The sequence below is a fragment of the Neofelis nebulosa genome, chromosome 6 (genome assembly GCF_028018385.1).
Source record: "Neofelis nebulosa isolate mNeoNeb1 chromosome 6, mNeoNeb1.pri, whole genome shotgun sequence".
NCBI lineage: Eukaryota > Metazoa > Chordata > Mammalia > Carnivora > Felidae > Neofelis > Neofelis nebulosa.
In genome coordinates, this window is record NC_080787.1 from 20,833,430 (window position 1) to 21,097,072 (window position 263,643).

At 43.8% G+C, this 263,643-nt stretch overlaps 1 protein-coding gene and 2 long non-coding RNA genes across 6 annotated transcripts; 1 reads left to right on the forward strand and 2 right to left on the reverse strand.

Annotated features, from left to right (window-relative positions):
- Positions 1-43,215: 43,215 nt before the first annotated feature.
- Positions 43,216-227,653, forward strand: NEDD9 (neural precursor cell expressed, developmentally down-regulated 9). Of its 4 annotated transcripts, none has more exons than XM_058733003.1 (8): positions 43,216-43,414; positions 110,122-110,307; positions 198,525-198,971; positions 218,723-218,824; positions 219,554-219,655; positions 220,594-221,829; positions 223,157-223,246; positions 225,314-227,653. In XM_058733003.1, the coding sequence occupies exons 2-8, from the start codon at positions 110,296-110,298 to the stop codon at positions 225,821-225,823; spliced, it is 2,499 nt and encodes an 832-aa protein (XP_058588986.1). In that variant the 5' UTR covers positions 43,216-43,414; positions 110,122-110,295; the 3' UTR covers positions 225,824-227,653. The 4 variants fall into 4 exon arrangements, with proteins under 4 accessions (XP_058588986.1, XP_058588988.1, XP_058588989.1 ...); XM_058733005.1 differs by having other exon boundaries at positions 110,189-110,307; XM_058733006.1 differs by lacking the exons at positions 43,216-43,414; positions 110,122-110,307 and adding an exon at positions 174,942-175,053.
- LOC131513789 (uncharacterized) lies at positions 134,192-141,163 on the reverse strand. The gene is made up of 2 exons (XR_009262799.1): positions 141,035-141,163; positions 134,192-135,411 (listed from the first exon to the last, which is right to left on the reverse strand). It is a non-coding gene; the product is annotated as an uncharacterized LOC131513789 (long non-coding RNA).
- Positions 205,247-237,733, reverse strand: LOC131513790 (uncharacterized). Its single transcript, XR_009262800.1, has 3 exons — positions 237,439-237,733; positions 235,622-235,724; positions 205,247-205,325 (listed from the first exon to the last, which is right to left on the reverse strand). It is a non-coding gene; the product is annotated as an uncharacterized LOC131513790 (long non-coding RNA).
- Positions 237,734-263,643: the final 25,910 nt, after the last annotated feature.

The following is a 263,643-nucleotide window of genomic DNA, read 5'->3' on the forward strand; positions in this document are numbered from 1 at the left end:
CTTCCACTTTACGATACTAAGTAATGGGGGGAAAACATAGATCTGATATACGGTTTCCACTGTCTAGACTTCTTGCTTATTTTAGATTCATCTAATGCATGAAGGACAATGGGACATTTTCCAAGACTAGTAAGAGCAACACATAAGTAGGGCTGTCGTCATAGTCCTTCTTGTGTTAGGAATTTTCCCGTCATTGTTCCAAGAAGGCAAACACTTGGGAACCACACTGCAGGAAACGAATGGTTTCATGTAAATAGCCATTTGCCACACAGTCCAAAGTATCATAAAATGTCTTACAATGATGCATTTCCTACTCAGCATCTTCCCTTCCTGAAGAAAGTTTGATCCTTTCTAGAGGAGAAAATGGTGACTGGGGATTTACATTGCCTCTTGAAGAGATTTTCTCCATGTTTATGAAAAATTATACTGGCAATTAATGATGCTTAACATTAGGCGTTACGGTGATCTTTTAGGTGCACTGCTGCTTTTAATAGGAATCAAGAAAGTCTTTCATGTGTCGTGAAAATGCTGTAGGTTGATGAGGGGGAGTGTCTGATCCATGGGTCTGATGTATGCTTGTTTGGGATAGGGAACGGCACTTTCCATTTGAATTTTAAAAATAATAATAAATGTGACCAAAAAAAAGGCACCATATACTTTCTTCCAAATGGGCAAGGTAAGCATCCTTATCTTTTCCAGAACTTGGATACCGGACAATTAAAGGCTTCCTACATTTGAATTTTGTTCTCATTTTTATGTTTCCTATAGTGGCCTTTCTATATGCAGACAACATTTCTTTCTGCCTGTCATTGACTGTTGTTCAAACTCCCTAGGATGTTTCACCAGGACCTTCACGAGGACCTTCTGGTCCCTGCTTACCTCTCCAACTTCATTTTTTTTAATCCTGCAGGAACACACACATATGTGCATGCTAGCCTCCCTCTCTCTGCTATCTCCATTCCACACTGCCTGATGAGGCACCACATTCACACCCAATAAGGCGGTCATATGGAAATCATTTCAGTTCCATAATGGCCTAGGTTTCCACCAGATGTTGGGCCTTTGCCCATGTTGGTCTATCGGCTTAAAATATTGTTCCTCATATACTCTTTGTTATGGACTGCATGTTTGTGTCCTTCCCCCTGCCCCCAAAATTCATATACTGAAACTCTAACCCCCCACAAAGGGCAGTATTTGGAGATAAGGCCTTTGGGAGATGATTTGGTTATGAGGGTGGAACCTCCAAGATGGATTAGTGTCCTTGTAAGATAAGGAGGAGAGCTAGACCTTTTTATGCCATGTGAGAATATAAGAAGGTAGACCAAGAAGTGGGTTCTCACCATAACCTGACCATGGTGGTACCCTGATCTTAGACTTCCAGTCCTCAGTGCTGTGAGAAACAAATGTTTGTGAGTTAAGGCTCCCAAACGTTGTGAGTTAAGGCTCCCAAATGTTTGTTTTAGCAGCCTCAACTAACACTGCCTTTGTTTCGCTAACTTCCACTGAACCTCAATTTCAGGTTACTGGGCACTTCCTTTGAAACGCTACTGGTTGATCCTGCCCGTCAAGGTTAGGACTCCTTGTATGTTAACCTATCCTCGCCTACCATAACACTTATTTCCCAGTGTTTTGGAGCCACTGTATTTTCAAAAGATGGCCACACCTGTATCTCTGATCCCACATGCTTTTACCCTGCTGTCCTTCATCAAGAGGTGGAGGGCAGAAGTTGGAGGAGCCTAATTCTCCTTCCCCAGAATCCAGGCTGGCCTTAGAAGCCAATAGAATATGGTAGAAATGATGGTCTATGTTTTCCAAAGCTGGATCAGAAAAGGCCCTGAAGCGTTTTTGTGTTACTGTCTCGACACTTGCTCTGGGGGAAGCCAGTTACCGTGTGAGAAGCCCATCGCCCTAAGACTGTTACACTGGAGAGGACACTTACCTGTGTTCTCAGCTAACAGTTAAGCAACAACTGCCAGCCAAGTTAGTGACGACATCTCCGGCTAATTTCAGCCCCTGGCCATTAAGTCATGCTCAACACTGCATCTTCTCAGCTAAGGCCCAGACATCATGGGCTCCCGTACCTTGTTTAAATTCCTAAGCTGCAGGGCCGTGGGCATAAGAAAGTAGTTTAAGCTGATAGACCTGGAGATAATTGCTACACTGCCCTAGTAATGAAACGATAATTATGAAACGGAGGTTCACTTATGTAGGCTGCAAGATCCCACACCAGACTCTACAAGCATGAGAACGAGGACTATATCTGATTTGTTTACCATTGTAGCCTCGGCTTTTAGCTCAATGCCTGGCACATAATAAAGGGCTGGATAAGTAATCTTAATGGAATATGTAAATGAATGGAGGGATGCACGCCATTTTCCTCTAGCTTTGGGCTTACCCACGTCTTGCTCACACCTGAGTTTGGTGATCTAGTTATAGTCGTTTGCCCAAGATCCTGCGTTTTTCTTATCTGTGACGTTCTATATCATTAATTCCCACAGTGTTCCTCTTGACCGTTCCTTGATTAGTGTTTGGAATGATGAAGTGGCCCAGAGAAAGGCCTTGGACCAGGTGGGTCTCAGGAGGCCCGCCTGGTACAGCCCCCAAGTGGCCCTCCTTTCCCCACAGGGGGTGAAGTGAGGAATTACAAGAAGCCAGTAACCCTCCGAGGCCTGTGAACTTGACAGTGGTCTCCATGAGGGTTCAGAGACGTTCATTTGCCACATACTGCTCCTCTCTTTCTTCTGACCCTCCCAGGGCGTGGGGATGGAAGAGATTACAGAGAGAGAGCAATCCCAACCAAGAACATCAACTCTGTGCTCCAGGAATGTTAGCTGGTGGGAGGCAGGAGGTCGAAGGTGAGGGGTAAGGAATTCAGGCACTCTGCTGTATGAGATAATATCCACGCCTTAAAAAGTCTGTCTTCTTCCCTCTCCACCCAAACCCTTTCTCTTCCCTTACACATGCGCTCTCTCTCTCTCTCTCTCTCTCTCTCTCTCTCTCTCTCACACACACACACACACACACACACACACAGCCAGGAGGAAGCCTAGCATCCTGAATCACCTCTGGTTGTATGTAGAATGGGCGTAGCCTTCCACACTTAGCCCAGTCATAGAGATAAAATAAAAATAAATAGAATAAGGAAAATAGAAAGAGAAGGGGGAAGAGAAGGGGAATAAGGGCTTTTATTTCATGTTTGCTATATGCCATGAAATAAAATACAAGCCTCTTTGCGTAATGCCATTTCATTTGAAGCAGCAATTCACAAAATAGGTCTAATTTCTAATTTGCAGGCAAGAAAACTGGTGTTCAAATTGTTTAAGTAACTTACTCAAGATTGCATAGTAAATGTAGAAACCAGAATTTGCAGCCAGATCTGGCTGTCTCTAAATTCCATGCTCTTTCCATTCAACTGGTCTACAAGGGGGTTCTATAAAAGTATCCCAAGTATCCAAATAGCCCACAGGGAGAATGTTCAAGAAGGATGATGACATGGGGTCACGTCGGTTCTGACTTTGTGCGGATTTGGACCCCATGTTACCCCACCTGCTTGAATTCTACTCCTGCTTACACAACTACCTGGGTGTCTAAACACAGCTCAGAACTCCTGGCTGATCTGGAGTACAGAGTCTTGGCTGCACCTGCAAAGAATTCAGGCTATGAGATTCCAACACAGAGCATTGCACCATAGAGGAGATGGTTGAGAAATCTAGCTGATGGCTTCCAGCCACACATTGCTTCATACCCAAGAATGCATTTCTGTTTCTGGCAAAAGACAAGTGACCTTCCATGATCCATTCTGGTCAACCACATTAGCTATTCTGATCATAGCAGCCACTGTGAACTGAGTTGGTTTTCTAGACTCCCCCTTATACAGTGTATACACCAGCTCCATTTGCTAAGGTGACACAGTCAGTGATTTCTTCAACGTTTACAATAAGTGATAAGAAAACAAAGGACCACAACAAAGTGCCTTGGTGCTGGATCAAGTCACTCAAAGATCTCAAGGAATTCTCGAAAGTGTCCTGTAGCTACCTTGAAACATGGGCTTGGGCTGCTGAGAACGTGGCCAGTGGTCTCTGACTGTCAGCCACATTCCAGAACTGTAAAACGAGGAGTGACCTTCCAGCAATTTCTTTTAATTGTTTGCTTTATTTTTCCTATTCAGCAAACATTTCCTGAGCATCTGCTTGGCCACTGACCCCTATCGAGGACACCAAGATGTAGGGAATGTGATCTGTACCTTCAGAATGTTACAAAATGTTGGACAAAGGATAAGTAATCAGCTAACACATGCCCCAGGGTTTTGTTGTTGCTGTTGTTTTCACTTGAGACATTGATTGCATTGGTAGGGGATTAGGGGAACGGTGGAATGAAAGATACAAAGCTTGAAAGGGAGACCGGACATTGCAGGTGCCAGGACCCCTTAGAACTCCCCACTCTCACCCTCACAGTCCGTAGACTCTGTGTCCACTTTTTCATAATCCTTCTCTGGGGTGGCCCAGTCTTGCCTGAGAACATTCCTGAAATTCAAGGGAAGCATGTGGAAGGGAGCAGTCTATTCCAACAGGCAGTTACATATTTTATTTTGATCAAGGGTTTACTCCGGTTTGATTCAGTTCAACCTTTGAAGTCCCATTGTGACCTAGACATTAAACTACAGAGCAGAAATAAATGGTCCTATATCCTGAGTTTAGCTAGCTCCTCATACCTAGTGATTATAGAAAAGAAGTTACATATTTCAGCAGATTGCTTTGTCTTTTATGACCCTTTGTGGGGTCAAAATATAATTGCTCATAACATATGCATTGTGATTTTTAGTTCTCAGAGTCAGAATATATGGTCGAGTATGTAATTAAAATTGACGACAACTTACACATCAGTTACTGTGTTAATAAGTGGTATTCAGGCCCTTCCGTTTTAATACATCTCATATGGTCACTTTCTCTGAATGTTGTGGAAAAAAATTAAAAACCTTTCTCTATAAATCCTACTTTTTAAAATGTGTATTTATTTATTTTGAAAAAGGGAGAGAGAGAGTGCACACACTCATGATCAGAGAGAGAAAAAGAGAGAGAGGGAGAGAGAGAGAGGGAGAGAGAGAGAGAATCTCAAGCATACTCCGAGCTGTCAGCACAGAGCCTGACTCAGGGCTTGATCTGAGCCAACATCAAGAGTTGGGCACTCAACCGACTGAGCCACCCAGGCCTTTCAGCAAATCCTACTTTTTAGAATATAATGTAAGAAGTTGAATTTTACCCTCAGAGCTGCTTGACTAAGCCACGTTACTCTATCTTTGGGATGGAAAATTCTGGAATTCCCAGTGGTGATGGTTTACATTAACTTTAGGGAGAAGGAGGGAATATAGGAGCAAGTGAGAAAGAAATAAAAGAAAACAAAACTTTAGCTCCAGAAGAAAAGACAGAGGTGTGTAGGGAATTTAGAAATAGGAAAGAAAAGACAGAACGCTATTAGAAAAAAAATCTGAATGGCAGCCTGATTTATTATAATTCATCATATCTTCACTCATATCCCCAAAATAGGATTCGATGTAGCTCTAGGCAAATGGCTTCAAACACCAAAAGCAACAAATGACTCATAATTTAGAAAACCAGTTGAATGAGCTGTAAAAAATGGGTCCAAGTTTATTTTTAGAATTTCATAGAGCGGTTTTCATTTTCTTTTAACAATACGTCAGAATATACAATGGCGTTCTCTAGGGTCTGAAAAATATATTTAAAGACACTGTGAATTCTATTTTAACACGGTACAATTCACTTTTGATTTTTTTTTTTAGTTAAGTGCAGAGAACATTACAAAAGCACTCCGTAGTACCCTAATATCTTTCCAGTCGTCGAGAGTTCATTGTCAACACCCCCAGCTGTGGTCTGCTGTATGTGGTGGTCACATTTAACGGGCTTGACTTTACTGAGTCTGTGTTTTTATTTCTCCACCAGTGCCTTCCTCACTTGACTTTCAGCTTATAGTCATTCACCACATAAAAATACCAGAGCTAATAAGATGATTGGACGAAAATGCAGAATAATAACCATGTAATATGTAATGTGCCATAAATGCAGTGGACACATATTATATATTATAGCAAAACCTTGGTAATTGCCTGTCTGGTTTAATTTTCAGCTGAGTAAAGGGAAAACATTCCAAGGTTGCACTATCTTTTTCTCTGGTGTTATTATTATTACAAATATCTGTATTGGTCAGGGAACCACATGAATCCATCACTGAGTTTGATAGTTTTCAAAGATTCTGGAATTAGAAGCTAACCTAAGGTAAAACACTTAGCTATGCACAGCTTTCCAGAGTTTTCTTACTTTTCTCATCCAAAATGAATTTCAAGTTAACCTTTAAATAATAAGAAACAAGAGTTCCCTAGGAAATTGTGGGGTAGCTAAACCCCAGGGTAGGGAGGGGGTAGGACACAGGGTGAAAACATTATGTTCTTACTTATCCCTGTTAGCAGATGGTTTTAAAGACGAACGGCCTTGGATCTTGGAGTCTTTCCTCTATGCGTGTGGAGAAGGAGACATCATGATTTAGGAGTCGGGGTCGGGGGGGGGGAGGGTGGGGATAGTAAAAACTTGGGCAAAATTCTGGTATGTACCAATTCCAACCTCTCATTTTTCCCTTTTTTTAAAACCCCTATCCCCCAACTTAAAGTCCGAGGAGAACTTGGCTTGAGAAGGCAGCTCAAGGTTTCTATAACCATCTAGTGGGTACGTCAGCTGCTAGAGATTTGGGGATAAAGGACCCCGCGTCCCTGTCTGCAGATAATTTAGAGTTTAAGTGGAGCGGTGAGTACTAGGTCCCTAGGACTGTCATTAACAAAGCACCACAAAGCTGGGTAGCTTAAACAATAGAAATTTATTCTCGCACAGTCCTCGAGGTTAGAAGGCTGAGACCACGTGTTGGCCGTGTTAGCTCCTTCCCGGGGCTGGGAGGGAGAATCTGTTCCACTCTGTTCTCCTAGTTTCCACCCTAGTGGGATTGAAAAAGGATATTGGAACAGTTAAAAGAATACAGCTGGCCTCCGAACAATGTAAGGGTTAGGGGCGCTGACCAGTTGAAAAGTATAACTTTTGATTCCCCCAAAGTTTAACTCCTAAGAGCCTACTGCTGACCAGAAGCTTTACCAATAACATAAACAGTCAATTAAAACGTAGTTTATATGTTATATAAATATATTACATATATTTAAAATATTAAATATATGTATTAAATATACATATTGTTATATGTATTATATTCTGTATTCTTACAATAAAGCAAGGTAGAGAAAAGAAAATGTTATTAAGAAAATCATAAGGAAAATACATTTACAATACTGTACTGTATTTATAAAAACAAACAAACAAACAAACAAACCTTAACACTAGGGGCACCCAGGTGGCTCAGTCGGTTAAGCGTCCGAATTTGGCTCAGGTCATGATCTCACTGTTTGTGTTTGAGCCCCATGTCAGGCTCTGTGCTGATGGCTCGAAGCCTGGAGCCTGCTTTGGACTCTGTGTCTCCTTCTCTCTCTGCCCCTCCCCTGCTTGTGCTCTGTCTCTCTGTCTATCAAAAATAAATAAACGTTAAAAAAAATTTTTTTTTTTTTTAAAAACCCACATGTGAGTAGACCCATGAGTGCCATTCAAGCCCATGTTGGTCAAGGGTCAAGTGTACAGTAAAAGATTGTAATTATGTACTGGAAATATTCAGTGAATATGGAGAAGAAGGGTGGTATATTTAGAGATGAGAGCAGTTTTCTATTCAGCAAGTACAGTTTGTCTTAGGCAGTTCAGGCTGCTATAACAAAATGCCCTGGACTGGACAGCTTACACAATACACATTTGTTTCTCACAGCTCTGGAGGCTGGGAAGTCCAAGATCACCCTTCGAGAAGATCCAGGATCTGGTTGAGACCTCTCTTTTTAGCTTGTAGGTGGCTGCCTTCTCACTGTGTCCTCACACAGTAGACAGAGAGCAAGGTCTGGGCTCTTCCTCTTACAAGGGCACTAATCTCATCTTGCGAGCCCCACCCTTATGACCCCATCTCAATCAAATCACCTCCTAAAGGCTCCACCTCTGAATACCATCACATCGGTATTCAATACATGAATTTGGGATGGGGCGCAAACATTCAGTCTATGATACACCTTCGGCTAATGTTAACAGGAGAAATGAATGCACAACGCAAAAGAACCGACCGATAAGGTCTTTTGCGCCTCCCCCACCCCCACCCCCCGCCACCCCAAAGCCCATGGACTTGATCAAAATAAACCACAAGACTGTGCTTTAGTCAATCCAGTGTGTGATCAGTTAGCAGGGCCCGGATAATGGTCCGTCACACAGTGTAAGAGCAGACCTAGCTAAGACTGCCTCTTATTACACAGCCATGCAGACAGAAGCTACTCCAGAAACCCATTGGCCTGCCCAGCTCAATGCTACAGAAGGGGGATGCAGCTCTTCCCCAGTCTGGCCATTAACAGTCTCAGCTGGATTGAGGAGAAGTGTGCCATGTCCTCCCCAGCTATCCTGTGATTCCTGGGCTGCTATTGCCCCATCACTGCGGTCACCTGACGTCATGGTCCTCCCAGAAGCCTATGATCTGTGCTAATTTAAGACGGAAAACCTATGCCATGTTGCCTCCTTCACCTCAGAACAAAACTCATCATTCCCCGATACCTTAAAATGCATGTCCAGCCTCAGGATGTGACAAAAGTTCACCAGATTGTCAAGTAAGCCACCAAGATTAGAGAAGGTTATATGAGGGCTGAGAAGTTTAACCGAGTCTGCGCTAATCAAAATAAGGTAGAAATGGAGATCTCACTGGTTGCATAATCATCAATGTATTTTTTTGCAAACAAAACCTCAGCATTCCTTTAAAGCAGTGTAGTAATCAGGAAGGAAATAAGCTGATTTCATTTGTTGTTCTCTTACATCATCAAGAGTCTTGACCGTGTTTTAAGCCAAAAAAAAAAAAAAAACCCAAAAACAAAAAAACCAAAAAACGCCAGTATACGTGCCATTCGCCATTTTTTGAATAAACTGTGTTGGTGGGATGGAGGAGACTGGTTAGAAAAAGCAAAAGATAGAGTCTACACATAAGACCCTGTGTGCCTGAGAACAAGGTCAATAATTAAACAATGTGGCTGACCATAATTTGGCTTCCAAGATCCAGATTCTGGGCCATTGAGCAACTGTGTTCCCAACCCCTGGGTCCTGTCTTTTTTCAGCCCCTTTGCTGGTGGTTTGTGGGTTGAGCTAACTCCCGGTCCGGCACCAGGCATCACGCAGCAGGTCTAAACACACAAAGACCCTCGGGGCTTAGCTTCCGTTCCACGAACTGGCATTTCACAGGTCAGGATCTGGAATTCAGCCGGAAGAGGAGATGTTTACAACTGCTGTCTGCTTTGGGGGCTGGGGTGTTTCTCCGAGACGTGTTTGATAAAACCAGAATTCCACATTCGATACAGAAAACAACCGCTCGATGTTTTTAATAAGAATGGAATGCATGCCTCTTCTTTCCACATTCAGCCTCAGATATTTAGGGGGGTTATTTACAGTGTCGATTCCAACTCTGTATGGCACTGTCCGAAAGAATGAATGAATTCATTAATCAGTTCAGTACATTCAATTGAATTCTGACTGGATTCTGGAAGATAGAAGGAACCGTTAGACCCAGTCCTGCCTAGAAAGAACCCACGAGGATAGAAGGAACCATTAAACCCAGTTTTGCCCTAGAAAGAACCCACAACCGGGCGCCTTGGAGGCTCAGTCTGTTAAGCATCGGACTTCAGCTCAGGGCATGATCTCACAGCTTGTGAGTTCGAGCCCTGAGTTGGGCTCTGTGCTGATAGCTCAGTGCCTGGAGCCTGCTTTGGATTCTGTGTCTCCCTCTCTGCCCCTCCCCTGTTCATGCTCTGTCTGTCTCAAGAATAAATAAACATTTAAAAAAATAAATTAAAAACGAAAGAAAGAAAGACCCCACAACTAGTCTGGGAACCAACCAACCACAGGACCGAAAGCTTGTTCTCTGGGTTCGGTCATCGCTGTCTCTCTCATACCGAGCAGTGTTTGTGTGGGGGCATGCTGGGTGTTCAACAGTTATTTGTCACATACATGAATTGAGACCAATACCACAGGAGGACAGTGAGTCCTTTCCTGGCTGAGAAGCGAGCATTCCTGGCTTAGGTGCTTAGGGCGGGCTATAGGAGATGGAATTTTAGCAATGCTTTCGAGAAGGGGTGGGACCCGTGCAGCTGGTGGAGGGTTGACAGGAAAGGCTCCCCCTTGCAGGTAAGGGGACAAAGGTGAGTGACACCAGGAGGTGGGGAGACACAGAGCATTTTCAGAAGAGGGAATGGCTGGAGTACCAGAAGCTGGTGGTGGGGAGAGAAGCCTGCCGAGTGAGGAGGGCACCTGGCATCACTTCTGGATTGACTTGACCATGTGGTTGAGAAAGGCGGTCACGGATACACCGGATAAATTGTGGAGCACTGTGGCGAGGGAAACACATACAGACAACCTGACCGGGCCTGGGACACCCAGGCCCCATCCCTCCTGGGCCCAGGAAAGTAATGCTCTGTTCTTCTCTGCTTTCATTTTAACCTTTAGAGAAAGGAAATTTAAAAAAATCTTGACTTCCCATGTACTTTTTCAAGTGAGTCCTAAGGATTATTATGTTCATAGGTGATTTTGATGGAAAGGTGGGAATGGGAATGAGAACAGATCCCAGAACCCCCCAGGAGGCTGCTCTTCACCATAAAATGTCTTAGAACAGAGAAACTGCCTCTCGGTGTCCATTCTCCCCACAGTCCTATAATGTGATGGAAGGTGCCTGGTCAGCAGGTCATTGCATTTTGGGGACCTCCTACCACAAAGGGTGTGGGTATATGAGCCTGTGTGTGTGTGTGCGTGTGTTGTGGGTAGGAGGGCTGTGCAGGGGCGTCTGGGCCCTAAAAGGGTTTGAGAAAGAGCAAAAGTGACATGGGATTCGGTGACATGGGACTCGGGGGGATACCAAGTTTCTCCTGAGCAGGCTCTGTGTATGATAATCCCAATGACAGTTGAACACACACACACACACACACACACACACACACCCCACAAAAACAAGTCAGGAAAGGGACACACAAAAAAATCCTCATGAGATTAGATTTCTCAACAAAATAGTTATAGGAAATTGTTTATAACCCAGGAGAGATGAATTTTTCTATAATTAGCTTCCACAGCAATGTTGCAATCATCTTATTCATCCAAGCTGGATGTATCATCCCCACCCCCACCCCCGGCCCCACACCCCGTGCTCCCTAGCCTCATCTTCTCTCACTTCCTGGAAGGCTGTCAGCTCCCGGATGGCGAGAACTGATTGACTTACGTAGAACACTCCTTGGCACAGAGTAGGTGCTCAATGAGTGTTTTGACTGAATGGGATCCAGGAGGGGCTTTGAAGCAGCGTAAGCCGCAGAAGGAGGGCTTTGCTGATTATCCCACAGATAACTCTGGAATCCATTGCAAATGTGCACGTGCAGACACATACACACACACACACACACACACACACACACACACTCTTCCAAAAATAACCATTACTTTTTAAAATCGTGTGATCTATTTCAATACCCAGGAGTCCGTATGTTTTCTGAATACGGCACAATCCATTCCATGCTAACACGGTATAATTTTATGTGAAGCAGTTGGAGCCTTACATCAATGTACTGAATGGTGTCCAGTGTTATCCGCCCCTCCCACCCCAGTGCCCCACTCTCTCCCCTCTGCCCTCTGGGCCCCTGGTCCCTGCTTAAGACACCCAGGCTCAGTCAGGACCATCTAATCACGGAGGGGCTACAGGAAGCACTGCAGAAGCTTTGAAAAGCTGCTGCAGTGTGTTAGGTCCCATCCCTGTCCTGGGGAGGCATCTCAGAGACTTTCCATTAGGAGAAGAGGGGGTATGAGGATTTATGACCCTTCTGTGCAAGAACCACACGATTGTTTATTCCACTCGTCCAGCTACAAGAACAAACTTCCGAGTATAAGAACGGGCTAGCACAACATGTCACAGATGTTTAGAGAAAGCAGAATGTGGACCGCAGTGAAATCTGTAGGGGAGTATTCTCCAGGCGCTGGGGCTGGAGCCCAGATGACTGAACAGGATTTGGGGAGGTGGGCTAGCCGGGGTGGGTGGGGGGCAGGGAAGGTGAGGGAGGACATTCCTAGCATTCCTGGGTGGGGGTCAGCTGTGGCAGGAGCTGGGAACTGGCGAAGTCTGTAGGGTCAGTGCTCCCACATGGCCACTCTGTGCAGGAGTCCTGAGAGAAGTCAGTGTGTGTGCACATGCGTGTGTGCACGTGTGTGCAAGCAGACCCACGCACACACATACATACTTTAATAGAAATCTTTATTTGCAAGCTCTGTCTCTGAAATCCTTTTCCCTCCCTTTTCTTAACGTGAAAAATGTTGTCTGAGTGATGATAACAATGTGTAAAAGTGCAAACAACCTAAAAATGGCTTTTTCTCTCTTTTGTTACATTATATTATTAACTCTTTGGAAGGGCTCTCCTCCCCCACTCCTGGAGGTGCCGGGAATGCTTATCCCAGTAATGTTGCATTTTTGCAGGGCCACTTATTTTAAATGGCTGGTAAAATATTCTTTCTGTGCTTGGAGAAGCAGATAAGATTGTGCACTTAACACTCACTTGCTTTCAGAGGTATGTGTCCTTCAGGAGGGCCTCCAGAGAAGAATGCCGGTATCTCTTTTTCCCCAGAAGGTGACGGGTTGTGCTGGGTGAGTCAGCTGTTGTCACTCTAACTGCTCTTGCCACACTAGGGCTGGGAAGGAACTGGTAATCAGGGTGTAGGAATGAACGCCCCCCCCCCACTAACCGCCCCCCACTTCCCTCCTTGCCCAAATAAGGGCAAGACACTATTCAGCAAAGACAACTTGATAACCCCCAGCCAGAGGGGCCTAAACCAAATTTCCCCTTCTGTTAGTTGAAAGCCACCTGCTGTGGGGCATCGTGAGCCCCCTCCCCTTCTCAGAAACAGTCCCTGCTGGGCTGGAATATGAAGCTGGCTTGCAGCCCCTGTGTGTAGAACAGGGTATCCTTGAAGACTGTATTTAGATTTGCTGGAAAACCCTGCAAAGCATGTTCCTGCTGCCCTAGAGCCCCCCGGGACCCGTAACTAGGCCCAAGTCTTTGTCCTGGACCCTTGAAGGAATAGAACCTAGCCCTGAGGCTTAACCTCCATGGTTAAAGTTAGGGTTCTGAGATCTAACAACCCTCCGGGTAAAAAACCACCAGAACAATAATGCCTTTTTTTCAAAATTCAGATAGCCACTCTTGGGTGAATTCTCACTGCAAGCCAGGCCCTATGCTCAGTTGAGCATTTTACATCTAGTCTTCAACCAACCTGCAAGGTCCTTACTACTCTATTTCAGCCCCAAGAAACCAGAGGGCTCAAGGAGCTCTCTCAAGATCTCACAGCCAATAGACTGCAACGCCGTGATGTTATTCTAGGCATCTCTGACTCCATTTAACCATTTGAAAGGAAGTGCATGTGCCATTTTGAAGTTCTTGCACGTACATTTGTTCTTTTATTCACTGACCATCGACTGAGCTCCTACTAAGTGCCTGGGCAGTAAACACACTTGTGAACGAAAGTGACAAAGCTGGGGATTTCATGGAGGTTACATGCTGGTAGGTAAAGGCAAAGGCTGACAAATACGTAACACGTTATGTGGTGGTAAGCGCCATAGGGGAAAATAAACCGTGGTAACCAGATAGAAAGGGCTGGGAATACGGCAGCTCCACCTACGTAGGAAATGACGCATTCCTGATGCGAGGACATGAACATACTTCCCACCATGTCAAGAACAATTTCTAAACTCCTGGAACCTATCATATCCAGCTGTGATGACAGCATGATGGTTCCCCGGCCAGCATAAGAGGGGTCCCTGCCAAATAGGTGCACTTCAGTTTATTGGAACATTGGGTCCGAAAGGAAATGATACAGCACAGATGGACTGAATGACACGGGTAATGATTCAATCTCGTTGGGAGCCTTACTCCCCCCTCCACCTTGATAGAGAACTAATCCCCTCCCCCTCTTTTTTTTTTTTTTTACAAGGGGCTTTTGAAAACTGACCCCCACCAATCTGGAAACCATTTGGAGATTCCCAAGAGGAAAGGGCTACGTACCAATGTGATTACTGGTATTGTTTTCATTAAATATGACATGATTGGGAATTCCTGGGGAAAACTATTACCCATGAAGGAAGGGGTTTCAAAAGATGTGACAGATTAGCATGTCTGAAGATTGGCCATAAAATCAGGAGGTTGATGAACTATCAGTGTTTCTAAGCTGTGTAAATAAGCAGTTTGATAAAGTAATGTGATTTATTTAGAGATCTTGAGAGAAGGTGGTCTCATGCTTTAGGAGACAAGTGATTTAATAATGTAACAATATACTTTGAGAGGATTATTTTCCCCGGAAGTAGCAAGAGTTGCTAACACCCACATGGAGGACAAGGAGTTCTTGCATTTAAACACATCTACCTATCTGCCTTAGATGCTTGGGGTGTAAGGCTGTAAATAGCCTATCAAAACCATTACTACAACATTCAGTAAAACCAAATACCTTTTGTCACGGGGGAATTGAAAATTAATCTCAACCAAAAAAAATTCGTATAACCCATAAAACTCCGTCATATTTGACACTTCTGATGTCTTCCTAATCTTTCCAGCACCTTTGAATGTCTTTTGGCAGTAAACGGAGTTTAACTCCTTAACTAATTTATAGGTAATTAATGCAACAAGTTTTTCAAGCCTTATATATTCTCATTTCATGTAACTCGAAAACACCAAAACTTTGATTTTTCAGAAAACACTTTTCCGAGATTGATAGCACAAAGAGTCTTGTTTCTACTGGAAATCTGTACCCATAAAAGCTTTTTGCTCTCTTCCCTCAATTCAAAAGAGAAAATAAGGAAAGTCCTCCAAATATGCTAGCACAAAGGACAGGTATAATAGAGGAATATACAGCCTTTGAGGCCATCTACATTTGGCTTTGTGCGTTTTAATTGCTCAGTGAAATTCTTAGAACAAAAAGGTCCCAAAAAGTCCAAAGCGTAGTGGTACTGGTTCAATTTACTATCATTTCATACACGCTGTGCATCTGTACCATCCAATATGGAGACACTATCCTCATATGGCTATCGAGCACTTGACAAGTGGCTACTCTGAATTGAGATGTGCTGTAAGTATAAAATACACACTAGGTATCAAAGGCTTAGTATGAAAGAAGACGAAAAATATCTTATTAATGGTTTTTATATTGATCTTACGTGGAAATGATAGCATGCTGACCATACAGATGGTCCCCGATGGTTCAATTGTACGGTTTTTGACTTATGATGGTGCAAACGTGATACACATCTGATAGAAACTCTACTTTGCATTTTCAATTGTGACCTTTTCCCGGGCTAGTGATACTCGGTATGATAATCTGTTATGGGCAGCCGCCACGCCTCCCAGGTGAGTAAACAACCGATACCCTGATCACCCCATCAGGAGAGTAAACGACTAATACACGGACAACCATTCTGCACCTGTTCAATCATTCGGTTTTTCACTTTCAGGACAGTATTCAATAAATTACATGAGATAGCCACTTTATTATAAATGAGACTTTGTGTTAGATGGCTTTGTCCAGCTGTAGGCTATGTAAGTGTTCTGAGCACGTCTGAGGTAGGCTAAGCTGAGTTACCATGTTCCATAGGTTAGTTGTATTGAATGAATTTTCAACTTGTGACATTTTCAACTTACATGCGTTTATCAGGATATAACCCCATCATAAGTTGAGGAAGATCTGTATTGGGTTAAATAAAATATATTATGAGAATTAACTTGACCTATTTCTTTAAAAATTTTTAAGTTTATTTATTTATTTTGAGAGAGAGACAGTGAACAAGAGTGCAAATGGGGAGGAGCAAAGAAAGAGGGGCAGAGAGAGAGAGAGTCTCAAGCAGACTTCACACTGTCAGCACAGAGTGGGATGTGAGGCTCAATTTCACAAACCACGAGATCATGACCTGAGCCGAGATCATAACCTGAGCCAAGATCAAGAGTCGGTCACCTAACCCACGGAGCCACCGAGGCACCCAGCCTGTTTCTTTTTATATTTTTAGTGTAACTACTAGAAAATTTAAAAGTGTATATGTGGCTTGTGTTTTATTTCTATTGGACAACGCTGCTCTGAAGTTTAAGAAAACACAAAGAAAGGGTTTACTTCAGTAGGCCTTCAGTTATTTTTAAAGCAATTGGGAGATTGTATTTAAGCAAGAATCACCCTAAGGAGGCGTCAAGATGGGTTCAGTAAGTACATGTTTTGTATGGCCATCCCCCTCTTCAAACAAGAACAGTGATGGGCACAGCATAAATAAATAAGTAAAACAATATATCAAAACACGATAAGCATCTACATGGACAGGCACATGGGCCAGAAAAGCAAGACAATTTCGTGCACACAGCACAAAGATCTGAGCTTGCTTCTGGGGCAGCAAGTTGGTGATCTGGCAGTTTAGCTCATCTGAGGTTGTGGTAACTAAAATTATTCTATACAATGTGGCAATGGGAATCGAGCTGGAGAGTGGGTGGAAAACCCCCTGATAAGAGAAAAAAAGCTGAGGAAAAAAAAATCTCTGCTGATTGTCTCCTGGGAATTTTGCCTCCTTGAATAGTAGCACGTAGAAACAGCCTCATCTCCAGGATCCGAAAGACGCTATCTGCCGGTTGTAGGACCAGACTGGCCAACAAACTTAATCCTCGAGGCCATGATCTTTAAGGCATGTGAGCTCCAAACCTGCAGCATAAGACTCGTTTGGTCAGCCAGCCCCAAGGGGCCAGAGGGAGGCAACTTAATACGCTAGTAAAAGAAGAGCTAACCCAAAGAAATTAAAAGTAAGGACAGAAAGCAGAAATCAGTAGTATACAGAAAAGACAAACTGTTGGGAGATGAACAGAATCATATGTTTTAAACAACGTCACTGAAATTTACATACCGAATAGCTCACTCATGGTGGACAACTCAGTGTCGTTAGTATATTCACACATTTGTGCACCACAATGTGATTGTCACCACAATCTAATTTTAGAATATTTTCATCGTCCTATATAGAAGACTTTTGTTCTCTCGCAGCCTCTAGGCAATCAGTCACTACATAACGGTCATCAGACAACCCACAAACTACTTTCTTCTCTACACACATAGTCAAAGAAACTCCCCAAGAAAAAGCCCAAGTCCGATGGCTTCAGTGGTGCATCCTAAATGTTCAAAGAAGAAATACTCATCCTTCGTAAACTTTGCCAAAAAATAAGACGAGAGCCCACTTTCCAACTCCTTGTATAAAGCCGTTATTAACCTGAGAGCAAGACCAGACAAAGACATCAGAAGGAAAGAAAACTCTGGCAGCAAGCGTTTGTATCACTCGCCTCAAGAGTCAAATCTGTAAGCAGCAGCAGGAAAGTCAGCCACGAAGGATGTGTGAGAGACACAGATGAATGGAAGTCATGTTGATTTGCCCACATTGACATCCATGGGCGTGTGCCCGCAAGAAGGGGCCTCCAGAAATGGGAGCTGCTCTTGGATTCTGTGACACCATGGATTCCATTCCTATTTACAGAAAAAAATACTCAAAGGTTCTCCCTCTCTGTCCCTCCCCCACTTGCTCTCTCTCTCTCTCTCTCTCTGTGTGTCTCTCTCTCTTTCTCAAAATAAATATATAGGCATTAAAATTTTTTTAAAAATACTCAAAGTTTGAAAATTCATCCTCTTTGAAGAAGCTACCCTAGTGTCATCCTGAGGGCAAGGCCATCCCACGCACGACTACGGAATGAAGCAAAAATCAGGATTTATTCATTTTTTTCCTTCAGAGAATCTTTCTTCATTATCACCCAGAGCGTCCCGGTAGCCTGAGCTCTCTTCTCCACTCTGCATCACAATCTTTCAGAATCTTCATTGCCATTAAGGTCTAAACAAATGATAACAGTATAAAGAAAGTTTCAATCAGAGTCTGTGCATGTTACCAGAGATTCAAGCTTATACCTGAAGCCCAGAAATTGATCATTTCTGTCATCAGAGAGTTTTATAGGAAATAATTTATGGGACAAGATCTCATCTCGCGAGTACACAGGGGCTCTGGATTATCCCAGCCCCTAACAGCAGTACATACACCAAGAATCTACTTTAACTCTTACGCCAAATCCTAGGCTACTAGAAACAAAGAAGTGAGCATTGTAAGTCTGCCTGTTTGCATAGAGTTCCGAAAATGGGTCCAGGATATATACATGGGGTAGAGATTCTGTGAGCAAAGTAAACAGCATACACTAAGGAAATATACCTGTATCCAGGCTGTGCTTTCTAGAAATAAATTTGCTTTTCCTTCCAATGATATATATGGCCAGCATTATTGACAACTCTGTAGATGCAGCCTCAAAAATGTGTATAAATGACTTTAAAACTCATTCATTTCAATAACATGGGGCCCTCAAGCACGCTTTTAAATCCTTTAATGAAATAAAAGATGTTTCTAGTATCTGATAAGCAGTCACTTTGAATCATGAGTATTTGGTACTATAATCACTGAGGAATGTATGGCTAGGCCTCAGAAAGCCTTACTTCCCTCATTTGCCTCTGAGATTAAGAGCATCCAAACGACAGGTATTGTGTTTGCTCTGGGACCATGCCGTGCCTTAATTCCCGTTGTCACCATCTGGGCTAATTCCATTTTAAGGCCAACTAGGTGAGGTCTTCTAATCATTGGCAGGTCTCTTATCACAGAGTCAGATCTCTGTGGCTTTAGCTTTCCTTTGCGATGCCATATAAAGTGCTTGTCTTCAACTTGGTCTTTGGAGAATGAGCAAAGGTTTGCAGTATATAGGAAATCTGATGAATCCTAAGGGTGAGCTCATGGGCTAAAACCGAGATCAACAGATCAACTAAAATACTACATGAGTGGTGGACAGAACTTAAATTTCCATTGACACATTCAGGCTACGCAAGCGGGGCATATGCATAAAAGGGCCTGTATGAAGGATGGCATGCATGAAGACAGAAGCAGAAAACAAAGAACTTTCGATTGAGCACGTAATAAAAAGGAAAAACGAAGATATTTTGTAAAGGATCAGGCCAAAGGGGTCTGTAGCATGTGTGATGAACTCATTCACAGAGGCACCAACATATTTTAGGGCAAAGTTATCTAAATATAACTTGTGTCATCAGTTCTGGGACATTTTTGCACTCATTTGCCAAGAATCCAATTAATGTGTGTGTGTGTGTGTGTGTGTGTGTGTGTGTGTGTGTGTGTTTCCTTTCAGGCAATTTCATGTGGCTTTTATATTTTGTACTCTTTTGTAAAGAAAATTCTTATGGCCAAGCGGATATGAATAATATGATATGTGAGTAGCTAAGAGGCTAAGGCTCATAAAGCAATCACTTGGGTCCCCCTGGCCCAGGGCATTTATAAAGATCAATTAATTCAGCTAAACTAGTCTTAAAGAGCCCTTCTTCTCTGCCTCAGTTTCCACCATATTTCACTTGTGTAGAGAGCTGGTGCTCAGCTTCCCTCTCCCCCACCGCCCCCTCCCACCCCTCCACCCCCACCTCTCTGAAGGTGCCAGTGAATGGGCAAGGGAAAAAGGAGCAGGAAATAGGAGCCAGATAGGGACTTTCATCTTTGCTCAGAGTTTATAGAAGTAACTATCTGTGAATATTTAAACCTAAAGGGTGAAGCTGGCCCATCTTCTTTGAGCATTAATGAATAATAATAAAACACTTTAATAATAAAACCATGTCAACCATATTAAGGAATAGGATGCACATAAACTTTTAAGGTAAAACATAGCGGACTTCAAAGATATTTCAGGAGGGGCGCCTAGGTGGCTCAGTCGGTTAAGCACCTGACTGCGGCTCAGGTCATGATCTCACAGTATGTGGGTTTGAGCTCCGCCTCGGGCTCTGTGCTGACAGCTCGGAGCCTGGAGCCTGCTTTGGATTCTGTGTCTCCCTCTCTCTCTCTCTGCCCACTCCCCCACTTTCACTCTGTCTCTCTCTCTTTGTCTCTCAAACAATGAATAAATGTTAAAAAAATAAATTCAAAGATATTTTAGGATTATTTTTTTTCTAAGTGGGACACGTTGGTTGAGCCTCCTCCTGGAAGCACCTCACCACACAATGTAAAATATAAGGACAGGAAAGATCTCTGGTGCAATATTCATTTGGGGGGACATTATTATCAATCTAACAAAACACTGAAGGCAGATCCCCATTCACTATGGATTTTAATACGGGAACAGACTTTAAAGATAATATGGCTTAACCTATTATTTTAAAAATGAAATTGAGAACAAAGACAAAAGGTAGAGAAAGGTCTTGGGTGGGTTTTCCTTTCTTCCTAACAGAATCCAGGGTCAACATTTTCCATGCACTGAGCTACTGACCATTCTCCAAACACACCATTGCTTGTTTGCTTCCAATCTTCCTTTTGCATGCAATGCCTTATTCCTTTGGAAAAGTTTTACTCAAGATCCAGCTCAAAGCCATCTCCTTGGGGAAGGCCTTTCTCCACTCATCCAGGTAGAGTTATCTGTGCTCTAATAGATCTTTAAATATAATTTTGCTTTAGTCTCTCTCATCTTAAAAAATAATAAACCATGTCCCTTTCTGATCTCCCTCTCCAGGGCCATCCTCTCTATCTCCTCCCCTTTATGACTACTGTTTTCCATGAATGGTTTCCATAGTCTGGTTTAACTTCCTCATCTCCATTTAGTCTTTGGTCACTCCAACTGGCTCCTGACCTCTGTCTCTGCTTCACTGAGGTTATGTCTGGTTAATGCACCAATGACTTCTATGCTGCCCCTGGCTGATTTTCAGTTTTTATCATACTTTTCTATCTTGAGCATTCTACATAGTTGACCACCATGTCCTTGGAACACCCTTGGCTTCTGGGACACCACACTACCGGTTTTCCTCTAATGACTTAAGGCATTTCTCTCAATCTCCTTGCGAGTTTACCCTTCTCTCCTGGATCTTTTGTGTTAGAGTTCCTCAGAGCTTAGATATCAGTATTCTTCTCTTCCTTTCCTATCTGTTTTGGTGATCTTGCCCACTTCCTGTCTTCAAATGCTGTATCTATATCAACAACAACTCTCAACAATATATCTACAAGTGATTTCTTTCACTGGGTTGTAGATTGTGAATCCAGCTGCCTACTTAGATAGCTAGCATTGTCATGATTTATAAGCAATAAAATCCCACCAAAAACTAGCTAAGATAAAACAAAAATAGACATGGGGCGCCTGGGTGGCTCAGTCGGTTAAGTGGTTAAGCGTCCGACTTCGGCTCAGGTCATGATCTTGCGGTTTGTGAGTTCGAGCCCCGCATCGGGCTCTGTGCTGACAGCTCGGAGCCCGGGGCCTCCTCCAGATTCTGTGTCTCTCCATCTCTCGGGCCCTCCCCTGCTCATGCTCTGTGTCTCTCTGTCTCTCAATAATAAATAAACGTTAAAAAAATTAAAACAAAAAACAAAACAGACAGACAAAGGAAAACATAGAGAAAGAGAGGCAGAGGAAGAGAGAGATTGGTTAAAAAATAGATATGACAGATATGAGACTTTTAACTCATGTAACCAAACCAGGGGCAGAAGCAAGAAGATTCCGGTATCCTCAGGATCCTTTCTCCTCTACTCTTCTCTGTTTGCATATTATCTTTATTTTTTTAAGCCAACATAATTCCCACAGAGGGGCCATATTCATCAACAGCCCTGAACTTAGCCTCACAGCTCTAAAACCAGAATGTAAAAGTCTCTCTTCTGCCCACTCAGATTAAGAGAAGGAATTTGACTGGTGTAGTGAAGTTTACATGGCTTTTTCACAAATCAGTTATGTGGCCTTGGAGTCAAGGCATTATGATTGGGTCACATGGACACCTCATAATTACTAGAGGAATAATGTTGGGCCAGGAAGTCATACAACGTGTATCAGTTAAATTATTCAACATTTCCATTTGGCTCTCTCACAGGTATCTCAAAGTGATAGCATCCAAAACTTAACTAATAATGTTCCTCTAACGTGCATGGCTCTCCTCCTATACTTTCAATCTCAGAAAATAATATGAGCATTTATGGGTTAGCTCAGGCAAGGAACGTAAAAGGTATGTTTGACCATCATCCTTACTGTCATAACCACCCCATCTGCAATCCAATAATCATGACCTACTGATTCTGCAGCCAAGATATATTTTGGATCCATCCACTTTCGTTTTTAAGTTTATTTATTTTCTAGAGAGAGAGAGAGAGCACGTGCAATTGTACAAGCAGGGGAGGGGCAGAGAGAATTCCAAGCAGGCTCCATTGCGTGGAGCCTGACATAGGGCTCCGACTCACAAACTGTGAGATCATGACCTGAGCTGAAATCAAAAGTTGGATGCTTAACTGACTGGTCCACCCAGGCACCCCCCACCTCCATCCATTCTTTTCTGTATCCAAAATCACCTTCCTAGTTCAAGTGGATATCCTCTCGTACCTATATTACTGCAATAGCATTCTAATTAGTCTATTTACTCTCCACTCTTCATGTCCCCCCCCCCATTCTTTATCCTCAAAGCACAGTAATTTTCTAAAAATTAAAAGTCACCATACCTTTCTCCCACTTAAAATCATGGAAAATCTTCTCAATGTTCTTGAGATAAACCCTGAATTCTTAACTTGCCCTCCGGGCTCTGAGAATCCAATATCTGCTTTCTTTCCTAGCCTCATTTCTTCCCACTCCCCCCCTTTCCCCCAACTCAGAGTGTTTCAACCACGTCAATCTTTTGGTTTTTCAGAAGCAATTTGAGCTTTATTGGGCTGCAGGGCTTTTGCGTAAGCCAGGCAAACCTACCTGGTTTCTGCTCTCTAAACCCTGAACTTCTTCACATCAGTTAAAACAACTCTAATACTTATTTGGGTGGATTTTTAACTGTAAGGTTCCTAAGGGAAGGACTGCATCTGTCTTGCTTGACATAGTACTTAGCAATTAGAAAATGTTCAATCAATATTTATTGAATGGATGGTCATCCATTTTATTATAGTTTGTATTTTCATCATTTCCATAAAAATGTAAATTTATTCTTTTATTTCACAAATATTTGAGTCTCTAGCTCAAGTCTAGAGACTTATTGAGTCTCTAGCTGGTGTGAAGGAGTTAAATACCAGAGACGGAGGCATGCAGAAGATAGATGGGGCCCCCTACCTTTGGAAATTTATAGTCTTTTTACTGTGCAGAAGCCATGTGTTTTCCCTTCCTGCATCTCAATCCCTGGAAGATACAAGCTACATAATGTTTACTGAATGAATACATGAATTAATTGATGGGTAATATGAACTTGACCATCAACTAGTTCCTGTTCTTATAGCTGTTCTTAATTCTATGTGTCTCGAAAAAAAACAAAAAGCTCATGACAGACAAAAACGGGCCAGGAGCCATGGATTTCCTGGCTGGCAGTGAGCTGGGCCAAACATGATCATCACCCACTAGGCAGAAGTGAGAGAGGGAGGTCCAAGACAGGATATTGGCACAAGAGAAGAAGGAAAGTTCTACATGCACAGCATCTGGGAACCTTGGGGCAAGGGGATGGGAGAGAAATTACAATGTCAGTGGAATAAAGAAAGAAGAGAAAGGAAAAGGACCAATAGGAGATGAAATTCGCACATTTTTCTTGAAGCCTCTTACCAATGTCTGTCTCCTCCTCTGCACTGTGAATGCTGTGGACACAGGAACGATGTCAGCCTTGATTTTCAGGGTGTCTCCAGCGCCAATTCAAGTGACCATGCTTACCTGATCAGTGAAGAAGTGAGTGCTCAGTCGCAGTAGGCTCAAGGTCTCAGAATTACAGCTCCACGCAGCTAACGAGGCCAGGACACCTGTTCCTAAAACCTCACATCACTCAGAGAACTCACTTCTGGTATCTGGTGAGCCAGAGCTCACCCTCTCCAGGTAAGCAGAAAGGCCTTGAGAATAAGTCCTCACACCCAGATTTTTCAGTCGCCAGCCCGAGGCATCTCCAAACCACAGTTAAGAGACAAGCAGAGGGGCGCCTGGGGGGCTCAGTCGGTGAAGCATCTGACTCTTGCTTTCGGCTCAGGTCATGATCTCACCATTTCATGAGCTCAAGCCCTGCTTCGGTCTCTGTGCTGACAGCACAGAGCCTGCCTGAGATTCTATCTCTCCCAGCCTCTCTGCCCCTCTTGTACTCCGACCGTCTCTCCCTTTCTCTCTGCCCCTGCTGTACTCTCTCAAATAAATAAATAAGCTTAAAAAAGAATACTTAATAAAAAGAGACATAGATTCTTTTTCTCTGAGATGATAGCTGAAAATCCTCAGGAAAAAAAAAAAAAAAACTCTTTATAGTTAAAGAAAGTTTCCAAATGTATTTCTGTCTAGAAGGCACAGCTAGTATTTGTATGAATGAGTGAACGATATTGGGTAATCTTTTCAGGAAAGAGTTGGTAGCCATAGTGAGGTGTGAACATTATAGGTAGGCTGTGGAAACCTAAAATGAAGAGGGGAAGCCATTAGGGAGAAAAAGGGGGCGAAGAGTAAGGAGGCCGAAGACCTCAAACCTAAACTTAGAAGGAAATTACACCCAGAGCAGGTGTAATTTTGCGCCTTTCCTCTCTAAGTAAAAGGCAGTAGCACATAATGGCTACACACGCAGCCATGTTTGAATGACCAAACATGGGTTTGGATTGTGCACTGCTGATTCCGGACAAATCCCTTAGCATCTCCAGGGTTCAGTCACTTGATCTGAAAAGGAGGCGGCAAGGGAGACCCATCTCTTGAGAGTATTCAAGGGGGGGATTCCTGTAAAATGCTTGGCATGTGTTAGGTGCTTGATAGATATTAGTTATTACTAATCATCACGCAAATGACTCAGCAGCAGGTGTGGTCACCATTGGGGCGGATCTCCAATACTGGAGATGCAAGGAGAGCCAGAGAAAAATGAAGAGCCCCCGAGATAACATTCACGAGAAGCATCCACACAGCCCTGGGCACACAGTTGGCACTCAGTAAGTGATGGCTTTCCTTCCTTTCCTGTTTCTGTCATCTCCCTGTTTCTCTGAAATTGAATGTCAGTGAGCCATCCCTGTTTTACCTTGTAGCTCCGCTGTGCACACAAAATCTTTTCCGGTCTCATGGGCACGACAGAGCCCAGCAGCTAGGAGGGAAAGCAGTTAAAATGCAGATCAGAGTTTCCCCCCCCTTTTTTTAAATGCATATTTTAAATCAACCAACCAGAGGCACAGATCACGTTAGAATCTAATCAAGCACAGATAATGCAAAGTTATAAAACCATATCCTACTTCTTCTTCATTCAGCATTTTAGGAGCCCTCTGCTCAGGAAGGGGGTGGGCTCTCAGCCCTCGGGGTGGGGGGAAAGGAAGTCAAGTTCAGTGCCCCGATTCTGCCTCCTTCCCCTTTCCCCTTCCTTGTTCTATTCCCTCAAGCCTTTTACCCTGCAACTCTGGGCCCAGAACCACCGTCCATCCTTTCCCAGCCCCAATTTTCTCTCAAGAAGGATCTGAAACTCATTTACATTAAAATACAAATGTGGATTGCAGCTTAAACACTACCCCAAGATTTGCCTTTACTTTAAAATCCCCGGCAACATTTCACACCAACCCCAGAAGGGAGCAGAGAGGCTCCCTTAGCAGGCTCCCTAACCTGGCTGGTGGGCATTTTCCAGAAGGATTCATACTGGAATTCCTGAAATGTCACTCCTTGGGCTGTCAATTAATGAGCAGAGCTTAAAGAAAGCTCCAAAGGCTTAGGGAGAGCTGTTTCCATTCCTTTGAGTGGAAAGACGCAGCCCCACATGGTGATTCCAACTGCCGTTGAATTTAAAATCACCCGAAGCATTTGTGTATTGACAACCGGATGCCCTTGGATCTCTCTTTCAGGAGGTCTGGGTTGAAACCCTGGAAACTGATTTTGGCAGCCAGCATTGTGGGGTTGTGGAGAGGATTAAATGAGGGTATTCAAAATTTTCAAAAGTGGGGGATCCTGGGTAGCTTAGTTGGTTAAGCATCCGACTCTTGATTTTGGCTCAGGTCATGGTCCCAGAGTCCTGGGATGAAGCCTCTCATGGGGCTCCTCACTGAGCACGGAGTCTGCTTAAAATTCTCTGTCTGTCGATTACTTGAAAAAAATAAAATCTTAAAACAAAATTCCCTAGCTAAGCTGAAATCCACAGTGGTAATTGTAGTGCGATTGGCCAGTGTTCCTGAATCATGGGTTCATCGCTGCAGTTTTCAGAAACACAACAGGAGCTTTCCTCAGTTCTCACTTTGTGAGTAAATACTGAATAAAGTAATTTTTAATTAAAAAAAAATTCTCTCTCTGTCTCCCTTTGTCCTCTCCCCCGCTCGTGCACTTTCTTTCTCTAATAAATGAAATGAAATGAAATGATGAAATGAAATAATAAAAAAAATGAGGATATTATTAGTGAGAAAGTTGTAGCCTCTGAGCCTGGCTTATGAGAGTTGGGTATTATTTGAATTTCTCATCTCACTTCTTATAGCCTCTTTTGGAAGTGTGAGTCTGACTTCCCCTGTTCACACTCTCCTTATGTCAATTGCAGACATCTCGGAAGAGCTGCTCTTTCCTCTTTGAGCTACTTTACATGTTGCTAAGTGAGTCCTCTTTCTAAAGCACAGTTCTGAGCATGCCCCGGGGATCCACGCTGCCCCTGACCCATGGGCATACTCAACAACCCCATTTTTTTTTTTTTTTTTTGTAAGTAAGGTCTACCAGAAAGGAGAAACGTTATAGGTTGCCAGCTATTAGGAGTGGCTGCGATGAATTTGTGGAGGAATGATTTGGGAAGATTTGCTGATTTTTTGAAAGTGTGTACAGAAAGGGCACAAAGTTATTAATTTATTCTCTTTTATACAGTTTTGTAAGGAAAATTGTGGGTTTGGTGTAGATGTAAGTCATTGATGTTTTAGAGAGGAGATGTGCCTCTTTCAGAGAGAACATGTGCCTCCTATAGCCTCTTAGGAAATGCTTAAAACTTTTTGGAGGACATACTTAAAATTACATGAGACAGTTCAGTATGTGAAGACAAAGGAACTACCGTGAGGACAGAGTACAACTTGGAGACAGGCTTTGACATGAGGCATAAAAGGACAGCAAGACATGCTGAGTGAAATAAGGCAGTCCCAAAAGACAAATAGTGCTTGATTCCACTTAGATACCTAGAGGGGCAAGTTCATGGAAACAGAAGGTAGGGGCTAGGGAGAGAGGGATATGGGGAGTCCTTCAGTGGGTGTAGAGTTTCAGTTTTGCTAGATAGAAAAGTTTCGGTAATTGGTGCACAACAGTGTTGCACGGTAATTGGTTGCATTGGTTGCACGGTAGCAAGAGTTATCTTGTAGTCCCACATTTAAAATGAAATGCGAACTCTTCGGGACATCTTTTATAGCCCCTGCATGCCCCTGTTCATCTTTCTGACCCCATCTCCTATGATTTCCCCCCTGCTTACTAGGCTCTAGTCACACTGATCTGGTAGATTCTCCTGCCTCACCATTCACCCCTGCCTCAAGGCCACCATCGTGCTGTTCGTTCTGCCCAGAATGCTCTTCCCCCAGATGCCTGTGGAACAGGTTCCACTGCATGGTTAGTTCTGTGCTTAGCAACTACTTCCCACTAGAGCAGTCCCCTGAAGCTCAATCACATTAACCCTTATTATTATTATTATTTACAACACTTCTACAGTCTAAAATTACCTTATTTATTTGTTTTCTTACTACTACCTGTCTAACCTCTCCGGGATGTAAGCTCCCTGAAGACAAGACCCTGGTTGCCCTGTTCTCTGTTCATTCCTTATGTCTGTTGCCTGGATGGTAGTTGACACATGGTTGACTTAGCATCTTGCACCCCCGATACTCAAATGACAAATGCTCAAGCATTGTCACCCTGATGTTCAAATCCTTCCACGGTCTACATCCTTCTTAGGACGAAGAACACTTTCCTTGGTTCGCAAGTGAACAATCTCCATGGTTTTGCCTTAATCTCTTTGCTAACCTATGTTCGTACAGCTCCCTTATTATTATAGCATTTAACACATTAGATTGAAATGATCTGCATGGGTTTCTGTCTCTTAACCTTTAAATTGTTTTTAACGTTTCTTTATTTTTGAGAGAGAGACAGAGACAGACAGAGTGTGAGTGGGGGAGGGGCAGAGAGAGAGGGAGACGCAATCTGAAGCAGGCTCCAGGCTCTGAGCTGTCAGCACAGAGCCCAACACTGGGCCTGAACCCACAACCATGAGATCATGACCTGAGCCAAAGTTGGACGCTTAACTGACTGAGCCACCCGGGCACCCCTCTGTCTCCTCACCTTTAAACCTCAAAGCGAGGTTTGTGGACTGGTACCGTTGGTATCATCTGGGAGGTTTTTTTTAGAACTACAGAATCTGAAGCCTAGCATTAGACCAACTAAATCACTATCTGCATTTTAATAAGATCCTCAGGTGAATCAGGTGCACACTGGGCTATCCACATACCTCATAATTGCCAGAGGAATAATATCAATCCAGGTAGTCAGTAAACTGATGTGCATCAGCTAAACTACTCACCACTCCCACTGGGATCTCTCACAGATATCTTGACTGATGTCCAAAGTCTAAACTCAACAAATAATATTCCCCCAAAAGCCACCATTCTCCTCCAGTGTTTTCAGTCTTGGGAAATAAAAAATATATATTGTCCTACACCAGTTTATGAGCTAGTCAAAGGTTTTATTATTCTGTTTTGGAAGTGGGGGGCGTAAGAGCACTGGGTGGAAAGGTGGGCAGAGAGAGAATAGGTTTAATTTTCCCGTGAGAAGACAGGGGATACATGCCAAGAGGTGGGTGGATATAGGAGTTTGGAACTCAGGAGGGATATCAGGAGCCAACACACAATAGCCGAAAATGTTGATTCATAAGGGTTTACCGACCAGTGATCCTACCACATCCCCCAAGTCATTCATTTTTCAAGATGACTATCCCACACCCTACCCTTTCTCTTTAAACATCCAACACCTCCCCTCTAGACTTCAGTTGATGACCTTATTTCCTATTTCACAGAGCAAATAGAAGCAGTCAGAGGGGTCCCGCATCCACTCACACCCCATACCAGTAGTCTTCCAGTCTTCATGAGAAGCTGTTCTGTATGACTTTGTCAAATTAACATTAGTTACTGTGGAACACAGGGTGCAGGATGGTGAGCCAAGGTTCGATAAAAGACCACAGGAGACAATGAAGTGGAGAGATTTATGACTCATTGGTCTTGGGGGAAGCACATGGCAGGGAGGTCAAGGCGGAGAGAGTGACAGAACCTGGGGTCTGGGATGGAGTGCTTTGGGGTTGTCAAGCAGAGAAGAGATTGGCCAGTTCAGACCAAACTGAATAGGGTTTTGTAAGTTCCGGGGGGTCTTATCTAAGGAGCTCACAAGAGGAAGGCCCTGGGAGGTGGGGGAGACTCGATCACAAGGGCTACTGGGGAAGTCATAGCAGGAACTTGCATTCACTTGTGACTCTGCGGGCTGCTATCTAGGGTATGTGCTTGCATGAGGGGCTAGTGTCAGTTCAAGGCCCATACTGGCTGCCTGGCCAATCAAAATGAATGCCAACGGGCACCTGGCTGGCTTAGTCAGTAAGGCACGTGACTCTTGATCTCAGGGTCATGAGTTCAAGCTCTGCATACAACTTACTTAACAACAACAACAACAACAACAATGATTGTTGAGGCGGTAATACTGTGGAGCAGCTGAGCTAACCCCCTGATGGAAGCCAGCTTCTCCTGTACCCTAGTTCCCATCCCTTTATCCTTCTCAAAGACCTCGTTCCAACAGTTCACTCCCTTCTTTCCTGTCTCATAAAATTTTCCCTATTAGAGTTTTGATGATCATTCAAGTGTATCAAAGCTCCTATCTTAAAAACAAAAGGAGCCTCCCTTGACTCTGGTCCCTCCTTCCAATCTCACCCCATTCTTTTGCTTTACAGCAGAGCCCCTTGTAGGAATCATCTACATAACTGCCTCCAACTTCTCTTCCTGTTCTCTTTTGCACTCACAACCCAACCAAAACTGCTTTGTCAAGGTCACTGATGACTTCCACATCACCAAATCCATCGGGTAGTTCTCAGTCCCCATTACACTTCTGCTAACAGCAGCTGACACCCTTGTCCCCTCCCCCTGGACACTCTTCACTCACCTTCCAGGACACCACACACTGGTGGTGGTCCTCGCTTCTTGGGCCACCCCTTCTCAGTCTCCTTTGTTGGTTTCCCTCCTCCCCCCGACCTCCTCTCTCCATACTTCACGTTGGTGTGTCCAATACTCAGGCCTCAGTTTGCTTCCTTTTTCCATGGTGATCTCATCCAGCACCAGTGCTTAAATATCATCTACATGCTGATGACCCCCCAGGTTCTGTCACCAGCCCAGAGCTCTCCCTGGACCTCCACATTTGTATATCTGACCTTTGTCAACAGTTGCACTACGAGCTTCCAGTCTAACTCTTCATCTCCATCCCCCAGTCTTCCTCATTTCTGAAAATAATAACTCCTTCTTCTTGCCAGACCCAAAATCTTTGGGTCTAACCTTGATTTCTTTCCTTCTCTCCCCACATCCAACAGGAAATCCTATTAGCCTCACCTCAGAGTGGAACCAAAATTCATCCATTTCTCACCACTGCATTGCTGTCATCTACAGCCAAGCCCTCATCATCTCTGGTCTTGAGATGCCTCCTAACAGTTGCCTCTTAACAGAACTCCCTGCCTTTACTCTGGCTTCCTAGGTCTCTTCTCAACACAGCAGTCAGAGTGAGCCTCTAAGAGCATAAGTCGGATTATAACGCTTCTATCTTAGAAACCAGCCTTGACTCCCAAAGACCTAACACCGACCATAAGGACCTCCCTGACCTTCCCCTGCCGCCCCCTGGTTCTTTCCCTTTCCCTGGGGACCACTTCATTCTGACTATATGAGGATTTCTTGAAAATTCCAAGCACAATCCCACCCTGGGGCATTTGTGCTCTTTGTTTCTTCTGCCAAGGTTCATGGTTGGGTCACCCACTCCTATGAGGTCTCTGTGTAAATGTGTTATCAAAGAGGCATTCTTAGTTACCCTAAAGGACGTTGTCCTGACTTCAGATCTACCCCATTCTACTTACCCAGCATGACGTTCTCCCCAGCACTCACTCCATCTAACATAGGAGATGTTTATTTGTTTATTCATTGTCTCTTTACTAGAATGTAAATTCATAAAAGCAGGGATTGATCTGTTTTATTTGTTGCTTTATCTCCAGCCAAAAGAACAGTGCCTGGCATATAGTATGCATTCAATCTATACTTGTTGAACAAATGATTGAATAACAGATTAAAGAAATATGTACTGAACATCTAATATGTGCCATGAATATACAAGTAGAAATGGAAAATATAGGAAAGGATGAAGTCTTGCCTCTGACAGGTGAGATCGCAACAGAGGAGGAGAACACCGTTCTGGGGCAGGCAGCAAAGAGGACCCTATAAGGCAGCAGGGGAAGGAACAGCTAGAGAGATAAGAGGTAAAACCAAGGGAAAGTTGTCACAGAATGCAGGAAAAACAAGAGTTCACAAAGGGAACTGTCAAAAGGAACAATGGGGCAGAAAGAGAGGAAAATGGAAAGGGCCCGTTGCATGTAGCAAGAACCTCAGTGATTCCTAGCAGGTGTGAAAGCCTCTGTACACACTCAGATCACAGTGCTTATGGATCAGAATACAAGCCAACAATCACCCAGCAATTTAGACTGCAGGCAGCCTAGGAGCTTTGAGGAAGGGATTCCTATGGGCCAGCCATGGTGCTAGATACTCTGCGTATCCTAATATATTTGATGCTCACAGCAACCCAGTGAGATACGGATGATTTCCCATTTTACATATGCAGAAATTGAGGCTCCGAGAGCTTCAACTAACCCGAGATCTTGCAACTACTCCATAGCAACGCAGATACTGAAACGTGGTGCTTTTAGACTCCATGAGAAAAATGCGTACATGGAGAGTGTTTTGCCAGTCCTTCTGGGTCATCTGAAGTCCCACACGGAGGCAGACCTGTTGGTTTCCTGTAACTAATCCCTTTCTCCTGCTGACAGAGATTGCATTTGGGGCGGCAGGCTGCTGTGTGCTTCAGGAAAGACTGAGTCCCTTCCTAACCAGGTTTGCTGGTCTAGGGTAATTATGACCATTTCTTTTGCCTTGCTGTTGATTGGCTTAGACACGATTCTGCCTCTTAAGACTTGAAGGTATTTCTGCTGGGGAACGGAGGAGAGGGAAGATCGGCCTTCTAGGAAAGGGATCATCCTCAAAAAGAGGCAGAGACTCAAAGTGGGAGTGTCTTTATTTTGGCTTAATTTATTTTTTTTATTTGCATTTGGACGTGGTTGAGAATACACTGCTTAGAGCTCCTGCAGACACTTGTAATCACGAGGGGACCAAAAACCTGGGAACAAAGCTGACACGAGGCTTTTATTGATCTACTGAATTAACCAGCCTCTACTTCCAGACTTCTTGTTTGGTGAGGCAACAAATAACTTGTTGCCCAAACCTTTATAGATTCTATGTTTGTGTTATTTGTAGCCAAAGTGTTCAATATACGCAATACGCTACCTACGTTTTTACCCACTAGTTTCTTCCCAGCTCCAACACAGTGGTAGCAGCTCAGAAACGATGTTTTGATTGACTGTCTAAAGAATGTTCTGTATTTCAGAGTAAAAAAAAAAAAAATGAATGAATTCAATGTATTATTATAGGGTGCAGAAAGTTAAGACAGCAACATGCCATCGGCATTCTCTCTAAAAGCACGAGAAGAGGAGAAAAATACCATACCACATAGAAAAAACCCTGGTTGCCATGTTATACGGTAACACCTCAATACTCCGACACCAGGGAAAAAGCATTTATGCTAAGACCCTGTCTGTCAGATGGCCTTTTCCTCCCATGTAATTAATTGAAATTTGAAATCAACTCTTGTCCCTGGTCACTGTGGTCCAGATCCAAAACAGCCCAGATTGTATTCTCAGTCAGGAGGTGGCTGCGTTTGAGATTTGTGTTGGCATCGCTGAACTGTGACCACAGCACACATTTTTGTGGGGAATATCAGATGAAACTTCTAGAGCAACATTCTTCCGTTAGGAAGGGGGTGGGTGGTGGCGGCAGGGTTCGGCATGCCCAAGAGAGCTTTTCTCCTCCTGAAACTTGTTCAGACTCATTCTTTCCAGGTGATTGAGACCACTTTTCCCCTTTCAGAGCAAATGTAGCCGGAGAAACAAATGGATACAAAATTCAGAAACAGCAGAGTCCCCTTTCCAAAGCCGTATTTCATAAGACCCCGTGTGATTTGTGGGAGCAACTTGAGGTCCCAGTAACTGATAAAAATGATATAATTTTAGAACTTTCAGAAGCCCGTGTGGCCTCTTTGTTCAAGATCAGCAATTAGAGCCCTCAAGTACTGAAAGTAGTTACCTAAACCTTTTCAAAATGTTCGTCTTCGATAATAGTTCTGGACACCACTCTCCTCCTCTCGTTTTTCCCTGGCTTACACTCTTTCATTCAGCTAGATTATTCTAGTTGTAGTTCCGAGATATGGTTCAATTGCAGCGTATGATGGAAGGATGTAGGGGTTCACTGGGAAGACATTTTAGCATTTGGAGAAGAAACTCTTTGCACTACTTGCTTGTGGCTCTATTCTGAGGCAGGTAACCTACGTGATTCCTTGCATGCAGATTGTGGTAATTGACCTTCTGATTCTGGCTGATGGAACCAGGAAGTGTTTGTTATTTTTGAAGACAGCCACCCCTCAACTGGCTGGCAGCCAATGAGATAACCCAGTGGGAACCCCCTATCGGACAGAGGTATCCTGTGCCCTGTAGTGACCAACAGGCTCTTTCGGAACCTTTCTTTTAAGGAACTTGAAGGTGACACACAGGCAGAAAACTACAAGTGACAGAAGGGTACAGAAACCAAGAGACCCATGGAAAGGAGGCAGTGGGCAGAAGCCATGATGAGTCAGCAGAAACTAGGAAGCAAAGCAGTAAAGGAAGTCCATTGGAGGGAGCTAGAAAGGATCCAAGAAATGTGAAGAGTGGAGCAGAAACAGGCAGTGGCTTTGTTGATGTCAACGTGGTGTCATGTTGATTTGAGAGAAATCAACAAGATCATGGCACCTATAGACTGAGAATGAGGTGCCAGCCCCTGAGAAGCCTGGTCCTACATTCATTCAAATTCTTTGTAGTTCTTCCCTCCACCTTTCATCATTAATATCCATTAGCTGAGACTCTAACTGCGTCAGAGTCTTGCACTCTGAAAGAGTTTAATAGATCCGATAATTACCAGCTTTGTGACCCCTGGTAACTCACTTAACTTCCATGCACTTTGCTTGTTTTAGTTCTATACACTATAGGTAGAATAATGGCTCCAAACACATCCATGTCTTAATTCTAGGAGCCTGTAAATATGTTACTTTCCACGGCAAAAGGGATTTTGCAGATGTTATTGTCAGTGACCTTGAGATGAGCTTCTACATTATCCATAAGAGTCCAATCTAATCACACGGACCCTGCAAATCAGAGAAGAAACCTCCCAGCTGCGGTCAAGGGAGATGGGACTAGAAAAGAGTGGTCATGGAGATTCAATATTGCTGGCTTTGAAGGTGGAGGGAGAGGACACGAGCCAAGGAATGTGGGAGGCCTCCAGAAGCTGTAAAAAGTTAGGAAACAGATTCTCACATAAAGCCTCCCGAAGAATGCAACCCTACAAGCATGCTGTCTTTAGCCCAATAAGACTGGTGTTGGGCTTCTAACCTAGAGAACGATGAGATAATGAATGTGTTTTCACTTAAGCCGTTAAGTCTATGGTAATTTGTGACAGCAACAATAGGAAATTAATGTACTATAATATCACACTACACATACACAAGAAAACATTTAAAACAGTATACACTACAATGTAACATTGGTTATGTTACCTTTTTTAATTACTTATTTTTTCAGCCTTCAGCAATGAGTGTATGTTACTTATGTAATAAAGAGATAATGGAAATATTAAAGAAGAAGTAATATAAACAAATTAGCTTCTAAGGCTCGGCCCAGGTGTGATATCGTATGAACGACCCAGGAGATGGCTTAATTGTCAACCTATATCTTGCCTTTTTTTCTTGGGTGCTATCCCCAGGTCTCAATTCCTCCACAAAAGACCACCAATTTCCAGTCACTCTGGATGTTTTTCATTTCACTTCCATGTTTCGGGTACACTTGTTTGTATTTCACTACCTAACGGTATCGGTGTGTTTCCACACTTTGGTTCTATTTAACTATTTGGTAAATAACAAATCCAACAAAGATTTATGGAGGATACTTTGTGTAGGCATGGGGTCATTTAGATGATGCATATGAGTCCTCATTAGTCCTGATAGGGTGCTTTGGGACAGATCTCAAGATCATGTTGCCAGAGCTCAAAATCTACTGATGAAATTTAAAAAGAACATTTTAGAGACCTTGTGGCCCAAAGAAGACTTGCCTACCTTAACAAGTCAGTCTCGCCTAAAGTCTTAAAAGCCCTTAGGGTTCATTCATCGTCCACCCAATGTCAACAGGAGAGGGATACTAATTGACACTAGAGTTTTTGATACTGGTGAGAAGCACAGCAAATAAGACAGTGAGACTCTTTAGAAGGTACTTGTAAACCACTAAAACTTAAGAACGTGGCTGTGGTGAGTTAAAAATGTAGAACATGCCTGTAATACCAGTTCTCACTTGAGCAAGAATTTGCTGGTTCTTATCACAGCCAACCATCTTCAGGGCTTTGAATGACCCTAAACTTCATTTGGCATTTGGACAGGACAATAGGTACTTTGCATGACCTGATTAGAGAATAATGCAGGGCTGTTTCCCACTAGGTCACTTTGATCCAAGGCTGAGCCAAATTCCCCGGACCTCTCTCCAGCCAAAACATAACCCCAGATAAATGAAGGATGTAGACCAGATTTTTAGAAGTAGGGATCTCAGTACTTTTCCTCATGTCTTTATTCATCAAATATTTGTTGGGTACTGTAATTTTATTCTCAGATGTTCATATGCGTAAGAATTACCTGGGAGAGGTCACTCCCCAGCAAACTGGTTCAGCAATCCAAGGGTGGGGCCTGGGGAATCTGTATTTAACCAGCTTCATGGGTGATTCTGATGCAAGACCTCTATAGACCACTTTGTAAAATGTTTAGTCCCCAAAATGAATAAGCAACAGCTCCCTCCCGTCAGGAGCCTTGAAGTCCGGGGAAGGCAGACGCACCATTGTGATGTTGTGTAATCAGAGTAATAGAAGCCTGGTGACAGAGAGAGGAAAGATATCTGTCCAGGGAATACAGTCTTAAAGGAGGCTGCCACAAGGAGAAGAGGGAAGGGCATTGTAGGCAGGGGTATGGCTTTTATAAGGTCATGGTCATGAGAGTGTATGAACCATCGGGGACCAAGGAGCAGTTCAGGGTGATGGGAAAGTAACTGGCACTTAGGGGCAGACCAGCAGAAGATAATCTAGGAGGATACCATCGATCTCAATTCACCACTAAGTCCTTTCAACTTTATTTCACAGGCAATTGGGAGCTGGGGGAAGTTTTGAAATCTGCCTTTAAGAATATCTAGCATTGGGCAGATGTTTACTCTTGAGGACGCAACCTGTGCCCAACAGCGTGCTAAGTATTAGGGGCTAGAAAAGGAAGGGTTGTCACAGTTAGGAACTGTCGTGACGGTCCAAGGAATGAAAGTCTAAGGTGGTGCCAGTGAGGATGTACAGAAATAATTGGTCAACGAGATGTGAGATAAAACAAAACAAACACGCGAACAAAACCCCCAAGAATTTGGTGACAAGTTAAATTGGAGAAGCAAGGAAAAGAAAGTTTGCAGTGTTTGGGGGCAGAGAGACAGCTATAGACTGAACGTTTGTGGCCCCCACTTTCCAAATTCATATGTTGGAGCCTAATCCCCAGCGTGATGGTATTAAGAGATGAGGCCTTTAATCATGAGGGGAGATGACTAGGAGGTAATTCTAATGATGAGGGGAGGTAATTAGGTCATGACGACGGAGCCCTCATAATAAGATTAGTGCCTTGTAAGAAGAGACACAAAAGAGATTGTCTCTCCTGTGCAGGTGAGGGTATAGCAAGAAGATGGGCCTCTACAAACCAGGAAGAGGGTTCTAGCCGGAACCAGACCACGCGGACACCCTGAGCCTCAGGCTCCCAGCCTCCAGAACTGTGAGAAATAATTGTTTCTTGTTTAAGCTTCCCAGCCCCTGTGGCATGTTGTGAAAGCAGTCAACACTGAGACAGAAACTAAGGGTTTGATAACGATGCTACTGGAGAGTGCAGGGGACAAAGACTTGCCCCACACCAGATGCGACCTGATGAGCCCACCCAGAGACAGCAGGAGAGCGAAAACATATGCAGTCCAATGGTGAGACGTGGGGGATGGTAAGTGGAGAAGGTGCAGTGAGCCATGAAGGAGGCGACCCAGGGCCGAGTAGGGTCCCCCAAAGAACGAACGAAGTGCTCTGAGTGGGAAGAGGTGATCAGTTGTTTGAAATGCCCACAGAGGGAAAGACTCTGTATTGCCTATTGGCTTCATCACCTAGGATGCCCTGGGTGACATTGACAGGGACAATCTCCATGGGGGCCTGGGGTGGGATCCGGGTGTTAGTATGGTAGGCATGCAGTGAGGAAGGAAGAAATGGAAGGTGTGGCTGTGGGAGCCCAGGATGTCGACTCGTCTATCAGAAAAGTCGAGCCTGCGAGAAAGAAGAGAAGAGACAAAGCAAGAGGGTAGACAGAGCTGAAGGACTGAAGTTTAGAGCTTCCACGACTCAAGGTTTTTGCTTTATAGAACAGGAAGTCGTACCAAAAGTAGAGGAGGAATAAGTTGGAGCTTTTATTATATTTTTTAAAATTTTACTGTATTAGAGTAAAATAATTGTATAAAACCCGGAGGGACCATAAAGCGGTGCAGGGGTTTTAAATACTGGGAATCAGGAAATATATGTATATACATATACATATATATATTTCTCAATCTTTAAAATAGTCATCTCTCCATATGCGGTTGTGAATGGAGGCTGTTCTGAGGTTGAACAGAAAGAAAATGTTCAAGGAAGAGGACAAAGAGTCAGGGTAGAGAGACAGGTGGCTACAAATGATCACAAACAGCACATGACGGTCCCTAGCTGGGGCTGGGGTCACAGTCAGGGGCAGCACGACAAACCTAGGGAGAAGCACGATTTTGATTTGATTGTCTGGCTAAGTGGTCAAGCGGGCGAAGAGGAAAATCCAGAAGTTCACTTTATCAAATCACCACTGGACCTTTGGCATTTGATCTGGGAATCTCAACTCAGAGATGAACCAGCTAGACCGAAATCCGCGTTTTTGTATATTTAGAAAACAAATGAACAGACGCCAGACAAACGGAGGAGTCTAACCTCTTCAACCCTCAAAGGCAGCAACGTCGTTTTATTTTGTATATTCTCCCGAATAAGATGTTGTTTTCAAATTGCTATTTGCATGTGAAACCAGAATAACAGTTTATACAGTTCCCTCAGAAACTGAGGGTAATAGGATCGTTTCAGTCTCGTGTTCTCTTTGTATGCACAAGCACGCTCAAGGGGAGACAGCCCATGTGCCCAATTGCAAACTGACAGTGGTTACATACATTGATGTAAACGCTTAGAAAATGTCTTGGAAAAATACCAGACAGATAGCAGGGGTTCACTGTGGGCAAAGCAGGGGAGGGGATTGAAATTAAGGCTGATGGTCAAAGGCACTTTAGTTTTACCTGCACTGTTAGTTTTTTTTTTTTTTACAATATAAAAAATTATACTTGTAGATTTAAAACAATTAAATAAAAAATTTTTTAATGTTTATATATTTTTGCGAGAGGGGGAGAGACAGAGCATGAGTGAGGAGGGCCAGAGAGATAAGGAGACACAGAATCCGAAGCAGGCTCTAGGCTTTGAGCTGTCAGCACAGAGCGGGATGCGGGGCTCGAGCACATGAGCCGTGAGATCACGACCTGAGCCAAAGTGGGACGCTCAACCAACTGAGCCACCCAGGTGCCCCTTTAAAACATTAATGCTAAAAAAATTATGGAAAAATTAACACTAACAAGATTTTCCCAATTATTATAGGAAGGGATCCAAAAACGGTTACCGTGCAGCAGAGGGATAGGTGAACAGGATACAAGTTATGGAGAAGTCAGTGCGTGGTGTTTGACAGATGACTAAATGCTCCCCAAGGTGCTCCCCAAGATCGCAATCTTGAAAATCTGCCATCAGTGCTCTCTTAAAACTAATTTGGCCTTTCTTCCTTTGGCCCTTCCAGGTGCCTGCATTTCTTCAAACAGCTGTTCTGTGACCAGAAGAATGGTTTCATCTTTGCAAATGCCACTTACTTCCTAAGGATAAACGTCAGAAAATGGTAGCGATTGCTCAAGTGGCAATGCTAGAAGCTGCAGCTGAAAGGGTTGGAGAATGCGCAGAGAATGAGGAGCAGGAGGATGGAAGAACCGAGTTCTGCAGAGACTATGGAGTCTCGTCTCTAGAAGCTCACATCAGCGCTTACCCGGGGCGCGGTGCAAGGTGAGGGCTGGACGGTGGGCAATAGTATGGAAGGAAGACTTGACAGTCCGTGGGAGATGCACGAGAAGACTCCTGAGCGACTGAGGGGCCTAGCTGAGCTGATTGGGGGAGAATTTGCAAGGAAACAAATCGGCCTCGGCTAACTGGCTAGCTGTGGAGCAGGAGAGAAAGTAGACTGAGCTCCCACTCACGGCTGGAAATGCATAAACACCCAAAAGAACAAGAACAAGGAAATCGACATTAATGCGTGCACGTTGCTTAAAGAGCTGGTCATGAGGTTCTGGGATTCGGGACTGGGGATTTGGCTGATGAGAGAACAGGAGGAAGACAAAGATGTCCTGAAACAAGAGAAAGGGAGGGTTGCAAGTGGTAAAGGAGGGTCGTAAGGGCAAAAGAGGAAGGTGGATAAGGTTCGTTTTGCCATGCCTACTGGCCTGTAATGTCCCTTAGGGAAGGAGCTGATTCTCGTTCATTTTTAATTTTTCATAGCACTTGCTCGATAAATGATTTTGATGGCTGAGTGAACCCATTAATGGGAATAGTTATCTCACCAGGTCACCTTGAGGGCAGGTCCCGTGTCTTGGGGACTGACGTACAAACATGCCCAGGAAAGCTCATAGGAGCTTGTAGGAACACAGCACCTACTGAACGGACAAACGAACTGGATCTTTCTGAGTTCTAATTTCTTCATCTAAAAATGAAAACCACAAGGCTGACTGCCATTCTTGAGCAGGGATGAAGCACACATTATAATACTAGACAACTTTGCTCTTGAAATTTGCCAAACCAACTCTGGGGCATGTTCATTGAAATTCCTCTGTGGGTAGCTGATTCCCTATGGCTCATACTGTATTCAGTCATGGAGGGAAATGAGTCACGCATAGGGAATCATAAACACACACACACACACACACACACACACACACACACACACAAAGTCGGCCATGGATTTTTAAACTTTTTATCTTCTCAAATTCTCATTTCTGCCCCCCCCCCCCGGCCCCCCGCCTGCCCCTCAGACTTCACTCCATACAACAGTCACTCCTTGGACCAAATACCCATGACAAATTCAAAACAGTTGCCTGGGGTTTGGCTACTGCTTAGCAGGTAGTTATAAACCATGCAGTGGTGCGAACTGAGCCGGCATGAAGAAGTTAATTAGAGCAGTCAAGAAGATTGTTTAAATAAAGACAAAAATGTAAACACGATCTTCATTGGATAGAGTGATTAGAAATTACAGGTGTTTGTTTTTATCAGAGCCATCTGGGGCCTGTCAAAATCTTGACGCATGGCATAATCTGCCACTAATCAAAAAAGAAGAAAACAAACCCAAAAAAAGAGAAGAAGGAAAACATCTAAGACCGTAAGTAGGAAAACAGACATAGAAAACCTTCATCTTTCCAAGTGGAAAAAAAATATTTCAGTTGTTTTTTTAAAACAAGTGTGATCTGTGTTTGGAAAAAGTCTGAACTCCTTAGTTCGTCTTGACAGACATGCTCTCTCTCCATTTTAAAGCCTCAGCCGTGGGACGTGCAGTGGGAAAGAAAGCCATGGGGATGTAGACAAAAGAACAGAGTTAAGGATAATCAAGTTGCCCATCTCAAGTGCTTGATGTAAATGAAGGCCAAGCTTAGCCTTCTTATATATCTAAGGTGTCACTGACTTATGGAGACAGCTCGATAGCATTCATCTTCAAGGTATTATGGATAACTGGAAATTATTTTTTCGAAATTGACACACTTAAATTTATGCTGCTTAAATATCTAGTGGAGAAAATAGCACATGATATGGGATAACGGGAAATGCATGGAGGGACACTTTGAAAAAATATGTACTGTCTAGACTTCCACTCTGCTCGATTTGTTATGGATATGCTGCACTAGAAAATAAAAATTGGGGAATAGGATAATTCTATCTCAGATCTGGAACTGTTCCTGATATATAGCATGTATGCAAGAGTGGTGTTTTAAGGAAAAGAAGAGAGAAAGAAAAAATAGATGATACTTTTACCATGAATGTTGCTAATTACACCTATGGATGCAATATTTATATAAGGATTACCATGGATGTTCTTGTCATCGATTTATTTATAAGTCCTAATTACACAAGGCATTGAGCAGAGTGTTTTGTTTCTTTACTTAAATATGGCATCTGCTGGGGTGCCTGGGTGGTTCCGTCGGTTGAGCGTCTGACTTTGGCTCAGGTCACGATCTCGCGGTTTGTGAGTTCGAGCCCCGCATCTGGCTCTCTGTGCCGACAGCTCGGAGCCTGAAGCCTCCTTCGGATTCTGTGTCTCCCTGTGTCTCTGCCCCTCCCCCCTCATGCTCTGTCTCTCTGTGTCTCTCAACAATAAATAAATGTTAAAAAAATTAAATATGGCATCTGCTTATGGGTGAAGTATTTCCTTCATATGAGTCAGGCCGGCCCAACACTTAAAAATAGATGACACAGATCTGAATTTCAGAAAAGTATTGCAGGATATTAAGACTCCCAAAACGGCAACGAAACAGAAGTCACAAGAGCGCAGTGGATACTATGAGCGGAGATCAAAGATGAGGGGGAAGGTCAAGGGCAGTGCTTTTCTTTGTGTTGACCCTGGAGCAGTAACTCTACCTGATCACGGGGGAGTATCGATCCTTCAAACCATCTCCCTCTCTCCTCAACCCTCTCTGTCCCCCAGTCCCTTCCTAGGCACCAGAGAGGGATGGGAAGTGGGAAGAGAAGGAAAAACCAAAGGACTGAGCTTATAATAATATAACTCACCACCAGTGATGATAGCAAATGCTCATATCCTGCCTACCTACTGACTTGTGCCAGCCACTCTTTGAGGGCTTTACATATAGTAACTAATTTAACTCTCGCAACAATCCTATGACTGTCCCTTTTACAGATGAGGAAGTTGAGGCCCAGAAAGACCAAAGGCGCTTAAAGGGTAACCACCAGGTAGTTAGCCTCAGACCAGACCACTTGTCGGCTACCCAGAGGCACAGCCAGAAGACAAAGGTTTGGGACTAAGGAACTTCCAAAGTCCTTTCCACTTGCTCAGTCTAGGCCTCCATTCCACACTGGGATGCTCCAACTGGGTGCCTAGTGCCTAGCAGGGTGCCTATCAGTGCACAGACTCAAAAAATACTGGTCGAATGAAAAGTTGCTTCGTGTCAACTTAATAGGGGAATTCTTTAGAGTCTATTAAGTCCATAAAACCACAAAACCCTGATTTGGTTGGCCTTAACATAGCTGAATGTTTGCCTCCGGGCAGCCTAGAAAGGAGTTTATGCCACTCTGCAGAATGCCATTGCAATGATAATTTAAAGATCACCTCTCTTTCTCAAAAGAGCAAGCAGTACCGATGAGAGCTAGATTTCTCACCTGCCCCTAAACTACATATCGCCCCCAGTGTATGAAAAAAAAAAAAAAAAAAAAGACACAGAGAGGAAATGAACTGAGACAACATCACTTGCAGCAACCGGAAGGAAAAACACGCACAAACCCTGTTCACAGTCTATGTGTGTGGTTGCTCAGTAGGGAAATGCTTGCAGCTGCCTTTAGAAGCGAATCTGGTGGCCGGGGCAAGATACAAGCATCGGGATGAGGCAGCACTGAGCTCCCAGCTCCCACCTGCCTGACTGGGGAGAGGGAGAGAATACCAGTGAGACCGGACGATCCAGCAGCAGTGGCTCTGCCCTGGGTAAGTTCTCAGACACTTGTTGTGGCCTGACGGGGGGTGGGACTCACTCAGACTCTGACTTCCTGAGCTGGTATCAGACATCTGTTAGTGTTCCCCTCTGTTGACACCCCTGAACTGGAGCTGAGAGGGCCTCAACACGTCCCAAAGGTGGAAAGAGGGACTCCAGGATTCTTTCCAGTCGACCCGCAGGCACTGGCTTTAAAGCAACCTGAAACCTACATGATTCTATTTTTGAAATCATCGTGGGGAGGTGCTTCCGGGTGTGTAAGCTGGATGGCTCCTCCCCCTTGCTGCCCTCCGCAGAGAGCATACCTGTGATAACCTTGAGCTTTGGCTTCTCCTAACTTATTTCAATACTTCAAAGTGTGAGCTGTCACTTGCACATTATGATGGACTAAAATCATTCATAATGTCATTTTCGGTCCCTCTGGGACTCAGCCTGGAGGGGTAGGAAATGGTGATTGGGGATTGGACTCAGGGTTGATTGGCTCTGCAGAGAACTGGTCATCAGCATCATCTCTAAGGGCTTGGGGACAAATCACACTATGTTCTACCTGTTTGCACTGGGCCACCTCAACTTCTCCATCCTTTCTTTATTCTGTATTTACTAATTCCCTTGAGTCATTCATTCATTCAGTAGCGTTTCTTCCACAAAGGAATTGAGGCAGCCTTTTCATCTTGGTGAAATCATTTCAAAACGAAAAACACGGACCACTTTCAAGGGAATGTCATTCGAAAAGCGTTGCATGTTGTTCAAAGCTGTGTGGACGTCGGCGGGCTGGTTTTCTGCCCTTTGTGCCCGTGATGAGAGCTGAGGGTGTGTGCTCTGGTCTTCTTAACCCCTGTTTGAGGAGCTTCCCCCCCACCCAAGAAAGTTGGTTCCCACCAGAAGTGGGTGTGAAGAGCCCATGACAGGACCCTGGGAACAAGTCAAGTGATTTTCCTCCTTGTTTCTACTTCCTTCCAGTTTGGGGATAAATTCCTTCCAATCTGCAAGGACATCCCTGTTTTAAGAATGGGGCAAAGTGGAGCAGTGGAAAGGGCAGGATGACAAATCAGCTTTGAGTTGGAGCTCCACCATTTCTCATTAATTAGTTCATTCATGGGGCAGCTGCTTTTAAGTCAAAACTTACATAAGATGAAGGAAAACGGACATTGCCCTGCTTCCAAAAAGTTTACGGCGCAGGGGAGAAGCAGACGTTAATTACTAATTACACAAATGTGATAAGGATCACAACATATTGTGGGGGAAGCTGATCTCGTCTGGGAGGCAGGGAGGTTTCTAGAAAGAAAATGAGACTAGAATTGAAAAGAAGGCGTAGGAGTTCACAAGGCTATGCTCCAGGCAGAGAGAACAGCAGAGACCGTTTCCTGACGTAGGAGACCACAGAATTATCTGGCAAAATCAAGGCCAGTGTAGCGGGAGGCGAGTGGATAGTGGGTCAAATTAGCCCAAAGTGCAGCATGAAAGATGTTGCTTATTCTAAAAGCCACGGAGAAGGTAGAGGGATTCTCCACGGCTTTTAGAATAGGTGTGGAGGACGGATGGAAAGGGACCACATCTAGAGACAGGGAGACCAATCAGAAGGTGGAGAAAGTCAGCCAGGCAAGTGTATCTACGTGAATACAGACAAGAGTGGTCGCAGTGGAGACAGAATTACACAAATTTAAAAGTCAGCTAGAAAGGAAAATCGACAGCACTTGGTGGTGGACAGAAAAGGAGAGTGAGGGGGGAAGGGTCAGAGATGACCCCCAGTTTCCCGGTTTGCACATTCAAACGGATCTTGATGTTGTTATAGCCAGTCATTGAGACTGGGGAAGCTGGTGGGGACCAGGCTTGGGTTAGTTCAGTTCTAGAATTGATCCAAATGCAGATGTCAGTCAGGCATTCGACACTGGCCAATATCTAGAGCTCAGGGGAGAGGTCTGGGGATCCTTGGCATAGATTTGGTAATAGCAACCATGATTGTGGGTGATACATGCTTGAGGGAAAGTATCAAATGGGAAAGGAGAGTGTGGCTTAGAATCGAATCTCAAGAAATTCTAACCTTTATTTTATTTTAGTGTTTGTTTTTGAGAGAGGGAGAGAGAGAAGGAACATGCGTGGGGGAGGGGCAGAGAGAGAGAGCTGGCAGCCCGGAGCCCAACATGGGGCTGGAACTTAGGAAACCACCAGATCATGACCTGAGCTGAAGTCAGATGCTTAACCGACTGAGCCACCCAGGTGCCCCAAGAAATTCTAACATTTAAATAGAGGTAGGGGATGAGGTGCCTGGGTGGCTCAGTCGGTTAAGCATCCGACTTCAGCTCAGGTCACGATCTTGTGGTTCGTAAGTTCCAGCCCCACGTTGGGCTCTGGGCTGACAGCTCAGAGCCTGGAGCCTGCTTCAGATTCTGTATCTCCCTCTCTCTCTGACCCTCCCCTGCTCGTGCTCCATCCCTCTCTCTCAATAAGTAAATAAATGTTAAAAAAGTTTTTTTAATAAATAAATAAATAAATAAATAAATAAATAAATAAATAAAAGTTAGAGGAGAAGGAGCCCCCACAAGAAGACTAGCACAGTTCCTTGAAAAGAGAAATGCAGGGGCGCCTGGGTGGCTCAGTCGGTTAAGCGTCCGACTTCAGCTCAGGTCACGATCTCACGGTCGGTGAGTTCGAGCCCCGTGTCGGGCTCTGGGCTGATGGCTCAGAGCCTGGAGCCTGCTTCTGATTCTGTGTCTCCCTCTCTCTCTCTGCCCCTGCCTTGTTCATGCTCTGTCTCTCTCTGTCTGAAAAATAAATAAACGTTAAAAAAAAAAATTAAAAAAAAAAAAAGAAAAAAAAAAAGAAAAGAGAAATGCAAAATTGCCACGTGACCCAGCAATTCTACTCCTAGTTAAGCATCCAAGAGAACTGAAGACAGGGACTCAAATATGTACATGTGTGCACACTTTGCTAGCAGCACTATTCACAACAGCCTGAGATGGCAAGCAGCTTAAATGTCCATCAGCAGATGAGTGGAGAGACAAATTGTGGTATGTCCATACGCAACGGAATATTATGCAGCCACCAAAGAAAAAATGAACTGCTAATACATCCCACAGCAGGGTTAAGTCTCAAAGGCACTGTGTAAAGTGAAAGACGCCAGGCACAAGAAGTACTTGATTCCATTTATATGAAATACCCAGAATGGGTAAGTCAGTAGAGACAGAGTGCAGGTTGATGGCTACCAGTGGCTATTACTGAGTAGGAGATTTCCTGTGGGGGTGATGAAAGTATTTTGGAGCCAGATGCAGGTGGTGTTGGCACAGCATTGTGACCATATTGAACGCCGCTGAATTGTCCTCTTGCAAATGTTTAATGTATGTCATGTGAATTTCACCTCGATGTTAAAAAAGAAGACGACCCGGAAGGCGTAACCAGGGGTGTAGAACACAGGCTGCCTGACTTTGGGCAATGATGCCTAAAATGATAGAGCCTCTTTCTCTGTATGTAAATGAGGGGAAAGAGCCCTCTTGGAATGCTGTGGTATGGGTCAAGCATGACACGTTTTTGAAGTTTCTAGCAGAGGAAGGGTGGAGTGAAAACAGTTTCCTACCTACATCCTTTGGGCCTCATCAGGACTGAACTAACTTCTAACAGCCTGAGTCTTTCTCTCAGGACCTGAGAGCTTTCTCCAAGCCAAGTAGGGCCACTGTAATTGCTTAAAGGCAAATGAAAAGGCCCAGAATCCAACTCTCGAGTGGGCCGTAAACATCCCAGCTCCCTCAGGCCTGAGTGGAATAACTCTAAGACGCATGTTTTACTGATTCCCTAAAGTTTCCACGTGAACTTAAGCTCAGTTGCCACAGGGGTAGCCGGCTTGATAACAGACCTTTTATGTGCCGTCCCTTCTCACGACTCTTCCCTGGCTTCCTGCTCTCCAGCAAGGTGTCCTGGGATCATTGGTTAAACTACCCGCACTTGAGGGGGCCTGGATGGCTCAGTCCGTTAAGCATCTTGGTTTGGGCTCAGGTCCTGATCTCCTGGTTTCGCGAGTTTGAGCCCGGTGTCAGGCTCTGTGCTGGCCGTAAGGAGCCTGCTTGGGATTCTCTCTCTCCTTCTCTTTCTTTTCATCCCCAACTTGCACTGTCTCTGTCTCTCTTGGGACAAATAAGTAAACTTTAAAGCAAACAAACAAACAAAGTACATGCACTCGAATATGAGTCAGGGTCTGCTTCTGGGGAAATTCAAGCTGCTACACAGCCCTGTGCATACTCAGGTCATGTCACTCACTGTTCCCCGTTTACTTAGGCATCTGCATTTTGATATCCCTCATATCTATTCAGGGCCATATGGAGGACGTCCTCCTCAGCCCCTTATGAGATCCTGCTTAGAGAAAGGACCCAGGTACACAGGGAGAGATCCTTTATTTTTTTTAAAGAGCTTATTTTTAGGGCACCTGGGTGGCTTAGTCGGTTGAGCGTCTGACTTCTGCTCAGGTCATGATCTTGCAATTCATGAGTTCGAGCCCCGCATTGGGCTCGGTGCTGACAGCTCAGAGCCTGGAGCCTGCTTCCGATACTGTGTCTCCTTCTCTCTCTGCCCCTCCCCTGCTCTCTCTCTCTCTCTCTCTCTCAAAAATAAATAAACATTAAAAAGTAATGAAAATAGTTTATCTTTAAGTAATCCCTACATCCAACATGGGGCTCCGGCTCACAACCCCGAGATCAAGAGTCACATGCTCTTCCAACGGAGCCAGCCAGGCGCCCCAGGGAGAGTTCCTTTAGACGTAACATGTCCTGTGCAAAACTGTATCACACCTTACTCCAAATGCCCTCCATTTTCCTTCCGTTTATCTGTCTCCTGGCAACTCCTTTGATCAAAGTTTCCAAACTGTGGGGCACCACAGGATAATTTTACATGGTACACAATACGCAGATATAGCATACAATCATGCTGTCACTAGACCTTGCCACAGAAAACTTTCCCATTTTCACTCTCCTGATCGTTTGAGATTGGCCTGATCTTAACATTCTCTAACCATTGACCATTTACCTTTTTAACAAGGAGAAAGGGAGCCTTGGACTATGAGCCATCAGCAGTCAACGAGAACCAGCTAAAATTCACCAGCATAGTTTTGTTTTCCTGCATCTGTTTTCCATGATTACCTTCTATTAACTGTAGCGGCACTGGCTATTCACCTGCAGGAGTGGTATAAACTTTCTTTTAGTATAAGTAAATATCTTCAAGTTAAAAAAAAAAAGTGAGTCGATTGAAAGGAAAAAAAAAATCATGTTACTAATTGTGCTGGGAGCACAACTGACATGATAGACACCGGGAGGCAGGACTTTGAGAGAAGACTGGCAGAGCTTCATTAGAGCGGGAGCTCCTCAAGGCCACAGCTGAGTCTCATTCCACCCAGCACCTGCCATGTGTGCGTGCCACAGGGCCACGAACGACAGGGACGTCCTAGGCTGGGGTGTCCAAGCCACCCTTTGCTGCAGACTGTTTTGATCATTCAAATCAACACTGCACCCATGATAGCTCCCAAATATCCAGGCAGTGATGATAGCTTGAAATTGACACCCTTCCCGGCTCCATTACATGGTGGTTCTGCCCTAAGGAAGCATCCTGGGGGGTCAGAAGTAAGTCAAGCAATGGTGAAGGGAGGTAACAAGTGAAGGTATCAGTACATCCACAATTCTTTTTCACCTTCGGTTCCGACTGGAAGCTTTGGTTAATGGAGGTCTATAACTCCGCTAATGTTCTCTTTGATTTTTATAAGCAGTGATTATCCCCCAAGCCCCTCCCTTCGTTTTCCAAGGAAGATGATAAATGAGGATTAATAATCTGCACAAACTTCACTTTAGGAAAAATTTTTAGGTATCGGAAAACATTTCATACTACAAAGAAGCATATGTTACGCGTGCCTACCTTCTAAATAGTAATAGAAATAAACCTTACCAACCCTTGAGGCCTGATTCATGCCCCTAGCCAATTGTATCAGTTTCTACCCATGCCCCCCACAAAGGGAACTGCTCTCTTAAATTTTGTGTTAATCATTCTCCCTTACTTTTCTTTTTAGATATGCCTCATATGTCTATAGGTACAGATATATCATATGTGGACTGTAAGTTATGTCTAAATTTATTTATATAAAAATTAATTAATATGTAATTTATGTGTATTGTGTATGCTGTTTATTTTTTCCTGTTTGGTAACTTTAAGCAAATATGATCATACCATATATATCCTTCCATAACTGGAACATGTTGGCTCAACATTGTTTCTGAAGGTTAATCCACATCGATGCAAATAGGTGTTGATGAGTTATTTTGATGGCTGTATAGCATTCTATCAAGTGGACATATGACAGTCTATTTATCATTTCTCCCCATTGACAGTGCTAGGTAATTGCCACCGATGAAGGCTCAGGGTATAATTTCAGGAATGCTCCCCAGATCTCTCCCTCTCTCATGCACAAAACACTACCAGCAGAGGCGTGAGGCCTGGCTTCATGCTAGAAACAGGCTTCCACTGGAGGTAAGAGGTAAATGAATTAGAGAACCGAGAGCCAGAAGGAAAAAGACATCAAAGGAGAGGAGGGGCCTTAAAGGGGAAGGAAGAAAGAGATAAAAATGACTCCCAGAGAGAAAACATACTCCCAGGGGTGAACTGTGCTTCCTGCAGGCACATTAAGGAAGGCTTTCACTCTCAATGTCCACTTCCCCTACCACACAAACCCTCAGTGGGAGGGTCTATGTGAATATGGACTCTACAGAAGCATCCTCCCTCAGGTCCACAGATAGACTCCGTGACTGCTAATCTCATTGCTAGATCCCCAAGAGAACCAGATTTCATGCCGTGCTCCCCTAGAGGCTTCCAGCTGATGTATTTTTAGATTCGTCTTTTCCTTAGCCTTATGGGGGGACCAATTATCTGCCACACATCAAGTGGTACCATGTCCGTGAACCTTTTGTAACCTTTTGGCTAGTTTCCATGACGGAAATTCCCCACCCACAGCTTCACTCTAAAGAGTGGAAATATTTAGAGGAAGTGATACTATTAATGTCTCAGCATCGCCCTGGGAAGTATTTTCCCCTAAAATTACAGTAGTAAATTGGTGCCTCCCATAACACCATCACAACACAGCTTTGACAAGTACAATGTTCTCTTGGCACCTGTTTCTCTAGAGAGATGTACAGGTGCTTTGCATCACAAGAGAAATGAAACTTTGAGGAGGTAATGCTCTCTGGTCCTCCACCCAGAGTGGAGAAATTAAGGTCAAAAGCTGTCGGAGGTGGGGAGACACCTGGGTAGCTTAGTCAGTTGAGCATCCAACTCTTGATTTTTGGCTCAGGCCATGATCCCAGGATCCTATGATCGTGGGATTGAGGCCCATGTCGGGCTCTGCGCTGAACACGGTGCCTGCTTAAGATTCTCTTTCTCTCCCTCTGCCCCCGTCTCCCACTTGGGCACTCTCTATCTCTCTCTCTTAAATTAAAAAAAAAAAAAAAAAAGAAGCAAGCTATCTGGGTTGTGTCAAGCTATCTGGGTTGTGTCACTGGTCTGGCTTTGGCGGCTGTGGGGCCTTGGTGAGTGAGAATGATTCTTGGTAAATAGCATGTGTTGACTGATTCATTGAGAGAGCAAATGAGTAAGGCATACTGAATTAGCCAGGGTTCTTTAGACAAGCAGAGCCAATAGCATGTGAGTATATGTGTAACGATACAGAGAGCTTTCTTTTAAGGAATCGGCTTATGCTTCTATGGAAGATGGCAAGTTCCTCGGAGACCCGAGGAAGAGGTGATGTTGCAACTGAGTGCGAAGGCAGAGTCGGCTAGCAGAATTCTTCCTCAGGGGCAATCAGTCTTTTTCTCTTAAGGCTTTCAACTGATTAGATGAGGCTCACCCACATGATAGAGGGCTATCTGCTTTCCTCAGAGTCAACTAATTTAAATTTTCATCTTACCTGACAAGTAACTTCATAGAGACATCTAGAATAATGTTTGATCAAATATGGGGATCTCTTGGCTTGGCCAAGTTGACACATAAAGTTAGCTATCACAGATACCATATCTCATTTCAGAAAATCGGTTAGTTATTTGCTCAACATTAGTGAAGGGCCCCCTATGGGCGGACACTGTGCTGGGTACTGAGGATTCAACAATGAAGCTAAGTAGACAAAATCCCCATCTTTAAGGAAATCATGCAGAAGAGATGCCCAAGGAATTAAAATCCCTTGTAAGATTTATGCCTACAAGAAGCACTACAAATACAACTTGAGCCAATCAAATCCAATTTACTTGATAATATGGTGCTGGGATATAATAAGGTTGTGTCTTCATGGAATTCCTGGTTGAGGAGGGACCTCAGATGTAAATTATAGAATGACCATAAACACATTTCAACAATCACACACAGCATGCTATCCGTTGTACAGCTTTCCAACTTTTTTTTTTTTTCCAACGTTTTTTTTTTTTTTTTTTTTTTTTTTTTTGGGGGGACAGAGAGAGACAGAGCACGAACGGGGGAGGGGCAGAGAGAGAGGGAGACACAGAATCGGAAACAGGCTCCAGGCTCCGAGCCATCAGCCCAGAGCCTGACGCGGGGCTCGAACTCACGGACCGCGAGATCGTGACCTGGCTGAAGTCGGACGCTTAACCGACTGCGCCACCCAGGCGCCCCTGTACAGCTTTCCAAAGTACATATGATTCAGTTATAAATGACAGTGAGGATTAACCAATTGCATACAGTTGTATTTAAAATAAAGTGACCAAACTATTTTGTACATAGTTTTTTTTCATATTTCACTATTTTTATGGCATGATGGATAAAAGAACCACTTAATAAAGGTGTTATGATTTGAGAAGCACTGATTTGGAAAGGCTCAGCTAGGACTGTTTGATGATATTCCTTTGGTTGGTTGCTTTAAGTTATTTACTTTATTGGCCTCTGTTTTCATTGCGCTCTTGGTATTTTGTCTGAAGCAAGGGCAGTTATTAGAAATAAAGGGATTAGTTCATTTTATTTAGAACTGAGAATCCATTTTTTAATTAAAAGTTTTTTTAATTGTTTGTTTATTTTAAGAGAGAAAGAGAGAGAGCAAGTAGGGGAAGAACAGAGAAAGAGAGGAAGAGAGAGAATCCCAAGCAGGCACCCCGCTATCAACACAGAGCCTGATGCAGGGCTCCATCCCACGAACCATGAGATTATGACCTGAGCAGAAATCAAGAGTCAGACACTCAACTTCCTGAGCCCCCAGGCTCCCTGAGAATCCATTTTTTTAAAAAGTGATGAGGTTACCTGTGCCTGCTTGCTAAGTGCTGTATGTGGCTCTGGGCCTATGAGCCTAGGCATGACTTACACTCTAAGAACATTGGTATTTTACTGGGATATTCGAGGGCCACAAGCTAGGGGTTATAATCCTATCCAAGTATCCTTGTGCCCTTTCCAGCCCTTACCAAAAACTTTGATTGGTATACTTCAGACAGTGGAATTTTACTGAAGAAAGAAAGCATCATGACACTTTATCACGGATTATCCAACCCCTCTCAGGAAGCTTACCCTCAAGTTGAGGAAAAAACCATACATTTGTTTGCAAAGCAAAGACCACACTTAAAAGGCCGCTAAGTGGCCTCCTTAATGTTCCCCTAAAAGGCCAATTATGCACCCGACTCAGGACTTCTGCACTGGAAGGACCTTCTGAGTCTTACTTGCCAGGCTCCCCCTTCGCTCAGCAATCAGGTCACACCTTATCACACTAGTCTTCCCTGACCATTTTATATATAATAAATATATATATTTTTATATATTATATATTTATATATTTTTATATGTATATAAATATATATATTTATAATTATATATTATAATATTATATATTTATATACATATAAATATATAATAATATAATATATAATTATATATTTATATATTTATATATATTTATATATAATAAATATATATTATTTATATATAGTAAATATATTTATTTATACATATATATATATATATGCCTCCAACACTCCCGCCATTACCTGCACTTACCGCCACCTGCCATTGTAAATACCTGCGTATTTGCTTTTTTTTTTGTTTACTCCCCTGGACTTAGTTTTGTTCACTGCTGTGTCTCTGGCATTGATAGGCGCATAAGAATGGATGGATAAACGAAGGAGTGAGTGAGTGAGTGAGTGAGTGGATCACCAAGTGAGTGTTAGAGGCCAGTGTCACCATGAAGAAGGAGAGTTCTTTGAGTCAGGAAGCCTGCTCGGGAGAGCTGAGGCTCAGATGGCCGGCCTCGCGGAGTGGGAAAGATCTAGAAAAGCATGAGGAGATTGTGAGGGGGAATAAGAGGCGGTCTGAGCAGCGCATCAAGGTGGCTGTGCACCAGGACGCTCCTGGGGGACCTGCAAGCTGGTCCCTTTGACTTGCGTGCGGATAGTGGGAGGGCAGAGGCAGGAGACACCCCCCCCCCTGCACACTGAAAGAATGGGGGCCAGGCCTGGTTGTCCCTGGTGAGGGGCCAGGAGCCCGCCCTCTTGGACTGCGCATGCTGGAGGCAGAGACAGGCTTTTCCTCAGGAAAGCAAATTTGGACCTGTTCCAGTATTTGAATAACAGCCTGATTGAAAAGCAGCGTTCATCTCGATAGAGCAGAGCAAAGAATGTTTTGGGCCTGAGCAGTCTTCAGAGAAAATATGGCTGGCTGCTTACTTCAGCCATAGGAAAAGTTCAGGAATTGTTTCGTGTGATGCCTTCCTCCAAGCAGGCCCGTGATTGGCCCTCCTGGGTCCCTGCCGGCATGATTTAACAGCGAAATGTCTATTTCACAGTTAAGCAAAATGTTGCGCAGAGAAAAGGGCTTTTACATACATGAGTTAATACCCGCAGCAGTAATATTCCTTCAATAATACTCACTTAGAGAAGTGCTGGCCTTATCTATGTCTTATTTTCTCTCTGCTGAATAATTTATTTCTTAATGGCACGGAAGAGCTACCTGACCCAACACTCTCTTTTTGACTTCAGCCTAGCATGTGTTTCTTTATTTTGCGGTGATTTGAAATGCAGTTGTGCCTGATATCGAAAGTGTGAACACTGTCACAACGTCCATCAGGAGGATCCTCATTATAATTTGGGAATCCACACTTACGGATTACTATGCTTCTGGGGTTTTGTGTGTGGTTTTGCTGTTGTTGTTGTTGTTTATTTAAAAATTGTTTTTAAGTTTATGTATTTTGAGAGGTGGGGCAGGGGGGAGAGGGGGAGGGGGAGAGAGAGAATCCCAAGCAAGCTCCCCACTGTCAGCATGGAGCCCGACTCGGGACTCAAACTCACGAACCATGAGATCACGACCTGAGTTGAAATCAAGAGTCTGATGTTTCACTGAGTCACCCAGGCATCCCTATGCTACTGTTAAAAAAGAATAAAGGTGATCTATACCACAAAGATACAAAAAAAATGTGGACTAAAATCAATGCAACAGATACAATAGAGCATAGAGTATTAGCCTATTTTTATTTTTATTTTTAATTTTTTTTTCAACATTTTTTATTTATTTTTGGGACAGAGAGAGACAGAGCATGAACGGGGGAGGGGCAGAGAGAGAGGGAGACACAGAATCGGAAACAGGCTCCAGGCTCCGAGCCATCAGCCCAGAGCCTGACGTGGGGCTCGAACTCACGGACTGCGAGATCGTGACCTGGCTGAAGTCGGATGCTTAACCGACTGTGCCACCCAGGCGCCCCTAGCCTATTTTTAATAAAATGAGGATTATTAGCTATCTTCTTGTAAACAACAACAACAACAACAACAAAAGGGATCATCAGAGTTCAGGAAATGGGCAGATCCAGGAGACTGGATAACCAGTGGAATACTTAAGAGGGCAGCTCTGGAGCCAATGGCCTGGGTTCAAATCCCACCTCTACCTCTTTCCTGTTGTGTGGCCTTGAAGAGGTTACCACTGTACCCTTCTGTTTCTCCATTTCTCATCTGCAGAAGGGAGGTAAGAGCAGTAATACCTCACTCGGTGGGGTTCTTTTGAGTCAGTACATGGGTTTGAGGGCTCTATGAGTCAATATACGCAAAACACTTAGCGCTGTGTCTGACACATTAAATGCTCAGTACGTACTGAGTATGAGGAAGAAGAGGAGGAGAGAGAATAAGTTTTCATAAAAGAGAAGGGGCCTAAAGAGCGAATAGGGTCCGACAAGAGAAGAACGCCAGAAGAGAAGAGCGTGCAAAAACAAAACCCAAACACTTCTCGGATGAATAAAATAACTCAATTAAATTCATCTCCACCTCTGTAAAGAAGGTCAAAATGATATTTCATTAGCTAGATGATAAACATGAGCTCATAGGTATAAGTACTGAGATGAAATATAAGGAGGATATCCTTTGTCCTCGTGGAGATCAGCGTGCATATCAGTCACCAGTCAACAAATATTTATGGATTCCCTACAGCGTGCTGAGCTACGTTAGAAATAGTACCAATAGTCCCTGCCAGCATGGGACTTTGTTCAAGTGGGCTTAAAGTCAGAAAACTACTGGGATGATTTCTTTCATTGTATGTTGATTTGTAACATACCCAAGTGTTTTAGTGGTTACCCCCGTGTGACTCAAACAGAAAAACAAAATCGTTGTATTTACCTCTTTAGAGACATAGACAACCCTTGATTTTCTGGGCTTGTGAGGAATCCCAGGAACTGATAAATGACATAATGTTTATTTTATCTGTAAGTTAAACAGATCGTCATTGCTTTGCCTTCTAAGTTGAAAACCTTACTCCATCTCTTGGGATTCCTAGTTATCCTACATTCCTATCCCCGCTTCTCAACTTGCAAATGGCCCCGTGGGCCCAGGGGAGAAGCAACATCCAGGTGACGCACAGGACGTTCTAAGCGGTCCCTTGGTCGTTGAGCTGGGAGACATTGGCAATCACCTCATCACCCTCACCCAGTAAAATAAATGCAAGTGAGTCCCTGAAACACGGAGGCTTCTTTTTTTTTTTTTTTTTTTTTTTTTTTTTTTTTGCTTACTACCCCTGACCACACTTGAGGAGGCATTTTGAGGACCAGGATCCAGGCTTACAAATCTCTGAGGGTACAGACAGGGAGGCCAGGCATTTCAGAGCTCTGCAGGATTTCTTTGCAAGGGGTGCTGTGTGGAAGGTGCCAAACAGCTAGTGGCTAAATTTAAGAAATTGCAGTAATTAATTGGTCCAAAGAGGTATCACTCACTCTCAGGATCGCACTGCCAAGAATTGAGCTGGGGAGTTTGGTCTCCAGGGAAGAGTTAAAGATCAGACAGGAACCATTACAAAAATTTCCACTGAAAAATAAGTTCCTTGTAAGAGAAGCTGACAGGCTTACTAATTGCAGCTTACTCTGAACTTAATGAGTCTGTATGCAGCATTTTTGAAGAGAGCGCAGAGTGTTTGAATGATGGGGAGCAGAGAAGGGGGGGGAGGGGCGTGAAGGGCTCCGAGCAGATGAATCTGAATCTAACAGGCATGATGAGTGCCTTAGAATAATGATCCATTTTAGAGTGAGCTGCATTGGGAAGTGACGCAACTTTGCTTTCTCCAAGATTCGTACCAACAGCAAAGATTGATAAAACACATTTGTGCTGCTGTGTGTTTTAGAAGTTCAACCACATAATAACTGTAGCAGGCACATCACACTGTGCTGCTTAAATCTCAAACATTGCCTTGATGTAGGATGATCACAATAGAAAGGAATGTTATTTTTATCCAGCCATTGGTGAGGGTGTTGACTTCCTTAATCCAAGAAACTAAATCACTGGCCACTCCAGAGACTCTGACCTAAGTCTTCATTGATGCCCAATCACCTTTTAGACCGCTGCGTGTGGTTTTTAGCAGACCAACCCAGGAGGAAGGATTAAGCTGCTACAATGAGGAAAAGTTAATATTTTGATTGGTCATACAACTGAGTTTATTGCAATACACTTTCCATTTGTAATTTAGCATTAAAAGGCTCTACGCTTGAGGTAACTTACCCTCCTTTCTGAATGCTCAATACAATGAAAACTAGGTTTTTATTTCACATTTGATTTTTCTCTTCAGTCTTGGTGATAGCTAATGTTATCGGAGCGAAACATTCATAGCTAACATTTAGGTACTAATTTACAGTTCAGTCAGCACATTGACCCACATCATCTTACCCAATGTCTATTGGCATCCTGGGAGCATTATTATATCCCCCACTCTACCAATGATGAAACTGAAATAGAGATAGAATCAATGAGGTAACTCATGTAAAGTTGGGCAGGTTGAGCACCAGATATAGCTAGGACTGAAACTCGGGTTTTTTCACTGAGTCATTGGCTTAAAAGAGTTTATCCAATGACCAGGCAACTCTTCCCAGTGGATCCTGACAGTGTACTTGCCTTTGGTGTGAGGACATTGATTTTTCTTAGATGAAAATACACTTTATTTCAAGATAGGAGGTTTTGGTCTTTATTTACACCTCTTCCATATTGCTTACATCCTGCTGACCAGCAAGGGCCAAGATTTCCCATGGGAATGTCTGCTGTACAGGTAGGTCCCATCTCCTTCTTTTGGCACTCGTTGTGACCAAGTCCTCTTTCCAGCTATCTAATATCTGTGGGCTCCTTCCGATTTCACTTTGTCAAAACGTGCTCACAGGGAAGGATTTGATCTCATTGATTCGGCATCGCCAGGCCACTGCTCACCCACCATTTACACTGTAAGTCATATTTCTTCCTACGAAATAGGAAGTTTGTTTCCCTACTGAAAGGGATTTGGAGGAGGAGATGGAGAAGATGAGGTTTTACATCAAGGGCATCTTCCATTACCGTCCAAATTCTGCCATGGAGGTGTAGTGAGCTTTAGCCAGCTCAGCTCTGAGTAGGACATCTGGATCTATCGACTAGGGCAACACAGCAAGTTGCCATACATTTGCTCTGACATATAGCCAACAGGCATTGAACAGAAAGAGTGGTTTTTCTTTGAAAGCAGTGCAAGAATAAGTCTGTGGAATGCTAGGGTCATTCCGTTTCCTCAAATGGAAAGAGACTGGATGTTTCTACATTAACTAGGGGGGTTGAAATATAGGAAGGGGTGATTGAGAAATAATTTTAGCAACCAGAATGTTAGGTATTCTGCTGCAAGACAATGTGTTCCCGTCTGGGGGACGGGTGGTAGAAAATAGGGTGACCATGATGAAAGGGGCTCAACCCAAGCTGCCCAGCCCCTCTCTCCTTCTTCTGCTTCAGTTCTCCTAAACACCCAGCCAGCTCTGCTGAATTTATCACCACAGTGTCCAGCCCCTCCGTGCTGGACCCAAGGAGAGAGAAGAGGCAAGGGAAGAGGAGAGAAAGCATAGAGGCTCCATTTGGCATATAAAGCAAAAGTCTTGTTATAAACATTCTTGTCTAAAAAATAGTCATTGGGTCACCTGGATGGCTCAGTTGGTCAAGGGTCTGACTTTGGCTCCGGTCATGATCTTGCAGTTTGTGAGTTCAAGCCCTACATCGGGATGTCTGTTGTCAGCACAGAGCCTGCTTTGGATTCTCTGTATCCCTCTCTCTCTGCCCCCTACCCTGTTTGTGCTCTCTCTCCCTCTCTCTCTTTCTCTTTGTCTCTCTCTCTCAAAAATAGAATAAACATTTAAAAACATAGTCATGGAGTTGCATACCATTCCCCTTCCTTTTCCCTCCCCATGGATGTTTCAATTTCTTGGAGACATTCTATGTGTCATTGAGCTATGGGAAATGTATGGTAGCTTTCCTGGGTAGCAGGCAGAAGAGATAGAGGGCTTGGTGCCTCATAATATGATATAGTTTCATTGAGCATTTAGTATGTTCTGAGCAAACATATCTCCTTTGACTCGCAATCCACCAATGAGGGAAGTATTATTATTGTAAGCTTAGAGGCTCCCCAGGAGGAAACAAGGGCTCTGTAGCTATCCTGCCTGGGTTCAAACCCTGATGGTGCCATGTGCCTGCTGTGTGACCTTAAGATGTTTGCTTAAACTCTCCACGAAACCGCCTCCTCACCTTTAAAACTGAGATGATAATAATGTCACACACGTGTGCCATGGATCCCCAAGCCCACCCCATGTGATGACTCACTAGGGGGACTCAGAGGACTCAGCATATAGTCATATCCACAGCTAAGACCTATTATGCCCAATGGAATCAAGCTGAAATAAGCAAAGGGAAAAGTACATGGGGCAAAGTCCAGAGGAAACCAGGTACAAGCTACCAAGAATCCTTTCCCAGAGGAGTCACGCAGGATAGGCTTAATTCCTCCAGCAATGAGTCATGACAGGTATGAAATGGTGTCTACCAGGGAAGCTCATCAGAGACTCAAGGCTAGAGTTTTGATTGAGGGCTGGCCACTTAGGCATCCTCTGTCTGGAACATAGCAAAATTTCAAACCCCAGAAAGGGGAGCAGGTGTTAACACAAACCACATTGTTTTTACAAACAGCTACAGTAAGTCATTCTTATCAGGGAATGGTGGAAACCTTTGTGAAATCCAAGCTCCTAGATGCCAGCCAAAGGCCAACCTTTCAAACAGGGCTTTCTAAGGATAGCAGCCCCAGACCTGCTGTGTTAACTCTTCTCTGTACATCATCTCATTGGATTGTTGTGAATTTAGATGAAGTAAAATACATTCAGTGCTTACAACAGTGTCTTTTTTTTTTAGTTTATTTATTTTAGAGATAAGTGAGTGGAGGAGGGGCAGAGACAGAGAAATGGAGAGAGAGAATCCTAAGCCAGCTCCCCACTGCCAGTGAGGAGCCCAACGCAGGGCTCGAACTCACAAATCTTGAGATCATGACCTGAGCTGAAGTCAAGAGTCGGACATTTAACCTACGGAGCCACCCAGGTGCCCCACAACTGTCTTATACTTGGGAAGCCCTAAACATTTTTTAGCCATGACTATTAAATGGAAAAAAAAAAGTTGCTAAGATTTAGAATAACTATGAAACCAAGATTATTCCATCAGGAATCTTAATTCACTTCTACCCGACCAGAAAACACTCATGCATTTATTCACGTCACACTAGCATAAGCCAAAGAGTATCCTTCAAACCCCAGCTAGAAATGGGGGCGGTATAAGTCCCTCCCTTCTCAGGCCCACAGAAGCTGGAGCCTTGAAGTATAGCTGACTGTTTGGAAGAAATAATTTCCTCAAAATACACACAATGCCACACTACAATGCGGAGCCCTTCTTGGTCAAACATACTCCTAGAGTCTAGTACTTTAATGTCCCAAACGAGCATAGTTTGGACTTACCACAGCCCTTCCCTCCTACTCAATTCCCTATGCTTTGTTGATGTCCCTTATTTTTTCAGGATATGTATTCTTAATGCTCTAAGAGTTTTCTTTTATGACCTCTAGATGGTGAATCTTCACATGGTAATTGAAGTCATCCAATTGTACATCGTTTTCAGGCTTACACAAATCCTGGCAAAGCAACTTCCCCTGCCTACCCCCTCCCAGGGCTAAGCAATTAATCACGACTTTACATCACAGAATTCCCTCTACCTCATCTTTCACCAGGTTTTCATGTCTTTGGCTCTGCAAACGGGATGAGCAGGAGAGTATCCCACAGGTGGCTGTGAATGCAGTGTAGACAGCTGTGGCACAAGTTAATTCAGCTGAACTAGAGAAACCTCTGTATTGAAACAGAGTCTCTCGATTGAGAGGGATATTTTAGTCAAAAAAAGGGTTTGGAAATTGGTCAGGGCTAGCTGAATCCTTTGAATTTTGCCTCAATAGTTAGATTCTATGAGAAACTTTGTAAGGAAGGAATTTTCGGTTAAAAAAGTGCACTATCAATGGTGATTGCCATATCATCATAGAGTATGATGAAACCAAGAGTCTTGGCACAATAGTTTATTTCAACATTAGGACAGTTGTTATGTATCTGTCTCGTCCAATAAATGAAGCTTTTGTAAACGTCTTAGTCATTTCTGTCCCCTATAAAGCTTTGCATAGAATTTATACATAGTGAATGGTCAGTAAAGATCTGTTCCTTTAACATTCAATTCCTAATGTATTGCTATTAATAAAAGAGGTTCACCTTTGACTTGGTGGTTTATGACATATCCCAAGTGTGTAGGTGTGTATTTCCTGGATGATTATCATCAGCCCAGTGCCAAATTTTGACATCTACATAATCTCTTCCTCCAGTGAGAAAAGCAAGCAAGAGAAGGAAACTAAAATGAAAGAATAACGTGACCCGGGTTGTTCACTTTCATAATTTGAAGAATAAATCATGGGACCCAGAAAAAAAAGAAGTGAAGCTCAGAGAACATCAAGGTCAAAGTATTCATTGCAGCTCTGGTTGCTAGTAGCTAGGCCCAAGGGTGCTACCGAAGGACTTAAGACATGCAGAGAAGAAGGGAGACCTAGAGCACACAAAGCAGGAAGAGAGATGAAATGGGAGGCTGTTAGCATACGACCATCCATCAAGACTTCATTTTTCTTCCTATATAATCTCCCAACTATCCCCTGAATATCTGTGTCTTCACCATTGTCCAGACTAATTTCCGCTTTCTACCCATGTACCAGACTTACCTCACATACTCCTTCTTTCTTGACATCTTTTCTTGAATGTTCCAGCCCCTAGCCCCCAGTGCTTTCTCCCTCCTTCAAATGTACAGCTTCCCTTGTTAATATTAGATATTACTTCTTAGGGTCACACTTAGATTACTTATAATCTATTATGCATACATTAGACATGTATGAATATATAATTAGATCATATATATGCATGAATGCATATATGCATGTGTGCATATATGCATATATAATTAGCTCACATATAATTATCGTTGGAGATTATATATTTATTTTTTTTTAATTTTTTTTTAATGTTTATTTATTTTTGAGACAGAGAGAGACAGAGCATGAATGGGGGACGGGCAGAGAGAGAGGGAGACACAGAATCGGAAGCAGGCTCCAGGCTCTGAGCCATCAGCCCAGAGCCCGACGCGGGGCTCGAACTCACGAACCGCGTGATCGTGACCTGAGCTAAAGTCGGATGCTCAACCGACTGCGCCACCCAGGCGCCCCATATATATTTATATATAAACATGTTTTTAAACATTTATACGTAACTATATTTTTCTATAGTTATATATAAATATTCTTATATATTTATATATAACTATATTTTTATATATTTATGTGCACATATATGCATATATAATTAGATCATATATAATTATCAGTGGAGATGATATATATTTATATATAAATTTTTTTGGTACACTTCGAAGTTTCTTTTTTTAATAGCAACAAAAGATTCTTTCCTTAATGAAATCTTTTCATATAATTGACATTATGAATCTTCGACTATAACATTTAATTATCACATATGAAACAAAGTACCTCACTTTTACATCATTAATTGTTTATAGTGATTTAAAACATGATGGGTTTTTTTTTTCCTTCTTTTTAGATTTGGAAATTTCTTTTTAATTGAGGTATAGTTGACACACAATGTTCCCCTAAGTTTCTTAACAAAAACTGACAGGTTTTTTTTCTTTCTCAGCAGCAACACACATTTCTTAACCATCTACTGTGAAGAGGGTAAAAAGAGGGCACCATCTAAGGTTTGATCAGACTTTAACCAGGATCCCCTCTCCTCCAATTCCTACCTCAATGGTACTGCCGTCTAAGCACAAAAGTTTCCTTTAGCAAAACCCAAAACCAAGCTTGCTAAAGGTGGCTTGCTTTTTTCCAGACCAAGAAGCTTGATTCGGGAGATCATGCCTCCACTCTTTCATTGAATAAGGCTTGAGTACCCCAAAAGTAAATGGCACTAAGAAAAAGTGCCTCGTGTGCGTACACACAAACGACCTTACACATCAGTAGGATTTGGCCAGTCTCTTGACTTTGAGTGGGAAACTGTGCTGTGTACCCTTTCTCTTCCTGCCATACTGCCCTCCTGTTGTGAAGATGTCAGCTTCTCACAAAAGATCCACGTAGGCATGGGGTGGTACCCCTTCCTGGCTAAGCAGTGACCATACCATTCTGATTTGTGAGGATTGTTTCATTTCCTCCTCTTCCCCAGACTCTTGAAATTATTAGCAGACTCTTGATCCTGCTCTCCTTTGGCTGCTATTTTGCTGATATCTGGTGTGCATTGTAGTTTAACCCTTTCTCATATGTCATGCCCTCTTTACCCGGAGTGAAAGGTTTCTTTTGCGTGATGTCTCCTTAATCTATCCATACTTCTCTGTTGGGTGGCACTGGAGACTGAAGTTTCTTCCAACAGCAGTTCCCAGGAACCAGAGAACTTGGAACTGAGAAGGACTACTGTTGCCCTGCTCTGTGACACACTGGCAACTAAAGCCGGCAGAATCCTAGCATGTGATGGGCAGTTTCACTATGAATTTCACACCCATCTCTGCTGATAGAAGAGCATCCTCCCTTTGTCATGATATAGGCAGAAGTTTCAGAAAATTATTTCATAAGGCCTATTTTCCCCCCCATACTGCCTCAAGATGTGGTTTGTCCCTCAGTGGCATGAGACAAGTCTCAGCAGAGTAGGTATCTGGAAACAAAATGGCGCACCAACATGGTAAGCTCTCTTGACTAGAGATCTTCATGACAAAGATGGTGTTTAACAGATTGGATGCCAACCTTATATGATAGATCTCTCTAAAGCCTGGGGTCAACAACATGTGGCAATTTATTTGGAATATTTGGGATATTATGAAACAGAACATTTTTCAACCCTGCCTAACAATGGTTGAAGCAGCTCTTGAGAAACTGCTGTAATGACAACCAAGCATCAACACGGAGGAATATGTCCAGAAGGACATGAGTAAAAGTCAAGTTCATGCAGGAGAATGAGGGGAACTTATGAGAAAGCTTTGAACTGGCTTATATGCAGTTATCTCTTTAATGTGAATTTACCAAAGTTTAACTCACCAATATGGACTATGATGAAATATAAACAGTCAGGCACTTGTTCTGTAAAGCCTATTGGGTATGTCTTCATAATGCCAGAACCATTAGGTAGAAACTTCCTCCACTCTCTTCCTCAGAGAAATCCGAACATGATCGTTGACTTCTTAGACTCCTGAGCAAAGGCTCATTTGCTTCTGGATTCCAGGGGTAAACAGGCTGTATTGGAAACTTCAGTCTGCTTCTTCAACAATTTCCTACATCGAGATATATGTATATTTCCTTCTCCCTGTGCTCCTCCACCCCCACCCCAAAAGAAATCCTTGCTGGCTTTCTTCCTGTAACTCATCTGACTTAGGTTGCTGAGGACTTGTCTTCCCACATGGCAGGAACTTTGTATTCTCTCTGTTATCTACAGAAGCCCATTCAAGTCCCTCAAAGCTTTACAAACTAGTGTGTCTCTTACAAAATATTTGGTCCTGACCCATTATAAAAAAGATGGACTTTTAGGACTGCCAATTTCCCCCCTAGCGGTGGTAATATGCATCATTAAGCCAAGATACTTTTGCCTTCTCACTCTGTTGCCTGCAATGGTGTGAACTTGACTTCTTCCTATTTGAATCTCTTCAGTCTCTATGAATGGTGGGAGTTGTTTTCAACTTCTCCTTGCGACACCCTTCCCTGACCATCACACACACACACACACACACACACACACACACACGCTTTGTGAACTGAAAAACTATCAACATCCCAATTCAAAGTCAAGAGGCACTCATGAAGATTGAATTGCAGGCCATGTTTCCTCCCTCCTCCCACACCCCTCCCCACCACCACCCACCGTGTTTCTGAAAGTCTGTAAGAAAAATACCCTATTTCCCTCTAGACTGACTTGACTCTTCAAAGGGAAAGTCAAAACTTTTTCAGCCCTCAGTTTTAGTTATTATTATCTAACACGATATTTTCCTGTCAGTCAGGTTCAGAGGTTTTTCTTGCAACACCCATGTCATTACCACACTGAAAGAGTTTTGGAGCCTTCCAGATCACACATGGCCAAGCCAGACCAGTTTGCACCAGAGAACCGTTCCACACCGGCAAGCATTTCTGCCACCATGGCATTGGGGGGAAAGGCAAAGTTCCCATCATGCTGTTGGCATTGTGGAATAGCAGAGTGACTGCTCCTTTTAGTTGCTGACTAGTCACCTCTGGAGCTGACGCCCATGGGGACCGCCTGAGTAATGGGCAGAGAAGGCCGCTTTTGTTCACTGCCCCAGACTTGGCCATTTAGCCAGGCTGCTGTTGTAGAGCTGACCTAGAAGGGATTATTTCTCCATAATGATATGCCCTGATCAAAAGCAAACCCTGTTTCCAGGGAGGAGCTGGGATGGTCCTCTGTTTCCTGCGTTGGGGGCACATAGTCTTGTTTTCTGGGGTAACTAGACGGTATATTAACTAAACAGCTATCTGCAATATTATCATGGTAGCAGGAGTCTGAAATAAAGAGATGGAATCTTTACATTTGATTATTACTATTATTTGTGGGTTTCTGGGCTCTGTTTCTTGCTTCGAGTAGTTACGTACAAGGTACAAAGCCACCTAAACACGATCTGAATGTTCCTGCAGAACTTGGACAGTGTACTCCCGTATTTAGCAGCTAATAGTGGTCAGTGGCTTTCTTTCTTTCTTTTTTTTTTTCAAACTTTGTTTGGGGTGTGTCTGGGTTGAGGTCTGGACTGTGGTCACATGTAGATCTCTTTAGTACAAGAAACATTTCTTGTACTAACGAGGATGGGTGGGAAGACGGTGCCAAGTGCCCCACAGCTTGTCCAGCACCCACAGAGAAGAAACACAAGCCGAAGGATGCAGGCATGATTTGGGGCCCCGCACAGCCCGAGCAGGGATTGGAGTAGTCATTCTTGGGCTTCCAACATGATGACAAGTTTACCCACAGAAATGAAAGAGTTACAGCAGTCAGAGTATGTTTAGGAAATGTCCTGGCAAGTCCATTTACAGGTTTAAATATAAAGACATTGAACATTTACATATAAGCTAAAGAAAGAGAGGAGCTGGTGGGTGAAAAGCAAATCTGCCAGCCTTACAGAAAGAGAGTGACAGGCAAGCAAAATGGAGTCTTGGGGAGAGTCCAATGTGCATGGCTGGAGGCCCCAGGACAGAATGTGGCAGTGACCTCATTGTATTTAGCACAAAGCCCCTAAATCCCAGAGCAGGAAATCCTGTTGTTCCCCACCCTCTCCTCAGCAGAGGTCCCATGAGGCAGTGTTCCTTAGATAACCAACACAAATCTTTCTTACGTGCTAAGGGGGATAGGTCACAGTATTCTTCGGAAAGTGGTGGGAGGGTCACTGTCATCAATGAAACGTTTTACCCACACATTGTTTCATCAATAATTTACCCAGTACTATGCCAGGGGGACGTGAGAGGGGGGTGTTACAATGATTACGAACATTCAAGAGAACAGAGAAGACACTCAACTAAGTTTATTATGGTCTACAATGACGCCCACCTGTGCGCGTCAGAAATGCGAAGTGCCTGTTCTGCCCCAGCCCTACTTGAAACAGAAGCCCTGCAGGTGGGGTCCCTCTAGCTGTTTGAACAAGCCCTCCTGATGCATGGAAAGTTAAATATGTAATGGAAACAGTACCTCAAACAATGGTGCGTCTTGGCCATTTGTGAGGTGTGTGGAAAGTGATTTATTATTAACGATAGTTAACATACCAACATTTGTGAATAATTTATATCTATGTCACCTGCAAAGATTTTTAAAAAATACAGATCTCTGGCTCTGCCCGATTCTGGCTGAGTTGGAATCTCCGGGTGTGGTGGCTAGGAATGTATGTAGTTTTAAAGTTCCCCAGGTGACTGCAATGATCAGCCAGGTGCAGGAACCATGGTCTGTAAGAGCCATTTGCCCTGTAACAAAGAATATTAAAGTGGAATTCTAAAGGGTGGTCCTGCAAAGAGCAGGTTTCCCTATCCCCAACAAATCTCAGGCATATTATTTTAAATTTTTAAAAATTATTTTTAATTTGATTTTTTTAATTAAAATTTTTTTTTATTTTAGTGAGAGAGAGAGCATGAACAGGGGAGAGGGGCAGAGGGAGAGGGAGGGAAAGAGGGAGAGACAGAGAGAGAGAGAGAGAGAGAGAGAGAATCTTAAGCAGGCTCCACACTCAGCATGGAGTCCAACATGGGGCTCGATCCCACAACCCTGGGTTAGTGACTGAGCAGAAATCAAGAGTTGGAAGCTCCACCAACTGCCATGGGCAGACTATTTTTATTTTTATTTTTATTTTTGAGCAGAAGAAAGATTCCTCTGACCAAAGCAGAAGAGATTGCTTGCCACCCTTTTACCTTTTGCAGTGACCGCTGTAACTCTTTATGAAAACCTGGAACTCCCTGATGGGCCATCCAGTTTTGCCCAGGCCGAGGTGATTCTGGGAATGGGACACTGTCAATTTCAAAACAGGGACAGTACCACTGGACAAACCAGGACAAGTTGATAGCTCTAGGTCAAAGCCCAGATGAAACCCACACTTCTTGCCTTTGGGATGGTCATTTTATTATTATCACGATTCCATATTACTACAAGAATTCAGTTTACTGGTTTTTTTTTAACTTTTATTTCCCAATTCCAGAAGAATTTAAAAGAGTAATACCATCATTTTCTATTTGGAAATACTCTTAAATTATCTAAAATGCTTTCAAAGCTATTCCTATGTTCACATCTGTACCTTAGAAGCCCTTGGATCCAATATGCCATACATTACATCTTGTATATTCTGTCTTCTACATATTTTGGTTGTATTCTCTGTTGTCCTATTTTGCCTTGCTCAGGTCTGTGTGTTAGTCAGAACTCTTTAGGTTTCCAAGAAACCTAACTTCTAGTGGCCTAAGAAACTACAGGGCTAGAATTATTAGCTCACGTAACAAAAAAGAGCTTTAGGCACAGCTGGATACAGGGGCTCAGTCTCATCAGGACTCTCTCTCCATCCCTGAGCTAACTCAGACAGGTCCTTCCGACATGGTACCAAGATGGCCCCCAGAAGCTCCTGGTGCACATCTTCTTCTCTCAGAAACCCAGCTGACTACATCTTGTTCTCAGTCATTTTTGTAAAAGACCCTAGGATTGACTCTTTGGGCTGACATGCGCCCATTCCTAAACCAATTACTGTGGGGCCAGGACAACAGAATATCTTAATTGGCTGTAGCATGGGCACTCATCAGCCCTTAGTCGCAGGAACTGAGAAGAGAGAAGAGTGAGTTCCCAAAGAAACACCAGAACATGGTTCCCAGAAGCAAGGGAGGAATACATACTAGGCAGACGAAAGTCCGCTGTAGTCTTAAAACTGAGTCAAGAGCCACCGCACCCCCATCAGGTCTGATTATCCCATCAACAGTGTCAGCTGGTTTCCTCCATCCCAAACCCAGCTGAGATCTGAGTACTGTTTTACCTGAAACGTCATGCCGCATGAGTCCAAGGCCATCATCACAGGTTCTAATTTTTAAGACCTGTACAACATTTGGCTGAAGCTCACAGCAGCCTCCAAGCCAAAGGGACTCTATCAAGATAGACTCTATCAAGAGCCTTTTGCTGGGTTTCCAAATTTGGAGCTTCTGAAAATTGGGAGCTGTGACTCATGCCCCTGTGCCCTCTCTGGCCCCACGTCTTCCAGCTGGGTCTGTGACATGTGACAATTCTTGTCTTCAATGTGTCCCATAGAAAAGGAATAAATAGCCCAGAGCTCTTTCTTCTTCTTCCTTCCTTTCTTCCTGTAATTCATACTCAGGCCAACTCAGCTTTGTTCAAACCACAGTTCACACTGTCCTGCAAGTTCTGACACAGCGACTTGCTTTATGCCTTTAGTCTTCTGTTTAGCCAGGAGTGAAGCTTCACCCTGTGGCTAATTTTTACTCTGTCAACCTTATCCTTTGATAAGTTGAAATCGTAGATTAAATTGGCACAAAAATGCCAGCCCTCCTGAGACCTATGAATTGTGGCCACTTTGGCCCCCATTTTAGACCTTCCCTACTTTTACAAGTCGCTTTGTCTTATTCATCAGGAGGGTGGTGCTTTGACTCTTAAGTGACTCTGTGTTCCTTCTGGATCCGACTAACCCTGTTCCATTTTATCGATTTATTTCACAAGTAATCTCATAATATATCCCAAATTTGGGTAAAGAACTTGCCAGTTCTAAAGGTGTGCTTTAAGAATGTTTATCTCACAGGAGCACCTGGGTGGCTCAGTCAGTTAAGTGTCCGACTTCAGCTCAGGTCATGATCTCACGGTTCGTCAGTTTGAGCCCCATGTTGGGCTCTGTGCTGACAGCTCAGAGCCTGCAGCCTGCTTTGGATTCCGTGTCTCCTTCTGTCTCTGCCCCTCCTCTGCTCATGCTCTCTCTCTCTCTCTCTCTCTCAAAAATAAATACACATCAAAAAAATTTAAAGAATGTTTATTTCACAAATTGATGAACTTCTCAGTCAAGTGGACTCTAACCAGCAATGTGGCCAGGGTGTCAGTTTCCTGTGGCTGCTGTAACAAAGGATCACAAAGCAGGTGGCTTAAAATGACACATACGCATTCTGTCACAGTTTTGGAGACCAGATGTCTGAAATCATGGTATTGGCCATACTTAATTCCAAACCTCTAGGGGAGGACCCTTCCTTGCCTCTTCCAGTTTCTATAATCCCAGCTTCCTTGGCTTGTGATGGCAAAACTCCAATCTCTGTCTTCACAGACTGTCTTCTGTGTTCGTGTCTCCAAATGGTGTTCTCCTCTTATCAGGACAGCAGTCATGTTGGATGAGAGCCCACCCTAATGACTTCATCTTAACTCGATTAAATCGGCAAAGACCTGATTTCCAAATTAGGTCACATTCACAGGTACTGAGGGTTGGTACTCAACATACTTCCCTCCGCCCCCTGACCCAGGAGACGTGGGGAATGCAGAACTCAATCCATAACAGGCCAGAAAGAGATAAAAAGAGAAAAACAAGGGACAGAAAAATGACTCTGACGTTAGGCAAACAAAAAGGAAAGCCTCACTTCTCAGAGACTATTTAACCAGAAAAAGCTTATGGCCCCTGACAGGAACAGCCAAGATGGAGGGAAGAGTGCCTAAAGATGGAGATAATGGCTAAAAGGAAAGGGGTCCCTCGGAGAGAAAAAAGCAGGTACCTGTGCTCTAGGGCCTACTGGGTGCTTTGCACATGTTTATTACATTGGAGCCTCAAATAGCTCTACCAAAGAATTGCTGATGTCCTTATCTAAGAGATGGGAAAACTGAGGCTCCAAGTAAGGCAGTAGACCCAGGGCATTCAGCTGTGAGTGGAAGAGCCAGATCACCGTTTTTCTTTATTGTTAATAGCCATCAGTTCTTGCAGGCCTGTACCCACTTTGTAGAGAGGACATTATCTAAATGATCTCAGATCTTCATAGTTCTGAAGGATAGATACGGTCAGCATCATACAGATGAAGAAATCAAAGCTCAGACAGACTAGGTCATTTGCCTGTAAGTCCCACAGGTGTTAATCAGCTGAGCCAGAGTTCAAACTCAGATCCTTCTGACTCTGAAGACCGTTCTTACCATTATGCCACGTTGCCAGGGGAGCGCTAAGGCATCCCGATTAAGATTTATCTACCCTCAGCAAGAAGAAACTGAATCATTATAAGTGAAGCTTAAGAAAACAAAGCACCAAGAGTCCGTTTGGGGGGAAACTGGCAAGAGTGAAGAGAAAGTGGTGAGCCAAGTGAGTGGCAGTGGGAGAGTTAGCTAGTCAAAGAAGCAGTGCCAGAGATTGAGTGTTGTAAGACAAAGCAGCCGGGCCCAGTGTCTGTGTAGACATCTCTACTGCCACCAGGAGAGGACTCATCTGCGTCATCTGTGCCCAGATGGCCGATTGAGCATCTGTGGTGTAGACAACCCACTTAGAGAGGCAAGAGGGGAAAAAACGGAGTTTCCAAGCCCCACGTTTCCAAGGAGAAACTCTTCTATATCTATGAGAAGAGATAGAGGGGTCAGCTTGTTAACCCTGAAAAGGAGGAAATATGGGATGCAAGTAGGAGAAGAAAAAGTCTTCCAGTATGAGACCACTGCAGGAGGAAGGGCAGGCAGACCAGTGAGACAGAACCAGGCTGATGTTCCTGGAGTCCAACTTTGGACTCCACTTGGACACACATTTTATTAACAAGTTGACCTGCCTCATGGTGGAATGAACTGCCTGCCAGGGGGACCACCGAAGAAAACTTAGAATGCACCGTGCTGTTTAAAACCTTCAGACTACCTTGTCATCTCTGGGATGAAGTTCTACCTTCCTACCTCCTTCACAAGGACCAGAAGCCTCCTCCTGATCTGACCCCTGCTTACTGGTCCAGCCTCAACTGCCACCGTTCCCCACCTGGACCTTCACACTGCAGTGGGGGGGAGGGGGGCTCTTGGCAGTTGCCTAAATGGGCAACAAGCTCGGTCACATCCCCTTGATCTTGCCTGGTCTTCTCCTATGTCTTTGTCTTGCCCTTTCCATCTCTCTTTTTCTTCTTCCAAGCTCTTTTCCTTTCTGATCTCTCTGCCCTGCACATGCTATAAACTACCTAGAACTTCTTCCCTCCCCGCCACCTTTTGATCTTATTTGGGCTTACTCCTTTTCTTCCTTCAAGACTCTACCTCTTCTGAAAAGCCTTTTCTGATTCCCTCCACCCCCCCAACCTTGGGTGACATTCAGTCCATGAGCCTGAGCATTCAGCTTCACTGTATTTATCTGTGCATCCCAGTCTCTTATCTTCCTGTCTGCTTTTCTCTGAGGGGTTAGCCACAGTGTCCAGTTCAGCACCTTGGTCCTACCCATTCCAGTACCGACTCCAGCATCCAGCACAGAGTAGGTGTTCTGTAGGCATACTGACTGACTGGTGACATTGAGGGAGGTCAGACACAGTGACCTCTAAGTTCCCATTTGCTCCAAAGTCTGTGAGTCTATTTCTACTCCCACAGTTAGTCACAGAGAGGACATTGCCAAAGCCAGATGACGCGACTTCTGTTTGGGGTTGCCCAGGTCCACCTGGTCTTTGCAGTTTGGAATCAGTTGAAAAAGAAACCAAACCAAGAGAAAAACATAGCTTTGATGAGGCAAGAGTTGCAAAATAACTAGTTATGTAAAGGTGATGGCAACCTCTGAGACTATCTTTGGTCTGTCCAAATTACCTGAGACTTTGCATGCTCAGCTTTGCATACGGGCCAAGAGGATAACCATCAAAATTAGAACAGGAGTGTTTAAAAGCCCCTTCTCCCTCAAGGTATTGCCTCTAGAGGTCAGCCTGACACCTGAAATCCTCACCTTAAATGATTTTTCTTTAAGATTGCATTTACTTGAAGAGATTGAATATAAATGAAAATATATTACCTACGTGGTGTAACCCTTACTGCCATTAAAACCCAACTATAAGTGAATTCGTTGTTTTGTAGATCAAACTGTGTTGCCCAGACTAGCTCCTGAAGAGCTGTGAACCATTTACTTCTCAACGTTTCTAGTGTGATCTTCTCAGTTTACAAGGTTGGGTGAGACGTTTAGTCTGTGCACCATCTGTTACCTCTTTTGAATCTAGAGATACTCTGAGGCAGGGAAACTGGGAGTTTCATCACAGATCTACAAAGAAAGAAACTGAGTCTCAGAAAGAAGGGATTGCCCCAGGTTGCAGCTCAGAAATATGAAAACAAGTAGCCAGGTGTCCCCATCTTTGTCTCCACAGTGCCCCTCCTCACACTGTACCTCTCAGCCCTGTTTTTTTTTGGCAGAGAGGGGTATTCCCTGGACTGAAGCCGGAGGCTGGAGGTAGGGCTGGGCTGTGCAAGGCAGGCTGGCTAAAATATACCCTGAGCGCCCCTTAACCCAAAAGGGGATCTATGAAGGGTGAGAGGAAGGGGTGGAGGCATGGAAATGCAGTTGTGAAGACTGGGAATAGAAAAGATCGGTTGACCCTTCACAACTCAGCTTTGGGTCAGCACTGACTCAGTAGCTCTGGGCTCTGAAGCTGGCTGAGTGTGGGCCCCACAGAGGAAAAAGGTTTTCACACCTTCTCTACATGAAGACCCAAGAGCTGGGACCCCACTGAGCACAAACTGCTGCCTGCAGCAGCTAATGGGTTGAGCGATCAAAGCAGGTGGAGGAGTCTTGAAAAGCTGAGGTGGGTAGCTGCTCAGTTAGCAAACAGGCCAGATCCCCTCTGCAATACCAGTGCTCCCAGCCCCAACCTTGTTCCTTAAGGAGAGTCGCCCTGGCCACAAACAGAAACTGTAGAGATAAGTCAAAGAGAGTCAAGCCCTCTCTGCCTGCAAATCCTAATATGTGCATCCTAATAAGATTGATTCTGCCAAGTAAACAGAAGGGATTTGAACTCACACGGGGGTCTCTGAGCCTTCTTATGACCACACAGCAAAAGTAACCACAGATATTTGCTTCTTTAATTAAGAGCATTGCTGTTTCACTGGGTCCTTAACAGCTAACTGGTCCCCTCATTCTTGCGTCTTTTAAAGACTGTACCCATCATGGAATAGAATAGTAGGACTGGGAGAGTCTACTGAATCAGTATGCAGTGCAGAAAAAAATGCCTTCTATGTAATTAAAAAAAATACAGATATTATATTAACGGGCGTTTTTACTCATTCAATGAACATTTATTGTGCACTTTTCATGTGCCAGACAGTATCTTTGCTACTGGAAAAGATGGACAAGGCTCCTGTTTTCATGGAGTTTATATTCTAATGATGCAGACACAAATCAGCCAAATAAGTAAATAGATATATTAGATGATATCAGAGGGTGGGGAGTGCCATAAGGAAACTGAATGTGGGTGATGCATTGTAGGAGACACTTTAGATATGGAGGTCTCAGAAGCCATAACCCTTGAGAGCTGGGGTCAGAGCCTTAAGGCAGAGAGCAGGTGCAGAAGTTGTGCTTGAGAAACAGCCAGAGGCCAGTGGGGCTGGAGGGCTTGAGCCAGGGACAGTGGTACAAGACGAGCTGGGAGATCGGTTATGCCCTCATCCATCACACTGGCTTGGGCCTTTTGATCTCAGATAAAAATACCTTTCAGTAGTGCTGCTTTGCTCAGCACTGTATTGGTACCTACAACTAACACATGGTGCATTGTGCACTTCCTATTCAGAGAGAAATCTTCTAAACCTGTTTGTGGAGTTGAACAGAAGATAATCTCTCCTTCGGAAAACCTCTTTGGAAACTCGGCAGCTGGGGACAGGGGACTAAGAGCAGCTTCAATCTTGCATGGTCTGAAGTTCACTGGGAAATGGAGCCATCACCCTCTGTGACTGTGACAGTACGGGAGGGAGACAGATCCTCACTAAGTGTGCAGAGCTAAAGCTGGCAGAAGGAGAGAGTCTCCTGTAAGGTCTCCAAAGGCAGCATGTGTGCACGCGCACACACACGCACACACCTGCTGTCTTGGTCCTTGGTTCTCCATCACATCCACTGCTGTCCTGAATCGAGATAACTCCATACACAAGTAACACAAAACCCTGAAATTCCTTCACACTGTCCAAAGCTTCACACTGTCAAAATAAGTCATAAATGTCATGGCTTCTTGTTACTCAGTTTTCTTGGCTTGATTTCAAAGCACCCATGGGCTCATCTTCTCCACCTCCCACCCCTCTCCCCCAGCAGCTCCCTATCAAATCTTCAATATTCCCTTGGGTGGATATTTTCTCCTTCTCTCTTTTCTCAGTACCTTCATGTTTATTTTCACTCCCACTCTTACCCTCTTCCCATCCTGCCTCACCTCGGTCCCCTTTCTCAGGCCCCCTTCCCAGCCACCTTATTCCAGACAGGATCTTTTACAAAATACTTTCTTCTCTGATATCTTCTCCATTCCCACAAGAATGCCCTCAGATTCCATTTCTTTCCATTGAAATGGCTGCCTCCTGGGACTTATAATTCCAGTAGTCAGAAGGACACGGAATGAGAAGTATGACTATGCCCCTCTGATCCCCACCCCTGAGTCCCTCTCCCCAGTTTCTTTGGGTACTAATTCTCTAATGGGGGCAGGGACGGGAGTAGGGGAAAGTGGGGGATAAAAAAGAAGAGAAGAAATGTGTTGCTGTTGCTCAATGATAAGAATAAACAAAGTAGAGGAGACAAGGTAGCTGTTTTCTGAACTTTGGAGCTGGAGAGACTGATATTCACGTTGGGGTGGGTAAAGGAGATGCAATACTGGCCAGCGCCCAGGCAGAATGTGGTCACATGCTGGACCGTGTGCTACGTGATCTAAGTGCAGTGGAAAGCAGTGCAGAAGGAGGTTGGAGTCTGCCTTGGAGGGAGTGGCACTGAGGTCACACCTGTCAGAGCCATCCACATGGCTCTGTACGTTGGAATCTTATTTCATCAACTATGGCATAAACACACCCTTACCTGAAATTAGGAATCCAGTTTTCCCTTTCCTTTGGAAGGGTGTGATGCTCAGGAGAGGAGAATGATGCTGTTGGAATTTTGTGTAAACCCCCTTCTGAACTTTGAGCCACCTTGATGGAAGTCTCTCTCTTCAAGGTAAATCTCTTCAATAGGGTGGACCTTCCGATAGGAAGAGAACGAGGTGGATTTTTCTCACTTGTCTGAAATTTGAGGCTAAACGAGATGCCTTAATCTTTGGAATTGAGGCCGCATTCATATTCTAATATTATGTCCACTGCAAGTGCTTATCAGCACTGGTCGGTAGCCAGAGATGGGACAGTCCCAGCCATCGCAAGATCAATACACTTAGGAGAGTTACACTTACTAACACCATGACAACAAACCAGTAAGCAAAACAGGAAGAAGCCTTGCGGTGGTGTGGGTCTTGGAGTGACAAATATCAGGCCACCCGCCTATGTCCCTGCCAACTACAACCCCACTCCCCTCCTCCTTATTATCCTGACTCCCTGGTTATATACATCTCTATCGTCTAGTGGTTGTATTTGTTGTAAACATCCATAGTCATGGGAGAGCCTGGGTAAAGCATCTCACGTGACAAGCCAACTCCTGCTCATGTACTTAGTCGGTGTGTAACACCTTCTTTACTTATGTTTCCTCCCTTCTTTCTTTGAGTTGGACTAAAATCTGGTGTCTTGAGTTTCACGACATACTAGCGTAGCATCACTCTAGCGTACGTATGCGATCTTGCTTTTGATACCCGTAAAGAAAGTCAACTCATTTCTTCATTTATTCATATGTTGATTCATGTAGTCATTCATGGAGCATTTATTGAGCAGGTATTATGTGCCTTGTACTGTTGTTGGCAATGTTCAGCAATGAAAGAAATGAGAAAAGCCATTGCGCATCTGGCAGCTACGTTCCAGAAGGGAGGATAAGATAAGACGAATAAAATATATAGTGTCAACTATACTTCAATAAAAACACTCAAATTAAATTTAAAAAATTTGGGTGCCTGGGGGGCTCAGTCGGATAAGCATCCTACTTTGGCGCAGGTCATGATCTCGCGGGTTGTGGGTTTAAGCCCCACGTCGGGCTCCGTGCCGACAGCTGAGCCTGGAGTCAGCCCTGGATTCTGTGTTTCCCTCTCTCTCTGTCCCTCCCCCACTTGCATTCTGTCTCTCTCTCTCTCTCTCTCTCTCTCTCTCTCTCTCTCAAAAATAAACATTAAAAAATTAAATATATATATATGTAGCGTGTTAGTGATACATACTAAGGAGAAAACTAATGAAGGGGAACAGTGGGGTACAGTTTTAAATAGGGTGCTCAGGGAAAGGTTGCAGAGAAGGTAACTTAAATTTTTTTAACCCACCTTATTAAGATATAATTTTTTGCTGTAAAATTCGCACATTTTAAGTGTACAGATTGATGACTTTTGAGTAGTATACACATCTACTACCTAATCAAGCTATAGGAAATTTCTAGCCCCCTAGAAAGTTACCACTTACCTTTTTATACACAATCTCATACTCCCACCCCAAGATACCACAGATATTATTCATATCATTATTTGCTGATTTTTCCTATTTTAGAATGCAGTACAAATGGAATCATACAGCAGGGCATCTTTTGGGTTTTTTTTTTTTTAATATTTGTTTATGTCTATTTATTTTGAGAGAGAAAGCACGTGCGAGCAGGGGAGGGGCAGAGAGAGAGAGGGAGAGAAAGAAGCCCAAGTAGGCTCCACACTGCCAGCGCAGACACAGATGTGCGACTTGAACTCACAAACTGTGAGATCATGACCTGAGCTGAAATCAAGAGTTGGATGCTTAACGGACTGAGCCACCCAGGGGCCCCCAGCATGACATCGTTTGTGTGTGGCTTCTTTGAGTCAGATCCATCCATGTTATTTCACTTACTAGTAGTTACTCTTTCTTATTACTGTTGGTCCATTGTATGCATGTGCCACAACTAGCTTACTCAATTATTTGATATTTCTGTTACTTTTCATTCTTTCTGTAGTTTCCATCTGGTATTATTTCCCTATGGACTAAAGGACATAAAGCCCATGGGTGCTTTGAAATCAAGCCTTAGTATCTCTTGCAGTTCAGGTCTGCCGGTGATTAATTTTCAGATTTTGTTTACCTGAAAACGACTTTATTTCACCTTTGATTTTGAAGAATATTTTTCTCCATTATAGAATTCTGGAGGGACATGATTTTTCATCCAAAGCTTTAAAGATGTTGCTTTATTGTCTTCTAGCCTCTATTGTTTCTGATGAAAAAGTAACAACCATTCTTAACTTTGTGCACCTGTATGTAATGTGTCTTTTTTCTCTGACTGATTTCAAGATTTTGTCTTTATATTTAGTGTTCTGTAGTTTGACTATGATGTACCTATGTGGGGCTCTATCTTTATCCTTCCTGAACTTCTTGGATTTATAAGTCATTTTTCAAAAAAAATTGGGAAGTTCTTGGCCACTGTTTCTTCAGATATTTCTTTCTGTTCTCACTCTCTTTTTCTGCAACACTAATCACACATGGGTTAAACTGATACTATTCCACAGGTTCCTGACCTGCTGTTCATTTTTCCTTAATATTTTTTCTCTCTTTGATAATTTCTACTGATCTGTCTCCAACCTCACTGCGTCTTTCTTCTACAATCTCAAGTCCCTCGATGAGTAACTCACTTTAGGTCTTGCATAATTCTAAAATTTCCATGTGGCTCTTTTTATCGTTTCCATTTCTCTGCTAAGATTCCTTATTTATTCACTCATTGGAATCTTTTCTTAAAAAAATTAATGAATATATTTTTAATTCTTTGAATATATATTATAAAACATATACACTCTAAAGCCTTTATCTACTAAGTCCATCATTTGGTCCATTGTACAATCAATTTCTTTTGACTACTTTTATTTTTTACTGTGAATGACATGATCCTGATTAGTTTGTGTTTTTGCCTGTCTAGTGATTTATGATTGACTACTGGACACTGTGAATTTTACACTGTAGAGTCTCGAGATCAGCATTGTTCAGTGGAACTTTCTGAATTAAGGAAAGTGGTCTATGTCTGCACTTTGCAATATGGTAGCAACTATTGAACATGTGAGCATGACTGAACAACTGAATTTAAAAATTTTTTAATGTTTATTTATTTTTGAAAGGGTCAGGGGAGAGGGGCAGAGAAAGAGAGAGAGAGAGTGAGACAGAGGATCCAAGCAGGCTCTACCCTGTCAGCACAGAGCCTTACGTGAAGCTCAAACTCATGAACCATGAGATCATGACCTGAGCCAAAGTTGGAGGCTTAACCAACTGAACAACCCTGGTGCCCCTGAAGAACTGAGTTTTAAATTTCACTTAATTTTTGTTCATTTAAGTTTAAATACTCATACATTCACCCCCAGAACGTCTCAACCTTTATTGTATTTGCATCAGTATCAAGCCCATAGTAGCTGGTATTTAGTAAGCCTTGGATGGTTTGCACATGTACAATCCAGCCCTAAGCCATGGACTCAAGGAGGACCTGCCCACAGATATACTCGGACTTCTAGGGCTTTCTTTCTACAGAGATTCCAGCTTTTTCCAGCTTTTTTTTGGCTTGAACTCTGATCCCTGCCTCTTCAGCTCAGTGGGACTAATGTGCTTTGCTTAAATTCAGCTCTCTAGGTAGAAAGCTGAAAAACTGTGGGGCTCACCTCATGCTCCTTTCTCCCAGGTACTGAAGTCTTGTGCTGTTTATTTTCCACTATCTAAAAGCGATCTTACCTCACCTACCTTGTCAAGTTTCTGAATTATTCATAGGAAATGAGCTAGTCTGAAATCAGTTCCATCATCATGGTCAGGAGCCCAAGAAATTTCCTCTTAAGTAACAATTTGAAGGAGATGAAGAGTATTGGGGGGAAGACAGTTTCAGAGAGAGGGGAAAGCCTATGAGAAGGGCTATGAGGCAGAAGCACACTGACTTCTTCGTAGAACAGCAAGGAAGCAACTTGGCTGGAGTACAGTGAGCAAAGGAGAGAGTAGAAAATAGTGCCAGAGAGGCTGTGGGATGGGGAAAAAACTTGTTTAGCCTAATAGGCCATTATTAGGACTCTGGCTTTTACTCTTGTGAAATGAAAGCCATTGAGAAGTTTTGGGCCAAAGAACTAATTTGAGTTAGCACAGGATAACACTGTCTGTTGAGCATAGACCTTATAAGACAAACGCAAGGGAACAAGGGAAAAGACAAGAAGCTTCACTGGAAGACCAGTGAAATAATCAAGTGACTAAACTTGCAAATGAATTAAAATACTGTATTATACAAGTTTCATGGCCAGGTTTTTGTCAAGTTTGTATAATTTAGGGCTCACGAGAAGATAGACATCTTAGGGCCTAAGAATATATCATCTACAACCAAATTAGCTGTATGACTTTAGGCAAGTGGCTTAAAATGTCTCTCTTTATTTCTATAAAGTGGAGATAATAATATCACAGAAAGGATGTTAAGACAATTAAATTAGGTAACACATGTACAATTCTTTAAATGGTGACTTATGTGTATTAAGTGAGTGCTCCATAAGTGACAACTAACACTCTCTGATAACTTGAATGTGTGATTGTGATGATCATCTCTTCACTCAGAAGACATTGGCTGATTTCCTGCTCTGACCATTTCTGGTCCTAAAGGCATATGTGCAGCTTAGTAAAGGAAACTGGCATGGAAACAATATCTTAAAACAACGCTGAAGGAAACAAAACCTAAGTAGAGATACACATTTTCAGATCCTGAATGAAGAGGGAAACCTATTCGTTACATTGGGGGGATCTTTGAAGACTTCAGGAAGACAGTCAGTTAGACTTGGAAGGATAAATGGGATGGATATTCTGGAAAGGAATGAATGTGTATCACACATATGTGCTGCCTGGCCTATTTGAAAGTCACAGACCCACTGGGGATGAGGTTATGGCTTCTGAAGGTCACTTGAATCTTGGCCACGGTTAATGTTTTAAAGAGTTTTTTAGACTCAACGTGAAAAATAATGAGTTAGAAATGGTCACTATCCCCTTAAGTTCACAGTTAGGATCAACCATATAAAGTAGGACATAGTTATACTACAAATGAGTCACTTTATTAACTAATTTTAGGAAATTAGGTGAAAAGTGTAAGAAGAGTCTTACAGAACCGGAAGCATTTATCATTTATCTCTGTGAGAATTTAGGTAAGGTTCAAAAAAATGCAAGCAGAGAGAACTCAGGTGACTCCTGAAATCCCAGTGCAGTAGCATGGATCACAGGAAGGAAATGGACACATTACTCAAAGGTTTTGATTAATGCATGTGGCCTCACATTTCATCTGGCCCAACATGTATCCAAGTGAGGCTTTCTAGCATAACCCACGGGAGGGGAAACATTTGATGACATAGGACCTACAGGGCCACTATGGGCCAGTCCCGTGCCAAACACAAGCTGCTTTGCTTTGGAAACATCTGTATACAACATAAGGAAAGTCAGCCTTTCCCAGAGTTTAAAGCATATTTACCAAACTTTGGTGGCAAAGAGAGTATCTATCTCTTTAATGGGATAAGAGCAGTGGGCAGGATCAACTCTGTCTGGACTGTGAAGGGAACTTTGGGAATGCTTCCTATTTATATTGATTAAGAAAAGTCAGCTAGAAATTTATTAAGAACAAGCAGAAAATATCTATCAAAAAAATACCATGCAGTCATCAGAAAGAATAAGCTGTGTTTGTATATTCTAATAATTGTATGATAAAATCAAGGCAGATCGGTGTTTATAGTGTATGATCACTTATGTAAAAAATGAAATATACATATGCATAGACGTAAAAGAGGTTGCCTCTGGAGAGGGGGAGTGGATGGCAGGGGCTGACAGGAAGCAAAAGACTTATTGTTCAGTCTATCCTGTGTCTTTTGAAATTAGTTCTAAATATACCTAAATTCAGACAATTTGTTTTCTTCAGTTGAAAAAATTAAAAAGTATAGGAGAAAGGAAAATAATGCTCACAATTTAATTGTCAGAACAGCTAGAATAGGACCTTCTTTTTCTTATTTGTGAAAAGAGCCAGAATCATGCCAGATGCTGGCCAGCACAATGGTAGTTCAACAGAGGACAGTTAGGATAGCATCCTCCTCTCTGATATTACTTCACTTAAGGGCCCTTGGGTATATTCGTTAACTAGAACTGCTATTAAAAAAATACCACAAACTGAGTGGCTTAACAAGAGAAGTTTATTATCTCACAGTTCTGGAGGCTTATAGTCTGAGACCAAGGTGTCCATGGGGCTTGTTCCTTCTTAGTGCTCTGGGGAAGAACCCATGCCTCTCCGCTAACTTCTGGTGCTTTGCTGGCAATTCTTGGCATTTTCTTGGCTCATCGGAACACCATCATGATCTCCACCTTCATTTTCACATAGCACTCTCCCTGTGTGTGTGTGTCTCTTTGCCCAAATTTCCCCCTTTCCCAAGAACATTGTATTGGATTAGTCATAATGGATTAGGGGGTCCACCCGAATGACCTCACTTTAACTTAACTAATTACATCTGCAACAACCCTATTTCCAGATTAGGTCACATTCTGAGGCATTGGAGGTTTAGGACCTCAACATACGAATTTTGTGGGGGCACAACGCAACCCACAACACCGAATGACATTTCACTTATCCAGAATTATATTGCTCACAGAGGGGAAGCATTTTGCAGTATGTCTTTAAGGCACAGCTAATGGGATACATGCCCCAAATGGAGGAAGTGGATAAATGTTGGCCTCAATTTGAATACCTTAAAATTTGGGCATGGCTTACCCTCCTCATCTGAGGAAAGAGAGAGTCTAAACTTATTAACTAAAATCACAGTTTCTACAGCCAGAGCAAGAAATCAATGAAAATAAGTTCAGATTCTTTCTCCTCCCCTCTCCCCGTCCACACCAGCTAAGGGTTTATTCACTCTGTAATGTCTATGAAGCACCTACTCGGGTGTGGCACTCGCCTGAGATCTGATCACAAGGATGGACAGAGACCCTCCTGCCCTTCAGGTGGAGAAAAGAGACTCATAACATAATAATGATATTGCTATGGAAAATGCTAAGGTGGAGATGTGAACAAGACAGAAAACCCCTAACTCTACCTGGAGATGCCAAGGAAGGCTTCCTGTGGGAAAGCCTGAGTCAGAGAGTAAATGATGTGGGTGAGGGCAGGGCAGAGAGGAGGAAGGGAGAGCAGAGTTCCAGGGGATTCGATGCTCGTAGCAGGAGAAGGCCCAGACAGCCTTCAGGTGGCCTGGAATGGAGACACAGGAGTCGCATTTGAACCTTGGATGCACTCAAGCTTCTGAAGTGTTTTAATCTTCAGCCTGAGGATTTTGGACTCCTTTGTCCTACAGAACCCCAAGCCACTTGGTCAGTTTTCCTTCTCAGGAAGACCCTTAGGAGAGAGAGTGAATTAAGGGTGGGAGAGACTAAAGACAGGGTGCCATGCAAGGAGAAATTTCTAGGTGAAAATAAAAAGAGCAGTAACCTCTGGTAGGAGTGACAGGACTAGAAAGTACAAGGACTACTTACTTTGCATGTATCTTTGTTTTCTTAGCATTTTGTATGAGTTTTTCAGACTACACACGCTCCATGTAAAAAATTTGGAAAACAAATTTTAAATGTAGATGGAATAAAATTAAAATGACCCTTAACTCCACTCCAGGAATAAGCATTATGATTTTTATGTGTATATCCCATTAGGTTCTTTTCCAAATCATACATATATATACACATATGTAAACATTTCCTCAAACTATTTTATAACCCGCTTTCTCCACTCTGTATATATTTCCTCGTTCCATGAAGTGACTGTGCACAACTTGATTTCTAATGGATGTGCCATATTTATCTAGCCAGATTTGAAAAGTGTTAGAGAATTCTAAATAACAGCAGCAAGTGATGGGTTAGCTGATGGGGTATGAGGGGAAGGAGGAAAACCCGGACAGCCCCAACTTTTAAGCTAAAGCCTTTCTCTCTTTGGCTATCTGCTTGTTGTGGCCCGAAATGAAGGGTATGTCATGAAAAAGATATGGCAAAAGGATATGCGAGCGTATGTTCCATTCAATCTCAACAGTGGTGAAAATAACCATCGCTCAGGGCATGCAGACACAGCCCCATGTTCAGAAACTGCCAGAGCATTCATTAAGGTAGATGAAATGGTCTGCAATGAAATCCTCAAAGGATGTGGTAGATAAAGCAAATGTTCTCCTAAACACAGCTGCGGGCTGCCCAAATCCCTGCCTCACTTGATGAGCAATCTGAGCGAAGAAGCAAGTAGAAACAGCCTTCTCTGCCAGGAGGGGAAACTTCTCCAGGCTGTGTGGCCCTGGCCCGGCCTCTGCACCTGTCACTCACCTGATGTCTTCCCCACATCCTGGGAGGGGTTGTTTGTCTTACCACTCCCTTGGTCTTTCCACAGCTAGACGGGACGAGAAGGAGTGGCTTTTTGCAAGAGAGGCGTCTCTGCAGGTGAGACACCATAAGTCCAAAGGAGGTGAATAATGAAGATTATTCATTTCTAAAGAATGAAAAGGGAGGTATTGGGAGATAAACAGACTAATTAATCAGGCACTTCATGTTAGGCTCAGTTTGCTTTCCATTGTCTAATGCAACTCCCACACTCCTGGGCTGCTTTAGAAAAGGTTTCTGGTTGAAATACAGTTTGTGTCTTTTGAAGGATTGGGAGCTGAAAGACATCCCTCTTCTAATCTTGTGGATGGAACATAATATATTCTGTCACTTTCTGGGTTTTTTTTTTCTTTTTTGGTTCATGGATCAAGCCTCAGAACAAAATATAAATAATTTCTTCTCTTGCATCTGACAGGGACTTTCAGAAGGAAAACTTTCTTTCCTTCTTTCCTTCCTTCCTTCCTTCCTTCCTTCCTTCCTTCCTTCCTTCCTTCCTTGACTGAAATGTATGATTACTTCTGTTCTCACTTTCTCCTTTCATTTTTTATTTGATGGGATTTAACTACATCTTTAACTATGTGGAGCTGATATGAGGGAAGTATTAACTTCTCTAATAGCATTTATTCTGCCAAAGAGAAAATATGGGATGTGCCTAGGTTGAAAAGGTCTCTATTATTTACAACTCACTGAAACTCACCCATTCCATCATTAAGCATTTATTAACCTGATATTACCTTTGTGCCTGGCACTGTGCTAGGCATTGGGGAAGCAAGGATGACTGCATCGTAGCATCACCCCTGGCCTTCAGGATCTCATAGTCAAGTTGTGGGGTAATTTCAATAGGACACGATGTGCGCTACAATGAAGTTAAACATGGAGTGCAGAAGAGAATCTAATTCAAGGGCTGTTGAGGTTGTCACAGAGAAGATGCAAATGAGTCTGAGGGACGTGCATGTGCCAGAGGGTGGAGTTATAAGAAACCATGGAGTCCTTGGAGAACCAGAAAGATCTCAGTGTGATGGGAGCAAAGGTCAGAGGCATACATGTGGACAGTGAGCTCCCCTCTCCAGCCTGGAGGTAACGGAGACCACAGGTGAATTTTAAAGATTTTAAAAAGGGGAATTATATGGTCAAATTTGTACTCAGTGGACTATGCCTTGAACCAGTGTTCAGTGCACCACTCCATATGAGTGACGACATCATCTCATGTAGCTAAGAGCTGGAAGTCTGATTGGAAACACTACCCCACAGGTCTGGTGACGGAAACAGGAAGGTAACTCAGGGCTTATAACCCTGAGATGAAAAAATATCAAGGACATTGCATAGACCTTATTGCTCTGCTTTTTCTCGGAAGGCAAACACACATTAAAAAGACCCTCCTATGCTGCTCACTGTTACCAACATTTTCTTTTTTAATCTTCTATCTTTCATCCTAAATGCTCATGAAAGACATGTCGCTTCTGGTCCAAGTACGGGCCAATGGCAAAGCTTTTCATGTTTGTTGACCCAATAATCAGCCATTACACTCTCAAGACTTAGAGTGGATCAGTTTAAAAACAGCTATTAGTGCATTTGAACTGCAGCCCCCACCCCATATGCCTGGGCTTGCTGCTTCCACCAAGAAGCTCCCACTTCCATCCAGGGAGGTATCATGTTTCTCAGCCTGTAAAGCTGTTTGTGTCAAGTATGGTTTAATTTCAAACTCAGTTATGATGTTTAGCATGTATGGCCAGAGGAGACAAACCCAAAGGCTAGTGGCAAGATTGGCCCAGTGTTCTGTTTTGAAGAATGGCACAGGGGTCGTTATGGGAAAGAGATGAAGCCCCTTTGTGTGCTTGCCTCAAGAAATTAGCTTTAAGTACCGTAGTTTTCTCTAATCAAGGATTCGTTATGGAACTGCCATTTTATATTTAAACATCTTTTGAGCTCTTTATTTCTGCAGCCTTTGGTACTGGGATAAAAAGCTCTTAAATCACCCCCCCCCCCGCACTACCGCCACTATTACACTATATTAAGTAATTGCCATAGAATGAGTGTCTGTGTCCCTCCACCCCCTCCATTCATGTGTTGAAGCCTAATCCTCAATGTAATAGTATTAGGAGGTGGACCTTTAGAAGGTGATTAGATCATGAGGGTGGAGTCCTCATGAATGGGATTAGTACTCCCATAAAAAAGACCCCAGAGAGCTCCCCTGTCCTTTACAGCATGTAAGGACACAGTGGGAAGATGTCTATGAATCAGGAAGAGAGATCTCACCCGACACCAAATCTGCCTTGATCCTGGACTTCCCAGGCTCCACGACTGTGAGAAATGCACCATTTTTTTAATGTTTACTTAGTTTTGAGAAAGAGAGAGAGAGCGCATGAATGAGGGAGGGGCAGAGAGAGAGAGGGAGACACAGAATTCGAAGCAGGCTCTGGGCTCTGAGCTGTCAGCACAGAGCCCGATGCAGGGCTGGCACTCACAAACTGTGAGATCATGACCTGAGCCGAAGCTGGATGCTTAACCGACTGAGCCACCCACATGCCCTAGAAATGTACGATTTTTCTTATTGCTCCCCCAATGGACTAACACAGAAATTGCTACTGAGAAGTGGGGTGCTGCTATAAATTCAGCTAAAATGTGGAAGCTTTGGAACCAGGTGATGGAGTGTAGAAGAGTTTTGGGGTGCATGCTAGAAAAAGCAAACATTGCCAAGAATGTCCCACTAAGGGTGACTGTGGTGAGGGCTCAGAAAGAAAAGGAGAATTGCAGAGAAGGCCTTGATCTTAGGGGATACCTAAGTAATCATGGGCAGAATGTTAGTAGAAATGTGGTCAGTAAAGGCCATTCTGATGAGGTCTCAGATGGAAATGAGGAACATGTTATTGGAAACTAGAAGAAAGGCCATCCCTATTACCTACTGGCAAAGGACGTGGCTGAATTGTGTTCTTGTTCTAGTGTTGTGGAACGTACTACTAGTGAGTGATGGAATTAAATATTTAGAGGAACTGTTTCTAAGCAAAGTGTTGAAGGTGCAGCTTGGCTCCTCCTGACTGCTGATAGTAAAAGTCGAGAAGAGAGAAAAGATTTAAAGATGAGATGGTTAAACAAAAAGGAAGCAGGACTTAAAGATTTAGAAAACTCTCAGCCTATCTATATTGCAAAAAGATGAGAACACTGGAAGTGTGGCCAGGTGACTATTTGATAAGGTTAGTATGGATCAGCCATCTCAACAGAAGCCAGGGGTAGTTCTCTAAGACAATGAAAGGATGACCCTGAAAACAATTCAGAGGTCACTGGGGATACTACTCCTACGACAGCCTTGAGGGAAAGAGTGATTTCAAAGGGTGGGGCCACAGAGAACCCCAGACTTGGGCTGTATCCAGTGGAACCATGGCATGGACAAGGCCATGTGGGGAGAGCTGCTGGGATCCAGCAGAAAGCCATGGTGGATCATGGCTCGGCAGAGAACTGGGGCGGGAGCAGAGATGGAGCCCTAGCTGAGAGATACTGAGGAGCTGTCCCACTGAGCCACGGAGTGATGTTGGCACCCCAGTGGCCTGAAAAGCAGAGCGCTAAGCTGAAGATTATTATCCTTGAGGCTTGAGGTTTAATACTGCTTGTCCTATTAGAGTTTGGGCTTACAAGGGACCTGACACCACTTTCTTCTGTCCTGTTTCTCCGTAGGAATGGCAGTGTCTATCCTATGCCTGCCCTACCACTGTATTTGCAAAGCAGGAGACTTATGTGATTTCACAGACTCACAACTGGAGAGGAATTTGCCTTAGGATGAACTTTGAGTCTTACCTGTATCTGATTTAGATGATATCTAGATAATACTTTGGAGTTTAGACTTCTGAATTGCTGCTGGAATAAAGTTAAGATTTTGAGGCTATTGTAATCTGTTGAGGTATTTTATATACAAGAGGATATAAATTTCAGGGGGACAGGGGCAGAATGCTGAAGACTGAATGTCTGCACCCTCCCCATTCATATAGTGAAAACTCATCCCCAGTGTGATGGTATTTGGAGGTGGAGCCTTTGGAAGGTTGTTAAGTCATGAGATGAAGCCCGCATGAATGGGATGAGTGCCCTTGTAAAGGAGACCCCAGAGAGATCTCTTGTCCCTTCCTTCACGTGAGGACATAGAAAGAATATGTCTATGAGCCAAAAAGAGGTTCTCACCAGATACCAAATCTACCAGTGCTTTAGTCTTGGACTTTCAAACTCCAGGATTGTGACAAATAACTTTCTGTTGTTTACAAGCACACAGACTGTGGTATTTTTTGTTATAATAACCTATGTGAACTAGGACAAAAAAACTTCCTTTCACTGTCCTAAATATACCTACCTTCCCCTCCATACCACTTTCTCCTCTGCCATGTTCAGGCAAACTAGAGACTTGTGAACAAATCAGTACTCACAACGATCTATTCTCTGGGTTATGCATCTCTCTCAACTCTGTCTTTCTGAGCAGAGGAATTCTCATTGTTTTGTTGTTGTTGTTGTTGTTGTTGTTTTAGCTCTTTTTATGCCAAAATCCCCATATCTCTGATATAACTTTGGTGGACTTACTCTTTCAGTTTGATCCCCATTGTTCCCCCGTGGGAATCACCAAAACGGATGCCACCAGGAGCTCCAGCTTGAGCCCTAAGGAACATTTAGGAAGACAGGGTTTGGTTTGGCCCGCTCTGATTTAGTTTACTTAGTATTTTCCCCCAATATCAAGAAATATAGATAGATGTAGCTTACCCAGTGAGGTCGGTGACTTCTGTAGAAATTTTTTACAGTGAGTACACAATATTCCATGTATGCAAATTGTATCATAAGCTAGCCATTCAATGGATTATGTAAAAATAGGCCCTAAAACTCAATCCCCAAAGCAGGGCTAGATTAACTAGGAGGGATTTGCTTGCTTAAGGCACCAGCAGAATTCAAAACAAATGGTTTTGATGGACTTATCCAGAATTTTGTAAGCAGGTCAAAAAAAAAAAAAGTTGTGTTTTGTTGTTCAGTATTGCTTTTGTTTGGGCTTACATATGGGAGGGGGCACCATATTACTTCAGTACTTGGAGACTTGGTCTAAGAACTAAAAGCATGTAGGAGAACAGGAGACAGGCTCGTCTTTGTCATATTCTTTGTCTTTCCTACTGCCCTTTGGTCCTGGTGTTCACAGAACATGTGTCTGAATGGGAATGGTGAGTATTTGGCTTCTCTTCTCAACAGAATGCACATGATTAAAGTGAGCAAAGGTTACTTTTGCTACCTCTAGCCCATGACTTCACATCCTCCAGTTTATTCTAGATATCTCCCTCTTAGTCTGCCGCTCAGTCTCATGGTGTCCCCTCCTTCAGGGGCTCAGAGCCTTCAGCTGTCTGGGATCCTGTCAAAATATCTTGCAGGTCCATTAGTCATATTAAAACTCAGCACCAGTTCTTTATAAGTTAAAGGTCATCTCCCTCCCAGGGTAACGTGATACCAGTATGGGTCAAAGTCTTAGCTGAAAAAGGAGTGTCTAACTGAAGAATTGTAGTTATAAACCGGCAGAGTAGATAACTGGGTAGGGCAGGCTATTTCTCGGTGCTTCCAAGCCCCCATTATATGGACCTACCTGCACTGTCCAGTATAGTAATCATTAACTGCATAGGACAATTACAATTTCATTAGTTAAAATTAAATAACATTTAAAATTCAATTCCTCACCCACATTGGCCACCTTTCAAGTGCTCAAGAACCACACGTGTCTCGTGGTGACCATGCTGGACAGCACCAATGTTAAACATTTCTCTTATCCCAAAAGTTCCACTGGATAGTGCAAGTTTAGACAATTACTTTCTTGGCCTATGCAGAGGTGGTCTACTCCCGCCCTAATGCAGGATTTCTCAACCTTAGCACTACTGCCATTGTAGATTGGGTCCTTTTTTGTTGTGGGTGGCCATCCCTTACATTGTAGGGTATTTAGAAACACCTCTGGCCTCCATCCCCTACATGCTAGTAGCACCCTTCTCCCGCTTGTGACCATCAAAAATAATCCAGACATTGCCAAATGTCCCCTCCTAGGGGACAAAACTGCTCTCTGTTGAGAATGACTGCACTAAAGTTGGCTGATGCTTTGGGGAGCGGGAGACATCTGTAAGCACTCTTGTGAGCAAGAAGGAAAGTTGTGAGCAGGAAGTTGTGAGCTCTTAGAGGGTGGGGACTCTGCAGGGGGCAGGCTGTGCACATTTCAAGTGCTCTTGAAACATTACAGATGAGGAGAATGTCAGAGTGACGTTTATAGCCCAGAAAGATATTCTTCCCCTGGTCTTGGAAATTCCCTTGATGCTAAATTGTCATGTGTTTCAAAGCTCTAAAGAACTGCAGGGAAGGCTGTAAATCCAAAGGAAGGCAGAGAAAAGGCCCAAGAGACAGATTGTGGGTGAGTTAACTTATTCCAGCAAAGGTGAATGGGGTTGCCCCCGGCTTCACTCTGAGATTTTCAGCCTGGTGTGCTAAGCCCCCTGTTCCCAAAGTGGCCATTCATGCACTAAATGGCCATTACTGCCTCATCAGCAGCTTGTCAGCTGTAAATTCTAATCCCAGGCCGGGTCTCTCTTCCCAAGACCAAAGTCATAAAGATGTTTGCCCTCAGGCAGATCTCTGACATGCACTAGGCTGCCTGTATGTGTTTGTCTTTGGGCCCTCTTGAGAGCTTAGCACTTCTCTCTGACCCATGCTTTACGTGGTACACGTTGCTCCTGACCACGATGGCATGCTTGTGCCTCGCCATGGAATTCTGAAGCAAGACACTAAGGGTGGAATCCAAAGACTGGAGGACTTAGAAGTCTCAAGCAAGCAAATGTTTTTCATTATTTAAGATACTAAGGAAGCCAAATTCTGAAATATTTATGGCCACAGCCTCCTTTGTGAGTTGTCAATGACCTCTTTCCTTTTAAGAGGCATCTTCTGGAGAGGGAGTCCTCGGCCTTCTCCCCCCTGGGGCCACTAACTCACAGCAAAGCTGAATCCACCGTTCCATGGGAAGACCGGTGGAAAGTTTGTTTGCTACACACTTCTAGCTGAAATGAATGGAACCAAGCTCAGGAGAAGTCCAAGTTTATCACAGAAGGCAAAGCAGAGACAAAGGACCACTATGTCAGCTGCCTACTTGTGGCTTTAATGTTGCTCCAATTGTTTTTCTGTTTTGAGGGACAATGTCAACCATCTCATAAATAAATGAAGACAATTATTCAACAGTTCTGTCAACATGGAAAGAAAAAAAAACACCCCATAGAATACTTTTTATACTTTATCTTGGGGTGAGGATGAGTTACACAGTGTCTTCTTGGGTGACCTATGCTCTTTGCTTTTATCCAGGGGCTATCAAAATTAACCTGCTCCATCTGGAACTTCTGCCCAATGGCCTGACACCATGGAAGTTTGTCCAGTGTGACTTGAGCCCTCTTCCATGTCTAAGAATTCTTTATATAGAAGAATTAAAAGCTGGGGCGCCTGGGTTGGTTATGCATCTGACTTTGGCTCAGGTCATGATCTCACGGTTTGTGGGTTCAAGCCCCACATCGGGCTCTGTGCTGACAGCTCAGAGCCTGGGACCTGCTTCAGATTCTGTGTCTCCCTCTCTCTCTATGCCCCTCCCCTGCTCATGCTTTGTCTCTCTCTCTCTGTGTCTCAAAAATAAATAAATGTTGGGGCGCCTGGGTGGCGCAGTCGGTTAAGCGTCCGACTTCAGCCAGGTCACGATCTCGCGGTCCGTGAGTTCGAGCCCCGCGTCAGGCTCTGGGCTGATGGCTCGGAGCCTGGAGCCTGTTTCCGATTCTGTGTCTCCCTCTCTCTCTGCCCCTCCCCTGTTCATGCTCTGTCTCTCTCTGTCCCAAAAATAAATAAAAAACGTTGAAAAAAAATAAAATAAAAATAAAAAAAAATAAATAAATGTTAAAAAAAATTTTTTTAAAGAAGAATTAAAAGCCATTCTGTTAGTTGGTGTTTCCCAGTGGGGATAATTTCAACACTTTGAGTGGGCTGACTGTTCATTGCGACAGTGATCTCAAGGGTTATAACAGGACATATTAGCATTCCCAGATTCTGGGCACAAAATTCTAGGGGTGACTGCCTTCAGTCACTGTCACAACCAGGGGCCTCCTAACACACTCATTTCCCAGCACCAGTTAGGGGGTATCTCTACCACCACTGAGTGCATTGCAAGAAGTTGGGACCCAGAGATACTAAGTGACATTAAGTGACTTGCTGCAGGTTACACAGCTAGCCAGTGGCCTAGATTGGTTGTGACCACACCACACCAGGACAGTGTCCATCTGTGTCTGTTGTCCTAGCACACTTATCAACAGTAATCCCTCTTACTCTCAAAAAAGTCTCCGTTTGGATAATAAATGATGTGGTCAGCCTACCTAAAACTCAAGTCTCCTAACCATCAATTTATTACTTTTCTGCTACACAACCTTCCTCTTTCTCTCTTTTTTGTGGCTCTCACACACCTTTCCTCCTATCTGAGTCCGTTTCTTGTGTTCTTGCAATCTAGTGATCCTCAAAGTTTGGGTGGGTATAAATCACAGTGTCAAGTCCAGACTGCCTGAACTCTGGGGCCTTTCGTTCCTGAGTGGACAAGGAAACAAATCACCCCAAGAATAGGATCAACCAGGCCCAGGCGAGCCCACAGTCTTGATATTGACCAAGCCATGGACAGCTACCCACATGCTCCCACATTCTCAATGACAAAGGCTGGAGGGGGGCAGGAGCAGGGAAGCTGGTGAATTTTTTTTGACTTTTGCTTTAAATGAATCCACACTGGATTGAAAAGAAATACACTGTAAAACACCACCCATTAGGCTGTGCACGTGCAGCACGTTCAGATAACTCAAATATGGCATCCGTATTCTTTGATAACACTTTGAAATACCCTAGTGAACAATAAAAGTTAGGAAGAATCGAGAAAGTGTTTCTCATAACAAAATCAATCCCTTTTCCTTGTCTGCCCCACGGGGCCAAAAGTACCAGCGTCTTTAATTGGTATATCGGGACCACCCTCAGGAATTTCTTATGTGCTGGAAGCACACAATGCAATTTTGGTGGGGCCCTGCAGCAAGCTGTGATCATGAGCTGAGGGCAGCCTCGTTCTGCAGCTGTGCTTGGTTTACTATATTGCTTTTAACTTGCACAGGAGCTAAAAATACTTGTGCAAAAAAAAAAAAAAAAAAAAGGCCTTCTGATAACAAAGCTCAGTGGACTTGGGTGAAGCTACATACGATGAAAATTTCTCCATGCAGAGGTGGGCCGTAAAAATGGCTTTTTTTTAACGTAAGGAACTTGGCTGTCCTGTTTAATGAAGAGGCTGTTGTACTGACAAGTCTTTGTAATGAGTACTTTTCCTGACAGCCTTGGAAATACCTCTTCACAGACTTCATTCACTCCACGGTGAACAACGCAGTCTCCCGTGCTAGCAAACCTCGGCCTGACTCCATTGTATCCCTAAGGAGGCTGTGTGATCTCAGGCACGTGACTTAACCTTCCTTGGCCTCAGCTTCCCCAATTGTGAAATAAGGATACCGGCCTCCACCTTACAGATACTAATTGTGTTGGTGTGAAAGGCGGAAGACGATAATGCATATAAAGTACTTATCATAGTGCCAGGCTCATATTAGTGGCCGTTATGGTTATCTACTCCGAGCCTTTTGAGCTCAGTCACGGGCCAAGTGCTGCACAAGGCTGTGGGACCTCAAAAGTTAATAAGATAAAGATTCGGAATCAAGGTCTTTCTAACTTAAGGGTAGTAAATATACACACAAATACTTACATTGGGATGTTAAGTGGCACGTAAGGAGAGGCTATTTGCATCTGTGGTGAATTCTCGAAGGTGGATAAAAATTCTCCAGGCAGAGAGGGTAAGAAGGCATTCCAAGATGGCTCAAGTAACCATGTACCTAGATGAGGAGAAAAAGAGGATAACTTTTTGTGAAGTATAGTCAATATACAGTGTTACATTAGTTTCAGGGACACAATACAGTGATTCAACAGTTCTACCCATTTCTTTTTTTTTTTTTTTTTTTAATTTTTTTTTCAACGTTTTTTATTTTTATTTTTGGGACAGAGAGAGACAGAGCTGAACGGGGGAGGGGCAGAGAGAGAGGGAGACACAGAATCGGAAACAGGCTCCAGGCTCCGAGCCATCAGCCCAGAGCCTGACGCGGGGCTCGAACTCACGGACCGCGAGATCGTGACCTGGCTGAAGTCGGACGCTTAACCGACTGCGCCACCCAGGCGCCCCAATTCTACCCATTTCTTAGTGCTCAACATGGTAAGGGTGCTCTGAATCCCCTTCATCTGTTTTACCCATCCTCCCGCCCACCTCCCCTCTGGCAACCACCAGGCTGTTCTCTGTATTTAAGAGCCTGGTTTTTGTTTGTCTCTTTTTTCTTTGGTTGTTTCCTTTGTTTCTTAAATTCCACATATGAGAGAAATCATACGGTATTTGTCTTTTTCCTGACTGGCTTATTTTGCTTAGCATTATACTCTCTAGCTCCATCCAGGTCATTGCAAATGGCAAGATTTCTTTTCTTTTCTTTCTTTCTTTTTTTTTGGGGGGGGGGGCTGAATAATATTCCATTGTACGTATGTATGGAATATGTCTTCCAAGATGGATTCCACATCTTCTTTATCCATTCATCTATCAATGAATTAGTACTTTCATTCTCTTTAAGTAAATACCCAAGACTGGAATTACTGGATGCTATGGTAGTTCTATTTTTAGTTTTTCGAGGAAACCCCATACTCTTTTCCGCAGCGGCTGCACCAGTTTGCACGAGGGTTCCTTTTGCTCCGCATCCTCAACAACACCTGTTGTTTTGTGTGTTGTTGAGTGTAGTCATTCTGACAGGTGTGAGGTGATATCTCATTGTGACTTGAATTTGCATTTCCCTGGCGATGAGTGACGTTGAGCATCTTTGCATGTGTCCGTTGGCCATGTGTATGTCTTCTTCAGAAAAACATCTGTTCAGGTCCTTTCCCCATGTTTCGGGGTTGTGGAGCTGTAAAAGTCCTTTATATATTTTGGATAATAACCCCTTATCAGATATATCATCTGCAAATATCGTTCATTCTGTAGATTGCTTGATGGTTTCTTTCACTGTGCAAAAGCTGTTTATTTGGATGTAGCCCCAATAGTTGACTTTTGCTTTCATTTCCCTTGCCAAGGAGACATATCTAGAAAAAATGTTTCTATGGCTAATGTCAAAGAAATTACTGCCTCTGTTTTCTTCTAGGAATTTTATGATGTCAGGTCTCACCTTTAGGTCTTTAATCCATGTGCAGTTTATTTTCGTGTATGGTGCAAGAAAGTGGTCCAATTTCATTCTTTTGCACGTCACCATCCAGTTTTCCCAGCACCGTTTGTTAAAGAGACTGTCTTTTTTCCACTGGTAAACTTTTGTTTTAGCTTCAGCCTGATTTTCACAGCGTGGATTATGACTAATTTAAAAAGGTAGGACAAAGCCTGTTGTTTGTAAGTTTTGCTCCCCTGTCTCCCAGCAAACACGATGAGCTGGAGACGTTGTGGCACTGAGAAGATCCTTAGGTCAAAAGAGCACATCCCCCTGAGGTCCGAGCCATTCAGTCTTCTATCATCTGGGTCTCGGCCCAGATCTGCCCGGAACATTGCTTGGTGGCAGAGTAGTCCGTGATGGGCCAGCTCTCCAAAGTGCTTTCAAATGCCCTCTGACCGGCACAGAAAGATTTTTTTTGTGTCAAACGTTCCAGTGTAAACCTCAGAAACCAACATATACAGCGGGCTCTTTTGGGCATGTCCGTAGTGTTGTTTCCTACCCCACCACCTGATCAGAGGCACGTGATCATTGACACCTTACTAAACCCATGGCCTTGGCAGAGAGAATCATAGAACTGGGAAGGATAGGTGAGCTTGCCCACAGTGCACTCAAATGTTTCAGCTGGAGAGGTCCTGGGTTTCAGGAGATGTAGAGATGCTGTTTTCAGTTGAGTGAAAGTGACCGTTTCAGAGATCTCCCCAGGAAAAACTGGCCAGGCAGTGGGACCATGAAGGTAAGGAGCAGGCAAAGGGGTGCTACCAAAGGAAGTCACAGAGCGGCTGGCTTGGTAACCCCCAGGGAGCCTGGGTTCAGTGTCCTGGAGGGGTTCACCAGAGCTGCCGTATTTATACCTCTGAATCTCTCAGCCATTGGGTCAGCACTGCTCCCAGGGAACATCCTGCCTGCTGTCCGCGCACACAAGCCAATGGATTCCTACAGGCTTAGCACAGCCCGCCCACGAAGAGACACTGGCTCTGGCCTTAGAAAATAAAAGCACACAGGCAGAGCTCAGTGCAAAATGGAAATGTAGGCACCCAGTTTTTTTTAAAGCAAGAAAAAGATGCCATTAGAGGTATTGAAATAAAAGCGTTTCCCTTTCATCCACAGTCTCTCTTTTCACTTGTCACAGCTTATTTTTTTGTTTTTTTTTTTAATTTGCTATTTCATGCCGCTCTAAGAAGAGGGACATTTAAATTTTAAATTATTAGCGTGAATTTTACCTTTCATCTCTACATTGTGTGATGCCGGTTGTAAATGCAAATAAGAGAGCGTTTAACTCATATGCTCATCGCCAAAATTACCCAATTTGCATATTTTGTTCTCACCGTCAGGGTGGAAAAGCTGCGCAAAACTAACTCAGCTGCTTTTATGTCATTTCTTGATCACGCCCATTGTACTAACAGTCGCCACCTTTGGCTTAGAAGGTAAAGAAGGATAGGAAGGAAAGGAGCTCAGGGTTAGCTAGTACAGGGACATAACATCAGTACGAATGGACGAAGGGTATTTTGGTCGTTGGTATGTCTTAGCATGTCATTCCTTTCTTTCTGTGTCTGAAGCAAGTTTTGGTTCGGAAGGAAAGTGTGGCCTCTGGGGGCAGCCAGTGTCCCGCCCTCTCCCAGCTTAACCAGTGGAAGACCACCAGTGGTGTTCCTTTTGAATCGCCAGGAACTGCCGCACATGTGGGTCCCCTGGAATCCCGGTTCCCGGCGAACTCGCTACAAGCACGGAGTCATGAGAAAAGGCAGACACTCATATTGTATGCATCTCTCGTGTTCTTGTGCGTGCTCTGTTGTCCCATCAGAGTTCACTTACAACATACAAGTTCAAAGAAAAACACTATTAAGAATTTTAATATGGTGGCAACAGAGCCTTTAAACCCAGCCTGGGGTCCTTCTGAGAAGGGTCACACATACCATGACGGTGACCCGGCAAGCAGGAAGACAGCATGTACGAAAATGCTAAAGAGACCCCAGGGCACATGGGTGGAGCCCAGAGAAAGAAAACTAGGAGGCTGGGCCTGCACCCAGGGGAGTTAGTGCAGGAGGAGTCCAGAACAACCAAAGAGACTGATTCTCAGAGGTTACAGCCCTAGAGCACAAGGCATGTCAGGAAAGAGGAGATAAGAAGAGACAGGGGATCAAGTGGAGGGAACAAAGTTGGAGCTCTGGTTAGCCAAGACCCAAGTCACTAAACTGGAGGCACTGGGAGAAGTCCATGAAACAAAGCCAAGGATCACACAGAGGGGCAAGATACCAGCAAAGGTTATCATAAACCAATGGCCATTTGGATCTGATCTCATCCCAGAATGCTGACCGCCCCAGTGGCATCCCTGTAAGCGTGGAAGGTACTTGTCATGGGCCGGCGAGGGGCAACCTCCCTCCCAGATCCTTCCCACCGCTCCAACCTCCTGGTAGAAAATGAGACGATCACTCTCCCACTCCTGCAGAGAGCAATCCCTTCCCCTTCTCCAAAGCTCTAGGAATGCTTGTCCCCATGGCTTCATTGTGGAAACCAGCTGGAAACTGGCCCCGTGGAACGTGTGACATGGAACGCGGTCATGGTGACCCGTCAGTCGCAGGCCACTGGGTCCCATGGTGCATCCATAAGACTTTGCAATAACAGCAGCTGGAGACTGTCACTTGGGCGGTGTGTAAGCCACCTGCAGGCCTCCTTCTGTCATTCATGACTCAGTCATCTGTGTTAACTCACAGCAGGGTTTCTAAACGTTGGCAATATTCACATTTTGAGCCAGATAAACCCCTGTGTGAGCAACTGTCCTATGCACCATTAAACGGTTAGCAGCACACCTGACCTCTGCCCAGTGGATACCAGTAGTGTCTCCCAGTTGTGACAATCAAAAATGTCTCCAGACGTTGCCCCGTGTCCCCTAGGGCGCATAATCGCCCTTAGTGAGTCAGTGACTTAGAGTATGTGGCCCCTGCTGAGGAACACACCTACAAAGACATCACTTTCACTATGTGCTCTTAGCTGACTTACTCCACCCTTTTTTTATAATGCTTATTTATTTTTGAAAGAGAGAGAGAGAGTGTGTGTGAGCAGGGGAGGGGCGGGGAAGGAGATACAGAATCTGAAGCAGGCTCCCGGCTCTATCAGCACAGAGCCCAAGGTGGGGCTCGAACCGACAAACCATGAGATCATGGTCTGAGCCACTTAACCGACGGAGCCACCCGGGTGCTCCTGACTTATCCCACTTGTCTGTTAACTTGCATCTTTTTTTCTGAAAGCGTCTCTTTAGGGTCTCATCTTCCTGAGAGCACAATATCCCCCCCCCTCTTGGCTATGCTAATAGGGCCTTAGCTGGTAGTAAAGCCACTTAATGGATAAGTCTTCTTGTTCTTGTCCATCCAAAAGGAGTTACATGAGCCATTGCAAACTGCTGCAAAACATGCATCTCAAGGTCTGCAAAGATTACTGGAAGCTCACCATCCCTTTTTTTCCTTTCTCTTAGGGCATGGTGTACGAATACCTGGCAAGACCTCAGTGTTTCCTAGCCTTGTCATATGTCTTATCTCATTTAATCCTCAAGGAAAAAGTATAGATAACTCCTAAAGAATGCCATATCCAGTTTTACAGATGGGAAAATGAGGCTGGCAGTTATGAAGTAACTTGCCCAACATCACCCCAGTCACCCCAGTAGTAAATGGATTTGAACTCCAGTTTTTTTGGCCGCTAATCTAAGACTTTCTCACTTCTGCCAATGCTTTTCAACTTTACTGCACATAGGAATCACCGGGAATGGGCAGGGGAGGGGTGTGGAGATCATGAACAATGCAGATTCCCAGGCCTTCTTCCACAGAGACTCAGAAGATAGTTTTAGGACAGGTCCCAAGAATCAGGATTTTAATGTTTATTTATTTATTTGAGAGACAGAGAGAGAAAGAGAGCTTGCATGAGCAGGGGAGGGGGAGAGAGAATCCCAAGGAGGCTCCATGCTGTCAGCCCAGAACCCAACATGAGGCTCCAACTCATGAACCATGAGGTATGACCTGAGTTGAGATCAAGAGCGGGCCGCTGAACCAACTGAGCCAGCCAGGTACCCCTCCCCGCCAAGAACCAGGACTTTAAACAAGCGCTCCCAGTGATTCTAATGCAGATGGTCTAAATCCATGGCCTTCCCTGGAATCAGTGCCTACCCTGGTTAGATCATGAAAAGTCTGGATCAGCTCGGAAGTTGGATGTCTGCATACTTTAGCTTTTCAAATAGTCTGGAAAACAAGGGTTACAAGACATCTCAGTATGATGTGTTTCCAGGAAAAAAAATGTTAGCAAACCATAAGAAGAAGAATATTTGGAGGGCTCAGTTCCCATTAGAATTCAGCAAATGCTCCAGAGGATCTCCCAAGGTTCAGATCTAGTTTAAGGGGGAAAAAAACGGCGGAGGCAGGTTAGACTTGCAGACTTGAGTTTCTGACATGAGATCATGAGCCAAATCAAGAGTCGGACACTTAACCGACTGAGCCTCCCAGGAGCCCCACAGTTTGAGGTTTCTATACCTTAGTGTGAGTTTTGAGTCACAGTTTTCTATCTGCCTCAGACACAGTAACATTTTAGGCCTATTCTCCATTGCTGAATATTGAGGAAGAGTAGACTTTATCACAGGGAAGGAATTTCCAGTCTCATTCTTATAATATTTCACAGGATAGTGGGGAAGGAAGGGAGGTGGTCATTGTAAGGACAAGGATAGATCTCATGGTACCAGAAGCAGAAATGCCGTTATGCTCCCAAGTTCCCATGTGGAGAGGGGCTGTGTGAGTGACTCAGTGCTTGTGCATGTGTGTGTGTTTGTGTATGAAGGACTTTTGAGTCTAAACTTGGGTCAGGCATTCATCCCAGGTCCAGGCAGCTGTGAACAGTAATGTGCAACCGTGTTGCCCAAACGGAAATCTGGAACCGACCTCTCTGAGTGAACAGGACAACCAAGGGTGTCTATTTGAGCTGGGGAGATGTTTCAAATGGCGTGTGCGACAACCCCAAAACAAAATGGCTTATCATCATTACTTTATTAAAAAAAATTTTTTTTATATTCACTTATTTTAGAGAGAGAGAGAGACAAACTGTGAGTGGGGAGGGGCGGAGAGAGAGGGAGACACAGAATCCGAAGCAGGCTCCAGGCTCTGAGCTGTCAGCACAGAGCCCGACACGGGGCTCAAACCCACAAACTTCGAGACCGTGACCTGAGCCGAAGTCAGACACTCAAGCGACTGAGCCACCCAGGTGCCCTGACCACCGTTACTTTAATAACAAAAAAAATCATAAAAATAGAGCAGAAACCAAATAAATTCTCTGTGCCCAATAAACCTCTCATTGAAATCACCTCCCTGGCTTCTGAGGTTATCCCATCGCTGTGTCAGAAATAAAACGGGGTGAGCTGGGCAAATTTTCACCTCTGCCTCAGGTTCTCTTCAGCAGGTAGTTTCCTAAAAACCGGCGTATCAAAGAAGATCTGTAGAGTAAAGCAAACAGAAAAAGTTTTTTACATTTTTTAAAACAAAAGTGTCTCTTTCATGAGTATTGGGAAAAAAAAAAAAAGAACCCAACAGATTTCAGGGCTCGCCTATAGGGCATATTTCAAAGTGATGTGTAATGTCACTTTAGGAAAGTGAGCTGTTTCTTTTTTCAACCTAAAGATAAAATGACCAGGGAGAAGGCAGCCAAGACTCTGAGTAATCTTATTGAGGGTTCCATTTTCTGAGTATGAACTTATGCTAGCAACGGCCCCTTAGTAACATGAAAACAAGCCAAGCTAGGCAGTCCCGCATTTATGAGACATAACCTCCAAGGCAGCAAAGTCTGAAGGCTAATTCTGGTTACATAACGTTCGTGAGTCACCGATGCCATCAGATATTACAGACAACTAGACGGTCACCCGCCCTCTCCCTGCATTTTCAGAGCACGTAGGCTCCCATGGACCTCATTCATCCAACACTTGCCTTTCACTCTCCCTTCTTGCCTATTTCCTATTTTGTTCCTTTTCTTTTCTTCTCCATTCTGTGCTATATTAGTCAGGGTCCTCCACAGACACAGCAGTAGTAGCATGGATATATAGCTATAGATATTATGATTTAGTGTAAGGAAGTGGCTCATATAAATATGAAGAGGAACAAATCCAAAGGTCTGCAGTCCGTTCAAACGTCAGCTGTATATATAACTGCTTATGGGTTTTCTCCCCACATGACCTTCCCCACATGACCCTGGAACCTAACATGTCGTGTTAAGTTCATCATTTGCTCCCCGACTTAATTCTGAATTTTCTTTCTCAGGATGATGCTATCATCCACCCAATCTCCTCCACTTCTATCTGGGAGACAATTATTACAAACACTCCCTCCAACCTCACCTTCGAATTCCAATCGGATATTACACTTTATCCCCCGACTGCCTAAATAGCTACTTGCTCGTCATTGTTTCTGTCTTGAGCTTAATGGGGACCCTCTGGTTTTGCATCTGGATTTTAGCAAAGCTCTGTGATGGATTTCTCGCCACCTCCACACCAGCCGCCTTTCCAATTCATCCACTGGATTCAGTGTGATTTTTATGACAAAGAAATGTGATCGCATTACTTCCCAGTTAAAAGCTTTCAAAGTCTTCCCCTTTGCCTTGAGGATAAAGTGGCAAGAAAATTTCAGTGGTCCAGCAGCAAGAGTTAAGACAGTGGGAGCTGGCATGGCAGGTTGGGGAGCGGGGGGCAGTGAGAAGGAGACCTTAAGGAGATAGAAAGGGCAAGACCCCATTGCTGAGACGATGTGGGCAGTGACCATAAAGAAAGCACTGACGAAAACCTCTCTGCTTCTGACTTGGATGACTGAATAAATCATGGTCCCGTTCTCCGAGACTGGGGACAGACATTGTTCTCTCTTCGTGGCCAGTTGCGTTACCTAGGTGGGGCTCCAACGTCTGGGGAACCAAGCCTTCAGGAAACCTGAAAGTTTGGGTGGAGATGAGTCAGAGCCTAGTAAAGAAAAAGAAATAAAAATTAATACCAGATGGGGAAAGAAGGCAGTTGAAAGTCCCTGTAAACAGCATCCAAGAACTCCACAGGAGTGGAAGGTACAGCAATGTCCTCTCTTCTGCGAAGAGATTCCTGAAAATTTGCTGGCAGAGACCAGGAAAAGAATCAGGGCCGTGAGCTCAGCAAGACATTACCTAAGCGCAGAAGGGTTTAAAGGACCTCATAACTCCGACTTCCACCCTCGTTTATTTCACGATCATTGCCATGCCCTCTTTCTTGGTCAGGGTTTTGGGCTCAGTTTGGAGTATCTTGATGTGTGTAAAAAATCTTAAAACACGTGTTACTTCATTGCTATGCCCCCAGGGTGCACGTGTGGATGTGCCCTTGGATGAACCCACAGCCCTGTTCGTCCCACTGTTTACTGAGTCTTACCCATTTGCAACAAAGGGAAGGCTTGTTTCATAGATCTCGAGAACACACCTGGGAATTTCCAACTCACTCAAAAGCCAGTCCCTTGCAGGGATCATTCTGAAAGAACCGAGGTCACTTGAAAGGCTATACCCCAACATTTAAATGGCTGCAACTGGGCCAAACCACCCAGTTTGAATGTTTAGCCAAATGCCAGTGTGTCCGATGCATTGGGGTATTAAATCCCCGACAAATTCCTCTTCGGCATGGCCTGACGAGATCACGGGTATTTATTTATCGTTTTGACACAAATGGAAAAAATATATACCGTAACTAAAAAGAAGTTTCTTAGGTAACCTGGTTAGAATCCTGAATGAGGCCCAAGGGCAAGCTGAGGCACACAATCTTTCTGCCAAAGCACAGCAAAGAATCTGACTTTTTGCTCTGCAAGCAGGTGGCTGATGGACTGTTTTATGAAGGGTTTTAATTAACTCTTTCTGTCTTAGTTACCTACCCAAATAAACTATGTGAATCCCAATATGGTAGAAGGCCTCCATCAGCTGGCAAGCAACATCTCAGAAAGGCTCCACAGCCCAGGGACATAAAACTCCCAAGGAAGACAACTTAGTAAGTGCGTAGTTTCCAGAGGCCTCTATTTCAGGTGCTGTCAGCAGCCAGACAGTGGAAGGCCAGTGTGCTCCACTGAGTGCATCGTCCCAGTTCCAGAATCGCATTTACAAGGAAATGTAAGGGGCACCCGGCTGGTTTTAGCCCCTGCTCTGTTCCTCTTTCTCCAGGTCTCCTCCTCTGGGGGAGCATTGCCCAGTCTCCTGATGAGGGTCTTTCTGACACGTTTGCCCTTAAGCCTGACCTCAGGATACTCCCCAGGTGGTGAAGGCATAACATCTTTGATGTTCACAACTGATAAATGCTTAGCTTCTGTGCCTTTTAATTAAATAGTGCTGTAATTTCACTGGCACTTCCAAGGCCTTATCTAAAAGGCACAGCAAAGTAGAAACATCACCAAGGGTGACAGGGTCAGAGATGGACTGAGACATACAGACGGAGAGAGAAAGATACTGTTTATGGTCAATAATGCCTTTCCTGGTGTCCGACCAATTACATATCCAGGTGATAACCTATATGACATATGGAATTGAGGACACACACTTTTATGGCTTTTCATCTTGCACATGAGGAAACAGGCAGAGAAATGGCTGAGTTGCCCAAAGTCACACACAATGGGGACTAGGGCCCAGGCCTCCTGACTTCCAGGGCACTCCCTACCGCGAACATCGCCAGCTGTATATGGTGGCATGGGAGATAGAGAAGGTTGGAGAACCTGGTTTCTGCTAGTAGCTCCCCAGGTCCTTTCCCCTCAAGGATTCCATTTTAGGCCCTTCAATATAAGGTTCAGATACCACATAGAGAAACATCCAAGGATAAATAAGAAAAATGTAGACTCGGGGGTCCACTGGCTTCCATATAGGAAATGAAACTATTGGCCCGGAAACGAGGAACTTAAGACAGACTGGTCTGAGGAAGTCACAGGACTGCCTTCCTCCACTGTGCTTACCCCATCCCGCAGGTAACTGTCCTACAAGCAGAAACCCTGCCATTTTACCCAGGCCTAGGTCAAGAGCACTGCCCCCTCTTAATCTCTTGGTGGATTCCACCTCACCCCCTCCTTCCTTTAGAAAGAAGTTCTGTTTTGTTGTTGTTGTTGTTGTTGTTGTTGTTGTTTTTTATCACCAAGACTTCTCACAGAGCTTCAGGGAGTTTACTTCAGCATATGGCCTCAGTCAACAAATACTTACTGAGCACCTACTGTGCACCAGATATCGAACTAGGTCCTGGGGAAACAAAGATGGGGCAGCCACAGTTATTACCCTCAAGAACTCATTAGCTGCACATCCTGTTCGTGCACAGACTCTTGTTCGCACAGAGGGCTCAGCCCCAGGTGGGCAGTGAGCATATTTTTAACCCCCAAATTCCAACACATGGTGCTCAAAATAAGATTGCTTTTCTATTTTTTTTTTTTTGAGAGAGAGAGAGAGAATGGCAGGAAGGGCAGAGAGGGAGAGAGGGAGAATTCCAAGTAGGCTCCACGCTGACAGTGCAGAGCCTGATATGGGCTCAAACCCATGGACTGTGAGATCATGACCTGAGCCGAAGTCAGACACTCAACCTACTAAGCCCCCCAGGTGGCCCAAGATTGCTTTTCTAATGTGTAAAGTTTTAGATGAACCTCTTTAAAAGGCTTAGAAATTAAATTGCATTAGTAAGTCTTTTATCAAGTTTCTTTTACTGACAAGAAGTAGATTTCATTAAATCAAGCCTTTTTGAGAAAAATCTGTGCAATACGTTTGTCGAACCCATAAGCTTTGACTTGCAAAATCTTATAATCATAGTCTATTGTGGTGAGAAAGGATCTGAGATATCACCTGAGCCAGCAGATTTAAATTTTGTATTTCATTTTTTAAACAGCAAAGTGTTTTTTTTAAGCCAAATATCACCAAGAGCCCCAAATTGAAACCAGTTAAAACTGGAATGGCTGTGGCCAAAGGAGAAGTGCAGAGCTCAGAACCCTTGCTTCTTATCTCCCTCTCTCATGTGCCACCTCTGCTCCCACAGATTTTGGGAGCACACCACAGAATGACAATCTCTGCACACCACAGAAATGACAATCTACCAACTCCTCTTGTCCCGGATGAGGAAAGTGAGATCCAGAAAGAGCATGGCTTCATTTTAACTGATTACATCTTCAATGACCCCATTTCCAAATAAGGTCACATTCTGAAATACTGGGGACTAGTTCCTCCACATATGAATTTGGAAGGTAGGGGAGGGGGACACAATCCAATCCGTAGCATTGCTTCTTGTCCTGTTTGGATGTTCGTGGCCAAACAAGGAAGTCTCTGATACCTGGTCCTTAAGGGAAAGACGTGAGCATAGTTGACAACTACTGGGAAGAAGTCAGGAAAGAGATATGTCAGGCACATAGAGATATGTCCCTGGGTAGGCATTGAGGCCAGATGGAGAGATACGTTTTGGCACAAGAGGAGAGACACTTCCTTTATTGTCACAAGGAGGCGGGCGGGAGAAAGGGATGAGTTTGGATACAAAATGAATCAGCAGATGAGGAGGAGAGAAGTCGAGGGAGTTCACCTGAGGTGGTTCTAGCTTTCTTCATGAAGCAGGAGAAGACACTGCCTGCTGGGGCTGACAATGGAGGTGGGAACTACAGCTCAGTAGGAACTAGGGTTCAGCAGAGGGACTGGCACTGAAACCGGGGACTTGAGGGGAGTGGAGAAAAGTTTGAAATAGTCCTGTACATAATGGACCAGAGCCAGCTGTGTCTAGAGTATGCAACCACTGCATCATTACAGGAAGGGATCTATTACTAGAATAGAAAGGTGGGGAAATGAGAGGGTGAGCAAACCAGGGGGAACAGAAAGGGGCTGCCTGACAGTAACAAGGGCCCAGATGGCATGGGTGACCAAAGTTTATAGTGGCACCATCTACAGGGTGTGTGGTTTTTTTCGGCAATGCTCAACAGCTGGACGATTGATGTAGAGAAAGTAAACAGCTGAGTACATCCAGAGCTGGGCTTTGTCCAGGAGAGTGCATTACAAGGACAAAGGGGCAAGGAGGTTGAGGATATGAGCAAGGAGAAGGTGACTTGAGAAAGCTCAAGGACGCGAGTAGGTGAAGAAGAAAGTGTGCAGTGAGGAAGCTCTGCTCATTTCTGCACAAGAGGCTGGTGTATGTCCCTTGCTTTCTGTTGACCAGAGCACATGGTTATTGCTGCCTCCTGGAGGAACAGATGTTGCCAGATGTGACATGCTAACGAGCCACAAGCTGATGGGCTCCCCCAGCTGAACTTCCTCCTCTAGGGTGGTCCTAACTGGCCCCAGCTGGGTCATTTGTGCCCAGTGCTGCCACAACTGTCAGAGCATGCTCTGGGGACATGTGTGCCTCTATGGAAGGAAGAGGTCAATACCACCTGCCTATCTAGTGTATTGGTTCAGCCCCTGGGTCAGTCTGCTAATCAGTGCTATTTTAAAGTGGGCCATCCTTATTGGTTTGGATTTCACTGCTGTGAATCTTCCAAGGGCACAGATCTTCTCTTAGCTGCCATAGTTCAAATAAAAACTGTGGATATTACTACACATATCATTGGTATTATTATATACCTCTACTGATGTTATTAGCACTCAATTTGAAACCCTAAGCTCCTAGAATCACTTCAGTATTTTCAGAAACAAATCACTGGGGAGAAAAAGAAAAAGAAACTTTTGAGTAGGACACTGAAATATTCCTAGTATGGAAAGGTTAAAACTAAAAAGAAATGACAAACATTGTCAGGAGCAGTGGGGTCCCTCACACCCCACTGGTGAGAATATAAATTAGTACAACCGCTTCTGTTTTCCAGTAAATAAAATAAACGCCTATCTATCATCCAGAAAATTCCATTCTTAGGTATATGGACAACAGAACTAGATAAAGGTCTACATAGCAGTATTATCCACAATGGCCTCATACTGGAGATGACTCAATTGTCCCTCCACATTAAAATGGATAGGTATCTATACACTGGAATACTATATGGCAATAAAAATTACAGACTACAGCTGTTGGCAACAACATGGACGAATGCCATGAACATAATGCTGAGCGGATGCAGTTAACATAAAAGAATACATACTGTATGATCTATTTTTTCCGAGCTCAAATATAGGCAAAAGTGACTCTAGTGTATAGGAATGCCAATTTAAGGGGTAAAGTCTAAAGAAAGGCAAGGAGGGGATTACCATGATAGTCAGGATAGTTACCTTTAAGCAGGATCACCCCTAACATTTGTGGGGCTTAAATAGAGAACTACAGATCATCGTCCTAGGCCTAAATATTATTAAAGTCAGTTAAACCAACACTCTATGAAATAAAAGCTGCTTTATCCTCCACCTCGACAAACAACATCTTCATGGCAATCTGGAAGACCAGGCTGGACCCTAGGATTCTTGGGCTGCTTAGAGTTTGTCACTGGAACGTGTGGCACAAGAAGAGGTGGCCCTCGGACTCCCAGGCCGTCTGTCTTCTTCCATGTCTGCCCCATCCCATACCTCAAGGGCCCCTGTGTCCATGTATGTTCATCTGCAGCCTCCCGCACATATTTGCCCCTAGGCCACCTCTTGGGAAGATGGGCCTGAGGAAGAGGCCAGAAAGTGGACTCAGAATCATTTGGACAGGGAATCCCAATGTCCCAATACTTGGTGAATGGTCTAGAAAGGGAGACATAGGTTCCAGGTGGACACAGCCTCTTGACCTCAAAGATTCCTCTCTCCTTGGAAAGCAATATTTCTGGAGGAAATCTAGAAGCCTAAAAGCACAAGGCTCAACATAAGGTCCATGGGATGGGTTTTAGGGTAGTATTGCCTCTAAAGAAAGGGGTTGTATTGGGAAGAGGACATGAAAATTTTCTGGGGTCCTGGCAGTATGCTGTGCCTTAACCTGGAAGGCAATTTATGACAATTTATTAAGCTCTACATTTGTTTTATATAGTTTTCTGTATGTGTGTTATATTTCACAATAAAGAATTAATGAAATCTATCTGTCTACTATCTATCTATCTATCATCTATCTATCTATCTATCACCTATCTGTCTATATATCTATCATCTATCTATCTGTCTATCTATCATCTATCTATCTGTTTTTCTGTCTATCTATCTATTCACCTATTGCTTCTGGTACTGTCATTTATGAGATCCCTCTGTATCAGCTCTGAATGCTTGCCTTTAAGCTCAGACACGTTGTACAGTTAAAATGCCTCAAGGCAGGAATACCTCAGGGAGAAATGGAGACAATTCTGGAAACATAGTAACTCTCACTGCTGGTTTTCTCCACCATCTGGGGCCCAGATACTTCGGTGACCATGGATGGGCTCGGGCAGTGCACATGAGTCATGGGGCCATGTCCTCTTGCCTAGCCACTGCAGAGCGCCTCAGAGGAAAATTCTCTTTTCCCCATCTTAACCAAGATTTTAAATACTGTGTTTATCAAACCGAAATTACAGGAAGCTATTCCCATCCTAGCAGAAGTGAAAAGAGACCAACTCCCAATTATCTTCTGTTTGGAAAGCAGTTCTAAGAAGCCTTCCCTTCCCCATAAGGGCAGCTGGATAAATTCATTAGTTTGCTAAGCTTCTACTATGTGCCAGACACAGTCCTTATTTTTCTGCTCCACACTTCAAAACACCCATTTGGTTTTGATTTTTCATCCTTGATAGGAAAAACACTTTCCTTTCACAAAGATTCAGATTCCCGGTTCTCAAAGAGATTTCTGTGTAGCCCATGTGGTTTAAATATCAGGACTTTTCTAAGAATATATATTTCAACTATGGTCCATATGGATACACATGCATTCACACACACACACACACACACACACACACACACACACACCATCCCCAAACTGAACTTTATAGCAGTGAGATGATGAAAGGGAAGTGAAAATCTGGCCCCTACTAACCAACCAAAAGCCCAGTCAACTTTTTTTCCCCAAAAAAACAAAATTCTGGGCTTTGCATCTAAGCTGTTTAAAAGCCACATTGCCAAAGTGCCAGTTTTCCTCATTTTAGGGAAACAAGAAAAGCATATGGCTGCAGTGACCTTCTCGAGCTGTTGATGAGAGGTAGAGTCAGGGACATGTGGTGGCTTCAATATGATAAAAGCAACAACATAAAGAGGGATAATGAAGCAGTGGGTGGGGGGGGGTGGAAGAACAAGTGAAGTCAATGTCAGTCAATGGCAGGACTAAAATTGTAGACGACGGACAATGAAGGCTCACTCACTTCTACCATTCTGTCCCAATTTGAAACACCTGGCAAATATCTACCCATCACTCAAGACTCCACCCCAAGGTTCCCTTCTCCCTCCTTTATGCCCTCACCAGGTCCACTTCATATTCTATCAAAGTAACTGTAGCATTTTACGGAACTATATATTTTTGGTTTGTCCTACTAGACTGTGGGGTCATTGGGGACAGGATCATATTTTATGCCTCTTTGCAGTTCCAGCCAATACGTAGTGAGGGTCCCATAAGTGTTTTCCTTGGTTGCGTGATTGAATGAATGAATGAATGAACGAATGATGGATTTCATTCATGGGAGTATGGATTTGGCTTTTCCAACTGCTATGATGCAATCCTTAAGTGATAAAAAGTGTCTCAGCCTCTGCCAAGGTTTACCCATTTTCGCATTTTTAACTTCTTTTCAGATTCAAGAAGCTGTGAATTCCATAATGTCACACACTGGCATGAGAATATCGTGTATTCTTTAAACAGAGTTATGAAAAGAAAGAAGCTGGTCAGGAGACTAAAACAGGAATTGTCCTTTTCAAGATCCGGAACTCCAACATTCCTTGGCTTCACGGAGAGAAGCACCTGCGAAAATGTGGGCAAGGGTGAGTAGTGTTGGAATCAACGTACATTTCATGCACTTCCTTTTTGTCCAGTTCAACTCAGACTCATTCCTGTGGAATAATAATCCAAATGGTGTTCCATCCTCACTCAGGATTGTAATTTATGTTTGGAATTAAAGGGCTAATTTCAGGTCACCAGATTTTGCTCTGTTAGGTGAATCTTTTGAGATGGATCTTTTGCCCACAGAAAATCCTCTTCCACTCAGAAATCTTGAGGGAGGCAGTCTTCTGGAATAAAGGCAGAATATTCCCCTTAGTATAACCAGTTCCCAAACAAGTCTGAAAGTTACACTCACTGACAACTCAGAAGTTGATCACCTAGGTTAGATTAGCTAGGTCTCTGGTGCCTCCATTCTCTCTCTGCCCATCAGTGCTAAACCATCCCCTTTCCATACAGTCATTCCACAAGAAAGTCAATTCGGCCTGGGGTGGAGGTTAGGGTTAAAATAGTTGATTCGCCCATCTAACCAAGGCTTCCTAAAAGTTTTATGGAAATTAAGTCGAAGAAGTGATGTGTGATGCCCCTGTTCATTGACTTGGAAGCAGGCAGCATGGCATGATGCAGTAGCCCTGGGGTCAGGCAGAGCTGGACTTATGTCACTCTTATGCTGAGCAGTAGAGTGACTGGGAGCACTTGCCTGACTCTTTTTAATCTTTGTCTCTGAATTTATAAAATGGACACAGGAAGGTTGTCCTAAGGATTAAATGAGAAAACGCACATGAAGCAATGTGTGCTCAGAGGAAGAAAGGTTAATTCCCTGATGTGCTGGGATCCACAATCTGCTGTCTGTATCACATGGAGAACTGACCATCATGACAAAATAGAAGGCAACTGGGCAGTCATTCGATCCAAAAAGCGCCGTATTTCGTTTGCAGGAGAAAGGCTAGAAGTCAAGTAAAATGACAAATGTGTCTTTAAAACATTTTGATGAGAAATAAAAGGATTTGCAGGGGAGTCTTTAAAAACCAAATGGCCATATCACTGTAATTGTTTTTAAAATAGCGATCTCTTAAAAGTCCCTCTAGTCCTAAGATCCTATGATACAGAATTCTGTCACAGAATTGGACATTTCAGAAGCATCAACCAAACTGAATTACAGTAGTCCCCCCCTTACCCGGGGTTTTGCTCTGCATAATTTCAGCTACCCACGGTCAAGTGCAGATGATGCATTCTGGAAGCAGATGACCCTCCTTCTGAGTGTCATCAGAAAGTCAGTAGTTACCCCTGTCACAATGCCTATGTCATTCACCTCGCTGCATCTCACTTAGGCATTTGATCATCTCACATCATCATAAGAAGAGTGAGTAAGGGACAGTAAGAGACAGGGACCACATTCACATAATTTTTATTACAGTATATCATTATAATTGTTCTGTGTTACTACTGCTGCTGTGAATCTCTTGTACGTAATTTAGATATTAAACTTTATCATAGGCCTGTACATATGGGAAAAAGCATAGTGTATATTGGGTTCAGTGCTATCTGTGTTTTCCGGCATCCACCAGGGGTCTTGGCGTGTATTCTTTATGGATAAAGAGAAGACTACTGTATGAATTCAAACTGAAGCAAATTACACTTATTTGTGATTCCTCAAGTCACAGGCATGAATATTAATTTCTTGGGGCGCCTGGGTGGCTCAGTTGGTTAAGCGTCCAACTCTTCGTTTCAGCTCAGGTCATGATTTCACGGTTCGTGAGTTTGAGCCCCGTATCGGGCTCTGTGCTGACAGCATGGAGCCTGCCTGGGATTCTCTCTCTGGCCCTTGTCTGCTCTCTCTGTCTCTCAAAATAAATAAACTTAAAAAAATTTTTTTAAATAAAAAAAAATAATTTCTTAATGAAGAATGAAATAAAACTAGTTTCTCCTCATTTTTTTAGACCTACTCAGTTTCACTCAATTGAGATGAAAAAAAAAAAACTTAGCAATTCTCTAAAGCAAGCCAGTATTTCATTCCATTTGAGTCCCTGCAATGAACATTAGCACTGTGGTATTTCAAATACATGTTGATTCTCAACTTTTGGTATTCTAGATCTGAAAACCAGATAATTCGACCACCTGAAGTCTTTAATTTGCTTTAGAACTATCTGTTCAAAGTCCAAGGTCCTTTTGGATCCTTAATTCCATCACTTCTGGGTGGGTTGTTTTTTTTTTTTTTATGATTAAACTGTATTTCAATATTACACACATGTACACACACACGCATACACACTTACATGTAACTTCACACTAGACTAGGTAGAATGGAAATATTTGGCAATTATTAGTATCGCCTAATAGCAAAAAAGAGCATTGATTCCTTGTCGTCAATGCTTTCTAAAGATATATCCCTACTGGTCTCTGGGGGACAGGGTGCTGGCTAAAGATCCAGATCTGAAGCCATACCGCCTGATTTGAATCCCAGCCCTGTCACGAATAAGGAGTAGGACAAACTATTAACAAACTATTAAGCCTCTCTGTGCGTCAGTTTCTTCATCTATAAAATGGGTGAAAATAACACCTTTTGGGAGGGGTTGTTGTGATGAGTAAGCATGCAAATTGTTTACAAATATGTTTGGCACATACTAAACCCTCAATAGAGGCTTCCAGTGAAACTCAGAGTTCTACGGCACATAGGAAGTAAAGTCTACACGGCTCAAAGAAATCACTAGAGGCAGAAGATTGGGGAAGCAGAGTGTGAAAAAGGCCTTGAGAGATTGAGCCTCTAGGAATCTGGGTCAGACTAGATTTGGTTGCTCTTTTGAACCCCCTCTGCTGTGATTTTCTGGTTTGGGGAGCCACAATGAGGACACTGTGAGGTCATGGCCAGAAACATCCTTCGGGGAAACCTGTGCTAACCTTATAAATACTCTTAAAAGCAAACCCTTTACCAAAAAGCTCAGCAAGTGAAAGCAAGCCCTGAGGTGACTGCAAATACCAATGTGGAGGGAGGGTGGAGAGCCCGTGCTCACACCTGGGGGGCCAGCTGAGAGCTGCAGAGAGGCTGGGCAGTGGGCAGTCTTCCTTTGTGTCTCTGCATGAATCAGTGATGTGCTGGAGGCAGCTGGTTGCAGCTTCCTGGAGCCCACTGTGTCCATGCGTCCCAGTGAGTTCATGTAGGTAACTCAACAGTTGCCATAGTGGGGGGTTTTACACCACAGAAACTGGCAGACTATAACTCAGGGTATTTTGTTTTGTTTCACTGTCAGAGAGCTGGTAGGTTAATATTTCCCAGTGCACCACTGGGGATGATAGAGAAGCTGGCTCAGAAAAACAAGAACACTGGCAATAAAAACCTTTTAAACTGCAAACGTCTTCTTTTGACATTCCTCAGTCTTCCCCGTTATACTAGGGCAGGAAGTTGGCAGTTGGACATGGTCTGTCGTGGTTTATCTAAAGAAGAAAAATCCAGGTGGACTATTTGTTCATGGATGGTCAAAATGTATCGATTGACAGGACTTGAAAATGTTGTCCTTTTTTTCCGATTAAATACACGTTCACCCCAGGTCTAAAATAGTCATCAAACTGCATTTACACCTGCCCTAGGTTTGTAAAGTCCCAAAAAGGGAGATGCAATGAGGTGGAGTAATTCACATACTCTTTTTTCAGCCCTTAAAAATAGTATTTTGATTATTCTAACATATTTTAAGGAATATGAAAACTTTATGTACTGAGAATGAATACCTTATGTCCCAACACTTAAAGGACAGCCTAACTTGTTCAGATTTCCAAGGTTATTCCTTGAGAGTGAAGATGAAAGAATAGGGACTGAAATGAAGAAGTACCTCTAAATCTGCCTTTATTAGTCTGCTCGGCTAGCCATAACAAGTACTGTAGACTGATGGCTTAAACAGCAGAAATTTATTTTCTCATGGTTCTGGAGGCTGGAAATCCAAGATCAAGGTGTCAGTAGGTCTGGTTCTCCTGAGGCTTCTCTTCTTGGTTTACAGATGGTCGATGGTCAAGTTCTCCCTGTCTTCACACAGTCTTCCCTCCATGTGAGTCTGCAGCCTAATCTCTTCTTGTTATAAGGACACCAGTCATATTGGATTGGGGCCCACCCACATTTTACCTTAAATGCTCTTTTAAAGGCCCTATATCCAAACCACGTCTTAAAAGACCAAATATAGTCACATTCTGAGCTACTGTGGGCTAGAACTTGAATGTATAAATTTGGAGGGGGACACAATTAAGCCCATTACGCTGCCTGAACACAACCATAATTTATCCACAAGGAAAATTAGATCTAACAACATCACAGGTCACGTTCCTAAGAGAAGCAGACTCTGAAGAGACAGAGATTGGCCTGCAGGGGTTTATGGTAGATGCTCTCAGGAAAACCTACAAGCAATGAAGGCAGCAGAATTAGGCATAAGGGGACTGCAGTGAAGTCATGGTCAAGGCCCAGGATGACCACAGAACTCTCCAGGCATGTGGAGAGTTGTTTGGAATTGAAGCAAGGGCACTAGACCATTTTACTCCTGCAAGGACTAGTCATGGGGTGTAGGCTGCCCCCAGGAAAGAGGCATGATATTCATGAACAGGCTCTCTTCAGCTGAGGACAATCTCAGGCAGACTCAGTTGAGAGTTGCCAATCACCCGGTCTTTGGGAGCTGACAGAGGATTGCTCAGTCAAGTGGAGTCTCTGGTCGGTGCACTGGGTGTCTACAGTATAAGGAAGCAGAGGTTCCCCATGTGAATGAATAGATTTACCATCATCTTCTTAAGAAATTTCTCATAATACCTCTCAGTAGTTTAAATGGTGACCTATTATACCCTAAAACACTTGGCCCAATTCTGGGCGCATCAAAAATGCCCAGCAGAATGGTCAGGGTATATGGCCTCATGGGAAAAGTATGCTATTTGGAGACAAAGAGATCTGGGTTCAACTCTCTTCCCCACTATTTACTAATACTCTTTACCCTCTCCAAATCTCCAATGTCTCTTCTGCAAAATGAGGATAAGTAAGCCAGCTTTGTTAGACTGTTGGAAAGATTCAAAGAAAAAAATACACTTCAGGGTGTCGAGCACATGCTTGACAAAGAAGGCATTCCAAAAGCGTACGTTTCCTTCCCTTTCTTTAAGCAAATAATTAATCGGTGGTAACCAATTTCAAACCAGAAATAGATATTTGATCTCCTAACGTGAGGGAAAATGTTTCTCAAATTCTGCACTTGATCTTAGCCAAAAGGCTGAGAAGTGATGTTTCTCAAATTCTGGTGTGATCAGAATCACTGGTGAAGATTGTCAAAACAGATTCCTGGATCCCATTCACAGTGAATCTAAATCAGGAGGTCTAAGGTGAAGACCAGGCATGTGTAATTTTAGCAAGCCCCATGGGGGTTTCTGATACCTGGAAAATCTTGAGGCCCCCTGCTTGAGGCTGTGGGTGTTGTGTCAGTAAGAATGGGAGTTCAGTGCTTAGATGCCTGGGGACATTTCCGCTGTCTTCATTGTCATTTAGTTCTGTGGATGTAGATGTACACATCTCATCACAAAGACTTCTCCCCTTGTACAAATACTGTGCATTCCAAAGCTAAAACATGCATAAATTATGTCAGCTATAGAATCAAACCAATTCTCCTTTTCAAGATGTAGTTTTATTGAGGTATAAATCACTACTACAAGGCAATTTAGTGCAGACAGGAATTTTACTGGGGGATGCAGATCCCCTGAGCTTGTCTGGAAAATGGGAAGCATATTCAGAGTTGCAGGTGTAAGAGCTGCATGTCCTGCAAAGAAGCTCCGTCTGGACAGAGATTTAACTTTCTCATCTAAATCAAGGTAAATGGAGTTCCTCTGGATGGGATTGCTAAAGGCTTTCTGTGTTTGATTAGGGATCACAAAGCCCATCTGTGCTGCAGAAATTATACTGTCAAAAAGACACCTGACCGGGGTCCAGAAAGTAAACAGGAGCTGGAACACAGAAAGTGACCCCTGAGCGCAGACGGGCTTTCACATCCCTACCAGACTTCCCCTGATTTAACATGGGGCCATGTGGTTTCCCAGTGTCTTCTGTGGCTTTCTTTTCCCACAGAATGAGGCCTCATTTGTTCTAAAATATGAAGCTTTGGGGGTTTCTTGAAAATGGTACTTTCACTCAGTAAAAATAAGTCAAGACGAAAGCGTTGTCTGTGGGAATCCATTCTGAAAATGGATTAAACTGAGAACATGAGAGAAACGGTCTGTTTTTCCCAAATGATCAGCAGCCACCCAGAAGTGGTCCCTTTCCCTATGGCAACAACAAAAATTCTAGAAGTAGCACAACAGAAGCATTACAATCAGCGAGAAGTCCAAGACGGCTCTGTGCTCATTGTCTCCATACTAACACCACAAGTCTGGGAGTTGGTGAGCTTCTTCTATCCTTAGACCTACTCTGTGTTCTTATCGATGAAGGAGGGTTCCCTACAACTTGCCTTTATTTTCTTTTAAAAAGTATTCCTCTGGGTTTGACTAAGGCCTTGTAACACACACTGAGTCCTTGTTACACTAGAGGAACCATGCATCCCCTAACGTTTAAATATTACCTAGAGTCCTTTGCTCTTTCCCTGGCTCACATAGAGAAGCATCTTTGAGTACAACATCCAATTAAGTAGTAGGTTTACATCTAGTGCTTCTTTCTTGTATTCACATCTCTTTCTGACTCAGCCCTGTACTCTGCCATTCTTTAGCTACACAGAATTTTAGGGCCGGAAGAACACATTAGTCAGGTTAGTATTACAATGAGCTGCAGTAATGAGTAAGCCCTATAACCTTGGCATTGCAGCACAATACAGTTGTGTTCTCACTCCTGTGATCGTCACTGGCTCTCCTGGGCAGCTATCCTCAGGCATCTGGGCGTCTTCCACCATGTGGCTCCACCATCTCAGAGTCCTTCCTTTCCAGCAGCATAGATAAAGAGAGAAAAGGTATGGGACGTTTTAGCAAGCAGGCCAGGAAAGTGGAGAATTGGTCCACCAGCATTCCACTGATCCAGAGATGGCTGACAAATGTTGACAAGTGCACAGATGCTAATAGTGTTTGTCTCAGAGAGTCCTTAGATGCCCCTTTGCTTTCAATGCCTTCGAGTGTTTTCCAGTTGAGGCAACCGAGACCCAGAGTTACACAGAGCCAATCAGTGACAGCTCAATTCAGTGCTGGCCAAAAGGCCTCTTGCCCATTCCTATTAGTTCCAATTAATGTATAAAAAGGCTCATAAAATCTCAAGATACAGTTGGAGCATTGTTTCTAGAGCTTTCTACCCAGGACTCCAGGGTGAGGAGGACTACGACCACCCTGCTCTAAAACCCACAGTTCCGATGCAATCCTGTCCATCTGAGAGCTGGACAGATGAATGTTTCAAGGAGGAAGCGCCAGTAGCAAACCCTAATTATGGGAAATGCTTCTTGGCTCCTAAGGATATAAAATTACTTTGCGGAAAGTCAAGAAAAATAGAAACAGAATACACTGTAAAGCTTTCTTCAGAGGCCAAGAGTCACCTAGTAAGCCTTTCATATTGTTCTTGATTCTGTCAAGATAGCTTACAGGGTGGAGACAGCTGATAGGGAGAGAAAGTCTGGATGGGGTCAGCCTGGTTTGTAACCATTATGTTGGCTCATGGAGGATATGTCTTGAAAGATTGTCCTCCCCACGGCTGAGTTCAAATGAGAAGAGACAGAGACTTCCAGAAAATACCTAATAGAGGATAAAGAAATGGGTGCAGGCATGGTCTCTTTGACAGGTTCTAAACACTATCTGGAGAACAGTGGAAAACCTGAGTGGAAAGAACTCCTGTGTGGGAATCCGGATGAACCACATTTCTTTCTCTTTTTTTTAAGTTTATTTATTTTGAGAGAGAGACTAAGCATATGCACAAGCAGGGGAGGGGAAGAGAGAGAGGAAGAGAGAGAGAATTCCAAGCAGGCCCCTGAACTGGCAGCACAAAGCCCGATGTGGGGCTCGATCTCATGAACTGCGAGATCATGACCTGAGCCAAAACCAAGAGTCAGATGCTTACCCAACTGAGCCACCCAGGCACCCCAGAACCTTTGCCACACTTCTGACCATCTATATCAATGTCTGTTGATCCCTCAGTTACATACCTATTTTTTTAAGTCTGACTTTATCATCACAAAGTTTGTATATCTGGATTTTTTGCCTGAATCTTAAAATTTTCACCTGGAGTTCTGATGTTGAGTAGTTAAAGGCTTTATGTTAGTTTTCATCAGTTTTAGGGAAGGAAAAGAAATAAAAATAATATATGCCACTTGGCTGGAAACTAAGGTGCTGATTTAAACTAAACATTATTACACATAATGTATTTTATTACATAAAATACATAAATAACAGTAATAATAGAATTAGATTTATAGAGTGAGTGCCAAATTATATTACTTCATTTAACCAAAGCACAATCACATTTCCTAGATTCACAGATAAGGTATTAAAAATAGTGCAGAATGTAATTACATGTGCTTTTATTTTTCAATCTTTTTACCTCATTCTCAATACTTCCCCTTTTTTATAAAAATTTTTCATCCTTGTGAGTTGGGATGTCCATGTTACTTGTGTCCTTGTGTCCACGTTACTAACAGTCACAATGAAGCGAGTGAGATGAATGGATTTGCTGAATCCCATGATAGTTTATGGCAAAGCTTGGACTCAGATCAATGGTCAGCATGGTGAGCAAGAGAAATGGAGGCAGGCTTGTTAGGTACCTCCAAAGAACTTGGAAATAAGGCAGCTCTCAGAGTTAAACTAGTGAAAGGCATACATAAAGTGCATAAACCTAGTAAAACAGAAAGGATGTAATTGGCCAATTGTGGAAGGAAGCCAAGAAACCATCCATTTATATATAAAAAAAAATAGAAGGGGTAAAAGCATCTCAGACTTCAGCCCCACTGATCTGGGGGTACGGTAATGAGAAGGATGCACATGTGATTATAAGTTAGTAAGCAGAAAACTTACTAACTGCATTGTAACTGTTTGGATTAAGACTATGTGAATGAAGGAGTTGGTTAACCAAAAGAGCAGGAAAAAGAGCCAGAGGGTCATAGAGGCCCTCTGGATGGCACAGTCCATCAACATGGAAGCACCTAAAGAAGACACAGTCTTGGCAGTGTTGGCCAAAGCATTATGGTTCCCTTGATGAGACTATCTCTGTTAGGAGCAAGAGCGCCCAAGCCATTGACAGCAACATTCTAAGATCAATTAAGAGCCATTTTCTTCTGATTCTGTGGACACCAGGCAACCCTGTGATAATTTGGTTCCTCACGACAGAACTGTCTCAATGCTTTCTGGTCTATCTGCCAGTTGTAATTATTATTTTAAATTACTGTCATTGTATCTGATGGCTATGAGCTGGTCCCACCCTAAGCACGCCAACCAAATCCCTTTTATGAACCTGAGAGACCTGAGACCATGATGTGTTCTTCAAGGTAAACACCACCTTCTGGAGTCCACCTGGGCATGCAGTACTGTTACGTAGCCACAGCTCAGGCTTCACTCTGCTCTTCTTGAACTGTCGCTGAACCAGCCCCATGCAATTTTGGCGGAAGCATACGTAAAGTCAAGATCAGGATGTTCTAATTGACAGAACAATTGCCATATTGTAAGCCAGAAGCAGCCTGCAGAATAAAGGGAAGGAAAGAACCTAAACCACTTTAACAGGCCACGTGCCGATTTTCTATTGTATCTGGGACCCTGCCACAGACAGCTTCATCAAAGATACCGAATGGTTGACAGAGTAATGTTTTCCAGGTTTTCTCGCACCTTATCCAATTGCAGTAATTGTTAGGTGATAAATACAGTGACAGCTCATTACAAAACTCAGCTTCCAGAAGCTGAAAGGTTAGGTGGCACCTCTCACCTGCTGGGTGATAGGTTAGCATCTTACCCCTGTCCCTTTCCACTCCCAACCCCACAGTTCTGTCTGCAGTCTTGTGCACTCAAGGCATTAGATTTCACACAAAGCCTTTTGAAGTGAAAGTAAAGTCAGAAGGCTCTACTACAGAACCTAGGAATAAAACTATGTATAAAACTATACACAGAGGGCAGGAATGAAGAGGATAAAGAATATGGCCTGAAAACTTGAGAGCATTATCCTCAGTCTCTTCGAGTTTTTAGATTTGTGTGTGTGCGCACATGTGTGTGTCTGTGTCTCCCTGTGTACCTAGGGAAGGGTTTGTATACTCTTGTGTCCTCACACGTATATTCCTAAGTCTGTAAGTGCTAACTCTCTGGGTTTTTTTTTTAGCAGCTTTATTGAGGTATGATTGGCATACAATGAACTACACATATTTAAGATGTACGTTTTGATAATGTTGACACACATATACAGTTGTAAAACCATCATCACTATCAAAATAACAAACATATCCATGATCCCCAAAAGTTTTCTTGTGCTCCTTTATATTTTTTAATAATTATTTTTTAATGTTTGTTTATTTTGAGAGAGAGAGAGAGAGAGAGAGAGAGAATGCACGGAGGAGGAGCAGAGAGAGAGAATCCCAAGCAGGCTGCAGGCTGTCAGCACAGAGCTGGATGTGGGGCTTAATCTCTTGAACAGTGAGATCATGACCTGAGCCCAAATCAAGAGTTGGATGCTTAACTGACTGGCCACCCAGGTGCCCCTCTTGTGTTCCTTTATAATCCCACCTTCTGCCCCTTCCACCTCCCATCCCATCCCCAGGAAACCACCAATCTGCTTTCTGCCATTATACATTAGTTTGCAATTCCTAGATATTAATATAAATGAAACACACAATATATACCCTTTCTTCCTGGCTTCTTTTGCAGAGCATAATTATTTTGATATTCATTCATGTTGTGGTGCGTATCAATAGTTCATTTTCTCATTGTTGCTGAGTAGTATTCCTTGTAGGAGTGGACCGCAGTGTGTTTGTTTATCCATTCACCTGTTGATAGATACCTGGATTGTTCCCAGTTGGAGGCAATTAGAAATAAAGTTCTATAAACATTTGCATAAACATTTTTGCATGGACACGTGCTTTTTTTTCTTTTCTTTTTCATTAATTTATTTTCAAGTTAGTTACCATACAGTATAGTCTTGGCTTCAGGAGTAGAACCCAGTAATTCATCTCTTATATGTGACACTAGTGCTCATTCCCAAAAGTGCCCTCCTTAATGCCCATCACCCTCTATCCCCCCTTCCAGCAACCCTCAGTTTGTTCTCTGTATTTAAGAGTCTCCTACGGTTTTCCTCCCTCTCTGTTTTTATCTTATTTTTCCTTCCTTTCCCCTATGTTCATCTGCTGAGTTTCTCAAATTCAACATATGAGTAAAATCATATGATACTTGTCTTTCTCTGACTGGCTTATTTCACTTAGCAAAATACACTCTAGTTCAATCCATGTTGTTGCAAATGGCAAGATTTCATTCTTTTTCATCGCCGAGAGTATTCCATTGTATGTATATACCACATCTTCTTTATCAATTCATCAGTGGATGGACACTTGGGCTCTTTCCATAATTTGGCTGTTGTTGATAATGCTGATATAAACATTGGGGAGCATATGCCCCTTCAAATCAGCATTTTTGTATCTTTTGGGTAAGTTCCTAGTAGTGCAATTGCCCTGTCATAGGGTAGCTCTATTTTTAATTTTTTGAGGAACCTCCATACAGTTTTCCAGAGTGGCTGCACCAGTTTGCATTACCACCAACAGTGCAAAAGTGTTCCTCTTTCTCCACATCCTTGCCAACATCTGTTGTTTCCTGAGTTGCTAATTTTAACCATTCCGACTGGTGGGACGTGGTATATCATTGTGGTTTTGATTTGTATTTCCCTGATGATGAGTGATGTTGAGCATCTTTTCATGTGTCTGTTTGCCATCGGGATGTCTTCTTTGGAAAAGTGTCTATTCATGTCTTTTGCCCATTTCTTCACTGGATTATTTGTTTTTTGGGTGTGCTTTGTTTTCTTTTGGACAAATTCCTAGGATGGATGAGTAGGTCCCATGGTAGATGTGTGTCTAACTTTTGAAGAAACTGACAAACTGTGTTCCAAAGTGGTTGTACCATTTTATGTTTCCATCAGTAGTACATGAGAATTCTAGTCTAGTTCCTCCACATCCCTGCCAACACTATGTATGGTTCGATTTTTCTTTTGATTTTAGCCATCCATATAGTTGTACAGTGATAGGTGTACAGTGATACCTTCCTATGGTTTTATTCAGCATCTCTTCATGTGCTTAGTTGACCTCTGGAAGTCTTCTTTAATAAAATGACTATTCATATATTTTGTTTATTTTTTAATTGGGTTGTTTTCTTATTATTGAGTGTCAAGAGTTTCTTATCTATTCTGGATGCAATTGCTTTGTCAAATGTATGTACCATGAATATTTTCTTCCAGTATCTGGCTTGTATTTATTCTCTTAACATTGTCTTTGGAAGAGTGGGCATTTTTAATTGTAATGAAGTCCTATTTATTAACTTTTTTTTAATGGACTATGCCTCTCAGTGTGGTGGCTAAGAAATCTTCACTTAATCCAAGGTCACAAACATTTTCTCCTATATTTTCTTCTAGAAGTTTCACAGCTTTAGGTTTTACATTTATTTCTGATGCATTTTGAGTTAATATTTCCATGATGGAAGGTATAGATTGAAATTCATTATTTTCTATATGTATATCCAGTTGTACCAGCACCATTTGTTGGAAGGACCGTGTTTCCCCACCTAATTTTCTTTCCCCTTTGTCAAAAATCAATTGTCCCTATATGTTATTTCTGTTCCCTTGACCTAACTATCTTTAAGCCAATAACACACTGTCTTGATTCGTGTAGCTTTCTAATAAGTCTTGAAGTCCAGTGTTCAAATTTGATTCTTCTTTTGTAAATTTTTTTTCTTTTTTTCTTTTGTTTTGTTTTGCTTTTGCTATTCTAGGTCCTTTGTGTCTCCATATGAAGCTTATAATCCACTTGTCAATTTCTACAAAAAAGGCTTACTGAGATTTTGATTGGGATGGTGCTGATTCTATAAATCAATCTGAGGAGAACTACATCCTACCAATATTGAGTGTTCTGATCCATGAATAAATTCTATCTTCCTACTTATTTATAGCTTCTTTACTTTTTCTTGGCAGAATTTTTTTTAGTTTGTAGTGCATAGAGAACTGTAAACATTTCTCAGTTACAAACTATAAAGGAGAACAACCAGTTTCTTCAAGACTGACAAGCTAAAGGCACCAGAGTCTTAAGCCCCAGTATTGTTTTACAGCAATACAATGCAGGGACTATAAAGAGGGGATGATAGTACCTATTTCCTAGAATTTTGAGCATTAAATGAGAGAGCACAAGTATACAGTTTAAGATAGCACAGGCCATGGTTCAGACTGCCTGGGTTCAAATCCCAGGTCCACCATTTATAGCTGAGCAATCTTCGGAAATACACAATCGCTATTCAACTCAGCTTTTTGATCAGCAAAATGCAGAAAATACTAGTACTTCCCTCATAAGGACCCTCATGAGGGTAAGATGAGCTTGCTAAACAGTTAGAAATATCTTGTCATATTTTAAGCAACAAATAAATGTTAGCAATGGGTGTTGATTTTATCATTAACGGCACTTAACACAGCATCTGGAACATAGTAAGCAACCAATAAAGGGTAGATTTAATTATTGGCTTATATAACAAACTAGGCTACCTGGTTAATACCTTCACATATGCTTCACATCGATTTGAGTATCACAGGCTGAATTGAATTTGCTGGAAGGATGTTTGTTCTTTTTTTTAAGCATGTTTGTTGAGAGAGAGAGAGAGAGAGAGAGAGAGACAGGCAGCAGGGGAGGGGGAGAGAAAGAATCCCAAGCAGACTCCATGGTGTCAGCACAGAGCCCAACGCAGGGCTCGAACTCATGAACTGTGAGATCATGACCTGAGCCAAAGTCAGGAATCAGACGCTTAACTGACTGAGCCACCCAGGTGCTCTAGGAGGTTTGTTCTTAAAAGACCTGACCCTGATACTGAACACAGACTCCCCTTTCTACTCTTTGAATGTCGTATTTGAGAGTTTGCCTCAGACATACCCAACACAGGATCTCAACATGTAGGCAAATCTCCCACAGCTAGCTTTACCATTAGCTTCCTTAATTTCTCTTCCACCCATTTTGAGATCTAGAAGTCTGAAAGAGATTGTATAAATCATTCTCTCTCATCACTTCCAACATCCTTAGAAAGCTGACTCCTTCCTGATGATACACCTACTCTACCCCTGACCCTTGCTATAGGGCAGAGAAGTGTCCAGGTTACATATAGACTGGTTCTATGGGGTAGTTTTATGATGTGATCTGATTTCAAAACCCAGGAAGGCCCCGTGCACCTCTCGTCACCCCCCACCACTACTTTCCACCCCTATACACACACACACACACACACACACACACACACACAATCTCCCCTTCTAGTTTGCTGACACAAGCTGCCTAATTGGAAACCCATGTCTGCACTTGATGACTCAGTTCCCTGTAAAATTGCAAATTATCTTTGAAGAAAAAAAATGATCATGAACTTATTCATGTAGGTGACAGTGTGACGTCATGGAAAGAGCCCCAAACCAGAAGAGTCAAGTCTTGGGTTCTAATCTTAGCTGCTCTTCTCCCTTCTCTGTAACCTAAGATTCCACTTAAGCTCTCTGCTGTACCCTAAGGGGATGGTGCCATTTGAGTCATTCATTCACCCAGCAAATCTTACCACAGCCACGTATTGTCTTAAGTGCAGAAGACACAGCAGTGAGCAAAACGAAATCCCTGCTCCCACAGAGTTCATATGCAAGTCAGAGATATGGATAATAAGCAGTAAACACATATGTAATAAATCGTCAAGGGGTGGTGAATTGCAAGAATCAAAATAAAGCAGAGCAAAGAGGCGGAGAATGAAAAGGAATGCTAATTTAGGTGGTGGCAAAGGAAGTTCTTTTGGAGGCAGTGACAATTCAGCAAAGGCCTAAAGGGAGTAAGTGAGGCGATGTGAGGCAAGCTGGCAGAAGAACATTCCAGAATGGGGAGTGGTAAGTGTGAAGGTCATTTTGCTCGACGTGCTTGAGGAAAATAAAGAGGCCATATGGTTGCAGTAAAGAGTTAGCTGGAGAGGGGTCTAGGGCACAACACATATGGGGCATTGCAGGCCAGCATGATGACTTTGGAGAGTGTGTGTGGTCTAAGGGACACGGAAGTCACTGCAGGGTTTGGAGCAGGGGAGTCACAAGATCTGACTTGTTTTTGAGCACTCACTCGGTTGACGTGCTCAGGACAGGTAAGAAACAAATGTTTGGAACATAATATTAAACAATTAGATGTAGGGGAAGCATTTCAAACAAAGGAATAAGAAAAGAGTAACAGATGACTCTAATATTTTGGCCTGGAGAAGAAGAGGATGACATTAACTGAGATACAGAAGGCTGAGGAAGAAGAGGGCGTACCAATAGTTTGTTGGGGACATGTTAAGTTGGGCTCGTCCATTAGCTATGCCAGGGGCAGGTCAAGTGGGCAGTTGTGTATATGGGGTTGGAGTCATGAGTGTCTGCATGATAATGGAATTTACAGCAGCAAGTGGCGTCACCTGGGTGGTGACTGTTGCTAGAAAAGAAAAGAATTCCAACAAGAAAAGGGGGGTCCAAACAAAAGATTCCAGTTTATTAGTGGTTTAAATGAGATGGACACCTAAAACAGGGCATTGGAGTACTTCAGGGTACACCCCAAGTACCAGAAATCTCAAGTAAAATGAGCTTGAACAATAAGAACGTTTATTGCATAATAGAATTCTGGAAGAAGAGTAGTTCTGAGTTTGGTTAATTCATTGGCTGAATGATGTCATCAAGAACCAAGACCCCTTCAGCCTCAGGGTGGCTCAGTTGGTTAAGAGCCAGGCTCTTTTGGTTTCAGCTCAGGTCCTGACCTCATGGTTCACAGGTTGGAGCCCCGCATCAGGCTCAGTACTGATAGTGGAGGGTCTGCTCGGGATTCTCTGTCTCCCTCTGTCTCTGCCCCTTCTCCACTCTCTCCCTCTCAAAAATAAGCAAATAAAAACTTAAAAAACAAAGAAGAACCAAGGTTCCTTCATCTTTGGACTCTGCTATTCCCATAAGAGCAAGATGGCTGCTGTAGCTCCAGATCCTCTCACACCGTCCACAGGTGGGATAAAGAGAACAACCTTTTTCGTCTCTTTTTAAGAGGAAACTTTACCAGTAGCCTCCCCACAGAATTCCCTCTTCAACTAAACCAGAATGGGTCACAAACTCACGTCTACACAAATCTTAGCAGGGAGTACATAACCGTATGCAACCATACTATTATAGACTCCGGGGGTAGAAGAGACCTGGAAAGTTCATGTTTTTCCAAAGTCAAATCCTCATGACCTTGTGCATTAGACAAGGTTCCAGAGAGAAGTATAGGACCTATCCAAATTATCCTAATTTAGAAGGAACTCAGAGGATCTGATGCCAGCCTCAGCTATGAGTGAGAGCAGAACACAGCAAAACCACGGGATAGTGCATCAGTCCAGGCTAGTATGAGAGATGCCTCCCTTCCCACATCCCAATAGGAGTTGAGACCTTTGGTCCAGGGGCACAGCCAGCCAACCCACAGCCACCTAGAAGGATGAAGGATGCTAGGGAATAAATGCTCTGCCTCACACCCTTTCTCCCTCCAACTAGAAAACAAAGGTGAGACCCTGAGGCACAAAACAGAAAAGAGTGGAGAAGGTTCTGGAAGAACAAACAGAGGATATCTGGCTTGCCCCATAGGGAAGATCAGCCACTCTGAGGCCACTCGTTTCACCTAGGGAAACTCTGGCTTCTAGAAATATCCCAGTCAACCCAGGGAAGGGGTGAGGGGATCTATATAGAACAGGCCTAATTCCTCATCCCTGTGACAAAAGTTGAGATGGAAGACATAGTCAGGTGTTAGGGCAAAAGTCATTAAGATTAGTTTAGTCCTTGACCCCAGTGTCCACTGGAGATGGAAGTTTGGGGTCTCCATGTATCTTTTCCTTAGCACGGCGCCTCTCCGCCAGAGGCAGTTTTGCCCAGTGGGAGACACTGGCGATTCCATTGTCACAACTTCAGGGAGTGCTACTGGCATGTAGGGGGTAGAGACCAGGCATGTCACTAAACATCCCTCAAGGCACAGCGCAGTAACCGCCACAAGGAATGACGTGGCCCCGAATGTCAATAGTGCCACAGATGAGAAACTTAGCTGGTGTTAAGACCTTCCCGAGGGGCCACAGCCCAAAGTTTCCCCTTACACTTGGGCCGAAATCTTTGGTTTCATGGTGAGCTAATACAAAAACAGTACCAGGGTTCTTTGAGGGCAGGGAGGGAAGGGGTTGGTGGCAGCAGAGTTGCAGGGGTGGGGGGGAGAGGCGGGAGAGAGAGGAGGGGCTCTGTGCTCACAGAGGAATGGCCCTTGTTGAATTTCTCTCAGTCAGTGCACAACCCCCAGCCAATGGCGGGGAGCAGCGAGCCCACGGGCCACACCGGACCCCCACCAGCTGTGGGGCTGCATGCCAGCTGTATCACACCCCAACACCCGCTCTTCACAGGCAAGCCTATAAACAAGAAAGCCAACCGCGAGAACATAAGAAAGAAATAAAAGTTGTTTGGTCTGCCGTCAGGAACAGATTGTTGGAATATCCTAACCCCAGTCCAAAAGGAACAACCAACAATAACAATTAGGAGACCGCGTCTGACGTTGAACCACACGATGCCTGCATTTTCCCCGTGCCAAGACCATTTCCAAGGGGACTAACCACTGGCCCCGTCCTGTTTTCTTACCACGGCCTGAGGAGCCCTCCTCTCTATGCAATCAGCAACGATAGGACCCAAACACATGAAAATGTCAGCCTGGACCATGAATTAGGAGCAGGTGAACTTAGCCTCTGCTAAAGGTCAGCGGATGTATTTTGATGGACATGTGCTGTCACACCTCGATTCCTCTTTCACTTGGCATCTACAGATCAATCAAAAATATTGTATTTTAAGTGAGTCTTCCAGATACCTGTAGTTACCCTGTTTAAGAATAACCTTACTGCTGGCCTATTCAGGGGTGGAAAGCTTTCTAAACGGTATACATTTTCCTTGCTTTGATAAACAAAGCATATTGACAATAATTCTAGCCTTTCAAGTGACTCAGGACAATTACTCTAATATAATAATAAGAAAATAAGATGTTCTCAGACCTTGGATCACTTTGCCCAGGCGTTAGATGAACCCAGATCATGCTTTCCCCCACCCCACTGCCCTGCTTTGGTTCTTGTGCAAACCCTCCATAACTCCTCTTTGCCCTCCCTACAGGCAGCTGTCAGCGATTACTCTTTATTTATATAACCAGGCCTGCTCACCCATAGGCTTTACTTTCTAGCACTTGCTGCCGAGGGCTACGTTTTTGCAGCATGCTGAAATCCCCTGGGTGTTTAAAAAAATCGTCCACGTTTGAGTCTCATCTCGAGTTGTGATTTCGTTAGTCTAGGGCATGGCCTGGGCCAGGGGATAGTTTAAACCGCCCCCAGGTGAGTCTCTTGTGCGGCCAAAGCTGGGACCCACCAGAACAGGAATAGTCTACCCTGTTAGAATGAGGCAGAAAATAAGAGTGAATTATGATCCGAATGATTTTCCTATGAATAAGCTTTAGTACATGACCTTTCTGTGATGTGTTTTGGAGCTCTTTGGGTCTCGTGTTCTCCTTTTTAGCTGTGCTCCGAGGAAGTGATTTAAGGAGGGGGAGGGGTAGAATGGATCGGTGGGTTAGTGTTGGGTGTCTCGTGTGCAGCTGCACAGGATCAGACCTTGACTGTGCCATTTACTTGTGACCTTGGGTAAGTGGCTTAATCTTTCTGGGCCTCAACCTCATCAGTAAAGTGCCGGCATTATTACACTATATGTTAACTAACTTGGACTTAAATTTTAAAAAATAAAGTGTCAGGAGGATTCAGGGGGTTAGTGCACACAAAGGACTGAGCCTAGAGCCTGGCAGGTAATAACACTTCACAAAGTTAGTGCTGTTAGTTCAGAACACGCATTCAGGTAGTCAAAGTGGAGAAATGAGATGTGGGCGGGGCTAAGGGAACAAAGCAGGGGTGTTGCAGCTCCCGGAGAAGGGCGATGCTAGGAAGCTGTTACCAGCCCAGGCCAGCAGGGGAGAAGGAAGTGGTGTTGCCAGGATCCAGTGCAAGCCAAGGCTGTGGAGACACAGAGTAACTGCCGAAGAGGAGGCGAAGGAGCAGGGAGGGAACAGGGAAGAAGTACCCCGACCTCTCTCTCCCGCTGCCTTCCATTGGCTGAGCCCCAGATAGTGGAAGGGAAGAGGCCCTCCGGGGCGGGGTCAGCATTCTGCGGCACACAGCCAAGCACAAAAGGAAGGAGATAATCAGAATGGGCAGGGAGGTCGAGAGAGAATAACCAGCACAGTTTGCTGTTACTAATTGTTGTATGAGCTGGGAAGTCACCAGAGAGAGTCCTCCTTGCCCTAGAGGGGGTGCATCTACTCAGAATGCATCAGCTGTAGAATCCAGAGTGCCGCCCCTCAAGCCACACTCGTTTGGAAAGAAAGGTGCCATCACCACAGGCCTTCAGCACCAAACTGGGGTGGCTCAACATGGCTGCGGGCGAAAGTCCAACCAGAGCACTGGCATGAGCTTGATGGGAATTGCAGGGTCTTGCTCCGCCCTCAGCCCTGTGGAGCTGCCAGTGTTGCCCTCCGAACCCTCACTTCACTTGCTCTCCTCAGCTTCTTTCCCACCCCTGCCTGAAAGTGTCAGAAACAGCTCCTCCTTCACTCCCTCTGTTCCCTGAGCCACATTCCTGAGCCTGATTTGCAGCTAAAGAATTTCTTCTTCCATCCCTTCCCCACCGCCAAACACCACTTCTTTCCCCTCCCTCGTGAATGTTGACCTTTTGTCCAATAAAGACAGCAGTCTTCCAACTTCCCACTTTCTACTCAAGTGGCCCTTTCTCGGCTGTGTTTGCGTTTGCCCTACGAAACCACCACCCGCCCCCCCCCCGCAACCCTCAGAGTCTCACTACCTGTCAAGTACTGAGTGACGTGAGCGGAAGCAGAAGCCCCTGTCTTCCGGCAACTTCCATTCTAAGTGTAAGGGGTGAGAGGCAGTGCTCACGGGGACTGGTGGCTTTCCCCCATAAACATCTAGGCAGTGTGACTGTACTTTATGTTTTGTCACTGCACCTGATTGCAAATGAAAATGATTAACTTTTGGATTCACGGCCGGGTGCCCTGGCAACTTTTCATACTGTGCTGATACATGCACTTGGTTGCCCTGGGAACCCTGCTGTGACCCTGTCTTCATTGACATCATCAAGCCTTTTCCAGATCCTCCGACTAGATGCTCCTTTACCAGATTAAATTGAACTATTCATCCTTATTACTCCATTATGTGCATTCCAAATTCCTTTGGATTCATGCTTTCCATCACATACACACTGTGCTATCATAACAGCCATCATCCGGCTCTGTTCCCCTTCAGAAGCCTGGAAGACGTTACTACAGGGCTCTTCTGAGGCAAGAGAGAAGATGAAACCCTTCCTGTCCTCCTCCCAGTACTCAGGGGCCTGTGAGCAAAAGCATCATAATGATGTGCCAATGTCCCCAGAAGGAGCTGGGGATGGAAGTGAAGAGACACCTGCTCAGGTCTGAGTTGGCAGGATTTTAACCATTGATTTGGGTTCAGAGTGGCCAAAAGCAGCTGCAGCAAGAACAGTGGCACTCGCTCAACACATAGGTCCTAGGGATTTGATGAATCCCTGCCCTCGAGGAGCTTACATTTTATTTTTATTTATTTGTATGTTTTTGTTAAGGTCTGCACTTTTTCTTAACATAGCAGATGCACAAGGTTATGTTAGCTTCACGGGGACAACTTAGCGACTGGACAAGTCTAGACCTGTTCACCAGGAGTATGGCCATCATCCGTCCCACTGCATGGCTGTTACGATATCATTGACTGTATTCCTTATGCAGGAGCTTGCATTTTAGATAAGGAGGGAGGACACAGTGTGCATGCATGTGCACACACACACGTGCAACACTCTCCCACCCCGATAACGTAGGCTGGCAAAGGATGAATGCCAATTCAGTAGTACGTAAATAATAATAATTGGGTTCATTTTTAAAATCTGTAATGCAGGGGCAGCTGGGTGGCTCAGTCGGTTAAGCCACCGACTTTGCCTCAGGTCACGATATCACGGTTTGTGAGTTCGAGGCCCGTGTTGGGCTCTGTGCCAACAGCTCAGAGCCTGCAGCCTGCTTCGGATTCTGTGTCTCCCTCTCTCTCTGCCCCTCCCCTGCTCACACTCTATGTCTCTCTCTCAAAAATAAATAAACGTGAAAAAAACTTTTCTTAATCTGTAATGCAGGCATTTCCCTTAATTAAGACTCTTTCTACACAGGTGATTTCCATTTCAATTGATGTTGGTGGGATTTTTACTATATTTCCTCATGTGTCTCTGTTTCCATATGCATAACTTTGGTGGCTGAAAAATTTCTCCCACTTCCAAATCCTCGGATGTACTGTTTGACATCCTGAATTCATGACACATCCACAAATTTACTAACAATTTATCCGTCCATATCTAAGGATATGTCTTGGGATGATGTCTTTTTTTTTTAATGTTTATTTTATTTTTGAGAGGGAGAGACAGAGCATGGTGGGGGAGGAGCAGAGAGAGAGGGAGACACAGAATCCGAAGCAGGTTCCAGGCTCTGAGCCATCAGCACAGAGCCCGATGTGGAGCTCGAACTCACGAACTGTGAGATTATGACCTGAGCTGAAGTCGGACGCTTAACCGACTGAGCCACCCAGGTGCTCCGAGATGATACCTTAAGATTTAAATACCTTAAAGTAGAAATTGTCTAAAAATAACTCCCCATTTAGGTAGGATGAGGTGTATGCCTTGTATCTTCAGTCCTCATTTCTTTCAGGGTAGACACTATAACAAAGCCAATACCTCCAAGAACAGCCCCCTCCTCCTGTCCACATCTGTCCACATGTGTCACTGGCATAGGAAAGGCAAAGTCCAATCCTGAGCAATGAGTGATTCTGAAGAATGTCTCAGCTCTAGCCCATAGTGGTCAGCATACAAATCAACAATTAGTTCATCATAATGACACCTGCTTTATTTGCTTTGATGCCATGTCCATATTTCTGTCACAGCACTTCTCAAAGAGGCTGTGCCTGCTGCCTGCACACACAGATGCCTCATCCCGCTAGACTGTGCACTCTCAGAGAACATGCAGGGTTCGGCTTGGCATTTCCAACATGGAGCACAGTGTTATGGGCTCAGCAGGCCCAGTGAAATGTGGATGAATGAATTGATTGAGTAACCAACTAATGGAAAATGGGAAATCATAGGCTTTCATACTCCTGGAGAGCAGGAATGGACCGACGAGTAATTCTGAGACAGGAAGCATTGTCTACGGGGCCACTCACCTTCCTCGGCAAAATCACACCCCAGAGTGTAGCACCATTTGCACTGAGGGTTGATGACTGAGCTGGTGGTTGGGGTGTCCCATTCTGGTCTGGGAAGGATCTCAGGGGCACGGTCTTCATCACCCTTCGGAACACACGGCACAGACCCTCCCAGATGATGGAGCAGCCTAGACAAGGACCAGATTACTTAGCCCCTTTATCACGTCCCATTTTAAGAAAACTCTCTGTCATTACTCCCGTAAAACTGGAAGACCACGTTATGGGTAAACTGAGGAAGGTTCAAAAAGTTCCTAACAAATTGTTACTCCAATTCTAACCTAGTTCTCGGGTTTGACGTAGGAAGAGACAAAGAATTTAGTCTCAAAGGGACATTTGGATTTTGCTTGGAACACATTTCAAGAAAATTGTCAAGGACAATAAGTGCCGTAGCATTTTGCAATTTAATTGGAGCCCGTGGCTAAATCCCATCATTAGAAAGGAGGCAAAGTGCATTTGGATGTTGAAGTGTCACTAATGTTGTCGTCCTCCTCTCTTGGCTCACCCTGGCAAAATGCTAATGAAGCAGGAACCCATCCAACATGAGCAAACCACAGTGTGCCCTGTGCACAGCACTTCTCCCTCATCAGACATAGGAGTCACATCCATGAAGATAAAGTGTGTCTAAATGGACAGAGTCATTTTCCAGGGAACAACCTTGTATTGAATGATGTGCTAAGAACTACTCACAGGTAGGTGTGCTAAAGGTCACGGGGCGTCGATTCTGCCTCCAGTCGGACGAACAATGCCTCGAGTCATTTGAACCCTGATAACATTTACTCCAAACCTCAAATAAATAAAGTCATACTGAGTCACTGGCAGGAGATATCTGCCAGCAGGACAGAAGTAGCTGGTTGACCACATTCAGGGACTGTGTAAAACACAGCCTGAGTAAATAGACCCAGATAAGCACAGCCATGGAGTATTCGCACCTCCAAAGTATTCGTAGCTTTGGTGATGCTACGTGACACGTGTCACAATTCAGGTTGTCCTTGCTTTAAGCAAATTTAACCTTTAGTATACTTGGTTTTTTTTTTTTAGAAACTAAATTAAAGAGGGACTCTTCACTTAAATTTTTTTCATTTAACCAGTCTTAAAGAGCACCTCTGTGCTAGTAGTTATAATAATTTTTTTTAAGTTTATTTATTTACTTTGGGAGAGAGAGAGAGAGTTGGGGAGGAGCAGAGACAGAGTGGGGCAGGGGGGAGAGAGAGAGAATCCCAAGCAGGCTCCACACTGCCAGCACAGAGCCCGATGTGGGGCTTGAACTCACAAACCATGAGATCACGACCTGAACCGAAATCAAGAGCCAGACGCTTAACCGACTGAGCCACCCAGGTGCCTCAATTTTTTTAAAGTTTGAAAATACACATTTTTCAGGAATACATCTATCACCAAGTACACGTTTATAAAGAAAGGCAGATAAGTAATCAAATGACTATTTAATTGACAATATTGTAATCTTGGATACTTCTTTCAATAAAACTTCACCTTGCCTACACCAAAGAAACTGCTTCCTTGACCGAGCTAGACAACAACTGAGCAACAGAGACGTCTTTTGTTCCCACCACAGCACAGAGCCAACAGTCCCTCTGATGATCTGTCGCTAACCAAGACAAGGAGGACCGTGTGGCAGATCTATTCATCCGCCAGGCACATCGCTGTGGGGGTCAGCGTTTTGGCATGAACAAGCCCATGGCTTCAGGGTCAAGAGAGAAGCAATTAATCAAACCACGGGGAAGAGAAATGAAAATCGAGCAGACAGTTACGAAGACCAGATAAGAGGAACAAGAGTCCAATATGTGTGTGGATAAACAATGCTCCCCTTTGCACGCTGAAGAATGTGCAAGAGGGTGAAGCCAGAAATACAGAAATGGTGCTCTCAACTGCAGTTTCCAGGCATGGCTTTTCTCTCCCGAACTTGGAGCCCCCTCCACAGCCTCATTCCTCAGGCTCTGCACCTTGGTCACCCACCTCCAGCGTCCAGGGGAAGCCACGGCCGGTGCCAGGCCAGTGCAAGGATCCGAGCAGCCCAGAAATAGGGAGGGATGAGATAAAACGCCTTCCGCCTTTAGTGAAGAATGGAACTTGCCCAGTTAACCATCTTGAAGTAAACGCCTCAGGCAATGGTGTTCTCCTTCTTTTTGTCCCGTGCTCATACATCCAACCTTAATCTGAAACGTGGCAGTGAAAGGCAAACTAAGAAGGCCAATCCAGATCAACTTGCGTTCAATTGGGCACGGAGCAAAAAGGCTGAAAAATAAGAGAGGATCGTTTTGTTTTGTTGAAATTTCAAAAGCGAGTGTATCTTCTATTCAGTGCTGAATGTCACTGTGACACCTGGTACCAGCTTCGCCTTCCTTCCACCTGGCTTTGGCAGAAGGGAGGAGCCACAGTGTGTGACGGCCGAAGAAAGACCTGAGGGTGGACGGAGTGCTTAGATCTGATTTGTGTCGTGCATGAAGCGAGCAATCCATGAGCTGCGGAGATCCTTTGTCTCAGCTTCCAGAGAGAAGGGTAGACGGAGTCCCCAGGTTCAGGGCCAGTAGAAGAACACAGAAGGAGACAGTCTTCCGGATTTTTGCATGCCAGCTCTTCACTGAACTGTCCTTTGATATGGCAACCGCCTTCTGTGGTGGGGCCACCTAGGAAGTGCAGGAGGAAATATCTCAATAGGAGAGCCAGACGGAAATACGCGATTTCAGGGAAGGGATGTGTCTTGCCCATTGTGGTTTTACAATACATGAGCCTAGTTTATCTAGCAGCAGCAAAAATGCACTCTGTATAATATTGTCATACTTAAGCTATGCACGTGTTTATCATTTCCTTACCAACAACAGCTGGAGAAAACAGTTAAGTGAGATGGGGGGGGAGGGAGGGGAGGAGGATGGGGAGGAATCCAAACACCAGAATGGACAACCTATAACTAACTTCCTCGGTAATGAAGCTCTAGATACCGTCATATGTCATTGCTGTCAAAGTGTACTGGCTCTGCCTTTTTTCTTCTCAACCCAGAGTGAGGGTGGACAAAAAACAGGACGGTGAAAATAAGGCGGATAAAGCTAAAAAAAGTTTTACCTTGATTTCTTGAAGTTCTGTATTTGCCCCCCCCTCCCCATGGGGCCCTTGTTTTATTTCGGAGGTGCAAACTTGTAACTGCTTAGAATGCATCCGTTGACTCTTCTCCTGGGGGACACTTGCCCCCCATGGAGTGCAAGAACTGAGATTGTACTTGCTAACTGCTATGACCCAGATCCAGCCATGCTACTAAATCCCTCTGCAACCTGGGACAGGCTCACACTGCCTGAGCAGGACTTTCTGCCCTGCCAAAGGCTGCTAAAGCAGGGAAAATGGTTCAGCAAAGGATTTTGAACTCTTTCTTTTTTTTTCTTCATTTATTTTTGAGTGATAGAGAGCTAGTACGGGAGGGGCAGAAAGAGAGGGAGAGAGAGAGAAAGAGAGAGAATCCCAAGTAGGCTACCTACTGTTAGCATGGAACCTGAGGCTGGGGTCAAACCCACCAACCATGAGATCATGACCTGAGCCGAAATCAAGAGTCAGATGCTTCGCCAACTAAGCCACCCAGGCTCTCCAGGATTCTGAACTCTTAAAATGACGTCAACCAAGAGCACGGCTCCACTGCTGTTTCTTAACAGCTTGTCTTTCCTCCTACCATCACCTTGGCTTGGGATGACTTCTACCCCTCATTCACCCCCCCCACCCCCCCCTTTGTTACCTAATTCTTTGTCGTCCTCCTAGAAGCCTTTCCTGAAATCCTCAAGCAGCCCTCTTGCATTGACTTCCCTCTTTGGATTCCTCAGTAGCCCTTCGAGTAAGAGTCTGGTAGGCTGTTAAGTTGGTGTTAACACAGGAGTACTTTGGCGATTTCTCCAAATTCAGTTATTTCACTACCTGAGTTTAACTGGGATATTCAGCAGAGAAACACATTATAGCGTCTTGGTTAACAGCGACAACAAAATGCAAAGATGCTGATGTGAACTGAACACGCTCTTGACGTGCTCGGTTCACAGTTATACAGACATCGGTGTCTCCCTCACACAAAATGAATAACGAGGGTGACCGCAGCCAGGGTGAATGAGCCCTTCCCAGTCACCTGATTAGTCAGACCACTTAAGCTCGTTGAGTCTCTAGGACCGTTTGAGCTCATGAATGCAGACGTGACACTGATTGCTATTCAGGATAAAGTTAAGTGCCCCAGAGTTTCCTGGCTTCACCACTGGGTCACTAACAACTAAGCCTCGGTCAAGACCTTTCAAGGTCTCCACTCCACTCCTAAGAGTGTCTACTTGTTTATTTTAGGTAGAGAAGTGCTGCTCTTGTTCCTGGGTGCATAGTGGATCACTGGAAACTCTTTAAACTAGAACAGTGTGAAGATATGTTGGAATCTCCAGCACATTAAAGCGAAGGCAGAGGAGAAACAGCATACTCTTATCTGCATTTGGTGATACAGTAATTACAGTTCCCCTTAAGAGCAGTTAATAATCACTTTCCATTTTGTAACCTAAGAGTAATGAACACTAGCTTTTCTTGTTAATTGAAGTTGACAGAATGCTAGAAAGAGCCTCATGGCACGCCCCTTACGCCAGGGGCATATTTTCTCTTTGTTTATCAATAGGGAGTGTTTGTTTATTTCTTTATGGCTTACCCTAGGTTTCAATGAGAGAAAGCAAAGACATTATTCTCAGGATAGTCCTTGGGGGAAAGTTCCAGTCATCTGTCCTGAGCATGATCTCAGTATGTAACCTGGCCCAAACCAATTAATAAGTAATCCATTTTGCCATCATAATCTGAATGTATCCCTGGGAATAAAAATGGACCAAAATAACTGGGACAGCTACAGTTCTCTCCATCCTCTTCCCAAAGATCTCACCAGCCCTCTAAAGAGCCTAAGACATCAAAGGTCAGAAACTGACTGTCCATACTGTTCCTGACAGCAAGAAGAATGCCCATGACCTAACCAGACAGAGCACAGGACAGAACTGCAGGACGGGCGTTCCACTGAAGGCTGTTTAGAAGCCAGAAGGTCTACCCTGCAAAGTCATCGCTAATGCCCACCCCCACCTCCTGACTGTCCCCCATCCCGGTCCAAAACCTCCAAAGGACACCCTTGGTAATGAATGGGTTAGATTCGCTGAACTGCAGTGAAATTCAAAGGCCCAGGCTTACACAAAGCATTCAAAAGCTAGAAGAGAGAGCACCACTTTCATGTGACAAGGGATTTCAGAAATGTGGGCCTTTACTTTAAATTTGTAAATTTTAATGTCAATTTTCAACTTCACTGAACTTTGTTATAAACAAGTAAAATTTCTTTTCCTAATTTCAAGTAGATTTAAAGGAAGCTATGTTAAGGAACTAAGATACCATAGACTACTCCCATTTCGGCCAGCTGCAATAAATATAAATGTAGCCCCCGTTCCCAAATACTGGAAAATTCTTTATTACCCTTAAAAGGCAACAGCTTTAACCCAGTCTTATTTTATATGTATGATCTTTTATTTCTCTGGTGTTCACAACAGAATGCCTTTTATATGTATATTTGCTACCTTTTACCTTCACTGATAGATAACCTACATTAAAATTGCTACCAGAGGGGCGTCTGGGTGGCTCAGTCGGTTAAGCATCCGACTTCGGCTCAGGTCATGATCTCAAGGTCCGTGAGTTCGAGCCCCGCGTCGGGCTCTGTGCTGACAGCTCAGAGCCTGGAACCTGTTTCGGATTCTGTGTCTCCCTCTCTCTCTGCTCCTCCCCTGTTCATGCTCTGTCTCTCTCTGTCTCAAAAATAAATAAATGTTAAAAAAAAATTTAAAAATTGCTACCAGATAATTTATAAATCAGAAAATAATTCAATGCCAATTAATTGAAGATCCATTTTAATTTTCTGCCATGTTTCAGCAAACAAAATAAGTTACTCCTGTTGCCATGTGTGTCCCAGAAAATATGTCCTCTCATTTTTTTTTCATTTGCCACATTTTGGTTAGAGGTCAAGGAAACAGAGATGCTAATGAGGGGGGAGGAGCCAGCCACCCCAGCTGCTGGCCTCGGGTTTCCAGGTGTGGTCACCACATTCGACCATAAGTCCTACAAGTCAAAAAAAAAAAAAGTTTCATCTTTGTTCCAGGACAAACCCGACCCTCAGGAATTTACTCAGATTAACCAAATGGAGAAGAGACGGACACACAACCTGTAGAAATCAGTTGAAAAATAATAGGTGGGAAAGTCAGATAGAACCCACGATGGTTGGTACCTCCAGAAAGAGCTGGTGCTCTGCTTTGAAATCCCAGAAATTTGCGCCTATCTGTGTTCGTGGGTGACATCAACCAAAATGCAGATGTGCTTAGGGTATCCTCTAGAATGACAAACTTACTAAAAATACAATGGACCAGAATAAGCAACCACACGGGTGTGATTATCTCCCTGGACTCTATGGGAAGCTCTGCCACAATCAGAAGCCGATCTGTTGGTTCCTCTTGAGAAACTGTTGCCATAAGAAACAGGTTGCTGGCCGTTCACATCATCCCTACCTGAAAACTTACAGGGAAAAGCCAAGTATTAACCAGAAGGGGAATGCGTGTCCTGGGAATCAGAACAAGAGGCCTCAATCAATGGAAGGTTAATAGAATTGGGTCAAAACATCCCAAGGCATCCATCTGATAATAGGAATAATTTTACCAACAGTGGCAAAAATAGAGTCTAATAACTATACTCTTCCCATTAGCTGTTTCTACATTATGGATTTCTTTGCAACTGAAAAGTCCCAGAGTGCCCAGCTGCTCCCCTCTTCCCCCAGACAGTGCTCAAGCCCATGGGATCACACTTCTGATTGTCCTTCTTCTAAGTCTCTAAGACTAATCAACATCCTTCACGGGGCCCTCTGAACAGATCTCTTTCAAGTGTTTTTGCACTGGAGAGGTATGTTATCAGCTCAAGAGTTTCCCGTTAAGTTTTTCAAAGGCTCGGGTCAAATAGCTCTCTGAGCCTGAAATCAAGTCTGTTTTCCCCAATTCCATACATGTCCCTGATACCTGATTCTTCCACCCACATACCCCACTCTGAAAAAGGGATGCCCCCAAACAATAGACAAGTCACTGAGAAAGGAATAAAAACATGGCAAATTAGTAAATTGACATACTGGCTTATGTCTTGAGTATGTGGGATCTCCCGAAAGGGCCCTGAAAGGTGCCCAGAAAAAGAAGGTTTCCACCTGAGAGTTAAATTATAAGATCAATACATAGAATCCAGAATACTTGAAAGTATGCTTATTTCTGTGTTCTCCAGACTCAGCAGAATAGCTCAAAAATGCCATGTAAGATTGTCTCTTCCCCACCGCTGCTGGAAGAGGAGCTAGATGGGGCTGAGGGATGACTGCCTAACCCAAGGGCAGGGGCATTTGCTGGTATGAACACCAGGACTGTTGGAGGGAATGGTGGGATTATTTTGCCTCTTTCCCATTTCCCTGTACCCAGATACAAAATCAGAGAGCAGGAAGGCCTGGCTGTGAAAATGATTCGTGGGGCGCCTGGGTGGCTCGGTCGGTGAAGTGTCAGACTCTTGGTTTCGGCTCAGGTCATGATCTCACCGGCTCGTGAGTTTGAGCCCCACATGGGGCTCCATGCTGATGGTGCAGATCCCGCTTGGGATTCATTCCCTCTCCCTCATCTCTTACTGTCTCTGTCCCTCCCCTGCTCGCTCACTCTCTCTCTTTCAAAATAAATAAATAAACTTAAAAAAATGATTTGTAAATAATATAGTGCTACACAAATGTAATATAATTAGTGATAACTGACGTCTTTGTTAGTGATAATATAAAATATCTGAGGTTCCAAATGTTACAAGCACTTTCCATCTTTAGTAGGAAACTAACATTTCTTTCGGGACTAGTCAGGCCAGAGAGAACAATGATAAATGAATCCAAATTAAGGATAAAGTCAGGAAAGGTGATGCTCTTAGAAAATGTAGTGAAGGGGTGCCTGGATGGCTCAGTCAGTTAAGTGTCTAACTTGGCTCAGGTCATGCTCTCGTGGCTTTTGAGTTCAAGCCCCACATCAGGCTCTGTGCTGACAGCTCAGAGCCTGGAGCCTAGAGCCTGATTTGGATTCTGTGTCTCCCTCTTTCTCTCTGCCCCTCCCCTGCTTGTGCTTTCTCTCTCTCTCTCAGAAATAATAAATGAATAAAGTTGAAAGGAAGAAAGAAAGAAAGAAACAAAGAAAGAAAATCTAGTGAAAACCAACACAAAATGCTTGTACTTACCCATGACCAGGAATAACCATCTTTGAGTGAGGCTGTAAATGTGTGCTAAGGGAGACTTAGGAAATACAGAAGTCTGTCCAGGAAATATCACTTTGCAACTATTGGCAATTACATTGCATCTTGCCGGGGAAAGGCCAGTCTGCAAAAGAATGGTAGAATTCATGGGTCTGGATACAGGGAGTGGAAGAATGTGTCCCTGTCCATTCACGGGGGCAAGGGAGTATACTGGATGGAGAGAAAAGAATGCCCTAAGAATCTGTCTTAAGGTTTCTGTCTGAAATATGACTAGAGGGATACGATCCCACTGTTTTTCAGATCTTTTGAGTATGGGAGAAAACTTTCAGGGGAGAAGGGGCTTTTTTGTTTGTTTGTTTGTTTGTTTGTTTGTTTAGATCTTAGAAAGCTCTAAGATTTGCCCATAATATAATTGTTCCTAAAAATTGCCTGCAAAATTCCCAACATTAGACTTCTGTCTTATGAGGAGCAAGTTGTTCTCAAGCAGCTAAAGTTTACTATGAAAATCCTTTAGCCCGGTAGTTGACAGCATATTTTCAGCATTTCATCCATGTTCTTTGTTTTCATTCTTTCTCATGGCAAGTGCCTACTGGAAGCCTAAGTTGTGCCCGCTTGGTCCGAAGACTCAATTGCATTAGGTTAACAACATCTATGTGTCTGGCTCCTAGTTTCAAATGTCACGTATCGCTTCAGTTTCCACTTTTCATAAAATAGTAAGATTGAAACTGAAAAAAAAAGTCAAACAATTGCACAAGTATCAGTGCAAAAAGACAACACCACCAAAACTGAACAGCTGAGGTAGGCAACATCCTCATGCAGTAGCCTGGGGTGTGCTAGTCAGTTAATGTCTAAACGGCGTGCCCAAAAGGCCATTTAGAGGGCCAAAATACAATGTAGAATAGTAAAGGCTCATCAAAATACACTTGTAGTAACCACCCCCCCCCCAAATACAGTAATGTTTTGAAACAAACGCAGCTACACATACCCACGAACTATCAGAGCACAGATGTGATTAGAGTCCTGACTTCCTCCGCAATAATATTTCTTGCTCTAAATTAATTTTCATTCTGTCTTCGGAACTGTCTGTCTTCTGAGCCTCATCGGCTCAGGGTGAACTGAGAATGTTTTCAGGGACTGTAGAGTTGAGGCTCACTGCTGTGGTCGAGGGCACTGACTCCTGTAAGGCAAAGCCCCTTACCCTTCTTACATTTCTCTACTTAAATGCAATCTATGGTTGTGGCATATGCTTAGAAATAAGCTTTATCATAAGCCTCAGATAAAATATTCAGATAGGATCAGTTTATGGAAGATAATTGAAAAAAAGCAATTATCCTCCCCCCAGACAAGACCCATATCTCAATAATCATTGATCATAATAGCTGCATGTTTTTCTTGTCCTGGCTCCTCAGTGCTGCCCCCACACACACCCCCAACCCATGCTCTTGCCCCCTAGGTCCTCTGTTGTAAATTGATAGTGTATGTAGCAATCGGCATATGCAGCTGAAAGCCAATGCCTCTGACAACCCTGGATACCCACGTTGCTCCCCAGTACCAAAGGACTCTATATTATCATAAAGCCAAGTCTATGTTCTTAAGCTACATACGATAGAGTTGAGTCAATGTACAGGTGTGGAGGCATTATGAAAAGATCCTTGAAAACCACCTGCCTGAAGCCAAGGAAGTGGTAGCTTTTTATTTTTTGCAAAGACGTCTGACCTTATCAAGGCTTCAGACTAAAAACTCAGTTCATCAGTTCATCTGGCATCTAACGAGCCCGAGAGCCAATTTGTTCTTTGCTCGTTAGAGTCAGACGGTATGTCACAAGCCATTTCCGGGGTTAGTTTCTTGAAAAGACACATCTGCAGGAAGCACTGGCCAGGGAGAAATGACTGTGGCTCAAATAAAGGAATTGACTTCAAGGAATCTTGACTTCAGGAAGAGGTCCCGAGAACAGCAGCCAGAGATGCTGAGATTTTTCTGTGAGGGCTGTTTGTAGTCACGAGCCAGACAGGTAATTCCAACATGTAGAGGTTTTCTTTGGCATGGGTGCTGTAAAAGCTGTTGGGCTGAGAGCAGAATCTCTACTCCACTGACGCCAACCTACTTCCATCTGTTGATGGCTCGTCCTTATGGCGAATGAGGAGAGGGTACACTTGTATATCAAAATGGGTCCAGTCTTCCTGCATTAACTTCCTGCTTCCTGCAACCGATCTGGACCATCCGCTGTTTTCACAGAGATGTCAAATAGCCTGGCTGAGCTTGCTCGGCTTGTAGGATTAAGATCGGAGACCGGCTCAGTCGAGTTGGTACTAAAGGTACCACTGAAAACTACATCGACCCTTGGTTAGACTTACTCCTGTGATTACAATGACAATTTCTCATCCCTCGGTGACAAACAAATTGATACTGTAATTAAGGATTAATTAGGGCCCAATAAAAAGCAGAGAGGTTGTTTTTAATAAACGTACTTCGGCTAAAAACTCTAGTGGCCAGAAAGAATCAACTTAGCTTCTTAGAGAGATCTCATCTTCAAATAGGATCCTTTGCCTCTGGGCTCACTCTTGTGAGTGAATTAGTTGTCTGTATAACGGTTTCTTTTCTAAGACTTTAGAGTGTTTTTTTCTATGCTGGCTTTATTGACACTTGGGGCCAGATAGTTCTCTGTTGTGGGGGCTGTCTTGTGCATTTATGTTTAGTAGCATCCTTGGACCCCATACATTCCTCCCACCTCAGTTATGACAATCTAAAATGTTCCCCAGAGGGGAAAGACTGCAAAATCATACCCAGTTGAGAACAATGCCTAGTTTAGGGCATTATTTAGTAAATACATTTCATCTGTACCAATGACACCTCTCCCCCAATTTCTTATTCTTAAGCCCTCCAAAGGAATTGCCTCTTGTTCTACAAAAAGATGACCAGCTTTAGTTTAAACAACTTCCCCGCCAACATGACTGGTCATAAGGACAACACATTAATTGATTGAAATTACTATCCCAGGATACAGCTCTAAGACAAAAGTTTTGCCATCCACACACACTAGAGAACTAAAATTGAAAACTCTCTGTAGAGGTTTGTTGAAAGAATGAAATACAAGTTAAAGTCCAGCAAATACCCTTGAAAAATTCAAGTAATGTAGGAAACAATTTTGGTAACATTTAAAAATCACCCAAAATCTACCCAGGCAGAAATCACCATTAGTGATATTTGGCAGGCATTCTTCCAGACATCTTTCCAGGTACTTATACAGGTATAAAGCCAGATGAATATATGGAAGTTCGTACCCCAAATAACCCAGGATAAATTATCCCATGATTGCACATTGACGTTTACAAAAATGAGATTATACTTATGAAGTTTTAAATTAAAGGATTCGATTGAGTTTTCAGATGAGAAACTAAAAACTGAAGTGGCTGATGAATTTCAGATCAATGTTTCTTCGCCATCTTAAAAGAGCTCCCTAAACTAAGAAAATGTTTATGCAAAATTTTAAGAGCTGATGTTATTGTTATTTTTAAGCTGTCCCTTCCAACGTGAAGTCGCACCTACTGATTCCCTCACAGAAAAGATGAGAAAAGAAGTTACCATATTTTTTTCCTACCCCTTTCCTCCCATCCCCAATTGGATTAGTTATAATATTTACCTGTGATCTTTTAGTTCTATTCTTTAGCCATACTTCCTACGGTTGTTTGGTCTTGCTTCTATTTTAAATGAATCCACAGCCTCTCAGTTCCTGAGTTCTTTATTTTGATTCATTTTTTTTTTATTTGGCTGGATTGGTTTTCAAGATACAGTTTTTATTTGCAGAAAGGACCCACAGATGCTGTATTTCTTGAGCTTTTCAACCCTTGATGATCTCTGCCTGCTGCTTTCATACTCAAAGGACAATTTGGCCAGAGATTCAATTCTTGGGTGACCGTTTCTTGCCCTCAAGCTTTACAGACACCATTCTGTGATGACTACCGGAGTAGATGGCTGGTTCCTACTCTGAGCCCATGCTGGATGCTGGGGACGGATGGCTCCATCCAGCACCCTGGTTCCTTCTCTCAGGGAGTCAATTACAGAGCCCACACCTGCTGTGATCACCTAGTGGTCACTGCTGCCATTCAGAAGGTGTAGGAAGCCTGCAGGCTCTGGGGCCAGTCTCTTCTTGCCTTTCTACCCCGTACCAGGAACAGTCACCTCTTCATCTCTGACAGTGACAACAGGAGCAGACCGTAGTTCCTCTCCCACCGCCCTTTGTTCACCTCCAAGGAACACTGGTGACCACTCTTTCCCTTCTTCCCATTCTCTTCCCATGGAATCTAGAAGGCATAGGGCCATCTCTTCCTCCCCTTTCCTAGCCAACATTTCTGTCTCTTCCAGTCTTCCTTCTGCTTAATTTCCCCACTCAGGACCTGTAATTGAATTCCGCCCTTTGGGTGCACCTCATTACTCTAATGGGTACCAAAAGGTCCCCCTGTATACTCTTAACATCCCCACTCATTCCCAATATGTGCATATGAAATAACCAAGGATTATTTATCCCATGATTCCATACTGACGTTCCAGTATTAAGCTCTTCTCCTTCAGGGCAGATAACTCCCAACTTCTTCAAGTGTCACCCGGTTTACTCTTGCCTACTGTCTCCCTCCCCCCCAAATTTTGACTGTCTTTCGATCTACTATACACACGGAAAGGCCAGACTGCATGAATAGTTAACTTGGTAGATTGTGTCCAAAAGCCTCTCGAAACAGAATGCCCTATGCATGATGGCATTTGGCAAATATTTATTGATAAAGGGGATATATTGAGAATTCTATTAATATGTTCCAGGGCTCACGAAAGAAAGGATGCGTAAGGGAATACCAAAAGTAAGTGAAAGATCAGGATATAGGGCTTTAATAATAATAGTAATAAATATTAACTGAGCGCTTCTTACGTACACGGCAACTGCTTTAAGTTGTACCCACAGTGGTCTTGTCCAATTTCTACAATAACCCTAGGACAGAGGTCCTGTTATTGTCCCTGTTTGAAAGATAAGGAAACTGAGACACAGAGAAATCAAGGTATTTGCCCAGGGTCAGAGCTAATAAGTGGCAAAGTCTAGACCTGAACCCATTAAAAGTAGGAGATGCTCTACGTGGACTATTTTGGGGAAAATGGGCTGCTCTTCATCTTGACTCTGGTTTGCAAGGGTACAGGCGTAAGGAACCGTAAATTAAAATTTTGGTGAGAACTAATGAGCTTCCTTTCTGTGAAGAGGATAGGCCTCCATCTACCACAAGAGGTTGGTTAGAGGCTTCCTGTGTAAATGTCCCAGACAGAAATGAACCTTTCCACATGTGACCTTAACGCACACTCTTCCATTCCAACCAAACGATGGCCTCATGATGTCGAAGGCCAGGAATGCGAGTTGGGGAGGAGAAAATAACAGCCTGCTTTCACTTTCCAAGCACAAGCACGCCAGCCCAAGACGGCTCTGTGCTGTGCATTCTCCACAGCCCAAGAGGGCCATCCATGTGCCAGACAGATTAAACACTCGGGGAATTTGATACGATCACTCCTGGGAGGGGTTTTTTCCACTACTCTCTAATCCAGTGAAGCCCGGGCTGGCAAAAGGCAGTTGAATTGAGAGAGTGACTAAATATGCAGGGTCCTTGGAGGTTAGAATACAGTCTGTCTACGAGAGGAAGGCATTTTGCCTTTAGTCTGTCTGGATTTCTAATATCCACTGCAGACTATTAATCATGCAGACCAGACTCTTGAACTTCTTTGAATTGTTTTACATTTAATCAGAACCACCACCACCACCCCCTGCAAAAAAAAAAAAAAAAAAGAAAGAAAGAAAAGAAAAAGAAAAAAAAGCTACAAAATCCTGCCTGATTATCTGATTTAAATGATTTTAAACATTGAAACAATGGTTTATCTGGAATACATACCCCACACTGAGCATATGTTTAATCGTTTTAAAATGGCCTCAAAACCAAAAATGCAATCACTGTGCATATCATGCAATCATGAGAATTAAAAATTAGCCAAGGACTTATTGTTCATTTCCTTTAGATTTCCTGCTCTGCTATTAGTTATCCAAGATTTTCACCATCAGGAATACAATGGGAAAAAATGGAATAACTTCTTTTCTATTATCATTTACCTCTAATTTTATTGGATGAGAATCTGGCACAGAGTTTACACTTTACTGGATGATTCTATATGTTAAAATGTCACCTGATTTTATTTATGACCTTCAGATAAAGCAGATGTCATGATTTACAAAACCACATCTATCTGAAGTCCAGGAGTGTCGCTTTTCTTCGCTCCTCCACAAACCTCTTTTCCATGTATTTGCTAGGCTTTAAATTATTTTATTATTTTAACAAATCTATATTGTGTTTAGCTCAACAGTTTTCTATTTTGATTTTCTGGGCTGTGTGGATGGAAATGCTTTTCTCCAAGAACGCTATCCTGAGATAACAATTGAAGCCAAATTGCAACTGTGGAATGGTAGCCAGGTTCCAGAATAGTCTTAACCACACATACATTCCTAAACTTGCTTCAAGCAGAGAATCTGAGGAGTGAACAAAGTCTGTTTTCCTTCTACACTCAAAGAGGGTAGACGGCGTGTTTCCACCTAAGGGCAGGGAGGGAATCAAGACCCATACGCTCTTGAACGCACAAAGTAGGAAGAAAAAAAGAGAGCAAACATTTACCTGGGCCAAAAGAATGTTGCCACAAACCTGTCAGCGATGTAGCCGCCAGAAATTTTCAAGGGGCAGAAAAAGGAAATCTTTAGAGCAAAGCCCCTTTGGTTCTCTCTTCTGGGAAGTTTCTCGTTAATTTCCTCCTGCCCTACCCTGGACATCTGAGAGCCAGAGCTTAGGCACCATGGACTCACAGCAAACAGAATCTGGGCCAGCGGGCTGCAAGGCAAAGGGACTCATTAAACCACAGCCCTTTGCAAATCTGGTCCGGGCAAATATTTGCTGCCAATTTTCCATGTTGGGGAACTCTCCAGAATACTGAAGGTTTTTGCTTTGTCTATTTCTTTAAAAGAAATGCTCCAAAGTCAGATGAAGCTGAGGAATTGGGGAGGTGGTTAAGGTGGAGGTGTCTTCCAAGGAGATGAGCTCCCAATGTGACGTCCTCAGGACGAGACAAGAGTCTTACGGATCACAGCAGTGGCTGTGTGGTGGGTTGTAGGCCTCATCCCTGAGCCGGTGTGATATTTCCTTCCCCACACTTAGCCCATTTGGGGATTTGAGTGGAGCAAGAATTCGGGGAAGCAGGGAAACTGAGATAAAAACAAGGTATGAGTTATCAACAACCACGACATATCCTGGACCTTCCATGACCGATGTCCATGTAATATCTCCAGTCATTCCCATCAAAATAGACAAACCTGCCAGGTAGTCGGCCTCCATTTTTGCAATTAGGAAAGTTAAAGTTATAGACCAGGTACGGTTTATAAAAGAGAGGATACGATTTAACTGTTCTTTGAGGACAGTGATTGCGACGCATTCATCTTTGTGTTTTTAAAAAATTTTTTTAATGTTTATTTATTTGTGAGAGGGGGACGGACAGAGAGCCATCAGGGGAGGGACAGAGAGAGAGGGAGACACAGAATCGGAAGCAGGCTCCAGGCTCCAAGCTGTCAGCACAGAGCCCCATGCAGGGCTCGAACTCACAAACAGTGAGATCATGACCTGAGCCAAAGTTGGATGCTCAACAGACTGAGCCAACCAGGCGCCCCTATCTTTGTATTCCTAATGCCCTATATGACCTGTGGCAAATAAAATATATGTTGAATGAACATATGATTGAAAAAATGAATAAGCTGTTCTACCTCGATGACTGATTTTTAGCATAAACTAAGCATCCAAAGATCTGGCTTCTGATCCTAGCCCTGCAAAGCACTACTGAGAAAGTCACTAAGCCTTCCAAAGACTCAGTTTTCCCATCTATAAAATGGAGCTACTAACTTCCTTTACTGAGCTTATATTACAGAGTTGTTACACAAGCCAACAAGACACTGAATGAAAATGCTAGGAGACTTGAAAAGAGGAATGCAAATGTAAACTTTTTATCATGGGTTTAAAAAATTTTTATCATTATTTATCATTATGGTCACTAATGATCATGGTCCTACACCCCCGGGGTGCTCAGCTTCTCAAATCTCGTCCAAAAGAACATAGCTACTAGCCCCAACAAATCTCAGGCTGTGTCTGAACTTTCCAATTGGCTTTGTTTTTATAATAATGAAGAAACAACTCATAACACTGCATGCTTTTTCCCCGCAGTGAGACAACCAGGGAACAAATGCTGGAAATTATACAGCACCAACTCCAGGAAGAATTCTTCAGCAACACACACACACACACACCCACACCCCAATACCACATATCCTTCAGCACTGAGAATGTTTGCTGATAGGTTTGAAGAAAGCCCACCCCCAGGATAACTGAGAAATAGTTCATATTCCATGACTAGCCAACGGCATCTTCTTCCTCTTCAACACCATCCCCACTTCCAGATGCCTAGGTCCTCAAGAGGTCAAGAACCCTCCAGACGTGTTCCCATACCTGCCCCAGTCCTGTCAGTCAGTTGGTTGATGCAAGCCCTTTGCTCAAAGCCGGCAGGGCAGCGGGGCGGGCAGTGAGTGGGGCAAGAGATCATCATCTTCTACCCAAAGGCACACAGCTTTTAAGCGGGGAGTCTGGATTGAAAACCTGTTCCACCTGATTCTAAGTCCGCCTCGCTCTATTACTGCCTTCCCAGGTGTTTCTACCACAGGGCAGTTTGGGGGTCTGCTAAGGCAGAGATTTGCAAGGGGGAAGAAGGCCTTTGGGGAGCTCTTCAATGTACATCTTCCACTCTGTTCATGATCATGACTATTAATCCTCGTATTAAACTCTTGGGTACATATGGCTGACTATGCTAGGCCTGGAGAAATAGAAAGAACTCGGTATTTCCACAATATAAGTGACTACTAGCCCTTTTATAGGGTTACCTTTGTTTTGTTGTTGTTGTTGTTCTTTCAATTTTTTGAGAGAGAAAAGAGCACATGTGTGAGGGAGAGGGGCAGAGGGAGAGAGAGAATCTTAAGTAGGCTCTATGCTCAGCCTGGAGCCTGTTGTGGGGCTCAGTCTCATAACCGTGAGATCATGATCATGAGAGACCATGACCTCAGCCAAAATCGAGTCTGATGCTTAACCGACCAAGCCACCCAGGCACCCTGGGTTACCTGTGTTTTAAAAGAGGAGCTAAATCGGGTGGCTAAGCCACCTGGGTGGCTCAGCTGAGTGTCTAACTTCTGCTCAGGTCATGATCTTGTGGTTTGGGAGTTCGAGCCCCATGTCAGGCTCTATGCTGACAGCTCAGAGCCTGGAGCTGCTTCAGATTCTGTGTCTCCCTCTCTCTCCGCCCCTCCCCTCCTCACGCTCTGTCTCTCTCTCTCTCCTTCTCTCTCCCTCTCTCTCAAAAATAAATAAACATAAAAAATAAAAGAAGAGCTAAATGAAAGAGTTCCTAATGGTACCATCCCCGACAGTTAGGCAAGCAGATAGGGAAGAAGCTTTGTTTCTATGGGGTTTTTTGTTTGTTTTTGTTTGTTTCAAAGGGGCCATCATTGCAACCCTGCTCCTAAACACCACACCATTTAGGTGACCATCCAACCTGACCTCTCAAAGTTTTGACATGTTGGTATTGCTTTCAATGTCCTCATCCTAAACGTAAAAATGGCTGGCTAATATTAATATTTGCTCAGTATGTCTTAAAATAGTATCTGCCCCTATCATTCAGCAAATCAGAAATTATGTCGATTATTCCTAGTGTTACGGAAAGGGGAGGGGATGTGTTTCAGACCACACATGTTTGCGTGTTATTTCTGTGGGGTATCTTTTTTGGTTTGAGTAAGAGCATGCAAACAAAATTCCATTGTATATACAGTCGATTTTGCTAATAGAAAAGCATGCCTACAGCTCTAATATTAAATTACTGTATGTACCCATAACATTATTCACAGAGGCACTCCCTTATAAGGCTGGTTTTGGGGTGGACAGGACTAAAAACTCACCTTCAAAGTCTGCCCTATCACACCAAGCTTTCATGGGTTTCTGTTGTTTTCAAGGATTAGATACTTGAATTACAAGAATCTGAAAAAGTTTTTTGCTTTTGTTTTAAATTTTTTTAAGTTTACTTATTTATTTTGAAAGAGACAGGGAGCACCCAAGTGGGAGAGGTGGCAGAGGGAGAAAGGGAGAGAGAGAATCCCAAGCAGGCTCTGCTCTGCCAACACAGAGCCCTACGTGGGGCTCGAACCCACGAACCGTGAGATCATGACCTGAGCCGAAACCGAGTCGGATGCTTAACTCACTGAGCCACCCAGGTGCCCCAATAATTTGCTTTTTTGAAAAGCTTGGGATTTGCCATTTCTGCCCCTCTTCCAGGTGGGCCTTCGGGGCAGAAAGGTCATTAAACTTGGGTTAACTGGGAAATGTTTCTGAGTAACAGGGTTCCAGGGAGAGAGTGCCTTCCACACATACCTTCCCTGCAGAAATGGCACTCCCTGCAAGGCTCTCAGAGCAAAGGTAATGGGAGGATCCCTTGGACTGGCAGAGGGTTCTATTTTGTAAGGCTTCTCAGCTTGCCTGGGGACACGGGAAGAGGGGAGGAAGGGACACCCTACCTACCTGGCGGAGCACAAAAGGCCAAGCATGTTTCTCTCCCGACCTCCTTCCCGTGTCTGGCTCCTTCACACAAACTGCCCAGATCTGGGTCGTGTTTCCAGGTCCCCCCTCCATCCTGCACAAAGAGACTCCACTGGACCCCCCCCCTCCAGAAAAAAAAAAAAAAAAAAAAAACAGCAGCAGCACCAAGTGCCAACAGAGAGAAATGAGGTGTGCGTTTTCTGGTTTCATATTGCAGCTCTTCTAGAAATAACATCGGCGATGCCAGAAGCCTATGAAGTAATAAATAACCTTTCCCCCAGACGGTCACCAGCTTTACGTTACTTTGAGGCACAATCAGCACTGAAAGGTTTATGACTCTGTGTCCTGCAATCTGAATAGACATTACCCCTTCTGAGAGTTTAATGACCTCAGTTGGCTTCACACTCACCCTGGTTGGGAAGTGTGGGCACGGTCACCAAGGGGGTGTCCTACGTTGCCTGCATGGCTTCAGGTGGTTCCAAACCTTCAACCTTTGGTCCAGATTCTGGGAGAAGCACACAGAGAGCGAACGAGCTTCTAAAGAGGTCAAACAGCAAAAACGCTTCTTCATGTCAATAACCAAGTGACACAAAACTTAAATGTAAAGAATGCACAAAAAGCCACAAAACCACTTCCCTTCAACTTCTGGATAGCAAACGTGTTTGATTATTAAGTGAGGCCTGCTCTGGGTGAAATTCAGAGAAGAGCAATGACACCTTCTAGAGCAGGGCCCATCTGGGGTGCCGGGGCCCCCTTCTCACATGGTCCCGACATGAGAAAAATGCCGAGAGGCGAGGAGTAGTGGCCAGGGCGACCCCCTGAGCCTCCCTGCTCAGCACATAGCACGCTCAGAGCATCCCATAGCCTCGTGCCCTGAGTCCTGTAAAAATGCGGTTACACCAAGAAATGGACTGTTGTGTCAGCAACACGCTTGCTGCAGCGCAGTCTGAGTTTGTCGGCCTTCACCCTGGGCTTTGCTCTGACATGATTCATTTAGAAAAGGTCCGCGGTCGTGCGCCACTGGAAGTTGTACGCTTCCTCTTTCGGGATATGCCAACTCTGTAGAAAATGATCACTTGCAGTTATTGCCAGTTATTTATACATTCGTGTGAACAAAGACTACACGAGTCAGTTCTAAAAGCAAAAGACGGACAGAAGGACACTTGTCCACACGCGAGATCTCACTCACCAGGATACGAGACAAGGAATATAAAGATAACCTGTCATACTAGCCGATTAACACGCACGCACACACGCACAAAACACACACGATAAGTACACACCCAGCAGCTATATTGTGCCTGGTGGGCTGCTGGACTGCTGGCAAGGCAGAGATGAAAGGATTCGGTTCTCATCCTGTTTGGAACGTTACTTGGGACCTACTCTTCTGTCGGGTTGAAATTCAACTTAGCGAACATCTCATTGCTTCTAGTAAGACCTCAGGAGCAAGAGGACACAAGAAGATTTTCGGACAAAAGGGAAGGGGAAAGGAGCAGTGTCCGGAGGGGGGACATGGACAGAAAGAAACAACCTTGTTCAGAATAATCATCTATCTGGGGGGCCCTGGAGACAGACCCCGCCTAGGATTCCAGAGACCTGTGGGTTCGTTCCAGGGTTGTTTCTACGGAATGGTGGACCCTCCAAAGCTATCCTTCCCTTTCCAGGTCCTGATTTTCCCATGGCATAAATGAGGAAGGTAGAGTACTCGGGGGTTCTCAACTAGGGGCAATTCTGCCTTCTCGGGAATATTTGCTGATGTCTGGAGGCAGTTTTTGTTGTCAGAACTGGGAGGAAGCCAGGGATGCCACCAAACACCCTACAGTCACAGGACAGCCCCACCGCCAAGAGTTACCCAGCCCAGATGTCCTAGTGTCAACATTGAAAAACTCTGGGCTGCACCATTCGAAGGGTCTGTTAACCTCTAGTAAGATCCACGTGGTTGATGGAACGCCCAAAATAGGACTTGTCCGGAACCAGGAGTCTAACAGCCATACTTTGCATTTTTTCCAAGGGCCCGGGAGCCAATGTGACCCACTGTACTAACAAATTTTGCCTTCTTTCCTGGTATTCATGAGTACAAGTCCAACATAGCCAGAGGTTGGCCAGTGCTACTCAAAGGGAGGTTTGGCCTGTGGTAAAGTTGGGAGGTCAGCAAATATGTCACCCACACGGGGGCCACTCCGAGTGTGAACAACACATGATGTCACCTACATCAATTCATGCTTGTGGATATTAAAAGGCTACTTCAAGGGGTTCTTTTGAATTCCCAGAGTTTGTAACAAGCATGTAATGTACGAATTACATATCCAAGGATGCTGCAAAAGAGATGCCTCCTGCATCACCAGTGTTTGGTGAATAAGGCCAAGAACAGCAGAGGTGCCCCTGTGCTTTTAGAACTGGCTGGAGAGGTTCCAAGAGTCATAGAACCATCCCGCTCTCCTGCCACAGACACACCTGAGAAGAGAGGAACCAATGGAAGAGGCAAAGTGCTAGGACTCTGAAGGCCTCAACAGGAGGCTCAACAGCGTAAGCACCTGGGGCTCTACCTTGGCAGGTGATTGGCCTAGGAAAGGTGGTTCTGACAGCCAACTGCCTTTTGAGTTGGCCTGCATTCCCCGATGCCTCTGAGGCCTAAAATATCCACTCGGGACTCTGCTGAACTGCCACTGTTCAGTTATGATACCCCGCGCCCTACCTCCAGCAGTAACGATACATGGAGACCTGTGGAATTCTTCCCACCTTGCTGGGCCATCAAGCCCCATGTGCTCTGTGGCCATGCTGACCGGAGGCCTCATGCTGCTATTTCTGATTCCTCTGAAAATGACGCAGAAAAAAATCATCAGGAAAGCTGGGGTATATGGGTTCCCCTCAACTCTTGCCCAAATTACTAAAGTATTCTCCTAACTGGTCTCCTTACAGCTATCTGGTTTCCTTCCGGTCTCTTCTCACCAGTATAGCCAGTCATTCTTTCCCACTCAACATCTGTTATGTTACATTCCTACTTGAAGCATAGAATGACTCTATAGGGCTCAGGGTGTTATGATAGAATTCCCTAAAAGATTCCAAAATGCCTCGCATGGATCCAGCTGCTACCTACTCCCTGGCAGGCATAATATCCCACCATGCTCTCTATGTTCCAGACACAGCAGCTTTCTTTCAGTCCTTTGAATGCCTCCCGCTTCCTTCTGTCATGGGGCCTTTGCACATACTATTTTATCTGTCATGTACCCTCTTCCTCCCAGGCCCTCACCACCCCTGGTCACCTGGCTAATTCTATTCTCCTCCCAGAGCTCAACTCAACCACTGTCTCCCTCACAAAGACTATGTCCGACCACCCTCACTGGGTCATTCCTCCTACGCTACCCTTCCTGGGACTGTGTGTCTCTTCTTCGTTGCTGTTTACACAAGTGCAATTTTACATTAATGTATGTATTGGTGTTTAATAAAGATCTAGTCAACAAACGAATGACTCATTCCCTCCTCGGGTGGAATAGGGACTCTGACCACACATTCCTATTTCTGTCTCTTTAGTGGTTCTATCTTTGCAGCACTGGAGGTTGTTGGCTTACATCTGCCCACACAAGATTCTTCCTTCCCCATGAGCTCAGTTCACCTACTCTCCTCCATGAAGCCCTCTCTCATCTCCCACTCCTCACAGAATTTATTCATCCCCATCATACTTCCTCTGTATCTCCTCACATGTTGCTTTAAATTGGCATCAGTTGTCAACATGTTACTCTTCATTTTGGATTCTAAACTCCTTGAGAAAAGAGCCTCCTCCTAGCACACTGTTCTGCAAAGTTGTACGTGCTCAATAAGTATTCGGTAAACTGAAATGCCACTTGTCAAAGCTCTGGCGACAGGAATAATCACAAGTAGCAATTCTAACATTAATGCCAGTGCTGATCCACGCACTCAGCTACTCACACAGGATACAGAACAGACATGAGAAGAAGTTCTCTCCCTGCGGCAGGAGAGAGACTAGGTATGTTGTGAACGTCTTCTGATTACCAGGAAGTTTCTATCATCTGTGAGGCCCCCGTGGGATTTCTCCTCTTGTTTCAGATGGCTGTCATGGCAGAGCACTGGTTCTCTGCATGTAAGCTTGTCACATTTAGCAAACAGAAATACAGGACTGCCAGTTAGTCTGAATTTCAGGTAAACAATAAATACTTTCTTGCATAAATATGTCCCAAATATTAAATGGGATCTACTTACACTTAAAATATTGTTCATAATTTATCAGAAACTCCACTGAAACTGGTCATCCTGTATTTTATCTAACAACCTTACTGTATGCTTTTAACATACGGTCGAAGATTCCATGGTATTAGCGGGTGCTTCCAAATGACAATCCACTAAAAAAATCAATACCAGTACAAAGTGATCAGATGAATGTAATCCTTCTCAATGTTTATTCACCATGGCTGCCATATCACCTGCCTGAATCACCATTGTCTGAAAGGGAGGGTAATGGACCTATTTTATTCTCTGTATACAATCCTCAGGATGACATATTTACATATGCACCCAATGCATATTCAGGTCACTGCCTATTATGTCTGAGAGGAGGGCATAGCCTTTGGTGATTGTTGTTACAATGTTCCTCCAGAAGATGGAGAGTTAAATTCCAAAATCATCCCGTAGTTTCCCATACACAAAAATTTACATTAAAAAAAGTGGAAAAGTGGAAGCCACTTTTGAACATTCTGGGTTGGTGAGCACAAATATTCACAATGTAGCTCACCATCACTTGTGTTTGTCCCAGAACATGGGATTGTGCAGGGAAATGAAAAAGCATATTTCTCCAGCAAGTTTCCTGGAGACCTAAGACTTCTCAGGGAGGAAGAAATAAAAGTGAAGAAGGAGCCGTCTACCCTGATCAAATTTGTCCTTCAGAAATCACAACTGGTACAGTGGACCTCACAACCTCAGTGGAGGAGGCCATGTTCCTACAACTGGGGAGGTCTTGTTTGATTTCATCTTATCTTTTCCTCCCTTATGATCCTGCAAGGTGAGACATTTTTAAAATTATTATTAACAAGACTTAAAACTCAGTTTGATATGACAAGTTTTTGTGAGTTGAGTGACCATACTCATGTGTGACTGTGACAAAAACCAAAATATGGCATTGCCTGGATGAGAAACTGAGAATTTATTAGGACTGAAGTCAGTGCATTTTCTTTGACCATAACCTGATCCTTGTCTACAGGTTCTTGAAAGAACATGTCCCAGCTTCCTTGGGACTCAGCTGTGCGCAAGAATCTTAGATCATTAAGACAATCTTAAACATTCCTGTGTTCCTACTGTTTCCCCAGAAGATAATGCTCCTAGGTGACCATCAGCTATTTAAAAACATCTAGTTCAAAGCCCAGTTTTCCAAAAAAAAAAAAATGATTTCTGTGTTGAAATTGAGGGGGGAAATGTATTCTTATCATCTCTGTCTTTTTTTTCTTTCTTATCATCTCTGTCTTTAGCTTTTCTTTCTTCCTTCCTCCCTTCCTTTTTTCCTCCCTCCCTTTTTCTCTCTTTCTTTTCTTTTCCTTCTTTCTTTCTTTCTTTCTTTCTTTTTCTTTCAAGCATATGTTGACCCTAGAGTACAAAACCAATTTACACACAAAAACAAACCATGTACTTGAGAAACAGAGCTCTTTTCTGGAAATTAGAACTTGGCCAGGCTAGGAATGAGTTTCTCTTCAATATTTGTCACTTCCAACTTTGCATATTAAGGTAGCAATGCTTGGCATGTGTAGAAGGTTCTGCACAATTAAACAGTGTAAGTGGCATGGAACTAAGATGTCTATTTCTCTATAGAGTTTCTTTGACCATGGAGGGGGTGCTTCTAGGAGGCCTGGGAAAGGTCAAGCATAACTTCCAGGGTCTTTAACGCCAATTTGCAATGAATCATGTTTTAGTGCGTATCTGTGATTGTGTGTGTGCTGGGGCGGGGGTGGGGTGGGGTGCAGGGGGCGCCTGTGTGCATGTGTTAATTTGTCTCACTCCCTTTAAAGGAAGAGACTGGCCCACTCAGACCCTCAAAGAATTGTATTAGCACAGGTTTGCTGAGGCATTCCAAATAAACAGAGATAAATGAGCCACCACGAGGTAGGGACCAGAGAACTGGCTCAGATATTTCAAAAGGAACCAACTGCCCCTTTACTTGATTGGCACCCTCTTAGAGCCTCCAAGGACCTTTTTTGATTTTTGTGTTCATCTGTATTCTCAGCTGCCACCGGGCCGGAAAGTTCACGACATGCTTGGGCTGGTAGAAAATGAGAATACCAGTTGTCTCTGGAGAGGCCTTGACAGCCACTGCCAAGGCTCCCAGGCTAGACCTGAAATGAAGATCTGGCAGAGGTGGTCCTACCACGGCCAGGATAGCAGATGAGGCTCTAATTCAGGGCAGGAGATCGAAATGCAACCTGTGATTGACAGGAATCAAATAACACAGACTCAAACCAAGGGGCAGAGAGGAAGCACACAATATGGGAAAGGCATTTGTGTGAAATGAGAGCAGGAGATAAGGAGAGAATTGTGCCCCTCATCTCGCCCCCCATACACACACACACATGCACATTTGCACAAACAGATGCATGAACCTGTGCATGCGCACACGCACGCGGCATGCTGGTGTTGAGGCAGGAAGCATCATGGGGCCCACGGCAAACATAGCCCTGGAATTGAGTCACAGAAATTAGTGGGGGACTCTGGGACGTCTAGAATATACAAAGGGTCATTTCTTTGTGGAAACACCTGAGAAAAGGACCGTATTCTTCCATGAGACCAGGCCTATTCCCAGTTCTGCCTTGTTTTCCCCTTGCAGCTCTGCTTCTGAATCCCTGCAGAGGTGAATGCCTGTCTCTGAGGCTCAGTACTTTCACGGGGCACTGGAACCTACTGAGTAGGAGGGAACTGGACCCAAATCGGGAAGCGTGGAGTCAAGGACCAGCCGGCCCTGCTGCCTGCGGAAATCAATGCTACAGAGGACGAGCAGCCTTCAGCTGTTTGACTCCCCAAAATTGGGCTCTTGATATGGGTCTGGCCCACCTTGGAGGGAGGACAGAACCTGGAGAGCTGAAGGTGCTTCCGGACGTAACTTGTTCACAAGGAAGGAAGCTATTTCCTCTCCAGCATGGACTTGAGCTCCTCATTTAACTACCCCCAATGTTAGTATCAGTCCCCATCATAGGTGTCCCATTAAGAGAAGGCAACAGACTGAGAGAGGTGATTTAAACAAAACAACAACCGTAACAGCAAAACTCCTTTATTGGACTTGAAAACCTTCCCCCCTCCCCGAAACATTCGAATCAGGTTGAATTAATTAATTAAGCTTGAATTAACTTTTTCATATTGGCAGAATTCAGATTGAAAGAATGGAATAATAGCCAGACAATTCTTGTAGGGCTTTATTTTTTACAGGATTTCATTTATTCTTCCCATCATAGGTTATATTCCTTTAAAATCCAAGTTAAAGAGACACTTATCATATAACCCATCATCTCCTAAAATGTCCTTAGAGCGGGAAATTTCTGGAGACATTTCTGCAGGTGGAAGATCTGGGCACAGTACCTAGAGAATTAGAATACAGCACGTGGACTCACAGTTATAGTCAGAGTTAAAGTTTGTGTGTGGTTTTGCAGGTGTGTGGTTTTATTCCTCAATCTAGTAAGAAGGGCCATTTCAATGTCGTTAACCAGGCGGCTGAGCCAAAGGCCTTATTAAACTGATCTGCAAATGAGAACTTTGAAACGTGGAGGGATGGTAAACTCTAAAAGGCAACCAACGGAACGGGAAAAGGTATTTGCAAATGACATATCGGACAAAGGGCTAGTATCCAAAATCTATAAAGAGCTCACCAAACTCCACACCCGAAAAACAAATAATCCAGTGAAGAAATGGGCAGAAAACATGAATAGACACTTCTCTAAAGAAGACATCCAGATGGCCAACAGGCACATGAAAAGATGTTCAATGTCACTCTTCATCAGGGAAATACAAATCAAAACCACACCTAGATATCACCTCACGCCAGTCAGAGGGCTAAAATGAACAAATCAGGAGACTATAGATGCTGGCGAGGATGTGGAGACACGGGAACCCTCTTGCACTGTTGGTGGGAATGCAAACTGGTGCAGCCGCTCTGGAAAACAGTGTGGAGGTTCCTCAAAAAATTACAAATAGACCTACCCTATGACCCAGAAATAGCACTGCTAGGAATTTACCCAAGGGACACAGGAGTGCTGATGCATAAGGGCACTTGTACCCCAATGTTTATAGCAGCACTCTCAACAATAGCCAAATTATGGAAAGAGCCTAAATGTCCATCAACTGATGAATGGATAAAGAAATTGTGGTTTATATACACAATGGAATACTACGTGGCAATGAGAAAAAATGAAATATGGCCCTTTGTAGCAAGGTGGATGGAACTGGAGAGTGTTATGTTAAGTGAAATAAGTCATACAGAGAAAGACAGATACCACATGTTTTCACTCTTATGTGGATCCTGAGAAACTTAACAAAAGTCTATAGGGGAGGGGAAGAAACAAAAAAGAGGTTAGAGAGGGAGAGAGCCAAAGCATAAGACACTCTTAAAAACAGAGAACAAAGTGAGGGTTGATGGGGGGTGGGAGGGAGGGGAGGGTGGGTGATGGGTATTGAGGAGGGCACCTTTTGGGATGAGCACTGGGTGTTGTATGGAAACCAATTTGACAATAAATGTCATATTAAAAATTTTTTTAAAAGAAAGAAAGAAAGAAAGGCTTCAGTGCTCAGAGGATTGGGAGAGCAGAGGTGGGAATGAACCTTCTAGAATCTCGGAGCTAAAGTCACAATGAATTCCTCAACGCACTTACCCTCAGGGAATAATCATTGTCAAACTCATGAACTATGGCTGGACTCAGCAGCAGATCTCTCTTGGGGAGCTGGGGAGGAGGGCCGCCCACTGGGTGAATGTCAGCATGCTGGGGAGGAGGCTTCTGAGCACTTGTGGGCCTAAGCCTGGCAGCAAAACCCTCTGGTAGATTCCGAATGATTCTAGGCACTAGCAGCCTCCCTCCTCCTCAGTGTGTTAAGGACGCACATGATGTGCTAAGGAAAAGGGGACCTGATGGAGCCCACCATGAGAAGGAGACTCATGGTGGGTGGCAGGTGGAGATTCCAACAAGGAATAGCACACAATTGTCTTTCTTTTCATGGTGTGTCAAACTGAATTTAGGATTTGGGTACTATGCTTGTCACGGGGCTTTACCTGTCATCCAGAACCAACATTTTGCAAAATTTTACAACTTGACACTGTTTTGACCTCCAAGAATAATGGCCATTTGGGGAAAAGACCAGCAGGGGCCCTTTCCTCTTGAAGTCCTGGCTTTTCCCTCCCTTCCTATCTCTGAAACACATACGAGTGGGATGTTTGGCTACTCTTTGGTCACACCAAATCCACTTGTACTTCTCTTCATGTGGAAGGACAGGAAGAGGAAGGGCTCATGGCCCGCATCAGGACCCAGCTGGCCATGGCACAGGCACCACTGTAGGTTGAAAAAAAGCTGGGAAAGACCCAGTCCTGGCTGGAGCCTCAGAGAGGCCCTTCACCATGATGCCTACACTCACCACATTGTGCACGAGGAGGGCAGACCCAGTGGTAGGAGCCGAGAGGAAGCCCACGCCAGCAGAAAGAACACAACCTCTGGGCAGGGGGAAAGAAATGCAACATACAACCTACTGACCCAGTATGACTATCTGTCATGAGCAGAGAGCTATCCTGACAGGCAGACAAAGCCTGACGCATACACATTTAGCAAATAGTTATTAAACACCTACTATACATAATTATACAGTAGGTACTTGTGGCTGACGCTAACAGTCTTTCTCTAATACTCATTCTCCTCTTCCTTTGTCATGGAATGACCACCCAATATGAAAACTACATTTCCCAGCTTCCCTTGCAGGTAGTTGTTATCACGGGATCAGGGTCTGGCTAATGGGATATGAGCTGAGGGTCCCTTTGCATCTTCCAGAGTAGAGGCACATTTTCTTCACCTCCTTCTCCCTTCCTGCTGACTGGAGTGCAGATCTATGGCTAGAAGCTGAGCAAGCTTGAACCTTCTATTGAGGACAGCAAAGCACAAAATAGGAAGAGCCTGAGTCCCTGCAGTCTTTAAGCCCTCAACCAGCCCTGGGCTGCTTTCTTTCAGATCTTTTTTTTTTTTTTTTAAGTTTATGTATTTATTTTGAGAGAGAACCAGCAGAGGAGGGGCAGAGAGAGAGGGAGGGAGAGAGAATCCCAAGCAGGCTCCACACTCAGCACAGAGCCCAACACGAGGCTCACTCTCACAATCATGAGATCATGACCTGAGCTGATATCAAGAGTCAGACACTTAACCAACTGAGCTACCCAGGTGCCCCCAGACTTTTAATAAATGAGAAGAAAAGTAACTTCTACTTTGTTTAAGCCTGTCCTTCTAGGGTTTTCTGTCACTCACAGTCAAACCTAGTGCTATAGGACTCAATAAATACTCACTGAGTGACCAACTGACCTACTGGGTGATTATATATATATATATATATATGCCTAGCTCTTTATGCTAAGCCCCACCCCATAATAACACAGCCATGGCTCCAGCCCTCATGTGCCTATAACCTTGCAAGAAAGCTTGACTTTGAACAAGAAATATGTGTGATGAACGTGAGAAGTGTGGTGTGCAATGGTGGTGTATAACCAGGAAGCTCCAACACAATGTGCAGAGTGGTACTTCAGATGGATCCGGAACTCTGAGCAAGAGTCAGGAGACGGAATGCTTCAAGCCTTGTAATGAGAGACAGCGTGTGGCACCGGAGGAACTGAAAACGGCCAATGTCCACAGCCCTGCCTTCAAGGAGAGGCACAGGGAGGGAACCAAAGAGGCAGGCAGGGGCCCAACCATGTTGTGTCTTCTGAGCCCTTGACACTCTAAGAGTGGTCTATGGACCAACAGCTCCATCATCCCCCAGGAGCTTGCGGGGGATGCAGATTCCTGGGCCTCCCCCAGACTGTGGAATCAGAGCTGCGTTTTAACAAGAGCTGCGGAGGTGGGGGGGGGTGGCGCCTGGGTGGCTCAGTCGGTTGGGCGTCCGACTTCTGCCCAGGTCACGATCTCGCGGTCCGTGAGTTCGAGCCCCGCGTCGGGCTCTGTGCTGACAGCTCAGAGCCTGGAGCCTGTTTCGGATTCTGTGTCTCCCTCTCTCTCTGACCCTCCCCCGTTCATGCTCTGTCTCTCTCTGTCTCAAAAATAAATAAACGTTGAAACAAGAGCTGCGGGACACAGGCGTGCTTGAGAGACTTTGAGAAGCACTATTACAGGCCAGCTTAGAGATTTAGGTTCTGTTTTGTTTTTGTGTCGTTACTTTTCCTTGAGAAAATTGGGATGTGACCCTTTTAAGCATAAAAACATAGTGGGATTTGCCATTTCAAAAAGTCTTGGTGGCCCCAGTGAAGAGAACGCATAGAAGGCCTAAATGGATGCACAGAGGCTCAGGGAAGCTGCCAGGGAGTGACGACGGTGGCCTGGGATGTATGGCTGGGGACAGACAGTGCAAAGGGATGTGAATAGTTTGAAAGATACGTGCGAGGGGATTGTACTCCTCAGGGCTCTCCAGAGAAACAGAACCAATAGGATGTGTGTAGGCACGGAAAGAGACTTATTTGAAGGACTTGGTTTACGTGTTTGTGGAGGGTGGCTAGGCCACAATCTGATGGGAGACACTTAGGAAAATGAGTTGTAGTTCAAGTTCAAAGACAAGCTGCTGAGAACCAGGAAAAGCCAGTGCAGTCAAAGGCAGTCTTAGAAATCCCTCTTGCTCAGGGAACGGAGGCCTTCTGTTCAACTCAGGCCTTCCAATGATTACATGAACCCCACCCACAACCGTAAACACTCTCACAGAAACACCTAGAATAATGTTTGACCAAATATCTGGAGAGGTGGCCCGGCCAAGTTCACATACAAAATTACCCATCGCAGAGATAAGAACTGGGGAGTCACTGGCGTGTGGTTAGGTGACTACAGAAGCATGGTGAGTGAGGCATTTGTCCGGGGAGAGAAAACAAAGGGAGAAAGGCAGGGCCCTGAGGAGCATCACTATTTAATGGCCAGGTGTAGGTGACAGCAGGTAGCTGGCAGGAGAGACCGCCATGTCACTTGACCAAGTCCTCAGAGACCAACCCATCGCAGAGCCACATGCAGGTAGCTGGGCCACCCAAGGGGCAAGCTGGGACCTCTGTGTCCCATCAAGTAAGTTAGCAGAGCTGGAGCAAATCCAAGGAACTCTGGCACTCAGGAGGCTTAGTGCCAACCGGAGAGCTGGTCTTAGGGCCCAGAAGAAGCTGCTTCCGGATGAGAGCAGCCTCAGGGATACAGAAGGCCAGAAGCTCTGATGGCTTTTCTGCAGAGGCCACAGAGCCTGAGGACCTGGGCAGCCTAAGAGAACAGCTGACGCCCTTTCCTGTGCAGGCTGGGAAAATGTTTGCATACCTGTCCCTGTTTCCTGGCTGTTTTCCACAGCATAGCAATTTTCTCATCAGGGTACTTTTTTAGGACCAGTTGGAAGATCCGTAGACCCACAGTGTTCAAAGGAAATAACAAAGCATTAAGAGCATGAGAGTTGAAGCCAGCAAGCTTTGATGAACCCCTTGCTGGGTGGTGCTGGGCAAAGCATTCACCTCTCTGAACATCAGGACCCTTCCTCATCGATAGCCTAGGATTCTGAACTCCTGCCTGATCGTTGCAGAGATTAGATAATGTTCTTAGCTCCGTCTGGCACATGATCAGACCCTACGTTGTAAATACAAAGAGAATAACCTCCCTGTCTCTGCAAGACCTATTTCTCTCCTCTCTCCAAAGCTTTCACTCCCCAACTCTCTTCGACTCACCAACACCCCCTCCCAACTTCTGCTTTCCCTTTCTGTATTTAATTACCATTTTTTGGTTGTTATCACTCCACATTCCCTTGCAAGTATTAAATATGTATGTGTTCACGCAACCGAAGCAATCCTTTTAAATGCATACAGAGACTTTAATGAGCAATCTCGTGTTTGTGCCAGCTTTCGGAATTGTGCTGGGAAAAAAAAAATGCATGAAGTCAGTTATCACTTGCTCTTGCCAGACGGAAATTAGATGGCTGGTCGTGGTCGCCAGGATTTGGACGAGAGAGAAATGGGGAGTGACTGCTGGTGGGGAGAGGGTTTCTCTTCGAGGTGATAAAAAATGTTCTGGAATCAGTGACCGTGGTGCTGCAACTCCGTGAATATACTCCAGATCACTGAAGGGTACACTTTAAAATGGCGAATTGTATGTATGTGAATTGTGTGTCGGTAAAAACCTGTGACTATTGGCTAAGTGACAGAGGGGATTGCCTACCTCCAAGGTCAACTGTCATGCAGCTGTGAGGCACCTGCCACCAAGCAAGGCACAGCTAGGGATTCCCAAGTGATACCCAGTGATGCCAGGATGTGTCACACCCACCTGTGAATGTAGCACGGATCCTGGAAAAGGGCTCATCCGTAGAGGCTGGAGTACATTTCAAGGAGAAGGTGAGGCTTGAGCTTAGTGTCAGGGAGCAATTGATAGGCTTGAAGAGGTAAAGTGAGACACACTCCAGAGAAGCCTCCAGAAGGAGTCAGAGGTTGCATTGTTCTCTTTGCTTCGTTGTTGTCTTTTTCATTTCATTTCTTATTATAGTGTTTTCAAGGAGAGATGGGAAGGCTGACTCCAGGGCAGAGGACAGGGGAGAACAGGTCTTGGCCAGACAGGGAAGTGCCACATTCAATCGTTTCTTGCTAGTCGAGCTCTGCCTGGACGCGGGAGGATGCAGGACAGAGCTTGAGGCCCTTGAGCCGTGCTGGACAGTGACCTGCCATTCATTCCGACTCATTGGAACCCCTGTGGCCCACATCATATAACGACGTAAAGATCGCCTGTTGGAAAGGAAACGTTTTGACTGGCCTGGCCTTTGCAATTCTTCATTTACGAGAGGTGACTAAACTCTGAAAGAAGTGAGGTTTCTTTGTTTTAAAGAAATACAAAGCTGCAGGGCGCAGGGGGAATTCCTAGGCAGGCATCTTATTTTATGTGGGTGTGAAGTGTAAAAACCTTCATTTTTTGCAAGCCGAGAGAAGCCAGGGTAAAGCGGGAACAAAATGAATATACCCGGGCTTTAAATACCACCTTGAAGACCCAGGGCAGCCTTTGCTGGCATGTCTGGGAGGCTTCAGGGAAAAGGCTGACACACGAAGTCTTGGTTTTTCGGCAAAATGTCACAGGGGAGTCACCAAACTGCCATGCCGGACGAGCTGGTCGAGCCCAGAGCCCAGAAGGCCACATAGAGGTGGTTCATTTCCGGAACCTGGGGCAGATCTATCTTTGCCTCTTCAGTGGGGGAACATGTCAGAGAGGGCGGACGAAACAGAGAAAGCTGGTATCTCCTGAAATCTCATGCCACTGCCCTGCTGGCAGGTGTGGGACCCTGGGTCAATGACACCAATGGTGTTTATGTCCACATTCTTAAATTCCATTTGGCTGGGATATCTGGTAAGCCCTTCTTTGGAGTGATAGAAGTCTGAGTCTATGACATTCTGTATCCTTCGGTATTAACATTATTATTTTGTTAGTGGTGTAGTAAGAGTATGACTGCCATTTATATTACCCACCCACCCCCCCGCCAAGTACTTGTTTACCCTGAAAAGAAGTGGTTTAGCATAAAGTCAAAGTTATTAAACATCCATTTTCCAGACCTCTCTGTTAAATTTATATATATATATATATATATATATATATATATATAACCCTATATATATATATATAGGTACATACCCTATATACCTATATATATATAGGGTACATATGTATATACATATATACATATATACACACACGCACACACACACACACACAAATAAAGCTAAACCATGTGAAATGCTCCTAAGTCAGTATTATTATTTACTAGACTTCTTATTCCATCTTATGGTATTTTATAATAAAATATCAGCAAGCTCATAAAGAGGGCTTTTTTTTTAAGATCCATAATCTTTCTAACCATAACAAAAGAGCGGTAAATGTATTGTACAAGAGCGCGATGGAAAAATGTGCTAAAGTATTTCCATAAATCAAATGTAGCACTTTGGCATTGACTCTAAAGCATTAAATTTAGTAAATTAGAACCAGATGATTTTAAAATAGAAACTTACATAACTTTACGGTGTGATTTTTCTTTTCTACACAAGTTTATCTTCATGAAGTTCCCTTGGCCGCTACCGTAATAGGTATTTAAGAAGGAAGGGCAGCGTCTGGGTATTATTCATCTGTGTAATTCCCATGATGCCTAGCATTCTGTTGAGCAATTAGTAAGCACTGGTGGACGATGAGTGAAATCTCAGCAGTGATTAGCAAGTACAAGTTAATTGGAAAGGCAATATAAAATAAATATTTATACGGATCTGTAGGTAGACAAAACACTGATACCCCACACCTCACAGTAAAAATATGTCTTGCTTCTCCTTTCATAGTGAAATGTGTGCATCTCAATCAATGAATTTAAAATCAAAAGGTGGATCTGCTTCTCATTTGGGCCACCACGCCCCCAGCTACCATCACCCTGGGAAGTTCCTCATCTATAAGTCTCTGTTCTATTTCTGCCATCATAGGAGCTACAGAAAATGTTCCTTTCTGTCATTTCTCCTCTCACACACAATTTCACAACGTAGCTGGTACCTTAAGAAGGACAAGCTGGGAATCAGTGCAACACGGAGACCAAGATGTTCCTAAATGTGGTGCCACATTTAGGGGATACACATGAATAAGGTATAGTCGTCGCCCTTTAGGAGGATACTTTCTGGCAAAAGGGTTCATCGGGACACTGTCATTGAAAATGAAAGAAGCTCAATTCCAACTAGGTTAGGGAGAAAATGTGTTTATTGCCTTATGAATTGGGTTGTCTAAGAATGGACCTCAGGTATGGCTTGATCCAGAGGCAGAGACAACAGCATCATGGTTCTCTCTATTCCACTACTCCAAATATCTTTGCTTCTTTTTTCATGTGGACTCACTCCCTTACTATAGACACTCTGCACAATGAGGAAAAGAAGTTCACTACCAAACCTAGGTTTACAGACTATGATCCAAAGAAAGAGAGGTCCCCTATCTCCCAAGCTTCATTTACAAAATCTCAAAGATCTCAGATTGACTCTGTGAATCACATGCCAATTTCTTGGGCCTGTCATTGTGGAAAGGAGGATATCTTCTATGACAGACCAGGTCTGGGTGGTTGTTGGGGAATCTCCATTAGCAGACAAATGGAAAGGAGGGTATTTATGCCATAAATATTGAGGATGTAAAACTGACAGGGCTGATTGGATGTGCGAAGACAGTGGGGAAAAAAATCAAAAGATCAGTCTGAACTTTCAGTTCTAGGCACATTAGACAAAAGCAGCATCATAAATAGAGGCAGATTAGTTAGAAACGGACATTGTTTCAATAGCAAGTTCATATGAATATTAGCCAGAGTTCTCCACAGAAACAGAACCAATAAACCAATAGGGTGTGTGTGTGTGTGTGTGTGTGTGCGCGCGCGCATGTGTGTGTGCAGATAGAGAAAGAGAGAGAGAGATGGATTTTAGGGAACAGCCACGTGATTGTGGAGGCTGACAGGTCCAAAATCTACAGGGTAAGCCGGCAGGCTATAGACCCAGTGAAGAGTTAAAGAGTTGACGCTGTAGCTCAGGTTCAAAGGCAGGCTGGAGCAGAATTCCCTCCTCCCAGGGGGACTTTGTCTCTTAGGGACTTCACCTGATTAGATGAGGCCCACCCACAGGATGGAGAGTAACCTGTTTTACTCAAAGTCTACTGACTTAAATGTCATTCTCGTCTACAACATAGCTTCACAGCAATGTCTACACTACTATCTGACCAAGTATCTAGGCTCTGTGGCCCACCCAAGTTGACATATAAAAGTAACCATCGCAATCTGTGACTTGGAGGAGTGAGTGAGGTACCTCTGGACTATTTGGGTGCGGTAAGAGGTGAGATTCTGGGACTCAGAACACAGGTCAGGAGACGTGATTTTCATCTACGTAGGAACGAGAGATAGAAAATGGGAAAATGCAGGGTGAGGACAGAACCTGGGGGGGGGAGAGCCTACCTGGAAAGGGGCCTGAAGTATTGGTGAGGGAAGGAGAAGGGGAAGAAGAGCCGGCTGCCGTGGAGGCCAGGAGAGGAGGCCGCTTCAAGAGAGGTGGGGGGAGGGAGGGGACGGGAAATGTCAGGAGCTAGGGGAGGCCAAGGGCCCAGGAGGGCCCCCCGCACGGGCCCTCCAAATGTGACCTGCAGACCCCCAGCCGCCAGGCCGCACACTGCACAGGTCCACAGCGAGAGTGAGGCAGCCAGCGAGTACTTCACAGCCCTGACAGCTTTTAGACGGGGGCCATTTATATCGTTAGATTTAATTATAAAGACAACGGACAAGGCTTGTACGTCGTATGTCTCTTGTACTCCGTTTTTCTGATGACGCATTAAGTATTTTACAGTCCAACTGACCCGTGATGGACTGGGACATGGGAGGCACGGGTGGTTCTCTGTGGACGGCCTGAGAGGCGCTGGCTTGAAGGGTGGTCCGTGGGATGGATGGCAGAGGCCGAGGAGAGGAGGTCCGGTGGGAGGCCAGGCCTCAGATTGCTCACTCTGGCCCTCTGGTCGTGGCAGGTGGAAGAGAGAGAGCGCCGGGCTTGATGTTGGGGGAGGGAGAGGTGCCAAAGGGAAGATTTGGAGGAACTGGATTGTATCCACACTCGCCTATCCACCATTATCAGGTATAAAGGTCTACAGTTCTTTCGTAACTCATTTGGTGGCAATACCCGACCTGGATCGGCCCGAGGCAGTGCATATTCTTCATTTACCCCAGTTGGCATGAATATACGTACGTCTTCCTGCTGGAACATGAACGAGTTTGCAGACTGGATGCTGGCCCAGGTCTCACCGGGAGTTGCGTAATATGGGGGATAGGTAAGTCTGGTTCTAAAACCTGAAATATTCAGAATTCCACAAACTCGTCTGACCTCCAGGGTTTTGAACAAGGAACTGTGGATCTGTCTTTGGGATGAGGAAGACCTGAACGTGTGTGTAGAGAGCAGGATGTGAAAGACTGGGGGTAAAAACGAGAGAAGGGAGAGCGGGAAGCTGAGTCCCAGAGTGGGCTTGGAAGAGAAGAAAATGCCCAGCGCTGAGTAAGGAGCAAAGATACTTGTCTTCCCAGCGACCAAAACTGCACGGGAGATGGCTTTTGAAGATGCAGAGGGGCTCTGAGACCACAAAATCTAAAGTGGGGGAAACGGTTCTGCTGCAAGAGCAGAAGCTTTGCTTCGTCCCCCGGCTCTCCACCCTTGGGAAGACCAGCAGCTCCTAAGGCTGGTTAGAGCATGAATCGAGAGAACCGCAGGCACCGGCATTCGAGGAAATCTTTGCAACACCCCCTCTTCTCCACTCCCTAGTTGGAAGTCACAGGGTGCCAGAACACAAGCAAATTAAGGGAACTTACACTCAACATCTGTAAACCCTAGCGGTGCGAGCGAGTGAGCCTTAAGGTCTTGGACACGTTCATTGATTAGCAGGGCTCCCCTTCGGCTTTTCGTACCAGGAAGAGAGCTGCTCTGCATTTCTTAGCCCCAGTGGGCAGAAACGAACGTGCTGTCCACACGCCGCATGGCAAGGGTGGACGCCTTCGTCTCCGCCACCACGACCCGGTGCCCCGCCCATGCTGGAGAGGCATTCGTCTTGCAGACAAAATAAAAGATTGCTGAGAGCTGGAGGAGTTTGTTTGCTTTCTAAAATGAATCAAGCTCTTCAAAAGCTTGGCTTGAATAGTGCCGGGTGAGCTGTGTCCCCACACCACATTCCTCTTATCCTGTCTTCCCCCCTCCACCCCCCAAGGCCCTGCATTACTCAGATTCCTTCCCCTCGCTCATCAGCGCCAGCTGGCGGCCGCCTGGGCTGGCCAGACAGGCCCGATGCCCTGGGACGGGGCCCACTGGCCACTCGATGGCCTCAGCTGGTGAGGGCAGCAAGGGACAGGAGGCCGGCTTCCTTGGAGGGCTGGGTCAGCTGGTCCCTTTTAAGGGGCCAGTGCGGGGTGGGGGGTGGGGGGAGAGGGGGAAATGCATCTCCAAACCCTGAAGAAATAGTTTCCCCTGTGCCTCCAGGAAAGTGGGTATCTGGTCTTTATTTTTATTTATTTATTTTTTCAGTATATGAAGTTTATTGTCAAATTGGTTTCCATACAACACCCAGTGCTCATCCCAAAAGGTGCCCTCCTCAATACCGGGTATCTGGTCTTTAAAACACCTTCCTTCCCGCCATGCTCCCTGATTCTTCCCCCCCTCCCCCACCTCGGCTTCCATCTCCACCCCCCACCTCCACCTGGAGCCACGCTGGATGCCGGATGTGGAAGGTGAACCTTAATGGCCCGTGTGCCTGGAGGAGTAGACTGGAAACAGAGCATCCGGCCTCATCCAGGCGCGTGGTCCACAAGCCCCTCTGTTTACCACACCTGGACAGGAGCAGAAAGTGGAGAGGGGAGAGGGGACAGCAAAGTGCCAGAACATCGCGTCACATCTTAGATACAGATGCAAGGAGAGGACAGGAAGACTTCAAACTTAAGAACAAAGAACAGACACGAGCAAGAAGGAAACCTGGTGCGTTTGTCCCCTTACTGAATACGAACTACAGAGCAATGTTACTGTGTCTGGCGGTGCCTTCAGGAAGAACAGGCCATCCTCCACCCGGGCAGCGGATTTCTGTCTATTTGGTCGTGGCAGATCACCTTGACCTTTGTAAAGATCCACGGGCTGCAGTTTCTGCCAGCAGAAGAGACTTGCGGGACAGTTTCGGACAACAAATTGTTTGTTCGGACGAACCAAAACCTGCGATAAGGGGATACCTCGCAGCTAGAGGAAACAGGAGAACGCCGTGCCAGGCAGTCTGCACAATCTTAACTAATAAAGTCCTTTTGCTCCGCCGAACATCGTTCCTGTGCCTAGCGGGATACATATAAATAGTAGAAATGTAAACCTTTGCCCGCTTGGTTTTCTCATAATTTCGCCCCCGAGTTAACCCCCCAAATCCTTCGAGTAAAGAAAATGCTAAATGCTCAAGCGGGGCCTCATCATTGCTCATCATATTTTACTACAGTGGAGCAAGTTGACTTGACATGTAATTTAATCTGTTTTGTTTTTTAGTTCTTTGCAGGGGGGGGGGTTAGTAATTAAGGATTCCAAAGTTATAATAACACTATTACGTCTATATGTATAAAACACCAAAAGCGTCACAATTACACAGTTTTTCAAAAGTCTAGTCGTCAGGGGCAATATACAGGGGTCTCTGTAGGTTTTTAGTAGCATGTGAGTGACACAGTATTACATGTATTTTTTTTCATGCTTTATCAAGGACTGATTGGGGTCTAAGACACTCTCCATTTTAGCACTTCCCCCTTGGGAAAATTAAAAGCCACCTCAAAGAATCTGTGATGGAGGGCAGAAGGCAGTGGGAAAAGCAGGGGGGGGGAGGGAGAGGATGGTATATTTTTAAAAGGGCAATAACAATGACACACTTATAAACTTGGCTGAATAAAAGGGGGCAGTGAGACCTCGTAAAGCTGTCACAGTGTGGGAATCTACCGTGTCATGCAATAAAGAGAAAATCTAGAGGAATCGTTCCTATTCTCTGTTGTTTAGAGCCCCACCCATCCCAGGTGGCTCGTCACTGAGTGAGAAGAAGAAATAAGTCAGGGAGGCACCAAGTCAGAAGTAGTTTGGGGATCCTGAGGCAACCAGGCTTTTTAAGAAACGCCACCCTCCGTTACAAATATTGTAAAATAATGTTTTGAACAACTCTTGCAGAAATCAGAGTTTATCTCTTAGACACTATTGTTAAAAGGGGGGGGGTAGGAAGAGAAACTTCAAATAATAATAACAATAATATTAATAATTGTTAAAGGGGGAGTGGGGGGGAAGGGTTAGGATGGGATGGCCTTCGTGAGTCTCTTTTACCGACTATTAGTGGAGAGAAAGTGAATGAGATCTCCTTTCCCCAGCCCACGAAGAAGCAAGTGTTAGAAACTGTATCTGGAACATCTCTCTAATAATAGACTTTCATTCATTCCAAGAGCTTGACCAGCTCAACAGATAAAAAAAGGGTGATTGCCTGGAGTGAGAGATGTTCTTTCTTCTGCCTGCTGAAAAGTGACTTATTTTTTCCACGTTGACGTCAGTAAAGGCTGTGAGCATGGAAATGATTCAGGGCTTTGAGAAGACATACGATGAGACTCAGTTACCTGCATAAATGCAGAAGGGGAGACAGCAAAAACAAGACAGGATCCGCTTTTACAAGTCGCTTGAAATCTCACTGTGGAGAAGAAGTACCTCCTCGCAGGACAAACAGTAAAGGCAGTACCTAAGCACTAAATGACAAGCGGTACCCATATAGCTATGTACAGAATCATCTGGGGATCTTTTTAAATGGATAGATTCCAAGTCCCCACCCCAGGTCCACTGAATCTCTAAGCCTTCATAATTGCTTTTTCAGGGAGGTCAGTTTAGGGAAGTACCAACCTAGGGCACAGGTGAGGGAAGAGAGAGTGGGGTGAGGAAGAGATCAACACTGGAAAGGAAAGGTCTCATGAAGGAGACAGGGTACAAGCTGGGGTAAAGATGGGATCTAGAGAAACACAATGATAAAGGGGGACAGTCCACACAAGTGGGGCTCGAATGTACAGATCGTTCCTCAGTTGGGTTCAGTCCCGCTCTGGTGAAGAAGCTGCCTTAGTGACTTGACTGACAAATGGGGTTAGAGGATGCTGGGGAGAAGTATGCACAGTGGTTCAGGTCGCAGACTCGGGAGCCCGAGAGCCTGTCTCCATGTACAGGACCTGTACTCATCTGCCTGTAACTTTGTGCAAGTTGTATGACCTCTCTGGGTCTCAAGTTATGTTACGTGTAAAATTAGGATGCTCCAACCTACCTCGCAGGGTTGTCCTATTAGATAAGTACGGAATGAAATCACGTTTGTGATATATAGCATAGGGCCCGACACCTGTGGGGGTTTCAACAATCAAGGTTGAATGTGGCAGGGGTCAGCTGGAAAACTCTCCATGGCTCATCTTTTGTTTGGGAAGGTTTCTTGGAGATTTACAGGATTGAAAAGTTGCTGCCTCCAATTATTTTTGGAAATAACTTTGTTTTTTGTAGATTTTTTTTAACCAATAGCAAACTAGAAATGGTGAAACATGGCCCTAGAATGGGTATTTCTAGATTGTTTCTCTGTGGATATACAAGGACCTCTACTCCAGTCTGAACCCGAGGATAGATATATCTTGCACTTTTCTAGGGCATGAGTCAATAAACGTTTCCTGTGGAAAGCCAAATAATAGTGGGTTTTTTGTTTTGTTTTGTTTTTTGGGTTTTTTTTTTTTGGTTTTGAAGCCTTTACCACTTCTTTTACAACCACCTAAGTCTGCCATTAGAGCTCAAAAGATACCATGTAAAGGAATGGGTGCCCACGTTCCAATAAAACTTTATTTATAGACACTGAAATTTGAATTTCACAGGATTTTCCCATCTCATGAAACATTCTTCTTTGTATTTTTTTTCCAACCATAGAAAAATGTAAAAACTATTCTTAGCTCATTGGTTGTACAAAGACAGGAGGCCTACAAGCTATAGTTTTCAGACCAAAACATGTCCGGGAACCAGAACTGGCAATAGGCCTGGAATTGGTTCTGGAAAGTTGCATCTTAGCTCCACTTCCTACAAATGCAAACCCCACAACTGCCCTCAAAACTCGAGTTTTCTCCATTCCTTTCCTGAGCATCACACAGAACCTCAAGATAACATACATCCTTTGATGTTACTTCTGTCCTCGCATTCATTCATCCATTCATTCACTCAGCAGGCATGTAAGCACCTGCAAAGTAGAAGCCTGCAGGGGACACAGAGATGAACAAGATACCACCCTGTCCCTGGGGGTTCGCCTTGAAGCTGGGACAGCAGAGATCAACCAGTATTATGGCACAATGTGGAAAGGCCTTATAAGAGGACTGTGTTCCAAGTACAATGGGGGCAGAGCGAAGGGAGGGAGGAGTTAGTTCTGAAAGGAGGACGTGGGCAGAGTGGGGGCGGTTGGCAAGGAACCACAAAAGGGTTCGTGTGGGGGCTCCGCCTGACAGCTGAAGTGAGAAGAGAGGACATGCCAGGCAGAGGAACCCATCTGTGCAAACTCAGGAGAGTACAAGGGTGTCTTGGAATTGGTGAGTCCCCCCTGTTTGGCTGGAGTGTGGGATGTGGGGTAGGGGGGATGGGAGAAGATGAGGCCAGAAAGGAAGGGTGGGCCCAAATCACAGTCCAGGCCAAAAAGTCTGCAGATTTTGTTTGTAAAGGCGTTGAAGTATCCCCAGCGGTTTTTAATCATAGTAGCAACGTGTCCTGCTCTGTACTCTAGAAAGTAAACAGGTAGCAACGTGGAATATAGATTCCAGCAGGGAGAGATGGCAGGCCGGGGAAACTACAAAGGAATGACTGGAATAGATCAGACAAGAGAGACAGAGAATGGACCTGAAACACTGATCGCTGTTACGAGCCAGCCAACCTGGAGGCACCCTGTGTGAGGCACCCAGCCCTCAGAGCAGCAGGTTCGTCCGCTTTAGAGGTGACTGTGCTAGATTCCCGAGGTCACTTCCTGCCCTCACTTGTTCTGACTTTGCCCTTACTTTTAGAGAGCAGCCACATGGGTTCCCCCCAAGTTGTGCATAGGAGAATCTCTTCTCTCTAGCATCCACACGATTTTTTGCTATATCCATGCCCATGGCCATGGCGGCTGGAAAATCATTTGGACAGCATCTGGTGCCACTTCCCCCTCGCTCCTGCCTGTATCAGTGTCTGGGGAGATAGAGCCCTTGACAGACAAGCAGGCGGGTGGCAAGGCTGACGGGCGGACACAGTATTGGCGAGCACAGGGTAGGACCCGAGCCCCAGCATCCCGGCCCATTTTAGAAGGCCACCTGTGGGGGTATGAGGGCGGTCCCATAAACCAATCGGCAATGTTTACACAGCATAGGTTAAACAGTGATTTTGGCATCCAAAAATCTCAGGTAATAGGCGGGGATGGGGCTGTTTTTCTATTCAGTGAGAGAATTTGTGTTTCCCCAGGGGGCTTTGAAGGAAACATATTAAAAAACTAAGTACTAATAAAGCAGCTAAATACTAATAAAGTCATGACAACTATCTGCATTATGTAAGCTGTGTTAAGACCAGAGCTCAATATTTTAACTAATAGCCTGCTGCCCTTGAGTGTTTAAACAAAGGGTAAAAACAGTGAAACAGATCACATCATTCTCTGCTCAAATCGCTCCAGTGCCTTGCTGTGGCAGTCAGGAGAAAATCCAAGTGCTACCGCCTACCTGTCTGAGTCTCACCCACCCGTTTCCCAATCCCCCCAGGAGCCCAACTCCAGCGCCCTGGCTTTTGTGCTGTTCTTAAACACACCCAGCTTATTTCTACTCCAGGCGCTTTCCTCTATCTGGAATGTTCTTTCCCCAGATGTTTGAATGGATCCCTCATGTCCTTCATATTGAAGCAGAAATATTACCTCCTTAGAGGGGCTTACGTGACCATGCTCTAAACTAAGACACCCCACCCCACACACACACCTGCTAACCCTTCTCTGTTTCCCTCTAGCAATTTTCCCTGCTTAACTTTAATTCGTGGCATTTATCACTCCAAACTGTATTACATATTCATTTAATTATTGCCCTCCACTCCCAGTGAGCCGTAAGCTCCATGAAGGTAGGAGCTTTGTGTGGGCGGCTCCTGTATCTTCCCCACCTGGAACGGTACCCAGCACGTGGTAGGTGCTCAATCGATATTTGTTAAATTACAAAGTGTCCTGCTAAAGAATGACACACGGATGAGGGCACCCGTCTGCCTTTTTCTCAATGCCTACCACACTTAAAATATTGACAAGAGTCTAATAGTAATAACAGCTACAATTAAAAATTAAGTGAATATTAATGCTTACATAACATATCATAATAATGTCATATACTATAGTAATAAAATAATATATGATGCATTTAAACATTAAAACAATAATTAATAATGGAACATTAACAAGTGAACATTTATTAAGATCTTACTCTGTGCTGGGTAGTATTAACTTCTATCCACACTATCTCATTTAATACTCATTATAACCTAGCAGGTAGGCATTATTATTTTCTCCATGTCATACTTCAGGGCACCAGAATCAAGAAGTTAAGACATTTGTTGAGACTATCACAGTATACCCGACTGCGGTGTGACTAACGCTGATCCAAACTCCCCTGAAATGAACTTCAGGTAGATTCCAAGTGTCTACTGAAGAGGAGAGAAGCAGGAAAGCAAGGGGGCCACTTAGTACGATTTAAACTTTCTAGCTAGAGAATGAAATGACAAAAAGCCCTAGCAAATGCTTTGGAAACTGAAAGCATTTGGGGGTGAGATAGTGTTGGCCTATTCAGTGGTACTCATCAAACAGAACAGAAAGCAGATTCAGCCCTACTGCTTAGGAAGCCAAAGGAATGTTATCTAGATCTTCTGGAGGCCACAAGACTCATCTTACAGATGGGAAGGACTTTGACTGATCCAGGCAGACACCAAAAACAATTTCCTGCAAACTAATGACTCTCCCATAAGACGGTAGGACTGTTAGGAAGATCCTTGAGTACAATATGCTGCATGCTTAATTTGTGTTCAGAAAGACCTTGCAAAAATCACTCGGGCTTATTTTCACTCCAAGGCTAAATGAGGAAAAGCAAAGTCCAAGTCTGAGGCCTGAATGGGTGTATCAACTTCATTATGACCAGTGGGGCGGGGGGAGGGGGTCACGTCCAAGGAATCGGTGCCTTATTAAACTGTGATCTGGAGCCTTGTATCTGGAAGCCACTTTTGCAGGGTAGCTGCTCGCCTGTTCTATTTGTTTGGATCATAAAAGTAAAAGTTTAATTCACTGGGAATTTTGGGGGCAGGGGAATCAAACTGATTCTGATCCAACTAGGTCAGGAAAAAAAAAAAAAAAAAAAGAGATGATTTTTCCATCCAGGTCGTGTAGTCTGCTTGGAGTCCATCCCACTCAGGGACAGCTTTTGTCTGAAATCACCGAGTCTCAATCCTGAGACCCAGTGAAAAGGAATTTTCCCCTCTCTCTGCTTCATCCTTTAGAAGAGTCGCTAAAGGTGACCCTTTCTGTCTTCTTCTGGGTGATGTCTTTCTCTATAGAAATCATGAGGCTGAACCGAATGTTCTGTGCTTCAGTGGAGAGACTGGTCTTTTAAACCAGGCTCCTCAAACAGTGGGCATTTTTTTTGTTTCCCCGATAATAAGTGTTGGTGGGTTAATGGGTCATCTTCAGGAGAGAGGTCAGAAGGAAAAACACTGCAGTGTTCAAAGCTGGAGCTGGCAACGCCAGCCATCAAAGAACACACTACTCAGTGGACAGCCATGATGTATAGGGCATGCACCGGCCAGCCTCATCTAAGGGGTCACATCTAACCTTTATCCTCAGCAAAGCCAGAGGAGATCACTGAATGTGGCTGACACTCAACTCTCGGAGGCCCTGGTGAGAAGCCGGCTAGGAAAGCCCTGGTGCCTGTGCTAGCGGAGTCCCTTTTCACAGAGAGAATTGTATTCTGGCTCCTCGCAGACTGACGTTGCAAGTACTTTGAACATTGAAAAGAACAAAAAAAGCAAACAGCCACAAAAAAGGGGAGGGGAGGGAGGAGAGAAAGAGAGAGAGAGAGATATCAGCAGGGGTAGTTAGTAAAAAGGGGCCCTGAGACAGAAAACCTTTTGTTCCCCGAATTCGTTTCATGTAGAGATTGGGAGGTGAATGGCTTTGAAATGAAATGGGTTTATGAAGGAGTTGCTAGGTCACAGGAAGCACGACTGTCAGACTGCTTTGTGAATTCAATTTCTTTAAAATTTAGGTTAATCTTAAAAAAGAATCTCCTTTGCCCGGGGCTTTTTTGGGTGGGGGGGGAGTCGGGGGTGGGGCTGAGGGGATGGGGAGTAACGTTCGAGACGGTTCCCCACTTCGTTTTATTTTCCACCCTTTGGGCTCTAGTAAAAAAGAAATGACCACATTACAAGTTCTTTGTCAGTTCTCCGAAGTTAAGAGGTGGGCGGGGCCCCACATTACCTTCGCCGGCCAGCCAATGGCTGGCGATATGCAAATACGGTCGGGGCTCGGCCGGGCTCCATCAAAACAGTGAGCTCAGAGGCTGTGCGGGAGCTGGCGCGCTGCGACTGGCAAAGCCACCCAGGGCCCGGACGCTCTCACTTTCATTTAGCACTGCACTCCATGGAGGGGCGGACACGCCAGCGCTTGATGCAGGCTGACTAGGGTAGGAAAACGGCTCAACCCACCGCCGCCGAGATGAAGTATAAGGTAAGAGGGTGCCTCTTCCGTCAGGTTTCAGTGTGCGCGCGTGTGTGTCGCCCACCGTGACAACTCCTCTGCAGGGACCCCTTCTGTGCCCCAGAGAGAGGGGGTCTCAGTCACCAAGCAGGCAGGCAGAGACCCAGTCTCTGAGACCCACTCCGGGAGGGCACAGCATACCCGGGCCCATCTCCACTGAAAGACTAAGAATCAGTCTGATCGGAGCCGCCACTGGAGCCACTGGCATTCAGAGGGTGTCTAACTTGGAGCGGAGTTTAAGACTCTGCGGCTCCCCTAGGCCTGGCCTCCACGGGCTGAGGGCCGTAATGAGAGAGGAATCAGAACTGCCGAGTCCCCTCAGACTGGCCCTTAAAGCAGTTTTCAGCCTTTGCTTTAAGCATTTGGTAAGAGAAGCGGTTTGCCTTATGCATTTTTGGTGGGAGAAATTAAAAGCCCGAGGTACTCTTATGCAGCCCATGATGGAGCATGCTGACGTCCTTAAAGGAATCCTGGATGTAAGAACGAATGAGCATTTGCCATTTCTTTAAAACACTTCTAGCGGCATTTGAATGGGCTGAGAGTCTGAATTGTCCAGTCAGCTTATTGTCCCCGAAGCGTACAGAGGCTCAGGATACATTATTTTCTCATGCGTTATGCACCATTGTTTTTACGTATTCTTGGCTAAAGGATCATAATTTACTCGGCATATCCCATTTGTTTAAGGCACCCCCATCGAATCAGGCAAGCAGCTTCCAGAGACACTGTACTTAGAAGCACATTGCAGTGAGTTGGGCGTGACTTCTAGAGGAGACGTGAGACCTAATGATTTTAAACAACGGTGCTATTATTAAAATGAATGTTGGCAAGGTGGCTATGCTTTGGACTGACAATTTGTATTACCTGTCTGACCTTTGGGATTGTGCTAGCTGGGAGTTATTTTGCTTCCTTTCTGAATTATCTAGCTTCTGGCCCATCCTTTTTTAATGTGAGGTTGTAAATACTCGGTTCCAGCTAATAGCCACTGGCTGACCTCAGTGATAAATCTTTTATTCGAAAGCTATAAATCTTGTTCAAAAGCTCTAACTCTAAATGCTGAAAGTCTTTATTATAATGCATGAGTTCTGGTTCTCCTCGGAAAGGTTACAACTGTCTGAAGACACAGGTATTCGTTATCACTGTACTGTTAGCTTTCCATTATCTGCCTCAAGAGGGAAGATCAGAGGCATGAATAATCCTAACGATTCCTAATGCTTTTGACTTTAGGATGCGACCAGAAACAAATCCTTCTACCTAGCAGGAAAGTTCCCATTCTTGACGTGGCTCGCCCTGTATTTCCACAGTCCCTTGTTTAGAATAGTGGTTACTTAACCTGTAGTAGTTCTTTGCTCCCTCTGGTCCCTATTACTGAATGCCTTTAGTTTCATAATAACCAGCTTGCAGGGAAAAAATAAAAGAGAAAATAGGTTCATACATTCATTATTGGAAAGTATAAATGGCTGAAATCAATATTGAGCGCTGCAATCTAGAAAGTGACAGAAGTGACAAAGTCTAAAGTCACTTTTATTCAGTGACCTCATTATGTTTTGATTTTGCTCTTAGGGAAACAAAGCATGGCAACGGACGAAATAAATTGCGATTGGCATTCATGGAAAAACCCTCACCCTCCTGTTTTGCTGGGTCTTACCGGTGTTGAACACCCTTACCAAGTGATGTAAATATAAGGTCTTTATTAGCTCACCAGAAAAAATACTGACTTCTCTGACCGACCAAATGTCAGATTGACACCTTGTGGTGACTATACAATAAACCAGTAGCTGAAGCAATCTGCTGTCCCTTTCTTAGAAAGCCTGGGTTCTCTCTAGTTAATAATGCACAGCTCGGGGCGCCTGGGTGGCTCAGTCGGTGAAGCGCTCAACTTCAGCTCCGGTCATGATCTCATGGTTTGTGAGTTCGAGCCCTGCATCCGGCTCTGTGCTGACAGCTCAGAGCCTAGAGCTTGCTTTGTATTCTATGTCTCCCTCTCTGTCTGCCACTTCCTCGCTCCCGCTCTGTCTCTCTCTGCCTCTCAAAAATAAATGAATGTTAAAAAAAATTTTTTTTTAAATAATGCACAGCTCTATTTCAGGAGACCATTTTGTCATTTTAAGTAGAGGAAATGATGCAAAGGTAGAAGAGCGGTAAAAAATATCAATTAAGAATTACCATGATAATACAAGATCGTGACATTTCACTCTTCCAAAAACTCTGAGGTGGGTTTTATCATATACTCATTTTTCAAATGTAGAAATTATGGCCCAGAGAGGCTAAGTAATTTATCCAAAGCCACACAGCTAAAAAAAATGGTGGAGCTGTTAATTGACCCAAGGGGATCAGGCTCCAGAACCTGTGACTTTAAGCCACTCTTAAAGAAAGAATCATCTGTGACCTCCCTAAAATGCTCTGTGTGACTGGTGGTTTTGTCTCCCAGGAAGTTTAAAACAATTTCATCTCAAGTATTCCTGCAGGATTGATTTTTTTTTTTTTTAACATAGAAACTCTACAAAGCAAAGTGAATTGCACGTTTGGCAGTTATTTGTTTAATCTGAGCCACTTAGGGCATAAAACCAGATAGTTATTAGATTGTAAAATCCTGGAGTCAGGAATGATCTTTTAAACACTGTGCTGCTCTACACACTATAAACCTAGCACAGTCAGACTTCTGTTCACTGAGAGATTTATAATTCAGCCACTATAAGATTTTTTTTAACCAGATTATCTGGTTTGGCTACTTCAGGAATCGTAACCAGAGGACAGGCTAACCTCCACTCATTTGCACTTAGACACATAGCTCCAGGCCAGCCAGTTAATGCATTTATAATAATCTTGAGAACCCGGGAGCGTAAGCTATGCCTTATAAACTTTTTGGTCAGCAACAACTAGTCTAGCCTTATTTCATTTTATGTTTTGTGGTTGTTGTTCATGGGAAGGCTGCTGTCTCCTATGCACTTAATGCTCCGTTTCTCCTAAAAGGCTTCATTCAGTTTGAGGTTCTGTGATAGTAAATTACAGGCCCTTCGCTTATTAAGAGTTTTCCACAAGCTCTTCGGAATATACAAAAAGCATGTCCTGAATTGGGGGGTGGGGGGTCGTTGAAGGAGCTGTGCCTCAATGGCCGTGGCTTGCTCAGTGAAGGCTCCCCTTCCGAGGGGTCTGGGGGCAGATTGTTGCTGCTGTCTGCCGGGAGGGTGATGGAAGGATCCGTGCACAGCTGTGTTTGAGCAGAAGCCTGAGACCCCGCCCACTCTGTGCAGGCCCAGGCCTGGTCAGAGCTCAGCAGGCACTGCCTGTCTGATCTCTAATAGCTGAGCAGCTTTTGCGGCTTTGCCAAATTCCCGAACCCCGTGTGCCTACACGAAAATTCCAAATGATGTATCTAGTCTCCCGTTCAACAAATTCTTTTTTTAATTGAAGCATGGTTGACAACAAATTCATTCTTAAACGTTTTGAGTGAAGATAAAAGAATAGGTAGAACCCATGATACAAATAAGAAACCTACATGCTGAAATTCAGAGCCCTGTGTTCTGGCTGGATGCGGGCAAAGTGTGTCCTATTAAAAGCTTTTGGGGGGACTTTGAAAATACTTTTATTTTCCCGAGCTAGTTTGAGAAGAGATGATCAAGGGACTTCAGTTAAATCAACATGGTCATTTGTGACTTGTATAATTACCAATTCTTGCCTTGCTTTGACATTTTGGTTTTAGGTTATTTGTTCCCTTGGATATGATTTGCTGTGCTCAATCCAAACCAGAGACTCCTGTCTCCCATGATCCTTTTTTTTTTTTTTTAAGAGAGAGCATGGGAGAGGGGCAGAGGGAGAAAACCTTAAGCAGGCTTCATACTCAGCGTGGAACCTGACATGGGGCTTGATCCCATGACCCTGGGATCGGGACCTGAGCCAAAATCAAGAGTCAGACACCCAATTGACTGAGCCACCCGGGTGCCCTGCCTCATGCTCCTTTTTTTTTTTTTTTTCTAATATGAAATTTATTGTCCAATTGGTTTCCATACAACACCCAGTGCTCATCCCAACAGGTGCCCTCCTCCATGCCCATCACCCACTTTCCCTCTCTCCCACCCCCCCATCAACCCTCAGCTTATTCTCAGTTTTTAAGAGTCTCTTATGGTTTGCTTCCCTCCCTCTCTAACTTTTTTTTCCCCTTCCCCTCCCCCATGGTCTTCTGTCAAGTTTCTCAGGATCCACATAAGAGTGAAAACATACGGTATCTCCTTTTTAAATCTTAGGTGAGATCTACGAATTTAAAAAACACCAAAAGATGTTAATTGTTTATGGATGCATGTATTTATTGGGCAAACCCATTTTGGGGGCTGAATGGCAATCTGCACAGAGCTGAAGGTCTTTGGAGAACTGGGGGTGTTCCGATGATACCAAATTTAGCACAGTGTGGGACATGCCAAGGATTTGTGTGGCACCCTTCCCTTACTGTAACATACGTCAGCCCTTTTCTCAGAGTTCATCAGTGGCTTCCTGTCTGCTGCCCCTACTTGTCCCACCAGACTTCTGAAAAAACTTCGTCTCCACTTTTTCCCCTTTACAAATTCCCTCCCCCTTTTGTGCCCTCATGACCTCATCTTCTTTCATTTTCTCATTTAAGCAGTCTTTATGCTGCTCTAACACCAGACTTGTGTATGGCTCGCCTCCCCAACCCACGTAGACATGATGCTCTTAAGCACACCCTGTACCCCCTACCTCTCTCCTCTCTTTTGACTCTGCCGTGGGAAATCTTGGTCTCTTGCTGCTCCCATTCGTTTGTCCCTGTCTCTTTTCGCCTACCTGACTTGGTTAGTCTGTCAACTTCCCACAAGCCGGGTCTCCTCATCCATCCACTCTGTAAAACCATCAAAAGCCTACAGCTTCATCTCCTTGACTGTCCTATAATCCCTACAACAGGCTTTATGTTTTCCACCTCTGCCCTGCTCTGTTAGCACGTCCTTACTTATTAACCCCTTTTAATCAAATCGCTATCTAAACGATAGCTGTTAACTCCCATAGATTGCCCACCGGGGCTGTCTAGTTTTCGGTAAGCCCCACTGAAAATGAGAGACCCACCCTTTATTTGTGGGTAGAGAGAGACTGTTAGACAAGTAAGTCCTTGAATAAAAAGTGTGATCTAGGATCTCTTACAGCCTGGAGGGGGCACAGCCTTGATCTTATATGTTCTTGTGGTAGATACAAGTTAGAATGTGGGCTTTGGAGAAAGGCATTTCTGTTTCTTGTGACTCATTGCTCTATATAGCCTCTGGCAAATTAACCTCTCTGAGCCTCAGCTTTCTTATCTGTAAAACAGGGAGAGTAACTGTCTCATACTATTGTTCTAAGGCCTAAGTAAGATAATACATGGATGTAAAGGACCTACCCTGGCTCCTGGCATGTAGTAAGTAGACAGTGCTAGTCAGCCTCCGCTCTCTTTGCTCTGATGGATGTTGAAAGGATAGTGTGGACTCAAGACTCGGTGACAAGACTATGTCAAAACCCCAGTTACTAGGTAAAGGTGGTTGAGCATTGTTTAGTGCTCCATGGGCCTGGAGGTGCTACATGAAATACAGATGCCAGCCACAGGGATTTACCAGCATACTTATGTGCCTGCTTGCACATTAATTAATTAATGACTTGGTATCGTCATTGTTATTCATAAGACTGATATTCCTGAGATCACAGGACCTTGCTCATAGTCAATACTCTAGAAACATTGAACTGGATGTCGAGTGACCTAATAAACTTATACAAAGAGCCATTAAAAAGAGTCTTCATGTAGGGCACCCGAGTGGCTCAGTCGGTTGAGCGTCTGACTTTGGTTCGGGTCATGAGATCACGAGTTCAAGCCCCACGTCAGGCTCACTGCTGTCAGCACAGAGTCTGCTTCAGATGTTCTGTCTCCCTCTCCCTGCCCCTCCCGTGCTTGTGCTGTCTCAAAAATAAACATTAAAAAAAAAAAAAAAGTCTTAATGCCGTATGGCATAGCGGAAAGAACCCAGGTTTTGCTGCAAATCCCACTTTTGCTACTTCAGGCCTCTGTTTCCTTGTTTATAAAATGGGAGTAATAATACGCATCTTACCGGATAGCAGTAAGGATATGATATATGGAAATCATTAGTTTTTAGCCCATAGGCACTTGAAAATGGTAGCTATTATAATATGCATTATAAGACATATGTAATATATAGGTATGGAAACATTATATAGATAGATAAATTTTAAGAGGAAGCATTTACTAGAATTGCTTATCCGTACCAAAAATATCACAGGACAAGAGAAAGTTATCAGTGTACAAAATCAACAGTAGAATGTGAAGGAAGTGATTGGAGGGACACAGAAGTTCAGGGAAAACTATATCCTTCATCCCACTGCAGCCACTTAGTGATGTAGATGTAAAGTAAGAGGTCTTGGTGATCTGTTTTGGGATCATTTTAGGGGTAGAAAGAAACGTAAACAAATTGGTTTGAAATGCCAACCACTGGGCCCCTGGCATTACCCCGCAGGAACATATAGACTTAATTACCAAGCCTCCTTGCCAAGATAAAGAAGGGCCACTGGGAAGAAGTACTGTATTTCCCACTTAAAGTGCAGGAGAATAGCTGCTGGTTTCCTAGGTGATGGATGATTGCAAAGAATATGGGCATGGAAGGGGACTCCCCTCCCCCCCCAAAAAAAACCCCTCTGTTCATACTCCATCAATGGCATCCCCTCCATCGTATTTACTTAGAGCATTCCAGTCATCTCCCCGCGGTCATTCTTACTGGTTAATGAGGACGAGGCACGCCTGGGGAACATTATGGCCTGGCTGCAAGACTATCTTCCTGAAGAATCTTCGTTTTAAGATAAATGGCCTTGGTGGTGAACTTTGTCTACCATCCACTGGGAAGAGTGATTCTTTTAGAAGGTAGTTTTAGTAGACAATGGGATTGAGGTGGACTGAGACATATACTCCGAGGGAAATGGAAGAAGCGTGAGTTGCGATGATGTGTGACAGTGACTTTTCATACGTGAAGTGGCACTGGGGAAGCTGACCTTGGAGATGCTAAAATCACCGGTAACGTGCATTCCAACACATCCGCCTGGACCCTGTCATGGGCTCCTAAATGCCAGTTTATTCTTAAAGAAGAGCTCATCTCTTTCCTCCCAACCTCCTCCCTCACCATTAATGGTGCTAAGTGGTATTTAAATAGACAGTTCAGGACCCTCATTCCAAGGACTCAGCCTGGCTTTGGAGATGTCGTATCTCTTCGTAAATCATGGTGTGTACGTTGCAAAATAAAAATTCCTCCTGATATTTCTAACATGTCAAGGTAATAGTTACGTTACCAGAAATGTTCCTTAATGACATGTTGATGCCTATGCTTACCAGAAATAAGGATTGAGCAACTGTGAATACGTAAAAACGCAAGCATGGCACAAAAATGTTTGATACGATCTTCTGAATTTGAGTTTAATTCCTTTCTTTACTCGTGTGTGTGTGTGTGTTTGAAGGGGGATTATTTGCGAAGCTAGACAGAAAGTTGCGGCAACCAAAAAGCATATAAGGTTAAGATTTAAATCAGATCTTTCTATTTGTTAAAGCAATATGTATTTAGACACAATGACGTGCCCTTAATATTTTTTCTCATTTTTTTTTTTTTTAGTTACATGGAAACCTTATGCTCTTATATGAATTAGCCTTATTCTCATTGATTTGTGGTAGTCAGTCCATTATTCTTAACTTAGCACCTCACTCCCACAGGGGATGTGGCTAACTCAGGACTCATCTAGGCTTCTCTGTTGCCCGGCCCTGCACTCTACCAAAAGAATGAGCTGGAATTCAACCCCCACCCGACCCCCAAATCACCATAACAAGCAAGACCAGCACACTGGGAAGCCAGTGTAGTAGACTTCTAAACACTCCAGCCTTCTTGGAGTTCAGAATCTTTAGTGTCTATCAGGACAGGTCAGTGATGATTTTTTGTTTTTGTTTTTTGGTTACTACTTGTTTGTGTTATGGGTCGAAGCTTGGCAAGAAATGGGCTATAGTGGGCCATCAGTACTGCATTACCAATGACAACGGCATTGGCACAGCAAAATTTTGAAGTCCTCTCTTCCTTGAGTGCCCCTCTGGGCTAGAACTTACGTGCTCTTCTCTGATTCTCCAGCCTTCTGCACTCACAGCTAAGTGTGTTGAGCGTGACTTTATTTTTTTAATGTTTTTTTTTTTTTTTTTTTTTTTTTTGAGACAGAGAGACAGAGCGTGAGCAGGGGAGGGGCAGAGATAGAGGGAGACACAGAATCTGAAGCAGGTTCCAAGCTCTGAGCTGTCAGCACAAAGCCCGACGCGGGGCTCAAACTCACAAACCGCAAGATCATGACCTGAACCGAAGTCGGACGCTCAACCGACTGAGCCACCCAGGCGCCCCGAGCGTGACTTTAAATGGGAGTCAGGGGAAGGAGCAAAAAGAATACAGTCAGCCCAACGGCATTCCTTCTCTTAACCCTACTCGCTGGGAAGCCAGATTTCTAGACAATCTCACAGAGGCCCAGATGGCCTCGGAATATATCTCATTTCCTTATAAAGATCAGCTTGTCAATTACAGAAGATGTCCATTGACTGAATCAAAGCCTCTTATCGGCACCTTTTTTTTCCTCCCAAATCCTAAACTCAACCAAGGCAGACCCATTAGCAAGGTATATACTTGCATGCCTATCTTTTATTTTTAGTTTAAAATATATATAATTTCTGTGGATATGGATCCATGTTTCACACACCCAACCGTGGGACATATGGTCTGACAATGGGAAAGATATTTGAAACTGGGACTGTCTTAGAAAGTTCAGGAACACATGGTCACTCGAGACAGTCAACATGGGCTGTTCCAGAGATCAATCAACTGTTGAAGGCATTATCCCTTTTCCCTTATGTCAGCCCTTTGACAGGAAATTATCTAAGAGGTGCTTTTTTTTTAGAGTGAATTCAGACACACTTTTTCACAGAGAGTCATCAATAATATTTACTTATAAATAATTGGTTGGTTCTTTTCTCTTTCCTTGCAGAAACAGGCATCGCTAGAAATGAAGGAAAACCCTTTTTGAAATATGGACTTGTACTGAGAACACCTGGGAGCATTAAGCAGTGAGGGGTGTTGTATTTCAATTGTTCTTGCTTTAAACCTGGCAGGTAGCTCTGTGCCTTATAGCCTGCAGTGTCTGCATCAATCCTCCTGCCTCCCTTATTAAGATCTTAATTACAGACGCAGCTTATTCCATTGCTGCAGGGAAAGAATTTAGTTTCTCTGAACTATGTCTGTTTTTTGGTGTGGCAGGTGTAATCATGATGAGATCATTTCTGGTTTGTTTTCTTTTCCCGGAGGAATCTTTTTTTTTTTTTTTTTTCTGAGAGGGAGGACTACAGTTCTTGAGACACCATTTCATGAGCTCATAATAATGCAGTGATAATAACTGTGCTTTGATTTTAGACAGAGCCTTTCTTCTGAAGAAATCAGAGCGCTTGGCCTATATGACTCCGTGACTTCTCATAATATCAAGAATATGTTCATTATCCCCATTTTGCAGGTGGGGAGACAGAAGCACAAAAGGTGTGATTTCCTTGCCATTGATCTTACAGTATGAGGCCTGAGACTAGATTCCTTCAGTTCAGTGAGTGTCCCTTCCTCTATCCAGGGCTCTCCGTTCAGCACTGTTGACTTTTACAGCTCAATCATTTTTTGTTATGGGAGACTGCCCTGTGCATTGCAGGATGTCTAACAGCATCTGGCCTCTACCCACTGGTTACCAGCCACACACACACATTGTGACAACCAAAAATGTCGCCAAACATTGCCAGATCCCCAAATCCCCCTAGTTAGGAATCACCAGTCTAATCTCCCCTCCTCCCTTCTGCTTAAAAATAATTGCCCTACTGGTTTTATGTGACAGAAGCACAAAAAGACAGCCCTAGAACTGTTTGCCATAATTTTACCATGATTGGGGTTGCGCTTCATGTAAGAAGTCCTAAGCAAGAGGGAGCTTCCTCTTAAATTCATAGCCGCAATCTGTTCATGAGAATACCATCAAATACTAAGAAGCACGGGGTCTCACTCGGGCCATATATAAAGCCATCAGACTGTCTCTAAGACAACTTTAGTTCTCTGAAGCCTTCCTCTGCTGTGTGTGTGTGTGTGTGTGTGCACGCACACACACACACGCATGTGTATGTAATGCATATGTATCATTTTATGTTGACATACATATAATAATAAACATGCATTTAGCACTGAACCTTGAAGAAAGCTCTCTTATTCTAATAAACTGGTAAATAATACATACATGTAGGTGTTTGTCTATATACCTAGCCGCTGAATAATTTCATTTAGAGGTTTTCTTCTGTTCCATTTGCTCCTGCCATCTTTCCTCTCTGTTCTAGCTGAGAAGCTACAGCATCTGAAGGTTCTTTCTGGAGACCTCTCTGCAGGTGCAATGCTGACAGCATATGGTTGTAGATACCCTTTCAGCCAAGTATACTGATCCATTTTTAAAAACTCTTTGAGGACCTCGCATGTGAAGTGGCATAATAGCATTCAGGCAGCTGACCTAGGTGAGGTGACGTCTAAAAGATTTGAGAGGGGCATCCGAGGTGTCAGCTGGGTTCTAGCTGGGAGACAGACCAGAGTTGCCAGAATGTGTACATATTTGTATTGGTGGGTTTAGATATCACACCTTGAGAGCTGCATCCCTTGGTGCCGGAAGATACGTGGGAATGTAAAAAATGGTAAGACCTTTCCCTTCTTTCAAATAATTTATTAGATGTGATAGCTTTTGTGCTTTGACTTTTAAGAAATGATCCTGTTTGGGGAAATAAACAACTAATATAATAGTGGTATTATAATAGTGGTAATATAGTGGACTGGCGTCTCCTACTCCTTTATAACTTAATTCTCATTTCACTTCCCCCCAAGTACCTGGATGTTGAACGGATTTGTCTAGACAGGCAGATAGATGTGATCTCGTGCCAACACTGTAATGTTGGCTGAAATCCAGATGGTTGTTTTATTGTTAATAAAACCTATGTTTTGGGTGAGTGGGTGTCAGGCCTTCATCATTATATGGCGCCTGTCAGATTTATCTAGGGACAGAACCCTGAAAAGAGTTTGCGCCTGCCCCATGTTTTTGATCCTTTGCCAATATACTATACTTAAATCTATCAAAACCAGGCAACCTGGGACAAATGCTTATAAATTCCAAGGCTTAATAGCAACAGTACTAAATTCTAAGATGGAGAAGGTTCTCGGGAAGCACATCCTGGTCCAGTGGAAAAAAATCCTAGATTAAGAGGGGAACCAGATGCTAGTTCTGGCTCTGCTGCTAATATCATAGGTGACCCCGGGGCTGTAAAACAAGATTCTAGAATGATCTCTAGAATCTTATTAGTCTAAAATTCTAGTCTAATTGGTTCTGGTCAAGCTATGGGTGACTTCTGGTTCTAAGACATAGAAGGTTCCCTTCTACCTTCTTTAAGACCCTCTGGAGTTGCTTTAAACAATCTCAAAGACCACGGAGGATGGAAAATTGAGCTCCTGAAGACACATGTATTATTTATGATCATCAGAGTTGTGAGGAAATGCTCCTTTCTCACTATTTTTCTCAAATAACTGTCAGGATTCAAATTCATCCTCCACAGTTGGCCAAGAAATAATAGAAGTTGACTATGACGTTTCTCTCACTCTCTCTCTCTCTCTCTCTCTCTCACACACACACACACACCCATGCATGCCTCCCTAACAACCCATTTGTAATTTTTCTTAGATGAAACAAAGGATTTGCTCCAGGCTTTTGTTGGCTTCATGATAAACAAATCCTGTCTTATGGATGTTTCTCTCCTATATCAACCTTAAATCAAGGGAAAATAGGTAGCATTCATTCTAGCGCAGGGAAGGAAGAGAAACTAGCATCTGAAGAAACACTGATTTGAAATCACAGCTATGCTGTCCATATGATGTGACCAAATCTGGTCAGATGGAAAGTTCTTTCTGAGATCCAAATATCCAAATTGGCAAAGAAGCTCACATTTTCTCTCACCAATCGTCAATTGGTATCACTCTGGTACGTGAACCACCAAAATAATACGGGTTCTAAATGATGCCTCATCAAATGGGAATAGGCCAATAATGGAAAGAAGAGACGTTAAGATTCCCCAATCTGGGTGCCTTGGGGTGACCACGCACAGGGTGCAGCCCCAAGGTGCCTGTCAGGGCTGCTGTATGTCAAAGAGTACCTTTGGGAGACAGGTATCTAATGTCAGATTTCTTCAAGCATCTTCCATTCAGAAATGCTTAAAAGAGAATGCTATGGGTAGAGTTCACAAGGCTAGAAAATCTAAGAAAATGTGAGGACTTGGGGCAGAGTAAATGACATGAATGTTCAGAAAGCTCAAGACACTCATGGAAGCTTTGTGACCACCATAGGGGTTTAGAAGCACTTTCCAGAAAATGAATATCATTGGATGAAATGTGGTCTTGATGCCAGAGGGATCTTTGTGGCATATGTTCGTCACCCCACACCAGGTATCAGAAGCATAACTAGGGAAATTCTGCTGCTGCGTTGCCGTGGGTGGTTCAAATCCCATAACAAACACCATGTCAGACTGCAGTCGACACGTATTGCTGAGAAATAAACCCCAGAAGTGATATGTATCATATCTTCTAACGCCTCAACTTGAAAGTCTTATGTCTGCCACTAAACAGCCTCCAGAGAATTCAACTCCAAACATTCAACAGTCCAGATCATCCAATGAAAAAAACCCAGGTGTAAACCAAGTATTCCAAGAATTGAAATCCAGACACTTGTAGATAGATATCCATGTTGGCTGATTATTACCTGCTTTGAGGAAATCCCACATTTCCCTATATCCCAAACGTGACCATGGGGGAAAGCCGAAGCACTTTGATCGCCCTCAGCTGATTTTTGTCAGCAGGCACAAAAGCACATGAGCCTTTCTTTCTCTTCCCCAGTGTGTCCTGAGACTGACCGTGATGATGCTCATTCCTTAGCTACTTCCTTTAGGACTGATTTCCTTGACAATGACCATTTCCTTCTTTACTGTGTCTGTTTTTCAGAATCTGTCCAGTGTGTGTGTGTGTGTGTGTGTGTGTGTGTGTGTGTGTTCATGCACGCACACGAGCACGCATGCACCCTACCAGAGTCCAGGGCTAAAGCTTGGGAACTTGGGTACAGGAAAGGCATGTTGTTGAGCATGTGGCAGCCCCAAGGTCTTTGGCAGGAACTCCTACATGATAAATATAGAATGAAGTAAAAATAATAAGAGGAAGTTGGGCCATTGATGATGCTATCAGTCCTAGTGGGGTGACACATCAGCCATTGTGTCGCATTTCTCTTCAAAGAACAGCATGAATGGTCATGGAAATTATAAGTCACACCTCTCTGTATTTGGAATAGCAGATCATTTCCCTGGCAGTAGGAGTAATAAGCTTTCTTGACATTTTGATAGCAATGGAAAAAAAAAAAAAAAAGGCAGGGGAGAGTGGGGGATGGTGTAGAAGCTGTCACATGACCTAGAGCTCTCTGTGCCCAGTGACTAGCTAGTTGCCCAGTATTTTATTCCCACTCCTTAGACATAGTTTGGGAACCAGGAACAGCAGAACCCAACGTCCTGGCAAAGTATGAATGGTGTTCAGTCACCTGCTGCCAGATGGAGGTCGCTGCACTGAAGGAAGAAAAAGCTCTTCCAGAGATGACTGTATTTAATCATTTAATGGTCAGTTCCTCCTGGCCTTCCTGTTTGCTCAGTGGTTGTGGACACTAGATTCAAGCTCCCTGTCTACGTCATTATCCTGTTTAATAGGGAGGGGCAGGCACTATCCTTCTTGCCATCTCCCACATTCTCTGGCTGTGACGTCTGGACATGCTATTTATCTTTCAGGCTTCGTTAGTTCATCTTCCCAAGTCCGTATAAAATTATAACCAAATATTCTCCTCAGTTCTCTAGAAAACAATTTCACCCAGGAGAACCTGGAATACAGAGTCCGAAGCCCATTTTAGGTTAGCGAACATTTAATGATGTGCATTTTGCTTCAGACACTGGACTGAAGTTCTGGAAATGCTAAAAAAAAAAAAAAAAAAAAAATAGGGCAGCCTCTCTGAACTTAAGGAGTTGACAATCGTGAATGAGATAATACAAGTTATCCTGTAAGAAATACTATTACGGAGAACTGGAAAGGGAAACAACTGGATAGGTTTGGAAAGACAACTCCTCTGGGTAGATGGAGGATGGATTTTGAAGGGGAAGAGGGTGAATGGAGGAAAACCAATTGGGGAGCAGTTGTGTACTCCCAATAAGGGGTTGTTGAGGGGCCTGAACTAGGAGAGGCAGTGAGGCGAAAGGCGGGGTCGAAGCTGATTGGGTTCCAGATTGTGAAGAGACTCAGCAAACCTCTGAGGCTTCTTCCTACCTTGGGCAGCTGTGTCTGTGCTGTTAACTAAGAGAGATAAAGCAGGAGAAAGGGGTTTTTGTACCTGTTGCGTTAGAGGTGAAGATACCCATTAGCTGGTTGGAAATACGGAAATGGAGTGCAGAAGAACTATCTAGGCTGGAGCTATGGATCTGTTATCTGTGTGTTCAGATGCCATTGGTCTGGATGAGATTCTCCGTAGAGAGCGAGCATGTAAAGAAGAGCAAAGAACACAGGGGGGATCCCTTTGCAACATGATTAGTCTGTGAAGAACAAGGAAGATGAGTGGTCATGAGAACAACAGTGGAGAAGAAACCAGGAAGTGAAGTTCATGGAAATCATGAAAGCATGGAAGCCAAAAGAGAGTTTCAAGAAGGATTGGGGTGGGGGTCAGTGCTAGAGGCTGTTACAATTAGGGTTCCCTCAAATGGGATTTATAACTCTCAATGCTGATTTCTAATCCTAATGAGAACCACAGTTTTGGTAGCATGCGCATTTGACTGTGTTAAATACTGTCCCAATTCTGGAGCTGGAGACAAGAGACCTAAATTCTTGCTCCACCTCTATGACCTTCTTGCCAGGTGTCTTGGCAAATCATTAACTCCTCAAACCTCATTTCTCTCATTTGTAAGGTGAAGGAGCTGGAGTGTAATCTTTTGAAGTTCCTCTGGCTTTCAACTTCAGTGCCCCAACTGCTCTGGCACTTTGCCAAGCCCTAGCTGCATTTCTAACTGCCACCCTGCGGAGGCTAACCATCCAACGGGCTATAGAATGACATAGCTCTCTTATCTCTCCTGGGTTTGTTTCTGTGTTGACCTTTCCTGCCTGGGAGATAAATATCCTGGGGCGGGTGGGAGAAAGAGGAGATCTTCAATAGACAAACTGCTTCTTCTGGGTTTTTCTAAGATATTCAGATAATCACTCTTCTGACTTTGTGGCCTTAAGGAATCACACCTCCCACACTGAAGGAGGCGGTCTGTCCACCTTCTCCTAGGCAGAGGAATTAACTCTTGATCTGCCACCAACTCTGTGCACTTTTGCATGAGATGGTTTGTGTTCTGGATGATGTTCATTTGGCTGTTATCTTCTCGAATGAACTCTTGACCCCAAAATGCCAAGTATTTTCAAAAGCCGAGCTCCTCACCCATTTCCCCCCCACTCTCTGATGGATTGTACCCTGTTGGAATCTCAAGAGATGTAGCCATAATTCACTCAGTAATAATAATCAGGGTAGTAGTAATAATAATAACGTTTTGTCTCAGTCTCTTGAGGGCAACCAATAGTTCCGTTATTGCTGTTTACAGGCAAATGTTCCACAAGAGGCTGCAAGTGCCCACAATTCATTATTAATTCAGAGAAATACTGACAGATACAGTTCTCCTGATATATAACTGAACAAGAGAAAGATCGGCTATGTATAAATATATATATAATAGCATCATTAGAGCAGAACTCAACCCTTGATGACAGGAGGCCAAGTGGGGAGAGATTCCAAGACCAAAGTGCCACCCAGCAAATTAAATAAGTTGTCATAACGGCTTCCTAAGTCTCCAGCGGTGTTAAGGTATTTGACTTGGATTCACTTCTTTAATCCTCATAGCAAACCGGTGAGGTGGGTAGTGTTACCCTCACTCTCATTTTACACATGAGGAAGTTAGGGCACAAAGGCAAATGATCTATTTATTCTATAGACATGACAAGAATTGTCATCTTCAGAACTCACTATACGATGGAATTGAGCCCAGTTTGGAGGACAGCGTGTAGTTGAGCTAAGACAGCTTAAGAGTTCTGGAAAGAGAATTGAGCCAAGAGACCATAGTTCCATTCCCATCTCTGACACCAATATTGTGGCTTTGGGCAAATGATAAACTGGCCTCCCAGACCTGTTTTTTTATCTATAAAACAGGGACACTGGGTTCAGGTCATTGCTAAAGGTCTCTGGAACTGTATGTAACCTTTTGTATGGGAGAGTGATGGGTGTAGACACTGATTCTCTCTCTATAGCTTGTATAGAGATTGAGCAACTCACTCCTGTTCAGCCAAGGCTGAGAATATCTGTGTGTGAGATGTCAGGCTAGCACTGGGGTGCATGCCATCAATGGTTATGCCACGCTTTCTTCCTAAATCCTCATCTGTGTGGGCAGCAGGAGGCCTGCTGGGGAATCACGGACAAAGAGTCAGGAGAACTCACCCCTGGTGCCTCCGTTGGCGAAGACAACAGTCTCTGAAAGTTGCCCCAGAGAAACTGTTCTTGAGGCACATCTGAAACATTAGCATGGTGCTTACCAGGTGGTGGGAAAGTCACTGGGATAAGAGACAAAGAACATCCAGAACGGCTCTCACACGGGGATTTCTATCTGCTTCTAATCAAGCACGGTCCAATGCTCCACTTCAGTGCTTCATGGAGTCCCATGGCAGTGACCCAGCTCCACATGCCTTGAGCTTATTTATGCTGATTAGGTCTGTAGTCCTTTGCCTTTCTACAGAGTACAGTAGAGACAGTTTTCTGTTTCTCTTCTTTCCCTTCTTTGTAGCCGCTAGAATCATACAGCTATCTACCCTCAGCTCCCACAGAACTGGTCCTAACTCTACCACTTCTGATTTTATCTTGGGGCTTTCGTACCAACCATCCCCAGTCATTGCGTGGTCCCCAGAGCAAGGGACAGAGATGAGAGCGCTCGGCTCTCTCCCTACCCTATAATCACCATAGAACTCTGGTGGAGTGATCTCCTTCAGATTATTTTGGTACAAAGGACCAGAATCTTATCATCCGTAACTCTACGACTTTTCTTCTAAGTTACAGAACACCCAAAGATGGAAGAAGAGAAACAGAGATTTGGGGATTATGACACATCCTTAAATGGTTCCTCAAGCCAGGATAAAATGCTGCATGATTCTATCTCTATGTATGTGGACTTGTAATTGTTAGAAAAAAATCCCAAAGTTTCCTAGCGTATAAATTCTAAGTAAAACCTTCACCTAGAACACAACCCCCCCTCCCCCAGTTTCCCTTGAGCTTCCCTCACTGCTCACCTGTCCACACCACAGACTTCTTGGATCTCAAAACTGATCCAAGAACAAGAACTTCAATCTTCTTCTTTTTTCTTTTTAATGTTTATTTATTTTTGAGAGTGGGAGAGGGCCAGAGAGAGAGGGGGACAGAAGCTCTGTGCTGACAGCAGCAAGCGCAATGTGGGGCTCAAACCCACAAACCATGAGATCATGACCTGAGCCGAAGTCGGACGCTTAGCCAACTGAGCCACCCAGGCGCCCCTGCAACCTTATTCTTAAAAAGCATCATCAAGCTTCCTGGGTATGGCTTGATCTCCTTTTCTTAGGTTAAATAGTTGCACTAAGAGGATTAACAGCAAGAGTAGGACCCCTTCCCAGGTACTGACCAGAGGGGAGGTGCCTTACATAACGCAGCCCCCCCTGCCCCCCAGAGGAGAGGAGCAGCATACAGCACAAGCCTGTGGTTATGAGGCATAGTACAGGGGGAGATGATTAATGTATGTCAGTTCTAAAGGAATGAAAAGCACGAGGCTGAAAGATCAAGTCCATGTTTCTAGAGAAGCAAACAGGGGGCAGAAATCCAAACAACAACTGCCAAAAATTCCACGAATATGTAAAGTCCCAAACATGATCCGCCAACAGGCTGTCCCTCCTCCCACAAAGGATCACCACTGCAGTGACTCAAGTGCATCCAGACACTTTAGGGAAGCACCAGAGAGATCACTTTTAGTTTTCCAAGTGCTCGTGATGAATTTATAGCATCCCGACTCCTCTCTGTGCTGGGAAGGAGCAGGCATGTGGCGATGGCTGCCATCGTACTGCGAAACATTACTGACGCCAAGAAGTGAAATCTTCGGAGCCTTTGAAAGGCTTCCAAGAATGTCAGCACGTCCTGCCTGCCCGCTCTCTGCTGAATGCCTACTTTGGCTGTCTGCTTAGTACTGAATGTGCCAGACAGGCCTTCTTACAAAGGGAGAGAGTGTTTTGGGCCCATGAAAGGGGAAGGCACAGCGTTTCTGTTGTGAATGGAGAGATTCAAGAAGTGGGGGGAAAAGTGGCAGCGTGAGGAGAGGCCTTCAGGAAAGGTACAAATAAAAGAGCAAAAAAGAAAGGGATGGCATCCACCTACGTGTGGCAAATTCTGCCATCGCTCCCTGCCGTCAAATATAGAGGTGGAGACTACTGTCACGCCATGCACCAGGCTCGATTTCCATGGGGGGAAAAAAACCCCAAAAACGCTTGCTTGTAGATTCTCCCTGTATCCAAGGACTTCTTGATCAACTGAGAGTAAGAATTTTTAAGCGCTGGCAAGGCATATATGACTATACGTTTGTTTCCATTTTCACACCAAATAGAAATGCCACTCGTACTGCTTGTTATTTGGGCTTTTCTTTGACTCTTTCTGCCTCCAATATATGAAGGGAAAAAAATGAGAAGCATCCGCTGTAGCACTTGGAATATTTTATTCTGCAAGCTGGCTTTAAGAAAGGAAGAAAAATGTTTTGTGTAGTGAACTCTTTAACGGCGCTGCCCATAATTCCTTGGCACAGCAGCTACCGCTAGAGGAAAGAACTCTTGTGGTGTTCTGGGCTTTTCCGAGGAGGCAGTCTGATGTCATTGGTGGCAGACGCAGTACGTATGTATCTGTCTTTTGTCTGCACCATCTGTTCTTCTCCTTACAGACTATTGTTCACGTTCATTCTTCTCTCCTTTCCAGGAAGTGTGCCTCTCCATAAAAGCGTGGGATTTAGGTGTGAAAAAGGACCGAGCTAGAATTCTAATGCGATGTCCATCTGTTCTCTTCTTCTAGAATCTCATGGCAAGGGCCTTATATGACAACGTCCCGGAGTGTGCCGAGGAGCTGGCCTTCCGCAAGGGAGATATCCTGACTGTCATAGAACAGAACACAGGAGGACTGGAAGGGTGGTGGCTCTGCTCCTTACATGGTCGACAAGGCATTGTCCCCGGCAACCGGGTGAAGCTTCTGATCGGCCCCATTCAGGAGACCCCCTCCAGTCAGGACCAGCCTACTTCTGGACTCACGCACCAGACCTTTGGCCAACAGAAGCTCTATCAAGCGCCAAACCCACATGGCGGCCCTCGAGACACAATCTACCAAGTGCCACCTTCCTACCAACATCAGGGGATTTACCAAGTCCCCACTAGCCATGGTACCCAGGAACAGGATGTGTATCAATTACCGTCATCCGTGCAGAGAAGCATTGGGGGGGCTAACGGCCCCCACTTAAGCAAAAAGGTGAGTGAGCGACCAACTGGATTTTTCTTCCTATTTATTTATGTTTCCGTTGCACTCAGAGAAATTGAAATGTTCCCAAAACAAGAACTTGAAACTGCCAAGAAGGAAGTATGTCTTCCAAAGAGTAAGTAGACCTAAATGCCTGATCTCGGGCACCAGCTTTGCACCATTTTCCATTCATTGGTCAGCCAAACTTTGTTCCTGTGTCGTGATAAGTTCATGTGTCATTCCAGATCATACTGGATCATTCAGTTGTTTCTCTCTTTCTGATAGATCTGCTTTTATACTTAAGCTCTGCACTCAAATTGTTTCCAGTCTTTTCTGTTTCTTCCTTGAGTGGTACAAGGCACCAAATTTTGTACAAGTACAACGATGCAGAAAGGACTCTCCTTTCACCAAAAGCTGAATCATGACCCTGTTGGCTTGGCTGCACAAAGAACCCACCAGAAGTAAAGGGAGCAAAGGAGCTGGAAGTAGATCATACCTACCTACTTGTCCCACAGAGTTGTTAACTTCCGGATTGACCCATTTAAAACACAGAAATGCTAGTGAATTTAGAAAGGAGACATCCTCTTGCCCTTCAAGTAATTCCTATGATAATGCTTGAGCTGGTGGGCGAAAACAGGAGAGCTAGAATTTTTAGGAAAGCATCATGTTAAAAAAAAAAAAAAAAGGAAGGAAGGAAGGACCTCTTCAGCACTCTGTATAATTCAAAATGCCACAATAATTTGAGATAAATAGAAATTTGTTAACCGAATTAATTTTAAGTATTTAGCATGTGTGTGTGTGTGTGTGTGTGTGTGTGTGTGTATTTAAGATTTTATTTTTTTAAGTAATCTTTATACCCAGTGTGGGTCTTGAACTCACAACCCCGAGATCAAGAGTCACATGCTCCTTTCATTTAGTATATTTTTGATGCTTGTGATACATTGGTGAATTAAACAGTGAACAAAGGGGCGCCTGGGTGGCTCAATCGGTTAAGCGTCCGACTTCAGCTCAGGTCACGATCTCACGGTCCGGTCCGTGAGTTCGAGCCCCGCGTCGGGCTCTGGGCTGATGGCTCAGAGCCTGGAGCCTGCTTCCGATTCTGTGTCTCCCTCTCTCTCTGCCCCTCCCCCGTTCATGCTCTGTCTTTGTCTCAAAAATAAATAAACGTTAAAAAAATTAAAAAAAAAATAAAAATAAACAGTGAACAAAGCCTTCATGATGCTTACATTGTAGAGCCCAAATTAAAAAACAAAACAAACAAACAAAAAAACTGTAATGTCAGGTGGAAATACACATGGGAAAGAAAATAATGTTGGTGAATTATGGGGGTGATAGCCAATACCAAGGCCACGCTTATGTAAACAGTACAACGGAGGCTTTTCTCTTTCTTTTACTGGCAAATTCCAAGGGTCTACAATGGGTCCTTTGAGGTTTGGTATTAAGAATGGACTGATTTAATGGAATAAGAAATAAGGGAAGACGCAGTTAGATAGCAGAACGAGCTTGCTGGCTCCAAGAACACTACATATACATGTCCCCTGCCTCAAGAAAATCTAATACAAAGACTTTTAAAACCCATGTAAATTATGGAATGTCTATTTGCATGATAATGGAATGCCCTGTTGGACAAAAAAGGGGGGAGAATCACTGTTGGATTCCATAAATAACAAAGCCAAGAGTGTATTTCCAAATCACCTTTTATACAAAAGGAATGTATTACAAAACACTGCTCAGGAAGGGCGCCTGGGTGGCTCAGTCAGTTAAGTGACGGGGCTCAGGTCATGATCTCACAGTTCATGAGTTTGAGCCCCGTGTCAGACGCTGCTGACGGCTCGGAGCCTGGAGCCTGCTTCAGATTCTCTGTCTCCCTCTCTCTCTGCCCCTCCACCAACTCGCGCTCTGTCTCTCTCTCTCTCTCTCTCAAAAAAATGAATAAACAGTAAAAAAAAAAATTAAAACAAAAACACTGCTCAAGAGCACCTGTGTTGCATAAGCCGAGTAGCTGTATATTAGGAGAAATTCCTCAAGAAGTGGGCACTTGTCTTTTCCAAGACAATGATCGCTGTCTGGAGGCATGGCGACTTCACCATGACCTTTCAAAATCCTTCTTACCCCAGGAGCTTTAGATTCAAAGGGAAAGCCAAACCAAGCCTCCAGCTCCAGAGGGAAAAACAGAACAGTTGAAAGGTGTAACTCTAAATAAATAGCTTCTCTCATTCTTATTCCTGGTTGTTTGCACCTTAAAAATAGCTCTCCCTCATCTGAGCTAGCTTGAGGCGGACAAGGGAGGCCGAAACAGGAAATGCTTGGCTGAAAGGTGGTGGGGTCTAAACTTTCATCACAGTTTATTTTGGCAGGAAGGTGACATGTTTTCCTTTTTTAGACTCAACCTTTTTTAGCTCCAAGTCTGAAAAGTCCTTCAGACTTCTTCCCATTTTATTTGCTGTAACTGCACTGCAGACCTGCTCCCTGGCCCTGCATCCTTTTAAAGGGGAGACACTTTGACCACGCCTTCCCTTGGATTGATGCTGGGGTGTGCGCTTGAGCTCAGAGTTTTGTTTGCTTAATTCCAAAATCTGTGGGACATTTTATGTTTAGCAAGAAGTAGGCGATTCCGGTAGGAGGAAGCCAGCTTCTGAATTGGACCTCTGCCAGTTCATATAGGGGGTGCAACCAGACGGGGGTTGGGGAGACCTTACCAGAACTGGGGAGTAGACAATGACTGCAGTGCTAAGCTTCGACCAGTGGGGGTCTGAAGTGGTAACGTGGCCACACAGATGGACTAGTCCTGGCTTCTCCCTGCCAAACACCAAGTGTTCTACAGAATATCTTGGCCTCACCTTGAAAGTCATTTTAGTGACTCTGGTTCCCTACACTGCCTGCCTCCATCCTGTCCACTGGGCCACTGGCGTGAACCCCCATGGGCTTGGGAGGAAGAACCTCTTCCTTCCTTTCCTCTCCTTCTCTTCCTTCCTTCCTCTTCTCTCTCCCTCCCTCCCCCTTCCTTCTCTCTCTTGCTTGCTCTCGCTCCTGCTGTTTCTCTCTCTCCCTTCTTTCCCTTCCTTCCTTCCTCCCTCCCTTCCTTCCTCCCTTCCCCCCTTCCCCCCTTCCTTCCTTCCTTCCTTCCATCCTTCCATCCTTCCATCCTTCCATCCTTCCTTCTTCCCTCCTGGTGGAGATGGCTTGGCTGCTCTAAAAAGATAATTTTAACCTTCTAGGCAATAATAGCTGCTTGAAAAACCTCTGTCAACATCCGCCTCTCTGTAGGAATCTTATCAGTGGGTGAGAATCACAGTACTGACTTAAGCCAAGGCCCCAGGAGTTAATCCGAGTGCAGCAAGAATCAGGAGGGCTTCTTGGGTTTTGTTTTTGTTTTGTCTTTGTTTTGAGTTCTCCTTGTAGCTGACTCGCTACAAGTTTTCTCTTTACTTTCCCATCTTTTAAAGGGTGGTGAGCCTAGCGCTAGACGTTTCTGGTAGTTTAAGCGATGGTCCCTAAAAGCTGTTCCAGAAGAAAAAGAGGAGGGCAGTGGAGCTTATTCTAAACCACTAAAGGGAGCTTTTGGGGAACATAAGAATCATCTGGAGAGGTAGGGAAGGTGAGTTGAAATGCAGATTTCCAGGCCGTCCTCACCAGGGATTCTATTCCTGGGGCCTGGGATCTGCCCTGGGGTGAGCTCCTCCACTAGTTCTGAGAGAGGGGATCCAGGACTTCATTTTGAGAAACTCTGTGAAGTGACCATGAGGGCGGTTGGCTGTGTTCCCATCTGATTGTGATGTGGGACTTTCCATAGTTAAAGATTCCCTTGATGTTGCTACAGAATATGGGCTTCAGGAGTTTTATCCACTAATGAATCATTTGAGAGGAAAGACAAAATTCTGCCTTCTATCACTTCAGCTTTGCTCTTTGGCAACCTACAGCCTCCACCCACCTAAGAAACCTCTACCCATCCCAACGACGTTACGCGACATGCACCACTTACTACGTCAGGGGCTAGAAAAAGAAGGATAAGGATATAATCCCCACCCTTTTACGAAACAAGACAGCATCCGTGTTGTGCCAAGAGCGTGGTCTTTGGCGTTAGACTGACCCCTGGCTCTCTTCCTTCATAGCTGTCCATCCCTTGGCAAGTTACTCAACTTCCCCAGGCTTTTGTTTCTCCATCTGTGAAATGGGAACAATCACAACTGCCTCACAGAGTTCTTGTGAGAATTGAATACAACAGTCTACAGAAAGGATCTGGCCCGGAGCTGAACATAGCAGGGGGCTTAAAAAAATCAGTTCCTCTTCCTTGTTTGTCTTTCCTTTTCTCAGACTTTGTTTCAAAGGGCCTCAGCCCTGTTTGTGTTTCTGAATGTACATCAGATGGACACGTACTTTATTGCTAGCACATATGCTGTTCCTTTGAGCGCATGGCTCTCTCTTTGGTTCTACAAGAATTTTGCACGGAGTAGAAAAGAACGCTTAAAGTTATCTGGAAACCATATACACTGACACCTTTCTTAATTTCATTTGCCTTTTTCACTCTGCGTTTGTGTGCAGTGCCGTTTTATCCATGAGGCATTGCGGGCAGAATGCCCAGGGCCTACAAGAATGTTTGAGAGCTCAGATTAAAAAAAAAAAAGAAAAAAAATTGACTCCTAAGTATGACACACCAAGACTGCAAAGTGTAAATCAATAAACATTTACACAAATGTGCAGAAAGCCACTTAAGGTCAACCTCATTAATTGTTACATTTACGGCTCATAGCTATTTGATTATATTTGAAAACAATTTGTAGGTTAGATTCTTCTTGCTTTGCGAAGATTTCTAAATATGCCCTGTGATTGCCAAGAACTCACAGGCAATTTTAAATTAAATGAGTTACTCCTAGTCCAATCATTTGGAAAGCTAAACTGTGTGTATTTTTTAATGTTCTCAATTTTTTACAAGTGACAGTTCTACTTAATAAGGGACTATGGTTGGGAGTGGAGCCCCCACACGTCTAAAAGCCTCTAAAATAGCCTCATTTTTCTGCTTCACAGATCAGTTAAACTGCCATCTGAGTTGGTCCATTCTGTGCCTTGATCGGAATCGAGAACTATGCGTGTTTCTGATTACTTTCTGGACATGTCGCTTTTATTCCCAACTGATGGAATTAGGTCTGTTTTGCATCCTTCTGAAGATCAGTTTTGAGCTAAATTATAAGCTCCATAAAGGCAGGCAGGGTTCAAGGCTGCCATTTACTTATGTCATTTACATATACAGCATTTACTGCTATAGGCTGAGCTCATAGCCAAGTGTCAGCACACAGCTAACAGCCACTGAACGAATGAACAAGGCGGAAGCAAGAAACGAAGTGTCTAATTTGAGTTGACTTTTAAGTAAACTGAAAAGCGGTTCCGATCTTATCACCCATCGGACTATCACGCACTGTTCAAGTCTTATCACCCAGCTCATTACCATCTGTGGTGATTATGTGTCAGGTTCCGTATGGTAGTTTTCCCCCTAGAAGTGTCTTGGAGAACGCCACCATCTCTTTTCTGGAATTATAACCATCTATACACAACAAGTGAGCATTCAAAGCATGAATGATGTGAAGTTCAGCTTGTCTGAGAGCCTAGCTTTTACACATTTTGCCCAGCGGAGACAAGATTAGTTAACGCTTCTGTCCTCACCTAAAGAGGAGAACTGCACTTTTTTTTACTGAGGAGTAGAGCTGCCTTTGCATAATTCTGTTACTTACTGAGAATGCCTTCCCTCCTCTATTCTATCTGTAAACTCCTGTTCATCCTTTAAAGCCCATTTCAAGGTTCATCTCCTCTTACGGAGCGTCCTCTCTGCACGCCAGCAGTTTCTCCCTCCTCTGTGGTCCCCAGAATATGTTGTACTTTTCACTTAATCTCAAGGGAGCTCATGGGTTCATCAAAGCACTAATGGCCTGCCATCACGATGTGTATGATGGGCTAGGCTGGAGCTAGTAATGCATTGGTGGTAGCACTCAGAAAACTCAAGTAACAGGGTGCCTGGGTGACTCAGTCGGTTAAATGTCCGACTTAGGCTCAGGTCATGATCTCGCAGTTCGTGGGTTTGAGCCCCGCGTCCGGCTCTGTGCTGACAGCTCAGAGCCTGGAGCCTGCTTCAGATTCTGTGTCTCCCTCTCTCTTCTGCCCCTCCCCTGCTCACACACTCTGTCTCTGTCTGTCTCTCTCTCTCAAAAATAAATAAACATTAAAAAAATTAAAGAAAACTCAAGTAACATTAAGGTTTATCTAGACCCCATTACATCATCTCTAAAAACCATTTCTTACCTTCCAAAATGGGACATGGCTGAATGTTGGCAGGAGATGATGAAAAGATTTTAGCCAGGTCTTCCGGGTCCATTCCTGAAAGGTAACATAAGAACCAGAAATAGATTCACTACAATATTTGTACCTTCTTAGACACTGAGTCATCATGAATTACACACACACACACACACACACACACACACACTCTAACCCAAAGCCATTGGTTAGGGAACCGAGGATTTCCCATATTGGGATTTGAAGCATTGTGAAATCTGGTTGCTCACGGCAACACTCTGTTACCAGCCAACTAACTCCTATATATTAGCAGTATGATTTGTCTACCAACAAGTAAAAATAGATTTAGAGGAAATGAAATCTCCCCAGGAAGATAAACTCTGACTTCACCTCACTTTCCTTTGTTGCCTTCTTATACACACACACACACACACACACACCCTGAAAAACAGCAGGGAGAATCAGAGTTTGACAGGGCACTAGGTACATCTGGTTTCTTCATTTATAAACTCAATGAAGTATGACTATGTTTCAGAATTGTGCATCGCTATATAAAGATAATCCAAATTTAAACGATTTTCCCCCTCAATACATGGCTCCAGGGTCTGTGTGGAGGAGTGAACGTTCATCTAAAATCCCTACCCACAAGGGTCAAGATGAATTTTAAATCTTACACAGAACTGGAGGTCCTTGAGCACTTAGGGGCAGGACTTTATGAGCTTACTTTGAAAATGAGAAGTCTCTCCTCCCAGCCGAGCCACCCACGCCGGGGGAATGAGCAAACTGTAACACCTCCCTAAAAATGTACAAAGGTCTTTTTTTGTTTGTTTGTTTGGTCAGTGCCAAGGCCTTCTAACTCAGTTGCAGTTTGTCACAAAGCTTAGAGATAGTATATATTTCTATGAATGCATTAGCGACTTCTTAGGAACCCACACCAAAGCAAACAAAGGTAATTTTCTTTCCTTTTCAATGATTTCATGCTATGTGAATGTGCTTATCACAGTGAATAGGTCAGATATTGTGTGTGGTATGATGTCTGGCTGAGTGGATAATGCTGTATTTGTGAGGGAAAGGAAAGAATGCATTTGTTTATTTGATTTGATGATAAAACCGAGACTTAATATTGGTTGAACGCATCTTTAAAAGCAGGCTTATGTTGGGGTGCCTGGGTGGCTCAGTCGGTTAAGCGTCCCACTCTTGGTTTCAGATTAGGTCATGATCTCATGGTTTGCGAGATCAAGCCCCGTGTCAGGCTCTGTACAGATAGGAACTTGCTTGGGATTCTCTCTCTCTCTCTCCCTCTCTCTCTGCCCCTTCCCTGCTCTCTCTCTCTCTCAAAATAAATAAACTTAAAAAATAACAGCCTCGTGTGGGTGCCTTGTGGAAAAAGCTAGATGCCGTCAGAAGTACACTTGCTTCTCAAGAGTGCCACCCACCCAGTTGTCAAGGGACACTTCTAGAGAGGTATGCTGCTCCTGTTGAAGGAGTCTGGGTGTGACTCACTTAGGACAATGTGTCTCCTCTAAAAGTTCTATGTAACTCCAGTAATATCTGTAGAGTACCAAGGAATCCTCTGTTTAAAGGGACTCCAGAGAAGGTCCATTCTTGAAGCAAAGAATCTTCGGCAATGCCATAATCACATCTGATTTATCGGAGTAAATTTTATTTGGTTTTCTTAAAGCAGAGTGTGCTTAAACGAATTATTTATCATAATAGCTATTTATTTTCAAATGCACCACCAACTGACTGCATGGCCTTTAGCATGCTATCAAGTGGCTCATTTTTCAAGATAGCTGTAGAACTAAAGTGGGGGTAACCCAAAAGTGCCCTGGAGCCCTGGCTCCATGTTAGGGACCTTATATCCATAATCTCATCTGATCTTCTCAATAGCCTCATAAGATGTTCATTACGACCTCATTTTACAGGGGAGGAATCTGAAGTCTGAGAGGTTAGTTAACTTGTTGAAGGACATCCCTCTAGTAAGAGGCAGCATTGATATTTGAACTCACATCTGTCCAGCTAATGGTTGATGTTGCCCAGCCCTAAAATAGGAAGGCATGTTTAGGACACTTTATCAGCAGTTCCAGCTCATCAGAGTCCTGGGTGCTAAACAGCATCCACTGGGCCAGGAAGAATGAAAGGCACTTCGGAAGGCTCCCATCCCAGATCAGGAGAGTAGCCTCCGTGCTGAGGGAATGTGGGTTTAGGAAGGTGGGAAATTCCCACCACCCAGGTATAGTGGTCAGTTTCATGGCAGGCTGATCCAGAAGTCCTGAGCAGATGATTAAGGGGATGTAAAGACCGTGGTACCACCGAGAATATTGCTGTGCTGGCTTTCTCTCTCATTGGAAATACCACCTTGTCACATGACTTCAAATTGGTCCAAATGGAGGACTTCATGTAACCAGACACAATTGTCCCCATTTATCCACCATTTTGCTCTCACGATTTCTGTTACCCATGGTTAATCACGGTCCGGAAGCAAATGATCCTCCTTGTCACATACTGACATTCCCCTCACCTGACATCTCTTCACGTAGGCATTTTATCATCTCACATCATTCTCAGAAGGGTGCGTACAGTACAATAGGAATATTCTGAGAGAAGGAGACCACACTCACATAACTTTTATTATAGCATCTTATTTATTTATAGCATTTATTATATCATTATAATTGTTCTATTTTGTTATTGTTGTTAATCTCTGACTATGCCAAATTGATAAATTAAACTTTATCATAGATATGTATGTACAGGAAAAACATAGTATATATATAGGGCTCGGTACTAACTATGGTTTCAGGCACCCACTGGTAGTTGGGGAGGGGGGGGGAGGTCTTGGAACACATTCACAAGGGATGAGGGGAGACTGCTGTATAGTTAAATTTCCCAGAATGGTCTTGCCAGGGAGAGGGGACCCCCCCCCCAAAATTTAAGATACCCAGATTTCAAGTTTTGCTTCTCAAGCAAGGAAGTGAGTTTGTGAAATTGGGAAAGTACTAAATTCCTAGTAAATTTCTAATCTGTCTTGCTAATGTCAGCAACAGGAACACTGAGAAAAGTAGTATGTGCCCAGCCAACCAGGTTCTCATTTACTTTGCTGTCATTAACCATCTGAATAACCTCTCTGAACTTCAGTTCCCTGAACTGTGAAATGGGGAGTAGGGTTGAATTGTCTCTAATGGTCTTTGCTAAAATTTTATGATCCAGATATCCTTATCTGATTCTTTCCCAGAGTCACTTGAAAAGTTTAATAAAATGACTTGACCTCAAGATTCTTTAAAACACAACACAAAACAGGGGCGCCTGGGTGGCTTGGTCGGTTAAGCGTCCGACTTCAGCTCAGGTCATGATCTCACGGTCCGTGGGTTCGAGCCCTGCGTCGGGCTCTGTGCTGACAGCTCAGAGCCTGGAGCCTGTTTCAGATCCTATGTCTCCCTCTCTCTCTCTGCCCCTCCCCTGTTCATGCTCTGTCTCTCTCTGTCTCAAAAGTAAATAAACGTTAAAAAAAAATTAAAAAAAAACACAACACAAAACAACAACAACAAAAACAAGACACGCAGGCACTGATATAAATTTCGAGCTGACTCCCTACGTTTTGGCCAATCTTTTTACTCTTCCTGTAGGAGGCAGTCCACCTTCCCATCTAGAAATCGCAGTCACCTCTAGAAGATTGAGCTGTGGTGACAGAAGGCAGCGAACAGGTGGAACACAGGAGGGAGGGTAGGGGTATGCTGAGCCAGGGAGAATCAGAGTTCTCACCCTGTCCCCCTACGTGGGAACATTTCCAGAGAGTGTCTTGTTAAGGAGAACTGTCTTCCCTGCTTTGCTACCAAAAGCTAAGAGAGTGTTTCATCCTAGACCTTGTCATTTTCTTCCCATTTTCCTGTGTTTAATCTTCTCGAATAAGGCAGAGGCCCTTGGTGGGTCAGGTGTCTCTCGAAGCGACATCCCTGCCGCTTCTGCCACATGCGTGGTTTGTTCCATCAGCCATTGCATCTTGTCTCCCAGTGAAGCCGTGGGAGGAACCAAGAGCGCTAGGCATTTGGGTCTAGAAATTCTCATGCCTTGATCCCTTTCCATAATCACATCCTCTTCAGGGCGGTCTATGAGCATCTCTCTAAAATGCATTTCAGGGGCGCCTGGGTGGCTCAGTCAGTTGAGCGTCTGACTTCGGCTCAGGTCACGATCTCACAGTCTGTGGGTTCGAGCCCCGCGTCAGGCTCTGTGCTGACAGCTCAGAGCCTGGAGCCTGTTTCCAATCCTGTGTCTCCCTCTCTCTCTGCCCCTTCCCCAGTCTCACTTTGTCTCACTCTGTCTCTCAAAAATAAATAAATAAATATAAAAAAAATTTTTTTAAATAAATAAAATAAATAAAATGCATTTCAAAATCTAGATTTAGTGCTCAGTGGCCTGTTGCATTTATTTGGACATCAAAAGAACCAGAATGCCCATGCCGTTACAGTTCTCAAAGAGCATTTTGGTCCGCGGCATATAAAAAATGACTGGGGCACCCAGCTCTGTCACGGGTCACATTCGGCTTTGTCCAGAGGAAGACCTCAGCCCCTGAGGAGCCCCGACGTCACTTCCCACCATGTCCTTTCACGTTAAATCCTTCTAGCTGCTCTTTGGCGTTTGGTCCCTCCATAACTAAATATTGCTTTAGCACTTGCTGCACAAAGAGCTTCCAGAAAGCAGCAGGGAAGGCATGCTAGAGGCTTGACAATTGGGGCACTGTTTCCATTGAGTGTTTGGCCTCCTCAATGCTGTGTCCAATGAAAGTGACCCAAGAGCCCCGTTCCACTTCTGAGCCTTCGGTTGTGACTTTCTCCTCATTTGGAAAAAGAGACTGGCCGCGATGTAGACTGGCTCGCAAAAGGCTTGGTTCTCGCATGAAATCAGATGTCGAGATGCCTTTAAAGGAAAGTAAATCACCGCCCAAATACAGAGGGGGAGAAACCTCCATGAGCACAAGAGAAGCATTAGTAAGGGTAAACTGTGCACTTGGCCCGTGAGGGTGTAGTTTTAAGGCCAGACTGCGTTTTCATTATATTGTTGCTGTGCGAATAATAAATGAGCTCACTGCTACACCCAAGCTGGGCAGAGAGAATTTATAGAGAATTAATAAATCCAGTGTAGGCAACATGTGGTCTTTCCTCCCGTCATAGAAAAGAAACTAGTAATCTTGGATTTTAAACAGACAGACCTCTATAACTTTGCACTTTCGGAAACCTGGATCCAACTTCTAATGGGCAGGCAGTGATAATAGTGATGTTTCTCTTCCTAAGGGTTTTCTTTAAAGGGAAAGGGTCACACAGTTCATGGGCTTTAAGACAAAGAGGTTGTTATAAGATCTCATAAATACTGTGGGGGTTCTGTTCATGCTTTTTAAGGGCATTTACGTGAAAGAAGTCCTTTCCAGCAAGCAGTCTGAGAAATCTAAAGACTCTCGTTAATGCATGAAACCCAGAGATAGTATAAATAAAACAGGGGGCTCGGGGAGATTAGAGCTCGAAAGGAAGCAATCTAATTTTGCTTTCCACATAAGCCAAAACAAAGAGAAAAAATGCAAATGGCTGACTGCTAATTGGTGAGGCCTACTTTTGAATTCAGACAACCTCAGGTACTGTTAACAGTGAAATTATAAATCTGTAGTGTAATTATTATGGCACAGCAGTACTTTTTAACTTCTCCTCCATTACTCATTATATTTCCTGAGCACCACCTGGGTTGCCTAGTTCTTGACTAGGCCCTGGGGCGGAACACCAGGAGCCCGTTCCACACGTTCCTGCTCTGCTAGATTGATGGGAAAACTCCACTGGTCAATTTTCAAGGCATTATCTGGATATCAGGAGAAAGGATTGTGTCATTCTGGCCATTGCTGATGTTGCTTTGGAATGTAGAGACTTAGACCCAGAGAATTAAATCATGGGACACAGCAACTAGGACAGTTACAAAAGATGCCTCCCTCCCCTTCCACGCGGGATTTCCTGTTATTCTTTAAAAATTCTGTTAAAGTTGGGGAACCTGGGTGGCTCAGTCAGTTAGGCATCCGACTTCAGCTCAGGTCATAATCTCACGGTCCGTGAGTTCGAGCCCCGCGTTGGACTGTGCGGACGGCTCAGAGCCTGGAGCCTGCTTCTCATCCTGTGTCTCCCTCTCTCTCTGCCCTCCCATGCTCACTCTCTGTCTCAAATAAATAAACATTTCAAAAAGAAAAGGTGAAAAAGAAAATTCTGTTAAAGCTATACAAAATTACATTTTTGTGATTTTTGTAACTTTTGAAACAGGCATCTCTCAAATGCAGAAGTATGAGCAATAATATTGGTAATAATACTCCAGAACAGTTCACCTGTGCTCCTCCCCATCCTATCTCAGTCCCTCATCTGTTCCACCCAATTCTTTCTGTCAAACAGTAGGATTTTTCTGCTTCCTTTGCACTGTTTCTGTTCTTCCTTATGATTGCTGGTAGCATGGCAGGAGGGAAGGAAACAAAACAGGGTTGAGTGTTGGAGGAGAGAGATGAGAAGTTGCCATAAGTGGTGAGCGGAAGGGCTGGCGTCAGAAGGAAGCATGGCAGAACATGGCAGGAACTGAGACCCTATTAATCAGCTCCCATAGGATTCTCAGGGCGAGGAGGGTCTGCCTTCATGATTGGCACAGCCTGTTCCCTCCCGCCTCCCATGGTGTGCCAATGAACTGGTGGCCTGCAGCTGAGAAGCTAACATCTCCCTCACCCCAGGGCCTCCACAGCAGCTACGCCCCACTCCCAGGCACCTGCCAGCTGGCTCCCCTTTCAGGGGGTAGAGTGGATGCCCAAGGAGACCTTGCTGAGACCTTGGCCCCATTGATATCATGTGAGCAGGAGTTGTTCTGAGAGAAAGTGTTTTCTTCTAGTCATTCCAGTTGGGAATGTGCCCTACTTCTTGGTGAGATCCTCTTGATAAACCCGGCTTGTGATCTTCCACTGAAAAGACCTTGTCTGAAGAAAAATTCAATAAGGTGTCCTGGGCTTGGGACCTCCATGTTTCTCTTGGATAGTAGGTTTATTTTGAAGTCTCATAAAGCGTGTTTTCTCCTGGGGTTCTCCACTGAAGTGTCTTGGGCTGTTGTGGTGATAACTGTGACAATGACAATACTGATATGACCACAGTAAAATGGTCACCCAAGTAAATCTACTGATGGTCATCAAGAACCAAAGTCTCTTGTCACTTACTGCTTTGATTTGAAATTCCCATTGCCTCATAGACCTCACTAGGAACAGTCTATGCTTTGTAAAGATTAATTTATTTCGGGTGCCTGGGTGGCTCAGTTGGTTAAGCGGCCGACTTCGGCTCAGGTCATGATCTCACGGTCTGTGGGTTCGAGTCCCGCGTCGGGCTCTGTGCTGACAGCTCAGAGCCTGGAGCCTGTTTCAGATTCTGTGTCTCCCTCTCTCTGACCCTCCCCTGTTCATGCTCTGTCTCTCCCTATCTCAAAAATAAATAAAATGTTAAAAAAAAATTTAAAAAAAAAAAAAAAAAAAAAAAAAGATTAATTTATTTCTATTTGACTTATATCTCACTGATTAAATCTTGTTTGCTCCCGTGGTTTAATCATAAAACATTGTGAAAGCAAACAGCCTCGAAGTCTGTGATCACTAAGACACAGACCACATCCTCATCATATAAGGAAGAAAGCAAGAATCCTCTGTTGTTTCTCTTCTTCCATTGTCTTGTCTCCTGTATTCCTGGTTATCTTTGCATAGTGGACATTGTATTTTTGAATATTTGTAAGAAATAATTTAAAGCCCATAAAGATGTTCTCTAATTCCAGACAGGATTTTCTTTCCTTCTGCCAGCCTCAGAGCCACACATAAATCTAATTTCAGGCTTTGAAATGTTCTTACCAACCCCAGTGAGTGAAAACCTGGCTTTAGCTGGTGCAAGGGTGGGTTCCCTTCTGGGTTAACTCTGACTTTTACATGCAGCCCTTAGGATCCCAACCCAAAGTGGGGATGGGTATCAGAGTCTCATCCTTGGTGAGCCCTAGAGTATGATACCCCCCTCACCCAAAGAAGCAGTGAAAAGACACACTGTGGCCTCTCCGACGCCTGTCCCAGATCAACAAATGCCACCAGGAAAAAAAGCAGCCTCAAAATTTGGGCTTACCTCTGGGGCCACTTCAGCATCCAACGGTTGATTTTGGCTCAGGTCACGATCTCACTGTTGGTGAGATAGAGCCCTGCCTCAGGCTCCTCACGGACAGCGTAGAACTCTCTCTCTCTTGGAGATTCTCTTGGAATTTTCTCTCTCCCTCTCTCTGCCCTCCCCTGGCTTGTGCATGCACACATGCGTGCACTCTCTCCCTCTTTCAAAAATAAATAAACTTTAAAAAAAAAATTGGGGCTTACCTCTATGAGTTCCTTCTCTACTCCCAAATTTGGACCTGATAACTCTTTACTATCTTGTAGTGCTTTAATGCTATTAAGAAGATTTTTAGTATCTTTTCCTCATTTTTTTAAAAGCTGTCTTCAGTAGGATGATTGATCTGAATTCCCTGGTCCACAATTTAAGTCCAAAAGTGGAATCTGTATAATCCAGGTGACAATTATAATAAAAACAACTAAGGCTTAAGGGGTTTACTCTATGCCGGGTACCTTATGTCCTTGATCGCATTTAATACACTAATAGGCTATAAGTATTATTATTTCCATTCTACTAATAAGGAAACCGGCTTCAAATGGACAGATGCCTTGGTCATGCTCTCACGTGTGCTAGAGTCAGCCTGCCTGAGTCCAGCTTATATTCTCAGTCACTCCCCCCATCAGATCTAATCCTTCTTTCAAGGGGCTAAAGACCTAGTGTGGCCATGGCCTTTGACACTCAGCTTCTCGTGACACATGTCAGAAGTCCTGTTCCTTTCCATTGTATTTTCCTTCCAATATTAAGGTAAAATGCAGAGTTTGTTTTGATTTCTTTTTGCCAGACCTCCCCCCCCACCCCACCCGCCATATGTTTCTAGCATGTGGCTGAGAAGAACGCAGATGTTCATGTCACACACGGGCTCTAGACCAGGGAAAAGGAAACCAGCTAGCAGTCCTTGTTGGCCTCCAGTTGTGGTTTGTACCAAGTAGTGGTGTAGGCGATCATTCTTCCATGGTTTCTGATTTCTCGATTGGATCTAAGATTCACTCAGCTTTTTTGGCTTCTTCACTTGCCTGACGTTACTGCATGGCTGATCCAGCCAGCTCTGCCCCTTATCCCATGAGTCCCACTCATCCTCGAGCTGACTCACCTGGACACCAACCTTATCCCATACAGGCAGACCTTGTTTTCTGCCCTGGCCAGTTCCACACTATCTTGCTTAAGAAAAGCCTTGAGTTTTCCTGTAGTTTGTTAATATCTTCAGCCAGTGCATTTATCCAAGGCCTGCTGTAGTCAAGGCCCTGTACTAGGCCCTGCAGTCTCCACCATGCTGAGAGAGGAAATGAGGTGCCATGAAACAGACCACGAGTGATAAGTACCATTAGGAGAGGCATGGATAACATGCTTGGGGAGTTCTCAGGAGGGAGGTATTATGTCCATCTGGAAAGCCCTGATGGGAGAGGCACTCAGCTTAGCCTTGAAGGTTGAATGAAACTTGAACATGAGGAAAGGAAGGAGAACACCTGGCACGAAGATACAGCGTGGGTGAAGGCACAGAGGTTCGACACGCAGGGCACGTGTACGAAACGGTGTGGTTCCATCTTGCCAAGGCATGGAGTCCGTGAAGAGCTTTTTGGGCCCTGCGCTCAGAGGCTTTCAAGATATTAAAGGGAGGATGGCAGAAATACACAGATGAAGGCAACAGCGGCCCCCTGGGGGCCAGAGATATGTTTAGCTTGGCCAAGACGCCGCTTGAAATATTTGAGCCAATTCTGGAAATCGGATTTCACGTTAAAAAAATAATAATAATCCAGACTTCCAGCTTCTCCTGAAAATTCGAGAGACTCGGCAACGTGGGGTGCATTTTTTCAGGGTGGCGGTTGGCGGGAGCCAAGCAATGGCCGCTTTCCATCCGGAGGGCGTGAGTTCTGTCTCCCCAGCACAGAATCCCAGCCTGTTTCTTTCTTCACCACACCTGCTCAGCCCCGCAGGTATCTAAGTGTGAGGCCCTCGTTGGCTACAGGGGTAGTAATAAGCCCACACCAAAGGCTGTCAGGTGTGAGTGGCGCTGCCCAAGGACCCCTCTTCCAGCTCTCTGACTCACACGTGCTGGTTGTTAGTGTTCCCTGGCCCTTGCTGCCACCCCAAACACAGGCTCCTCTGCTCTAAAACGTCAGCATGCGTGGCTCTCAAAATTATGAGACCTGGAGGTATTTACAGCATCTCTGAAAGCAGCTCTTGGCGCCCAGGATCTGATGCTGAAAACGGTGTGAATCCAACGGGTCAAAGTGTGGGGTGGGGTGTGCCCTGTGTTTGCTTGTTTTTATGCAAAGCACATTCATTGGAGAGTGAACCTAACCCCAGTCCCTGGACTTTGGATACCACCCTGCTAGGACCCGGCCTGGGAGATTTATTAAACGGGCTATTCCTTTCCTGTCTACATCTGCCCCTTCTTCTCTGCCTCAGAACTCTTCTCAAAGCGTCCACCTTCAGACTCTTCAGTTAGTTGACAAGAATGGAGTACTAACAGCTGAGAAGCTGTCAGATTCCTCATGGGACAGAAAATTCGTAGTTGGGAAATGCAAATCCTCTGCCAAGGTCATTGGGAAAGGGGTGGCAGTAGCCATTGTCAGAGAGCCCCAGAATTCCCCTTTTTAGCCCCGTTTGCATCAACTCTAAGGAACTAAGGGGTCGATTGGGTAGCCCCTGAGGCTAAGCCCTTGTAACTAGAGATAAATGCACAGAATAAAAGGAATGCACAAAAGAAAAACTGACGGAGGAAAAAAAGGAAACGAAAAGCCTGACTTAATTTCATTGAGGAAAATAGTTTTGATGTGCCCTTTGTGCCCATTGTCCATCAAAGCCTTGCCATGCAAATGCCCAGGAGTGTGCCTCCGAAATTCACATCCTCTTAGCTAGACCTTGGTGTTCCTCCTAGGCTGAGGTTCAGTAATTCTGGGGCCCTAGAAAGGTTTTTTTTTGGTTTTTTTGGGGTTTTTTTTGTACTGTGTCAAGCGGGAAGAAAAGGTCTTATGACCACAAAACTGAATACTTTGTAAGGTACAGAACAGTCAGCACTTTCCTCCGAGGAGAGAACACACAATTGGCATCAAAGTCGCCCAAGCAATGGGTTGAGGAGGACAGTGTCCAAAAGTAGAAGACTTCCAGCTCCTCATTCCTGCAGACGTCACAGAGTGGGTCGCGGTATGCCGTGGATGTGTCCGACCAGATGCAGAACGCGGGTCCCATTTAAAGGCTATTTGTGGACCGGTGTGAATTAGATGGTACCATGGGGAATGCTGGAACGGGGGGAGAGATTGTATTTTGTTGGCTTCTTCCCCCTGTGGTTTTCACCATCTGTTTCTTTTAATGCATAAACAAGGCAAATGACTGGTTTGGAATGCAAAGTTTTTAAAAACCAGATGACCACAGGCATCCTCTAAATGAGAAAGAGAGAGCGAGTTGAGGTTCTGTGACATTTGTCAGGAAGTGAGATGTTAAATACCGGGAAGCACTAATGCTCACTGCCAGGGAAAATCCACAGAGGCAAGGAAAAGCTTTGTCTATGACCCTGCCTTTCCGATGTCTTGCCATACGTTTACATTTCACCCGGGACTATTTTCAGACACCGGCACCACCCCCCCTCTATCTCCCAGCTCCTCCTTCCCATCTTTAAACTAAAGATGGAACCACTCAGCTGGCCTTCAGCATAACCAGCCTTGGTTTTCCATTAGCATTATTACTATCTTGGCAACCTTGGGCAGAATCCACTCTGAGCAACTTTCAGACTGAACAAAAGCTGTGTTGTTGCACAGGTTCTATTACAAAGCCAAAATAGAGAGCTATAAATAGAGAGGCTGATGAGATAGACTCCAAGAAGATACTTCATTTCTCTCCTGGACAATAGTGAGTGGGGGGAAAAAATTATCTAAGGGCACTAGGAACACAGTGTGTTTTTCTTGAGCAAAGGGCATGCCGCTTTTAAAAGGAAGATTTGCTATGCACAATACAGTGGCCACTCTATAAATGGTTCTGTATGCTCCATGCCAACAAGCCTTAAAGCAATAGATTCCTTTTTTAAAACCCAAGGCGGCGGAGAGATTTGATGGGACGGTGACTGTGTACTAATCCCCTTTACCTTCATCGAGAACAGTAATCAACTGCAAACACCGGGATTTAAGCGTCTTAGAGCTCCCCCGGGGAGAAGGGTATTGATGCATTTGGCTGAGTTCCACCCACTTCAGCATAAGATGAACGTGAGCATTTTTCACATAGTTTTGTAGGCAGCCTGACGCCAGAAATGTTCACATTAGAGAAAGGATAAAAGATGATGGTTTCTTAGGGAAGAACCAACTCATCCTAATTTACAAAGTGTTCTAAAAAAACCATCATGGGTGATGCTAAGGTGGGCGCTATTAGTCATTCGGGGGTGGGGGGGGGGCGCGGTTAGGCAGAAACAAGACCCTGGTAATTTAGAAGCCCTTGGGGGACTAAATAGGCTTCCAAATGAGTTGAAGTTCAAAAATAATTTCTCTACCCTTGCTTAGGACACAAGGAAGGCTGTAGATATGAAAATCCCAGCCTGTCGGGTGAGATTCCTTTCACTGGCATTGGTTCCAGATGCCACAGTTGTGATGAGTGTGTTTGACTTTCCACATCCCTTGGACATAGGTACTGTCTGGGATGGCTGCTTCCCTGGTGGAAACAAGAAAATGATTAGAGACATGACCTCTGTTCCGGGTGGCTCACAGGTCCATCTGTCATTTGTTCCAAAGGTTAGATTGAAAGTTCCTGGAGGCTTCTGAAAGCACCACTGTCTGAGCGTTACTTTCATAAAAGTGCTCTAGTGACCTATGGAATTTTAGTTATAATAATAATAATGTCACATGAAGAGGCATCCTGGAGAAGGTATGAGAGGAATTTTAAGTAGCTGAACTCTCTATTTGTATTATTCACTTTACAAATAGTTTCAGAGCCTTTAAAAAAAAAAGTGCACCTTTTTTTTCCATTATCTGTGGTTTTGGTGCTCCAAAGGGATGATCTAGGACCTTCATAATTTAAAAATGATTCTCCCTTAAGTTGCATCCTGGGAATTGAGACTTTGACCTACTTTGAGATGATTTGTCACCATGAGGAAGAGGGTTGGAGCTATTTCAGGGATTTGTTCTTTGCTTGGATACAAGAGGGGATTTAAAAGTGTTCTGACTTGATGTCTCCTTGTCTCCTTCCTTTTCTGTCTTCCGTTCTTTGTTTATGGGGGAGAGGTGAGGGAGGAGTGCCTGGTTAAGAGGCTAAGAGATATAGTAGGACGGGGGCTTGGAAGTTTACACCTCTGTGTCTTCTTGCCCACAGGTGATAACCCCCGTGAGAACAGGACAAGGCTACGTGTATGAGTACCCGTCCAGATACCAAAAGGATATCTACGACATCCCTCCTTCCCACACCACTCAAGGGGTATGTACCAGGGCCATGGTCACCAGCAGAGGGGACCACTTCAGGGTGGTATTCCTTCAAAGCTACAGAGCAAAGGGAAGTTCACAGATTAGGTGTGTTTCATGTGAAGAATTATTAAGTTCACCCATCCAGAAGCCATTTTAGCCAATGTTATGTAAATTATGTTTTCTGGGGGCGCCGGGGTGGCTCAGTCATTTAAGCATCTGACTTCCGCTCAGGTCATGATCTCACAGTTCGTGAGTTCAAGCCCCACGTCGGGTTCTGTGCGGACAGCTCAGAGCCTGGAGCCTGCTCTGGGATTCTATGTATCCCTTTCTCTCTGCCCCTCCCCTGCTCACATTCTTGTCTCTCTCTCTTTCTCAAAAATAAACATTAAAAAAATTTTTTAATAAATTATGTTTTCTGGATTTGCTTTATCAGGAAATCCTAATAGGCTTTTACTTGACAAAGCTTTTATTGCTTATCATTTTGTTTCAGGAAGTGTAAATTTTAAACCACAGTTGAAAGTACAGTGTCGATATTTCACGTAATGTCATTTTTATATGCAGTCTGGGTCGAAAATTATGAAATATAAAAAGCAAAATTCCATCAAGCTCTTATGTAGAATGCAGTTAAAGAGCCAAGGTATACATAACCTGGCAAATAAATCCATAAGGAAAGGCTCAGTAGTGTAAAAAATGACAAGTATGCGACATTTCTGTTCTGGGTAACTCAAGTGTTTCTCTTCAGGTATATGACATCCCTCCATCATCAGTCAAAGTCCCTGTGTTTTCAGTTCCAGTGGGAGAAATAAAACCTCAAGGAGTCTATGACATCCCTCCTACAAAAGGGGTAAGTGACAGAGCAGCCCAAAAGGGGTGTGTGTGTGTTTATTGGAATAAAACAAGAAGGGCAAACCAAAGGGGAAAAACTAGTCTTTCTGAGAGAGTGAACGAGAGGAAAGAAAGGCGATAGTTAAAGATGAGTCTAAGGATTCCAGGGGCACGTGGCTGGCTTAGTTGATAGAACACTTGACTCTTGATCTCGTGAGTTCGAGCCCCGTGCTGGACATAGAGATTATTTAAAAAAAAAAAAAAAAAAAGTGAAAGGAAAAAAACACCTCAAAGATAAGTCTAAGGATTCCATATTTAGGGGACTGTGCTAAAAACGAGGTAGTCCGTAAAGGAGAGCCAGTAAGAAGGTACGATAATTCAGTTTGGCAAGCAACTAACACATCTCATATTTATGGAAAGTGTTACAGCTTCCTCGGCCCATAGACAGGGGTCAGTGCGTTTGATGCACTCTGTTATCTGCTGGGGTATGCCTGCACAAGAAGTACAGATAAGGGAACTGTGTGTCAGAACATTTAAGCAACTTACGCAGCATTTCACGGCCAACAGGTCCAGGGAGAGACCTTGGGTCTCCCGACACCCAGTCCTGTGTGTTAACACGTAGTCTGCTGCCCAGCCTGGCTCAGCCGAGGAAGGAGGCCCAGGAGGTGGTCAGAAACGCGGGACTGGGACCCAGGGAGGGCAACTCAGCCAGGCTCACAACTCACACACAGGCGGCACAGAGGCCACGGGGCGGGATGATCCTGTCAAAGGATGAGGGATGAACAGAGCCGAGCAGAGCCTTGGGAAACACTGGCCGTCAAGTGGGTAGAAGGTGAAAAACAAGGAGCCAGAGAGGCGGCCTGAGAATTCTAGCCTCATTTTAATGTCCTTTTCCATTTCTGCATGTTCGTATGCGCAAGCGAACAAATACCAGCTCCTGCTTCCTTTACTTTTCAGGTATATGCCATTTCACCCGCTACTTGCCGAGACGAGGCAGGGCTGAGGGAAAAAGAGTATGATTTCCCCCCTCCGGTGAGGCAATCGGGAAGGCTGGACGTCAGACCAGAGGGCGTTTATGACATCCCCCCAGCCAGCACCAAGCCAATGGGGAAGGACCTTCGCATAAAATATAACTGTGATGCTCCGGGAGCTGCTGAACTGGCCACACGAAGACACCAAAGCGTTTCGGTGAACCACCCACAGCTGGGACAGTCACTGGGCGCCCAGAATGATGCATATGATGTCCCCCGAGGGGTTCAGTTTCTGGAGCCAGCGGCAGAAAGCAGTGAGAAAGCAAACCCCGAAGAAAGAGACGGCGTGTACGACGTCCCTCTGCACAACCCACCAGATGTCAAAGCCTCTCAGGACGTGGTGGACAGTATCAATCGGTTATCTTTCTCCAGCACGGGCAGCACCAGGAGTAACATGTCCACGTCTTCGACCACCTCCAAGGACTCCTCGCTGTCAGCCTCCCCGTCTCAGGACAAAAGGCTCTTACTGGATCCAGACACAGCCATCGAGAGACTTCACCGGCTCCAGCAGACCCTGGAGACAGGCGTCGCCAGCCTCATGGCGCTGGTCACCACAGACTGGCGGTGTTACGGATACATGGAACGACACGTCAACGAGATCCGCACCGCGGTGGACAAGGTGGAGCTGTTCGTGAGGGACTACCTCCATTTTGCCAAGGGAGCTGTAGCAAACGCTTCCTGCCTCCCCGAACTCGTCCTCCATAACAAAATGAAGCGGGAGCTCCAAAGAGTGGAAGACTCCCACCAGATTCTGAGCCAGACCAGCCATGACTTAAACGAGCACAGCTGGTCCCTGAACATTCTGGCCATCAACAAGCCCCAGAACAAGTGCGATGATCTGGACCGGTTTGTGATGGTGGCGAAGACAGTGCCCGACGATGCCAAGCAGCTCACCACAACCATCAACACCAACGCGGAGGCCCTCTTTAGACCAGGCACGGGCAGCTCACACGTGAAGAGTGGGTCTGGGAACATCATGAACTCCGCTGAGTACCCACATGCTGCGTCCCAGATGCAGCTGCTGCATCCCGGGGACCACAAGGCCCAAGCCCTCACCAAGCCATTGCCCCCGAGCCTAGGCAAGGACCAGCCTCCTGACTGTAGCAGCAGCGATGGGTCTGAAAGGAGCTGGATGGATGATTATGATTATGTCCACCTACAGGTAAGGAAACCAGACCCATAAAAGCACCTATACTCGTGTCCAGAGAGCCTGGGATTGATACCTGTACGACTGGTAGGCTGGACTGCCGGAGGGGAGAACATGATTACTGGTTCACAAACAAAATTAGTAGTTCACAGATGGAGGCGATATCGTACTGTTGGGAGAACACTGGCCGGAGAGTCCTGAGTCCCCGGCTCTAGACCTTTCCCCGACACTAACTAAGTGTGATTGACTTCTCAAACCTCCCAGGGTTGTAATTTCTTCATTTGCAACATGAGTGAAGCACAGAGTTGGAGCGATCCATTGATATGCCTCAGGCAAGCAGAAAGAGACTCCCCAAGTAGGAGAGTGGGCCCCCAGATAATCATATCCTCACTACTTCTGTTGGCATTCTGTCATATAGTTCTGCGTGGTATTTTATTTGAAAAAGGAGAGAGGCACCGTTAAGGAAAAAAAAATGCAAACCTCTATACTAAAGCATGTCTAAGGTCCCTTCAGCTCTATAATGTGTGTGTGTGTGTGTTTAATTACTTACAGAAAAACTTAACCCGACCTCAGGCTTACCTTAAGGAACACTGGGCATTTGTCAATTGACTTAGAACTTAACCAGCACATGGGAAGCTGGACAGGCACAGTTGGCCTCCTGCAAGTGGGAAATTCTACAAAGCTGACCTGGGATCCCTTTCACTTTGGGGAATTCAGACATTCTACCAGGGTCCATTATTTAGAATTTGGTGTGCTGTCTTATTTCACTTGACTGAGAGGCATGGATTATCCTGAGAACTGACAAACTACTACAATTCCCTTGGGTGCAAGAGACTGGGGAAGGGAGAGAGCTGAGCCCGCCCTCCCTCCCCCATCTCCCAGTGCTAAGGAAAGGTGTGGAGAGAGAGTAGATGGGGGCGTTCACCATTCATATGGCGGGTTGTCCAGCTCTGTCTGTTGGAAATACCGACTTGGTGTAGAGTCATAGATGATTCAACGAAACCAGGAGCGCAGCGTGGATCCCATTAGAACGCCGAGAAACAGTGTTGCTTAAGGAGGTTTGAAGGGGATTGTGGGTCTCCAAGAATGGTGAAGTGGAGCAGAGATGGTGGCCTCTCACATGGACACAGACTTTACTTTTCAGCCTTGACCTACATGGTGACTCTGGAAGTCTGGCAGAGAAGCACACCAGGGCCTGGGGTTCACAGGGCCTAACTGGGCCTGTGGGAAATCGCCAAGGCATTGGAAAATGAAAGGGTGTTTACACGTTTGTCAATGAAATTGTTAGCATAAGTGAATCACAGGGGTGATGTAATGTTTTCTTTGTGTTGGAAAATAATAGGGCAAGGAGGAGTTTGAGAGGCAACAGAAAGAGCTGCTGGAAAAGGAAAATATCATCAAACAGAACAAGATGCAGCTGGAACATCATCAGGTAAGTTCACTCAGAACAAAACCTACTGGGTATTGAAAAGATTTCCCACTTAATAAGGAAGGTGTTACTTCAAAAGATTATGGTTTTGATCCTTCCAGCATACTTTGGCATAAATAGGCTCTAAGGCATATAATAGGGTATAAGAACAAAGAGAAAGTTTATAGCGTTGGTAATCCAGCTGGTGTTCCTGGATTATGTCCAAACAGCCATTTTTTTCTGGGCTAATTCTGTATATCTAACATATTAGGACTCTTTGGGTTAAAGCTGTTGGTCTCAAGGAGCAGGACCCACTCAAGCTAGCCCAGGCAAACAGGTTTTATAGTAGGGGAATGCAAGAACAGAAAATGCAGATACAGCCAGGTCTGATGAGAGCTAGGACTATAAATTCTCTCTCCTCTTGTACTTCCTTTGCTTTTCTCTAAATCTGCTTCCTTCTCTATTTTCTAGCAGTTTCCTTTGCTTATCTATTCATTTGTCACCCCTCTAACTTTACAAAACCCATAAATGGCCACTCAAAGTCCTTTCTACAGATGGCTTTTCGTCTCAGCTTCCTCAGCTGATGGTTTCCTACTGTGGTTCATCAGATTCCTCGAAAAAAAAAAAAGAGCCTAATTGGGTCATCTCTATCTCTCTCTCTCCTACAACTCAAGCCTATGGCTTGGCTGTTTGTTCTTGGTCCAATCGAAGAGAACGAGGGCAGGATCAAATGTTTTCAAATTACATGCAAGCTCTTAAACAAGGGATTTGGGCAGGGCAGGTTCACTCAACAGTTGGGCATGAGTGGGGCTGATAATGAGGGGTATTGCTAGTAACTGGGCACAAAAATAAAAAGCAATGGATTGAGGACTTATAAGCCTTTTAAATTGAAACGAAATGGCATGCAGAAACATGTCCTTGCTTTCGGACCAGCCAACTATGTGACCTCAGGCAAGTCACTTAACCTCCGTGAACTTCAGTTACTTACGTATAAAATGAGAAGATACCCCCAGCTCTCCATATAATAAGATGATACATTTATGAACATATTTGCAACAGCATAAACGAGATAACTTCAAACATCACGTTGTACCTGGTATATCCGCTTTGGCATTTGGCCAAGTAGGACAGCAGGGCTTTGGGGAATTTGTTGAAACCATAGCAATTCCTAAGAGGAAAGCAGAGTCGGTTGAAAAGTAAAGCTCATTGTGCATTTCTTGTGGGGGAAGCTGGACGAGGCTATCCCTACTCTGACTGAGCCCCACCTTGGAGGAGATCACTGAGTCCTAAGCTAAGGTCACAAATAGTCCTCACCTGCAAAAGAAGGGTCTTTCCTGAGATTTGGTAGAATAGCATGAAATTATTATCACTGCAGCTTAAATAATACACCAGCTGGACGCAGGAAGGGAAGAAGAAAGCTAACGCTCATTGAGTCTGTGTGTGAGGAGCTTTTCTTTCAACAGCTCTGAGCAGCTAAATGGTATGATGCACAATTATTCAGATTCCCATAGAGACGCTCTTCTCCACAACGTACATGTATTTACGTGCATTAGTCTCTCCTGTAGTGCTGGATAATAACATTCACGGATCTTGACTGAAAGAGTAGGAGAAATGGAAAGGGGTCACAGACTGTCATTTATCTAAGAGTCTGGAAGGGACAGAGTCAAGGCTTTCCCAGAGAAGGAACCAACTCTCAGTTTCCCTCGCCACCACTCAACGTTCAATAAACATTTACACAGAGGCTACAATAAACCAAACACCATTCTAAGCACTCTGTAAACCTTAACTCATTTAACCCTCATAAAGGTGCAGGTAACAGAGCTGAGTCTAAGCGCGAGCTGCCTTCCGGCCTTAGGGCAGAAGAGACCAATGCGCAGTCACAGGGGCCTGAGCTGGCCGATCCCTTAGGGATCCTCTACGTTTCACACTTTAGGAAAGTCAGACAACCTGACCAAGGCCTCCCATCTAATGCGCACTTGACTCTTGTTGGGGATTAAAATCCCTGTCCTTGAACTCCAAGCCCCGGGGTTCATTTCCGGCACAGCGCACTTGCCTTACCCTTCAGGAAATCTGCTCTTTGCTTCCTTGCAGCTAAGTCAGTTCCAGCTGCTGGAACAGGAAATTACCAAGCCCGTGGAGAACGACATCTCCAAGTGGAAGCCCTCTCAGAGCCTCCCGACCACAAACAGCAGCGTGGGCTCTCAGGATAGGCAGCTGCTCTACTTCTACTATGACCAGTGTGAGACCCATTACATCTCCCTCCTCAATGCCATCGACGCCCTCTTCAGCTGTGTCAGCTCCGCGCAGCCCCCGCGCATCTTCGTGGCCCACAGCAAGTTTGTCATCCTGAGCGCACACAAACTGGTGTTCATTGGGGACACGCTGACGAGGCAGGTGGCCACCCAGGACATTCGCCACAAAGTGATGAACTCCAGCAACCAGCTCTGCGAACAGCTCAAGACTATAGTGATGGCGACCAAGATGGCCGCCCTCCATTACCCCAGCACCACGGCCCTGCAGGAGATGGTGCACCATGTGACAGACCTGTCCAGGAACGCCCAGCTCTTCAAGCGCTCTTTGCTGGAGATGGCAACCTTCTGAGAAGGGCAGGAAGAAGGGGGAGCTGAGCGCGCCACCAAGGAAAACTGGAGATGCTATCTGGTTTTTGTAAATGTTATCTATTTTTGTAGATAATTTTATATGAAAATGAAATATTTTAACATTTGATGGGGTTAGATGACATTCAGAAATTCAGGGAGCTCGAGGGGGAATTTTTTTTTTTTTTCCTGTGTGGTTCTTATGAAAACACATAAGCATCTAAGGCATCAGCTGTACAGAAACGTGTCCATGTGCGTGTGTGTGCCTGTGTATGCACGTTCGTTTGTAGACGTCTGTCCGAGACATTCCATTAGAAAACATGAATTAAGAAGCACCTTAGTAACCACCTCCTAATGCTGCATTTTTTTCCTTTTTTTTTCTTTTTTTTTTTTTTTTTTTTTTAGAAAACATACCAGCTAGTTGTAATATTGCTATATGTATACTAGCAATTATCCTGAGCCTGTCACTTCCGAGTCTGGGAAGCACGTATACATGCAAATGTTCACCTTCCAATAATGAGGCATGATGTGACTTGTTCTTGTTTTGAGGCCCCTTTCAAAGTTGACCTTCTCAGGTACATTGTGGCAAAATGCCACACTTCTGAGGGAGGAAGCCCTGTTAGAAGTTTCAGGAAGTGTATGTTGATTCAAGCACCGATATTTTAGAAGTATTTCAAGGCCATATCCCCAGTTGGGGCTGGGTTGTTTCAAAACAGAGAGGACATCACAATAAAAGGAGAGCACATGTTTCCCCGGGGCTTTTTGATCATCTGCGTTTATGAGTGATTTGGCCATGAGGCTTTCCAGAGGGTGTTTTAAATTTGCAAAGACCAGATTATTTGCAGCAGGAATTCATAAAGACATATCAGACTACGATTGTCCACAAAAAGAAGGGATGGTTCCGTTCTGTCAGGTTTAAGCAGAGGCCTTTTTGGACTCTCAACATTCACTTGGGTGCTACCACCGTCAGTACCTGAGGGAAACTGACCAGTTTCTTAGTCACTTAAAGGTTAAGAGCCTCCAGGCCACATCCTACTCTATGAGAATCCATTGCTTGATCTCGCACCCTTCTTCAAACACGCAGCTGCTGACCCAACACTGAGCCCATCCAGTCTTTACAATTCTGTCTGGCCTACGGCCCTGTGTAAACAGCCCATTGCCATCTCACAGCTCAGCAAAGTCCGTCCCCCTTAAACCTGTTGGTGTTGGCACAGTACAGACACAACACAAGCCATCAGATTCATCTTGGGGCAGATGAGACCTTTCCTACCCAATGGGTAAAGGTATTCTCACATTACCAAGTCAGGAAGCATGTTATCTATGGGCTTTTGGTCCCGTTCTTATTTAATGGTTCTAGTCTAGCCTATTGGAAAACGTTTTTATTTTGCAATATATGCCTTGACTTCATTAAGCTTGCTTGTTTTAAAAACCAAATCATTGGAACAGGAAGGGATTTAAGAGAGAAGAATGTGCGATCTAAGTGTGATGGAAAAAAAAAAAAAATCAGTGAAACATCATAGAAGGTGCTTTTGAAAACAGCCGTAATTGTAGCTCTCCAAGTTCTCTGTCAAAAGATGATTACAAGTTGTATGGTTATATGACAAGTAAGTTTGTAGGGAAGAAGGAGACTGCTGAAAATCAACTAAGCAGGAGTTCAAAAGTGTCCCTATAGATTCCATTGTATAATAATGTGTATTTCTTAGGAGATGACAGACTTGTTCTAAGCTACGTGGTGACATTTCACGTTTTCGAAACCAAAACATTCAGTCTGTATTACTCTTTCCCATCTTGTATGTAAAGGTTATTTTTAAAACATTAAATTTTTAGATCTCGACTTCCAAAGGCACTGGGCTTTCTTTTCCATATTTCTCTTTGTCACAGAGCAATACTAGAGATCTGGATTTTTTTAGGAGAATTGAGAGTTGTGTATTCTTTCACTTGGTGTCACTTCAGAGTGTATTTACATATGAAGAAAATTCTGCGATCTGTGGACATTGCCAAACCCAAATATCTGGAACAAGGCTTGGCTTCCCCAGAAAGCCTGTCCATTTAAATCATGGGTACGATGATTTCTACCATCACAATACGGATGATACCATTTGTGAGGTTTTAGAATCAAAGAGAGTTGCTTAATTCATTTTGGAAGAGACATAAAGAAACAGTTAAAAGAAAACTAGATTTGATGAAAATTAGACATTCATATCCACATAAATTATTTTTAATGTTTAGCCCCCTCTTTCACACAGGTATCCTAACTGTGAGATTAACAGATGAAGTTATTTGTATATATTTTGTATCATTTTGTCCACATCTATAAACATGAGCTGAGTTTTAAGAAAAGTGTCAAGACACTTCAATGGGGACTGAAGTCTTTTGAAAACATCGTACAGGAACAACTGGATCTCTCCATGGAAAAAAACGAAGACTTACCTTACAGCCTACACAACACTGAAATGGAGCATAGACTTACATGTAATACTTCTAGAAGAAAACATAGGAGAAAATCTTTGTCATTTCAGGTAGATAAAAGTTCCTTAGATAGAAAAATAAATAAGTAAGTAAATAACGGGTGCCTGGGTGGCTGAGTTGGTTAAGTGTCCGACTTCGGCTCAGGTTATGATCTTCCGGTTCATGAGTTTGAGCCCCACTTTGGGTTCTGTGCTGACAGCTCAGAGCCTGTAGCCTACTTCAGATTCTGTGTCTCCCTTTCTCTCTGCCCGTCCCCAACTCATGCTCTGTCTCTCTGTCTCTGTCTCTCTCTCAAAAATAAAAAAATGTTAAAAAAATTAATAAGTAATGAAATAACTAAATAAATGAATAAATCATAAAAGAAAAAAAAATCGATAATTTGGACTTTACCAAAATTAAAAACTCTGCTCTTCTAAGGAGACCATTAAAAATACAAAAAGGCAGCCCGCAAAGCAGAAAATATTTGCATCACATAAATCCACCAGGGACATTAATCAGAATGAAGAGATGATGAAATTTTTTTTTAATGGGCAAAAAATGTGAACAGAAAGCTCACAAAAGAAGACCTACGAATGGGCAATAAGTAAATGAAATGTAAACACACCAAATAGAGTCAATAAAATTAAAAAGGCAAGCCATTCCAACTGTTGACGAGACAGGAGCAAATGGAACCCTCATACACTATTGGTGAGAGTGTAAAATGCTACAAACGCTTGGGAAAATACATAGGCAGTTCCTTAAAAAATTAAATGTATGCCTAATGTATTACTTAGGAAACCCTCTCATACGTATTTACTCAAGAGAAATAAAAGCATATGTCCATACAAAGACTTGAAGAAGAATGCTTACAGCAGCTCTATTTGTAATAGCCAAAAGCTAGAAACAACCCAAATCTCCGTCTGTGTGAATGCATAAAACCACTATTGTGTATCTACACAGTAGAATACTACACAGAAGTAAAAAGGGACGACAAAATTGAAACAAAAACAATATGATTGAATTTCAAAACCACTGCGACATACAAAAGAAGACAGACAAAACAGACTACATACGGTATGTTTCCATTTACACAAAATTCTAAAAATGCAAATTATAGTGACAGGAAGCAGCTCAGTGGTGTCCTAGAAAGAGGAGAGGTGGCAGGGATTCCAAAGGAGCTCAGGGATTCCCCAAAGTTCATCAAACTTTGGGGAAATGATGAAAATGGCTATTTTATTGATCATGGTGATAGCTTCACAGGTATACACCTGTCAAATCATCAGTTTGTACACCTGAAATACAGACGATTTATTCTTTTGTTAAGTTATAACTTTTTAAAAGCTAAATGATCTAAACGCACTAATTAAAAGTCAGATTCTCAAACTGGATTTTTTTTTTAAAAGCAAGACTAAGGGGCGCCTGGGTGGCTCAGTCGGTTGAGCGCCGACTTCGGCTCAGGTCACCATCTCGTGGTCCGTGAGTTCGAGCCCCACATCGGGCCCCTGTGCTGACAGCTCAGAGCCCAGAGCCTGTTTCGGATTCTGTGTCTCCCTCTCTCTGACCCTCCCCCGTTCATTCTCTGTCTCTCTCTGTCTCAAAAATAAATAAACGTTAAAAAAAAAAATTTAAAAAAAAAAAAGCAAGACTAAGCTATATACTATTTAAAAGACACCTGCACTAAATGAAAATATACATATAAGTTTAAAAGCAAAGGGATGGAAAGAGATGTACCGTGCACATTCTGATTTAAAAAGAAAGCTGGAGCAGCTACATTAGCAGACAAAGAATTGAGAACAAGGACAAAGGAGGACACTGCAAGATAAAAGGGTCAACTCATAAAAAAAATTATTTATTTTGTATGTACCTAATCACAAAGTTTCAAAATTTATGAAGCAAAAACTGATATAACTGAAAGGAAAAATGGGAAATCCGTAATTAAAGGTGGAGATTTAGATACTCCTGCCTCAGTAATTAATAGAACAAGTAAACAATTACCAGTAATAACTGGTAAAGATTATTCCAGGGAGCATCTGGAACTCCCTACACTGCTGGTAGGAATGTAAAATGGTGCCACCATTTTGGAAAATGGTTTGGCAATCTCATAAAGTTAAACATGCACTTACCATATAACCCAGCAATTCCAATCATAGGTATTTACCCAAGAGAAATTAAAATATGTACGTCCACACAAAAAACTAACTTGCTTTATTCATCATAGTCCCAAAGGAAAACAATCCAATGGCATCCACAGGTGAGTGGATAAATAAATTGTGGTCTATTCCTACAATGGAACACTATTCATTAATAGAAAGGAGTGAACGTCAGTAATTTCTCTGACAACAGCCATAGCAACATTTTTCTAGCTATGTCTCCTGAGGCAAGGAAAACAAAAGCAAAAATAAACTATTGGGATTACATCAAAATATAAAGCCTCTGCACAGTGAAGGAAATAATCAACAAAACAAAAGGCAACCTATAGAAGGGGAGAAGATATTTTCAAATGGCATATCCAATAAAGGGTTAGTATCCAAAATATATAAAGAACTTATACAACTCAATACCAGAAACCAAATAATCCAATTAAAAAATGGGCACAAGGGGCGCCTGGGTGGCTTAGCTGGCTGAGCACCCGACTGTTGATTTCATCTCAGGTCATGATCCCAGGGTTGTGGGATTGAGCCCTGTGTCAGGCTCTGCACTGAGTATGGAGCCTGCTTAAGATTCTGTCTCTCCCTCAGTCCCTCTCCCCTGCTCCCTCTCTCTCTCTAAAAACAAATAAAAAGTGGGCAGAAGCCATGAACAGACATTTCCCTGAAGAAGAGATACAGATGACAAATTGATACATGAAAAGATGCTCAACACCACTTCTCATCAGGGAAATGCAAATCAAACCACAATGAGATACCACCTCACATCTGTCAGAATGGCTAAAATAAAAAACACAAGGAACAAGTGTTGGTGAGGATGTGGAGAAAAAGGGACCCTCGTGCACTGTTGGTGGGAATGCAAACTGGTACAGCCACTGTGGAAAACAGTATGGAGGTTCCTCAAAAAATTGAAAATAGAATTACCATATTATCCAGTAATCACACTGCTGGGTATTTACCCAAAGAATACAAAAACACTAATTCAAAAGGATATATACACCCCTATGTTTATTGCAGCATTATTTACAATAGTCAAATTATGGAGGCAGCCCAAATGTCCATCAATAGATGAATGGATAAAGAAGGTGGTATACATACAAGGAATATTACTGAGCCATAAAAAAGAATGGCATCTTGCCATTTGCAACAACATGGATGGAGCTAGAGAGCATGATGGAAAGCAAAATAAGTCAAAGAAGGACAAATACCATACGATTTCACTCATATGTGGAGTTTAAGAAACAAAACAAATGTACAAATCAAAAACGAGACGCACCGAAAAAACTGATGGTTACCAGAGGGGAGGTGAGTGTGGGGACGGGCGACACAGACAAAGGACATTAAGAGCACACTTATCATGGTGAGCGCTGCGTAACGTACAGAATTGCCGCATCATATTGTACACCTGAAACTAACATAGTGCGATGTTAACTCTAAAAAAAGAAAGCAACCAAAACAAAAATAAATAAATAAAAAGGAGTGAATTAACGACACATGTAAGAGCATGGATGGATCCACCTTAGAAACATTTTGCTGAGAAAAAGCCACCCAAATAAAGAGTACATATATACGAAGTTCTAGAAAACACAGATCTACTTGGCAGTAACAGACATCAAATCAGTGATTTCCTGCAAGGGTGGGAGTTGGGAATAATTCGGAAAAGAGGACGAGGGAACTTTTTGGTGTGACGGACACGTTTTATTTCAGGGCCATACATATGTGTTATATCTGTGCTCTACGATGGAAATGTTAATATCTACTCAAAACGGGTGCATGTCATCACAGGTACGTCTAGCTCAATAAAGTTGATTTTCAAAAGAGGTAAGGCATTTCCCAACTGATTCTAATGTTCCATTTTTTTGTCAAACCGATACTGCCAATTAATTCACCAGAAACGCTGGCAGCCCCTCCCCAAAAAAAATTTAAAAAAAGGGCAAATAAGAAAGTTCAGCTTTTTAGTGACAACCCTGGGCTAGTTCAAGACTCACCAGGAAGACAGAGACAGTTTCCTGCTCTCCTAGTCAGTTAAAAGTCTATCTGGGCTTTAGATGTTTCCCCACATACCACATCCACATTCTTCACAGTTTTTGAGGAAGGATGACAAAAGAAATTGCCATTCACCAGAGGACATGAAAAACAAGGATTCATGCATTCATTGAACATTTCTTGCCTGGCCGCCACAGCACGGATCGGCTGTGCCCATCAAGGCAATGGCGGCCCCAGCCCGAGCAGTCGCCCAGCCTCCCAGCCAGGGTCTCTACCTGCTCAGCAAATGTGTGGTGCCCCAGCGGGGGCAGGAAGGAAATGGAAGTCCTGCTCTCTGCTTTGCTTTGTTTGAAGCCAAAAGTAAACATGCTTTGGAAACAATTTAAGGCAGATTACAGACAAAAGCCCAAGTGAAGGTCAATCTTGTACGAAGAGCTTTAAAATACAAGTACTTTTTAGACGGGACCCAAGAAAGTGAGAGGACAATGAAATCCATACAGAGAGAAAGAGAAAGAACAGTCAAAGATTGCCTGGCCTGTCTGGGGATTTGCTCTAAGGATTCCCATTTGCTTAACACTTAGGAAGTCTTCTCGAAAAGGCGGCCGTCATGATAACAGATGCCGTGTTCTGAACACAGCACTTGGTAGGGTGGAAGGCGGTGAGGACAGGCCTCGAGGATCCTGAGAGCTCAGTTAGGAAGCCCTCGTGTCCGTTGTAGGAGAAAGGGCGAAGGGAGCCTGGGCCAAAAAGGAGAGAGAAGCAGACAGACTCCAGGCATAGTATAGGAGAGGGAATCAACACGATTGATGAATTGCACATGGCACCTGATGCAGGGGTAGCTATGCTGAGGGTTTCTGGTTTGGGCATCGGGACGGATGTGGACCCATTCTGAACTAGGAAGCACCACAGTTCTGGACGTCTCCACGAAAGCAGCCTGGGGTGAACACTATCCCAGCCTGGCACTGAACCCCGAGGCTAGGCAAAAGAGGGAATAAACAAGGCCATAGAAACCCCAAACAGTACCACGGGAAGACTCCGTTCAGCCCACCCTTCTTTCCTCCCAGGTCCTGAACGTGTAGGCACACGCTTATTTTGTGCTTGAAAGCAAGAAAAGAGAAGAAAAAAACAACCTTGAAAGGGTTTTAATGAGTAGAGGCCAGAACACCGGAGAGAAACCTTTAAAAGGGGCAACGGAAAAAGTTGGGCAGGCTGACTTTTATCTCAGGGTTTACTGTTACCAGTCTCTGACACAAATTCCTCCACCGCCTGGAGGGAAGACAGAGCCCATACCTCACAACACGATTTAAGCCCATCTCCTACCAACTATAATTAAGAAAACTGAGTTAACAGAAAGGGCACCCTCGTTTGTCTCCTCGTGGACAATTTTCCAGGGAGACAAGAGTCAGCAAGGAATGATGTTAAATGAAAACATACCCTTAATTTTCTCCGGCCCGCCTGGCAGTTAGGATACCATCAGACATCAGACACTATCTACACTTCCCCCACAACAGTTACCACGCAAAAGCAGTTTATGAGTCTCCTTTATGACCCAGGGAGCATAACAGAGGGTTTTTTCAGAACTGCCTGAGCCCTTTGTGATTTAAATCCCTATCAAAGAAGTTGAAGTCTTGAAGAACAATGGTTCTGAACGGGACATTCTAAACACTGCAAAAAGAAGCAACATATTCCAGAGTCTTGCACAACGTTGAACTACCAAGACAAAGGGGTTGGTGTGGTGTATTTTTAGGAGGATGTAAAAATGTAAATGGACCACTTGAGTTAAGGTTGTCCTTCCCCCTGGGCAATTATTTCCACCTATCTGTCTAGACATCCAATCAACACTAGGGAGAAAACCTAAGAGTTGACAAAAGAAGGTTTTAGTTGAATAATGGGTCCCCCAGTCTTGTTTGCAAAAGGAAAATCAACAAGCAAGAAAACAAAAGGTCTGCAAAGAACCTTCAGAAGAGGGCCTGTGGGGGCCTGTTGTGTGGAGGAAAGCGTTCTGGAGAAAAGTTAGCATGTCCTGTCGCTTGCAAAGGGGACCAGACTTGCGTGTTTACACTTCCCAGGCAGCCGCCCTTATTGGAAAGGGCCCTCCAAGAGTCCTTTATGTCCCTGCCACTGCAAATGGCCTACGCTCATTCACTCCAGGTAACAATGGCTTTATCTGGACACCACCTACGATGGTTCTGAAGCTTTTCATTTAGTGCCTACCATTTTGCTGATCTAAAGCAGAGTTCACTCGGGAGCCCTCAGGGTAGCCTCACACAGCACCCCCCTGTGGTGAGTTGGGAAAACAAAAAGTCCGGAAGGGCAATTTGGCTTTTCTGACAGATTCTGCCATCACCCTGCTTTTGCAGGAGATGCTAACGCAGACCTTGTTCGGTGTTACACATATAAGCTTTTTTTAATGTTTTTATTATTTATTTTTGAGAGAGAGAGAGAGAGAGAGAGAGAGAGAGAGAGAGAGAGAGTGCAAGAAGGGAAGGGGCAGAGAGAGAAGGAGACACAGAATCCAAAGCAGGCTCCAGGCTCCGAGCTGTCAGCACAGAGCCCGATGCGGGGCTTGAACGCACACACCGGGAGATCATGCCCTGAGCTGAAGTCGGACGCTTAACCGACTGAGCCACCCAGGCGCCCTACAAATATAAAGCTTTTAAAAGAATTCTGCAGTGCTCTAGAAACACATAGCACTGCTCTTATTTCTCTGCCTGCACCTGTCCCTATTCTATTGTATATTTCAGACATAGGGCATCTGGAGTTCTTCTTTTCCATCTCATGGCCTGGAGTTCAAGTCATGTTTGCTGACTGGCTAACTGACCACACGAATGAATCTATTCCCCGAACGTCTCCTACCAGTCCCACACTGGAGAAGCCCTTTGAACCAAAAGGACTTTGCAGGATCCTTAAAGATCACAAATAAAATCTGAAATCCCTCCAAAGGGCAGGATTTAGAGTACTCATAAGTTCCGGTTGCATTGTTTCCCTTCATGTAAGTGATTTTCCATCATTCCTTTTAGTGCCTTCTTGTTGTGGTGGTTGTTGTTGCTGGGTGACTGCCATTTCGCTGCCAGCAATCTCCTGAGGTGGGATTTCCTGTTTCCTAGCTCCCTGCGGGCACAGCTCCAGGGCACTCCCTTGCAAGTTGGTGTAATGAGGCCAAACCCTCTGTCCCTGGATTTAGAATCCGTGGTTTTGGATTAACTGTGTTGTTACGTTACCTTATGTGCTCTCTCGATGGGACTCGCCTCTTCTGTTTCTTCCCCATCCTGGTACTCAGATCTTTAGACATCACAGCATTTACAGACCTTTCAACCACGGGACCTGGAAGTAAAAATCAATTACAGAGAAAATTGACAAGAGGCTAAGTGTTCAAGAAAAGCTCTATTACCAATAAGCAAAGCAAAGCAAAGACAGACGTATTCACGTTTAAGCATCGGGAATGTTTTGTCTCTTCTGAGTAACTGATCAGTTCTTTGTCATGGAAGTGAGATTTTTTTAACTAATTGATCATGTTTTCCTTTTTGCCTTTCCCATAGAGAAGTTCTGAGACAAATTCGATGCCAGTGTTAGTAACTATTTAGTAACCTACGGCTTGAGTATATGGGTTCTAACTTTTCGTCTAATGTTCTCTACCTAGATTATTCGCTATCCTCTCTTTTTAGCATACTATCTTTAATATCACATGTATTCGTGGGAAATATTTTAGCTGTGTAAGAGCTCAGATGCTCATGGGTGTGTAAAGAACCAGGGCTCTGCTTCTCCTTCCACAGAGTCAAGATGTTGGGCTGGCTCAGTCCTACTGGGCTCACAGCCATTCTGCCTACTGCCCAGGGTTCTGGGCTGGGACCAGTTCCGCTGGCGATTTCCGACACGTTGCAACGTCTCCCAGGTTTGGATGTGAAGCCAGTCCAGATTTCCATTTCTGCTGCTGTCTGCCTTCCCTCAAGGAACCGGTGCCCCTTCCTGAAATGTGGTCTCAGGCATTATGGGTGAGGATCCCATTCCTTGTTCTCTCGGGAGACATCTCAGCCGCTTTATCATTTCACAGATGCAAGCTTGACTCATCAGGGCCCAGAAACATCAAAGCCCCAAAGCTCTACCTGCGAGCAGTAACTCAGCCCTAACGAAATGCCCTGTGACGACTGGAAATCACAACAAAAGATGTGCGGACTTTCCAGCTGCAGGTGGAAGGAGCACATATTCCCCGCTTGTAACATTCCCGCGGAAGGGAAGGGAAGAACTTGCTTCCACCCTCACACGCATACGTATCTCCCTATGACTGGTGCCTCCAAGTGGCAGAGGAACATCCTTCAGCCTCCCCCCAGACGGCTTATTAGCGGCAAGGGGAAAATAGTAATTATTTTGTCTGAGAAATCAGACAACCGCTTGATGGAGCATGGTGATCCGAGCCACCGCCACCAGCGAGGGGCAGGCAGATATCGTGTGTCTCCAGAGATAAGATCCTGAGCCGGTCACCGCGTCTCCTATGTAGGACTGAATCTCCTTACCTAATCACGACAAAGCATCAAACACAAGATGAAGAATGCTTGTTCTATTTTGTTAAAGGCAGGAGGGGAAACATACTCTGCAAAAAAATATCAAGGTCACACAAGACACGGGAAGGGGATGAAATGTGTCCAGATGAAGGAGGCAAGAGAGATTTGACAACGAGAATACCTAGAACTAGTCTGGATCCCGTCCTGGCGGAAATGAGAAAAGACCTTATTACTGGGTTAACTGTCAACATTGAAATATAGACAGCAAACGAATAGACGTATCTCATCAGTGCTACATTTACTAAAGATAGACATGCGCTGATTGCGCAAAAGAACAGCCCTATTCCTAGCAAATACGCACTGACGTATTCTAGGGTAAAGGGCCACCGTGTGGGTATTTGCGTCTCAGAAGAACGTTACACACGCTAACAACAAAGAATCTCAGGAAGTGTGATATTCCTTGTTGCACCTTCCTTTACAACCTTTCTGTAAATTTGGGATTATTTCCAAGTAAAACACTTTAAAAACAACAACAATACCTCAATCTTGGCTTCAGCAAAAGAACCTGGGTTTAAATCTTATCTCTGCCTCTTAGCTGTGGGATCTTCGGTGATCTTACTCTCTGCAAAGCTTGATCTCCTTGTCAGTAAAATGGGCATAATAATAGTTGCTGTGTAGGAGGCTTGTTTCAAAGCTGAAATTAAAACTTAATGTTTATGAAGCATTTAGAACAGGTTCTGGCATACAGTCAGCGTCATGCAATTGTTTGAAAAATGTGTCACCACAATTCTGAAGTTAAAAACAAAACAAACACACAAAACGGCTTTTTCCAAACCTAAAAATCCCCTTAGGATCTATTGACTGACTAAATTAATACATCAGTGTTTTCAACGACCTAGCCTGAACTGTGTGTTAATTGCTAGGTGGCCAATCAGACAGATACGGTTCATCGAGTAAGGTCAGAAAGGTCGGGGGGAGCCTAAGCTATTTGTGTAACTTTGCTTTTATAAGAACAGTGAAATATATTACAAATCAGATATTCAGTTAAAATAAACACAGAGACGGGCACCTGGGTGGCTCAGTCAGTTGAGCATCTGACTTCCGCTCCAGTCAAGATCTCATTGTTTGCGAGTTTGAGCCCCATATCGGGCTCTCTGCTGTCAGTGCACAGCCAGCTTCAGATCCTCTGTCCTTCTCTCTCTGCCCCTCCTCCACTTGCACTCTCTCTCTCAAAAATAAACACTTAAAAGAGTGAAAAAAATAAAATAGAATAGAATAGAATAGAATAGAATAAAATAAAATAAAATAAAATAAAATAAAATAAAATAAACAGAAAATAAGTACTCATTGAACTGAACTGAACACATTTGAGTATTATATTGAGTTTCCAATACATAAAGGGGGAGAGGAAATACGATAACATCCTGGATGGTCCAGCCTTGGGGCGCCTGGGTGGTTCAGTTGGTTAAGCGTCTGACTTCGGCTCAGGTCATGATCTCACGTTTTGTGAGTTCAAGCCCTGCGTCGGGCTCTCTGCTGACAGCTCAGAGCCTGCTTTGGATTCTGTCTTCTTTTCTCTCTCTGCCCCTTCCCACGTATGCCGTTTCTCTGTCTCTCAAAAATAAGTAAATGTAAAAAAAAAAAAAAAAAAAAAAAAAAAAAGAATTTAGATGGTCCAGCCTTGTTCGGGGCCACAAAGTAAGCAGAAAGTCAGAAATGGTCTCCTCACAGCCATGACTTATTTCAAACTTCATAGGAGAATGCCCTATTACACCAAAAACCCAATGAAGGAAGGGTAAAAATCTCCTCTTTTCAACCTCTACTGTTGTTTCTCCTGGAAGACAGCAGAGTTAGGGCAACTAGGAGACTTTTTGCAAAGTTCCTCAAGACTCTTGTCAGGAAGCCTTCTTGTCGACAGGGCCCAAGTGAGCTCTCTCTCCAATCATCCCTGGGCTGCAGGGTGCCTCAAAAGGCCACCTGGTTCATCCTCCGGGTTCCAAAACAATGATCACCTACAGCAACCAAGGGATGGTGTGCCTCCAACACCTTGGTCAAGGTGATTGCAGCGTGGAGATGGTGATGAATATTCGTTTGGGCTACCCCAGAGATAAGCAGCTTATTCACACTTCCCGCTTTGCCAAACTTTATCCTGGTCAAGCCAGGATAAAACAGCCTCACCGTTCTCCTGCTGCAATGATGGGCTTTTTAATATTATTTTCAACAAAAAGTTTATTTATATAAGACACTTGAGTTAAAAGAAAAGCTACTTAGGATTCATTTCCTTCCGAGAAATGTGTTCCAACTTAAAAACAGATTCCCCGCATGTAACAGCTATGTACAAAAGACCGTAAAATGTTTAAGTTGTCCTTGGTTTTACAATGATAAAGGAAATCCATTGGAATTCCAAGCAGATAAAGTATGCAAAGGATTTTGTTGTTGTTGTTGCTTGTCAAACAATGAAAGCAAAATAATTTAATGGCATATAAAAATAAAAGTTGTGGGGCTCCTTGCTGGTTCAGTTGGTTAAGCATCTGACTCTTGATTTTGGCTCAGGTCATGATCTTGAGATCATGGGATCAAGCCCGCGTCAGGTGCCAAGCTGGGCATGAAACTTGCTTGGGATTCTCTCTCTCCCTCTCTCTCTGCCCCTGCCCTGCTCTCTCTCTCTCTCCAAATAAATACAAATAAACACTAAAAAACACTAAACACTAAATAAATAAATAAATAAATAAATAAATAAATAAAAATAAATAAATAAAAGTTGAATGAGCCTTTTTACAGAAACCTTTTTCTCCCCTCCATTTCCTTTGGATGTCAACAGAATACATCAATGACCCTTTAGTAAAAAAAATAATAATAGCACAATAAACCTGGTCACAAAAGCCAGTTACTTGACGTATGACGAAAGAAAGGAGATGGGAAAAGGACCGAGTACAAGTCAGGGTGTGGTGGAATCGAACCGCCCTTTTCCAACTGAGAACGGCTTCTCCTCTGAGTTCTGGAGGGAAGGAGCACATCACTTAATATTGTCATCCTTTGTCTCCACCCCACAGGTGCATTGGTTTCGCTGATTGCCCATCAAATTGGAATTTGATCTTCCTCAGTGACAAACCCTGTCATTCACAGGTTTTTATGCATTGGCTAGTGCTCACTCCTCGTAATCCCCAACAGAACGACCTGCCCCACCTCCTTAAATTAATTGGCTCCCCGCTCCCTGTCTCGACCCTGCCTTGGGTTTTGCATCGGCCATGGCAGGTGCTGGACACTCTCCAGTCGCTGTGGCACAAGAGAGGCCCCAGGAGGGGCAGACGGGGGGTGGCCGGGGGAAGAAGGGAGAACGCAGTGATGCTTTTGAGAAGAATTCTGCTGTTCCCAAGTGTCCCTTTCATAAGGCCTCCCTGAGAAATTGCTCTCTTGGGTCTCAGACCTAGAAATGGTTAAGGTCTCCTGAATAAGGGATTGGTTGTTGGAGGGCCCAGCGTTTGGTCCCATGCCCTACCCTTCTCCCTAAGGGATCCGACCCAGCCCCATCAACTTAGTCCAGGCGAGAGTCATCTCTCTCTTAGATGGTAGCAAATGCCCCCCGAATGCGCCTCCCTGTTCTCATACTTGCCTTTTACAATGCAATTATCACACAGCAGCCAGGACGGCCTCTTAGAAACATAAATCACATCCTGTTACCCCCCCCTCCTCCTGCTCAGTGCCCTGCAGTCCTCCTCTTTGCCCTTTGATTCAAACCTTGACTTATAAAGCCCTTCATGACCAGTGCTGACCTCTGACCTCAGCTCAAACCGCACTCACCCTCGCCTCCCACGTTCCAACCACAGGAGCCTCCTTTCTGTTCCTCAAATAAGCTAAAGTCACTCCTTGGTACCATCGGTCCTGCTGCCCTGAGGCTCCCTGCCGGACGGTTGAGATCAGGCTTTTTGTGGTTGCCCAGAGCTCAGGGGCTTTAACCTTCCAAATGAATGTCCCCTCCCAACCACCTTCTAGCACATTCACTTCTCTTAACCCTCTCAGAACCCTTATTACTAGCTTTTCTATTTCTTGCTTTTTTTTTTCTCTAGTTCCACCTAAAATGGGATCCCCTGGGAGAAGAAACCCCTCCTATCTTGTCCACTGCTGTGTTCTCAGAGCCAAATGGCGGCTGCAGCACGATAATTGCCAATAAGTATTTACTGAAAGAGTCTTCGGAACGCGGTAGACTTTGCAACCATGCGTTTTTCTCACAGCTGGGATCCCCAGTACTTTCAGAGTCAAAGGCGAGGCGCACTCCCACCCGCACCAGACCTTCCGGCATGCGCTTCGGGGAAACATCCTTAACTCTGAAGTTTCTTCATGCTTCTCTCCTCATTTTCCTCTGGCACCAATTTGCTCATCTTGAACAGTAGGTGTCAAGGGCTTGCATGCGCCACTAAGCTTCCCTCAACCCCTAATAAAATGTGGTGGTGTGCAAATGAACCATGGAGGTGGACTTCTGCTAAATGTTACAAGATAGGTTTGTGTGGTTAACAAGAGGAATCAGTCACCTGTGTCATTCACCAACCACAAGCTTCTGAGAACAAAACCCAACACCCTCCCTATCTGAGTCAGTGCTGGGGAGGCCATGAGAAAAATAAAGTGCGCTGCAGAAAGCCAGTGTGAATCCTCAGGTCATGGCCGATGTCAGTTACCAGGTGTTAAGGGAGCAGACACCAGGCTGAGCAGGCCCCAGGACCAGCGAAGGCGAACGAGGTGACAGGAGCAGGTGGGTTGACCCTGCTCAGCCTCATCAGATGAGGCAACCTTTTTTCTTTTTTTTTAAATTGTAAATCAGGCTAAACGTTTTTATTGCTTATGGTATGTCTTTTTTTTTTTTTAATTGTGGCAAGCACACACACACACACACACACACACACATCAAAACACACCATATAACACGAAATTTACCAACTTAACCATTCTTCCATGCACAGTTCACTAGTGCTAAGTATATTCACATTGTGCAGAACCTTTTTATCTTCCCATACTGAAGCTTTCCCAACCTCCGGCAACCACCTTTCTGCTTTTTGTCCATGAATCTGTCTACCCTAGGAAACTCATATAAATGGAAGTGCGCAGTATTTCTCTTTTTTTGTGGCCGGCTCATTTCACTCAGCATCATGTCCCCAAGGTCCTGCCATGTTGTAGCATGCATCTGAATTCCCTTCCTTCATAAGGCTGGATATTATTCCATTGTATGTATGTGCCATGTTTTGTTTATCTATTCATCCGTTGGTAAAGCCAATTGGGCTTCTTCTGTCCCTTGCTTATTGTCAGATGGGACACTTCTGCACCTACGTGTTCCCTGCTTTGGTCTAAGGGACATCTGACCACGTCAGGGCACTGGTCAGCATTCATTTCTTTCACAAGGCCAGGGGAAAAAAAAATCATACAACCACGTACACAGTTCCCTTCGTGGTTCCCACCTGCAGGTGGACACAAATACTGCTTAACAAGCCTCTGGCCAGCCTCCTCACTCACTGTGCAGGTGGCTAGCTCAGGCCTTCTCCACTTTCCTCACGCCTTCCATGATGCGTAACTATGTAGCTTGCACCTTGCAGAAGCCTCTGTAGACACGGTCTGTTCAGTGATGGCATTACCTACCGCCTACCCTGTTGGTGAAGCCAGAAGCCAAAAACCATTCCATTCTTTCAAGCTCCAGATCCAACAGTGATTTGGCCTCTAGTATCGTAGAACCTGTCTGCTTTTCATTGCCACTCCTATGGCGAGTCCTTCATTGCCAGGGACCATCTTCATGAGCTAGACTATGGCAAGGACCCCCTAAATGATCTGCCTGCGTGCACCCTGCCCGTCCCTATCCACGCTCCGTCCTGCATTCAGGGTAACTTTCTTCCAACTCCAGTGTGATTATGTCATCTCTCGGGGACACCCCAGTGTCCTCCTGGTGTGGCATACAAGGTCCTCCTTGACCGGAGCCTCGTCTCCTGCACCCTGTCCTGCCCACACTTGCCTTAGCCATGCCCTTCTTCACGCCATTTTACACCTTCTTAACTTTGCTCACTCCAGTTCTCCACCAAGCACACAACTGCCACGTTTCTTCACTGGCCTAATTCTTCATTACTCGGGAGTTACTCGTGCCTCCGTCCAATTCCTAAGCCCAGGCTCTTTCCTCCTGCACATCTTCTCTACTACTGAAGCACCTGTTTCACACTGCTCTTTCAGTTTTTCCAGGAATCATTTCTTTCCTCAGATTCCCATCAACAGTCTGAGTTTCTTGAACATGTTCCGGGGGCATAAAGTCACATTCTCCATCCCCCCACTGCCTTCTTTTCCATGCTAAGTAGACATTTCATAGGGTAATAGTGCATAGGAATTTCTCAAAAGCCTCACTGTTGAGCCTGAGTAACATATAAACAAATGCACTTTAGAATACTTAAATTGTGAATTATAGGTACAAAAGAAACCATAAACAATTTAAACTAGTGAAGAACTCCCCTGCTGTGTGCCTCTGTTTTATGTAAGTATTCATGCACAAGGGCTGAGTCACAGAACAATAAAGAATGGCTGTTCAGCTCAGCAGCAGAAACCACAAATGCTAAGGTCACAGACAGACATCCATTCTGTGTCCGCTTTTCAGTAGTTTATGAAAAATTAGCCTTTCAGTCTGAGGCTTTCTTTGTGTAAGCTCAAATTTCATTTTGGAAATTCTGAACAAGCTCTCTTCAATTAAAATGAATCACTTTTCCACATTATGAAAAATTTTAAATGTTTATGCAGAAAGTTGGTTGAACTTGGAGAACTGGTTGGTCAGAAAGGAATGAGAGCTGTCAAATAATATTAATAATAAAGATTTTGGTTAAGCAGGGTGAGGTTTTTAAAAGAAAGATGCTCCTTGGGGGAACATACCTTTTTTGAATTAGCAGTTTTAGGAAATGGGAATTTGGATAATCCTAAGCTCAAGTGGCAAAAACGAAAGAGAAACATGGTCATCAAATTTCTTTATGTTTTCATAGAAAGACATCTTTTTAATTTACGAGACTAACAACAATCTTTTCTCTCTTGCAGATCTAACCGCATATTTTGTTTTATTTTTTTAAATGTTATTTATATTTGAGAGAGACAGACCGAGTGCAAGTGGGGGGATGGTTGTTAGAGAGAGACAGAGGGAGACAGAATCCAAAGCAGGCTCCAGGCTCTGAGGTGTCAGCACAGAGCCTGATGCACAGCTTGAACTCACAGACTGCGAGATCATGACCTGAGCTGAAGTCGGACACTTGACCGACTGAGCCACCCAGGGGCCCCCTAACTGCATATTTTCATATGAATTCTCTCAGATTGATTCCTCGAATAAGATAACATACTACAGTTATGTTAGCCACTGCTAGAATTTTCAGTTCTCTGGAGAAGGTGTCTGTCTTCATACTTATGTTTAAATAAAGAACAGCATCAAAATAAAGCAATTAGAAATTAAGTAACTAACTAAACTAAAATTTGCATTCAAAAATAAGAAGAAAAGAACAAAATAAACCAAAATGAAGTGGAGAAAGAGGATTTCATCTCTCTATAGAGATAAAAGCAAAAAGCAATGAAAATTAAACAACAAACAAAATGTAGAATTGACAAGTAAAATCAAGATTTTTGGCTTTCAAATGTCCAGCAAAAAACACAAATTCCCAGTGCCTGTGTGCAGGAAAAAAAGAAAAAAAGAAAAAAAAAAAAAAAAAGAACCATGAGTCTATAACATTAGAAGTGAAAAGAGAGATATAATCATAGCATAGAGGAAAAACTACTAAATACAATTCTATGTGAGTGGGTTTGAAAATCTGGGTGAAATAGGACAGTGCCTGGAAATCTTAATCATCAGAGAAAAACCAGGAAGAGATAGAAAATTTCATGAAAAATAACCCTTCGGAGAAAAAAAATGAAAAAGTTTCAAAGCACTATTTCCAAAATAAGACACTGCATTCAGATAGATTTTGAAGAGAGTCCTATCAAAGTCCAGAGGAGGACATATATAATCCTGATGTGAATTAAAACTATTGCTGAATAGAGAAAAAGATGAAGAGTTTCTAATTCATCTTACAAGGTTTGCATAATCTTGATTCCAAAACAAGAGAAAAAAAGAGAAATAAGGACCAGTGTCCAAACGAATGAAACAGACACAGATTCTAAAAGGATATTCATAAATTGAAAGACATGCATACCTTAGTGCATTAAAAGAATCATGTGCCATAACTGAGTAAGGTTTAGTCCAGTTAGATAAGGCTACTATAACAGTAGAGAATCTGTTGGTGTAAACCACCACAAAAATAAGTTAAAAAAAAAAAAAGATCCATATGACCATTTCTATAAAGACAAAAAAGATATCCAATAAAATCCCACATCCATTCCTAACATACAAAAGCCCTTTGTATATTGGACTAGAAAGATGCTTCCATAATCTGAAACCAAAAGCAAAGAGCATACATGTTAATAAAACAATAGTGTCATTTCCACAAAGGTACAAAACAAGAGAAGGATGTCTAACCAGTGCAATAAAGCAGTAAGAAGATACTCGTTTTGAGTTTAAAAATTTACTTTAAACAAGAAAAGCTTAAGTGAAAGGCGATTTATTATAAAGATTAAGGAAACCAAAGAATAGGAAATACAGATGGACATCACAAGGGACTAAAAGTAAGACTTGAAAAAATCCCTGTACCGAACTGTTGTCTTTAAATATCTGCCTGTCTCTCTAGAAGCAGCATGATCCCAGATTTTATTCATTCTTCGTCCTCAGAAAATCTACTACCTCATCTACTTCTATATGATCCACAATGCTTATTCCAAATGGCAGCCTCAGCACTAAAAACTGTATGACCTTTCAACCATTATCTTTTAAAATACTGTTATGCACCATTCTCTCTCTCCCCTCCTACTGCAACACCATTTAAATGTCTGTTAGACTTTCTCATTTGATCATATATGTCTCTTACCCTCTGGGAGGTACTTCTCTTTTTTTTTTTTTTCTTTCTATGCATCATTCTGCCTTGCTGTTCAGTTTGCTAATTCTCTCTTCAGCTGTATCTATACTATTTTGAGTTCTTAATTTTAGTTATTTTATTTTTCAGTTCTGTAATTTCCATTAATTTTTCCTGTGAATTTAAAATATGGTTATTTTTTTTCAGTTCCTTCTTTATTTTTTTTTAAGTTTATTTTTGGGAGAGAGAGAGAAAGAGAGAGAGAGGGAGGGAGAAAGAGAATGTGAGTGGGGGAGGGGCAGAGAGAGAGGGAGAAAGAGAGGATCCCAAGCAAGCTCTGCACTATCAGCACAGAGCCTGAGGACAGGCTCAAACTCATGAACCATGAGATCATGACCAGAGTCAAAATCAAGAGTGGGACACTTAACCAACTGACCCATCCAGGCGCCCCTCAGTTCTTGAAATTGCTGATGAGAGTTTCAATATGGTGATTTTCTATTTCTGTATCTTTCTGCCTTTATTAGTTGTAATTCTCCCGTAATGAATACTTTCCCTTCACCAACTATTTTGTTACATAAAAACTCAGTTTGAAAGGAAAAACAGGAAAAATGCTTTATTCTTCCTAGAGTAAGAGTTGATACCCTAGCAATCTCCAACGCTAATCATTGTTTTTAAATGTATAGCATTATATACACTCATGAAATTTTGAAACAGCTTGAGACAAATTCATATGCCATAATGTTCACAATTTATACTACAACATTCAAGGGTGTTTAGTATATTTACAGAGTTGTGCAACCATCACCATAATCTAATTGTAGAATATTCTCATCATCACCCAAAGAAACCTTGTACCTATTAGTAATCATTCAAATTCTGCTGGGTCTCTGCCCACCAAGCCTTAGGCAACCACTAACATATTTTCTTCTCAGTAGATTTGCCTACTTAGGGTATTTCATATAATGGTATCATACAATATGTGGTCTTTTGTGACTGGCTTCTTCCACTTAGCAACATATTTTTGAGTTTCATCCATGTACTGTATCCAATACTGTATCAGTATTTCAGTCCTTTTATTGCTGAATAATATTCTATTGTAAGGATATACCACGTTTTGCTGATCCATTCATCAGTTGATGGACATTAAGTTGTATTCACTTTTAGCTCTATGAATAATGCTAGTATGAGCATTTGCATACAAGATTTTATGTGGACGTATGTTTTCATTTTCTTGGGCAGATAACTGCCTAAGGGAATTGCTGGGTTATACAGTAACTTTATGTTTAACATTTTGAGGAACTGTCAAACTCTTTTCCAAAGTGACAGCACTTTGCACACTTACACTAGCAGCATATGAGTTTCCAGATTCCCCACTTTCATCAACTTATCATTGTCCTTTTTGTTATAGCCATTCTAGTGGGTATGAAGTGATATATCGTTATGAATTTTATTTAAATCTTTCTAATAACTAATGATATTGAGCATGGTCTTACATGTTTTTAGCCATTCATTATCTCTTTTGGAGAAATGTCTACTCAAAATCTTCACCCATTTTTTAATTGGGCTGTCTATTATTATGGAGCTGTAAGAATTCCTTATACATTCTGAATACAAGTCCCTAATCAGATATATGATTTGAGAATATTTGGGAATGTAGGTGCACAAGTTTTGCTCTCTTTCAAGATTGTTCAGGTTGTTCTGATTCTCTTGCATAGCCATACAAATTTAGGATCAGCTTATCAATTGCTGGAAAAAAAAAAAGCCACCTGGAATTTTGACAGGGATTGTGTCAGATCTATAGATAAAATGGGTATATTGATATCTCAACAATATTAACTTTTCCAATCTGTTAACATAGGATGTCTTCCCATTTATTTAAATCTTCTTTAATTTCTTCCAACATTGTTTTGTAATTTTCAGTGTGCAATTCTTGCATCATTTTGTTACATTTATTCCTAAGTATTTTGTTGTTTTTGTAGCTGATGTAAAGGAAATTATCTTCTTCATTTCATTTTCAGATTGTTTATTGCTACTATATAAAAATGCATTTTTATATTGAACCTGATTATTAGTTCTAACATTTTTTAGCAGTGAATAAAAATAGTTTTACTTCTTTCTCTCCAACAGGAATGCTTTTCTCCTTCCTTCCTTTTTTTCTTCCCGCCTTCCCTCTCTCCCTCCCTCTTTCCTTCCTTCCTTCCTTTTCTTTTTCTTTCTCTTCCTTCATTCATTCCTCTCTCTCTCCCTCTCTCCCTTCCTCCCTTCCTTCCTTCTTTCTTTTTTGCCCACCATTTGCCCTGGATAGAATCTCTAGTACAATACTGAAGAGGCAAGAGTGGACAAGGTTGTCTTATTCTGAACTTACACATTTTTATATGATGTGTTTCTATCAATTGTAGCCATTATTCTCTTGTTGAGCTAAAATTTTCCCATTTTTGGTCAGTGGGAGTCTATTTCTACTTAATTCCTGTGAACTTTTAATACAGGCTTTTAACAAATACTTTTAACAAAGGCTTTAGCCTTTGATTGCTTTCTCACTTTCTGATATAAGAAGATGTCCCGGATCCAACTAGTGTTTTCCTGGTCCTGGAATCATCAAGTTTTCTAAAAATGCTCTCCTTTAAGTGGGAAATGATATTTAGAGACCACAATCTGGGCATAAGGGGTAACTATTCCTATGAGTCATCATTTCTTCTAGTCCCTATAGTTGACAGAACTAGGAAATAAGATTTTTTTATGTAATAAAGGAAAAAGTCACAAATTCACATTTATATTTTTAATTTAAATATAAAATTCCAAGGTTTTACTTAAATTCTTTGTACACTTTTATCTCATTTCACTTACACTGAAAATCTTGATCCCTTTTAAGGGTGATATAATTAGATATTTGTTTTATCTTATAATATTAATATAACAGCTTCCAAGTAATAACATCAATAGTATTACTGAAAATTAAATACTGAATACCATTCAAGGTTTTTGAGGTTTTTTGGTAGTTATTTTTGTCGCTAGAATATATCCCATGAGAGATGTACAGACAAATTAGTATAATGTAAAGTCACTTAGAGATTCTTTTCTCTTTGTGATTATGGTACCAACTTGATATACACTTAGGTTTATTTGTTTCCACTCATTTACTATTTTTATTGCTTGCTTTCACTCCTTTTTAATTTTTGTATTTTAATTACATAGAACATTTATAGTTCTCCAACATCAAAACTACTAAAGAAGATATTTTCACAAAAGGTTTGCTTCCATCCATCTCCCCTCTATCCTACTCCCTCACTCCCCTGTAAGTAACTTTTTTTCCTTTGAAAATTATCCCCACACAGTATAGAAAAGGCAATAGTTAACAACCTTGCATTCTTGTCTAAACCCAATAGACTGGTTGTATTATATTACCATTTTCCTATACCACTAGGTTCAAATTGCCAAAATTTTGTTTAGAATTTTTGCATCCATGGGGCGCCTGGGTGGCGCAGTCGGTTAAGCGTCCGACTTCAGCCAGGTCACGATCTCGCGGTCCGTGAGTTTGAGCCCCGCGTCAGGCTCTGGGCTGATGGCTCGGAGCCTGGAGCCTGTTTCCGATTCTGTGTCTCCCTCTCTCTCTGCCCCTCCCCCGTTCATGCTCTGTCTCTCTCTGTCCCAAAAATAAATAAAAAACGTTGAAAAAAAAATTAAAAAAAAAAGAATATTTGCATCCATATCCATAAGACAGACTGACTTGTAATTTTCCTTTCTTGCAATTTTCTTGCCAAATTATGCTGGCATCATAAAAAGAGTTCATGAGTGTTTCTTCTTTGTTCATTCCTTTTATGTGGTGAATTAAACTAATTATTTTAAAAATAATAACCAAGCATTGTTCGTGGAATAAACCCAAACAAAACAGCATAGAGTTATGTTTTGTTCTTAAACCTATTCTGACAATCTTTGTCTTTTAACTGGAGTGTTTAGTACATTTATATTTACTGTAATCACTAATTATTTGTTGTTTATGTAGTTTACCTGTTTTATGTTTCTTTTTCTTTCCCTTCTTCCCTTCTTTTAAAGAATCATTTACTTTTACCTCTCCATTAGCTTTTCAGTTATACATTCTTTTACTATTCTTAAACGAAGCATTTCTTCTACTATTCTTACATAATGTATTTCTCAGGTTATAGTTATACTGAGTATCTTAGAGATTGCAACATGTAAATTAGTATTTACACTCCCTCAAAATATTCATTCCTTAGAACACTTTTCTCTATTTACCCCCATCCTTCTTTATGTTTTATTATGTTTTGATTCAATGTAAATTTTTAAAGTCATGTTATTGCTGTATAGTCAATAGTCACTTACATTTACCTATATATCTTTTCTATTGCTCTTTAATCCTTCACATATCTTCATTTCCATCTGGGACTCTTCTCCTTGTGCTGAAGGCACTCTTTTTTAACAACAATTATTGATTTTTTGATGTATATTTCTATTAATCTTTTAAAAAAAATTTTTAATGTTTACTTATTTTTGAGAGACACAGAGAGAGAGAGAGACAGAACAAGCAGGGGAGGGCAAGAGATAGAGGGAGACGCAGAATCCAAAGCAGGCTCCAGGCTCCGAGCTGTCAGCACAGAGCCCAACACAGGGCTCAAACCCACGAACCACAAGATCATGATCTGAGCCGGAGTCAGACACTTAACCGACTGAGCCACTTGAGGAGCCCCTGAGTCTTAATGCACACATAGATTCGTGTATGCACCACCACAATTGTGATGCAGTACATGAAAACTCCATTTAATACTTCTTCTAAGTCTACCAGTGACATATGTAATATATACCCTCAGCTTTTGTTTTTCTGGAAATACCTTTATTTACTTTAGAAGGTTATTATCACCAGATATAGAATTCTAGACTGGCTATTATTTCCTGTCAGCCTTTTAAAGGTGTCATTCCATCATTCGGTTTTCATAATTTCCGTTGAGATGTTAACTTTCGGTCTTGTTGCTTCTTTGAAAATACTGCATCTTGTTTTCTCTACTTGCCTTTATCATTTCCTCTTTGCCTTTGATTTTTAATAATTTGATTATGATGTGCCAAGTGTGTAGTTTCTTTGCCTTTATCCTGCTTAAGTTTCTTAGTAACTTTTGATTCTGTGACTCAAAATTTTTTATCATTTTTGGGAAAGTCTTGGTTATTGTCCCTTCAAATATTACTTCTGCCACATTATCTTCTTCCCTTCTTGAATTCCAATTACATGTGTTAGAATGTTCCATATGATAGATTATGTCTCTTATACTCCTTTCTGTATTTTCTATCCTTTTAGTACTTCGGTCAAGATTTTTCTACTACCCTATCTCCAGCTTGCCAGCTCTCTCTTCAGGTGTGTCCAACATGCATGTTAAACCAACATGCTAATTTTGATTACTATATTTTTCAGTTCTAAAATTTCTATATTATTATTAAATGTCTAGATTCTTGTCCTTTAACAAAATTCTTCCCTTTTCCATTTATTTTCTTGATCACATTAATTAGAACTATTTTAAATCTGTGTCTGATAACTGTAATCATCCGGAACACCTCTGAGTATATTTCTATTATGTTTTCCTCTTGCCCCTACTTCTTAGATCCTACTAATTTTAGATTGAACGCTAATCACTGTGCCTGAAAGAGTGTAGAGGCTCCAGATGAAGTGATTTTCCTACAGGAAGAATTCAATCTATGGTCTAGCAGGCAGCTAGAGTACGGGCAGTTTATCTCAACGCGATGGGGGACTGAGTTGCAACAAGGTTTGCTCTACCCTAATGTACCCCCTCATAAGGGTCTCAACTGAAAGTCTAGGGCATTTACTAGATGCTTGCTGCCTCTTAGATCCTGATTTCCAGTTTGTATCTCCACAACAACCTAAAAATTCCACTCTGCACTCCAGCTGCTTTTCTTGCCTTCATAGCCTTTCACTTTATGGACTAAGAATCCCCAAGTCCTTCAAAGAGAACACCACCAAATATCAGCCTCACTTCTCTGCACCTCCCCTTTTTTCTGGAACCTGGGCTTGTAGAATCTTGGTTGATTTGGGAACCCACTCCAAGCATTAGCTCCTCAGACCTGTGAGACTGCCAAGGGCTCTGCCTCTTCTGTGCCTCTTAGCGGCCCCCCTCGACCAAATCTCTCAGCTTCTTTCTCAATGCCAAGGATCATCGATGCCAAGAGGAGAAAAGCAGCTTTCAGGATGTTGGGCTTACTTCAGTGAGGTTCCCTCTCTCTGATCCTTTGACCCTTCCACTCCAGGCTGTCCCAGTGGCTCCCTGAAAAACTCAAAAAGATCCATTTCAGTTGTGTCCATCTTTGTCAGTTGTTCTCAGTGGAAATCAGCAGTTTTCCGCTACCTACTCCATCATATCTGGAAATGGGAGTTGCCCCTCCGTTTCCTTTGACAACTGTGTGGTACTTCACTTTGTAGATATGCTGGAGTTTATTTAACCAGTTCTCTGTTGAAAAACACTTCCGTTGTCCCAGCCTTTTGCTATAACAAATAAGCAAAATATTCACAGTGAATAGCCTTCTGCATATATCTCCATATATATGCAGTTGGGTATCTGCAAATGCATATAAAATTTTGCTAGCTGTTCCCAATTTCACTCACAGAAGTTGTACTGTCTTGTGTCCCTACCGACGCTGTGTGAAAGCACCTGTTTTCACATAGCCTTGCCAAAATTTACATTGTCAAACTTTGGAGATTTTGTTTCAACCTGATAGATAAGAGACAGTTTCCCAGTAGTTCTGACACGCGTTTCTCTTATTGAGAATGAAGGCTATTAGTGTACTTTTCCTGTGAACTCTCTATTCATACATTTGCTTATTTTTAAAATCAGGTTGTGTATCTTTCTCTTCTCAATTTTTAGGAAATCCTTATTACATTGAGCATATTAATGTAAGTTACAAAATGTTTCCCAATTTGTAATTATCTTGTGATTCCACTTATTTTGTTTTGTTTGCACTGTTGTCAAATTTCTTCTCTTATTGAATCGATTTTGTTTTTTTTTTTTTCAGTTAGAAATTTCCATTCAGGTTATAAAATAAGATTCACCCATAGTTTTCTTCCAGTACTTGGGTGTTTTTTTTCCCCATTTTTGTTTTGTTTTCACTTAGATCTTTAACACAGTTGTAATTTATCCTGGACTACTTTACGAGAAAAAGATCTAATATTTTTCTTTTTCCTTGCTGTTACCTATTTGCTCCACCACAATTTAAAGTTAATTTTCCCCTCTGATTCAGAGCCTCTTTTGTAACACACTAAATTTTTCTTAATCACATTTCTGGGCAATGTGTTAGTTTCCAAGTCTTTCCCTGAGCCAGTACCTTACTGCTTTAATTTAGAGGATTTTAAGTGTCTCGGTGTATTCTAAGAGGATTAGCTACGCATTAGATATTCTTTCCAACTATTTCCTGGCTATTCTCTGTTGTTTATTCTTCCACATAAACTTCATAATCGACTTACCTAGTTCTGGAAAAAAAAAAGTCTGAGGAAATTTTTATTGAGGTTGCATTAATTAAATAACTAATTTAGGGAGACAATAGCATGTTTAGGATCTTAAGTTTCCCTTTGAAGGATAGGTATTTTTTTCAATTTGTTCAAAGCTATTTTAATATCTTTCAAGGATGTTTTACAGTTTTACTATTTTTGCATATTTCTTCTTAGGTTTCTGTGTAGGTGTTTAAATTTTTGTTGTTGTATACAGGGTCTTCTCTTCCATTGTATCTTCAAACTGCTTATCATTCATATATTTGAAGGCTATTGATTCCAGTATTCTCATTTTATATCATACTAGTTTATTATCTTATGGTTGGTAGCACTTGTCCATTGATTCGTATCCTTTGTTTTTTTCCAGACATTACCAACAAAGGGTTTGCCTCTTCCTTTCCAGTTCTCAGGAATCTAATTGTTTTCTCTTATTTAATGGGAGTAACTAATATTCCAATGCAATGTTAAACAACTGGAGAAGTAGTGGGTATCCTCCTCTTCTTCCTGACTTTGAGGAGATGCCTCCCTAAAGTGTTTGACATTTGACAATCACATAGGAAGCTGGATTTTGGACTGATATGCACACACACACACGCGCACACACACACACACACACACACACTCACACACACAGTTTTATTAGGTTAAAAATAGTATTGCCATGCTATTTTTTTAATTATACGCTGGGCATTTGCATTTGAAAAATTATTTGTAGAAATGAGGCCTAGGATGATATAGTTTGCTCCAGAGAGAATTTTTGTTGCTTATGCCATAATTTGGGGCACTATTAATAATCCAGACTAATCCTATTCTAATTTTAGGTTTTAGATTTTCTAGTCCTTTCAAATGACTTGAAAAGAGGCTGTGTTCCATAAGGAGGCCCATTTAATTCTAGTCCACCCTACTTTTAGGGGGCAGCTCTTTATGACTCTGATCCAAAGTACAGGGTATGTCCCAAGGTCTCCAACTTTGGCAAGCTCTGGACCCAGAACTCTTTCTCATAGCCTCAAGAAGTTTTTAAAAGTGTAGCTCAATATTTCAGTTCCCTGTTCAAGATCTGCAAACGTTCCCCAGACAAGAGCAGCCCCAACACTAAGCTCACTCTTGATTTCCATCTTCTCCCAGATCCTGACCAGTAATTTTTCACTACCTTAATTCTTTGATGATTTTAAAACCGAATTTATATTTTATCTAGCTTTAGTTTTATCTTTAGCAAGAAGGTTGGTCTGAATCACCTCGTTCTCTGTTAGCAAAAGCAGTGCACCTAGTTGATGACAACAACTTAAAAATTAGGGGACCCTGGGTGGCTCAGTGGGTTAAGCGTCCAACTTTGGCTCAGGTCATGATCTCATGATTCGTGGGCTCGAGCCCCATGTCGGGCTCTGTGTTGACAGCTCAGAGCCTGGAGCCTGCTTCAGATTCTTTGTCTTCCTCTCTCTGCCCCTCTCCCACTTGCGATCTTTCTCTCTCTCAGACATAAATAAACATTAAAAGATTTTTAAAAATTAATTTAGGGGCACCTGGGTGGCTCAGGTGGTTAAGCATCTGACTCTTGATTTCAGCTCAGGCCACAATCTCACGGTTGTGATATCCTTTTATGACTAAGAAGTAATAAAACAACAAAATTTATGTCCACAACATGCCCCCCAAAGTAGCATAACCTCATAGTCATACCTTAAATTTTATATAATTTACACATCCTCTAAGCTCTCCTAGGCTTATCTTAAGGCACATGAGATGTTATAAAACACTTAATGCTCAGAAAATGCTGAGCTCGGGGCACCTGGGTGGCTCAGTCGGTTAAGCATCTGACTTCGGCTCAGGTCATGATCTCACACTCCGTGAGTTCGAGCCCCGCATTAGGCTCTGTGCTGACAGCTCAGAGCCTGGAGCCTGCTTCAGATTCTGTGTCTCCCTCTCTCTCTGACCCTCCCTCGTTCATGCTCTGTCTTTCTCTGTCTCAAAAATAAAAATAAACATTAAAAAAAGAAAGAAAGAAAATGCTGAGCTCTTCCCTGATTCTTATTTGTTGCCTAAGCAAATTCTTCCATGGAAATCCCTCTCTTCCCACGCACAAGTAAAAAAATAAGCAAACAAAAAAACAACAACAGAAAAAGCATAAGGCATTTCTAATTCTTTGCTCCTTTGCCACTGCGCCAAATATAACGTGATGTGAGATCTCTTGATTGGATCACGTACTTCGGTGGGACTCTATCCCCAAGTTCCTCGATCTCATTTCTTTCAGGCGCTCAAAAGCATGACTCATTGGTTTAACAACCATACTTAAGAATTTGAACCAAATACTTTTGTAACAGTTTAAAAAGCAACTACCCAGAAGATTATAAGTCTCTTGGGCAGGTTGGCTAATATAGTTGGCATAGGATCTGACACTGAATGAGAATTGGCAATGCAGAAAACAGCCCTTGAAGGCAGCAACCGTAGGGAACCTAGGGAGGGAAGGAGAGACGGACCCATTTCAGGCAGGGCCCAGAGGTGCTACATATTTGGTTTCCAAGGTTCAAAATATACATCCATCACCAGGGATCTCTTCTGGCAACACAAAAGACTACCTAGGTGATGCAGACCAGCCTTCCTTTTCACTGTAAACACATAGAACCGTCAGATGTAATAGTTGTTTTTAATTGCGGTATTTCATAATGCAGCTACAAAGAAAGAAGGGGAGATAACTAGGAGCCAGGAACCAAGACAGAAATCAAAACTGGAGAAGTGAGAGGGAGCTGAGGCAGCACTGGGGTATGGAGGCCCACCAACAACAGGGTCCTGACAAAGACCCTGGGACCCTGACAATGTGGGCAGCAGACGTGGGCTCCAAATGGCAGGGGGCAGAGGCACTGGAACCAAGCAGAGGCATGAATCACTAAGCCTCATTTCTGAAAGGGGGACTAGAAGTTTTTGCACATCAGCCCAGGAAAGAGACAAGAAATTTGGTCATTTATGCATCTTGGGTAGGGGAAAATACTACCCTGAGGAATCAAAAACCTCAGGCATCTTCCATATGTGGGTATGAAAGAACATAATCCATAGCACTATCTTCGACCATATAAAAATAAGTTCAAAACGGATTAAAGGCTTAAATATAAAAATTAAAGAAAAATCCTTGGCAACTATGCATTTAGAGTAAGGATGGCAGTGATCTTCTTAACCAATACTGGAAACCCACAAGTTACTTAATAAAGACTGATATACATTTGGCTCTCTAGTCTTTTAAAATGCTTCATGACAAAAGGCAGCATAAACAAAATTAATAAACAAAAATAGACTCTGTCAATACAGAGAAGATAAGGTTACTAACTGCAGTATACAAACATTCCTTATTGAGTAACAAGAACGGAACAAAAACTAGAAAAAGGACACATAATATGGAGATAACTGACAGGTGACAAAAATTCAAATGGCCAACAAACGTATGAAAAAATGGGCAAACTTACTAATACCATTGGAAATGCCCACTAAATTTACGGTGAGCTATTTACTCCATATCCATCAGACTGGCAAAAGTTTTAAATATTCATAATACCTATTTGTTGTTGGGATTCAGGAAAAGAGATGATTTCAGGGACATGTGAATTATTACAGCTTTATTGGAAAGTAATCTGGCAGTTACTATTACAATTTTTAAAACTATACTTCATATCTCACTTCTGATAATCCATCCCTGGGCCAGCAAACTATGGCTGTGGGCCAAATCCAAACAACTACCAGGCTTTACAAATTAAGTTTTATTGAAACACAGCCACTCGTTTGTTTACATATTATCTATGGCTGCTTCAGGGCAAAAGCAGGGGTCAGAGAAGATGGTGTGACCCATCAAGCCTAAAATATTTATTATCTGGCTTTTTTCAGGGCAAGTTTGCTGACCCTTGCTCCATCCCATGGAAATAAAAGCACAAGTCTATAGAGCTTTTTGTACAGCATTGTATATTGGAATACCGCTTGTAAGGACAAACAAAATGAAAGTCCATTGTTAGAACGTGTCTGCATAAATTGTAATATGTCCATACCATGGAACAGTAAGTCTTAAAAGCAATGAGTTGGGGGTGCCTGGGGTGGCTCAGTCGGTTAAACAACTGACTCTTGATTTCAGATCATATCACAATCTCATGGCTCATGAGACGGAGTCCCGCGTCTACGCTGACAGCACGTAGCCTGCTTGGGATTCTCTCTCTCTCTCTCTCTCTCTCTCTCTCTCTCTCTCTCTCTCTCTCTCTCTCTCCCCCTTCCCTGCTTGTGTGCATGTGCTCTCTCTCTTTTGCTCTCTCTCAAAATAAACAAATAAATAACTATTTTTAAAAACCTATTAGATAACAGTATGAATATTTAAAAAAATAAAAACATGAATTAACATTTTACCAGTCGATTCGTAAGGATTTCCAGGAGGTATCTTTGAATAATACATCAAGAAGCATATGTACAATTCTACTTTCATGAAATAAACAATAACCAATCTATATGTCAAATATATTTGTATATAAAGGCTTAGTTTAAGATAATGTAACTATAAACTTCTGTCTCCCTAAAAAAAAAAAAAAAGATGACGGGTGCCTGGGTGGCTCAGTCGGTTGAGCATCCGACTTTGGCTCAGGTCATGATCTCACAGCTCGTGGTTTGAGCCCCATGTCGGGCTCTGTGCCGACAGCTCAGAGACTGAAGCCTGCTTCAGATTCTGTATCTCCCTCTCTCTCTCTGACCCTCCCCTGCTCACACTCTGTCTCTCTCTCTCTTTCTCTCTCAAAAATATACATTTAAAAAACATTTTTTTAAAAAGATGATTTAACCAAGGCAAAAACATGAGAGAATATACACTGCGTTGTTAACCTGAGTTACATAGAATAGGGAGAGGATAAAGAAAGTGGAAGACTGGAAGAAAGAGCCAAAGAAAAGAGAGAAAGAAAAAAGATTACACACACACACACACACACGCACACACACGCACGCACACACGTTTGACAAGGCCACATTTATGTATTTATATAAAATATAATTTTGTGTATGCATATAAACAGACAATGAAATCCAACTTAAATGGAACTCAACTGACAGGTTAAACCAACTGGACACAGCTGAAGAGAGAATTAATAAACTCACGGGGAACTATGAAGAAATCCAGTAAAAAGGAGCACATAGATAAAGAGTAGAAAAATTTGAAGGATCCAGCATTGGTCTACTTAGAGGCCCAGGAAAGACGAGAGAGGATGGAGAAGAAATGATTTCAAGGCAGTGGATGAGAATTTTCCAGAAATAAGAAAGCCCTAAGCAGCTCCATAACTCCCAAGCAACATGAATCAAACACATCTACCCCTAGGAACGTGGCAGTAAAACTCTAAGACAGCAGAGTAACTGGTGTGTGTTTGGGGGAGGTAGGGACACATAGCTTATAAAGGGATGATCACTGATAACTTTCCTAATTTCTCACCTGCAACAATACAGGCCAGAAGACAATGGAATCATAACTTGAAAGTGCTCAGGGAAAATACCTCCAATCTAAAATTCTATATCCAGTTCACGTCATGAAAGAAGGCAAGATAAAGATACATTCGGACAAAGACTGAGCATACACCACGCAAAGACCTTCACCGAGGAAGCTTCTGAGGGAGGTAAGGTCTTGGGTGAAAAGACTGAAGCCAGAAAGAAGAATGGATTGCAAGGAACAAGAAGACTAAAGAAATCGGTAAATATGTTGGTATAACCAAAGTCGCATAAACGCTGCGAGCTAAAATAATAACGAAGATGATTAATGAGTGGCTAATAGTAATTTACTCAACCACAATAACACGAAAGACGGATGGAACACTTACCAAGGTCGTGCCCCTGGGGAGGGAATGTTACTGTCTATCTTTAGAATCTGTTGAACAAACATCCTTGTTTTGAAAAAAAGGAAAAAGAAAGAAGAATACAGATGCCCACATAAACCAACTGGGGCTGACTAGAGCAGGAAAGAGATTGATCTCAGGCAGAGCCGGCCGGGTGAGAATACTGCTGCCCTCACTGTGGCATCACCTGCATCACCCTGGAGCCCCTGCCGGGGCTCCTGGGGGAATCACACCGCTGACCCAGAGGGAGGGCTTCCTGGGGCTCCATGGGGCCACGAGCTCCCACCCCAGTGGTGAGGATGTTACACAGGAAAGCTGCACGGGGGGGGGGGGGGGGGGAGCTCTTTCACTTTTACAGAGAGACTTGGGCTCTTGAGATCTCCCAAGAGATGCCCCCACGGGCCCAGTGAACAACTTCACATAAGCGCACCCTAACACAAAAATGATTTGCGTGAGAAGTGTAACTTCCCGCCGTGGGGAAGGGGAAGCGAGGCCACTTCATCAAGACAATGGAAGGTAGGAAAGGGGAGGGTGCTATTCATTTCCTAGGGCTCAAAACAACAGGAATGCATTCTCTCAAGGTTCTGGAGGCTACAAGTCCGAAAGGAAGTGGTTAGCAGGCCTGATTTCTTATTTTGTTGGCTCAGAGGGAGAAGCTGTTCCGTGCCTCCCTCTCTGCTAGCTTCTGGAGGTTGCTGGCAATCCCGGGCGTTCTTCAGCTTGTAGATGCATCACTCCAATCTCTGCCTCCACCTTCCCATGGTGTTGCCTCTGCGCCTTTGCGTGTGTGAATGTCCCTCTTCTTACATGGACACTAGTCATTGAACCAGGGCCCCGACCTCATCTAGTATGACCTTATCTTGGCACGATTACATCTGCAAACACTCCACTTCCAAAAAAGGTCTCATGTGCATGCTCCAGGTGGACAGGAATTTTGGAAAGAAATATTTGACCCCGTACAGGGGGGCTTAAAAAAACCCTAAAGGGAAAATCCTTCAAAAATGTAGATCCTTGGGGCGCCTGTTAAGTCAGACACTTAACTAACTTTGGCTCAGGTCATGATCTCACAGTTCATGGGTTCCAGCCCCACGTCAGGCTCTGTGCTGACAGCTCGGAGCCTGGAGCCTGCTTTGGATTCTGTGTCTCCCTCTCGCTCTGCCCCTCCCCTGCTCACTCACTCTCTCTCGAAAAGAAATGTTAAAAAAAATTTTTTTTTAACATAGATTCTTGGGGTGCCTGGTTGGCTCAGTCAGTTGAGAGTCCGGCTCTCGATTTCGGCTCAGGTCCTGATCTCACAGTTCATGAGTTTGAGCCCCACATCAGGCTGGTTGCTGTCCGTGCAGAGCCGGCTTCAGATCTTCTGTCCCTCTCTCTCTGCCCCTCCCTTGCCTGTGCCCTCTGTCTCAAAAATAAATTTAAGAAAATTTTTTTAATAAAAAAAATTTTTTTAATGTAGATTCTTAGTTCCAACCTTCCCAAGATTCTGATTCAGTGGACTAAAATGAGGAAGGGCCAAGAATCTGCATTTAGCAAGCATCCACGTGATTGTCCCTGTCAACAATAAAGGTGGAACAGGACACACAAATGGGAAGTGCTCCAGTAGAGGAAACGACACAGGAGCACAGGGTACAGGGAAGGGTGACAGAAGAGGTGGCTTTGGAGGGGGAGAAGAAGGACAGAGGTCTCCAGACAAGGTGACAAGTGTTTGCAGCAGCACAGAGCACAGGGCTAAAGAATCCATGTTCTGGGATAAAGAGGAAGGTCAGAGAGGCCAGGGCCTTGACTTTCTTTCTGTGCTCCCCTTCTGGGTCTGCCAAGGAGCGCTAAGAAGCCTGTTTTCACATGCCATCATGAATGAGGACACACTAACGCGACAACACTGGGTGCAAGACTTGTTGTGTATTTTGTTTTGAATTGTATTGTGCCTAAATCAAATGAACTGTGCCTCTGGATCTGTTCGCCAGGGTTGGTGAGTATTAGTCATTATTGGCAAACACATCTCCCTCCCTGGGAGCCCAAAGGGTCCTACGCAATCCAGAAAAGCTAGCAAAAGACTTTGCCCTTCAGTCCAACAGGGCTGCCTCTGAGATGTTTATCATTCAGCCCCTGTGAGAGCCACACCGGCATCACTCTCTGGACCACAGAAAACCTGGCTGCACTTTTCAAAGCCAGAGCTTAGAGCTCAGATCCCAAGTAGCTGCAAGCCATCCCCATCAAATCCCAAGTAGCTGCAAGCCACCTCCCAGGGCCCTGGAAGAAGAGGGTGAAATTTCTACTTCCCAATCCTTGGCAATCTAACTGCATTCTCCACCGGCCCCTGGGTCACTTTCCCTAAATGTCTTTTTCCCTACCAACCCTGTGCAAAGTGCTGCTCCCTAGCAGACCATCCAGGTTTGGAACCCCCATGGGCCAACACCTGTTGAGTCCCTCCTACAGTGAGGGAAACCCAGCACTATAGGACACAGGGGCCCGTAGCTCTACTGGGGGTTGGGGAGGTAACCAGAGAAAACAGACACCATGACTTTCTCAATTTATCCCGCCATGTACGCTCACATAAATTAGGGCTTCACCTAGTGTTTGCATTCAAACACGTATCCATTTCCCTTTGTGCTAAATGACCTAAGGCGACTGGGGTTTGTTTGTTCGGTTTTTGTTTTGTTTCATTTTGTTTCGGTGCTTTATGTAACAAAGAAATTGTGTTTCCTTTCTCTAAGCAACAAGGCAGAAGCCTGGGGTGTGGTGTTCACCTTGCCCATGGCCAAGCTACTTTGAACCTCAATTTCTTTACCTGTGAAGTAAAGGGAATATTTCCCCTGCCTTCCTCATGCCCCGCAAAGCTGTGGGGTTCGAGGAAAGCAAAAATATAAAAAAAGGATTGTGTGCATCGAAGGCACCATGAACACAAAGGCTTAGTGTTTCCATAACATCTCACCAATCCATCACTGGTTTTCTAAAATGGTCCTATTTCTGGGGTCAGACACTGGGAAGTGAAGTTCAAATTTGTGAGTGCTTTTTTTTCTCTGACTTCAAGTCCTTATCAGTAGGAATCAGAGGGACTATAAATATTGTTTCCTCAGCTTTAGATGGAGAGAAAAGATGTCCCTGTGTGGCCAGAACAGCCCTGGTTTGTATCTGTGGTCCTGGCCCAGTGATGAATAAACTGCCCTCTCCTCTTCACTCTCTAAAGTGTTCCAGTTTGATTAATTTATGTTCACGCCCTGGCTGCTTTAGGTAAAGAGGATTAAGTAAAATACCTGTGCTGTAAAACAGGATGTCACATAATTACCAAGCCCATGGACACTAGTCTAAAGGAGCACACCCCTACCGGGAACAGAAAACACTCACCGAATGCTTGAAATCTGTCGCCATCTTGTGGTCAAAAGCCATTCCACCCACAAGATCTTTTGACCTTTTCAGAAGGGACTGTGGAGCAAACCCACACAGAATCCGGGAAAGAATTAGGGGCTTGCAAAATAAGCATCTCATTAACATACACCTTGGTGCTCTCCCTGAAAGAAAACAGTAACCATTTTCAGGAGATGTAGATAAGGCAGGAATTAGGCCTCTGATTTTAGACTCAGATTATAACTAAAAGATGGGATATATGCAGCCTGTGGGTTAGAATGGTATTTCGATGGAGGTTCTGCCTTATATTGAAATAGTGACTAATTCAACTCAGTGAGGATGATGCTGCTTACTCAAATCAATCCACCAGTGAATGTTTAATTCTCCGTGGGGCCACCGAAGGAGAGGAAGATTGTCTATGTAACAAATGACCTCCCTGGAAAGGGGAAGGGTGGTGTTCAGAGAAGCTTCCCTGTGAAAGTGACCTGTGAGCTGAAATCTGGTGAATGACCAGGGGACAAGGGGAAGTGAGGCAAGTGTTCAAGTCAAGGCAAAGAGCCCTGACAAGGGTCCAGTGATGGTGGGGGTGGAGGTGGGTATTTGTGCAACTGGGGGTTGGCCTACACTGCCACAGGGATAGAGAGTGAGGGGGCTGTGGTATGAGACGAGACTGGTAAATGAGATCTTGCAACATATCACTGGGAGTGTTAAGGATTCTTAACCCATTTTCTAGAAGGAGCCATGGGAAACCATTTACATGTTATAAGCAAGGAGACTGCAGCGTCATATTTGAGTTTCAAAAAGATCATTCTGGTGACAAGGGGGAAAGACTTGTGAAGAGTTATAATGGATTTAAGACAACCACTGTGCAGTGATCCATGTGACCATTACAATGGTAGGGAACACGCAGTATATGCTGGGCACTGTTCTAAATGCTTTGCGTGGATTCACTCATTCCTATCAAAGACCCTATGAGATAGTTACTATGACTACACCCATTTTACAGATTAAAAAAAAAATGGGGCACAGAGAAGTCTAATTCCAGAAGCCACCCTGATGATCAATACACTATGATGCCTACAGATGGTAAAAAGAAAATGGAGAAAAACAGATGGTTTCAGGACTATTTCA

Excerpts from the sequence above, each read along its gene's own strand:
- NEDD9 (XM_058733003.1), top strand. Across the intron at positions 221,830-223,156 it reads ATGATTATGTCCACCTACAG|GGCAAGGAGGAGTTTGAGAG; the intron begins GTAAGGAAACCA and ends GGAAAATAATAG. Across the intron at positions 223,247-225,313 it reads TGCAGCTGGAACATCATCAG|CTAAGTCAGTTCCAGCTGCT; the intron begins GTAAGTTCACTC and ends GCTTCCTTGCAG.